The sequence below is a fragment of the Mustelus asterias genome, chromosome 24, assembly GCF_964213995.1.
Source record: "Mustelus asterias chromosome 24, sMusAst1.hap1.1, whole genome shotgun sequence".
NCBI lineage: Eukaryota > Metazoa > Chordata > Chondrichthyes > Carcharhiniformes > Triakidae > Mustelus > Mustelus asterias.
In genome coordinates, this window is record NC_135824.1 from 12,099,554 (window position 1) to 12,387,911 (window position 288,358).

The following is a 288,358-nucleotide window of genomic DNA, read 5'->3' on the forward strand; positions in this document are numbered from 1 at the left end:
GGAAGACCACACCTGAAAGACAAGGCATGAGCAACTGTTAAGTCTCCTCAAAAAGTAGGCGCTCAGAAAGCAATGATTGGGTTTAGAACCATAGAATCTCTACAGTGCAGAAGGAAGCCAATCAACCCATGGAGCCAGCACCAACAACAATCCCACCCAGGCCCCCTCTCCGTAACCCCAAGTATTTACCCTGCTCATCCCCTTGACACTAAGGGGCAATTTAGCATGGCCAATTAACCAATTAACCTAGCTCAGGTGGCAACTGCACCATTCAGGATTCAATCTGGACCATGTGGTCAGGGTGGTGAAGAAGGCATTTGGCAAAGTTGCCTTCTATCAGTCAGGATGTGGAGTTGCCGGCGTTGGACTGGGGTGGGCACAGTAAGTAGTCTCACAACACCAGGTTAAAGTCCAACAGGTTTATTTGGTGGCACGAGCTTTCGAAGCACTGCCCCTGAAGGGGCAACGCTCCGAAAGCTCGTGCCACCAAATAAACCTGTTGGACTTTAACCTGGTGTTGTGGGACTACTTACTGTGTTCTATCAGTCAGAGCATTGAATACAGGAGTTGGACAGTTATGTTACAACTGTACAAGACATTGGCAAGGCCACATTTGGAGTACTGCGTACAATTCTGATCGCCCTGCTATAGGATGTTCTTAAACTGGAAAGGGTGCAAAAAAGATTTAAAAGAATGTTACCAGGACAGGAAGGTTTGAATTATAAGGAGAGGCTGGATAGGCTGGGACTCTTTTCCCTGAGTGTAGGAGGATGAGGGGGTGACCTTATAGAGGTTTATAAAACCATGAGGGGCATCGATAAGGTGAATAACCAAGGTCTTTTCCCCAGGGTGGAGGAGTCCAAAACTAGAGGGTGTAGGTTTAAGGTGAGAGGGGAAAGATTTAAAAGGGACCTGAGGGGCAACTTTTTCACACAGAGGGTGATGCGTATATGGAATAAGCTGCCAGGGGAGGTGGTAGAGGCGGCTATAATTCCAACATTTAAAAGACTTTTGGACAGGTACATGGATGGGAAAGGTTAGAGGGATATGGGCCAAATGCAGGAAAATGGGACTATTCCAGTTTAGGAAATCTGGTCGGCCTGGATGGGTTGGGCCAAATGGCCTCTTTCCATGCTATACCTATGACTCTGACTATTGAGACGAGGAAAGCCAATCTTTGGCCTGTACTGGCTTAGCTGAACTTGGCCAGGGCATCAATTGCAGCTGCTACAATTGGTTAAAGCTCCTTCCTGTAATGAAGGACATTAGAAAATCAACCAAAATCATGAGAAAATCCCATTTTTGGCAAAACTCCAGCTCCTGTAAATGCACTTCACTTGTGTTGAGATCTGACCTGATTGTGAAAAGACCCTATGTTCAATTAAATGTTCAGTTTGGGGCACTGCTGTCTCACAGCGCCAGGGACACGGGTTCAATTCTGGCCTTGGGTGTGCGGAGTTTGCACGTTCTCCCCGTGTCTGCATGGGCTTCCTCCGGGTGCTCCAGTTTCCTCCCACAGTCCAAAAGATGTGCAGGTTAGGTGGATTGGCCACGCTAAATTCTCCCTTAGTGCCAGGGGGACTAGCAGGGTAAATACGTGGGGTTATGGGGAGAGGGTCTGGGTGGGATTGTTGTCGGTGCAGACCCGATGGGCCGAATGGACGATAGGGATTCTATGATTCTATAAATGCCAACACTCGAAGTCTAGGGTCATGCTTGGTGCATGGCCATTTGAGCACAGTATCTATAAAACCAATCCCATCTTCTTCCAATTGACCTGGAATACAGATGTCCAGGAACATAGGAATAGAATTAAACCCTGTTAATGTTAAAGTTTTATGTTAAAGTCTTTTAAATGCTGGTTCTGCCATTGAATTAAATCATGATTATTATGTATCTTAACTCCTTTATCAGCTTTGGGATCGTAGCCTTGATACATCCGCCTAACAAAAATCTATCAATTTTCGTTTTGAAATTTTCAATTGACCTGGCCTGAATAGATTTTCAGGGAGGGAGTTCCAGACTTCCACCACCTGCATTGTGGAATCAGCCACCAGAGGGAGCTAAAAGGTCCGCCCTCGGCCATGTTGTTTGTTGAAGTCCACCCGTTGACCCAAGGTGGGATTACCTCGTAACTCCAGTTCAACAATGCTGCTTTCGTCCTCCAGCCCGTCAATCACTTCACACTTGTATTTCCCATAATCCTCCAGCCTGACGTCAGTGATGACCAGCGACGCCTCCCGCTCGTCATTCTGCTGCAGGTAAACGCGCCCCCGGAACTCCCCAAAACTGCGATGGCGCAATCCAATCGCCACAATCACGTCGCTCTCCTTGGAGAAATCCATGTTGAGTTTGGACCATTTAACTCTGACCTTTCGCGTCATGTTGACCGCCGGCTCATAATGGTAGTGGCAGGTCAGGGTCACGTTCTCTCCTCGATACGCAAAGAGTCTGTCCTTTTGGGTCTCAATGTGGAGCTTGACGCTGTTATAATCTGGGGAAAAAAACAACAAGAACACAAACTACTTGTTGCTAACATTTAGCCGATCAGTGGCACAGTTGTTGGCACTGCTGCCTCACAGCGCCGGGGACCTGAGTTCGATTCCCGGCTTGGGTCACTGTCTGTGTGGAGTTTGCACATTCTCCCTGTGTCTGCGTGTGTTTCCTCCGGGTGCTCCGATTTCCTCCCACACTCCAAAGATGTGCGGGTTCGGTAGATTGGCCCTTTGGCTCCCTGTTGGGACTCTGTTGAAATCCCTGCTGATACTCAATTAATTGTCCCTTAGTTCAGGGGGATTAGCAGGGTAAATACCTGGGGATAGGGCCTGTTTGGGATTGTTATTGATGCAGGCTCAATGGGTCAAATGGCCTCTTTCTGCACTGTAGGGCTTCTATGATTCCTTTTACAATATGGAGACTGGCAGGCAGGTCTTGCCTGATGTGTCATTGAGACACAGCGGCCTGGAAGATGCCAATGTTTGTTCCCCGGTCAATGATGAGTTGTTAGTGACACTGGGCAAAGGAGGGGCGGCGGGGGCTGGGGAGGGGAGATCAGCCAGGATTGCTGCACCTGAACAGCACAACCACTGGACGCGACTCAGATGAGCACAGAATCAGAGCTCAGTTCAGTTGCCTTGCACAGGTGAACCCCTTCCTAACTATCAATGTCGAGGCCCACAGCTGGAAAAGCAGCCACTTCAAAGCTGCTCTGGTTAGAGGTCCAGTGCCTTTGGAATGAGACCCCTCAGAATCACGGAATTGTACGACACAGCACGAGGCCATTTGGCCCATCGTGTCTGCATTGGCAATGGGTCAACATCTTCAGGAGAGAAGGGAAGGAAATCCAAGACACTTCCCTGGCTGCTAGCATCATGGGAATACCTGGGAGCCCAATTAGCTGCAGAGGAATAAGGTACAGTTAGTTAGGTAAGTAGAACTGGGATATCACAAGGTGGAATAGTCTCTGATGGAGTGTGGAAATAATGTGTTTAAGGGGCTGAATGGCCTTGCTCAGTCCATGCTTTCTAATGTGCTTTCTGCTGGCTTGCTCAGATATTAAGGTTAGTCTTTGAGTGTAGATAAATGTGAATTACTGCGGATGCTGGAATCTGAAACCAAAAGAGAAAATGCTGGAAAATCTCAGCAGGTCTGGCAGCATCTGTAAGGAGAGAAAAGAGCTGTGATAAAGGATCATCTGGACTCAAAACGTCAGCTCTTTTCTCTCCTTACAGATGCTGCCAGACCTGCTGAGATTTTCCAGCATTTTCTCTTTTGGACTTTGAATGTTATTTATCCCTTAATCCACATCACAAAATTCAGATTATCTGGGTCATGATATTTATTTATTTATTTGTGTCACAAGTAAGGCTCATATTAACACTGCAATGAAGTTACTGTGAAAATCCCCTAGTCGCCACACTCCGGCACCTGTTCGGGTACATTGAGGGAGAATTTAGCATGGCCAGTGCACCTAACCAGCACGTCTTTCAGACTGTGGGAGGAAACCGGAGCACGCGGAGGAAACCCACGCAGACACGGGGAGAACGTGCAAACTCCACATAGGCAGTGACCCGAGGCTGGAATTGAACCCGGGTCCCTGGCACTGTGAGGCAACAGTGCTAACTACTGTGGCACCATAACATTGAAGTTTCTGGGGGCTTTCTGTGCATAAATTGGCTGCCATGGTCCCTACATTGCAACAATGAGTAGGTATTTCATTGGCTATGAACTGCTTTGGGATGTTCAGAGGTCGTGCAAGGCGCTATATAAATGCAAATCTTTCTTTATGGTCGGGGGGGGTGGTTTCAAAGCAATTGTGCACTCAATCTATTTGTATTATTGCTTACAAATAGAAATGGAACCAATCTTGTTTAAGAAAAGCAGAACAAGAAAGCAGGAGAAAGAAATGGGGACAGGAGGTACTTTGCTGGTTTTGGGAGTGAGGAATATCTGGTGAATATCTGGTATGCCTTCAGCAGACCAAGGTCACCGACAGTACACTGCAACACATTCCGGAATGAGATGGGCGATACTTTAAGGATGCGATGGTATTCATGGCAGTACTTACGTTCACCGTTTCCATTGCCGTTACCATTGCCATTGATGTAGAAGGCACCATTCTGTGGCAGACACAGGGACTGGCAAGTCAGCTGCAGGAACATCACAAGCAGAGCAAACTTCATGACTGGAAATCCCTACTGAAAGCCACAAGTCTACAAAAGAAAAAAAAAGGTTCAGTGCTGCTTGAAGCAGGAAATTAGTGTTCAGGCGATGTGAAAATTGGGCTAGAAGCCTGCAGATCATAAGGGGAAGCTAAGACCAAGGAAAAGTATATTAGTGTCACACTGCAATGAAGTTACTGTGAAAATCCCCTAGTCGCCACATTCTGACGCCTGTTCGGGTCAATGCACCCTAACCAGCACGTCTTTTAGCAAACTGGAGCACCCGGAGGAAACCTATGCAGACACAGGGAGAACGTGAAAACTCCACACAGACAGTGACCCAAACCCGGAATTGAACCCGGGTCCCTAGCGCTGTGAGGCAGCAGTGCTAACCACTGTGCCACTCCAGTTTTAATTTTAAGTTTTAACATCCAGGTAAATTATGAATGAGATTGAATCAAAACTGAAGTCCTTATTTTTTGGGCCCAATTCGCAATTTTCAGATCTATTGAAAGAAAAATACAACTTTCCTCCTACTTACAATAAAAATCTGCAAATAGCACCAGCAACAATCTACAGGAAAAACCTGCTCCAAAATTTGACAAGGAAAATATCATTCTATTGCAGTACTGACCAGTACTTGCCGCTTGGTGGCACTCCTGGGTCGCAGCAGTAACCAGTCCCAGCCACCGAGTGGCGCTGGTGTGCAGCAACTGGGAATGGCCTCTTTTGCGCCTTATTCTTTTGCGCCACCCAGTGGGCAAGATCTGGAATGACAGCAGTTTGGATCCAGGCTCCGGAAATAACTACCAGAGGCACTGACAAGGTTTTCTTTTAGTTTATTTATTACACTGCAATGTAGTTAGTGTGAAAATCCCCCAGTCGCCACACTCTGGCGCCTGTTCAGGTACATTGAGGGAGAATTTAGCATGGCCAATGCACCTAACCAGCACGTCTTTCGGACTGTGGGAGGAAACCCACGCAGACATGGGGAGAATGTGCAGACTCTGCACAGACAGCCACCAAACCACATCAGGGACCTGGGTTCAATTCCCAGCTTGGGTCACTGTCTGTGTGGAGTTTGCACGTTCTCCCCGTGTCAGCGTGGGTTTCCTCTGGGTGTTCTGGTTTCCTCCCATAGTCTGAAAGATGTGCCGGTTAGGGTGCACTGACCCTAACAGGTGCTGGAATGTGGCGACTAGGGGAATTTCGCAGTAACTTCATTGCAGTGTTAAATGTAAGCCTTACTTGCGACTAATAAATAAACTTTTAAAACTTTATTCAGCCACTGTGCTGCGATTTTCACAGATTTCTGAATCCAAAACCGTGAGTAAAAATTCTAGAAACTCATACTAAAAATAGAAAACCTATCTAGAGTTGTACAGTATGGAAAGGGCCCTTCAGAGTCTGCACCAACAATATCTACCACTAAAGGCACGCTAATCCCATTTTCCTGCACTTGTCCTATACCCTTGAATGTTATGATATTTCAGGTGATCATCCAAGTATTTTTTAAAGGTTGTAAGGCTTCCGGCCTCCACTACCTTCCCAGGAAACTCATCCCAGATTCCCACCACGCTCTGACTAAAAGGGTTTTTCTCAAATCCCCTCTGAATCTCCTGCCCCTCAGCCCCTCGTGACTGACCCCTCAACCAAGGGGAACAGCTGTTCCCTGCTCACCCTGCCTGTACCTCAATCTAGTCACTGATAAAGGACCCATAGGCAAGCCCAAATATGAACAGGCTATTGAACTGTAGAAGGCATCATGGTTGAGCCTAGCCCAGCACCGGGCGTTGGGTTTTCAGTTCCGTCAGGGTCATTAGTACAAGCAGGGAAGTAGCCACTGAGCTGACACTAGGGGCTGGGCGTCACTGTGGGTTTTGGAACTGACATCAGGCCTAAGTGGGAGTCCAGAACCCATCCTTACCTGCTGGAATGAGGTTGGCACTGCAGAGTTCCCAGCAGCAGAGTCTGAGTTGGCTGCTGCATGCTCACTATCCCAGTTAAGCATGGTGGGCAGGCTCTTGATGGAGTTTGATGCAAGGTGGTCGAGAAAACATATGGAGTGCTTTCCTTTAATGGCTGAGGTGTTGAATACAGAAGCAGGGAGGTAATGATGGAACTCTGCACAATGCTAGTTAGACCACAGCTGGAGTTCCGGTCACCACATTACAGGAAGGACATATTTGCTCTGGACAGAGTGCAGGGGAGATTTACAAGAATGTTGCCCAGGGCTTAAAAATTGCAGCTAGGAGAAGAGATTGGAGAGGCTAAAGCTGTTTTCCTTAGAACAGAGATGGTTGAGTGGTGACTTAATTGAGGTATACAGTGGGGCGGCACTGTAGCACAGTGGTTAGCACTGCTGTCTCACAGCGCCAGGGACCCGGGACCAATTCCCGGCTTGGGTCACTGTCTGTACGGAGTTTGTAAATTCTCCCCTTGTCTGTGTGGGTTTCCTCCGGATGCTCCGGTTTCCTCCCACAGTCTGAAAGACGTGCTGGTTAGGTGCATTGGCCGTGCTAAATTCTCCCTCAGTGTACCCGAACAGGCGCCAGAGCGTGGCAAGTAGGGGATTTTCACAGTAACTTCATTGCAGTGTTAATGTAAGCCTACTTGCAACACTAATAAATAAATAATTAAACAAATTATGAGAGGTACAGACAAAAAAGACTTGTTTCCCCAAGTTGAGGGGTCAACTACTGGAGGGCATAGATTTAAGGTGGTTGGTATAAGGATTAGCCGGGACATGAGGATAAACCTTTTCACCCAGAGAGTTGGCGGGAGTCTGGAATTCACTGTCTAAGTTGGTGTTTGAGGCCGAAATGCTCAACTCATTTCAGAGGTTCCTGGATCGGCATCTGAAGTGCTGGAACCTGCGAGGCTACAAACCCGGTGCTGGAAAGTGTGATTGAAATGAGCGACTAGTTTGTTGTTTCTCCTTTTGGACAGTGCAGACGCGATGGGCTGAATGGCCTCTCTCTGTACTGTAAGGGTTCTATGGCATCTCAGTAAGTCAGTGCCTCTCTGGCCTGCGCAGCCGAAAGCAAATACCAAGGACTCTGACCGGAGTGGGATACATGTGGGTGGAGGGGACACCCTTCTTGTCGGACTGGTCTCGGACTTCAGTTGTGGCCTTTCCAGCTTGCTGCCCACACTTTCCAGTGTGGAGCTTCCGGATCCAATAATCCCTCCGAATTGCAACAGGGAGACCATCTCCATTAAAAGCTGAATAGACGTGAGGTTTTTATTTTTAAAGGTTTGTGCCTCAGTGGCGTTGGTGATGTTAGAGTTGGTGTCAGTGATATAACAACAACAACTTGTATTTATATAGCACCTTGAACATAAAATCATAGATCCCTACAAGTGCTGAAGGAGGCCATTCAGCCCATCGAGCCTGCACTGACTGCCCGACAGAACAACTTACTCAGGTCCCAACCCCGTAATCCCACATATTTACCTCACTAATCTACAGTTCTTGGCATGACATGGTGGCACAGTGGTTAGCACTGCTGTCTCACAGCAGCAGGGACCCGGGTTCGATTCCCGGCTTGGGTCACTGTCTGTGCGGAGTCTGCAAGTTCTCCCCACGTCCTTGTGGGTTTCCCCCAGGTGCTCTGGTTTCCCCTCCCACAGTCCAAAGATGTGGTCAGGACTGCCGCAAGGCTGCAAAATCACTCCCAGTTGGCGTTTCAACAATGCTAATTGGCTGCCCAACTCTGTGTTGGGAATGTGTTCCAATTTTCCTGCCCCTCCCTCCAAGCCCAGCACCACCGGGCCTGGGATATTGAGCCGAAGGAGTCAGACACAGAGATATTCCGCTCCAAAAGAGAAAATGCTGGAAAATCTCAGCAGGTCTGGCAGCATCTGTAAGGAGAGAAAACAGCTAAAACATTTCAAAGCTATATTCCACTCCACCTCCCTGCAAACTTTATCCAAACTCTCAGTTAATCTGCCAAATAGATCTTTCTTCGAGTTTTTTTTGTCTCTTTGGGGTTCGGTGATTGGTTGATACTTGTTTCTTGAAGTTGCTGATCAGCTGCTGAAACCCTCCTCCAGCCCTTTGTTACCCTCGACCCGACCAAGCCAACCCACTCCTGCTCTTCTTCCATATTTGGGTGGCACGGTGGCACAGTGGTTAGCACTGCTGCCTCACAGCGCCAGGGACTCAGGTTCAATTCCGGCCTTGGGTCACTGTCTGTGTGGAGTTTGCATGTTCTCTCCGTGTCTGCATGGGTTTCCTCCAGGTGCTCTGGTTGCCTCCCACAGTCCAAAGATGTACAGGTTAGGTGCATTGGCCTTGTTAAATTGCCCCTTAGTATTTAAAAGCTTAAGTTTATTTCTTAATGTCACAGGTAGGCTTACATTAACACTGCAATTAAGTTACTGTGAAAATCCCCGAGTCCCCACACTCCGGCGCCTGTTTGGGTTACACTGCAGGAGAATTTAGCAGGGCCAATGCACCTAACCAGCACGTCTAGCTCCTTCGGCTCAATATCCCAGGCCCGGTAATGCTGGGCTTGGAGGGAGGGGCAGCAAAATAGGAACACATTCCCAACATAGAACTGGGCAACCAATTAGCATTGTTAAAACACCAGCTGGGAGTGATTTTGCAGCCTTGCGGCAGTCCTGATCACATGGGGGGACTGTGGGGGGAAACTGGAGCACACGGAGGAAGCCCCCACACAGGGAGAATGTGCAGACGCCACACAGACAGTGACCCAAGCCGGGAATCGAACCCGGGACCCTGCCGCTGTGAGACAGCAGTGCTAACCACTGTGCCGCCGTGTCGTCCCAAGAACTGGGATGACGGGGTTAGGACCTGAGTAAGTTGCTCTGTCGGAGAGTCAGTGCAGGCTCGATGGGCTGAATGGCCTCTTCTGCACTGGAGGAATTCTATGAATCTGTGACAATTCAGCAATTGATGCTGTGTCATGTTTACATTCTAACAGCAGGTGGCAGCAGAGACCAACATAGGAAACTCAAATAAAAGCAATATGCTGGAATCCGAAATAAGAACAGAAAATGATGGAAATCGCAAAACGACGGCCAATCTCCTGACAAGAGAGGGACAAGAGGGTCAGTCAATCTCGGTTTAATCTCTCATCCAAAAGACGACAGCTCCACCAGCGCAGAGCTGCCTCAGGACTTCACTGAAGAGTCAGGCTAGAGTTTGGGTTGAGGGACTCGAGAGGGACAGGGTTGCTGCTGCCACTGACACAAAGCTGACACCTTGTGCCTGTTGCACAGCATGAGCTGATGCCCTGTAGACTGAACAATGATGCTTCGTATTAGCCCACTCCTGATTCGCCCATTGGGCGCGGGCACTCACTGGGTCTGGGAACAGACGTGAAACACGTTCCCCGCCATGGACAGCCCCAGAGCGCAGTCCCATGCTGACTGGACAATTAAGGGGGTAGGGCCTGGGTGGGATTGTGGTTGGTTCAGACTCAATGGGCCGAATGGCCTCTTTCTGTACGGGCTCTGTGAAAGGCTGAATGCTGCCAGGGAGGGTGGGAAAAGGGCAAACGCCAAGAACATGGAGGGTGTGGCATTTCTAACGTACTCCCGCAGGGGGAGCAGTCACTGCGGAGCTGTCTCAGGGAGCTGTCGATGTTTCTATTGGGATCAAGGGGATAGGTGGGATCAGGATATTGATTATCAGCCATGATCAGAATGAATGGCGGAGCAGGCTCGAAGGGCCGAATGGCCTCCTTCTGCTCCTATTTTCTATGTTTCTATGACCTGGGAAGAATCGATGTTAAAACTTCAGGGTAAGTGTCCATGCCACACGATCGCGCACGGGCCTCAGTCCCCAGACACATTTGTTAATTTTATTTTAGCCCTTATAATTCATCCCACTCTGGGTCGAGGTTGCAACTTAAACATAAAGGCAGCCTGGTCAGTCAGCCCAAACACCAACGGTAAAGGCGGACAGTCCAGGTTCAAATTGTTTTCCTCTGGCCCCTCAATACGATAAGTTGGCTGCTTGATTGTTGGCACATTTCCAACTCTCACACACGCCCACCCACCAAAATATTGCACCGTGGCGCAGTGACATGGGGGTAGGTGCTGAAAGCTTCTCACAGAATCTCACGCACTTCGAGCAACGTCATATTCTGGCCCCAGAGTGAAATGTTGTTAACCCACTGATGTTCTTGCATCCAGTCAGAATGGCACAGGAGGAGGCCATTCAGCCCATCAAGTGGAACAATCCAGTCAGCCCCATTCCCTATTTTTTTTTATTCATTCGTGGGACATGGGCGTCACTGGTTGGCCAGCATTTATTGCCCATCCCTAGTTGCTCTTGTTCAGAGGGCAGTTGAGAGTCAACCACATTGCTCTGGAGTCACATGTAGGCCAGACCAGGTAAGGACGGCAGATTTCCTTCCCTAAAGGACATTAGTGAACCAGATGAGTTTTTCCAACAATCGACAATGGTTTCATGGTCATCAGTAGGTTCTTAATTCCAGATTTATTTTTATTGAATTCAAATTCCACCATCTGCCGTGGTGGGGTTCGAACTGGGTCCCCAGAACATTAGCTGAGCATCTGGATTAAATGTTTAGCGATAATACCACTAGGCCATCACCTCCCCATCAGCCCAAAATCTCAGTTCTCTCAAACACCCCATCCAATTTCCTTTCAGAATCATTCACCGCCTCTGCTTTCACCCCCAGCCCATCGGCTGTACACCCCGCGACACCTTATCAGCCACATTTGTTGTAAAGCTATGAAAAGAATTTACTCCACGCCCTTAGAGACAAAGGTGTGTTATTCTGAACTCTCACCTGAATGTCTATTGGGTCTTATGACTATCTGCCAATCTATATACATGTCGCCCCGCTGACATCAAGGCCGGAATATTACCGCCCACCCGCCACGGGAATCGGAGCGGGTGAGGGGCGGACCATGGAAATGTCCGTTGACCTCAAGCGGGATTTTACGGATACAGGACGAGCGAGGCAGTATAACCCGCCCTGAATCGTACTCATTCAGACCCTCGTGTTGTGTATGATGGTGGCAGATGTGTTGTTCAGGTTCCTGGCTCGCGGTCACTCAATAAATCAAATTCCATCCTCATTGCATGGGGTGTTCAGATTTTGACTGCTGTTTTGTCGATTATATTATCTGAATCCATCCATTTACCCCGATAACTGCAAGTCAGCAGCCTTGGCTATGGTTACATATTTGAAAGGTTCTCATTTTCAGTGCTGCACCTTGGGTGGGCCCCACATCGCTGGGACATGAGTCGAATCCTCAAAACACGTGAAACATCGCGCAAACCAGCCTCCCATCCATTGACTCTGTCTACACTTCCCGCTGCCTCGGAAAAGCAGCCAACATAATCAAGGACCGCACACACCCCGGACATTCTCTCTTCCACCTTCTTCCATTGGGAAAAAGATACAAAAGCCTGAGGTCACATACCAAGAACAGCTTCTTCCCTGCAGCCATCAGACTGTTGAAAGGACCTTCCTTATATTAGGCTGATCTTTCATCGAATCATAGAATCCCTACAGTGCAGAAGGAGGCCACTTGGCCCATCGAGCCTGCACTGACAACAAACCCCCCCCAGACCCTATCCCCGCAACTCCATGTATTTACCCTGACACTAAGAGCCAATTTAGCATGGCCAATCAACCTAACCTGCACATTTTCCGACTGTGGAAGGAAACCGGAGCACCCGATGGAAACCCACACAGACACGGAGAGAATGTGCAGACTCCACACAGACAGTGACCCAAGCGGGGAATTGAACCCAGGTTCCTGACACTGTGAGACAGCAGTGCTAACCACTGTGCCACCATGCTGCTTTCGCTACACCCTAGTTATGACTGTGACACTACACTCTGCACCCTCTCTTTTCCTTCTCTCCTATGTACTCTATGAATGCTATGTTTTGCCTGCATAGTGCACAAGAAACAATACTTTTCACCGTATCTCAATACATGTGACAATAATAAATCAAATCAAAGTCCTGTGAGTAAGGTGCGGGAGATGGGTGAGGGAGCACAGGCTGATGTATTATCTGTGAGAGTTTGGGTCAGAGATGCTTTGATTTGTTTTCTATGCGATAAAGAAAATTAAGGGGAGATCTGATCGAGGTGTATGAGTTTGTGACAGGTTTGGGTAAAGTTTTAGCTGCAGTAAGTAGGATGTGAAGAAGGAATATTTTGATTTGATTTGATTTATTATTGTCACATATATTAGTATACAGTGAAAAGTATTGTTTCTTGCGCACTATACAAAGCATACCGTTCATAGAGAAGGAAACGAGAGAGTGCAGAATGTAGTGTTACAGTCACAGCTAGGGTGTAAGAAAGATCAACTTAATGCAAGATAAGTCCATTCAAAAGTCTAATGGCAGCAGGGAAGAAACTGTTTTTGAGTCGGTTGGTACGTGACTTTTGTATCTTTTTCCCGACAGAAGAAGGTGGAAGAGAGAATGTCTGGGGTACGTGGGGTCCTTAATTATGCGGGCTGCTTTGCCAAGGCAGCGGGAAGTGTAGACAGAGTCAATGGATGGGAGGCTGGTTTGTGTGATGGATTGGACTGCATTCACGACATTTTGCAGTTTCTTGCGGTCTTGGGCAGAGCAGGAGCCATACCAAGCTGTGATACAACCAGAGATAATGCTTTCTATGGTGCATCTGTAAAAGTTGGTGAGAGTCATAGCTGACATGCCAAATTTCCTAAGTCTTCTGAGAAAGAAGAGGCGTTGGTGGGCTTTCTTAACTATAGTGTCGGCATGGGAGGACCAGGACAGGTTGTTGGTGATCTGGACACCTAAAAACTTGAAGCTCTCGACCGTTTCTACTTGGTCCCTTTTGATGTAGACAGGGGCATGTTCTCCTTTACACTTCCTGAAGTCGATGACAATCTCCTTCATTTTGTTGACATTGAGGGAGAGATTATTGTTGCTGCACCAGTTCACCAGATTCTCTATCTCATTCCTGTACTCTGTCTCATCATTGTTTGAGATCCGACCCACTACGGTGGTGCCGTCAGCAAACTTGAATATTTGGCGCATCGAGTGAAATATTAACAGTGAGGCAGTACAAAAGAGGTTTACTAGGATAATCTCAAGTAGGGAGGGACTGCCATATGCATGGTGGTACAGGGGTTAGCACTGCTGCCTCACAGCACCAGGGACCCGGGTTCAATTCCCAGCTTGGGTCACTGTCTGTGTGGGTTAGGTGGATTGGCCATGCTAAATCGTCCCTTGGTGTCAGGGGGACTAGCTAGGGTAAATGCATGGGCTTATGGGGATAGGGCCTGGGTGGGATTGTGGTTGGTGCAGACTCGATGGGCCAGATGGCCTCCTTCTGCACTGTAGGATTCTATGATTTTATAGTTTGGGTCTATACTCCTTGGAGTTCAGAAGAATGAGAGGTGAGATGATTGGAACATATAAGATTCTCCAGAGGGTTAGACAGGGTAAATGTTGGGAGGGATATTTCCACTCAGGACCAGAGGGCGTGGTCACAGAATAAGGACTTAAGGTGGATTTGAGGAAAAATTCCTTCCCTCAAAGGGTGATGAATCGTTGGAATTCTTTATCCCAGGAAGCTGCGGAGACCGAGTCCTTGGACATTTTCAAGGGTGCGATCGACAGTCAGTTGGGGAATCAAGGATTACAGAGATAAGGCAGGAAAGTGGACTTAGTGAGTGTTCGACCAGCCATGATCTTATTAAATGGGAGAGCAGGCTCGAAGGGCTGAATGGCCTATTCCTGTTGCTATTTCTTATGGCCTTATAGTGACCTGGAGCTCACTGGGAGTGGAAGCAGAGGCAATGAATGATTTCAAAATGAAACGGGATGGGTTCTTGAGGGGAGGAAGCGTGCAGGCGAAGGGCAGAGGGTGAGTGGGTCTGATTGGATTCCTCTATAGAGAGCTAGCATGGATTCAATGGGCTGAAATGATGTCGGAAAGCACTTCACAACTAATGAATCACTTCTCATAGAATCATACGGAGCAGAAGGAGGTCATTTGGCCCATCGAGAGCACAATCCCACCCAGACCCATAACCCCATGTATTTTCCCCATTAGTCCCCCTGACACTAAGGGAGTATTTAGCATGGCCAATCAACTAACTCGCATATCTTTGGAGAGTGGGAGGAAACCGGAGCACCCGGAGGAAACCCACGCAGACACGGAGAATGTGCAGATTCCTCGCAGACAGTGACCCGAGGCTGGAATCGAACCCGGGTCCCTGGCAGCTAAGCACTGTGTCATCGTGCCACCCTATATAAAGAAGCACACCCAGCCAGAGCCAACAGAACAGAGCAAATAAATGAACAGCAAATTAATCTGTTTTTTTTGTAGTATTGGCTGAGGGAGGAATGTTGACGAGGCTGTCGGGAGAACTCACTTCTCCCCTTCACAAAAGCCACCCTCGAGCACAGCTGGTTTAAAGTCACATCACCTCCGGCAGAGCAGCACTCCTTCAGTACTTCACTGGAATCCCAGTCTGGGTTAAGTGCTCGGGGCCCTGAAGCCATCATCTGATTGCAAAACTCTCCAATTTAAATCCCAGAGGGAATCTCAGAGGCAGCAGAAAGCATCACGAGCTCCGACCATAACATTCAGTACCAAAATAGGCCAATCTTACAGCTTTCAGATTAAAGCAATAACCCCCCCCAGCATTAAAACATTTTAAAATTGGTGTTAACTTACACGAGAGACGGAAATGGTTTCATATAATAGTTTATTTATGTGGTAAGTTAGATTATTTTGCAAAACATGGCACTTTTTCTGCACTATTATTGTTTATATTTCTGCACCTTGTTCCAAAGCAGGGGAAAATTACTTTATAGGATCATTATCTAATACTAACTGCTTCAATTTGTATTACAACCAGATGTTGCACTCCAGTGAAAATATTTGCTGCAATTCTAAACTTTCATAGAATCACAGAATACCTTACAGTGCAGAAGGAGGCTGTTTCAGGTTTGCTCCAACTCGTCAACAGAGGATCCCACCCAGTCGGATCACCCGTAATCCCACATATTTACCCCGCTAATGTCCCTAACCTGTACATCTTTGGACACTAAGGGACAATTTAGCATGGCCAATCCCCCTAACCCGCACATCTTTGGAATGTGGGAGGAAACCGGAGCACCCGAAGGAAACCCACGCAGACACGGGGAGAATGTGCAGACTCCGCACAGACAGTCACCCGAGGCTGGATTAGAACCTGAGTCCCTGTGAGGCAGCAGTGCTAACCACTGTGCCACCGTGCTGCCCCACTTTGCCTCAACAATTTCTTAATTGTACATTTTAAAGGAAAGTTCACACTGTGATAACTGATTCTCAATGAGGGCATTAAGATTTCATACATTCGTGCTGGGAAAGGGCTTCAATATCATTGAATCCTACAGCGCAGGAGAAGGCCATTCGGCCCATCGGGTCTGCACCGACCACAGTCCCACCCAAGCCCTATTCCCGTAACCCCACACATTTACCCTAGCCAGTCCTCCTGACACTAAGGGGCAATTTAGCACGTCCAATCCACCTAACCCGCACATCTTTGGACTGTGGAAGGAAACTAGAGCATCTGGAGGAAACCCACGCAGACACGGGGAGAACATGCAAACTCCACACAGATAGTGACCCAAGCCGGGAATCAAACCCAGGTCCCTGGCGCTGTGAGGCAGCAGTGCTAACCACTGTGCCACTGTGCCACTGTGCCGCCCATTGTTATGGAAGCAAGCAAATATATCACAAGGGGGAGAAATAGCCAATATCCACATCACATTCTGGGGCCTATCCTTTCCTTCTCCCCATGTACACTATGAATGGTATGCTTTGTCTGTATGGTGCGCAAGAGACAATACTTTTCACTGTATACTCATACATGTGACAATAATAAATCAAATCAAAACATTTGTCAAATTAAAGCCAGCTAAAAATAAATCTCTTCCCAAAAGTGCATTAAAATTGCATACATTTGAGTGCTTGTGGAATAGTTTTTTTTCATAACAGCATTACCAATTCGATGTGTCTTGTATGGTTGTGTTTCTACTGCCCCATTCATTCAGGTCTGCAGGTCTCTCGCCACCCTCCCAGCCGCAGAATAGCGGCGCTGCCAGCAGAGGGCAGTGCAGACAGCCATTCTCTTCACCCAGAGAAGGTGGGGGGAAAAAAAACTTCAGCCAAAAAAGTTTGGGAATTCTTTCGAAGTTTCAAAAAACTTCAGAACTTTACTTCCGCACAAACCTAAACCGCACCGCAAACTAACCATCAACAAGAGCATTCTTCCTTCATCTGTCATCTTTTGTGTTTGTGTCTAACCTGGCCAACTTTCGAAAGTTCTCCCCATAGCAAGGACTTTTTAAATTTTAAATTTATGCGAGAAATCTGTGCAAACCAAAATTAAACAGACTGAAAAGTTGCAACAAAATATGCTGTTTGCGCATTGTCTTCGTTCGTCGCGGTTGCGAGGTTATTTAAGAATATCATTATTTGCCTAATTAATAAGTAATGTATCAAACAATACAATATTCCACTTTTTCTGGACTTTTAGCTTCTTTAAATCCAGGTAAAAGAACATATTTTAATTCTCCCATTCCTTAACATGTTATAACAATTAGATTACACTTTGTTGCGAAAACAGGTAAATGATTGGTTCCTTGTTTAATATTTCACTTTTCCACACACCCAAACATCTTTCATGCCTTTCCCCCCTTAAAATTTCTCACAACTTCCCAACGAAAGGGTCATTTCACCCTCCCCCAAAAAAATTGTTCGTTTTTTTTTTAAGACTTTGAAATAAAACTGGCAACCTAATTTTTATGCGGAATGGACATTAACGCGAGTTAACTGCAGGGTCTGAAAATAAAACTGCATTGAAATAGCACAAATCTGTCTCTTTAAAATTGAGAAAATATTTGTTACTTACACAGATGAACAAGTTTTGGGGTTTTTTTCCCCCTTTGTGCTTCAAGTTGTCCCCTGCAAAATAAAGTTCACCCTTTTTTTGTTGCCAAACGCTGCAATCCCTTTGTATCTCTGAGCCTGTTGTGAATCTGTGGCACTTAATAACTGTACTTTATAGAGGGGAAAAAAAACTAGGGGGAAGAAAGGTAACGTCAGCAGCCAGTTGAGTGACGCTCTGTCCTTGAAACAGCCCCTGTTCATTCAGCCGGACAGAGACCATCACACCCTTGCCATTACCCAATCTGTTTGTTAAAAGATCTCCTCCTGAATCATGTCTGCCTTGCCCTCTGTAGGGGGCTGGTCTGCACTAACACAGCCTTAGTACTTTGGCATTTACGCCTTTCAGTGTGGAATCCTTCGCACCTTCAATCCATCAAAACACTACCTGCCTTCCCACAGTCTGAATCAAACTAGAAACTAAGGTTTGGTGTACTTTAAGATAAGCCAAGCCACTTTCTATAACAGATCTTTGCCTAGAATACATTTGAAATCAGATCAATAAATACATAGCTGTTAAATTACTTTGTTTTTTTCTATTTATAACCTCTTCATTTATTGTAGTGTCCCCTCTGAACAATCCTGTATCTTTATTGTTTTTGGTCAATTTGTTGTGTTTTCCAATTCCAATTCCCCACTAAGGGTGGCATGGTGGCACAGTGGTTAGCACTGCTGCCTCACAGCACCAGGGACCTGGGTTCGATTACTGGCTTGGGTCACTGTCTGTGAGGAGTTTGCACGTTCTCCTCATGTCTGCGTGGGTTTCCTCCGGGTGTTCTGGTTTCCTCCCACAGTCCGAAAGAAGTGCAGGTGAAGTGCGTTGGCCACGCTAAATTGTCCCTCAGTGTACCCGAACAGGCGCCGGAGTGTGGCGACTCAGGAATTTTCACAGTAACTTCATTGCAGTGTTAATGTAAACCTACTTGTGACTAATAAATAAACTTTACTTTAGATGCTCCCACTTTAACAAAATGCATCCCACGTGTGCCCCACTCCACCAAAGTGCACAGTCCCGTGAAATGCCTCATAGACCCACAAACGCAGTCCCAAAAACAGTGACACCCCCATCTCCACACACACTCCCAATCAGTGACCCCCCATTTCCACACACAGTTCCAGTGATTCCCCCCATTTCCACACACAGTCCCAGTCAGTGACACCCCCATCTCCACAGACAGATTCAGCCAGTGACCCCCCACCCCCATCTCCACACACAGTCCCAAACAGCGACCCCCCCTATCACCACTGCCATCTCCACCTTCAGTTCCATACAGGATCCCCAGACTCCATATCGGACTCAAATGCACAATGAGGCTATTCGGCCTGCTGTGTGCCTGCTGGCTCATATCCTCAAACAGGGAAGACGGGTTACACGAAACAAATAATCCCACCTCTTGCCCACCCTGCAACACTGTTAATCATCCTGGCTCAGTTTTTAATTTCCTAACCAGTGGGGCAGTGGGTATCGTCTCTATTTCTGAGCCAGAAGCACTGTGTTTGAGTCCCATTGATGGCCCAAGGAAGGCACGCTCGTAATGTGGCCAAATGGGTTGAGTAGCAACGTGTAAATCCTTCCAATATTAACCAATGGGCAGGCAGTAAGAGCAGGGGAGACTCCTTATTGCTGGAGCCTCTACCAACAAGGTCCGCAGCTCAAGACTATAACAAGCATATAGCTAACCCGGACTCTCTGACTAGACTGCAACACTCCTGTCCTGTCTCTAACCCTCAGCAATCCACCCAATCGAAAGGCACCTACACCCAGCCAATGGCACTCAAAGTTTGGAAGATCCACAATTCAGTTTATTGGAACCTGCCTTTTCTTTGACTTGAGTCCGATATGGTCCGGAACTCCACAGACCGAGCAAAAACCCTCAGCTTTTGATCCCAAGTCTGTGCCCAGTTAACTGTTCTCAGCTGAGGTGGTGGGGGTGGAGGGGGGGAGGGGGGTTGGGTAGGGTTGCTATAAATGACCTTCATGCCTCAGGCTGGGGTTGGGGAGGGTGGGGGGAAGCAGGTCAGATTTCCGCTCCTGATCAGTATCCAAGATTCAAGGATTCTTTTCTCAAATTGGACCAAATAATCAGAGAAGCCTTTCTTCACTCCAGTGTTTGAACAGGACCAACATCTGGATCCCAAATGTCAGGGACGCTGATTTATATAATTATTTCAGAACAGTTTAGAATTAAACCTACTTTCTGATTCCTTCTTGACCCGAAATCAAAATTGCGTCACAGGTTAATATTTGCTCCTCAGCTGTGTTGTTGTAGGTGATGTGCCATACAGGCAAAAGCTTTACATTACAGTCAGCCTCACACAGATTTTAACAGGCTGTTCTTCACTATTCACAGTAAGAATTCTCACAACACCAGGTTAAAGTCCAACAGGTTTATTTGGTAGCACAAGCCACTAGCTTTCGGGGCGCTGCTCCTTCGTCAGGTGAGCGGGAGTTCTGTTCACAAACAGGGCATATAAAGACACAAACTCAATTTACAAAATAATGGTTGGAATGCGAGTCTTTACAGGTAATCAAGTCTTAAACGTACAGACAATGTGAGTGGAGAGAGGGTTAAGCACATGTTAAAGAGATGTGTATTGTCTCCAGCCGGGACAGTTAGTGAGATTTTGCAAGCCCAGGCAAGTCGTGGGGGTTACAAATAGAGTGACATGAACACAAGATCCCGATTGAGGCCGTCCTCATGTGTGCGGAACTTGGCTATCAGTCTCTGCTCAGCGACTCTGCATTGTCGTGTGTCGTGAAGGCCGCCTTGGAGGATGCTTACCCGAAGATCAGAGGCCGAATGCCTGTGACCGCTGAAGTGTTCCCCAACAGGAAGAGAACACTCTTGCCTGGTGATTGTCGAGTGGTGTTCATTCATCCGTTGTCACAGCATCTGCATAGTCTCCCCAATGTGCCATGCCTCGGGACATCCTTTCCTGCAGCGTATCAGGTAGACAACATTGGCCGAGTTGCAAGCGTATGTACCATGTACCTGGTGGATGGTGTTCTCACATGAGATGATGGCATCTGTGTCGATGATCCGGCACGTATTGCAGAGGTTGCTGTGGCAGGGTTGTGTGGTATTGTGGTCACTGTTCTCCTGAAGGCTGGGTAGTTTGCTGCGGACAATGGTCTGTTTGAGGTTCTGCGGTTGTTTGAAGGCAAGAAGTGGTGGTGCGGGAATGGCCTTGGCGAGATGTTCGTCTTCATCAATGACATGTTGAAGGCTCCGGAGAAGATGTCGTAGCTTCTTCACTCCGGGGAAGTACTGGACGACGAAGGGTACTCTGTCCACCGTGTCCCGTGTTTGTCTTCTGAGGAGGTCGGTGCGGTTTTTCACTTTGGCGCGTCAGAACTGTCGATCGATGAGTCGAGCGCTATATCCTGTTCTTGAGGGCATCTTTCAGTTTCTGGCGGTGTCTGTTGCGATCCTCCTCCTCTGAGCAGATCCTGTGTATACGGAGGGCTTGTCCGTAGGGAATGGCTTCTTTAATGTGTTTAGGGTAGAAGCTGGAGAAGTGGAGCATCGTGAGATTATCTGTAGGCTTGCGGTACAGTGAAGTGCTGAGGTGACCGTCCTTGATGGAGATGCGTGCGTGCAAGAATGCAACCGATTCCGGAGAGTAGTCCATGGTGAGTCTGATGGTGGGATGGAACTTGTTGGTCATCATATAGTTGTTTCAGTGATTGTTCACCATGAGTCCAAAAGGAAGAAAATATCATCGATGTATCTAGTGTATAGCATCGGTTGAAGGTCCTGTGCGGTGAAGAGGTCTTGTTCGAACCTGTGCATGAAGATGTTGGCATATTGAGGTGCAAATCTGGTCCCTGTTGTAGGTCTTCCTGTTGGGGAGCACTTCAGCGATCACAGGCATTCGGCCTCTGATCTTCGGGTAAGCGTTCTCCAAGGCGGCCTTCACGACACTCGACATCGCAGAGTCGCTGAGCAGAGACTGCTAGCCAAGTTCTGCACACATGAGGACGGCCTCAACCGGGGTCTTGGGTTCATGTCACACTCTCTGTAACCCCCACGACTTGCCTGGGCTTGCAAAATCTCACTAACTGTCCTGGCTGGAGACAATACACATCTCTTTAACCTGTGCTTAACCCTCTCTCCACTCACATTGTCTGTACCTTTGAGACTTGATTACCTGTAAAGGCTCGCATTCCAACCATTATTTTGTAAATTGAGTTTGTGTTTTTATATGCCCTGTTTGTGAACTGAAATCCCACTCACCTGATGAAGGGGCAGCGCCCCGAAAGCCAGTGGCTTGTGCTACCAAATAAACCTGTTGGATTTTAACCTGGTGTTGCGAGACTTCTTACTGTCTTCATTATTCACACAGGGAACAGTCTCTTTGAAACATTTTACAACTTGTAATTCACTGACTGAAAGCAGCAAAGTCAGAACAGACTGAGGATCAATCTGGGGACATAAAGAATTGTATGAGTCTTGGTGATGTATGGATGACACTGTGGCATTGTGGTTGACACTACTGCCTCACAGTGCCAGGCTCCTGCGTTCGATTCCTGTCTTGGGGATTTGAATTGATTTATTATTGTCACATGTATAAGTATACAGTGAAAAGTATTGTTTCTTGCACACTACACAGACAAAGCATACCACTCACAGAGAAGGAAATGAGAGAGTGCAGAATGTAGTGTTACAGTCATAGCTAGGATTTAGCGAAAGATCAACTTAATGCAAGGTAGGTCCATCCAAAAGTCTGATGGCAGCAGGGAAGAAGCTGTTCTTGAGTTGGTTGATACGTGACCTCAGTCTTTTGGATATTTTTCCCGACGGAAGAAGGTGGAAGAGAGTATGTCAGGGGTGCATGGGGGCCTTAATTATGCTGGCTGCTTTGCTGAGGCAGCGGGAAGTGTAGACAGAGTCAATGGATGGGAGGCTGGTTTGCGTGATAGATTGGGCTACATTCACGACCTTTTGTAGTTTCTTGTGGTCTCGGGCAGAGCAGAAGCCATACCAAGCTGTGATACAACCAGAAAGAATGTTTTCTGTGGTGCATCTGTAGAAGTTGGAGACAGTCGTAGAGGACATGCCAAATTTCCTTAGTCTTCTGAGAAAGTAGAGGTGTTGCTGGGCTTTCTTAACTATAGTGTCGGCATGGGGGCACCAGGACAGGTTGTTGATGATCTGGACACCTTAAAGTCTGAAGCTTTTGACCATTTGTGCTCCGTCCCTGTTGATGTAGACAGGGGCATGTTCTCCACTGCGCTTCCCAAAGTCGATGACGATCCCCTTCATTTTGTTAACATTGAGGGAGAGATTATTGTCATCACACCAGTTCACCAGATTCTCTGTCTCATTCCTGTACTGTGTCTTGTCATTATTTGAGATCCGTCACTATCTGTGCGGAGCCTGTACGTTCTTCTTTTGTCTGTGTGGGTTCCCTCCTGGATGCTCTGGTTTCTTTTCACAGTCCAAAAGACGTGAAGTTAGGTGCATTGGCCATGCTAATTTCTCCCTCTGTGTACCCAGGTGCCGGAGTGTGGCGACTAGGGGATTTTCACAGTAACTTCATTGGAGAATTAATGTAAGCCTACTTGTGACACTAATAAATAAACTTAAAACGTATATCCTGCTATTTCCTGTCTATTTATTTCAATTATAATCTGGAAGCCATGACATTACCTGTTACTTTAAGTGGTGAATTAGGTACCAGCTACTTTCAGCTTCCCGTCTGACCCACAAAAGGACAAAGTTCTGTTCAGAGCAGCTCAGAGACATTGGACCAGCCAGGTCTCTCAGCCAGGTCTACCCACTTTCTCAACATTTTCCATCTCAGATTTGTAAACTGGAGCTTCTATGGCAACATGTTGGTGAGAGCCATCAAAAATGGGTTGGAGTATATTTATTTGTACATTATCGAGGGAATTGATTAGGGTAATCACTGTCAGTGAAGATACATAGAGAGTAATAGACTGAGTTAGACTAAAGGCTAAGTCAGGCTGCCTGCATTTAATCTATGCTGTACTTGATCTCAAAGTACATGATGGGACAGTGGAAACAGAACTTTACTCTGTGTCTAACTACCTGCACCTGCCCTGGGGAGTGTTTGATGGGACAGTGGAGATGGAACTTGACTTTGTATCTAACTTGTGCTTTATCTGAACTGGGGAGTGTTTGATGGGACAGTATAGGTTGGAATTTTACTTTGTATCTAATTTGTGCTTTATGTGAACTGGGGAGTGTTTGATGCGACAGAGTGGATGGAAATTTACTCTGTATCTAACTACCTGCACCTGCCCTGGGGAGTGTTTGATGGTAAGAAGTCTCACAACACCAGGTTAAAGTCCAACAGGTTTATTTGGTAGCAAAAGCCACTAGCTTTCGGAACAGGCTGTTCCTTCGTCAGGTGGGTGGAAGTTCTGATCACAAACAGGGCACAAAGACACAAACTCAATTTACATGAATAATGATTGAAATGTGAGTCTTTACAGCTAATCAGAGTGTTTGATGGGACAGTGTAGACAATGATTTATTCTACATCTAACCCGTGCTTTATCTGAGCTGGTATTTGATGGGACAGCATAGAGGCTATTTCCTCTGTATCTAACGCATGTTTTTATCTGACCTGCGAAGTGTTTGATGAGATGGTGTAAAGCAGTGGTTCCCAAACTTTTTTCACTGGGCCGCACTTTCGGAATAAAAATTTGCTTGCACCACACCGAATTTTTTATTGATAAAAAAGACATTCAAAAACAAAAAAAAAACAACTTCTAGCAGTGCTTGATTCATAACATAGAACACAACTACTTTATAATATGATCATGGGACATCCAGAAAGTATAAAACAATGCAGCTACATAAAAACATGATTCATTCCCAAAATATTCTTATAGACGAGCCTCTTACATATGTAACCTTAAGTAAGTATACAAACTCAATGAGAGGTGTGAGCTTGTTTTTGTCAGGTAATCTCATTTATATTAGGTCTAATTTGAGACAAACAAACTCTCATCTCCTCATCAACACAAAGAAGCCTTTCTCTTTTCTGGTCTTTGATATTTGTCAGAGCTGAAAATCCCTGTTCACAACAATATGTCGTGGAGAACTGTAGAAGAACAGCTAATGCTCTTGAAGAGATGCGTGGATACTGTTTCTGGTTGTATATCCAAAAAAAGTCCAGTGGCATACTCCCGTGTTTCATTTTCAAGGTGCGATCACTCGAAATGCAGGCCATTTCCTCCTCCTCATCCAATGTCAGACCTGAACAGCTGGAATTTGCAAAGGGGTCTCCAATCCAGTCGAATTTTTCTGTATGCAACGATGGGAAATAATGATCAATCTTTTCTACCAGTGTTGCAAGATGTTCCTGTGTGAGGCCGTACAATTCATTGCTCGTTTTAAAACTTTTTACCAGTGGGAACATTTCGAGGTTATGTTGCATCGCTCTTCTGAGCCAGAGCTGAAGCTTTTTTTTGAATGCAGTTAGTTTGTCTGTAGTTGTGAGGATATTGTCATTGCGGCCTTGCATACTGGCATTGAGCATATTCAACCGGGAAAAGATATCGGCCAAATATGCCAGCTTTGCTCACCAGTCATTGTCATCCAGTTATTGGTACAATGGGTTCCCTTCTTGTTCCAAAAATTCTCTTAATTCGTTCTTGAGTTCCAACACCCAATTTAAAACTTTTCCGCGGGACATCCAGCGAACCTCCGAGTGCAGAATTAGGCATTGATGTTTTTATTCCATGTCTTTGCAGAGTTGAGCAAATAACTGCGCCTTTAGTGGTTTTGCTTTGATGAAGTTCACAATGCGCACAGTCTGATCTAGAACCAACTTCAAATCAGCTACAAGGGTCTTGGTGATTAATGCCTCTCTGTGTAAAAAACAGTGAGTTTATTACATCTGGATTTTTCTGTTTGATGAGTGCCGCCAAGCCTCTCACATTCCCTATCATACATGGCGCTCCATCCGTACAAATTCCAATACAAGAATCCCATGAAATCTCAACTTTTTCCAAATACTCAGACAAGGTTTGGAAAATATCTTGTCCTCTGGTATGTTTTTCAAGTTCCTTGCAAAATAGAAACTGTGTGATTATTTCGTCATTGTGAATGAATCTGATATAGGCAAGCAACTGTGCTTTTCCACTAATGTCGGTCGATTCATCAACTTGAATGGCAAATTTAGAATTCTTCATACTTTCGGAAACGCGCTTCTCAATATTAGCTGACATATCAACTATTCTTCTGCGAATTGTATTATCAGACAAAGGAAGTTCCATAACTTCTCGCTCAGCATCATCACCAAACAAAGTTTTCACAATCAAGCTGCAGGCAGGCTGAATCAATTTTTCAGCTATTGTATGTGGTTTTGTCTGTTGAGCAATCAATTCAGCCACTTGGTAAGATACCATCTGCATCTTATCTGAGACTGTCATTCGTTTTTCGAAATATGTTCATTGGCATTTCTGCTGTTCCAAAAGCCTTTCAAAATATTGAATATCTTTGTTTGCCAGATTTCCATGTTTTGACAACAGATGTATTTTCATCTTGCTTGGGACCATATTGGAATTGGAAAGCTTCTCACCACAGATCAAACACATAGGCCGAGGTACGTTTTCATCTCCAGTCCATGTGAAACCGAGACTCAGATAGCTATCCATATATTGTCGACAAACTTTCTTTTTTTGGAGGTTTGCTTGGGCCTGCTACTGGTGTAGAATTAAACGACTCTTCTTCAGCACTCTGTTCGAACGGCGATTCTGGATCACAACATGGACTCGGATCGTCCTCAGCATCACTTGATGCTCTTGCTCTCACTTTGGAAAAATATCTATCCATGTTTAAATGTTTCTTTGATTGTCCTTGAATCTTCCCGCCACACTTGCCATCCTCTCTCGCCGCACCAGTGTGGCACACCGCACCCTTTGGGAACCACTGGTGTAAAGGAAACTTTACCCTGTATCCCACTCATGTTGTACCTTCCCTGGGAGTGTTTGATGGGGACAGTACAGAGAAAACGTTACTATGTACCTAAACCACTCCGCCTAAAACCAGTGACAGCTCAAAGGGACTGTTATTATTTGATGACTCATTTTACTCTGCTTTATTTAACTTTGATGAGATTCCAGGACAAGTCTTTGTCAATTCCCTCCAATCTATTTCAAGTTGCTCCCTGTTAGGTGCAGCCTCAGTGATGCAGTTGGGACTGATGGTTGCCTCTGGTTGTGAGTATCTGCGAATGTGATCAGAACTTTGGTCAGTGCAGTAGTGGCTCAGTATTCACACTGCTGACATTGAAAACAAACATGTTTCCCTTGAGATATTGGGATAGGCAGCCTGAGCCCCTCGGTAACAGACTGAGAAACAATATCTGTGTTTGTGTCTGTGTTTATATATGCGTCTATCCGTGTATGTAATGCGTGTGTCGGAAAGCAGTTATATGTGCATGTGAGTGTGTGTGAGTGCACGCTACTTTTTCCTTGAGAAACATAGATGAGATCAACTATATGGAAATGTTTTAAAAATTGTTCTGCATTTGTAACATCAAAACTATAGTGGATGGACCCACACAATGAGATATTAACCCACACACGGTGAGAGATTAACCCACACACAGTGAGAGATTAACCCACACACGATGAGAGATTAACCCACACACAGTGAGATATTAACCCACACACAATGAGATATTAACCCACACACGGTGAGAGATTAACCCACACACGGTGAGAGATTAACCCACACACGGTGAGAGATTAACCCACACACAGTGAGATATTAACCCACACACAATGAGATATTAACCCACACACAATGAGATATTAACCCACACACGATGAGAGATTAACCCACACACAGTGAGATATTAACCCACACACAATGAGATATTAACCCACACACGGTGAGAGATTAACCCACACACGGTGAGAGATTAACCCACACGCGGTGAGAGATTAACCCACACACAGTGAGATATTAACCCACACATGGTGAGAGATTAACCCACACAAGGTGAGAGATTAACCCACATACCGTGAGATATTAACCCACACACGGTGAGAGGTTAACCCACACACAGTGAGATATTAACCCACATACAGTGAGATATTAACCCGCGCCCGGTGAGAGATTAACCCACACACGGTGAGAGATTAACCCACACACGATGAGAGATTAACCCACACACAGAGATATTAACCCACACACAATGAGATATTAACCCACACACGGTGAGAGATTAACCCACACAGGTTGTGACATTAACCCACACACAGTGAGAGATTAATCCACACATGAGATTAACCCACACACAGAGAGATATTAACCCACACACAGTGAGAGATTAATCCACACATGAGATTAACCCACACACAGAGAGATATTAACTCACACACGGTGTGAGATTTATCCACACACAGAGAGATATTAACCCACACACGGTGAGATATTAACCCACACACAGTGAGATATTAACCCACACACGGTGAGAGATTAACCCACACACGGTGAGAGATTAACCCACACACAGAGATATTAACCCACACACGGTGTGAGATTAACCCACATACAGAGATATTAACCCACACACAATGAGAGATTAACCCACACACGGTGAGATATTAACCCACACACGGTGAGAGATTAACCCACACACGATGAGAGATTAACCCACACACAGAGATATTAACACACACACAATGAGATATTAACCCACACACGGTGAGAGATTAACCCACACAGGTTGTGACATTAACCCACACACAGTGAGAGATTAATCCACACATGAGATTAACCCACACACAGAGAGATATTAACCCACACACAGTGAGAGATTAATCCACACATGAGATTAACCCACACACAGAGAGATATTAACTCACACACGGTGTGAGATTAACCCACACACAGAGAGATATTAACCCACACACGGTGAGATATTAACCCACACACGGTGAGAGATTAACCCACACACGGTGAGAGATTAACCCACACACGGTGAGAGATTAACCCACACACAGAGATATTAACCCACACACGGTGTGAGATTAACCCACATACAGAGATATTAACCCACACACAATGAGAGATTAACCCACACACGGTGAGATATCAACCCACACACGGTGAGAGATTAACCCACACACGGTGAGAGATTAACCCACACATAGAGATATTAACCCACACACAATGAGATATTAACCCACACACGGTGAGAGATTAACCCACACAGGTTGTGACATTAACCCACACAAGGTGAGAGATTAACCCACACATGAGATTAACCCACACACAAAGATATTAACCCACACACAATGAGAGATTAACCCACACACGGTGAGATATTAACCCACACACGGTGAGATATTAACCCACACACGGTGTGAGATTAACCCACACACAGAGAGATATTAACCCACACACGGTGTGAGATTAACCCACACACGGTGAGAGATTAACCCACACATGGTGAGAGATTAACCCACACAGGTTGTGACATTAACCCACACACGGTGAGAGATTAATCCACACAAGAGATTAATCCACACACGGTGTGAGATTAACCCACACACAGAGAGATATTAACCCACACACGGTGAGAGATTAACCCACACACGGTGAGAGATTAACCCACACACAGTGAGATATTAACCCACACACGGTGAGAGATTAACCCACACACAGTGAGAGATTAACCCACTCACAGAGATATTAACCCACACACAATGAGATATTAACCCACACACGGTGAGAGATTAACCCACACAGGTTGTGACATTAACCCACACACGGTGTGATATTAACCCACACACGTGAGAGATTAACTCACACACAGTGAGAGATTAACCCACGCACGGTGAGAGATTAACCCACACACAGTGAGAGATTAACCCACACACAGTGAGAGATTAACCCACGCACGATGAGAGATTAACCCACACACAGTGAGAGATTAACCCACACACAGTGAGATATTAACCCACACACAGTGAGAGATTAACCCACACACAGTGAGAGATTAACCCACGCACGGTGAGAGATTAACCCACACACAGTGAGAGATTAACCCACACACAGTGAGATATTAACCCACACACAGTGAGAGATTAACCCACGCACGGTGAGAGATTAACCCACACACAGTGAGAGATTAACCCACACACAGTGAGATATTAGCCCACACACAGTGAGAGATTAACCCACACCCGGTGAGAGATTAACCCACACACAGTGAGATATTAACACACACACGGCGTGAGATTATCCCACAAACAGTGAGAGTTTAACCCACACACGGTGAGAGATTAACCCATGCACAGTGAGATATTAACCCACACACAGTGAGATATTAACCCACACACGGTGAGAGTTTAACCTCACAACGTGCAAGATTACCTCTATGATGAGAGATATGCCCACACTCAATGTAAAATGAACCACAGGATGAGATGTTAGCTGAGCGTGGATTAACTTCACACCATGTGAATTCATTTTACGTTGTGTAGGGTAAGCTCTGTTATTCGCCAATGCTATTCGTATAAGTGACTGTTACCTTGCTGTGTCGTCCTCGTTCTCAAGTTATATTCGAAATCCAGCCAAATATAGAAATAATCAGGCTCAGTTTGAAGTTTATTTATTAGTAGACTTACATTAACACTGCGATGAAGTGACTGTGAAAATCCCCCAGTCACCACACTCCAGCGCCTGTTTGGATATACTGAGGGAGAATTTAGCATGGCCAATGCACCTAACCAGCACAATATCTTCACATTGGAACGACCTAGCCTAAACATATCCCACTTTTCAAAATCCTCTTTTGCTATATTTCGTGGAAGTGTCCATTACCTTAATTCCAACCTCACAATACACGACCAGTGTGCCATTTTTCCATATCCCACAGCTGACATCCCAACACCAATAAATAGACTTTAAAACTTTAAGTGAGAAAACTCCTGACATCAATTTGCGTCCATTTGAGGCTGGGTTCTAACTTTGGCTTAGAATAGAATAAAATCCCTACAGTGCATAAAGAGGCCATTCAGCCCATCGTGCCTACACCGACAACAATCCCACCCCGGCCCTATCCCTGTAACCCCATGTATTTACCCTGCTGATCTCCCTAACACTAAGGGGCAATTTAGCACGGCCAATCAACCTAACCCGCACATCTTTGGACTGCGGAAGGAAACTGGAGCACCTGGAGGGAGCCCACGCAGACACGGGAAGAACGCGCAGACTCCTCACGGGTAGTCGCCCAAGGCCGGAATCGAACCCGGGTCCCCGGTGCTGTGTGGCAGCAGTGCTAACCACTGTGCCACCTTGCCGCCCTTGATCTCAGGAGATGGGAGATTTGTAGAGAGGCCATGTTCATTGAGCAAGCGGCAATGAGAAACTTCAGTAGCGACTGTCCAGCAATGGAGTGTTAAGGGGATCAGGGGTTATGGGGAGAAGGCAGGAGAATGGGGATGAGAAAAGTATCAGCCGTGATTGAATGGCGGAGCAGACTGATGGGCCGAGTGGCCTAATTCTGCTCCTATGTCTTATGGTTTCCCTCAGATTCCATCCTTCGTCCTGGGCCTAGACCCAGTGAAGGGACAATGTTCTGACTCACTGGGCAGCCCAATCTCATTTTTATTTACTACGCACTGAATAGTTTTCAATGTCTGATTTTTGCTTTAGGTTTCGTGCTTATCTTCTTAATCCAACTCTTTAATTCTTTTTAATGTTTGTGACTGGCCACAAAATGCTGCTCTGTCGTTTGAAGCCTTCTGCAAGTCCAGTTCTGATCAGAGATTGGAGTGAATCCATCAGACGGGATAATTCAAAACTGAAAGCCGTCTTCATGTGGTGTGGACAGTGGAATGAATCAACCTAATGTTCAAGGACAAGATCAAACACAGTCGCATTTGGCCACTTTTACTTGACAATATATTTTAAAAGGCACTGGTTTGTGTAAGCTTCAGAAACTGTTTTATGTCAATTCCATGTTGAATTAGAGATCTGAAATTAGAGGTGTTTGATGTTTTCCTGGCATGTTTAAACCATCCACTGAACTGTGGGATATTTGACCCATTCTCTCCTAAAACAAACTACATTCCTCCTACAAAAGAGCCTTCATTTTGCTTTGTCAATGAGACAGGTCTCTTTAGGTGCATGCGTTTTCAAGTGTTTCCCACTGCACCACCTCCCCCGCACCCCCCCCCCAACCGCTAATGAGCCTAGATATTGACGGATTTATCTTAGATCCCAGCTGAACAGCTCCTGCTGTTAAAATGAAACTTGCTGTGAACCGTGTGCGTGTGAATGAGTTAGTGTTTAACAACAACTTCAAGCAAGGCCAGACTTCTGATGTTGGGCAAATATAACAGGAATGGAAACATTCCTTGCCCCCGCGGCTCGTTTGTTGGAGGTTGGGAAAGATTGGAGGGGAGGCAGGGAGGAAGGTGTACAAATTATTTGCTCATTTATCTTGAAGAACTTGCATTCTTTCTGACATGCAGTCCCACAAAGTACTTCATTAGTCGTAAAGCACTAGTTGGGACGTCCTGAAGTCAGGCACTATAAAGGCTTTATTGTTTAAACTACCTCTGCTGACAATTGAAGATTGTGTGTGCAATATTTCGGGGCGGCACAATGGTTAGCACTGCTGCCTCACAGCGCCAGGGACCCGGGTTCAATTCTGGCCTCGGTGACTGTGTGAGTTTTCACATTCTCCCCGTGTTTGCATGGGTTTCCTCCGGGTGCTCCGGTTTCCTCCCATAGTCCAAAGGTATGCGGGTTAAGTGGATTGGCCATGCTAAATTGACCCTAGTGTCAGGAGGATTAGCAGGGTAAATATGTGGGGTTGCGGGAATAGGGCGTGGGTCGGTGCAGACTTGATGGGCCAAATGGCCTCCTTCTGCACTGTAGGGATTCTACGATTCTATGAATATGCTTCACAGGATCAACAGCCTTTAAACAGGACACTGAAGTCCATAAGTGAAGGAAAACCTAAAAGTGTGGTTCTATCAGCGGAATCAGCATTACTGGTGCCATGTAGAGTTTCAGAACAAAAACACAGAAAACTAGAAAACATTGTTTTAATCCTTTTAATTGTTTGCATCAATATTTAAAAAAAATCCAGCAGGATTAGTTCTTACCTAAATCGGAGATTGCGGTACATGGAGGAGTGTTTGTCATGTTCTATAAACTACAGTACTTCAGAACATAAGTCATGCAAGTTGTCTGATGTTCAGCAGAAGAAGGGTTAATCCAAAAAAGGATGTCGTCATTTGAAAGGCCTTGAAGCCTTTGTAGGACCCCATTCCGTAGGCACAGGATATAGCAATCAAGCATGCTGCATTTGATTAATAAATTCAGTTTCATCGAGTTTTGTTGGATTATTTTGGTGGTGAAAGGGGTTAGCTGAAACAAAGCCTCATTTTCTGGATGGAGTAGACCTCTACTATTTACAATCAGAAAGGCCAAGGAATGCAGGCATAGAAAGAAACCTTGCCTTACTCCTAAAACCCCATTCAGTAACTTCACCAGAATACACAAACATTGGGATTGGACGTGTAGTTGAAAAGGAAGAGCTTGCAGGGCCACAAGGAAGGACCATGAGCGCAGATCTAATTGGCTAGCTCTTTCAAAATGCCAGCATGGACAAGATGGGCTGAGAGGCTTCCCTCTGTGCTATATCATACAACAGCTTCATTTAAAATCCAACTTCAGTCTTGCAAAAACTTTGACCTGAAGTCACAAGCTGTTGCAAAGTGTCCGCTGTTGCAAATGTCGTCCAAAGCTCTCTTGCTGAAGTATTCGCACACTCAGTTGTTCACGATGCATTTGTTTTGCCAAGCGCCTGATTCCATCTCTGTCACCCACCCTGCACTGTCCCCATCACCCACACATACAAATTTAGAATGCAAGAAAATAAAAGCTTGAAAAAGGCCATTTGGCCCATCAATCCCACTCCTCCCCTTGTATAGGTTACCTTATTGTGGGCTCTACGCCTCCCATTTAATCACCTTCTACAATCCAAGTACTATCTGCCCTAGTGCAGCCTTAACTCAATAATTTGAACTTTCTCACAGACAATGTACAATCAATCCTGTCATTCCATCTATCCATGTATTTTCCTGAGAAACAATCCTGTAATCCTCAAAGATAATCAAGAAAAAAACATCCAGAAGTTAAAGTCTCCTCACACCTTTTGCTATTCTGCCTTGACTTTCTGCACTTTGCAGACAGCACTCCCTCAGTTCCAGCTGAGAAGAGCATCATCCCATGGAGTGTTGGGATAGATACTCACTGTATTCCCAGTGGCCCAATATCTCACTACTCTACAAATTATGTGTTCCTAATGTTTGATATGCACTTGACAATACAGAATAGAGATTATGAAATGGAAAGTTCGGTGGAAAATATTAAACGCCTTGCCAATCAATGAACAAGTTAAAAATTCTCAACTAGCAAACTAACCTACAGCCAACCAACATCAAATTGATATTTAAAAGGTGTAGAAACTAGTGACCCAAGTTAATAAGTAAGTCAATAAATACCTAAAGGTCACCTGTAAGAACTGCACCTTGTTTAACTAGGGTTTGCTCACAGAGACATGTACAAGTCTTTGTATGTTAAAAGTCTGTTGTATCATTTTACATCAATTTCTGAATGGATAGCATTCGCATCATTAATAATGCACAACTCATTCAGAAATTCTCCTGCTGTTGCACACTGGCTGTTTTCAGACACAAGTGTTCTGGCTTCCCCTAAATTCTCCTGTTCCCTGTCAGAGCAGAGTTGAGCAACACACTGGCTATTGAGTAACAAGTGTATGTGCATGACCTGAAGGGAAATCTGCAAACAAGCAGATAGGTTGCAGATACAAGTGAGCAAAAAAATAGTTACCTCCAGGTGTCTTCTGTAAAAGGTGTCTTATTTCTTTGCATTAATTAAAATGGTGTATGATTAGAAAGTGGCCTCTTCATTAATCCTGCTTTTTAATTTAGTTTGAAGGTGATGCCTTTGTAAATTACGACAGCTGCAAACTTGCTTGGCATTTCCTGCTCTTTGTTCTGACTTTATGTGAGAGCCAGAGATGGAAGGTTGTAACTTGCCAACCCCTATCGCTCGCCATTTCAGAACTCAGGAACAGGAGGAGGCCATTCAGTTCCTCGGACCTATTCCGCCATTCCATTAGATCATAGCCGATCTTGACCACACCCAACCGCCTTGGATATGTTGCCCTAATACCCTTGCCTAATAGAAACCTATTAATCTTACAGTCCTGAAACACTGAACTGACACTTGACCTTAACAACATTCCAGATTTCGCTCTGCTTTATGCGAGGCATTTGTTCCTGTTTCGTCTCAGGATGTCACTTAATATCCATTGCAATTAGGTGCCTTTCCCTAAATATTCAGTACGGTCTGATCCGAGGCAGTTTTGATCATTGCTACACTGGAGAGGCAGCTTCCTTTAAGATGCACAGTTTCTTACACAGGCATTGCATTGATCGCAATCATTGAGCCATTCCCTGTACAGTAAAAGGGATCCACTTACTTAGCCCAGTGTCCTACACATAAACTAAATCCCAATGCAACAGGGATTACTAAAACTAAGGGGCCTTCATTGAGGAGTTAATGGGGTTAATTTTGACTTAAAAATAGAAATAGAATCCCTAAAGTGAAGAAAGAGGCCAGTCGGCCCATCAAGCCCACACTGGCCCTATCCCCATAACCCCATGCATTTTCCTTGCTAATCCCCCTGACACTAAGGGGCAATTTAGCATGGCCAATCAACCTAACCTGCACATCTTAAGACTGTGGGAGGAAACCGGAGCACCCGGAGGAAACTCACACGGACACGGGGAGAAAGTGCAAACTCCACACAGACAGTGACCCGAGGCCGGAATTGAACCCGGGTCCCTGGCACTGTGAGGCAGCAGTCCTAACCACTGTGCCACCCATGACTTGGGTCATATCAAATCAGCACCTGTTTCCACATTTCTCCTGATTTCTTTTGAAAATGGAATACAAAATGAAAATGAAAAGCAGGAGAGATGTACAATGGGCGACTGATCCGACATGAACTGTTTTGCATGGTCATTAAAAAAAAGTTACAATTAACCCAAATCAGTCGAAATCTTCATTAGAAATTCCACTCTACAATCAAAATCTAAAAACAAATACAGTTTAATATCCCATGAGTGATGTGGTATAGTGAACTTTCCCTGTCTCATTGGAGAGTCATGATGTGGAGACAGTGCTCAGGTTAAGATGGCAGCAGAGGTTTTTATCTATTAATTCATTGGATAATTAGAGTCACAAACTCATTTTTTGTCACAACCCCAATGGTTTAAAGGATTGTCAGGGACACTGGGCCAAGCAGTGCCTGAGATTTCCCACAGGCTGAACTCTTATCTTCAATCATACTGCTCCTCTCAATTAGTGAATGGAAGTCAGACACTTATCCACAGGAATTGGACCGCCAACGGGGTTTGGTTTTTATTAAGGTTCTTTCGCTTACTGTGTGGAAACTGAGATGACCCTGCTTCCCAATAATGCCCCCTTGCATTCCTCTGCCAGTCAGCAAGAGAAAGGAAAGGAAACAGCAGGAATTTCCATTAATATCACGCAGCCAGCGGAGAGTGGAGGTTCAGACACACATGGGGATTAGCAAAGGGGGAATAGCAAATCGTTCAGGGCCACAGGTCAAGGGAAGACATGCTACAAACATTATGGGTTCTGTTGCTTTAAAACATGGTCAGTTGGTCTCTGTTGATGAGAAGTTATCATAAAGTGAAGCTGGCGGTTCCAGTGTGTATAAACAGGTACAATGCAGTAATGCAGATCAGCGCGCAAGACATATTGAATGTTCCCCTATCGCATGCAAGAAGCAAGTGTCTATTCCTGGCATCCAAGGAGCTCTACGCGGAGTGTGATCCTCTCGTGCCACGTCTGAGGCAAGATCCGGACAAGCTGTGCGTAGAACGGGGCATCAAATACATTTCTCTTGTGGCTGTAGTTGTCATAGTTTCCCTGGAAAACCTGCAATAACGGTTTCAAGAAATAAAGGAAATTTTATTGTACATACTGATTTAAAGTTTATTTATTAGTCACAAGTAAGGCTTACATTAACTCTGCAATGAAGTTACTGTGAAATTCCCCTAGCCGCCACAGTCTGGCGCCTGTTCAGGTCAATGCACCTGACCAGCACGTCTTTCGGACTGTGGGAGGAAACCGGATCACCCGGAGGAAACCCACGCAGGCACGGGGAGAATGTGCAAACTTCACACAGACAGTGACCCAAGCCAGGAATCGAACCCAGGTCCCTGGCGCTGTGAGGCAGCAGCGCTAACCATTGTGCCACCCGTTTGATTCCCAGATATACTCCGCCCCCCGACCCCACCTCCCCTATCTCGCCACCCAACACCTTTCACCTCCAAAGCTGGGGCATCAGTCCATAAAGAGCATCACTTGACTAACCATCCCACAAGTGTGATCTTAGTGTGTTCTGGTAGACTATTAAATTCTGAAGAAGCAAAGCCTATTAAGATTGTTCATACAAACACTTTCCAGCAGGGGTCACTGGTGTGCCAACAGGAGTGGGAAATCTATTATATTCCCTCCTTAGCCCAATTGGTTGAGATCAATTTCAATGGATCCCAGATCATCCTAGCTAACTCAATATAAATTGCAGTGGCAGATTGCGTCGAGGAACTTTCAAGCAGACGCACCTCAGAAGGAAGACTCTTATCGAGGGCTTGGCCGGGTTCAAGGTCGTTGGCGAGTGACGTCCACTACAAGGCTTCTCATTCCACCGTGAGAGCTCAAGGAACTTGCAGCAGCAACTTTCCATCACCACCTTTCATATGGTCCCAGAAAGCAGCAGAAACTGGTGCTGAAGGGAGACAAATCTGATGGCTTCCAACCCCTCTACCCTAACACCGCCACGGTGCCACGGTGGGTGGCACAGCGGGTGGCACAGTGGTTAATGCTGTTGCCTCACAGCTCCAGGGACCTGGGTTCGATTCCTGGCTTGGGTCACTGTCTGTGTGGAGTTTGCACATTCTCCCCGTGTCTGTGTGGGTTTCCTTCAGGTGCTCTGGTTTCCTCCCACACAGTAAGAAGTTTAACAACACCAGGTTAAAGTCCAACAGGTTTATTTGGTAGCAAAAGCCACACAAGCTTTCGGAGCTCTAAGCCCCTTCTTCAGGTAAGTGGGAATTCTGTTCACAAACAGAGCTTATAAAGACACAGACTCAATTTACATGAATAATGGTTGGAATGCGAATACTTACAACTAATCAAGTCTTTAAGAAACGAAACAATGTGATTTCCTCCCACACTCCAAAGATGTGCGGATTAGGTGCATTGGTCATGCTAAGTTCCCCCTTATAGTGTCACGGGATGCGTGGGTTAGAGGGATTAGTGGGTAAATATGTGGGGTTACAGGAATAGGGCCTGGGTGGGATTCTTGTCGGTGCAAACATGATGGGCCGAATGACCTCCTTCTGCACTGCAGGGATCCTATGGGACCTCCCACTCCATGGGTTGGGAAGGAGTGTCTTCTAGAGGTGGGGAGGGGTGGGGTGGGGGGAGCGGGGGAGCGTTGCAGGGGAACTCACTCTCAGGGCAGAGAAGTGGATGTTAGCTACACAGCCTGAAACCTTCTGACATTCACTGGCTCAAGATCAGCTGAAGGACAATTTCCCCCCAGGTCCTCGAAATGGCCAAGTCAAACCTGAACAATTTTCAGTTCAAGAGTTCCTGTACCAAATTCTTAACTAGCACGCTTACATGAACCTTTGCTCAACCACCTCTGAGAAGGCTGATTCAATCTCAGCTGGAAAAAGACTTACGTTTATCTGGGACTTATCCCTCAGAAATGTCCCAAAGGAATTCTGATTGTGCTGAAGTGCAGAAACTGTGACATAGGGGAACACAGTAGCCATTCTGCACACAGCAAGATCCCACCATTTGTTTTGCAAAATGTTCGGCCAAGGACAGAATGTTGGCCAGGACTCCACGGCAGCCTCTGATGGTGACCTCAATTTTCCACTTTATTTTTATTGTAACTTCCACCTGCGCCACTGAAGCAGGCAAATCGAACCTCACCAGGAGAACAGTCCCTCTGCCAATTCTTTGGTACAGTACCAGGCTGGTAATTCAGATAAGCGCCGGACTTTTACCGCACCGCCACGGAAATCAGAGCGGGCGAGGGGCGGACAATGGGAAGATTGGTTGACCTCGGGCGGGATTTTTCAGTCTTGGGTCGAGCGAGGCCATAAAATCCCGTCCACGGTGTTCAAAACCTGGAGTGGGGCTTTAACCCGCAAACTGCTCTCCAAGAGGTGGAATTGCCAATAACTGAACTACCAATACTGAGATCTTCCCCACTAACAGCCTTTGACGTTCTCTTGAATCTTTTGGGCTCCTTAGCACACAACAGCATAAGGGCGTAGCACACACCATGTTGCTTACCTTGTCTGTCTTTGTGATGTCGTCTTGGTAAACAGACCACGACTGTCCATCAATGCTATAAGCAATTTTAAAGGATTCCACATATTGAGCTACGCCAAAATCTTTTGCTCCTTGGGTGATGATGCCAGTGACTTTCTTAGGAATCAAGAGGTCAATCTAGAGACAACAGGAAGACGTCATAAAAGGTGAGTCAAAGTGAGAAAAGCAACAAAAGGATATTAGCCCGGTGGAGTCGAATCCCTCGGACAGACCGTGCGCAACTTGCAAATTTGTGGACTCTAAGAGCACGTTTCGGGTGGAATTTTACCGGCAGGTCCGCCCGAGGCGCGTACGATCCCTCCCAAGGCCAACGGAGAATGCCGTTCTCCGAGCCTCGTCGGTCCGTGGAATCGGGCCGGGCGTGCCAGTAAAATTCCGGCCTTCATCTTTCCCTCCCAGTCTGAATGCCAGTTCTTTGCTGCTTCTGAAGTTGGTAGCTGCTCCTAACTGTAGTGAAAACCCTCTCGTCACTCACCCGAGTTGCTATTCGTCCTGTATGAGTCTAGGCATTGAGTCCTGCTGGCCTCACCTAGTCATGGGCGAGGGAACCTATCAGTCAAAGCTGTCCTTGTCCATCTCAAGGGAAATGAACATTCACAATGTGCCAATTAGATACAGCTTGGGGGAAACATCTCAATGGCACCCCCATTTCCAAGGATTGTTATGGAAAAACTCAATTAAAACAATCCAAAATTATAATCTATATTAATCAACACAAATCCATTCATTCCACAGATTATACTCACATGATCCCAACAGGACCTGGAATTATAACTTTCTACACATATTCAGGCGTCTATGGTTTAGTTATGTTAATAACGTGATAAGCTTTTAAATGTTGGTTACAAATATGGACTAGTGTTTCTGTAACCACGTACATTTGAAGTTCACGCTCACTGAGATTCATTTCCCTTTATTTCCAGTACATCTCGTCCTGGGCAGGAAACCAGATTATAATCGGCACACTGGACAAAGAGGAAGCCTTTCAATTGTTCGAGCATGTCCCATTGCTATGACAACCATGGCAGGCCATCTTTTTCATCCCAATGCTCTACCTTCTCCACTCATGACTTTACTCCCTTAGTTGGCCAGGTAGCATCAATCTCCACCTTTTAAAGACATTGGCCAGAATTTTCCAGAAAATTCCAGCAGGCCTGATGCCATTTCACACTCTTGTGGGCATTGATTGGCAGACCATCACCGGGAGGAAGTCTCGTCTTGGAGATCTACCTCACCCACTTCCTGCCAATATTTAATTTATTATTGACACGTGCATTGGGATACAGTGAAAGGTATTGTTTCTTGCGCGCTATACAGGCAAAACATACCGTTCATTGAGTGTGTGGGGGAAAGGGAAAAAGGGAAAGGATGGGGTGCAAAATATAATGCTGCAGTTACAGGTAGGGTGAAGAGAAAGATCAGTTTATTGTGTGATAGAACCATTCAAAGTCTGATGGCAGCAGGGAAGAAGTTGTTCTTGAGTTTGTTGGTATGTGTTTTCAGACTTCTGTATCTTTTTCCTGACGAAGAAGGTGGAGGAGGGAATGTCCGCGGTGCATGGGGTCCTCGGTTCTGTTGGCTGCTTTCCTGAGCCAGTGGGAAGTGTAGACGGAGTCAATGGATGGGAGGCTGGTTTGCCTGATGGACTATTAAACGTTATTAAATTTTGGGTTTCCCCAGGATCCATCATCGTACAAATTGAAGCCAGGGGAAGAAAAGACCCTTACATGGCCATTAATTAGGCACTTAAGGCCTTAGTTCGGGCAAGGGCAGGCTTCCTATCCAAGGCCGTGCCCACCCCGAAGTAAAATCACCGGGTACGTGAGATAATGGAGGGAATCCTGTCTGTACAGTTTTATATTCCGCCCTCGTCACCTCAGAATCTGCCGGGTGAGGAGCGTAAAATTCTGATCATTAAATGATTTTACATTCACAACCTTCAGAGACAGTGCATTTCATAGCATCCCAAAGTGCAGAAGGAGGCCATTCGGCCCATCAAGTTGGCACCAGGCCCCATCCCCATGCATTTACCCTTGCTAGTCCTCCTGACACTAAGGGACAATTTAGCATGGCCAATCCACCTAAACCCGCACATCGTTGGACTGTGGGAAGAAAGCAGAGCACCCGGAGGAAACCCACACAGACACGGGGAGAACGTGCAAACTCCACACAGACAGTGACCCAAGCCGGGAATCGAACCTGGGTCCCTGGTGCTGTGAGGCAGCAGTGCTAACCACTGCGCCACCGTGCCGCCCACCTCTGGATGAAGACATTTTTTCTGGATCTACATTTAACAAGCTCAACTCAAGATTCTAAACATTAGGTTGCAATAATGCTGGAATGTTCCATCAGAGGGAAACAGACCATCTGCCCAAGCTTTGCACCATCCAGTCCCCAATTTACCAAGCAATGACAAAGTAGAACAATCACATTAATTGAGTTAAGAAGTTTAGGACCGATACCTGAAGCCACTGTGATTTGTTGCTGAGCTCAGCAGTCCAGGCATTAGTTTTTCCTTGTTTGTCCAAACGAGCTAAGCAAGGTGCCCAGGTGAAAGCGTCAATTCCCCACATTTTGTACGTACTCGAGGCAGTAATCTGATTGTTTCTAATAAACCTTGACTTCATCCCGAGTGGCTCCGAGCAACCTGTTGTGTTTAAGTAAACTGTAAACACACAAATTTTTATGACAGAGTGGGTAGTGCCTAGTGCCTCCAAATCCCTAAATATAAACACACCATCCTCTCATGCTCGCTTGAAGCTCTTCGCCCCAATACCTCAGCAAGTGGCCATTCTTCATGCGTATCTTAGAATCCCTACAGTACAGAAGGAGGCCATTTGGCCCATCAAGTCTGTACCAACCACAATCCCACCCAGGGCCTATTTCCCGCAAACCCCACACATTTACCCTGTTAATCCCCTGACACTAGGGTTGATTTAGCATGGCCAATCAGCCTAACCCGCACATCTTTAGTCTGTGGGAGGAAACAGGAGCACCCGCAGGAAACCCACGCAGACACGGGGAGAATGTGCAAATTCCACATAGACAGTGACCCAAGGTGGGAATTGAACCTGGGACCCTGGTGCTGTGAGGCAACAATGCTAACCACTGTGCCATATCTGTTTGTGGTTGGTTCCACTGTCCTACAGTCATTGAACAAGTCAACTTTTTAATCCTGTGAAATTCCGGGACTTTGTCATTTCTGGGATCGCTCTGGGAAATTTCTTTTGGAAGTAGAAGGACCAGGGTACTTGATAACGACCAAATGACCCGCAAAATAGCAGGAGATAAGTTTTGATTTGAAGCGTCCACACGGAATGAGTGCCTGATCTTTGTTTTGACCGTGAGGCACAAGTGATGAGTTCCACTCACGGAGAGCAAAGAAAGCACAAGGTCAAAAGGGCACGTCAAGCCTGGACACGATGGAGTTCCTCCTCTACTGTTTAGTAAACAGTATTTGAATAGGTTTAACAATGGTTTTTTTTTTGTTAGTTGGAGAATGGTGAACGGACACAAAGGACAACCTAGAGAATGGGGAACAAACAAAGTTATAAACTGATAAATTTGGCTCATCTGTGGTGGACCAGCAGTGGACACAAGTGACTCCAAGTTTCTGACTACAATTCATTAATTGCAGACTCTTTAGCAACTGGGGGATAGTGTGCTGATGAGAACCATCGGATGGGCAAAAGACCAGCCTCTACTAACATATTGCCCCCACGTTTGAGAAGCCTCGTTATCTTACTAGTCAGAATTACACTTGAAGAATGGCCTCTTGGCCGCAGTGCCTGAGGATTACACAGATGGTTGAGGAACCCCACAGAAAAAAGGATTAAAATATTGCTATGCGGAAGAGAAGACTAAACAGTACAAGATGTACTGAGGAGGACAAGGCTCACAGTACTAGCTTGCTAAAGCTGATTCTAAAATGCTATTTTTACTTATGTTTGCCTGACAGTTACTCCAAGTACCTCATGTGAAATGAGCTGTTTCCTATTAGTAACCTAACACTCACTGGCAACAGAGAAGTTAGTGATGGTGCATAAACAAATTGGCAGACTTCCTCTGCTCCCCCATGTATGTCACTACCATCAGTAATGGGATATCCCAACCTTACCATCACACAGCAGACTCTTAGCAACTGGAAAGAACAAATGAATAACGTTAATACTTATGATGAGATAACATCTTATTTGACGTCATTACTTTGAAATGTGCAAACTTTTGTTATAGAACATAGAAAAGCTACAGCACAAACAGGCCCTTCGGCCCACAAGTTGTGCCGAACATGTCCCTACCTACTAGGCTTACCTATAACCCTCTATCTTACTAACTTCAATGAACTTATCCAAAAGTCTCTTAAAAGACCCTATCGAATCCGCCTCCATCACCACTACCGGCAGCCGATTCCACGCACCCACCACCCTCTGAGTGAAAAACTTACCCCTAACATCTCCTCTGTACCTACTCCCCAGCACCCTAAACCTGTGACCTCTTGTGGCAACCATTTCAGCCCTGGGTAAAAGCCTCTGAGAATCCACTCTATCAATACCCCTCAACATCTTATACACCTCTATCAGGTCACCTCTCATCCTTCGTCTCTCCAAGGAGAAAAGACCTAGCTCTCTCAACTTATCCTCATAAGGCATGCCATCTAATCCCGGCAACATCCCTGTAAATCTCCTCTGCACCCTTTCTATGGCTTCCACATCCTTTCTGTAATGAGGCGACCAGAACTGGGCACAGTACTCCAGGTGGGGTCTGACCAGGGTCCTATACAGCGGCAGCATTATCTCCCGATTTCGAAACTCAATTCCTCTATTGATGAAGGCCAGTATTCCATACGCCTTCTTAACCACAGCCTCTACCTGCGATGCTGCTTTGAGCGTCCTATGAACCCGGACCCCAAGATCCTTCTGATCTTCCACACTGCCAAGCGTCTTACCCTTAATATTATATTCTTTCATCCTATTCGACCTGCCAAAATGAACCACCACACACTTATCTGGGTTGAAGTCCATCTGCCACTTCTCCGCCCAGTCTTGCATCTTATCTATATCTCGTTGCAACTGCTGACATCCCTCTACATTATCCACAACACCACCAACCTTTGTGCCATCAGCAAACTTGCCAACCCATCCTTCCACTTCCTCATCCAGGTCATTTATAAAAATCACAAAGAGCAAGGGTCCCAGAACAGATCCCTGGGGCACTCCACTGGTGAACGACCTCCATGCTAAAAAAGACCCATCTACAACCACTCTTTACCTTCTGTGGGCCAAGCCAGTTCTGAATCCACAAAGCAATGTCCCCTTGTATCCCATGCCCCTTCACTTTCTCAATGAGCCTTGCATGGGGCACCTTATCAAACGCCTTGCTGAAATCCATATAAACTACATCTACCGCTCTTCCCTCGTCTATGTGTCTAGTTACATCTTCAAAAAATTCAATTAGGCTCGTAAGGCATGATCTGCCTTGGACAAAGCCGTGCTGGCTATTTCTGATCATACTATTCCTCTCCAGATGTTCATAAATCCTGCCTCTCAGGATCTTCTCCATCTACTTACCAACCACTGAGGTTAGACTCACCGGTCTATAATTTCCGGGGCTATCTCTTCTCCCTTTCTTGAATAACGGAACCACATCCGCAATCCTCCAATCCTCCGGAACCTCTCCCATCTCCATTGATGACGCAAAGATCATCGCCAGAGGCTCAGCAATCTCTTCCCTCACCTCCCACAGTAACCTGGGGTACATCCCATCCAGTCCCGGTGATTTATCTAACTTGATGGTTTTCAAAAGTTCATGTTATGTCATGTTATGTCAGAAAACACAGCGCCCTACCTCACCAGTACTGGCCTTCAATTTGCATTTTATTGTACGGCACTGGTTGAGGGAGCAAAGTTGCCCTGGATATTGAGAGAACAGGAACATAGAATCATAGAATCCCTATAGTGCAGATGGAGGCCATTCGGCCCATCGAGTCTGCACTGACAACAATCCCACCCAGGCCCTATCCCCGTAACCCCACGTATTTACCCTGACTAAGGAGCAATTTAGTATGGCCAATCAACCTAACTTGCACATCATTGGACTGATGTTATCTCAAAACCACTGAGAGTACAACATACTCCATATATCATGATGGACAGTTCACCTATCCTATAAGCCCTAATGTAAGGATCGAACCCACAGCACTCTCAACCCTGACGCAAAAGTGCTACCAACTTGTCACACCTTCAGATACCTGAGTCAAACTGACCCATATGGGGGATTCCTTGAAAAAAGAATAGGGTAAATATCTAGTTGGAATGTAATTGGACATCATATAAATAAGGACAGACCCGTGATCAAGTATGTCACTAAGGCCCTTAATTGTATTCCTGGGATCATGGGCAAGCGGGTGTCCTTGGCAAGTAGATACAACACTCAAGAAGCTTGACACCATCCAGGGCAAAGCAGCCCGTTTGATTGGCACCATATCTACAAACATTCAATCCCTCCACCACCGATACTCAGTAGCAGCAGTGTGTACTATCTACAAGATGCACTGCAGCAATTCACCAAAGATCCTCAGCCAGCACCTTCCAAACCCACGACCACTTCCATCTAGAAGGATAAGGGCAGCAGATAAATGGGAACACCACCACCTGCAAGTTCCCCTCCAAGCCACTCACCATCCTGACTTGGAAATATATCGCCGTTCCTTCACAGTTGCTGGGTCAAAATCCTGGAATTCCTTCCCTAACAGCATTGTGGGTCAACCCACAGCACGTGGACTGCAGCGGTTCAAGAAGGCAGCTCACCACCACCTTCTCAAGGGCAACTAGGGATGGGCAATAAATGCTGGCCAGCCAGTGACACCCATGTCCCCGAATGAATATTTTAAAAAATATAAAGAATATTCTCGAATTATGCATGATTAACCTTAGCAAGAAGAGATCCTTTCCTCAGGAGATTAAATGGAGTTCAGGGTTGAGCGGTTTGTGATCTTATTCTTTAAGTTAATAACATCAAGCTAAACAGCAATCTAACTATACCACAATGAGAAACAATGTAATTCTAACCAACAATATTTTGTTAGCCATGTACTTCATTGTCTGAGTACACACCACCTTCTGTACTGACACACAGAATGGGAATACAATAATGTCTATTCCCTTCGTTCTAAACAATTACAACAGCTTGGACTTCTATAGTATCTTCAACATAGTAAAATGCCTTGGGCACTTCCTCATTAAAACTATTTCCTGCACTGATGCACAATATTTGAGCAATAGTGGGATATTTTCCATTACCCAACTTCCACAAAGGATTTTGGCATGAGATAAACCTCCCCTCCCGTTCTTCTCCCAACCCAGGGCCAAGTCCCAGAAGATTTTCATCCCACCCCAACTGTTCTTGATCTAGGATTTACCGTTCAATTCACAGCCAATCAGCTCCATGCGCAGTGTGCAAGCCCGCTGACACACCACAGGAATAAGGCGGATGTACTGAGCAATGATGGGTGGATCAATCAGATTCTTCTTCTGTTCGTTGTTGTTGCGGTTTCCGCTAAATAACTGTGAAAAGAAGAAAAAAATAGGCTTTGAAAATGGCAGTGCTAAATTACAAAATTGTGAAAAATACAAACGTTTGGTAGTCTGGAAAGATGACAAGGTGGCACAGTGGTTAGCACTTCTGCCTCACAGCGCCAGGGACCCGGGTTCGATTCCCAGCTTGGTCACTGTCTGTGTGGAGTCTACACATTCTCCCTGTGTCTGCATGGGTTTCCTCCGGGTGCTCCGGTTTCCTCCCACAGTCTGAAAGACGTGCTGGTTAGGTGCATTGGCCATGCTAAATTCTCCCTCAGTGTACCCGAACAGGTGCCAGAGTGTGGCGACGAGGGCATTTTCACAGTAACTTCATTGCAGTGTTAATGTAAGCCTACTTGTGACACTAATAAATAAACTAAACTAAATATCTGAGTGCCAGGGAGGAGGTTTGTGGTGTTATTTCTCCTCCAAATTTCTTTTCTCCTCTTCCCTTCACTGAGGTAGAGATCCACTTGTGATTGTTGCCTTGTATTACCGCACCGGAGTGGCCATTTCTTTGCTGTTAGTTTGGACAATGAGCGCTGACTGACATTACAACTAGGGACAATATTACAGTTCCGCTTGAGACCCAGTGTCTAAACAGTCACTGAATAGCAACTAGGAGGTTTCACCATTCTATTCCCATGACACTGATGTGAATTATAGACCAACCTTATATATCCTCTTTAACTGTTCAACATACATGGCACAGTGGTTAATATTGTTGTCTCACAGTGCCAGAGACCCAGGTTCAATTCTGGCATTGGGAGATTGTGTAGAGTTTGCATGCTTTCCCCATGTCTGCACGGGTTTCCTCCAGGTGCTCCGCTTTCCTCCCAGTCCAAACATGTGCAGGTTAGATGGATTGGCCATGCTAAATAAATTGCCCCATAGTTTCACAAGATGCATAGGTTAAATGGATTAGACATTGGTAAATGCGTGGTGTCAAGTGAATAGGGCAGTGTGATGGGCCTGAGTAAGATACTCTGTCAGACAGTCAGTGCAGACTCGATGGGCCAAATGGCCTCCTTCTGCACTGTAGGGATTCTATTGTGTGAGAAAGTTTCATCAACAGAGATTTCTATCATTTATACTTTACCTTTTCCTTATCACTCTCGCTGCTTTTGAAGGTTATGTAGTTTACACCATCAAAACTGTAGGCAATTTTAAACAATTTGATATATTCCGGCGCCCCCACTGCCAGTGCACCCTGTGTGATGATCCCAGTAATTCTCATCCTTTTAAGCAAATTCACCTGCAAAACCAAGAATGTAACCTTTACAAGCGAACAAAGAAGCATCTTCCTTCAAAACACGTGATTATATTTCAACTTGACTTTTTTTTAATAATTCGTGGGACATGGGCATCACTGGCTGGCCAGCATTTATTGTCCATCCCTAGTCGCTCAAGGGAAGTTGAGAGTCAAGCACATTGCTGTGGCTCTGGAGTCACATGTAGGCCAGACCAGGTAAGGACGGCAGATTTCCTTCCCTAAAGGACATCAGTGAAGCAAATGGGTTTTTCCAACAATCGACAATGATTCCATGGTCATCTGTAGATTCTTATTTCCAAGTAGATGGCGTAAGGACATTCACCACTGACCTCTTGGATCTAGCAATCCGACATCTGCCAGGCTTCTGACCAGGGAATTCAACTAACCATCGACAAAGCTGTAAAGCTGAATGATCATAGTCTCATTATCATAATTAAACTGCCAACCCATCTCCTTGCAATTCTGAAGAAAAACCATAGGCGTGTGATCTGTTAACATCTTTGGAAAACTTAGATGAGGTTGTTCAATGTCTGCATTTACAGAGATTGCTGGATGCTTCTATTAAGGCCTTTAAGTGGCTACCTAAAAGCACAGCGCTGCAGTGGCCAGATGCAGTACTGCAACACTCTGACTGGGACTAAGTCCCGGGGCTTTTGAGGATGGGAGGGTGGGGGACAACCAGAGAGAAGGGGGCGATTGTAGCATCAGTGGGCAGGGAGCATACAGGAGCTCACACACACAGCTCTGATGTCTTCAAGCTCTCTACATTTGTCTTAATAAATGAACCCACAATGTGTTGACCCAGTCCCTTATGATTTTTGCCTTGCATCTTTTACAACAAATAAGCTCAAGGACTTGTATCATTATAACAACATGACACCATGTAGAGACTCGTGCTAAACCTGTTTTGTACTGTACATAGTTAGGTTTTTGGGGTTGGACAGAGAGAGAGGACTTGTCCCCTTTTCTTCATGCTCTGCCATTTTCTTTTTCGGGCCACGTCCAACCCTTGCTGCCCCCTGTGATGCCTTGCCCTTATCTTGTAGCTTGTTGTCTTAGTTAGTTAGCCTTGAGTAATATTTGTAAATATAGACAATGAACAACCTCATCTAAGTCTCCCAGCGATGATAACAGGAAATCCGACCAAGCATATCTTCCGATACAAGGATCTTCCAGTTGGGGTTGCGTTCCCAATCAGCTTTAGACTCCCTACCTGGAGCTGTTGGAACAGGGGCCCTTCAGCCCATCAAGTCCATAACAACTCTCTATTAGAGCAATCCAGTCATTGTCATGCTCCTGCTCCATCCCCTTAACCTGGAAAGTTTATTTTCCTCAGGTGCCTACCCAATTTCTTTTTTGATCATCTCTGCTTCCACTTTGTGGGCAGCAAGTTTCACGTCATTATTGCATAACAATTGTTTTTCTAAAATGTTAAACCTGTGTCTCCTCGTCCTTGTGTGAGCAGCTATTGGGAACAACTTTCCTTTGCCTATCTTATCCAAACCTGCCATAATCTTGTACACTTCCATTGCTCCCAGAACAATCACAGATTCTCCAACCTAATCTCATAACTAAAATATCTGAAAAACCTCCTCCCAAAGACGTTCACAGTCTCCTTAAAGTCCTTGAAGCATCGGCAAATGGGAACTGCTTTACTTCATCTACCTTACCTGAATTTGTCATAATCTTGTACACTTCAATCAAAGTTGTGGCAAAAACCCATCTGATTCACTAATATCTTTTCGGGAAGGAAATCTGCCACCCTTACTCGGTCTGTCCTACGTGTGATTTCAGACCATGGCAATATGGTTGATTCTTAACTATTGTCTGAAATGGTCCAGCAATCCACAATTCAAGGGCAATTGAGGATGGGCAACAAAGCTGGCCTTGCCAGCGACACCAACTTCCCGTTGAACGAAGAAAGAAAAAAAATTGAAAGATTTTTTTTGACTCAGTACCTGAAACCAGGGATTAAGGTCAAAGGTTGCCATACTCCAAGCATTCACAATTCCCTTGTTGTTGAGTCGTGCCAGCTCTGGGCGCCAGCGTTTCAGGCCCAGAAATCCAATGTGTAATGAGGAGGCGGTGATCTGGTGGTCATCTATTGCTCTTCCCTCCATCCCTAATGGACTTGCACAGGCTGTAACAAGGAGGTTAAAGAGAAACCAGTGAATAAACGGGAGTGAGTCTTTGACTTCAGGAAGCGGAGTGGAGAACATGCCCCTGTCTACATCAATGGGGATGAAGAAGAAATGGTCGAAAGCTTCAACTTTTTAGGTGTCCGGATCACCAACAAACTGTCCTGGTCCCCCCATGCCGACACCATAGTTAAGAAAGCCCACCAACGCCTCTACTTTCTCAGAAGACTAAGGAAATTTTGCATGTCAGCTACGACTCTCACTTTTACAGATGCATCATAGAAAGCATTCTTTCTGGTTATATCACAGCTTGGTATGACTCCTGCTCTGCCCAAGACCGCAAGAATCTCCAACGGTCGTGAATGTAGCCCAATCCACCACGCAAACCAGCCTCCCATCCATTGACTCTGTCTACACTTCCCGCTGCCTCGGCAAAGCAACCAGCATAATTAAGGACCCCAGGACATACTCTCTTCCACCTTCTTCTATTAGGAAAAAGATACAAAAATCTGAGGTCATGTACCAACCGACTCAAGAACAGCTTCTTCCCTGCTGCCATCAGACTTTTGAATGGACCTATTTTGCATTAAGTTGATCTTTCTCTACACCCTAGCTATGACTGGAACACTACATTATGCACTTGTTTCCTTCTCTATGAACGGTATGCTTTATTTGTATAGCATTCGAGAAAAAATACTTTTCACTGTATACATGTGACAATAATAAATCAAATCAAAATCTTAAAATTATTGACAAACCCTAGGCGAGTGGGCCAAAGATCATGATGCGTTATACCAACAAGTTTGAAGAGTTTGGCAGAGGACGCAGGGCTGATCGCATGTCCCCAACCTGGATTTGGAAAGCAAGCAGATAAGAGGTGAAAGGAGAGACTGGGGTAGAGAAGGATGTCCCGAGGCTCTGGAACAAATTAAGATTAAGTGGCATGAATGCTATGAATCTGGATTTCAATGCAACATCCGCCCTGGGATGTTCATGGTCTGTGTGGCTTGCTACCACACTGGAAGAGGTAGGCTCACCTGATGTCAGCCCTTCTCTTGCAAAAAAAGAGCAGACTTGTTACCTGAATTTCCAGACAGAAAGGGATAAACAAAGCCAGTGCTAACACAAGAGTATGTGCTAAAGGGCAAAGCTAACCACACAATGCTTGTGAGTTTATCAGTCTAGCTGCTCTACATTCCAATCGCTCGCAAAGTTAACAACCCATTATCTCAGTAAACCCACCCTCACTGGCAGGACAGATTCCTTTCTGATCAGACTCATTCAGAATGGAAATGTGCAGGTGAGACAGCTGCAGCTATTTACACAAACGTCTGTATGTGTATGCGTGTGTGTGTCTCTGTGTGTGTGTGAGCTAATTCTACAATAAATTAGCAGAAGGTGGCCAATTCATTGAACAACATTCACACTATAGGCTGCACAAAGCAAAGCTCAGTAAAAGGGACTTTGTGTGCTTTTCCAAGCCACTGGCTTTACATTGCTTATCCAAAATGTCTCTCCATCTCTTCTGAAGTTGGGGTACAATTCTACCAGTGCCAACATGTGGAGGACTTGATCCTGTCTACATCAACGGGGAGGAAGTGGAAATGGCCGAGAGCTTCAAATTTCTAGGTGCCCAGATCACCAACCTGTCCCGGTCCCCCCATGCCGACACTATAGTTAAGAAAGCCTCTACCTTCTCAGGAGGCTAAGGAAATTCAGCATGTCCGCCATGGCTCTCACCAACATTTACAGATGTACCATAGAAAGCATTATTTCTGGATGTGTCACAGCTTGGTTTGGCGCCTGCACTGTTCAAGACCGCAAGGAACTACAAAGGGTCATGAACGAAGCCCAGTCTATCACGCAAACCAGCCTCCCACCCATTGACTCTGTCTACACTTCCCGCTGCCTCAGAAAAGCTGTCAGCATAACCAAGGACCCAACGCACCCCAGTCATATTTTTTTCCATCTTCTTCCGTCGGGAAAAAGATACAAAAGTCTGAGGAGACGTACCAACCGACTTAAGAACAGCTTCTTCCTTGCTGCCATCAGACTTTTGAATAGACCTGCCTTATTAAGTTGATCTTTCTCTACACCCTAGCTGACTGCATTCTCTCCTTTCCTTCTCTATGAACGGTATGCTTTGTCCGTATAACACGCAAGAAACAATACTTTTCACTGTATGTTAATACATGTGACAAAAAATAATAAATCAAATCAAAAAACCACCCTCCAGAACCCCAACCAATTTGTCATGTTGAGAGATGAGCTGTTGAGTGGCTGCTGGCTGATTGACAACAGAGGGCCTCATAGCTGGGCTTGCCCCTGCCCTCAGTTGACCTCTGGCCGTAAGATGTTTCAGTCAGAATCACTCGGCAGTAATCAGGAACAGGATCATCTTGGTGCACCAAGTGGGAGGTGTCAGAAGCAATGAATTAAACTTTAGGTACCGTGAATTATATCCAGGTCAAGAACAGTGAAAGTCAGATACAGTGTAAAACTCCCTCTACTCTGTCGCAACAATGACCCCCTAATGGCGGCATGGTGGCACAGTGGTTAGCACTGGTGCCTCACAGTGCCAGGGACCCAGGTTCGATTCCTGGCTTGGGTCACTGTCTGTGCGAATTCTGCACGTTCTCCCCGTGTCTGCGTGGGTTTCCTCTGGGTGCTCTGGTTTCCTCCCACAATCCCAAAGACGTGCTGGTTAGGTGCATTGGCCATGCTAAATTCTTCCTCAGTGTACCCAAACAGGTGGCGGAGTGTGGCGACTAGGGGATTTTCACAGTAACTTCATTGCAGTGTTAATGTAAGCCTACCTGTGACTAATAAATAAACTTTAACTTTAACTAATAAAGAATGGGTGGTGGAGGGAAGGGTGGGGTGGGGGGAGAGAATCATATATTTTGGTGGAAGCATGAGTTTGAGGGCCCGAGTGACTTCCTTCATCCTGTACTTGACTTTGTAATACTTACCTGAATATTAAGTTCACAAACCAGCATTGAAACGGCATGGTGGCACAGTGGTTAGCACTGCTGCCTCAAAGCATTAGTACAGTAAGAAGTCTCACAACAACAGGTTAAAGTCCAACAGGTTTATTTGGTAGCAAATACCAAAGCTTTCGGAGCTTGCTGCTCCTTCGTAAGGAGCAGCAAGCTCCAAATGCTTTGGTATTTGCTACCAAATAAACCTGTTGGACTTTAACCTGGTGTTGTGAGACTTCTTACTGTGCTTACCCCAGTCCAACGCCGGCATCTCCACATCAAAGCATTAGTGCCAGGGACCCTTGGGTGACTGTCTATGTGGAGTTCTCCCCATGTCTGTGCGACTTTCCTCCGGGTGCTCTGATTTCCTCCCAAGGATTTGCAAGTTAGATGAATTGATCAGAATAAAAATTGCCCCTTGGTGTCCCAAGATGTGTTGGTTAGGTGGATTAGCCATGGTAAAATGTATGGAGTTACAGGGTTAGGGCAGAGGGGAGGGCCTGCGAAAGATACTCTGTCAGAGAGTAAGTGCTGACTCAATGGGCTGAACAGCCTCATTTTGCCACTGATTAGTCATCTTAGTACTGTGCCAGAAAAGATCCCTCTGTGTCCTCTTTCTGAGTTGCTTAAGGATTCATACGAAAATACAAAATCAGGAACAAGAGACCACTCAGCCCCTCTAGTCTGCTCTGCTATTCAATAAGATCATGGCTGATCTGATTGTAACCTCAACCCCACATTCCTGCCTAATCCTGATATTCTTTCACCCATTGTTAATCAAGCATTTATCGAGTTCAGCCTTAGAAATATTAAAAGACTCTGCTTCCACTGTCTTTTGAGGAAGAGAGTTCCAGAGGCTCACAACCCTCAGAGAAAAGATTTCTCCTCATCTCTGTCCTAAATGAGCGATCCTTTATGTTTAAAACAGTGATCCCTAGGTTCTAGATTCTCCGAAAAGAGGAATCACCCTCTCCACATCCACCCTGTCAATACTCCTCAAGAGCTTAAAGGTTTCGATCAAGTCACCTCTTACTCTTCCAAGCTCCAGTGGTGATGTGGAGATGCCAACGTTGGACTGGGGTGGCCACAGCAAGAAGTCTCACAACACCACGTTAAAGTCCAACCGGTTTATTTTGGAATCACGAGCTTTCGGAGTGCTGCTCATTCATCAGGTGAGTGGATGAAGGAGCAGAGCTCTGAAAGCTCATGATACCAAACTACAGTGGATACAGGCGTAACCTCTCCAAACAATTCCTCTTATGACAACCCACCCATTCCAGGTATTAGTCTGGTAAATCTTCTCTGAATAGCTTCTAAATGTATTTGCATATTTCCTTAAATAAGGAGACCAATACTGTACATAATAAGCCAGATGTGGTCTCACCAATGCCCCGTACAACTAAAGCATAATAACCTCAGTACATTTGCTATCAATTTCTCTCACAATAAACAATAATATTGTATTAGCTTTCTTTATTACTGCTGTCCCGGTGTTGTGATTTTGTGATCCATGCATCCCCTAGTTCATGATGTGGAGATGCCGGCGTTGGACTGGGGTAAACACAGTAAGAAGTTTAACAACACCAGGTTAAAGTCCAACAGGTTTATTTGGTAGCAAAAGCCACACCTAAAGTGTGGCTTTTGCTACCAAATAAACCTGTTGGACTTTAACCTGGTGTTGTTAAACTTCTTACTGTGTTTCCCCTAATTCACCCAGTCCTATTCGCTATAGTCAGTGGTTAGAGAGACTGTACATCACTCTCGTGAGGATTTGAACCCAGGTCCCAGAGATGAAAAGGCAAGTGCCCAACCCACAAACCTACCCAATGCTCAACTCAACAAGCGGGTGAGGAGCTGGTGAGGAGCACAAATACTCACTGAGTTGGCAGCTTTTCCCCACATACGGAGATGGGCAATCACATGAGAAATCTGCATCCAGATCCACACATTGTCCTCCATTATTACACGGCTGAGAAGAACAGTCATTGATATCTGGAAAAAAAAGATGGGAGTATATGTTAGTATTATTTTCCAGACCAAAATCATTGCAAACTGCGACCTTCCACCAGTTCACTCTCCCCTTGCCACTGCATTGGTGACCGGGCATTTAGAGGCTCTTCCCCACTACCTGGAATGCCCTCCCTAAATCCCTCTCTATTTTTCTCTTGAAATATTTAATGTTTAATGAAAACTTAATGCGTGGTAGGTCCATCCAAAAGTCTGATGGCAGCAGGAAAGCAGCTGTTCTTAAGTCGGTTGGTTCGTGTCCTCAGACTTTTTTATCTTTTTCCCGATGGAAGAAGGTGGAAGAGAGTATGTCCGGGGTGTGTGGAGTCCTTAATTATGCTGGCTGCTTTTCCGAGCCAGTGGGAAGTGTAGACAGTGTCAGTGGATGGGAGGCTGGTTTGGGTGATGGACTGGGTTTCGTTCATGACCCTTTGTAGTTTCTTGCGGTCTTGGACAGAGCAGGAGCCATACCAAGCTGTGATACAACCAGAAAGAATGCTTTCTATGGTGCATCTGTAAAAGCTGGTGAGTGTCGTAGCAGATATACCAAATTTTCTAAGTCTTCGGAGAAAGTAGCGGCGTTGATGGGCTTTCTTAACGATAGGAGTGGTACAGTGGCTAGCACTGCTGCCTCATAGCAGCAGGGACCCGAGTTTGATTTCAGACTTGGTCACTGTGCGGAGTCGGCACGTTCTCCCCGTGTCTGTGTGGGTTTCCTCCTGGCGCTCCAGTCTCTTCCCACAGTCCAAAGACATGCAGGTTAGGTGGATTGGCCATGTAAATTCTCCTCAGTGTACCCGAACAGGTGCCAGTGTGTGGTGGCTAGGGGATTTTCACGGTAACTTGCAGTATGAATGTAAACCTACATGTGACAAATAAATAAACTTAAAACTTAAAAAGTGTCGGCATGGGGGGACCAGGATAGGTTATTGGAAAAGCTTGAAGCTCTTGAAGCTCGGCACAACATCGTGGGCCGAAGGGCCTGTTCTGTGCTGTACTGTTTTATTTCTATCATTCTGGGGAGGTAGCCAGTGCCAAGAGATCAACAAGACACCCAAAGTCCTATCTCAAGGACAATGTCAAAACATGAAAGCCCTTAACATCAATCATGACAAATGGTGACAGAGTGTGGGCAGGAATTTGTCACCACCCAACATGTCATTTCAGAAGTCCCAAAGGCGACGCCAGCATCCCGCACCATCGTTAAGGGACAACTTCATGTGTGACACATGCGACAGGCTTTGCCTCCCCAGAACTGGCTTGTTCAGCCATTAAAAGGAATCCAATTTCACCCAACTTCACCAAAGATCCGCGGCTGCATTGCCATCATCTCTCGCAGATGGAAACAAGGGATAGCATGGTATGGAAAGGTGGGTTTGATGTAGAACTTCAGCCATGATCTTGTTGAATGATGCAGCAAGGATCAAATAGCCTAAACCAGATCCTATTTCTTATAATGATGCTAGGTTATAGTAGGTTGTGTTGTGGATCTATTAATTCAAAAACTATGGGTTCAACCATCGCAATTTGAGGATTTGAATACAGTTTACAGAAATAGAAAGCTGGTACCAGTAATAGTGACCATAAAGTTGTTAGATTGTCATAAAAATGTATCTCATGGAGTCAGAGGATCCCTACAATGCAGAAGGAGGCCATTCGGCCCATCGAGTCTGCACCAACAACAATCCCACTCAGGCCCTATCCCTATCACCCCATGTATTTACCCTGCTGGTCCTCCTGGGCCAATTTATCATAGCCAATCCACATGGCCTGCACATCTTTAGCGTTATGGTTAACTCTGGCTCACAGGTCTTGTAGGGAAAGGAAATTTTGCTGTTCTTCCTCAATCTGGTCTATTTATGATTCCAGGCCCACACAAACATGGCTGACTTAACTGCCCCTTGAAGTGGTCTAGCAAGGCACCAAACACTTGGGCAATTAGGAATGTCCAATAAATACTGGCCTCGCCAGTGCTGCCCACTGCCCAATAATTATTACAAAATCTTCTACAGTTTTATTAATAAGAACAGGTTTGCCTTAATTACCGCCAATCACAACCGCACCTGCAAAGCAGTATTTTGGCATGAATATTTCTACGTACTAACACATGAAGCAATTTAAACCCTGTGCAAATATCACTCAGCATGAATTCACCAAACCCAAGTACTCCCAGACTATCTTCAGAAAGGGACAAGGCAAGAAAACAAAAAGGAAAACTTGAGAAAGGGTAATTTACTTTCCATCCCTGCAATTACCAATGGTTATAATGCAGTCTCACGCCTTAGGCTAATATTATAGATTATCAAGAGCCACAACCACAACTGCTGTCTTGTTCCATGGCCACTCTCAGTGCTGCACCATTGAGCGATGATGGAGCAGTCTTTTCCCTGTGCTCCTGATGCGCTATCAATAAGGCGAAAGACTACCGATATGCCAATATAAGTGTAGGCTTTTATTCACAACAGAATCAGGAGCAGATCCCAACAATTAACCGACCTGGACTGAACAAGGGGGAGGAGACAGCCACCTTTATACTAGGTGCTGAGGGGAGGAACCAAACTGGAAGGGGATGTGTCCAGGTATGACAAACACACACAACGGTGGTCCATATAGGACAAAGGCACAACTGAGGTCCACCACAGCTCCCTTGCACAATAAACTTCAGGTCATGTCTCTGTGACCTGATGCCAAGTGAAACCTCTCCACAGGAAATAAACTACAGACCAATTTAATACAGTCCAATTGGGAATAAAGTTCTTCTATATAGATAAGGGAATTTTTTTTCTCCCATCTAACCCATGCTTATGATACCTCAAAGCAAAATGCAAATGCCCCTTCAATTTTTGTCCCCCCCTATCTTACTCAGAGACCATTTCAGATATTGGTCACTCAGTGTGTGCAGAAGTTTAAAAAGTTTATTTATTAGGGTCACAAGTAGGCTTACATTAACACTGCAATGAAGTTACTGTGAAAGATTTCCTAAAATCAATCCTGATTGTCACTAGTTTGTATGTATGCCCCATTTTTCTATTCCAATTAGTATTTAATTTCCTTTATAAGATCCTATCACAGATGCCTATTTTCAAAGCTGAAGAATCCATAGTTTGTATGTAGGTCCCATTTGTCCTGCACTCATGGTTTACCATGGAATAGTTCTTTGGATTAAGTTTTTTCTACTCCAATTAGTATCTAATATCTTTTATAAGATCCTATCTCAGAGATTGCCTATTTTCGAAGCTGAGGAATCTAAGTTCCTCCTGAGTCTTTCCTCAAAGTCTTCTGACCATCAGGACGAACTTTGTCGCTATTCTCTGCATTGTTTCAACTGTTTTATTGGGGCATTTTTATGGGAAGTGGGATAATCCTGCTTCCTAATTGTGTTTGCTTGATGATTTTATCTTGAGAGTAGCTCAGCAACATCCTACAGCCAGGCGGGGTATGAACAGAAGCCCAGGTATAAATAGAGCCTCGAGTCTGCCTGGGGCCACACGTAGTGGTGGATGCTGCAAATGTCCAGGTTAGTATTCGAGAATACCACTTCAGCAAAAAGCTTAATCTCAGTCTGAGGGATCAGTAGTAGATTACAATACTACTTATTCCTGAATTTCCTAAATTCCCTAAAAAGGTGAATGTATTTTACAATTACTGTAATATCTTCAGAGGCCATTAGACTTACAAAACACTAGGGATCTGCAGGAATCTGCTACATTAATTTTGATCTGATCATTCTCAAATCATTAGCTCCCAATCTCATTAAATTACTTAAAGGTTCAAATGTGTGAGCGATGCATATTTTAATCATCGAGTACAAGGATTAATTTTCTCGTACAGGCCTGTTAAAACAAGACTGCATTGGTATCCATGCCCCAGTTGTACCTTGTAATAAACGGAAATCTCTTTTCTAGTCATCCCCCTCCCTAACGTGCTCCATTGATCTGTAGTAAGTAATATGTAGAATTAAAACATTAGCAGCATCTTTCCTAGACTTAAAAGGCATCTAATGCACAAGAGTCCAATTACAAAGGTCTAGCACATGAGTGAAGACTTTTCTGGAATGTGAGATCACCTGTTGCCAGGTTCCATTGACCTATTCAGCTGCTTTATGGAGGTGAGTGACTGAACCACTTACATGCAGCTGTCTACATTGTGATCTCTGTAGAGGCACAAACATTTCCTGCTTTACAACAGTGACTACACTTCAAAAGTAGTTCATTAGTTGTAAGTCATTTTGAGATGTCCGGTGGTCATGGAAAGTGCTATACAAAGAACAAAGAACAGTACAGCACAGGAAACAGGCCCTTCGGCCCTCCAAGCCTGTGCCGCTCCTTGGTCCAACTAGACCAATCGTATACCAAAGAATTCCTACATCCGGGCCATTGACTCTGCACCAACTCTCGAAAAGAGCATCCCACCCGGGCCCTCCGCTCTGCCCTATCCCGGTAACCCTATGCTTTTACCATGGCTAATCCACCTAACCTACACATCTTTGAACACTAAGAGGGCATTGTACAAATGATGTGGAACTTTCTTTCTTAATCTTTGTAACCAACTCATTTGTGTTAACATGCAGTTGAAAAGTTATTGTACTCCCATTGCCATGGGATACTTACACCCCATTCATAATGTCTCAGCGGTTAAGCTAGACCCAGTTATAAAAAAATGGTGGATTCAGGGACCAAAGACAGCACCCAAAGAACTGGCCTACAAGTTCATATTCAGTTGCCATGCTCCTTTCAAATGGTAATTTTGGAGAAAAAATTGTTCCACTTTATATTATACAAGAAACTACTTACTGCCTGTACCTACTTACTCTCCCTATACCTGACAAGACAACTGGACAAAGAACAAAGCAGTCATACACTTTGGCGCAGTGGTCAGCACTGCTGCCTCATGGCAACAGGGACCCAGGTGCAATTCCAGCATTGGATGACTGCCTGTGTGGAGTTTGCACATTCTCCCCGTGTCTGTGTGGGTTTCCACCAGGTGCTCGGTTTCCTCCCACAGTCCAAAGAAGCGTGAATTAGTGGAGTAAATATGTGGGGTTACAGAGATATGCTGGTAGTGTGGACCTGGGTAAGAATCTCTGTCAGAGAGTCGGTGCAGACTCGATGGGCCAAATGGCCTCCTTCTGTACTGCAGTGATTCTATAAAAAGTACTGAGACACACTTTGGAAACCATCAGAGGCCTCCACTGTAGACAACTGCTCACAGGTCAGCCCTGGAAGATCATAGAATCATCGAATTCCTAGAGTGCAGAAGCAGGCCATTCAGCCCATTGAGTCTGCACTGACTCTCCAACAGAACATCCAACCCAGACCCCTAACTCTGTAACCTTCTGCTTATGAATCTAAAACTGGTGTGGACAAAATCAATGGGAAAATGTTACCAGATTTTGCAGATAGGCCAATAATTCAGACTGCTTGCAGAAAAAACAAGTGACTATTTAGCTCTGCCACCTGATGCAGAGATGGAGGCCATCTCTCACTGAGCACAATGCATCATGTAAATTGGGTATTTCAGGTAAGTTATACTGTAAATACCTCCTTCTTCTGTTATCCACTACTTGAAAGGACGAAATATGTACCCTGGAGACATCAATTGCAGATAATCTGATTGGTTACAGAGATTGTGTTTTTCTCCAGGGCAGGGAGCGAGGAGGATAGTCGGTACTATAACAGATCTGTGGATTCGAAAGCAGAACCAATTCTTCTGCAGTTCCGTTTGAAAAGAACAAAGGCCAACTCATCAAAGAATCTCTCTTGAAAGAAACTATCAGATCTGAGGAGCAACAAAGGGATTCAGCTCACCTCTAAATGAGGGCCATCACATTCATTATTATTTGCTATTTTGTTAACGGTTCCATGTGATGGAAAGAAACTGGAGCATCTGCCATCAATATCCATAGCTTCAGGCTACAATCTGCATGTGTAAGTGTTTGTTGCCACAGCAACTTGGACTCCTTGAGGGAGCCAATTGGCTGGAGGGGCTGGGGCGCCAACAGCACGGGGTTTGATACCCGGTCAATTGGATTGGGTTCGAGACCTGCCTCTTCGTCCTATCCATGATGGAGATCGCGGCGCTTTGAGTCGGACCTGCCTTTGGGCAGAGAATTCAAGAGGAAGAAGTTCGTGTTGCTGTTTGCAAGGCCTTGCTGCGCATAAAACAAACTGCCACAACTCCTACATTTCAACAGTGACTGCACTGCAAAAGTCCTTCAATGACTGTAAAGCATTGTGGATGTCCTAAGGTCATGAAAGGTACATATGAATGCAAATCTTTCATTGTTCTTTTGTGTTGATAGAGAGGAATAAAAATCCCCCAAACATTCACGAATTCCACAAGAATTTCACAAGAAACTACAAAGGAATGTGAATAAAACCCTGTCCATCACTCAAACCAACCAGTCGCCCATTGATTCTGTCCACACTTCCCACTGCCTCGGAAAAGCAGCCTGCATAATTAAGGACCCCACGCAAGTTTTTCCAACAACCTGTGCTGGTCCCCCCATGTCGACACTATAGTTCAGAAAGCCCACCAACACCTCTACTTTCTCAGAAGACTAAGGAAATTTGGCATGTCAGCTACGACTCTCACCAACTTTTACAGATGCATCATAGAAAGCATTCTTTCTGGTTGTATCACAGCTTGGTATGGCTCCTGCTCTGTCCAAGACCGCAAGAAACTACAAAGGGTCGTGAACGAAACTCAGTCCATCACGCAAACCAGCCTCTCATCCATTGACACTGTCTATAATTCTCGCTGCCTCGGAAAAGCAGCCAGCATAATTAAGGACCCCACACACCCCGGATATATTCTCTTCCACCTTCTTCCGTCGGGAAAATGATACAAAAGTCTGAGGTCATGCACCCGCCAACTCAAGAACAGCTTCTTCCCTGCTGCTATCAGATTTTTGAATGGACATACCTCACATTAAGTTGATCTTTCTCTACACCCTAGCTACGACTGTAACACTACATTCTGCACTCTCTCCTTTCCTTCTCTATGAATGGTATGCTTTGTCTGTAGTGCGCAAGAAACAATATTTTTCACTGTATACTAATACATGTGACAATAATAAATCAAATCAAAATTTATTTATTTTAGTTGTTGCTTCCCAGTAATACATAGAATTTATAGCACAAATGAAGACCATTCAGCCCGACTAACCTATGCCAGTCCTATGGAGCTTCCCCCACTCTACTTCATCTTATCCTGTCAGTATAACCGTCCATTCCTTTCTTCCTCAAGCACTAATCTAGCTTCCACTTAAATACATCTATGCTACTTACCTCACTACACTTGTGCTAGCAAGTTTCACCTTCTTCTGGCAGTAAGCTGTGAGATGCAGGTTCTAGTAAGTTAGGTTCTGCTGTTGTTCCAGTTAAAAACACAGGCCAGAATTTTATGTGGAATGAGCAGGCATGTGCCCAACCCAAAATCACGTGTGAAGACACTGGGCATGTGACCCGGTGTCTTCGTGCTCATATGCCCATCGACACGCGTGCATGGAAGTCGGAAAGCTCCCACCGACAATTAAGTCCATTAAGGAGGTAATTATTAAGATTTTTTTGATTTGATTATTGCCACATGTATTGATATACAGTGAAAGGTATTGTTTCTTGTATGCTACACAAGGAAAGCATACTGCTCATAGAGAAGGAAAGGAGAAGGTGCAGGATGTCGTGTTTATATGGCCCATGCACATTTACGGTTGGCAGATGGACCAATCAGCCAGGCAGCCATCACGTTTGCACTTCATACTCGATACAGAGCGGGATAAAATGTCTGGGATGAAATAAAATAAAAGATGTTCGAGGGCTGTGGTGTGATGCATCATGCTGTTTGTAGCTTGAATTTGCATTAGAGAGGGTTTGCGTCATTTTTTTGTGCAAATTTCTTTGAAACAATACTGTATCTCCCTGAGGCAGCTCCACAGTAGCTGCCAGCCTTCAGGAAGCTCGTTGGAAATGCCCACCTGTACCCTCACTAATGTGGCACCTGCCCTCTTTCCGACACCTCCCTCTTTCTCAGTATATAATTCACGCTAGCAACCAATTAATTGACAGCCAGCTGGAACTGTGGGTGGAAGTGCATATCGTATCTGGGTCCAAAGGGCCCATTTCCATGCTGTAAGCCTCTATGAGTCTAAGAAAACCCACCCAGGCTCTCCCCTCTGCCCTATCCCGATAACCCCATGCTTTTACCATGGCTAATCCACCTAACCCACACATCTTTGAACACTAAGTGGACACCGTTCATGCGTGCATGACAAGTGCAAAATTCTGGCCATAAGGACATGAGAAATTGGAGCAGGAGCAGACAACACTGCCCCTCAAGCTTGCTCCGCCATTCAATATAATCATGGCTGATCTTCTCTCACCTCTACTATCTCACTTGTTCCATATAGCCCACAACTTCCTGAGAAACCTTAAAACTGTCTATCTCACCCTTAAAGTGATCCAACAATGAAGCATCCACAGCCCTCAGGGATAAGGAATTCCTAAGATTCACCACCCTTGAATAAAGGAATGTCTCCTCCTCTCAGTTCTTTGCTCAGTGAGAGGGTTTTCCTCAGCACTACACCTGGGGGTCACTGAACTTTGGGAAAAAGTGTAAAACATATCAGACTCCCCTCATGGAATTCGGGCAGTCTCCCACTCCTTGGACTTCTGTGGAACACGGAAAGGAATGACTTGATTATTGCCACATGTATTGATATACAGTGAAAGGTATTGTTTCTTGTATGCTATACAAGGAAAGCATACTTGATTCACATGGGCGGCACGGTGGCACAGTGGTTAGCACTGCTGCCTCACAGCGCCAGGGAATTGTTCAATTCCGGCCTCGGGTCACTGTCTGTGCGGAGTTTGTACATCCTCCCCGTGTCTATTCATTCATTTGTGGAACATGGACGTTGCTGGCTGGCCAGCATTTATTGCCCATCCCTAGTTGGAGGGCAGCTGGGCATCAACCACATTGCTGTGGCTCCTTCCCTAAAGGGCATTAGTGAACCGGATGGGCTTTTCCGACAATCGACAATGGTTTCATGGTCATCAGTAGATTCTTAATTCTAGATATTTGTAATTGAATTCAAATTCCACCATCTGCCGTGGTGGGATTTGAACCCGGGTCCCCAGAACATTAGCTGAGTTTCTGGATTAATAGTCCAGCAATAATACCACTCGGCCATCACCTCCCCTGCCTGGGTTTCCTCCAGATTTCCTCTCACAGTCCAAAGATGTGCGGGTTAGGTTGATTGGCCATGCTAAATTGACCCTAGTGTCAGGGGGATGAGCAGGGTAAATATGTGAGAATGGGGCCTGGGTGGGATTGTGGTCAGGGCAGACTCGATGGGCCGAATGGCCTCCTTCTGCACTGTAGGGATTCAATGAAACTTGATAATTTTGCAGAAACAACTGCTTATCCACAAATTAAGTGAAGTGATATTGGATTTAAAATGAATGGGGTGTGTGCGTGTTGAGTAGAGATCTCAGAAAAATGTCTGAGTGGGAGTAACAATGGGATGGGAGGAAGCAGAGTGCAAATGCTGAATCTTCACAGACAGAACCTTGCTAAGATTTTAATCTCCTCTCCACTGACCAGGTGTTCTAATGTCTTGCCAAGTTGTTGGGAAATCCTTTTCAAAGCCTCTGTATATTGAGAACATGTTAATCTTCTTAAATCCAGAATCCTGTGTTTAGTAAACAACTCTCCACTCTTCAGCTGAAACAAGCCTCTGGGCAGTTCACAGAAAGGCACGGAGGGGAAAAAGGGAACAGAATTCATAGCCCAAAGACAACAAACAGACCTGAAAAAGGAACAATCAAAATAACAGAGAATGGCGGAGGTCAATCAGCACCTGAAACAACCAAAGGTGGCTTTAGGCCTTGGGCCTTTACGCCTTTCATCTGAAATAATTCCAGTTCCAATCCCCACCCCAGATGGTAAACTGCCTTTATTCAGATGTTGATGTGTAAGTCCAACATCATGGCTGGAATTCTCCCATCGTGCCCGCCGCTGGAATTCTGGCAGGCAGGTTGCAGAGAACGTGAAACGCCACTGACGGTCGGGCAGGAGTTTCCGGCTTTAAGACCAGAGCGGCCGGAGAATTCCGCCCTTTGTGTTTTCCTTTCAGAGTTCTATTATTTACAATTTTACTATATTTTTATGAAATACTTGAAACATTTCTCCTGGTCATCTACCATGAAAGGGCGCGTTTACACATCCATAGAATCCCTACAGTGCAGAAGGAGGCCATTTGGCCCATCGAGTCTGCACCGACTCTCCGAAAGAGCAGCTTACCCAGGCCCTCGCCTCCACCCTTATCCCTGTAATCCTGCTCATTTACCACGGCTAATCCATCTAACCTACACATCTTTGGACACTTAAAGGGCAATTTACCATGGCCAATCCGCTTCACCTGCACACCTTTGGACTGTGGGAGGAAACTGGATCACCCGGAGGAAACCCACGCCGACACGGGGAGAATGTACAAACGTCACACAAAACACCCAAGGTCGGAATCGAACCCGGGTCCCCGGCACTGTGAGGCAGCAGTGCTAATCACTGTGCCACCCCCAAATCCATTTCAAACAACCTCTCATCTTTCACCAGCTGGGACCTGTCCAACTATTAAATGATAGAGGTATAAAATGTAAGTCTATTTTTGACTGGACACCAGTCATATCAGGGATCTTGGGATTGGTTACACTTTGACCAATATACCACGTCTAATATTACCAAACTGACTATACCAGGAATGGCTGTGTCAGGACTAATTGTACTGGGTCTAAGCACACAGGGCTTAAGTGTATTTAACCTGCTGGATCTGACTCTGCTGGGTCAGAGCAAGCTGAGTCAGTATACATTGGTAATAGAACATATCAGGACTGACTTTCACTTCATGTAAAACTATTGGGTTCTTAATTCCCAAATAACTGAAATAAAATGTATTTTTTATTAAAATTGCCTCACACCATTCATCACGAATGCACTGTTCCCTCCACCCATTCACACCCTCAATTACCTTTCAGCAGGTTTCTTTGGAATCATAAACTTTCGGAGCACTGCTCTTTCAGCAGGTGAGTGATGAAGAGCTAGTGCTTTTTCCCAATTAAGCCTTAGTGACAACTGCCCAAAGGTTTAGTGCTTCCCTCAGCACATAATCCTGGAACTTAGAATGTGCCAGTCTTCAACACTCGACAGTGGTCAACTCTTGCCCTCCAAGCCAGAAAGCAAAGAGTGGGGGTAAATGGGTGTTTTTCTGCTTGGCGATCAGTGACTAGTGGTGTGCCTCAGGGATCAGTGTTGGGACCGCAATTGTTTACGATTTACATAGATGATTTGGAGTTGGGGACCAAGTGTAGTGTGTCAAAATTCGCAGATGACACTAAGATGGGTGGCAGTGCGAAGTGTGCAGAGGACACTGAAAGTCTGCAAAGGGATATAGATAGTCTAAGTGAGTGGGCGAGGGTCTGGCAGATGGGGTGCAATGTTGGTAAATGTGAGGTCATCCATTTTGGTAGGAATAACAGCAAAATGGCCTATTATTTAAATGGTAAAAAATTGCAGCATGCTGCTGTGCAGAGGGACCTGGGTGTCCTTGTGCAGGAATCTCAAGGAGTTGGTTTGCAGGTGCAGCAGGTAATTAAGAAGGCAAATGGAATTTTGTCCTTTATTGCAGAGGGATGGAGTTTAAAAGGAGGTCATGTTGCAGCTGTATAAGGTGCTGCTGACGCCACACCTGGAGTACTGTGTACAGTTTGGGTCCCCTTACTTGAGAAAGGATATACTGGCACTGGAGGGGGTGCAGAGGAGATTCACTAGGTTGATTCTGGAGTTGAGAGAGTTGGCTTATGAGGAGAGACTGAGTAGACTGGGGCTATACTCATTGGAATTCAGAAGAATGAGGGGCAATCGTATAGAAACATATAAGATTATGAAGGGAATAGATAAGATAGAAGCAGGGAAGTTGTTTCCACTGGCGGATGAAACTAGAATTAGGGGGCATAGCCTCAAAATAAGGGGAACCAGATTTAGGACTGAGTTGAGGAGGAACTTCTTCACACAAAGGATTGTGAATCTGTGGAATTCCCTGCCCAGTGAAGCAGTTGAGGCTACCTCATTGAATGTTTTTAAGGCAAGGATAGATAAATTTTTGAACAGTAAAGGAATTAAGGGTTATGGTGAGCGGGCGGGTAAGTGGACCTGAGTCCACAAAAAGATCAGCCATGATCTTATTGAATGGTGGAGCATCTCGAGAGGCCAGATGGCCTACTCCTGCTCCTAGCTCTTATGTTCTTATTTCCTGACTTCTGCAAGAGTAGCAGAAACATCGCTGAGAGGACTGGATTTGCATTTATATTGGTGTACGTATAAGCATTACAACCCTTAGCAGAACTCATAGTGGTTGCACACCATTGGAGTGTTCCAAGCAGAGGCCCCCAGGGTCTCCAGCTGATGTTCATCCTCCCAGGACCCGGCCTGACTCATGACAAAGATCTGGCACCTGGAGGGAGATCAAGATGCCTCGTCCCCATGTGGCCTACATCCTGATGGTGCCCACCAGAGTGTATATGGCCAAGCGCAAATCTGGCAGCGCCTGCTGGACCAGGGTCTTCATGGTGGTTCCCATGGTGGCCTCGAGGCATGCGCATGTTGGAACCAGGACATTAGTCAGGACGCGGACAGGTTCTTCCATCATGTGTTCTAGTTTGCTCAGAGACTCCGGAAGCTCTGCCTGATGTTCTGCTGCCTCTCTTTGTATCTCCACCAGTGAGCTGGCAGCCGCTTCCAGAGGCTCATCATCCAGCTGGGACTGAGTGGGTGGCTGTCTCTGGATGCCTGAGACCTGGGCTGTCCCTGCCTCCGACTGCTGTGAAGATGTGTCAGTGAGGTGTTCCTCGGAAAGCGACCCCAAATCTAACCCTGAACTACGTCCCACCGGCGTGTAAGTCTCTGCGCTGGTGGAGGATGTGGGTGAGCGCTGTGACGGTTGTTTCTGAGTCCCCTCACTCTCCCTGTGTGAATAATGAAGACAGTAAGAAGTCTCACAACACCAGGTTAAAATCCAACAGGTTTATTTGGTAGCACAAGCCACTAGCTTTCGGAGCGCTGCTCCTGCATCAGGTGAGTGGGATTTCAGTTCACAAACAGGGCATATAAAAACACAAACTCAATTTACAAAATAATGGTTGGAATGCGAGTCTTTACAGGTAATCAAGTCTTAAAGGTACAGACAACGTGAGTGGAGAGAGGTTAAGCACAGATTAAAGAGATGTGTATTGTCTCCAGCCGGGACAGGTAGACCATCTCACGTGAGAACACCATCCACCAGGTACACGGTACATACTCTTGCAACTCAGCCAACATTGTCTACATGATACGCTGCAGGAAAGGATGTCCCGAGGCATGGTACATTGGGAAGACCATGCAGACGCTACAACAACAGATGAATGAACATCGCTCGACAATCACCAGGCAAGAGTGTTCTCTTCCTGTTGAGGAACGCTTCAGCGGTCACGGGCATTCGGCCTCTGATCTTCGGGTAAGCGTTCTCCAAGGCGGCCTTCACGACACATGACAACGCAGAGTCGCTGAGCAGAGACTGATAGCCAAGTTCCGCACACATGAGGACGGCCTCAACCGGGATCTTGGGTTCATGTCACACCATCTGTACCCCCCTATGACTTGCCTGGGCTTGCAAAATCCCACTAACTGTCCTGTCTGGAGACAATACACATCTCTTTAACCTGTGCTTGACCCTCTCTCCACTTACATTGTCTGTACCTTTAAGACTTGATTACCTGTAAAGACTCGCATTCCAACCATTATTTTGTAAATTGAATTTGTGTCTTTATATGCCCTGTTTGTGAACAGAACTCCCACTTACCTGACAAAGGAGCAGCGCTCCGAAAGCTAGTGGTTTTTGCTACCAAATAAACCTGTTGGATTTTAACCTGGTGTTGTGAGACTTCTTACTAGCTTGTTCCAGACACTCACCACCGTCTGTGTGAAAAAAGTGCTGCTCTGGACACTTTTGTATCTCTCCCCTTAACTTAGTTTCATCAATGGAGAATTCCACGCATGGTCTTCCCTGAGGCGACATTACTCACCTGCCTAGTTTACACTATTCCTGTTGGCATGAAACAGCTTGCCAATTTGTTATCAGCCCATTTTGCGCTAATTCTGTTGACCAATTCCACCTTTCAGTTGTCTGCATCCTGAGCATGCCTTTTTGATTAACATGGGGACAGGCAGGAGAGTGGAGTTAAGGCCATATTCAGAGCAGCCATGAACTCATCACCTTGCCAAGGCAGGTTTGATAGGCCAAATGGTCTACTCCTGCTCCTATCACCTTCAGCACAGTTTTGACATAAAGTAACTCTCCTGCAAAACTGTGTCCATCAAGCACCCTTAGGCCTGGGACAGTGCAGGTCTGACACAGCGCTCTTAGGTCTGTTATGGCAGGAGGGAAGACACATTTTGAAACTCTCTCTACATTTCCATGACAATTCACCCCAACCCTAAATTCCAGAGTGTCCCCTGCTGTGTAAGGGCAACATTTTCTCATTTCTTACACATTGACAATCTCGCTGAGGCTACAGAATTGTCAATTTGGCAACAATTGAAAAGGGGTTTTGTGTTATGGTCCGACACCCATTAGCACCTGGATTGAAAGGGTCCCAAACCCTTTCATCTCAAAAATCAGGCTGGATTTCAAGCTAGACCCCTGAGGTTAAACAAGTTATTTTTCCTGAGTTCACCCTGTGACCCAGTTCCCTGTGTACACTACAATGCTGCAAGGGGTATGAAAGTGTAAAAACACGTACCAACAGACACAAGAACAGCTTCTTCCCTGCTGTCATCAGACTTTTGAATGGACCTATCATCTATGAAGCTGATCTTTCCCTACACCCTACCTGTGGCTGCAACACCATATTCTGCATCCTATCCTTTCCTTCTCCCCTATGTACTCTATGAGCGATATGTTTGGTCTGTATAAAGTGCAAGAAACGATACTTTTCACTGTATTCCAACACATGACCATAATAAATCAAATCAAATCACTTCCTGATGTGAAGAGGTCAAAGGGCAGCTTTTTTCCCCCTCAGGATGACTCACGTGTTTTCAACTGTCCATCAACTAGAGCGGATTGACTCAATTAATCCAAATTCTTCCAGTTGAGTTGGCAAAGAGCCTTTGCTGCAGTGGCCAAATCAAAGTGCCCTCTGCCTGTTCCTTAGTGGGGGGAAATGTGCATCAAGTATGAATTTGATTTCACCGGCAGCAAGATTTATGTAGTGAAGCGGAAATTCTGGAGGCTACAGAGCAACTCTCACACAAAACCCAACTGGACAATGTCTGTGGTGCGGTTCAGTTGGACGCACTCTCCTCTCTGAATCAAGAAGGCTGGATATTCAAGTCGCACTTCAGAGACTTGGATGAATTTTACTGGGGGCTTTGGAACACCAATGGCAGGCTGGAGAGGGGAATCCAAAACTCGCACTTGCCGGCAGTAGGGCTGATAATTGGACAACTTCTCTAGCGACAGGACAGTGAAAGGGAGCTATCCTAATGCAGGTCCCCGCTACTTTGACCCTCCCCCTACCACCCTGTAACACCACCCCAACCCCCACGCACCGGTCCTGTCACCTTGGGCCAGTAAAAATTCAACCCTTGAGCACAAATCTCGACCAACTCTCCAATTCAGTACTCAGGGAGTGCTGCAATTCAATACTGTCCGAATGACTGAGCCAGACGATACAAGTTTCTATACGCTTTACGACTATACATAAATTAAAACAACTTGCAATTATATAGCACTTCTGACTGCCATAAACATTAATTCCTTTCACCACCCACATGCCACTGCCACTGGGTATACTGTCTACAGGATTTAAGGCAGCAATTCGCCAAGACTTCTTTAACGGCACCTCCTAAATCCTGGACAAATAGGATGGGCCTTCTGTGGGGGAGGCAATGGCCTACTGGTATTGTCGCTGGACTAGTAATTCAGAGACTCAGGATAATGCTCTGGGGACCCGGGTTCAAATCCCACTACGGCAGATGGTGAAATTCGAATTCAATAAAAATCTGGAACTAAAAGTCTAACGATGACCACAAAACCATTGTCGACTGTTATAAAAACCTATCTGGTTCCTTTGGGGAAGGAAAGTTGCTGTCCTTACCTGCGTCTGACTCCAGATCCACAGCAATGTGGTTGACTCTTAAAGGCCCTCAGGGAAGGGCAATAAACACTGGCCCAGCCAGCAACACCTACATCCCATGAACAAATAGTTAAATTATGGGTGTGATTTTCTGATCCCCCGGCGTGTTTTATGTTTTCCGGCAGGTGATACAGCCTCCAGTCCCGCCAACGTTTTTGCGTGGTTCCCGCATCCTGCCTTGGTGAACCCGCCACGCAGGGTCGCCGTGGGTTGAACCAGAAGATTTCACCAGCAAGGAGGGCTGGAAAATCCCACCCTATAATTTTAATGGCGATAGTGGAGTGATAAAGACCAGGTACTGCCAGCATGCACGTGGAAGTTGTCATGCTACCAGCACTGGTCTGACCATGAGAAATCTGTAACATGACTGGAAATTTCAGAAATAGCAGCTTGAGAACAATCTCCCCTTTAAGTCCTTTTGAAATGAGTCAGCTGTCTGGTTCTTCTGAAACTATTCTGGGATGAGATCCAACCACCGATAGATAGCGGCTTCTCACTGGTGGATTTCTTGCAGGCTATCATGGGGGCTGTCAGGAGACACATTAATTACTCTAACTTAGTCTCGGGGTCGAGTCTAACAGGCTTTAATATCAAGAACAGATTTTTAGATTTGCAGAGATAATGCATGGTTCTCAAAATCAAAATTTAAAGTGTTGGATGCACAATTTCTTTCCCTTAAAACCAAATAAGTGGCCTGTGATTCTCTCTGAACCCAAATTATAGAAAGATTATTAAGAATAACGGCACAGTGGCATAGTGATTAGCACTGCTACCTCACAGCGCTAGGGACCCGGGTTCGATTCTGGCCTCGGGTCACTGTCTATGTGGAGTTTGTATGTTCTCCCCATGTCTGCGTGGGTTTCCTCCAGGTGCACTGGTTTCCTCCCACAGTCCAAAGATGTGCAGGTTAGGTAGATTGGCCGTGCTAAATTGCCCCTTAGGTGTCAGGGGATTAGCAGGGTTAATATGTGGACTACAGGCATAGAGCCTGGGTGAGATTGTTGTCGGTGCAGGCTCGATGGCCGAATAGCCTCCTTCTGCACTGTAAGGATTCTATGATTCAATAATAATAGGGATTATAAGGAAAACTTTCAAGGATCATGAACAATCACTCGACATGAACATGAGTCAGAGGTATACCTTCAGTCCTATTCAACCAATTCAGCACCTCAATCTCACACATAGCAAAGCCCTAAATTCACAGGATCACAGAATTGCTACAGCGCAGAAAAATGCCATTCAGCCCATCATATCTCCAAATGAGCATAATACCTTAGTGCCTTTTCCCCGTACTCCTGTACTGTAGGGGTTTCTATTCAAATAATCATCAAATGCTCTCTCGGACGCCTCGATTAAACTTGACTCCACCACACTCCCAATCAGTGCATTCCAACCCCCAACCACTCATTATGCAACACATTTGCTTCTTTTACAAATCACTTTAAATTTGTGCCCATTCGTTCCCAATCCTTTTACACGTGGGAGCTGTCCTTGCTATAGAGGGAGTACAGCGAAGGTTTACCAGGCTGATTCCTGGGATGGCAGCCTGTCATATGAGGAGAGACTAAGTCGGTTAGGATTATATTCATTGGAGTTTAGAAGGGTGAAAGGGGATCTCATTAGAAACTTATAAAATTCTAACAGGGTTAGACAGGGTAGATTCAGAAAGAATGTTCCCAATGGTGGCGGAGTCCAGATCCAGGGGTCACAGTTTGAGGATAAGGGGTAAACGTTTTAGAACTGAGGTGAGGAGAAATTTCTTCACCCAGAGGGTGGTGAATTCACTACCACAAGAATGTAGTTGGCGCCGAAACGTTGTCTGATTTCAAGAAGAAATTAGATATAGCTCTTGGGGCAAAAGCAATCAAGGGATATGGGAGGAAGAGGTGATCAGAATATTGAATTCGATGATCAGCCATGATCAGGATAAATGGCGGAGATGGGTTGAAGGGCCGAATGGCCTACTCCTGCTTTTCGTTTCTATGTTTCTCACTATCTACTCTCTCCAGCCCCCTCATGATTTTGAGCATATCTATAAAATCTCCTCTTCGTCTTATTCTCTCCAAGGGACTGTCTGCATGGAGTTTGCACGTTCTCCCTGTGTCTGTGTGGGTTTCCTCCGGGTGGTCCGGTTTCCATGCAAGGTCCAACGGGGTGCAGGTTAGTTGGACTGGCCATGCTAAATTGCCCCTTAGTGTCCCAAGATGCGTAGGTTAAAGGATTAACAGGGTAAATATGTGGGGATTCCAGGATAGGGCAAGAATGAGATGCTGTGTTAGAGAGTCAATGCAGACTTGGTGGGTCGAATGGCCTCCTTCTGCACTGTAGTAATTCTATGATGATTCTGTGAGAACAGTCCCAACCTCTCCAATCTATCCTCACAACTGAAGTTAAGAGTAGACGTTTTCAAAGGTAAAATTTTGTAGAATACTAATTTAACAGATGGGTTCAAAGAGAATCAAGACCAACAGAGCTCAGTATTTTACAACCAACATCTGATCACTTGGTTGAATTTCAATTAATATATTTGCCAATTTAATGAGGAATTGAAGGAGGTACTATTCAATTCAGGGTCTGTTTTTCTGCCACAATGTGGACCCCAGGTGCCAGCACACTCGATTTATAGAATCATATAATCCTACAGTACAGAACGAGGCTATTCGGCCCATCGAGTCTGTACTGATCACAATCCCACCCAGGCCCTATTTCCGCAACCCACGCATTTACCCTGCTAATCCCCCAAACATCGGGTCAATTTAGCATGGCCAATCAACCTAACCTGCACATCTTTGGACTGTGGGAGGAAACCAGAGCACGCAGATATGGGGAGAATGTGTGAACTCCACACAGATAGTGACCCGAGGTCAGAATTGAAACTGGGACCTTGGTGCTGTGAGGCAGCAGTGCTAACCACTGTGCCACCATGCCACCCAGTCACCAACACCCATGGTTTAACAGCGGTGATATCCACAGATTCTTCACAATCACTTCCAAATAAAATCATTTTCACTTACTTGTTTGACAATGTATGCCCTGGAATCCAGTTGGGCATTTGCAGGTATATTCACTGAAGACATCTCCTCGACGTGATACCAATTCGCACAGGCCGCCATTTTGACAGGGGTTGGGGTGACAAGGCCCTGCAACGGGACAAAGAAATAATCGTGTGAAGGAAGGTTCACGTAAATTGGCAGCCTAGAGTTAATCACCCAGTCAGTCTGGCTGCTAGGTGAAGTACAACATTCAAGGGCCTAGAATCTAGGCCACAAGCATTTTGTTGTAGGACTCAAGCTATTAACTAGTTGACATCCTTATCAGTGGAGCAGTTGTCAGCTGCCTTCCACACTATGAAAGCTATCCAGCCTGAACCTTAACGCTCGATAATTTGGACAACAAACTTAGGAAAAGGCTGGGATCAAAATCTCCAATCCTGCCTCTGCAACAGTTACAAATAATCATCGTCCCACTCTCCTGTCCCTTTCCCCGTTCCCTTGTAAATTTTGCATCTTAAAATATTGATCCTCTTCCCTTTTCGAAGCTATTATAGATTCCATTTCCATTGCCAAGTTTAGTCAGACACGTCCCAACGACCCTATTTGAAATCCTCTCCCCTTGTTCCTCCTCCGCTCATGATCCTAAATTTATGCCTTCTAGTTACCGATTCACCAAAACAGCAGAAAGAGTTTTCCCGATTTGCCTCGTCAAAGCCCCTCAATTCAACCACATCGATCAGATCTCATCTTTAGATTATAACATCAGCTCTGGAAATTTCTCCTCAAACCTCTCCACTTCTCTTTTCTTCCCCTATGAGATGCTTTTTAAAACCTACTCTTTGACCATCACACGTTCCAACATCTGAAAATTTGCTTGCTAATGCTGTGAAGCACGATGGGGGTGGGGATGGGGGAGGATTTTTAACTCTGCGAAAGGCACTATATAAATGCATGTTGTTGTTGTCCTTATTGTTTGTTCTGTTGAGGTGGCAAGAAGGGGAGTTTAGGGGGAAATATATATAATACAAAGGCTGATGTTTCTGCAAAATTTCTAAATAACAGCTGGTATATTTTTCAGAGCTGCTGCAATTTCTTTAGAACTGCGACATAGTTGTATAAATATGAAAAAGAAAACCCATTTTTAACAATTAATAACTGTGCAAGTTCCGAAAGATTTTTGTTACTCAGAAGGTTTAATCTGCTCTGTGTTGTTTCAGTGATGTTTATTTATTAGTGTCACAAGTAGGCTTACATTAACACTGCAATGAAGTTACTGTGAACAGCTCCTAGTCGCCACACCCCAGTACCTGTTCGGGCAAAATGAGGGAGAATTTAACATGGCCAATGCACCTAACCAACACATCTTTCGGACTGTGGAAGGAAACCGGAGCACCCGGAGGAAACCCATGCAGACACGGGGAGAATGTGCAGACTCCACACAGACAGTCACCCAAGCCAGGAATCAAACCCGGGTCCCTGGAGCTGTGAGGCAGCAATGCTAACCACTGTGCTACCATGCCGCAACACAGTGGTTTTATTATTGCAGTTAAGTTTATTTATTAGCCACAAGCAAGCTTACATTAACACTGTGCAAATCCTCTAGTCGCCACACTCCAGCGCCTGTTCGGGTACACCGAGGGAGAATTTAGCATGGCCAATGCATCTAACCAGCACATCTTTTGGACTGTGCGAGGAAACTGGAGCACCCGGAGGAAACCTACAGACACGGGGAGAATGTGCAGACTCCGCACAGACGGTGACCCAAGCCGGGAATTGAACCCGGGTCCCTGACGCCGTGAGGCGACAGTGCTAACCACTGTGCCACCATGCTACCGCCTCGTTAACTTCATTTGCGATTAGTTTACTTTGAATATTTGCAATTTTTCTCAATCTGATTGCTTGTTAGTAAAGCATCAAGTTGGCGTTGTACAGTAACACTGTCAGAGAAAGAGCACCTCTGAGAAATTTCCCAGCCAACATACTTACTCCTTCAGTACTTTAACTCAACACAGCATCCAGTGAGATCTCGACCTTTACAAACTGGGGAAGGTTGCTAGATCCACCTGAGGTAAGGCAACAAACTGGAGCTGGCTTGGTGATGGGAAATGGCGACGGTGATGGTTTTAATACTGCCTGCCTGGCAGGAATAGTGCAGACAAGGGGTTAAGAGGGCAGCCAATCGGTTCCCACAGTGTTACCGCATCCCCGGCAATTTTAACATCCAGACACAGTGATCTCCCAATGAAAGCAAATCGGGGCTCGATAAATATTGAAATGTCGTATCTGTTTCCTTACTTTTAAGCCAAAAATGCATGATTTGCACGGCGTCTTGAGGTAAGAAATCTAATTTTTTTTGGTCCGGAGGATGAGTTGTGGGCAGAGGAGGCCCAGGCCTTACCACTCATGGGAGTAGAGGGAGACAGACACCAGAGGCAGGATGTGGCCGTCATTCGCCCCAAGGCCAGGTTCCTTGTGGCCTGATTTTTCCAGGTCGAACAAAGAAATCTTGTGCTTGTGTTGTCTAGGGCCAGCCAGCCCCACCACTCCCACTGGCTCAACCACGACCGCACCCCCCCCCCCCTCCCTCCCCACCCCCCACAGTCCTGTATTCCTTACCTCACTGGGGAGCATTTGCCTCAGCGCTCATTGGGGTCCAACTCTTGCCCCAATTCCCGTTGCCATCTGCCTGCCAGTTTTAGGCAGGGGACGCATGAGTTAAAATGGTCTGAGGCCTCACAGTGAGGAGCCCATGGGAATTTCACTCATTGACCCGCCCCGATACTAAGGTGGAGGAAGAGAAGTTCTTACAGTCCATCTCCCATTCTGTGATTCCAACTGAGAAATGTGTAGGGACAATAAATAGAAACACAAGTCGCTTTGACCCATGCGGTCAGGTGGCCAATTGATAGGCTCACACCTGAGGAATGCTCACTTAGATTAGATTCAGTGGGGTTTTTTTTAACAGAATCCCGACAGTGCAGAAGGAGATCATTCAGCCCCATCAAGTCTTCATGGACTCTCTAGCAGAGCACCTGACCCAGGCCCACCCCCCTACCCCGCCCTATGCTCGTAACCCCACATACTTATTCTGTTAATTCCCCTAACCTACACATCTTAGGACAATTTAGCATGGCCAATCCACCTAACCCGCATATCTTTGTTCTGTGGGAGGAAACCAGAGCACCCGGAGGAAGCCCACATAGACACGGGGAGGACTCCGCACAGACAGTGACCCAAACCGGGAATCGAACCCAGGTCCCTGGCACTGTGAGGGAGCAGTGCTAACCACTGTGCCGCCCTTCAGGAGGGGAGGGACAGAAGAGTCAGAATTTGGGGGGAATTGCAGGGCAAGGACATTCCCTTTTGGGCTAATTACCAAACAATCGTGACATATTTCAAGGGCAGGTCTGATCTATTGAGAAAAGCAGCAACTTAAAGACAGCAGCAATGGGGTACAAGGATCTGCCAGTGCCGGCAGATGATTGTCAAGTGGAATGATGCAGGTTCTAAGCTAGAGGAAGGGCCCTCGGGTTTCATAGGCAGCTATTGTTGTACGCTCAGCTTTCTGCTTCACCCCAGAGGCTCCGCACTCACACACCGCAGGCACACGAAGCACAAAGCTCACTTTCAACTAGTCAGCTCCAGAGTTGAAAGGTCTCACTGGGATGCATATTTAAGAGTGTCGGAGAGCGAGGAAGCAGGTATCAGAGTCAGCCTGCCAGTTTGAGGAATGTGCCTAGCAATTCCCATAATCGCCACACTGGCAGCTAGCGTTCAAACAGGCCGAAGAATGGAAAGTTGAGTGCAGCAGCCCAAGCAGTCAGTGCGCACGCACGCACGAAGCAGCGACTACAATTGCCAAACACTTAATTTAGAGAGACTAAAGAAAAGAGAAAGGGGTTTGGCACCTTCTGCGAGAGTTTGAGAATGGCTTTGAACCCCGCACAAGACTCGTGAAGATCTGTGACCTGAAGCATGGTCAAGCTTTGCATTTCTGTCCAACAGCATTGTTTCTGTTGTCAGAAATCACAGGCAGCTTACCTGAGGGACTGCTGTATCTAGTGACATCGTTATACCTTATGTCTTCCAGCGTGTACCCGGTATGTTTCTCTGCACCACTTCCTGTTTTGATTGCATCAATAAATTTTATTAAAATAAAATGATATGCTGAGAGGGAGGGAGAAGAAACATGGTTGCACAATTTGTGTACCACAGGAAGTGATGTCAAGGAACTTCCTGGGTACAGCTAACTTGAAGATAAATAACAAAATGGCAGTGCCCAAAGGAACTCCCACGAGATAAGAGTCCCCACTGCAGTACTTCAGACTCCTTAAGGTTTGCTCACAGATAGAAATGGAGGCTCAAAATGTGGGAACTGCTTAACTTAAAAGAAAAGTGCTAACTCAATAAAAGGTAGATCCAAAAATGTGGAGGTTAGATGGATTGGTCATGATCAATGCACAAGGGTTACGTGCATAGGGCGAGGGATTGGGCCTAGGTAGGGTGCTATTTCAGAGGATGGGTGCAGATTCGATGGGCCAAAAGGCCTCTTCTGCACTGTAGGGATTATATGATTCATCTTGGTTAATGCTCCAATACTTTCTAGAAAGCTAGAATAGAAGAGCAGGGATGTACAGCTGAGGCTGTATAAGGCTCTGGTAAGAGCCCATTTGGAATATTGTGAGCAGTTTTGGGCCCCATACCCAAGGAAGGATGTGCTGGCCTTGGAGGGGTCCAGAGGAGGTTCACAAGAATGATACCAGGAATGAAGGGTTTGTCATATGAGGAGCGGTTGAGGAGTGTGGGTCTATACTCGATGGAGTTTAGAAGGATGAGGGGGGATCTAAATGAAACTTACAGAATACTGAGAGGCCTAGATAGAGTGGACGTGAAGAGGATGTTTCCACTGGCGGGAGAGACTAGAACTCGAGGGCACAACGTCAGAGTGAAGGGATGTTGCTTTAAAACTGAGATGAGGAGGAATTACTTCAGCCAGAGGATGGTGAATCTGTGGAACTCATTGCCACAGAGGGCTGTGGAGGCCAGGTCATTGAGTGTCTTTAAGACACAGAGATAGATAGGATTTTGATCAATCAGGGGATCAAGGATTATGGGAAGAAGGCAGGAGAAAGGGGATGAGAATCATATCAGCCGTGATTGAATGGTGGAGCAGACAGGATGGGCCGAATGGCCTAATTCTGCTCCTATATCTTATGTAGTCCTGTCCCCCTGTGCAGATGTCCACAGAGCTTCAATATTTCCAGAGCACTATGGAAGAGCGAAGTGTTCTCCTGGTGTCCTGGCCAACATTCCTCCCTCACCTCATATCACAACACAGATTAACTGGCCATTCACTACTTGCGACATTTGCTGAGTGACAATACACCCAAGTAACATTTTAAATGTCTTCAATTTTTCCGTTGCAGAGCAATTTGGAATATCCCAGGCACAGTCCAAACAGTATAGAAGTGTTAAATCTTTCTTGCACAGATCATCGTATTTTACAGCACAGCAGGAGGTCACTTAGCCACATTGTTTAGTTCCAGATTGTTTGAATTAATTATAGCCTCGAGTTCTGTTAGTCCAGGCACTGAATTAACAACTTCATGAATAGAACTGTGAAGTGAGGGGAGGACTTAGTTACATAAGCAAAATAGATCCTTTTGATGTAAAGCTAATCCATCAGAGTTGAATTATTTATATACTTGTGACTGAACACTGCAAAGTTCTTACCTCAGGCCATAAGAAAGATATAAATAAGAGGTTTCTTGGGCCGATTTTAACTCACCCCCCCAGAATAAGTTTATTTATTAACCACAAGTAGGCTTACATTAACACTGCAATGAAGTTACTGTGACAATCCCTTAGTCGCCACACCTGTTCGCCACACCAGGTACACTGAGGGAGAATTTAGCACAGCCAATGCACCTAACCAGCAGGTCGTTTTTTTCAGACTGTGGGAGGAAACTGGAGCACCCGGAGGAAACTCACGCAGGCACGGGGAGAATGTGCAGACTCTACAGTGACCCAAGCCGGGAATCGAACCCAATCCCTAGTGCTGTGAGGCAGCAGTGCTAACCACTGTGTCACTGTGCCAAAGTACCTAACCAAAAAGATCAAGCTAATTCTCGCATGAGTCTAACGTTTTTACGACTTCTGCCACACTGTAGGTGAAGAAGTTCCTCCTAAACTTTCTTTTCTGCGGTTATACAGGCCACCCTTATTTCAGCACACCTTAGGATCGTCAATCTAGAGTGAAGGTAGACTTGCAAAGAAGACAAAAGAGTGAATTGCTGCAAGTTGAGAAGTTGGGCTCACTGTGGCCCTGACTCAAAAGCGAGACAGTAAAATTATTCAGTTTTTTAAAAACTCCTCTCACGAGAGCTGGTTCCCAATCCTCTCTGGGCAGCACAGTGATTAGCACTGCTGCCCCACAGCCCCAGGGACCTGGGTTCGATACCCGGCTTGGGTCACTGTCTGTGTGGGGTTTGCACGTTCTCCCTGTGTCTGTGTGGGTTTCCTTCGGGTGCTCTGGTTTCCTCCCACAGTCCAAAGATGTACGGGTTAGGTGCATTGGCCATGCTGAATTGCACCTTAGTATCTCAGGATATGTAGGTTAGAGGGATTAGTGGGGCAAAAACGTGGGGTTACGGGGATAGGGCCTAGGTGGGATTATTGTCAGTGCAGACTCGATGGACCGAATGGCCTCCTTCTGCACTGTAGAGATTCTATGATTCTCTCTTTTTCTTATTCATTTATGGGATGTGAGCGTCATTGGCTGGGCCAGCATTTACTGCTTGTCCCTGACAGAAGGCATGTGAGAGTCAACCACATTACTGTGGGTATGAAGTCACACGTAGACCAGACAAGTTAAGGCCAGCCTAAAGGGCATTAGTAAACATAATGGGTTTTTATGACAATCAACAATGATTTTCTGGTTATCATCAGACCTCTAATTCCAGATTTTTTATCAAATTCAAATTTAATAGAATCCCGACAGTGCAGAAGGAGTCTGTGCCGACTCTCTGACAGAGTATCTAACTCAGGCCCACCACTCCGCTCTATCCCCATAACCCCACATTTAACATTTACCATGGCTAATCAATCTAACCTTCACATCTTGGGAAACTAAAGGACAGTTTACCATGGCCAATCCACCCTAACCTGCACATTGTTGGACTGTGGGAGGAAACTGGAGCACCTGGAGGAAACCCACGCAGACACTGGGAAAATGTGCAAATTCCACAGACACCCATTGGTCGGAAATGAATCCGGGATTACTAGTTGAGTGACAATAGCATTACACCACTGCCTCCTCAGATGTTTTAATATGTAACTTTTTTAAAATCAGGTGAATATAAAAGATTTGGGCAGCACGGTGGCACAGTGGTTAGCACTGCTGCCTCACAGCACCAGGGATCCGGGTTCAATTCCGGCCTCGGGTCACTGTCTGTGTGGAGTTTGCACATTCTCCCCGTGTCTGTGTGGGTTTCCTCCGGGTGCTCCGGTTTCCTCCCACAGTCCCATGATGTGCGGGTTAGGTTGATTGGCCACATTAAATTGACCCGAGTGTCAGGGGATTAGCAGGGTAAATATGTGGGGTTACAGGAATAAGGCCTGGGTGGGATTGGGGTCGGTTCAGACTCGATGGGCCGATTGGCTTCCTTCTGCACTGTCGGGATTCTATGGGATCTCGTGGCACTATTTCGAAGGGTGAGCCAGGAAGTTCTCCCCAGGTTCTGACTAATGTTTATCTCACAGCCAAAATCTAATCAACAGATGATCTGGTCATTATCATGTGAGATCTTGCTGTGTGCAAATGCGGTGTGACAATTTTAACAGTGACTACACTTTTAAAGTGTTTCATTAACTGTAAAGCACTTTGGTACCTCCTGAAGTTGTAAAAAGGTGCTAGAGAGATGCAAGTATTTTGTTTTAACCAGCTTTTTCGTTCATTCACACCACAGCTAAAAAGACATTGCTATCAGGCTTAGATATAACTTAACATTGTGTACAATTGTGACAGGGACGGCCATCGCCTTGGAATCATATTCTCATTAATCTGCGACCATCCGACAGCATTGCAAGTTCCTCTATGGTGCTGACACTTCACGAAGCATTTCATTAACTGTAAAGTGCTTAGGGACACCGAGTGGTTGTGAAAGACACTATGAGATGAAAGTCTCTCTTGCTCTCCTGTCTCAATTGCAGCACATCAGCAGTTTATAGGACCCAAATTTGAAAGGATCAACAGATGGTTTTACTGTCAGAGATCCCCAATAAACAGCTGCATAGCCTCACTAATCAATGACCTACTGATAGCAGTTGAATTCTTCTGCAATAAATTCCACTCGAGCAGAAGCTATTAGGCATGGAGCCAGGTTGTGGTGAGCAGTGATCTTAGGTTACTGCATCTGACATTTTATTTGCCTTCAATTATTTCTTTAATATCAATCCAATTTTACTTGCTTTACTTCTGTGTAAAGTCACAGAAGTGTGAAATTCTTGAGCGAATAAATCAAAAAAGACTAGGTGGCAGCCATGAGACAGATATACAAGGCGGGAGAACAACCAGCTCAAACCCCAGCATCAGTCATGCCAGTCAAGGTCTTCCCCCGGGTTCTTACCTTGCTCTACCTCTGTGCAGTCTTTTCCGGTGAATCCGTCCACGCAGATGCAGTAATAGGGATCCGAAGAGACTCCAGCCAGACAGGTTCCTCCATTCTGGCAAGGATCAGGCAGGCAAGGATGACCTGTGGAGCAGCAAGAAGCATTAATGGCTCCGAAATGCGTGGGCAGTTACACCAGGATTGTGAACACTGAGGATCTGAGCCATTCAGCCTGCTCAAGATTTTGGGTGGGGTGGTCCTTTTATTTGCCCGCCATCGCTGGGTAGCATTGATGCCCACTACAGTGAAGATGCCAGCGGCCCGAGGGGAGAGATGTCAGCTGAAAAATAAATATTACCCCTTGCAGTGTCCTCTGTCATAACTGAACAAATTTGCTGTCTTTCTCTTAAAGTGTTTAGGCCTCAATTCTGGCTTGCTCAAGGTGGGTCACACAACTGGCTTTTCATATGGGCCACATATGCCTCCTTCCACTGAACTTACTGGTCACCACGGATGTGGGAACACCCAGGTCTTCAAGTCCCTGTCCCAGCCCTAACCCTCCTTTGGGGTGAGTGGAGGCTTCAGCTACCGGAAATTGGATCACCGGCCATGATCAACACTGAGGACACTAGGGTCACGATCTAGTTTGCTGCCCTTCCACTGCATTCCCACCAGAGTTATGGTGGGAGACTGTCAGAAAGGCAAAAGATATTTGGTTCAATAACCTTCTTTCAATGACAGAAAGATAGGAAATAAAGGAATCTTTAAGACTATAATTATTTTTATTCATTGGATGCCAGAGTTGCTGGCTGTACTGGGCCAGCATTTGTTGCCCATCCCTAACTGTCTGTGTGGAGTTTGCACGTTCTCCCTGTGTCTGTGTGGGTTTCTCCCGGGGTGCTCCGGTTTCCTCCCACAGTCCAAAGATGTGCGGGATAGGTGGATTGGCCATGCTAAATTGCCCCTAGAGTCAGGGGGATTAGCGGGGTAGGTACGTGGGGTGACGGGGATAGACCTGGGTGGGATTGTGGTTCGTGCAGACTCGATGGGCCGAATGACCTCCATCTGCACTGTAGGGATTCGATGATTCTAACTGTCCTTGAACTGAGCGGCTGCGAGGCTATTTAAGAGTCAACCACATTGCTGTGGGTCTGGAATCACCAGCCTGGGTAAGGACAGCAGATTTGATTTGATTTGATTTGATTTATTATTGTCACATGTATTAACATACAGTGAAAAGTATTGTTTCTTGCACGCTATACAGACAAAGCATACCGTTCATAGAGAAGGAAACGAGACAGTGCAGAATGAATTGTTACAGTCATAGCTAGGATGTAGAGAAAGATCAACTTAATGCAAGGTAGGTCTATTCAAAAGTCTGATGGCAGCAGCGAAGAAGCTGTTCTTGAGTCAGTTGGTACATGACCTCAAACTTTTGAATCTTGTACCCCTAAAGACTAATGTCTTTTAGGGATTTCCTTCCCTCGAGGACATTAGTGAACCAGATGGGTTTTAACAACAATCGATTGATGATAATCAATATGTCCAAAGATGTGCAGGTAAGGTGGATTGGCTATATTAAATTACCCCTTAGGTTAGATAAGTTAGCCATTGGAAAGGTGTGGCATTACAGAGATAGGACGAGGATAGGCCTGGAAAAGATACTCTGTCAGAGAGTCAGTGCAGACTCAATGGGCTGAATGGCCTCTTCTGCACTGCAGGGATTCAATGGTTCTATGATTTGAATTTCAGATTTTACTGGGTTCAAATGTCACCATCTGCCATGGTGGGATTCAGACCCTTGCCCCCAGGTCTCTGGATTACTAGTGCAATGACAATACCTTTACGCCTCCCCTAAGGCTGAGTGAAAAGCTGATGTAGATGGCATATTACTTATACTCATAGGAATGTTATACTATGCAGTACACAAATGCATTATTTTTATGGCTTTGTCCTTTTAAAGCCACAAGGACAATTGTTGTTAAGACGCTCGGGTCACTCAGGTTTAATGGTTAATTGGTTAGGCAGCTTTTCAGATGGAAAATATCAGCAAGTATCACTGAGGCATTAAGGGACTGAGTTTTTTTTTCTCTTTAAGATTGTTTTACCCTATAACCAGCTGGAATTTGCTATCTGGAAGATGGCATGTGGAGTGTGCCATCTGACTGATGAAAAATGGTGGCATGGTAGCACAGTGGTTAGCACTGCTGCTTCACAACTCCAGGGACCTGGGTTCGATTCCCGGCTTGGGTCACTGTCTGTGTGGAGTTTGCACATTCTCCTCGTGTCTGCGTGGGTTTCCTCCGGGTGCTCCGGTTTCCTCCCACAGTCCAAAGATGTGCGAGTTAGGTTGATTGGCCATGCTAAAATTGCCGCTTAAGTGTCCTGGGATGCGTAGATTAGAGGGATTAGCGGGTAAAAAAATATGTAGGGATATGGGGGTAGGGCCTGGGTGGGATTGTGGTCGGTGCAGACTCGATGGGCCGAATGGCCTCTTTCTGTACTGTAGGGTTTCTATGATTTCTTTCTATGATATGTACCAGGAGAGCTTTTCTTCTGGAGATACACCAATGTGTAACTCCAGCAGACAGAGGAAGAAGAATGAAAGGGAAGACATTCTATTAATTCCCCACTGCCCACCACTATTTTTGGGATTTCCCACTAGAAATAATGGCAGAAGACCTCCACATGACTGCCCAAGTACGATGAGCGCACTAGAAGGAGAGCACAAGGACTAATTGTCTAGCTCTTTCAAAAGGCACAATGGGCTAAATGTGCTGTAGTGGTCTGTGATTGTATAATGATAATGGGATCTAAGTCATGGCAATAGCTCATACAACTGGATTTCTGATCATTGCTGGACACCAAGAACACCATTCTTTTCTGATGTATACAATTGTTGAAGGGAGGAGGGATTTAAAATGTCATGATTTGAAGGGAATTAGCTAACCTCCAAATAAAAGGTTAAACGTATGCTTGAATTCATCCAGCATTTTCTGTTTTTATTAAAAATAAGCCCGCCCGCTGGCAACACTGATTTCCTCTCTCTCTCTGAGATCTGATCCCCGATGACGGAAACCTACTAATAATGTCCCTAAACCTAAGGAAATCAGCCTGGGATAGGGGAATATCTCATCCCATTAAAGCAGTTTTGCTGTCAGGACCTGGAGGAAAAGGAACCCCACTGTTTTTAGACAACATCCAAACAGATGTTAAAGGGAAATGTGCACGAGACTCAGTAAAGATAAATTCAGTTTAAAGTTTAGTTATTAGTGTCACAAGTAGGCTTACATTAACACTGCAATGAAGTTACTGTGAAAATCCCCCAGTTGCCACACTCCTGTTGCCACTGTTCGGATACATTGAGGGAAAATTTAGCACTGCCAATACACCTAACCAACATGTCTTTTGGACTGCGGGAGGAAACCCACACAGACACGGGGAGAATGTGCAGACTCCACACAGACAGTGGCCCAGCCAGGAATCGAACCCGGCTCCCTGGCACTGCGAGGCAGCAGTGCTAACCACTGTGCCACCATGCCACCCTAAGTAGGCTTACATTAACACTGCAGTGAAGTTACTGTGAAAATCCCCCAGTTGCAAGTGTGGTGTTTTTCCGATACCGGATTTCCCAATGACTTCTACTTGGTTTGAATAAACATTAAACTGAAACACCAATAATACAAGCATTTATATGGCACCTTTGAAGTAATAAAATGTTATAAGCCACTTTACAGGAACATTATGAAACAAACCAAACCACTTAAAGAGAGCCAATTATGAGTACATTTATTCCTGGAGGTTTCATCTCATGACTTAGTCATTCATCTACAAACATATCCATTCTTGTGACAATACTGCCTTCCTTCATCAACTGGAAAGCAAAAAGACTCAGTCTCCAATTCACTGCCAGCCAACCCCCACCTCCAATTTTCAGTATTGTTTATGCTCGGTAAAGAGAAATGTTCAAAGAAAAGGTTTTTAAACCTTTTTTTAAAATCTCCCTATGCTTTTCCGCCAGGATTGCACACAGCACAATCCTGGAAGGTTGGCAACCCTAGGAAATAGAGGTGGAGGGTTTTAGGGAAGAAATTACAAATCTTATGGCATCAGAAACTGAAGGCATGGCCACCAGTGATGGAGCAACTAAAATTGGTGAAACTCAAAAGACCAGAATTGGAGGAGTGTAACCTTCCGGTCGTTCACCATTTCAACTCAGTATCCTCGTTGCTCATCTGTCTATCCTCTCCCTGTTGCAATGCTCCAGTGAAGCCCAATGCAAACTGGAAGGACAACACCTCCTCTTCCGATTAGGAACATTGCAACCTTCTGGACTGAACACTGAGTCTAACAACTTTAGTAAGAAGTTTAACAACACCAGGTTAAAGTCCAACAGGTTTATTTGGTAGTAAAAGCCACACAAGCTTTCGGAGCCTTAAGCTCCTTCTTCAGGTGAGTGGGAATTCTGTTCACAAACAGGGCATATAAAGACACAAACTCAATTTACAGAATAATGGTTGGAATGCGAATACTTACAGCTAATCAAGTCTTAAAGATACAAACAATGTGAGTGGAGAGAGCATTAAGACAGGTTAAAGGCAGGACAGCCAGTGAAATTCTGCAAGTCCAGGCAAGCTGTGGGGATTACAGATAGTGTGACATGAACCCAATATCCCGGTTGAGGCCGTCCTCATGTGTACGGAACTTGGCTATCAGTTTCTGCTCAGCGACTCTGCGCCATCGTGTGTCATGAAGGCCACCTTGGAGAACGCTTACCCGAATATCAGAGGCCGAATGCCCGTGACCGCTGAAGTGCTCCCCAACAGGAAGAGAACAGTCTTGCCTCAGTCTTTAACCTGTCTTAATGCTCTCTCCACTCACATTGTTTGTACCTTTAAGACTTGATTATCTGTAAGTATTCGCATTCCAACCATTATTCTGTAAATTGAGTTTGTGTCTTTATATGCCCTGTTTGTGAACAGAATTCCCACTCACCTGAAGAAGGAGCTTAAGGCTCCGAAAGCTTGTGGCTTTTGCTACCAAATAAACCTGTTGGACTTTAACCTGGTGTTGTTAAACTTCTTACTGTGTTTACCCCAGTCCAACGCCGGCATCTCCACATCATGTCTAACAACTTTAGATAGTGAACTACCTCTTCCATCTTAACCACTGTGCCAACCTGGCCCTGTCAACCTATGTTCAGGGGCAGTGGCCAGGGGGCAGGGCACAGGCATGTCCCTCTCTCCTGGGGGGCCATACCCACCCTGGCAGCCCAGGAGGTACCCCCATGACAGGTTCATGTCTGAGTGAACACGTTGCAAACCTTGCCGACGTGATGGTTTGAAAATACGGTGATGGGGGAAAATATGGTGAGGGCAGGGGCTGATAATTATATTAAAATCTATGCAAAAACATTCAAATGATATTCTCGCCTTTTGTAGGCTTGAATCTTGTGACGTTAGCGGCAAGCGGTGGGGAAAATTCACGGAACGAAAGCTCTCAGAGATGTGTTTTCCAATTCTCTCTGGATTTACAACCTGCATCACCTTTTTCTCTGACACGGGCTGAAAAAAAATCACCCCCGATTAACTTTGTTTCTCTCCACAGATGCTGCCAGACCAGCTGAGTTCATCCAAAATTATGTGTTTTTATTTCAGGTTTCCAGCATCCGCACTATTTTGCTTTTATTTTAGCGCAGCTATCCTGTGGGGTGGGAGGAGGTTACAGAAGGAAGAGGATGCTAGTGGAAGCAAATGAAGGCATGGCTGAAGAGGTAAGTTGGGGACAAATGTGGGGAGATTTCTTTTTGAGGTGGCTGGGTTCAAAGCAAGAATTCCAGAGTGTAGGTGCATAGTGATTGACGGTGGTGCAGTGAGAGAGGAGCGGGGCTGGGAAACACTAAAAACCAAAGTCACAGAAGTCGAGGTTGGGGAAATTTGCAGCAGCAAATCTATCCAAACGCTTTTGCTTCAGTTTAATTGCGATACAGATTTCTGGTCATGCCAATCAGGGATGGAAGAAGGAGATTCCTAACCAGTTAATAAGATTGATAGGCAGAATGCAGGCTTTCAGGAGGACAGGAGATCAGTCATGAGTTAAATGATTCTTAAGGCAAGCTAACACGAACATATGTTAATGCAGTAAGAGAATCAAAACAAGTAGTTATGATTTCAAAACATATATGCTGATATTTAAATGTATTGTTCACTTTAGCCAAGCAATGTTACCGAAAGGCATGGTGGTAAATGTCAACAGTTTAAAATCCAGAGGTGTGGGAACTGGCTAGTCAGCTGTAGTCATATCAGGAAGATTCTTATAAAGGAATGTATGTTGCAATATTAATTAATAGGTGCATTCACTGCCCAGACACAAGGATAGATATGCCCTTGGATGCAGGAACACATAGAGGTTTACAGCATGGAAACAGGCCCTTCGGTCCAACTTGTCCATGTCTCCTTTTTTTTTTAAAACCCTTAAGCTAATCCCAATTGCCCGCATTTGGCCCATATCCCTCTATTCCCATCTTATCCATGTAACTATCTAAATGCTTTTTAAAAGACAAAATTTGTACCTGCCTCTACTACTACCTCTGGCAGCTTGTTCCAGACACTCACCACCCTCTGTGTGAAAAAATTGTCCCTCTGGACACTTTTGTATCTCTCCCCTCTCACCTTAAACCTATGCCCTCTAGTTTTAGACTCCCCTACCTTTGGGAAAAGATATTGACTACCTAGCTGATCTGCGCCCCTCATTATTTTATAGACCTCTATAGGATTACCCCTCAGCCTCCTACGCTCCAGAGAAAAAAGTCCCAGTCTATCCAGCTCCTCCTTATAACTCAAACCATCAAGTCCTGGTAGCATCCTAGTAAATCTTTTCTGCACTCTTTCTAGTTTAATAATTTCCTTTCTATAATAGGGTGACCAGAACTGCACACAATATTCCAAGTGTGGCCTTACCAATGTCTTGTACAACTTCAACAAGATGCCCCAACTCCTGTATTCAATGTTCTGACCGATGAATCCAAGCATGCCGAATGCCTTCTTTATGATTCTGTCCACCCACGACTCCACTTTCACGGAGCTATGAGCATGTACCCCTAGATCTCTTTGTTCTGTAACTCTCTCCAACGCGAAGCTATGCAGAGATGACACACCAGTTTCTACATATGTAGAAACTTTTACAGTGCTTTAAAATATCTGCTCTCTCATGTTGAGCAGCTACATATCTATTCAACTTGGCAGTGAGCCGGTAGGAACATCCACTTTGACCTTACAGTAGCGCCTGCCGTTACCAGGGAACAGGGAAATAGTTAGAGCCAAGAAGGGAGGTGACGTCTGGACTAGTTGGACAAATAAGATATCACCATGCTATCAAGTATCATACGGTTGGTTGAGGTACTTGACAGAGATTTGTATTGATGTATGACTGGTAAATGAAATTGATTTTAAGCCAATGAAAGGCGGAATTATTGATTAGAAAAAACTATAATTGATCTGTATTTGACTATGTCCGTCAGATCTTTCGGAGAGGTTTTGTTGCTCTATTCCCAGAGTTATCTAATCCTTTGGAAGTCTCCAGTTGGCTGTACGTTTGTTTATTCTATGTTTTATTTGTAAAATAAATGTTGTTATGTCTTTGCACAGAGATATGTGCCTTGCGAGTTTTGAATTGTATAAATTAAGACACAATTGGCCATCTTCAAATTTCCCACAACAGGGATATATTTCACAGCAGTGAATGATTTTTAGTTAACACTTCGCAACAATGCCTGCATTAACCTACAGGAACATTCTTTTGCTTTCAGTTTGATGTTTATGCAAACCTTTTCTAACCATCTGTAATATGAACGGCACTATACACACAAATATTTTGTTTTATTCATTCATGGGACATGGGCGTCGCTGGCTGGCCAGCATTTATTGCCCATCCAGAGTTGCCTGAGTGCAGTTGAGAGTCAACCACATTGCTGTGACTCTGGAGTCACATGTAGGCCAGACCAAGTAAGGACAGCAGATTTCCTACCCTAAAGGACATTAGTGAACCAGATAGGTTTTTCCGACAATTGGCAACGGTTTCATGGTCATCAGTAGATTCTTAATTCCAGAAATTGAATTCAAATTTCACACTCTGCCCTGGCGGGATTCAAATCTGGGTTCCCAGAACATTAGCTGAGTTTCTGGATGAATAGTCTAGAGATAATACCACTAGGCCATCTCCTCCCCATAACAATAATTGCATATATAATATATACACTTACATATATGTTGCTATACATTTTATGCAATATATTTCTATTGATTTTTAATGATGTGTCCCACTTTTCACCTTTAACATGTGTACAGCTTGTGTCAGCTAATGCGGTCAGCAGTGACAATGGACACAATCTGAACATTCTGGTTGATGGAGATTAAGTGGCACAAAGGGCTCGAAGTGGGAAATTTGTATATGCATTTTTGATTTCTTTTTTCGTTTATTGAACAAATTGGCCCCTAATTTCTGTGGATTCTTGCAATATTTTTAACCATACACTGACAAAACCGACTGGAAAACGGCACGAGCCCCATTGCACTGGAACTTTGTAGTTGCTGGGATATTAATTCAGGCTTAGTTGGCTTTGGAGGCAAATTCCATCAGAGAGTTGGGAATGTGACTCTTTTATTGCCGAAACTGCCTAAAACGTTCCTTCTTCTTTGACTCACACAGGACCTGGGTCAGTATTGGAAGTCAGCATGCCCAGTGAGGGAGGCAATGGTTTTCCTCAGTAGCAATAGGTGCCAGTGAAGTGCCCACAGTGACACAGGTACCCATGCTTTTTTAAAAAAATTGTTCACGGGATGTAAGTAACCTTGGAGTGTCTAGCCTTTATAACCTTTAATTGCCCTTGAGAAGGTAGTGGTGAGCCACTTTCTCAAACCATTGCAGCCCTTGTGGTGTAGATAAACCCACTGGGCCGTTAGGGAGGGAGATGTAGGATTTTTTTGCCAGCACCAAACAGCAGTGCATTTACAATTAGGTGGTAGGCCACTTTTGGAAGAGGGATTGGAGGTGGTGATGTTCTCATACTCTGCTGCCCTTGTCCTTACAGGTGGTAGAGGTTGAGAGTTTGAGAGGTACTGCTGAAGGAGCCTTGGCAAGTTATTGCAGTGCAACACAAACTGCAGCCAAGATGAGCCAGACATGTTAAATGCTTTGCAATAGCCCCAGTAATTCCACTGGTGATCCACACTGAAAAGTGGCTGATCATCAGGGTTACGGCCTGCTGATTTTCAGGGCCAATGTTTCTAATGGAGTAAATCCCCTGAAGAAAGCACAAGAGGAGCACTAAGTACACATCTTATGTTTAAATTATTCATTTTAGCATTCACTCAAGCATTTCCATTACTTCGAGGTCACACAGTGTAAATAAAGCCCACTTGTGATTCTACGCGTAGATTTGGACTCCCTACAACAGAATGATGTGAACTCTTATCTAAACATGTCACAGAGCTGCTTCGACTCTGAAACTCAGTCTACTTATTTGTAGTTTGGGCTTTTGGAAGTGTATGTCTTCATAGCCTCCTCCGCTTTCCTGTTTGGCTCGTCAATTAAGAAACATTTAAACTGCTGAACAAAACATTGGGGCTTGTGGATTGACAAACGTGCTAAACACTGGTATAGGCTGGGAGTGTCACTGGCAAGGCCAGCACTTATTCCCATACCTAATTGCCTTGAGTGCCTTGCGAGGCCGTTTTGGAGCGTAATTAAGTGACAACCATATTGCTGTTGACAGGCCAGTAAGAAGTCTCACAACACCAGGTTAAAGTCCAACAGGTTTATTTGGTAGCAAAAGCCACTAGCTTTCGGAGCGCTGCTCCTCAATCAGATAAGTGAGAGTTCTGTTCACAAACCAGGAAGGGAACCAGTTTCCCTCAGGCCAGACCAGGTAAGGATGGCAGATTTCCTTCCCCAAAGGACATTATGAACCAGATAGGTTTTTATGACAATCCCAAGACCAGCTTTCAATTCCAGATTTTCATAGAATCCTACAGTGCAGAAGGAGGCCACCCCATCAAGTCTGCACCAACCACAATCCCACCCAGGCCCTATCCCCATAACCGCATGCATTTACCCTAGCTAGTTCCCCTGACACTAAGGGGCAATTTAGCATGGCCAATCCACCTAACCTGCACATCTTTGGACTGTGGGAAGAAACCAGAGCACCCGAAGGAAACCCACGCAGACACGGAATGTGCAGACTCCACACAGTCACCCAAGCCGGGAATCGAACCTGGGTCCCTGGCACTGTGAGGAAGCAGTGCTAACCACCATGCCACCCCTTTTTTCATTAGCTGAATTTAAATTCCACCAGCTGCCATACGTGATTTAAATCCTGTCCTCAGAACATTAATCTGGATTACTAGTTTGGTGACTATTATCTCCCCCTATTTCCACATAGCAGGTGCTCCTGAGCACATTCTCCATTGGTCCAAGGTACGGACACTCTGTAGTTATTGGGTTGGACAGAACAGGAGGGAAACTGGCTCCCTCCCTGGTCTTTTCTTGACAAATACATGAATAGGATGGGAATAGAGGGATATGGTCCCCGGAAGGGTAGGGGGTTTTAGTTCAGTTGGGAAGCATGGTCGGTGCAGGCTTGGAGGGCCGAAGGGCCTGTTCCTGACTGTCACCCAGTGACTCCCTACTGGAAGGTGCAATTTTTGATTGAGGACAGGATAGAGATCAGTCCTGAGCCTGGGCATGGTTGTAAAGGTTGTGGACAATAATGAAGAAATGTTAAACTTTAACACACGCGATGCAATGTTTTACATGATGATCGTGCAGTGCAGGAGTCTGAGCATGAACATCAATGTGGCTAGTTCACGTTCCAAATGATTTTTTTTTGTCCCTTCAAATGGATATAACAATAAGTCTCAAACCAGACAGCCAGACTTCCTCACTCAAGTTCTTTGTGAAATTCTCCAGCAGCACCGATAAATAATCAGGTTTATTCCCAAACGGCTCAACTTTGGGTCGTGGTCTAAAGTTTTGGTGTCCATGGAGTTGGGAAGGTGGAGGGCTGGGAATTCTCCTCATCAGAGATGAGTTCCAGCAGTGCAGGATCTCCTCCCCTTGTCCCACTCCATCCCCTCCCTATCTTTCTTTATCCATCCAAGGTCAAGGCTCACTCACAGCCGTCTTCTTCTCACCAAAGGGAATTCAACTGAGGAAGTCAGCTGTGCTTCAACAGAGAACCTCAGTACAGCACCTGAAGGGGCATCAAGCTTAAAAGGGGCGATTGTGGTTGGATTTGAGACTCCCATTGAAGGCCCCTTCAATAGTTAAGTATATGGAGCTCACTGGAGAGAAAGCAGACAACTCCAAAGATGTGCTGGTTAGGTTGATTGGCCATGCTAAAATTGCCCCTTAGTGTCCTGAGATGCGTAGATTAGAGGGATTAGCGGGTAAATATTAGGGATATGGGGATAGGGCCTGGGTGGGATTGTGGTTGGTGCAGACTCGATGGGCCAAATGGCCTCTTTCTGCACTGTAGGGTTTCTATGATTCTATGAACTCCAAGCCCCCTGCATCCATTGAAGGATCTCCAGGCCTTTACCACCTTCCACATGCAGCCTTAGCGAGTGGTGGTAAGTGGTGGGGAGGGGGGTCAACTGGAGGGTAATCCACTTGTGACTGGGGCTTTTGTCTTCCCACTGCCATTTGTGCATATCATTTGCCGCTTGGAAAGGGAGAGTGAAGTCCCAGTTCAGAAAGTTGAGACAGCTTGAATTTTCCGTCATTCTCCTTCGCAAACCTTTCTAATTATGGGAAGAAGGAACCACCCCCACCCCGCCATTACCCTCACCAGTGCCTTCACGGTATGAAGCTGAAAAAAAAAGTAAAGAAAGGAGTCTCATTAACCGGCAACATACTGCACTTGAACAGATTATTCCAGCACGTCATACACATTATCTCGCCTGCAATCAGTCTCAAGCTATCAAAACATACCGTAATGTCTCTCATTCACTGAACCACAAAATGGGCACAGATCACTTACTGTTTTTACTCTGATGCTGAGAAGCATTGTGGAGCTTTGCCCTAATGTAGAACAAGAAGCGACAAAAGCCGCAGACTACACCATCCGAGCCACAATTAGCATCTTCTGCTGTATCTTACAAGATCCTGTGGTTCCTATGAGGTTAGTCCACACCACCATGTTCCTAAACAGTATTCAAGACTCCCCCCCCGCCCCACCCTCTCCCCCCAACACAGCCAACCACAATTTATCACCATCGCATGAACAAGTTTAGAAGAAATTCAATTGTCTAATTCATTTGGCAACACTTCAGCTTTGTCCAATTGAATTAGTTCGAGTTCAGCTTGGCCAATGCCTTTAAGAAGAAAATCAATCATAACACATAAACCTAACTGACTGTTACAGCTATGTTAATAAGGGAGGAATAAGACAGTAATGATAAAAAGTACAAACCATTTATCATTACTGTCTTAATCCTTCCTTACTAACATCCAGCTGATTTGCAAGTCTGTCAGTAAGGCTAAAGCAAAGTAACCTAAGCAATGCCACAGGAGATATGGGGGTGGCACGATGGTTAGCACATGCCACAGGAGATATGGGGGTGGCACAGTGGTTAGCACTGTTGCCTCACAACGCTGGAACCCGGGTTCAATTCCGGCCTTGGGTGACTGTCTTATGGAGTTTGTACGTTCTCCCCGTCTTCACGTGGGTTTCATCTGGGCGCTCCTGTTTCTTCCCACAGTCTAAAGATGCTCAGGTTAGGGGGATGGGCCATGCTAAATTCCCGCTTGGTGTTCAAAAAGGTGTAGGTTAGGTGGATTAGCCATGCTAAATGTGTAGGGTTACAGAGATAGGGCAAGGCGGTGGTGAGCCTGGGCAAAATGATCTTTCAGAGAGTCGGTGCAACTGTGATGGGTCGAATGGCCTCCTTCTGTAGGGATTAGAATCATAGAATCCTTACAGCGCAGAAGGAGGTCATTCAGCCCATCGAGTCTGCATCAACAACAATCTCACCCCAGGCCCTATCCCCATAACCCCGACACACATTTACCCTACTAATCCCTCTAACCTACACATCCCAGGACTCCAAGGGGCAATTTAGCATGGCCAATGCACCTAACCCGCACATCTTTGGACTGTGAGAGGAAACCAGAGCACCCGGAGGAAACCCACGCAGACACGGGGAGAATGTGCAAACTCCACACAAACAGTGACCCAAGCCGGGAATCGAACCCCGGGTCCCTGGAGCTGTGAGGCAGCAGTGCCGCATAATGCTGGGACCCGATTCTATGATATGCATTTACTTAAATTGTTGAATTTCCTCCTCAATATTAACATATTAACAAGCCTGGAAAAAGAAATGATCATTCAGCCTATCAAATGCACTTCATGAATTGAGTCCGACCTCCACCTCTTAATTCCCAAATGCTGATGAGGAGATTTGTTACCTTGATCAGAAGCTCTGCAACCTCAATGACGATTTCCCATCCCATTCGTTTGCTGGGCAGAAAAGTACCAGCTGGGGCTTTGAAATTTCCCAATACGTGCCAAAATGGAAAATGCCCTAAATTCTTTTCACAAGTTCCCCTGAAACATCTCTGTGCCATTATTAATCCTCAATGCATGACATGCTTGCCTTCATCGGCCGGGGCATCAAGTATAAAAGTTGACAAATTACGTTAACGATTATATAAAATGTTGGTTTGGCCACATTTGGAATACTGTGTCCAATTCTGGTCACCACACTACCAGAAGCATGTGGCGGCTTTGGAGAGAGTACAGAAAAGATTTACCGGGATATTGCCTGGTATGGAGGATATTAGCTATGAGGAGAGATTGAATAAACTGGGATTGTTCTCCTTGGAACGACGGAGGCTGAGGGGCGACCTGATAGGAGTTTATAAAAGTATGACGGGTATAGATAGGGTGAACAGTTGGAAGCTTTTCCCAGGACAGAAATGACAAGCACAAGGGGGCACGAGTTCAAGGTAAGGGAGGGGAAAGGTTCAGTAGAGATGTGTGGGGGAAGTTTTTTTTTTACACAGAGAGTGGTGGGGGCCTGGAATGCACTGCCAAGTGGGGTGGTTGAGACAGACATGTTAGCGACAGTTAAGACTTATCTGGATAGACATACGAACAGACGGGGAATAGAGGGATACAGGCGGTTGGTCTAGATAGGACAACGTGATCGGCGCAGGCTTGGAGGGCCGTAGGGTCTGTTCCTGTGCTGTACTCTTCTTTGTTCATTGTTGTTCAACCCCCTTTTGCCATCGAATATCAATCCCCTTTTAAAGTTACTTCTTTCTTCAGAATGCTGTGCATTCACTTTTCCTGGGGAAAAGAACTTTTTCTGATCACCAAATTGTGAATCTCTACTTGTGATCTTTAGTTCTGTACTTCAATTCTCCCTTTAACAAGCACTGTTTTATGGACTGCTCTTCGGGGATAAAACATTTGGTCTGAGCCTTTCATTATTTAATCCCCTTCACAGCAGAAAGGCAAATTCCTGCCCGAGCAGGAATTTGCAAAGAATATATGATTTTAATTATCCAATTATAATTGCGTGTTCACTTCAAGTTAGGCTCCTAAATAAACCCAGCCAGAACATGTATTTAATCCCAATTTATCCTGGATCCCACAGAGTCAATAAACCACATGCCTGCAATTTCTTTTCTTATCTCCAATAGATCAAAGGCTGAAACCGAACATTTATTCCATGAACTACCTTCTGAAAGAATGTATGAATTCACCTCTGCGGTGAATTGATGAGAGATGGCACTATGGAGGAAAGATCAGCTCCCATTAATTGGGCTCATGTTAAAACAGTTCAGCCCATAAATCTGACACAAATTGGGAATATTACTTTTCTCTTGTTTTTGCAGAAGCAAAGGACTCTGTCAGTTTAGAAGCTTAGAATCTGAATTTAAAAAAAGGAGCCTATGCCATGTTGGTCAGAACTCATCACTCACCGTTCTGGTATCTAACCACGGTGAATATTAAATGTCATTCAGGCAATACAAAAGAGATAATCTGGTGAACTGATGCGGCAACAATATTCTCTCCCTCAATGTGAACAAAACGAAGGAGATTGTCATCGACTTCTGGAAGCATAGTGGAGAACAGACCCCATCTACATCAATGGGGATGAAGTAGAAATGGTCAAAAGCTTCAGGTTTTTAGGTGTCCAGATCATCAACAGCCTGTCCTGGGTCCCCCCATGCCGACACTATAGTTAAGAAAGTCCACCAACGCTTTCTACTTTCACAGAAAACAAAGGAAATTTGGCATGTCAGCTACGACTCTCACCAACCTTTACAGATGCACCATAGAAAGCAATCTTTCTTCTAGTTGTATCACAGCTTGGTGTGGCTCCTGCTCTGCCCAAGACCGCATTGAAAATACAAAGCTTCGTGAATGTAGCCCAATCCATCACACAAACCAGCCTCCCATCCATTGACTCTGTCTACACTTCTCGCTGCCTCGGCAAAGCAGCCGGCATAATTAAGGACGCCACGCACCCCAGACATTCTCTCTTCCACTTCCTTCCGTCGGGAGAAAGGTACAAAAGTCTGAGGTCACATACCAACTAACTCAAGAACAGTTTCTTCCCTGCTGCCATCAGACTTTTGAATGGACCTACTTTGCATTAAGTTGATCTTTCTCTACACCCTAGCTATGATTGTAACACTACATTCTGCACTCTCTCCTTTCCTTCTTTATGAACGGTATGCTTTGGCTGTATAGTGTGCAAGAAACAATACTTTTCACTGTATACTAATACATGTGACAAAAATAAATCAAATCAAAAAGATTAACTAAAAAGGTATCATAAGAACATAAGAAATAGGAGCAGGAGTAGGCCATCTAGCCCCTCGAGCCTGCCCCGCCATTCAATAAGATCATGGCTGATCTGATAGTGGTTTAGTTCCACTTACCCGCCCGCTCCCCATAACCCTTAATTCCCTAAATGTTCAGAAATCTATCTACCTCTGACTTAAACACATTTAACGAAGTAGCCTCCACTGCTTCAATGGGCAGAGAATTCCAGAGATTCACTACCCTCTGAGAGAAGAAGTTCCTCCTCAACTCTGTTCTAAACTGACTCCCCCTTATTTTGAGGCTGTGTCCTCTAGTTCTTGTTTCCTTTCTAAGTGGAAAGAATCTCTTTGCCTCTACCCTGTCTCGCCCCTTCATTATCTTATATGTCTCTATAAGATCTCCCCTCAGCCTTCTAAACTCCAACGAGTACAGGCCCAATCTACTCAATCTCTCCTCATAAGCTAACCCCCTCATCTCCGGTACCAACCTGGTGAACCTTCTCTGTACTCCCTCCGAGGCCAATATATCCTTCTGCAAATAAGAGGACCAAATTGCACACAGTACTCTAGTTGCAGCTTCACCAGTACCTTGTACAATTGCAGCAAGACCTCCCTGCTTTTATACTCCATCCCCTTCGCGATAAAGGCCAAGATTTTCCTTCTTGATCACCTGCTGCACCTGCAAACTGAGTTTTTGCGATTCATGCACAAGGACCCCCAGGTCCCTCTGCACAGTAGCATGTTGTAATTTTTCACCATTTAAATAATAGTCCATTTTACTATTATTCCTTCCAAAGTGGATAACCTCACACTTGTCAACATTATACTCCATCTGCCAGATCCTCGCCCACTCACTTAGCCTATCCAAATCTCTCTGCAGACTTTCCGCATCCTCCACGCAATTTGTTTTCCCACTCATCTTTGTGTCATCCGCAAACTTTGTTACCCTACACTCGGTTCACTCCTCCAGATCGTCTATGTATATGGTAAACAGTTGAGGCCCCAGCACCGATCCCTGTGGCACGCCACTAGTCACCAACTGCCAACCAGAAAAGCACCCATTTATTCCAACTCTCTGCTTCCTGTTAGATAGCCAATCCTCAATCCACGCTAACACTTTACCCCCAACTCCGTGTACCCTAATCTTCTGCAGCAACCTTTTGTGAGGCACCTTATCGAACGCCTTCTGGAAATCTAAAAACACCACATCCACCAGTTCCCCTCTGTCAACTGCACATGCTACATCTTCATAAAAATCCAGTAAATTCGTCAAACACGACTTTCCCTTCATGAATCCATGCTGCGTCTGCTTGATCAAACCATTTTTTTCCAGGTGTCCTGCTATTTCTTCTTTAATGATGGATTCCAGCAATTTCCCAACTACGGACGTTAAGCTAACCGGCCTGTAGTTACGTGCCTTTTGTCTACCTCCTTTTTTAAACAGTGGCGTCACATTAGCTGTTTTCCAATCAGCCAGCACTTCCCCAGAGTCCAGCGAATTTTGATAAATTACAACCAACGCATCTGCTATTACTTATGCCATTTCTTTCAGTACCCTGGGGTGCATTCCATCCGGGCCCGGGGACTTGTCCCATTAGCCTACCAAGCACTACCTCTTTAGTAATAGTAATCGTTTTAAGGACCTCACCCACTACAGTCCCACGACCGTCAATTTTCGGTAAGCTATTTGTGTCCTCTACCGTGAAGACCGACACAAAAAACTTGTTTAAGGCCTCGGCTATTTCTTTGTTTCCCATTATTAAATTCCCCTTCTCGTCTTCTAAGGTCCAACATTTACTTGAGCTACTCTTTTCCTTTTTATATATTTGTAAAAACTTTTACTATCAGTTTTTATATTTTGTGCGAGTTTAGTTTCATAATCTATCTTTCCTTTCTTTATCAGAAGTATCAGCCCTGATGATAGATTAATAAAAGCTGGGTTTATTTCTTGTGGAAAGGAGCATGCTTCAAATTGCTGTAATTGAGGTTTTCCAAGATTCTAAAAGGAATTGTTGAAATTATCCTTGATGGTCAAGTATTCAAATACCAGGGGACACAACGTTTTAAAAAATATTAGGAAGTTAGGAGTAAGAAATTTAGGTGGGACTCTACCAAAAGAGATATTAATAAAGGCCATTGACACAGGATGCAACCAGATGTCTGTATGTATCTGAAGGGAAACTAAATTGATTTGATTTATTGTCACATGTACTGAGATGCAGTGAAAGGTATTGTTTCTTGTGTGCTATACAGGCAAAACGTACCCCTCATGAAGTACATAGGGGAAAAAGGTAAAGGATAGGGTCATCGCCTCCCCATGTTGGGACACTGTGTGCTCTGGGTAGGGTATTCAAGGAGAAAAATGTGAAATAAAGGCTGGTTGTGCATGGTGAAGGGGTTACTGTAAATGTTCTGAACAGATGAGGTAAGGTGAGTTGAATAAACTTCATGATCTATATCAATCTATCTAAAGTTTTAAAGTTTATTTATTAGTCACAAGTCTAAAGTTACTGTGAAAATCCCCTAGTCACCACACTCCGGCGCCTGTTCGGGTACACTGAGGGAGAATTTAGCATGGCCAATCCACCTAACCGGCACATCTTTGGACTGTGGGAGGAAATCGGAGCACCCGGAGGAAACACACGCAGACACGGGGAGAAAGTGCAAACACCACACAGACAGTAACCCAAGCCAGGAATTGAACCCGGGTTCCTGGCACTGTGAGGCAGCAGTGCTAACCACTGTGCCACCGTGCCAGCCTTTCTTTTTGTTAAATTTTGAAACAATTACTGAAAATGGATGCAACAGATTCTCCCAGTTCACTAATGGTTGAAAGTAGGAGCCAAATTTAATGGCAAAGCTATTAACTGATTCTCCTCTAAATTAACATCAGAAGCATTTTGAATGAATCATATTTGATTGATCTGAAGTCAAATTTTTGACTTCGTATAGGATGATGCTGGTGGGCTTTTATTAAAGTAAATAGCAACAGCATAAAAGCAAAGCTGCCATTTATTGTTAAGTTAATGATTTCAAAACATCAGTATTTAGAATTGGCCACATTTTCTATTAGCTTAATACCAGCCAGCAAACATATTGCTTTTAAGTATCCGCACAAGCCTCAGGTCTCACTCAAAATCAGATGGTTCACCTCAGCGCAGTCGAGGTGTCGAGCTCAGCTTTATTTTCACTGGGTACAGCTTCTTGCTCCTGGCAATTGCTGCAAGTTTCCAAAGCAACAACAGCCAAAAGTAGGACAGAGAAGCCTTTGGGCAGGAATGAACCATTACACCCCCACTTGGGGCATCTTTGACCTTCTAGTTTAAAACCCTATACAAGTGAATGAACGCAGTGCATGTTGCGAGAGATTCATGCGCTTCTAGAAACAGTCCTTTTTGGGTCATTTCCTCGTGGTTCATGCTTCATTGGTGGGTACTGTGCAGAGCTGGATATCTTTGGACATGTCAACAATGGCATTTCTGAACTTTGCCTGGCCACTATCCCAGTTTTACAACCTCATTCTGTCCACTGCACTGGGAAAGCTTCCAGTGATCTATTGTAAACCAACCACAGAACTTTCCAGGGACGTGGAGGAACCCGAGGACAGATCACACAATCTGATTCAGCTAGAAGGCAAGACCTGAAAGTTCACAAATTCAATTAATTCTGGAAAAGAAAACATGGATTGTAAATGTCGCTTCCCCAAATTAATCCACCCAAGTGGACAGTAAGCATGTTTCCTCTTAAAAGGAACTTTTAAGCTTCTCAGATAACCCTGACCATCATGGTCCACACCACAGTATTAGGAAGCCCTTCACTTTCTAACATGTTTTCCCCAGCATTCAAGTCACAATTTGAATGAGATTCTTCACAATCTGAGAGAGTAAAGAACCAAAAATAGTCTTTTGGATTATTGAAGCTTATTGAAGTAATTGAAGAATCTGTTCTATTGTTGCTAACTGTGACACTACTCTGCCTTTAAGAAATGTATTTGTGACATGTTTCTTGTGCAGGATTTATTTTAGCAGTTAGTTCTATTAACTGGTGCCACTTTGTCTATAACTGGCAACCCTGTTCTTACTGTAGCAGCGTAATTGATCTTAATTGCTAAATTGTTTGTTTTAATTTGGGCTAATGCTGATCTGCTAATTAAGTATTTTCCCCTGGGGTTTTTCAGAGTAGGGCTTGTTTTGGTTGATTGGCAGGAAAGATCATGTGGCTGGGCAGGACTAGGCTCACACAGAGAAATCAAGTCAGTTACTTCTTGGGATCTCTAGCTTTCTCTGTGTCTCTTTCTCTCTCTGCATTTAGAGACTGGGATCTGCTAAGAAATAAGTCCCTTTCTCTGGATGGCGCTGTATGGGAGTCAGAAGACAGGTGACTTTCTATATCTCCACAGATGGGTCAAAAGGTTGGAAATCTAATATCCACGTGAGGTTTTTTTTGTGCTAACTGATTCTGAAGAGGAATATATGTCTGTGGGGATATTGCTGACATTGGAACTATAGAGATAGTTAGCTGTTAAGAATTATACCTTGTCATGTTTAAGTAGTCCAATTTGTAAAAGTTATGCAAATTCTGTTCTTAAATAAAGTTTGTTTTAATAAAAGCTTCCCAGTGGGTCAATCGAATCACACTTGGAGCGAAACATCTTATGCTTGCCCTAATGCCAAAATCAAAAAAAGTTGGGGCCTCGGCTAACTTCATCATATACCTTGGAGTTTCTGATCTGGTCCTTAACATAATTGAACTAATAAACCAAATTAATAACAATTCAGAATATCTATCTTTCACACTACTTTACACATGCAATATCAATTGCCATGGAATAACCTGAGATCAGTACAAGGAGGGGGCGGTGAGGGAAAGGGCAGAAGAATTATTTTAAGCAAAGGATTAAGAGAACAATTTCAAATGGCCTTTGAAACCACGTCAATTATAATACTTAAAAGAAAGTTACACAAATATAAGAAGAGGGAGAACATAGGAAAAAATCATTGAAATTGGTATTGGATAGCTCCAAAGTCAAGCTAAGATAAATACAATGGCTGTGATTTTACCAGCTCGCCCTGCCCATCGATGGGCAGAGTGAGCCGGTAAAATTGGGCGTGATCCTGATTTCTCCGCTCTCGCGATCTTACCAACACTGGATTTCCGGCGCGGTCAGCCTCTCTCCAATTTCTGGCAAGAGGCTGAATAATTGATTTAAAATGTATTCAAATCATGATTTACATGTGTTTAGTGAGCTTGGGACTCAACCTCACTTGCCTTAGTGGCCTTGCCAGGAGAGGTTCTCTCCAACAAGGAAAACACCTGCTCACCATGAATGGGGAACAGTCGCGTTGCCCTCGTTGGTAGAACCGGAGCCATTGAGGCCCCCCTGGGGAGATCGAGGGCAATGGGGGGGTGCCCCTTGGGCAGTGCCAGCCAGGCACATTGACACTGCAAGCCTGGCAGCTTGGGCACTGCCAGGGGTGGGGCCATTGCCGCTCTGCAGGTGATCAGCGGGGCAACAGGAGGGAGACCCTTCTGCTCTACAAGCGATTGTGGAGGGGGGGGGGGGGTGCGTGGACAATATTTCCAGCCGATGTAGGGCTTGCAATCGGCAGCAGGCCCCTGTGATGGCGGGGGGCAGGGTGTTGCTGGATTGAGGCTGGCTGCAATAGCAGAAGGCTGACAGATCTCTCTCTCTCTCTCTGTCAGGCCTCTGCTGTTGCAATTGTGCATGTGCAGCACAGAGGTCTGCACATGCGCAATAGCTCCCTCTGCTAGTTGATCAAGCTGGCTGGTGAGTTAGCCCCGCCCACTGCCTCCAGTGACTAGAAACATCTCGCCCATTTTTTCATGCACTAAATGCATAGCACTCGGAGTAAAGACTGACCCAAAAAATGGATCTGCAACTCTCCCATTTTCATGCTAGTTGGACACTTAAAATTTTCATCATAAAGTTCCGCCCAATGGACCAAATGGCCTCCACCATACTGCAACTTGCATGTTCCAGAAGCTCGGCAGTGCCACAGAGCCATACTTCGAAGAGGAGCTAACATTAAGCCTCTCACTCCATACCTTGGTTCTGAGCAAGATGAGGATTTGCAGGAATGACAAATTCTTAACTATCCTTTGTAAATACGGCATTATCCATGTTTTTTAAATTGCTTTGAAAGTATAAAGAATTATTTATAAGTTGTTCAAACTCACCAATAACTCTTACAATACACTTTGATCATATCGTTTTACTGTCAAATTTGATTAACTCCAAATCTTTCTCCTTTAACAATAACAAGATCGCAGAGGGTTTTACTGCTGTTTATTCTCCTGATGAATAAGTCAAGGATAGTCTCACAAACAGCTTTACCTAATTGATGGAATAAAAGTGGATTTTAACATGTGAACTATGGTAAGTATTTGAGTTGTTCATACTTTAACAAGTAACACCTCTGATGTGCTAAGCTTGTAATAAATGGTATAAATTCACACATGAGAAATCTCAGCCCTGCTACTGCCTTCACAATGAAGCCTCAGAGCAACCACCAATGCCCTCCATTGTCGCGGTTAGCTTATTTCAGCTACAGATCAATCAGGAGCATTCCCACCTCTGAGTCACAAGATTCTGCATTCTAAGGTCCAACAGTATGACTTGATTATAAAATGATGTGGAGATGCCGGCGTTGGACTGGGGTAAACACAATGCCTGATCGGAGCTCTGAACTGCGCATGCGCAGTTTGAAAAAAATCTGACAGAGCGCGCCCAGGCGCGAAAGCAAAAAAAAGCAGAAAGCGGAGAGAGCGGCTCTCTGACGATCATCCTCTGGTCGGGGGGGGGGGGGGGGGGGGGGGGGGGGGGGGCAGGGGTCCACTGCCAGTCTGCCGCCGATCCCTCCTCCCAGAGTGGACGTGCGGCCATGCCATTCCACAAAACCTTCAGGATGAAGCAATTCCTCGCTAAGAAGATGAAGCAGAACCGGCCGATTCCACAGTGGATCCGCATGAAAACCGGCTACAAGATCAGTACAAGTCCAAGGAGAGACACTGGAGAAGGACCAAGCTGGGCATGTAAAGGGATACACCATCACTGGTACACTACCAGCCACAGATTACTCTTCCTTGCAGGGGCAAGAGAGCGGGAGAGATGGCTGTGGCTGGTAGTGAACCAGTGATGGTGTATCCCTTTACAGGCCCTGCTTGGTCCTTCTCCAGTGTCTCCTCTTGGACTTGTACTGATCTTGTTGCCGGTTTTCATGCAGATCCACTGTGGAATCGGCCGGTTCTGCTTCATCTTCTTAGCGAGGAATCGCTTCATCCTGAAGGTTTTGTGGGATGGCATGGCCGCACGTCCACTCCGGGAGGAGGGATCGGCTGCAGACTGGCAGCGGACACCCCCCCACCCCGAGGATGATCTGGGTCCTGCCCCCTCCTCCTCCTACCCCCTCCCCTCCTCCCACCCCCAGCCCCTGACCAGAGGATGATCTGGGTCCCGCCTCCCTTCCTCCCCCCGCGGAACGGATCAGAAGATGGTAAAGTGGGATTTGGCGGTAGAGTTGGGTGCGTGGTTCATTAAGTCGATTTAAATGCATGCAAATGCATTTAAATTGTCGGGCCGCCCGATTCGGGTGCGGGCCGGACCCGAGCCCGAATTGGGTGTCGGTAAAGCCGCGATCTGATCGGAATCGGGTGCCCAACTTTACCGCGATTAATCGGGCCCATTGTGTGCCAAATATGCTGGTTAAGTATCTTTGGAGTGCCAACATAAATCATAAGTGCCACTCCTAGATCTACTACCCCAAACCAGAGAACACACCCTATGCAAATATAACCTCCAGTTCTTGCATGGATACATTTCAAATTACAAACATCTCAATAGATACCACTAAAACTTCAGATCTAACTCATCATACACCACTTCTATGGTAAATCATATAACTCTCATTGATGGAATAAAAGTAGATTTTAATGTGTGTCTGCATTGGCTTCCTCTGATTGCCTCCCAAATCCAAAGATGTGCAGGTAGGTGGATTGGCCATACTAAATTGCCCCTTAGTGTCAGGGGGATTAGTGAGCTAAATACATGGGGTTACGAAGATAGGGTCTAAGTGGGATTGATGTCAGACAGGCTCGATGGGCCGAATGGCCTCCTTCTGCACTGTAGCAATTCTATGATTCTATGAGTTATCCATGGTGTCCCGGCCAATAGTTATCCCTCAATCAAATTCATTAAAACACATTAGCTGGTCATTATCACATTGATGTATGTGAGAGCTTGCTGTGCACAAACTGCCGGCCATGTTTCTTACATTATAAAGGTGACTGATCTTCAAAAGTTACATCATTAGCCAAAAAGTGCTTCGAGGCATCTGGTAGTGGTGAAAAGTGCTGTACAACAACCTTTTTTTAAATCATTTATGCCAGCAACTCGTTGCACAACACACAATGCTCTCTCTCGACACAAGTGTGGAAAAGCAGAATCTACAACTGCACCGCTGGATCGGTTTTACACTTCGAGTAAATATCATTCATGACAAAATCCTTGATGACCAAATATCACATATGACAAAATCCTTCAGATAGTAACATTATCATTTATCACAATATGCTTTGAGAAGTGATTATATTGGGAAATGAAGATGATCTGACAGGAAAGACCGTGATACAAAAGTCCTTGATGGAGAGAACACAACCAATTTCAATATCTCCCTCCTCAACTTCAAATTATCTAAAACAATATAAAACAGTCTAAAGATGTGCGGGTTAAGTTGATTGGCCATGCTAAAATTGCCCCTTAGTGTCCTGAGATGCGTAGGTCAGAGGTATTGGCGGGTAAGTGTGTAGGGATAAGGGTGTAGGGCCTGGGTGGGATTGTGGTCGGTGCAGACTCGATGGGCCAGATGGCCTCTTTCTGCACTGTAGGGTTTCTATGATTTCTACGGAATATGTTAGTCACAGTCTAGCAAAAAACACAAATGTATTTCTCTCTCACAAGAAGTTGTTTTGATATAATTTACATAATATATGATAGGATTGGCTGTTTCTTTTATTATTTATAAAGACAACTTCAAATATAGGATAGAAGTAAAATCTTAATAGTGCAACAGATCAAGAAATTATAATATTATTTATCCTGCAAAATCAAATGAATATGACACGGGGAGCTATGGTGACTTGGGAGCCTCATTTTGACCTAATCCACTCAACAGTAATTCAAGGGGACCCAGTTGGTCACTCATTTTCCACCTCGCCCTCCTGATCTCGGCAACCTTTTTTAGTCCTCCAAAAACTCTGCACTTCTCCAATTCTGGCCTCTCGACTAACCCCTGATTTTCATTATCCCAACATTGACCCTTCTGTTATCTAGCCCTGTCACAAGGTCTGAAATTCTCTCCCTGCACCTCACCACCTCTCTCTTTTTCTCACCCCTTGCCTTCTTTGGAAGGCACCTTAAAAACTTATCTCTTTGGTCAAGCTCTTAGTTATCTGTCCTAGAATCTCCTTATGCGGTTTTGTGTCAAATTTCAACTGACGATGCTCCTGTGAAATGCCGAGGAACGTTTTATTGCATTAAAGGTGCTTTGTAAAATACAAGCTACAATATTCAGTTACATCAAAATTAATTTATTGATTTTAATGGAGAGCAAAATTCATCAGCACCAGACTTTTGTTGGTTGTGTTATCCACAATATCAATTTTAATTTTATTTAAATTTCATTAATTAAGTCTGGAATTGAAAGGTAGTTTCAGTAAAGGTGACCATGAAACAATCATCAGCTGTTGTAAAAACCCATCTGGTTCACCAATGTCCTTTAGGAAAGGAAATCTGCCGTCCTTACTTGGTCTGGCCTACATGTGACTCCACACACAGAAACACGGTTGTCTCTGAAATGGCCCAGCAATGCACTCAGTTCAAGGGCAATTAGGGATGGGCAACAAAAGCTGGCATTACCAGCGATGCTCACATCCCATGAAAGAATAAAAAAGTCACATCACTAAATCATAGAATTCTACAGTGCAGAAAGAGGCCATTCAGCCATCGTGTCTGCACCGACCACAATCCCGCCTAGGTCCTATTCCCATAACCCCAAGCATTTACCCTAACTAATCCCCTGACACTAAGGGACAATTTAGCATGGCCAATCCACCTAACCCACACATCTTTGGACTGTGGGAGGAAACCGGAGCACCCAGAGGAAACCCACGCAGACGTGGGGAGATCGTGCAAACTCCACATAGACATTGACCCAAGCCAGGAATCGAACCCGGGTCCCTGGCGCTGTGAGGCAGCAGTGTTAACCACTGTGCCACCATGCCATCCTGTCAACAATGAATTTACTAGGGTAAAGGTCATCTGTCAATCAAGTATGGTGATAACCCCGCAGTCACCGACAAATACCGATGCCTAAGCTACAATGCTAATCAGCCCTGGGTAACCAAATAGATATACTGAGATAAGTGGTGTACTGTATTGTCACTGGGCTAATAATGCAGAAACCCAGGGCAAGATCCAGGGGCCTGGTTCAAATCCCACCACTACAGATGGTGAAATTTGAATTCAATAAAAAAAGTCTAATGATGACCATGAAGCTTTGTCAATTGTCATTAAAAAAACATTTGGTTCATTAATGTGCTTTAGGGAAGGGAATCTGCCATCATTACCTGGTCTGGCCTACATATGACTCCAGATTCACAGCAATGTGGTTGACTCTCAAATGGAGGGCAATTAGGGATGTGTAATAAATGCTGGCCAGCCAACGATGCCCACATCCCCTAAGTGAATAACAAAAGAAAGACTGAAGAGATTGGCTAACCATGCAAGGTCGGCAGAGTCTGGGATGAGAACCTGTGTCTGCAAACTGATGTCCAAATTATACTCAAAACAAGAGAGAAAATAAAAAGATACAGAGACTGAAAAGTGGTCAGTCACATAAGACAAAATAAAGCACCCTAACCAGCCAGACCCCAGAAAGCCCCAACGCACAATAAAGGGACTGTTGCAATGGGGTTTTCCTCTTTGATGAGGTTTCTAGCGTTGTTATGGAGCCTGCAGATGTCCAAAGTACAAGTGCAAACAGGTGGCTTCGGCTGCCTATAACCAAGATGGAACATCTTTCACCACCTGGGGTCGAGGGCAGGCTCTGTGGTGATGGAAAATGTTACTTCAAAGGCATTCACAGCCAAATTCAATCTGGGAACTGTCTGTTTAGTCTCAGGTTATAGAATGAATTTTAAAGGTGCAAGAGTTAAGAGTGACTTGTTTTATCCCTCAGGGAACTGCTGTCATAATAATTTTTAAAAATCCCTCTCAAGCCTATTAAATTGCTTAAACGTGGTAGAATTCTGTGACCTGAACATCAGGATTGACAAGCTGAATCATTTACTTCCTGCCTTGAATGAGGCAGCTCATCAATAAATAACAGATTAACTTGCAGATATATCCTCATTGCCCTGATTGTATTTGTGCCTCAATAGAGTAAGGTGTTGGTGGCTACAGGAACAGGTCTTGACCGTGATATCCAACCAATGTAGGAGAGTCCACTCAAAGCCATGGGGCTCAACGATTGCAATTTGTCAACCAACAATGCAAATTTGTTAATCATTCCCTGGGGCCGGGTGAGTTTCCAGGTGTTCATTCCACCACCTACTCATTCACGGAGATTGGGAATGTTTTAATGTTTATGGCTGGAAGACGTGCAATTTATGTTCCGGTGCAATTTCATTTATATGCAACATATTTCCACGGCAAGTAATTGCACAAAGGGGGCAAGGTTAGATCATTTATTTGAAGACCCATTGCTATTCAAAGTCGGGAAGCATTCTTACGATCTTGTAAAGTTTGCAATTATAGTTAATTCTATTCAAACACATTCCTTGCTGGGGTCTCAAAAATGATGGGATTCTCCCTCCCACAGTCCTTTCTTCCTGTTAGCTTTTGGCTATCAAAACCTCAGTTCAAAGAATCATAATGTCATTCCACCACTGGAGGAGGGAGGAGTCCATTCAGCCTGTTGAGCCCAGGCAGGCTCTCGGCAAGTGCAATTTAGCTACTCCCATTCCTTGTAGCCCTGCAATTGTATTTTCCTCTTCATGTGCTTATCCAATCCCATTTTAAAATCTACCGTGATTGAATCTGTCTCCACCAGCGAGTGCATTCCAGATCGTAACCATTTTCCCTCATGTCACCTATGATTCTTTTGCCAATCGCTTGAAGTCTGTCTTCGGGTTCTTGAATTTTAAAGTTTATTTACTAGTGTCACAAGCGGGCTTACATTAACACTGCAATGAAGTTACTGTGAAAATCCCCTAGTCGCCACACTCCGGCGCCTGTTCGGTTACACTGAGGGAGAATTTAGCATGGCCAATGCACCTCACCAACACATCTAACGGACTGTGGGAGGAAACCGGAGCACCCAGAGGAAACCCACATAGACACGGGGAGAACATGCAGACTCCGCACAGATAATGGCCCAAGCCTGGAATCGAATCCGGCCCCTGGTGCTGTGAGGCAGCAGTGCTAACCACTGTGCCATCAATGGGGACATTTTCTCTCTATTCTGTTCAGACTACAATATCCTTGTATATTGTTAAACTAATTCAAAAGACTGAGTGTCTCTAGAGGTGTATGAAACAGGTGCTTTATTGGAACACACCTTAATACTTTTACTCACACCTCCCATGAGGCTATGTGAGAGACAAAATCATGTGATGTTGCATCACTTCCTGTCATAATGCACACAATGCATGATTAACATATTAAACAATTAGAATTAACCTATTAACCACTCAATATAACATTACACTACATCTCCCCACCCCCCCGCCCCCCAAGTCTTTGATTCACATTTCTATATTGTGAAGATCAAACCATGACTTTACACTGTGCTGTGTTGCAGTCCTAAATCTTGTTTTCTTCTCTTCTTTCTTCGATTCTTCTTACGTTGACAACTATTGTGGCAGTTTCATGGGTCTATGACAATGGATCCTCTTCTATCTTGGAGGCGATCGGGTGTTTGAGGCAAGCGGGTGGTCCTTCAGGCAGCAGGGGGAAATCAGAGTTACCAGTAAAGTTATCATCTGGATTGATGGGTGAATACAGAATCTGGCCAGTTAGATAACTGTTTCCACGGGGTAGGAGGTTGCTTCTATATGGCAACGAGCGCACATCTGTTCCGTCTCACGTTGACGTGCTCCATTTGGATGAGGTAGGACTGTGGCTGTGGTGCCTGTTCAACCACATGTCCATAGCAAGCCTGGTCGCGGAGGCAAACTGGCTCTCCTGTTTGGAGGTGTGGCAACTTGCGTACCTTGTGACGTTTCTCATAGTTCCACATCTGGCTGGAACGAAACCTGTCCTCTTTCTCTCTCACATTGTCAAAGTCATCACCTTGCAACACAATTGTCTGTCTGAGAATAGGGAGTTGAGTTCTCAGTCTTGTTCCCATGAAGAGTTCACATGGTGCGAGACCGTTTGAGTGGAGTTGAACGAAAGCTCAGTAGTGCAAATTGGACATCATTGTTCAACGACAGCAATGCTTTCACTGTGCACATTCCTCTCTCAGCTGCATCATTTGCTGGAAGGTACCCTGGTGAACCAGTAGTATTGACAAAGCCACATGATGCTGTGAACTGGCAAATTTTTAAAAAAGTTTTTTTAAGTTTATAAGTCACAGGTAGGCTTACATTAACACTGCAAAGAAGTTACTGTGAAAATTCCCTAGTTGCCACACTCCAGCACCTGTTCAGGTACACTGAGGGACTTAGCATGGCCAATATGGCCAATATACGTAACCAGCATGTCTTTCGGACTGTGGGAGGAAACTGGAGCGCGCAGACATAGGGAGAACGTGCAGACTCCACACAGTGACCCAAGCCGGGAATCGAACCCAGGTCCCTGGTGCTGTGAGGCAGCAGTGCTAACCACTGTGCCACCCCATTATGGCCCATTATCTGGGATTACCAGCTCTGGAATTCTGTGTGTTGCAACTATCTCCTTCAGCGATGCAATCACTGTTTCAGAAATGTGCTCCTCCAGTTGCTGACTTCTACCTATCTGGAGTAGTAATCTACTACGATCAAGAACATTTTGTCACTGTATTCGAAGGAGTTAACCCAAAGACGTTACCATGGTTGCAATGGAAAAGATGATGACATCAATGTTCTCTTGTCTCCTGATGATGAAGAGCATTAGTAATGCAGTTTGTTACCATCTCTTTTCAATTACTTTGAGAGGCCTGGCCATCAAACAGAATATCTTGCTCTAGCTCGACATTCTGATTCCCAAATGTACTCAGTGCAATCGCTAGAGTATATCAAGTCTCAGAATGACCACTCTCTTGTCATAGGTGAGTAAATCATCAACTACATTGAGGTATCCTCTCAGTTGATAGTTCTGTCTGAGAATGGGATTGTGAGGCATGTCAGGTGGCCATTCTTTGATGCAGTACTCTCTCACCTGAGCACATTCTTCATCAGATTTCTGTCCCTCTCTGATTTCATTTAGCTGCTGAGTTGCTGCTGGAAGAGTGGTAGTTGTTGTCATAGAATCATAGAAACCCTACAGTGCAGAAGGAGGCCATTCGGCCCATCGAGTTTGCACCGACAACAATCTCACCCCAGGCCCTATCCCACAACCCCACACATTTACCCCGCTAATCCTCTGACCTACACATCCTGGGACATTATGGGCAATTTAGCATTGCCAATCAACCTAACCCGGACATCTTTGGACTGCCAATGCAAAGATTTCTACCTCTTCGACAAGGGCTATGTCACCTTGTTCAGTACTGGTTACTGGGCTGCAGGACTAAATATCCACAGTTTTCTGCTGCTTTCCCAGAACATATCCTGCCTTTGCATCAAGTCTCTTCATCCTCAGTCTGAATTGTTGTATTCATGGAGGCATGTTTGCTAACTCTTTACAGTTTCACTCATGGTTATGGTCTATATCTTGAAGTGGAGGCCAAGAATAAAGGGTGGGATTCCCCCTCCCCTCTGTGTTTTTGTGATGGTGGAGGCAGCCCGCCATTGGCGGAATCTTCCAGTTCTGCCGCTGTCAATGGAGTTTCCTGATGTTCGCAGCCTCTGCCACTGGGGAACCCGTAGCGAAGAGCTGTCAAGAGCGGGAGTGAAAGATCCCACTGACAGGAACGGCCAGAAAATTCCGCCCATAATCTGTGAACTTCTCAAAAGCCCATGTAGCAGCTAATGCTTCTTTCTCTATCACTACCTATGTCTGCTCAGTGAATGGGATGCATAGTAAACTGGTCTAGGCTTTCCATCCATCGGTCTCTGAAAAACTACAGCTCCAAATCCTGTAGAGGATGCATCTGCAGCAATGTCAGTGGGTAGCTCTGGGTCTGGGTCATACTGAACCAAAGTATCAGCGATGTTAGCATCTCTTTGATTTCCTCAAAAGACCTGTGTTGTACTTCCTCACAGTGCCATGCACTAACAGCTAACAGAAGCTCATTGACAACAGCTAGGTTGGGCAGGAATTTTCCAACTTGGTTCACCTTATCCATGAATCTCAGAAGCACAGGTAAGGTTCCAGGGAACTAGAAACTTCTTCATTGCTCTTGTCTTCTGTTGCTTAGCTCTGACACCAGATAACTCTGATGTGGAGATGCCGTTTGTGAACAGAATTCCCACTCACCTGAAGAAGGGGCTCAGAGCCTCGAAAGCTTGTGTGGCTTTTGCTACCAAATAAACCTGTTGGACTTTAACCTGGTGTTGTTAAACTTCTTACCAGATAACTCCACAATATGCCCAAGGAACTTGACAATCGGCTGCGAGAATTTGCATTTGTTGGTGAATGCAAGTCCTGCGTCCTGTTGGCAACGGAGCACAGCTCGCACTGTGTCATGTTCTATGTGAGTGGATTCATAGATCAGGACATCATCCATGTGACGTACAACTCCATCCAGTCTTTCGAGGATACTAGGGGCGGCACAGTGGCACAGTGATGAGCACTGCTGCCTCACAGTGTCAGGGACCCGTGTTCGATTCCTGGCCTTGGGTCTTTGGGGAATTTGCACATTCTCCCCGTGTCTGCATGGGTTTCCTCTGGTGCTCCGGTTTCCTCCCACAGTCCAAAGATGTGTGAGTTACGTGGATTGGCTATGCTAAATTGCCCCTTAGTGTCAGGGAGACCAGCTAGGGTAACTGCCTGGGGTTATGGGGATAGGGCCTGGGTGGGATTGTGGTCAGTGCAGACTCGATGGGCCGAATGGCCTCCTTCTGCACTGTGGAATTCTATTCTATGATTAACATGAACCCTCAGTCTCTGGACATCAGACATTCAGAGGCTTAATTTTTTGGATCCAAAAATTAAAAAGTCAGTCAGCATGCCGGATTCCTGACTCTGTTTCTGCCTCGGCCGATGCAGGTTCAGGGCACGAGAAGGCCATCCATCTGAACAAGGTGGGGACACAATTTGGTTCATTAGGAGCCACAAGCATTTTCCAGTTGGTCTCAAGATTCTCAAAGTGACAGAGGAGAACAGATCAATGCCTGAAGACGGGGAGGGGGAAGGCTGTAAAATCCTGGCCCATTTCTTGGTGACCTGCATCTCATACTAATTAACTGTACATGGGGCGTTTAGGAGAAGTGATTAGGTGGTATATAAACTCGAGCTTTGTTCTCACACTTTGCTGGTTTCAGTGTTTGACTGGAGGGCTCTTCCAGAATAAGTTGCTGCTCTATCTCAGTGGGCCCAGCTCAAAGGCCGCACAGGTCTAAAAATCATTTCACCAACAGCTTAACGAATGTAGTAATGATGGAAATGTCAGCATTTTCATGACCACATTAATTGTAGGGAACGTGCACCCGTCCCAACTTTCTCGAAGGTAAATCAAGCTGACTCACTCACTTTGTTGATTACAGCAATTAAGTAATTATAATTGGCTCATTGGCGTAACTTTCCTTTGAAAACAAATTCCAGTCTTACACAGTTCCTTTTTATACAATGTTTTGGCCGCTCTCTCAACACACAGTAATAGCTTTGAACTTGAATGAGTTGCTGCCCACTGAATCTCATAGGATTATTTTCAGTCAGTACTCAAAACCTTTTATATTAGACCAAACTTGACAGGACAGGAACTACCGGGTAATACAAATCCAAATTGCTGACTTACATTTCCAGTGTCTTGGTGGAGCTGCAAATGCAAACTATTTCCCTTTATCTGTGCACCGGCATACAAAATCAAGGGAGAAATTGGTGCTGGACAGCAGGGCAAAATGGGCGATGGCGCATCATAGCCATTTTAAAAATGGCCACCAATTCACCATCACCCACTTTACATTGGCCTTAAGTGGCAATGTGCTTCCCAAAACCCAACACCCACCACCACCGCCACCGCCACCCCCCCCCTCACTTCTTTAACACCAATATGTCAAACACTCATCTGTCACACTCCACACCTCAGTTTCTAGACATCAGACTTTCAGAGGCTTAATTTTTGGGTCCAAAAATTAAAAAGTCAGTCAGCATGCCGGATTCCTGACTCTGTTTCTGTCTTGGCCGATGCAGGTTCAGGGCACGAGAAGGCCATCCATCTGAACAAGGCAGGGACACATTTAGGTTCATTAGGAGCATTGTGAAGGTAAGTAACGGAGGCCACAAGCATTTTCCAGTTGGTCTCAAGATTCTCAGATTCTCAAAGTGACAGAGGAGAACAGGTCAATGCTTGAAGACGGGGAGGGGGAAGGCTGTAAAATCCTGACCCATTTCATGGTGACCTGCACCTCATACTAATTAACTGTACATGGGGCATTTAAGAGAAGTGATCAGGCAATTATATAAACTCGAGTTTTGTTCTCACACTTTGCTGGTTTCAGTGTCTGACTGGAGAGCTCCTCCAGAATAAGTTGCTGCTCTATCTCAATGGGCCCAGCTCAAAGACCGCACAGGTCTAAAAATCATTTCACCAACAGTTTAACGAATGTAGTAATGACAGAAGTGTCAGCATTTTCATGACCACATTAATTGTAGGGAACGTGCACCCGTCCCAGCTTTCTCGAAGGTAAATCAAGCTGACTCACTCACTTTGTCGATTATAGCAATTGAGTAATTATAACTGGCTCATTGGCATAACTTTCCTTTGAAAACAAATTCCAGTCTTACACAGTTCCTTTTTATACAATGTTTTGGCTGCTCTCTCAACACACAGTAATAGCTTTGAACTTGAATGAGTTGCTGCTCACTGAATCTCATAGGATTATTTTCAGTCAGCACTCAAAACCCTTTATAATTGAACCTATTTGGGTAACTTAACAGGACAGGAACTACCGGGTAATACAAATCCAAATTGCTGACTTACATTTCCAGTGTCTAGTGGTGGAGATGCAAATGCCAGTCCTGGGCCTGCCTTATAAAAGTCTCAAGTAATGAGTCCAGCTGGCTAGGCCACTGCCTGTTACCAGGGGGACTTGTACTCCCACAGGGAGATCAATCAATGGTTCTCCATGGACCTTGTGGGGGTTATAACAGAGCGGCTCGTCCTCTGTTCCCCCCCTCCCCCCTTACTATCATGATGTTTGCCTGGCTTTTTTTTTGTATTTTGTCATTAAAGACCAGCTGAGAAGGCACCTTCTCACTGACGCGCACTCTCAGCTACTTTGTGACTGCAGCCGGGTACTTCTCTGAAGCTGAAAGGCCTCTGATTTACTCTTCAGCTTTGAGTGTTCACCTGCCACGCTGAATCGAACGGGGAGCCTGTCTCCATGTCAATTAAGAGCTCACCCATGTGAAAATATTGTCTTTAATCAGTTTCCCACTCGGGAGTGATCTGGGTCCTGTCCTGTTTCTCACCTCTATGGAGAAGCTCCACCCTAGCTGTCTAATATCAGGTGTCACATCTAGTCACAGACGCAAAACAATCTTAAAAAGAGAAGTGTCACAACAGTGTTTTTAATTTTGAAAGATGCATTTACAAACCTTGAACTGATTTTTAAAAGTCTGAATATCAAAACAGCTCCAAGCCACCAGACAGGTTGTGGATCCAGCTGTTGAGGATAAAGATTATTAGTTTGATATTTACTCAATGGGCGGAATTTTCCACGACCCCGCCATCTGTATCGCAGCAGTGGGGGCAGCGTGCCATTGGCCAGCAGCAGGATCTTCTGGTCCCGCCATTGACAATGGGGTTTCCCATTGAGTGCACTCCTCGCCACTGGGAAACCCACAGCATGGATGCGCCGTCGATGGGACCGGAAGATCCTGCTAGTGTGAACGGCCAGAAAGTTCCAGACAATATTTGTCACACCGGAGCTGAACAAAACTCCATCACCACTCATTGTAAGAATTCAAATTCAACTTGGCAAGAACAAAGCACTCAAAGAAACTGCTGATTGGAGCAAGCATCCAAACTGTGAATTAAAATCAAGGAAGGAGTCTAACAACACCAGGTTAAAGTCCAACAGGTTTATTTGGTAGCAAACGCCACTAGCTTTCAAAGCGCTGCTACTTCATCAGGTGAGTGGGAGATCTGCTCATAAACAGCAAACAGGGCATATAAAGACACAAACTCAATTAAAATCAACACAGCGCCTTTTTTGGTACATGACTTAGCCTTTGCGCATGTCACATGATACAGTGGTCATCTTGGCTCCTTGCTAAAGATGTAACTCAAGTTCAAACCTACTTTTCAGAGACAGGACTTCAACACAGGCTTCATCACATAAAGAGAGGGACTAACAAGCACAGCCATCGAACATTGCTGTAATGAACCAGGCTAAGAAAGCGTCACACCACAGTTCCTCAAAAGAGAAATAAAGAACCTTGGGTGGGACTTTCTGGTACCCATGAGGTATGTTTTCCAGCAGCAGGGACGGTTCACCACTGGGCAGCGCTAGGATCTTCCAGTCCTGCCGATGTCTATAGTGTTTTGTGTGACTCACCCATCCTGCCGTCAGGGCACTGGCCACTAGAGGTTGCCTTTGGCAGGACTGGAAAATACCGCCGGTAGGAAGAGCTGGAAAATCCCACCCCTTGACTCCCATGGTTCCCTCTTCAAGCTTACCTGAGAAAACCAACACGTTAGTGACATTTAAGACTTATCTGGATAAGCTCATGAACAGGCGGGGAATAGAGGGCTACAGGCGGTTGGTCTAGATAGGTCAACGTGATTGGTGCAGACTTGGTGGGCCAAAGGGACTGTTCCTGTGCTGTACTGTTCTTTGCTTTTGTACTTCTGCAATTTCAAAGCCAAAAACGCATCGATTAAATAACAGGCCTGCATGGAAACAGAGACTGAGATCCATTACATTTTTGTAAGTACTTCATCTGAACCTAGTTCTGGTGTGTGTGAGTGAGTGAGTGAGAGATTGACTGAGATATTGTTCATTTAGTAACCTCCAAGGCAACGGTGTGAAAAACCAACATGTTTTTCAAAAGGCTCATTGCTGGATAATTTAAAATTGATTTACTAACTCAAAAAGCAAGATAACACACACACACAAATATATATAAATGATCATGGGAGATGAAAGGAAACACCTTAGAATTGTCCATGACAGGAGAAAGGTCGGTCATTGCGTCCGGAATGTACTAATTGATCTCAGTGCGAGTAGCTCTTCTCCATGTGTAAGCCGAAATAATGAGCAGCGGCAAGTTCTTAACCCACACAAAACATGAGAGTTGGGCTCCATATTTCCCTTCACCCAACATCTACACATGAGTGATCTCCAGCAGGGGTCACTGGACAGTGAAGAGCAGTGTGGTACCTCATTGACCATTGCTCAGTCCAGAGAAGTGACCCCACTGCTCAGATCAGTTGCTCAGTAACGCAGTGGGCAGTTTTGCTATATGGACCAGATTTTCATGGAGTCAGGGAGTCTCCACGAACATTTAAGAACCGGTTGTGGAAGTCTTACCACCACACCAAATCCAACAGATCCCATTCTGCAAGCGGAGGAGGAGGATGGGCATGATTCCCACACGAGGAAGCCATGAACTCAGCAGAGTTATTTAAACTTAGTGCAAAGTGCAAACAAACCTAATTTCAGGTTGCAGCAAGGGCGTTAACCTCAAGTGTCATGAATTTACGCAGTTGACTCGTGAAGGCTGGATGAGGTCTTTTGAAGTACCAACATGTCTTTTAAATCCCAGCTTTTTAAACATAAAAAAATAATCGAAGCTGTCAGTGAGAATCTCTCTGCAGGAATCTTTTTTAATTAACAGGTCATCTGGGGTTGGTTAGAAAAAATTACTATTTGTTCATGCAGTTTCAATAGAATTCCTTGTGATATTTCCCCAGGAGCTATTATTAGGTCATTATGATTGCTTGGCTGAGTTTCAAAAACTATAATCAGCTCAGAAGGGGTCCGGAGTACGCAGTTTAAGAGGCTATTAAAGTATTAGTTATCATTATGGGTCTGAGTAGAAGTTTGTTTTTATAAGAGATTAACTACTTGAGGATATTTAAAAGCTTTGAATGGGATTTAAGTGTGTCTGATGAGAGCTATATTAAATTGTTAGAAGTTTTTTTTTTTCTCACCTCCAAATTGCTCCTGAGGTCTGTCCATGGTAGATACTGGGTGAGTGACAATGTAAATGGCATGGGGGTATGAGTGGGCATGGGGAGTGGGTGACGGAGCTTGAGTTGACATGCAGCGGCCATGGGGATAGGCAGTGACTGTGAGGGAGAATGAGGGGTAAAGGCTAGATGCCGTAACAGCTCCGAAAACAACTGTGACAACGTTCCAGAGAACTGAGATGGGCCTTCTAACCAGGCCACCTTGGTGGCCACCCGCCCCTGTGGCCACCCAGGATCTACTTCCAGGGTCAGCAGACCCGACTCCATTATGTCCCCAGAGTGAGAACAGGATCCAACCAATTCTCCTTTGAAACAAGGTGGGTCTGCCATTCGGAAAATTTACCAACTGGAGATGGTGAAAATCTGACCCCATGGGCAAGATTTTCCTGCCACGCTCAACCCAAAACCGGAAAATCCCATCCGAAGACAACGGACCTTTCTATGGTCCGCCCCCTCGCCCACTCCAATTCCCATGGTGGATGGAATGGTAAAATTCACCCCCATGTCTCATATTCGTGCAGTGAGATGCTCATTGAGCCATTGGAGATTATGAAAATTTAAGCTATATAAAAAAGAATCCACCACAGCACCAAAGCAGTAATTAATGCATCTCCAGTTTGTTTTCAAATGCATATAATATCAAAATGCAAAAATCAGATAAACAACTGTCACCTTGGAACACTTTGTAAGAAGTGGATCTCATTGCAATTGCAAGTTGCATGGCTGGAGTAGGTCTGTGAAATGGTTTATAAATTTGTTGGCAAAGACAAATCAAAAAGCAGAAATGCCGTTAACATTTTTCTCTTCAGGACTGTAAAATTGCAACACCGCTGAAGCCAATTTTCATGCAGCATGAGGTTCTGGTCATGCCCCAGGGCATTCCACTGGACATGTGTAAGTAGGATTTGAAGCAAGCTTACTGAGCAGAAAGCGATGATTCACATCTGTGGTTCCATCAAGGGAGAATTAAACTAAGTACTTCTGCAGCAAGCCAATGTGCTGCAATTATTTTTCTACATAAAAATACAGTAGCTGTTCAAAAGACTCTATTGTTACAGATGGGGAGAGATGACATGGGATAACCTGACCTTTTTCCCGTCTCTCAGCTGACCGCAACAAGATGTATTTAAAGGAATATTTTAATAGGTGACACAGTGGCAAAGTGGTTGGCACTGCTGCCTCATAGCGCCAGGGACCCGAGTTCAATTCCAGCCTTAGGTGACTGTCTGTGTGGAGTCTGCACATTCTCCCAGTGTCTGCATGGGTTCCTTCCAGGTACTCTGGTTTCCCCCCACCTTCCAAAAAGGTGGATTGTCCATGCTACATTGCCCCTTAGTGTCAGGAGGACTAGCTAGGGTAAGTGCATGGGGTTATGGGGATAGAGCCTGGGTGGGATTGTGGTCGGTGCAGACTTGATAGGTCGAATGGCCTCCTTCTGCACTGTAGGATTCTATGAACGCCTTGAGTGCTTTGACTTCAAGTCAAAAGTCAACTTAAATCGAAAGAAAGCATAAGCCTTTATTTCTCACAACACCTAAAACTTAATCACAACACTCACTCCTCACATATACTAGATAAACAAGAAACGATGATTTCTAAAGCAGCAGCATGCACTTAAATTAGTCAATGGGTAAAAAAAAGGTCACTTCTAATCACCCTCGAGATAGTAGTTGAAGTGTTTCAGACCTGAAAGATCCCCTCTTGATGCTCTGAAGAAAAACAAGGATTGGTGGTTTCTGGCAATGAATTTACATTAGTTTGCCCCAAACAAAAGCACGCCTCTTGAGTTTTCAGTCAAAGTTGGTTCAGCCTCTGTAGTGAAGAACTAAACTCTGGCAGGTAAAACAAACAGCCCCAAATTCTCTGCCTATCATGACTTTAGGAACAGGGCCCTCCCTTGTGCTCGGTAAAAGTTGGCTTCTCTCTAGTTTTGCATCCCAGGCGGGGTCTCCTGGCCTGTCCTCATGGATTAATTAGGTATTTATCACAAGCCAGTTTCTGACATATGATACTATTATCTGTGGTTTCCATTGTCCATGCAGCTATGTAACTCGCCATATAACGGAGGTCGTTTGCTATCTCTTCAACATTCCAGTTATGACTAGCCTCCAAAATGTTGCCCCTTCATGGGCCAGCAAATCTAGCAACCATTATCATTTAAAATCTTTTCCACTGAAATGGTAAGGGGTAGTCAATCGGCTCCTGGGAAGGCCATGTGTACTTTAAGTAACTTCCCAGAGATATATTCAGACATGTCCGTCTTGGTCTGTCCAATAACCCCAAAAGAAGTCATGTGACTCCCAGCAGTGTATTTTATGGAGTTATTCCACGTTGCTATTTGAAAGTAAATTGTCCATCTCCCGATAAGCTTCACAGACATATGATGTGACTGTGACATTATAAGTACATAATGTGGAGACAAGGTTCAGATCGAGGGAGGGAGGGATAGTGTGCTATTATAATCCTGTTATGGTTTCAAAGATCAAGATAAGGTGTTGAATATTGTGGAACCTGACCATCTACAGTAACTTGATCTTACAATGGAGTAGCTGGAAATGAGGGCCCAGCCCAAAAATTGACAGAGGACATTGAAATTTAGCCCAAAGAAACTGCCTGACGAACCCCAGGAAAGTGTCTGATGGTCGTTCCAATAGGCAAATCTTTGGAGCAAGTTGTCATTCTTCCGTGCAATGACAGAATAGATCATACCTATACTGTTATTTATTTAGCAATGTTCTTTGAAAAAGTAACGTGCAATGGATTAAAGGGAAACAGTGGATGTACTGTACTTAGATTTCCAGAAGACATTTGATAAGATGCCACATCAAATGTTATTATGGAAAATAAAAAAGCTCATGATGTAGGAGGTAATATAATGGCATGGCTGGAAAATTGGCTGGCAAAGAGAAAACAAAGAGTAGGCATAAATGGGTCATTTTCTGGTTGGCAAGATGTAACGGGGGGGGGGGCTCAACTTTTTACAATTTATATAAATGATTTGGATGAAGGGACCCAAAGTATAGTTGCTAAATTGGCCCATGATGTCAAAGATAGGTAAGAAAGTAAGTTGTGAAGCGGACATGAGGAGGCTACAAAAGGATAGGTTAAATGTGTGGGCAATGATCTGACAAATGGAGTATAATGTGGGAAAATGTGAAATTGTCTATTTTGGCAGGAAGAATAAGAAAATCATATTATCCAGATTATTAAAGATTGTAGAGCTCTGAGATGCAGAAGAATCTGGGAGTTATAGTGTGTGAATTTCAAAAGATTAGTATACAGGTAAAACAAGTTAAGAAAGCTAATAGAACGTTATTGATAAAAGTAGGGAGATTATGCTTCATGTATACAGAGCAATGGTGAATCCACACTTGGTGTACTATGTAGAGTACTGGTCTTTTTTTAAATGAGGAATGTAAATGCATTGGAAGCAGTTCGGATAAGGTTTACAAGACACGAAAGGGCAGGCTGTCCTCGGAGAAAATGTTTGGCAGGCTTGGTTGGAATCTGGTGGAGTTTAGAAGAGTAAGAGGTGACTTGATTGAAACATACAAGATCCTGAGGGGTCCTGACAGAGTAGATGCAGAAAGGATGATTCTTCTTGTGGGCATGATGTGGAGATGCCGGTGTTGGACTGGGGTGGGCACAGCAAGAAGTCTCACAACACCAGGTTAAAGTCTAACTGGTTTATTTGGAATCATGAGCTTTTGGAGTGCTGCTCCTTCATCAGCGCTCTGAAAACTCGTGATTCCAAATAAACCAGTTGGACTTTAACCTGGTGTTGTGAGACTTCTTACTCTTGTTGTGAGAGAAGTGGTTGCCCGTTAAAGACAGAGATTAGGCGAAATCTTTCTCTCGGAGGGTTGTGATTCTTTGGAGCGCTCTTCCTCTAAAAGGTGGTGAAAGCAGAGTTTTTGAATATTTTTAAGGCAGAGGTAGATAGATTCTTGACAAGCAAGGGGAGTGGGGTGGAGTGAAAGATTATCGGGGGTAGGCGGGAATGTGGAGTTGAGGTCACAATCAGATCAGCCATGATCTTATTGAATGTGCTGCAGGTTCAAGAGGGCAAGTGGCCAAATCCTGCTCCCAACTGTTATGTTTGTGGGTTATCTGGATTCCAGTCCATTCATTTGTTGCTTATTCTGCCCCAACATAAGTGAACTCTCTGGATAAAGTTCAAATTAAATCCTGTGACATATGGAACAAAAACTTTGGTTTAACTTTTTTTTCAGTAACAGTGCATCCTTTTATTCCAGTTTTTAAAACACAAAAATACAGTGAATTCTTTCAGTCCCGGGCTCCAAAACAATTCTCCAAAGTCCTTGAAATTGAGAGTTATTATGGTATCTGGCGCTGAAAGAATTCACTGTATTTGATGCACTTTATTATGTTAGCATAACAGGGCAGCGTCTTTGGAAAGTCTCGATGACCTGTGACTAGTTTCTCCCCTTTGCACATTTATCTTTATTTCTCAGGTGAGGCAGACCACATCAGCACACTCCCTGGAAACATCGCTAAGAAGAGTGGCTTGGATCTGATACAACATGTTTGCAAAAATACTAAGGCACTGACTCAGTCTTTTGTTAAATTCATTCCAAGCATGTGGGCTTCGCTGGCCATGCCAGCAACAATTGCCCATCCCTTAAGAAGGTGGTGGTGAGCTGCCGCTTGAACTGCTGCAGTCAATGTGGTGTAGATTACCCACATGCTTGCTGAGTTCCTCCAAAGCAGTATGATGTCGGTCTGCAAAGAATCAGGGAGCCCTGGAGATTAAATCCAAGATAATCAGAGATTTTTTATTTTGATATTCATTCGTGATGATGTGGGCATCACTGGCATGGCCAACATTTATTGTCCACCCCTTGAGAAGGTGGCGAGCTGTCTTAATTCTCGAGTCATTTCATTCTGTTTAGTGAAGGTACACCGGGGGTGTTGTTCAGTAGAAAGTTCCAGAATTTTGATCCAGCAATTTTTTTTCTTCTGTAAATTGCACGAATTGTCATATTTTGGTCAAACCAACATCAACTTCTACCTTTAAGAAATTGAAGTCTCTGCAGTAACATAGAAGTGGCTATCATTTTTTCGAAAGCTATCCATACCTCTTTTTTTTATTTCATTCAAAGGATATGGTGCCAGCAGGGGCAGCGGGGTGGCACAGTGGTTAGCACTGCTGCCTCACAGCGCCAGGGACCTGGGTTCGATTCCTGGCTTGGGTCACTGTCTGTGCAGAGTCTGCACATTCTCCCTGTGTCTGCGTGGGTTTCCTCCGGGTGTTCCGGTTTCCTCCCACAGTCCAAAGGACGTGCTGGTTAGGTGCATTGACCATGCTAAATTCTCCCTCAATGTACCCAAACAGGCGCCGGAGTGTGGCGACTAGGGGATTTTCACTGTAACTTCATTGTGGCATTAATGTAAGCCTACTTGTGACACTAATAAATAAACTAAACTTTATTGCCCATCCCTAATTGCCCTCGAGAAGGTGATGGTGGGCTGCATCCTTGAACCGTTACAGTCTATGTGGTGTAGGTACACCCACAGTGCTATTAGGAAGGGAATTCCAAGATTTCGATCCAAAGACAGTGAAGGAACAGCGATATATTTCCAAGTCAGGGCAGTGAGTGTCTTGGAGGAGAACTTTCAGGTGATGGTATTTCCACCTCTCCCCACAATATCTGGGATGAAATAAATTCAAGACTCACAACAACCCTCCCTCAAGATTTCCTCTTTTGGATTGATCCAAGATGCACTGAAATCCTCAGTAGTTGAGGAAGGCAGGTAACAATGTAGGTACCATGCATTCTGTAAATGCGAATGGGTTGTGTGTGTGTGGTCAGAAGATTCGTCTACTGGAGTTACCATCAGATTTCTTCCGAAGCGGCGTTGCCAGCTTACCGTCCTTGAGTTGTTGTATGGTCTGGAACTGTTTGTTGGGCAGTCCCAAAATAACTTTTGCTGGTTCAGTGAAGATCAAATCACTGAAAACAGAGAGGTTGAAGAAAAACATTGACACAGAATGTGCTGTTCGATGGACTTGTTCCAAACACCAACACATTCAGTGTCAAGCGACAGCCAGATGGGAAAACAGCAACTGTGTGCCATGGTGGCAACTCCTGACTTTGTACAAAGATTAACCCAATGTCGGAGGAGGACAAAATGGTTCGTTGGCAGTGCCTGACCTGCTGTCTTAAAGATTGTTCCCAACACTTACACGCCACACATGGCACTGGACGCAGATACATATATTTTTCCCTCGGCATTAGTTTTAACTTCATAGATTTCATAGAATCCTACAGTGCAGAGGGAGGCCATTCGGCCCTTCGAGTCTGCACCGATCACAATCTCGCCCAGGCCCTATCCCTATTACATGATACATTTACCTGAGCTAGTTCCCCCGACACTAAGCAGCAATTTAGCATGGCCAATCCACCTAACCCACACACCTTTGGACTGTGGGAGGAAACCGGAGCACCCAGAGGAAACCCACGCAGACACAGGGAGAACGTGCAAACTCCACACAGACAGTGATCCAAGGCCAGAATTGAACCCGGGTCCCTGGCGCTGTGAGGCAGCAGTGCTAACCACTGTTCCACTGTGCTTCCACTTATTTGGAAGCATACTGCTTGTAATGAACACAGAAGAAAATGAGGAGAAACAGGAGGAAGTGGAGTACACGGGATTTCCAACTATTCATGGAAGAGTCACAAGCAAAGTTAACACCTTCACACCTCATTCAAGAACAGAACGGGGACAATCAGTACAATTCCAATGTTTTTGACACTTATAGTAGAACGGCAACACAGAAAGATGTTTGCATAAAATTTGCATAGGTGTACAAAAATAAACTGAGCACCAAAAAAAGACTAGACTTTGATTGATGTAGTTCAGCAGAGTCCCAGTTCTAAGGACATAAACATAAAAAATAGGAGCAGGAGAATACTATACAGTCCGCCAAGCCTGTTCTGCCACTCAATATAATCAAGGCAAGAAAACCCAAATGTGTTTTACCAATATATTAATGATAAAATGTTAGTTAAGGAAAAAAATGGGACCTATCAGAGGTGAAGGGGGGGACTTGTGTGTAGATGCAGAAGATGTGGGATGGGTTTTAAATGAATGTCTTGTATCCCTGTTTACAAAGGAAAAAGGATGATGTAGATATGGAACACTGAGATATTGGACGGTATAGTCATAAAGAGACAGGAAGTACTCGAAGAGTTGGAACCCTTGAAAATTGATAAGTTGCCAAGGCCAGATGGATTGTTTCTGAGGCTGTTAAAGGAGGTCAGGGAGGACATAGCTCATGCTCCGAGGATTATTTTCCGATCCTAACCCGATACAGGGGAGGTACTAGGAGACTGGAGAAATGCAAATATAGTTGCAATGTTTACAAATGGATGAAAGGAAATGCCATACAATTGTAGGCCAGTTAGTCTTACATCAGTGGTGAGCAAATCAGTAAAATCAATCCTGAGAGGTAGGATTAACTGTTATATAGAAAGTCAGGAATGCTCAGCATGGACTTGTTAAAGGAAGGTCTTGCCGTACAGATTTGATTGAATTCTTTGTGGAAATGTCAAGCAGAGTTGATGAAGGTATTGCAGTGAATGTTGTGTATATGGATTTTAGCAAGGTGTTTGACAAGATCCTACGATGAGGTGATAGACAGGATTCCCCAGATCGATATCAACAGCACCATGGATGGCCCACCAGTAGTAGCCGAAGTCACGAAAGCTGTTAGGCAGCTATCTAGTGGCAAAGTTCCAGGGGCAGATGCCATACCCGCAGAGATCTACAAAGCTGCTGGTCCTGTACTTATCGAGAAGCTCACCGAGTTGTTCCAGTCCTTTTGGAAGCAAGGATCCATTCCTCAGGAACTTAAAGATGCTTCCATCGTACATCTCTACAAGAGGAAGGGCAATGGGCAAGTATGCGACAACCATCAGGGAATCTCGCTGCTCTCCATCGCAGGAAAAACCCTCGCAAGAGTCCTGCTAAATCGTCTGGTCACTCATCTGGAGCTGGGCCTGCTTCCAGAGTCACAGTGTGGCTTCCACAAAGGTCGCGAGACTATTGACATGATTTTTGCCGCGCGCCAACTTCAGGAGAAGTGTCAGGAGCAGAATCGCGAGCTCTACACAATCTTTGTTGACCTCGCGAAAGCCTTCGACACTGTCAGCGGACAAGGCCTGTGGAAGATCATGTCAAAGTTCGGCTGCCCCCCAAATTCATTCAGATGGTACGCCAGTTCCATGATGGCCAGAGTACTGGTCGGCGGAGAATCCTCTGAGGCATTCCCAGTCACCAATGGTGTCAAACAGGGCTGTGTGCTCGCACCCACACTGTTCAGCATGATGTTTACTGCCATGCTGAATGATGCCTTCCAGGACAGTGTTGCTGGAATCAGCCTTAAGTACAGAGTGGATGGGAAGCTCTTCAACCTGAGGAGACTTCAAGCTATTACCAAAGTGAAGGAGACTGTTCTGAGAGACTTCCTCTTTGCCGATGACTGCGCCCTGTATACTGGCTCAGAGCCAGAGATGCAAGTCGGTATGGACAAATTTTCCACGGCTTGTGACAACTTTGGACTCACCATCAACATTAAAAAGACCAAAGTCATGCACCAGCCTGCTCCTCATGCACCGTACACAGAACCCATAATCACAATCAAAGGGCAGAAACTACAGGCAGTGGACCAGTTCACTTATCTTGGCAGCACCCTCTCCCGAGCAGTGACTATTGATACAGAAGTTAACTGCAGAATAGCAAAGGCAAGCTCTGCTTTCGGTAGACTGCGTTCCACTGTATGGGAACGTCGAGGAATCAGCCCAGCAACAAAACTGAAGATCTCCAGCACCGTGGTACTCACTACCCGCCTGTATGCCTGTGAAACGTGGACTGTGTATCGAAGGCATGCAAGACAGCTCAATCATTTCCACATGACTTGTCTTCGCAGAATATTACGCATCAGATGGCAAGACAAAATACCAGACACTGAAGTTCTCTCTAGAGCAAGTCTACCATCAGTCCACACACTGCTGATGAGAGCACAGACCCGGTGGGCAGGTCATGTCATCCGTATGCCGGACAAGCGCATACCCAAGCAGCTCCTTTTTGGGGAACTCTCTGCTGGAAGACACTCGCATGGAGGGCAGAAGAAACGTTACAAAGACACACTCAAGGCCTCCCTGAAGTCGCTTAACATAGACACAATCACCTGGGAAACACTGGCACAAAACCGCCCTACCTAGCGCTGCCTCATCCACAAGGGCTGTCAAGCTTATGAAGCAAGGTGCAATGCTGAAGCACAACTTTAGCGCGAACTGCACAAGTCCAGAGCCACCAGCGCAACAACTACAGCGCCTACACAAGTTTGCCCAATATGTGCCAGGACATTCCGTGCCCGAATTGGCCTGATCAGTCATCTTCAGACACACCGCATCCGGCCTCATAATGACTAACGGTGTCGAGGTCCTCATCGACGACGATGGACGAACAACAACATGGCAGATTGGTCAAAAAAGTAAAAGCCCATGGGGTACAGGCTAATGTGGCAAATTGGATAGAATGTTGGCTGAGTAACAGGAAGCAAAGCGTAATGGTCGATGGACGTCCTTGCAAATGGAAAGTTGTTTCAAGTGGTGTTCCACAGGGCTCGGTGGTGGGAGCATGCTGTTTGTGTTACATATAAACAGTTTGGATATGAACGTGGTGGGTACAGCGATCGGGAAATTTGCAGACGACACAAAGATTGGCCAAGCAGTGGATAGTGCAAATAGCTATAACCTCCAAAATAATATAGATAGGTTGGTGGAGTGGACGGTAAAGTGGCAGGTGGATTTTAACATAGAGACGTGTAAGGCAATGCATTTAGGGAGGTCAAACGGTTATAGGGAATACACATGGTGTGGAGGTGCCAGCGTTGGACTGAGGTGGACACAGTAAGAAGTCTCACAACACCAGATTAAAGTCCAACAGGTTTATTTGATATCATAAGTTTTCCGAGCGCTGCACCTTCATCAGGTGAGTGGCCATTCGCCTGATGAAGGAGCAGCGCTCCGAAAGCTTGTGATACCAAATAAACATGTTGGACTTTAACCTGGCGTTGTGAGACTTCTCACAGGGAATCACAGTACTGCAACTGGTCTCACTAACCCCGGAAAGAGAAAAAAATCAGTCAGCATTTGTAGGATCACATGATTAGAGTGAAGGAAGACCATTCAGTTACCTTCATGCATTCATCCAGGATAATCCTAAAATCCCCCACTTACAACATCCTCAGTGATTCCAATGGTTTTGCATCCACAAGCATTTCCTTGCATTAATTGCTCCCACTGGGAAGAAAAGCTTCCTGATATTAGTCCTAACTTTGCACTTCACTAATCATTTGAATCTGTGGCCCCCTTGTCTTAATTTTGGAATTTAAAGTATTTTTCCAGAGACCTTTCCATAACATTTATAATTTTACATAACCTTGAAGATCAATTCTTTAAATGCCCTCTTTCGACTATGAAAAACCTGATTTTTTTCTAGTCTTTTCTCATATAATTGAAACCTTTAGGCCGGAATTTTCCAAATGTTCATGCCAGCGGGATTTTCCCATCCGCTGTAGTGAACGGGGATTTGGCTTGTCGCCAAATTCTCCATGCTTGCTGCAGTGGGAGCGTGGCGTGAACGGGCGGTAAAATCGCACACCCAGTTATCAGAAGTGGTTCTTCTTTGTCTTGACAGCAATGTTTGAATTTCTCTCTTGTGTTGCATTCATCAGAGCGAGACAGGTCACTCAAGGTGTTGTCTGACTGGAGCACTATACAATTTGTTGACAGCTTCTTTTGATACATCTATGTGGTTCAATATTCCATTACCTTCGTTGGTGACTCTTCTATATTGGTTGGTTGGGCACACTGATTGTAAAGTCCGTGTAGGCTCTGTACAACTTTATACCGAACTGTTGCGACATCATTCAGGAAACATGTTCTCCTGTTTGATGATTACTGACCCCAGATGCAAAGAGCACACCTGAATACTGGCTGAAGGCAAAACTAGACTCAGGCATGAAGAATTGGCTTGTGGCAGAGCTATCACAGGCCAGCTGGAACCAGACCCTATGAACACCATCAGGAAGGGGAAAAGGGTTAGGAAGAGGAAAATTAGAGAGAAGGATTAGCCAAGTCTCCTTTTTGTAGATTTTGCTGGAAAAGTGGATTGCAGAGCAATTAAGCCAAAAATACAGCTAGGAACACACTGCATCAATTTACTCACCACCATATATTTTTATCCATGCAATTTTCTAAAGTTTAATTCATTTTTAGCAAGCTGTTCATGTAATTATGGTGCAGATTGGACTCCAGATAATATTTTGGAGACACCATCCTTGTAATTTGTTGCTTTTCCTTTAAGTACATAATGTGATTATTATACATTCCTGAACATCAGCAAAAGGATGTTGTTCAAAAATGTTATCTTCACGTTGGCCAAAACCATCTTTAGCTACAGAATGAATGTGTTTAAATATGGCCATGTTATTGATTATGTTTTTCTTTCTTTTTTGCAGTTGAGCACATCTACAGAAATGCCATCTGCATCATATCACTTGGGGGTCAGAGTTTCTGCCTAGAAGTGTTTGGTAAGGACATGGCGAGCTTTGGCTGAAATGCCTACTGTAGTTGAATAGTCTACTGACCATCATTGTCTTGGCTCACACAAACAGCCATAATAACAAAAGAATCATAGAATCCCTACAGTGCAGAAGAAGGCCATTCAGCCCAACGGGCATACAATAACAACAATCCCACCAGGCCCTATCCCCGTAACCCCACGCATTTACCTTGCGAATGCCCCTGATACTAAGGGGAAATTTAGCATGGCCAACGCACCTAACCTGGAGTGTGGGAGGAAACTGGAGTACCCGGAGGAAACACACGCAGACATGGGGAGAACGTGCAGACTCCACACAGTCACCCAAGGCTGGAATTGAATCGGGGTCCCTGGCGCTGTGAGGCAGCAGTGCTAACCACTGCATCCCCGTGTCGCCCTTTAAGAAGGCTGATGCTCCATTTTTGATAAAGCATGTCACCCAGAACACTAACCTCCTTCTTCTCATTCAGATTGTGGCAGAACAGTTGGGCGTTTCCAGCATTTTATTTTAGATTTCCAGCAGTTTGACTCACGAATGATCCCTCAATTGCCAATTATTATTAATAGACTTTCTAAGAGGAGTACCACAGACTGACAGCCAACCAACAATGATTTCACTTTCTGAAAACTGCAAATCAGTGTGAGACAGAATATTATTTTCCGTGAAATGATAGATGCCATCTAGCCACTAAAAACACATTCTCCTGTACAGAGAAGGAAGCATGAAAAATAGCTCCAATCAAAATGCTAATCTGTTTTGCTTCTTGCAATAACACTGAGTTGGGAGTTGAGCCAAGTGATAAACTGGTTAGAATGTCAGTTCTGTTGTCGTCCAGAGCTGATAATGCGACATTATAACTAGCTGGTGACCAAATAAATTCTTAGCATCTGAGGCTGCATCTGTCTTTGACAGTCTTCTGCCATGATTCTATAAGGAGAATGCCTCTAAGGTTCAGCAAGTCTATACGACCCATAATACGAGCTCATCTTTCATATCCAGCCCTTCACCAGCATGAAGCGTTCCATGTGAACTTTATAAATTGGAAGTGACAAAAGGTTTGACTCACGAAATGTTTATCTCTGGGTTTTTAACTACATTCCAAAAATTCCATTAACTACAGTCCAAAGATGTGCGGGTTAGGTTGATTGACCATGCTAAATTAACCCTAGTGTCAGGGGGATTAGCAGGGTAAATATGAAGGGTTATGGGAATAGGGCTTGAGTGGGATTGTGGTTGGTGCAGACCCGATGGGCCAAATGGCCTCCTTCTGCACTGTAGGGATTGTATAATTTGTCCAGCACCACTCCAGGACATGAATTCATGACCTAGCCTAAACACTCATTGCACATTACTATCATTGAGGAACTACTAGAACTGCCATCCCTCGGCTGAGAGGTTAAACTGTGGCTCCGTTCATTCTGGTGGACGTCCAAGATCCCAGGCATGTGAAGAAAAGGGGATGGCACGGTACAGTGATTAGCACTGCTGCCTCACAGCACCAGGGACCCAGGTTCAATTCCGGTCTCAGGTCACTATCTGTCTGGAGTTTGCACTTTCTCCCCGTGTCTGCATGGGTTTCCTCCGGGCGCTCCGGTTTTCTCCCACAGTCCAAAAGATGTGCTGGTTAGGTGTATTGGCCATGCTAATTTCTCCCTCAGTGTACCCAAACAGGCATCAGAGTGTGGCGACTCGGGGACTTTTACAGTAACTTCATTGCAGTGTGAATGTAAGCCTACTTGTGACACTAATAAATAAACTAAACTTTAAAACTTGTCAATGCTAAACTGCCCCTTAATCTCCAAAGATGCTGAGGTTAGGAGGATTAGTGGGGTGAATGCGCGGGGTTACAGGGCTAAGAGTGGGTCTGGTAAGACTGGAGAGTCAGTGCAGACTCAATGGGCCAAATGGCACCGTAGGGATTTTCTGAAGAGGATGTTCTCTAGTGTCTTAGCCAACATTCCTCCCCTTGACTATGCAAAATGGACAAACAAACTGACCATTCATTCATTGTTGCTGTTAGTTGCAGTGTGCAAAATGACCTTTGCATCTGCCAACCTATTTCACGTTGACTGCATTTCAAAATAATTCACTGTAAGCACATTTACACAGTTCTGTGAGACCTGATAATTTGTGACACAAATGCAAGTTTTTGGTTTTGTCCTCAGCTAATAGTTTTACCAATTTCTCCTTTAAGAGAGAACACAAATCTCAAGTCACATTAATCATAGAATCCCTGCAGCGCAGAAGGAGGCTATTCAGTCCATCAAGCCTGCACCAACAGCAATCCCACCCAGGCCCTATCCTCATAACCCCATGTATTTATCCTGCTAATCCCCCTGACATTTGGGGCAATTTAGAAAGCCAAACAACCTAACTCGCACATCTTTGTAGGGCAGAATCCTCAAGAGGCCCGGTTTTTAACGCTATGTAAGTAAATGTGTTTTGAGCAAGTTGAATTTGAGCCCCTTGTTTATATTTTTATGTAGCTTGGTAGCTGTGGGAGGAAACTGGAGCACTCGGAGGAAACCCACGCAGACACGGGGAGAATGTGAAAACTCCACACAGTCACCCAAGGCTGAAATTGAACCCAGATCCCTGGCGCTGTGAGGCAACAGTGCTAGCCACTGTGTCACCCAATGTCTACTGCACTTTTGGTGCTGAAGCAGCTAAGAGTAAAATCCATTTTGTCAGGAAATGCAGTACGTTACCATGGTGTATTCTGAAGCAAACAGATCATCACCCACTATCCTATTAGTACAGCATAACTGAAAGGCAGTCTGAATTTCTGGATTGCATGCTACACCATACATCATGGAATGGCACAAACCCATCATCAGGTTGTTGTGCAATGCATTATGAAGTGACCCATAAACGCACCATATAATTGTTTTCTTAACTAGCACAGTGGAGGGGGGGGGGGGGGGGGGGGGGTGGTTGCCAGAGCAACTGGGCTGGTTTTCCCAATTCCAGACATCAAGAGAGTAGGAACCAGCATCCGTCATGGGACCTGGAGCGTCACTGAGGCGGTAGATTCTGTTCTCTTTGTTTTTGTTCCAATGATATTATAGCTTGGGGTGGGGAGGGTGATAGTTCTGAGAGAGGCAACAAACACACACCCAGGCAACAGCATTGTAGCCAGACAGCTTCTCTCATCAAATTGTTTATGAAGATCTTTGTGTTATTATACTTACTGTTCACACTTACACACAGCTGTATTAAATTAATATCTCAAAGATGACAATCAAAAGGAGAGATTTTGTGATAATGAAGAATTTTGAATTCTGACTGTGGGTCCTACAGATCAGAAGAAACTCCCAAAACAAAAGTTTCGGAAGGGAATAACTACCAAGTTACATATAAATATAAATATGGGGCTTAGATTCAACTTGTTCAAAATCATTTACTTATATATGGCGCCATCTTACGACCTTGTCCCATCCGTTTGGTGAATCAAGATGATAAGATCAGATTCGCGGCCAGTTTCTCACCTCCCCCGATCTTACCAGCCACGCTTTGCTGGTGAAATCAATATTAATGACATATACATGTCATTAGTAAGTCCCAGACGCTATCGTCGGGTCACTTGTACTTACCCCCTCGCTGGTCAAGCTTCACACCTGACGTGATGGCCTCACCTGGTGGATCGGGAGCCATTGAAGCCCTAGGATGGTTGGGGTAGGGCCAGGCAATCGACGGGGGCCCAGGGGGTGGAGACCGCCACACGTTTCTCAAATTTATGTGTGTTAATGGGTAGGTAGGTGAGGTAAGTTGACAAATGGGTAGGGTGCTAGGTGGCTAGGGTGGCAAGTGGGTAAGTAGGTGAAGGGTTAGTCAGGTCAGGAGGGATTGTCAGGTGGGACCTAGTCAGGTGAGGTTGGGAGGGGGGAAATTAGGGATAGGTCAGTTGTCTTGTTACCATGGCGTCAGTGTGTTGGGACTTCCGAGGGGTCTCAAGGTGTAACTTGGGGGTCAGGGCATCCTGTGTCTGGTGGTCTGGAGACATAAAAAATCTGGGCCATGATGCCATTTGTTCACTATAAGGAACTGTTTAACCAACTCCTGTCTGACAACCAGCTCTGCGGCGCATCCCCATCCCTTTTCCCTTGTGAAACACTTGGGATGTTTTGCTTCAATAAAGATACTATATGGGAACACGTTGTCCTAGTTGACATTCACATGCAGCCACTTTCCAAATGTTGTTACTTTAGAATAGACAGAATAAACCTTTGTTGATTTCATTACCGTAGAACCGTGTCAGCAATAACTCAGTAACATTCTTACCTTTGAAATAGAAGTTCCAAGACTCACGGAACACAACTAAGGCTAACACTCAAATGCAGGACTGAGGGTGTGCTCCACAAGAGGAATCTTCTTTCAGATGAGACATTAAACCGAGACCCTGTCTGCCCTCTCAGATGAACCTAAAAGATACCAAGGCACTATGTCGAAAACCTAGGGAGTTCTGCCCAGTGTCCTGGCCAATACTTGTCCCTCAATCAACATCACTAACACAGAATATCCAACCATTATCACATAGCTGTTTGTGGGAGCTTGCTGTGAGCATATTGGCTGCTGAGATTCCTACATTGCAACAGTCATTTCACTTCCAAACCATTTCATTGTACTTCAGGACAGCCAGAGGTTGTGAAAGATGCTATAAAAATGTCCAACATTATTTCTTTTGGGTTGAATGTTAATTGTGAAAATATTTACACCCTTTCTTCACTTTTAGTGAACAATTGGGCGGCACAGTGGCACAGTGGTTAGCACCGCCGCCTCACAGAGCCAGGGACCCGAGTTTAATTTCCAGCTTGGATCTATGTGGAGTTTGCACATTCTCCCCGTGTCTGCATGGGTTTCCTCCAGGTGCTCCGGTTTCCTTCCACAGTCCAAAGATGTGCAGGTCGGGTGGATTGGCAATGCTAAATTGCCCCTCAGTGTCAGGGGGACCAGCTAGGGTAAATACATGGGGTTATGGGAATAGGGTCTGGGTGGGATTGTGGTTGGTGCAAACCTGATGGGCCAAATGGCCTCCTTTTGCACTGTAGGGATTCTATGTGGACTAATGACACCTAATTAAGAAACACTTTAGCAGCCACTGTACAAATTCTATCCGTCGGTCATCCTGCATCCTATATATAGCACAGGCACATCTTTAAGTTTATTTATTAGTGTCACAAGTAGGCTTACATTAACACCGCAATGAAGTTACTGCGAAAATCCCCTAGTCGCCACACTCCAGCGCCTGTTCGGGTACTCTGAGGGAGAATTTTAGTGTGGCCAATGCACCTAACCAGCACATCTTTCGGACTGTGGAAGGAAACCCACACAGACACAGGGAGAAAGTGCAGACTCCGCACAGACAGTGACCCAAGCCAGGAATTGAATCCAGGTCCCTGGCACCATGAGGCAGCAGTGCTAACCACTGTGCTGCCCTCACACTTTCCATTCAAATACTTAATACAGTTAAACCCAAGAAGCTCAGTTTAGCTACAGAGTCAAGACCACCAGTTTATAGTTCGCAGAATGCAATCCCTACAACACCAAGTGAAGGTTCCACATTCACATACACACACACAAACGTGAAACAGAATGTGATTTATACTCAGTCACTGTAAACCAAGAGTCCTCACTTTCGGAAATAGCAATTCCCTTTGCGTATTGTGGGCAAGGCTACTTGCTTTCTCAATTTGAAAAAAAAAATTGCAATGTGGCTCTCAAAGCATCGGAAAAATCTCCCAAATCCCTCCAAGCAAAAACAAGACTTGCTCTCTTTCAGTCACATAAAAATCAGTGGACCTGGCAATAATTTCCCAGGAAGTGAATCATTCCATATGTTCTTGTTAGTCAGAAATCCCTGATTCATCCCTAAGCTCTCCCAAAGCAAACGGCAGAAAGAAAACACTTTCGCTGAGCTGGAATGGAATCGTCTTTCCCAGTTGACATGTGGCTTACCCTAACTTTTTATAGCCTGTAAATCCGAATCAGCAACGGGGGGGAGGGATCAGATCAATTCACTGCAGCGAGCCACTTGTTTATTTACATCTCCCTCGAACTGAACACAACTCCTTGTGAAATAACTGTAAAGCAAAATATTTTTTTTAAAAGACAGAACTGGCAGAGGTGCTGAGTTTTTCCAAGCAGCTTCTTAGTTATTCTACCAGTTTAAAGAAATGATCTCATCTCAATGGGGTGAATAAATAATACGTGGAATTATAAAGGGTAGGAGGGAGAAGAAAATACTGGTAAAATATTTTCGACGACAAAGAACATTCCGGGGAGTTAATTCTAGGAAAGAACCGAACAGAAATCTGAAGTTATCGAAAGCAGGAAGCAGAAAACAACAATAATTTTTTTTAAAGGAATTCTCCGTTGAAGTTTGCAAAGTCTGGCTGCTCCTTACCACTTGATCCCAAGGCGAAAGAATAAGTGATGAGGAGGGTAACGTAAAACTTCGGGCTGTAGGGTCGCATCCTCTTGTCTGTCTGTTCTGTCTCCCTTCTTGCTCGGTGGTTCTTCTTCAAGAGTTGGGAAAGGTGGGAAGAGCCGGAGCTGTCAAGAGCCTAATATCACAGATTAGAGGACACGTGCCTCTCTGTGTATCCAATTATCTCGCTGACTTGGATACACTGCCTCAGGCAGCAGCCCTATGCGTCAAAGTGGGAGCTGCTCTCACTCGGAGTGGAGCTAGGGGGAAGGTTTCCACTGCTTGCAACTTTGTTCACTTTCTGTGTTACTCACTCCTTCTCACTTTAGTGAGTTTTTTGTTCTACCTTTTGTTTTGGGGGGGGGGGGGTGAATCTCCATGAATCAACCCCCCCCCCCCCCTCAGTGTTGTTTCTGTCTGCTCTGTTATTGAGATAATATATACTTTACGTGAGGGCTGATTTAATTAAAAATAATTAGGGCTCCTGCATCATGAATCAAATTCTGTTTTCATTACATGCAATCCCAGGATCTTTTAATCCAATGTTTTCTTTTGAGGGAGATCGCATCCCATATAATTATTTTAAACTCTCAGGCAAGTGATTTTTAAAGTAATAATTCCGATTTCTTTTTAAGGTTCTTTCATGGGATGTGGGCATCGCTGGCATAGCCAGCATTTGTTGCCCACTCCCAAGTGCCCTCGAACTGAGTGGCTTGCTAGTTCATTTCAGAGTCAACCACATTGCTGTTGGTCTGGAGTCACATGTAGACCAGACCAGGTGCGAATGGCAGATTTCCCTCCCTAAAGGATATTAGGTGACTTTCTGTGTGGAGTTAGCATGTTCTCCCCCGTGTTTGCGTGGGTTTCCTCCGGGTGCTCCAGTTTCCTCCTACAGTCCAAAGATGTGCGGGTTCAGTGCAAGAGTCATGCTAAATTGCCCCTTAGTGTCCCGGGATGTGTAGGTTAGAGGGATTAGCGTGGTAAATATGCGGAGTTCCAGGGAAAGGGCCTAGGTGGGATTGTTGTCAGTGCAGACCCGATGGGCTGAATGGCCTCCTTCTGCACTGTAGGGTTTCTATGATTTCTATGATGGTGAATCAGTTGGGCTTTTACAACAATTGATGGTGTTAAAGCTTAAAGTTTATTTATTAGTGTCACAAGTAGGCTTACATTAACACTACAATGAAGTTACTGTGAAAATCCCTAGTCGCCACACTCTGGGTACACTGAAGGAGAATTTAGCATGGCCAATGCACCGAACCAGCACGTCTTTCAGGCTATGGGAGGAAACACATTTATACAATGAAATCTATCACAGCTTGGGTTTCTGTGACCATTTCTTTATTTCTTTCATGATTAACACTGACCTATACTGTCTGGAAAGGGGCAGGGAGGTTTTGGGAGAGAATTCCAGAGTCTCAGTATGTGCGTTGGTGGGGGGGGGGGGGGTTGCGGGGGAGGAGGAGGCGAGGGGGATGTTCTGATTTAGCCCAGAAAGCCACCATGCTGGGTTGTGCACGCATCGTGTCAAGGCCTGGCATACTCTGAACCTCCAATTAATTTTTGTATTTTAAAACTGAACCCAAAAAGCTGCAAAATGTGACCGCCTGAGTGTCACCTGACTACTCGTGGATTGAAACCACTCCCCTATCTCTAGTGGGAAGAAAAAGAACATTACAAATGAATCTTGAATCAATGTCCTTTACTGAAACTAATCCAAAAGGGTATTATCAAATTGAATGAGTTATTCAAACACAAGACACTGGTTACCTCAAACTGTCAAGGTGTTAACCCCACAATAACAGCTGTATATTGGGGAGTTGATGGCCTAGTGGTATTATCACTGGACTATTAATGCAGAAACTCAGCTCATGTTCCTGGGATCTGGTTTCGAATCCTGCCACGGCAGATGGTGGAATTTGAATTCAATAAAAAAAGCTTGACATAAAGAATGACCATGAAACCATTGTCGATTGTTGTAAAAACCTATCTGGTTCACTAATGCCCTTTAGGGAAGGAAATCTGTTATCCTTACCTGGTCTGGCCTACATGTGACTCCAGAGCCACAGCAATGTGGTTGACTCTCAACAAGGGCAATGAGGGATGGGCAATAAATGCCGGCCAGCCAGCAATGCTCATCTCCCACAAATTAATTTTAAAAATCAATGTAACCATCCACCTTATTTGGAAAAGAGCTTTGAACTTGTAAAAGATCACATGATATGATCACATGTTTTAGTCTGTTTTTATATCAGCAAGAAGATGCTTCCAGACAGTTCCACTGAAAACCATCAAATTAGCTACAAGGCATCCAAGCAATCAAGTTAATAAATAGCAATACCTTGAAAGTAGGGTACTCTCATAGAGAGAAGGATTGCTCAACCTCTTCCAGTTAAAGTTCACCTCAGAACCAAGCTCCAAGAATTTGACTACATGAAACCTCAAGGCATGAAAAAAGAAACAAAATTCTAAGGTCATGTACCAACTGGCTCAAGAACAGCTTCTTCCCTGCTGCCACCAGACTTTTGAATGGACCTACCTTATATTAAGTTGATCTTTCTCTACACCCTAGCTATGACTGTAACACTACATTCTGCACCCTCTCCTTTCCTTCTCCACTATGGACTCTATGAATGGTATGCTTTATCTGTAAAGAAAAAATACTTTTCACTGTATCCCAATACATGTGACAATAATAAATCAAATCAAGAATCCTTCGCTTTATCAGAGCTTCACTTCAAATTTAAAGTATCAACTTCACCCAAGATATCGGTCTGTCAGCTGGTGCGGTAGTAAAGATGGCAGGACCGCTGGCTGTAGCCGGCAAGGTGTTGGTTGATGCGCTGCCCTATTTCGACCAGGGCTACAATGCTCCGAGAGACGGCAGCTGCTCTGGTGGAGGAAGAGACCAGATATTATAGACCCACAAAAAATTACCTGAGCTATTTGCCTACACCTGATAATTCAGCCTTTGAAACAGATCGTGAGGAATGAGTTTGAGTGACTAGCAGCTCACATCCAATGGAACATGGGCAGCACGGTGGCACAGTGGTTAGCACTGCTGCCTCACAGTGCCAGGGACCTGCGTTCAATTCCAGCCTCGGGTCACTGTCTATGTGGAGTTTGCACATTCTCCCCATGTCTGCGTGGGTTTCCTCCGGGTGCTCCAGTTTCCTCCCGCAGTCCAAAGATGTGCGGGTTAGGTTGATTGGCTATGCTAAATTGACCCTAGTGTCGGGATTAGCAGGGTAAATATGTGGGGTTACGGGAATAGGGCCTGGGTGGGATTGTGTTCGGTGCAGATTCGATGGGCCAAATGGCCTCCTTCTGCACTGTAGGAATTCTATGGATTCTATGAACTGCTCAGTATGAAAAGCTATGAACTGCCTGTCCCATCCTCAGGACAGAAGAATGGTATCACAGCAAGGATCGGTGAACAGCTCCATGGCGCAACTAGAACATCAGGCAGTGAGAATTGAAAATCTGAAGCTCATGTCACAGAATGGTTCAAATACATGGAAAGTCTATAATGACTGGGTCGCATTGGTTAGCAAGAACTACAAGATTGACAGAGCAATTGTCCAGCTCGAGAGTGAAATAAACAAGACAAAACAAGCACAAGGGGATGAGAACAAAGAAAACATTTGGCAGAACGTCTGAGGGTGCAAAAGAAACTACTTACCCCATCCTTTGATTTTTGTTCAGAGCATGCTGTCTTCACAAGTGGATTTGCACTCCTGCTTGTATACTGGTTGCAATAACAATGCAGGCAGGCTTTTCTGTTTAAGAAAATGGCGATATTGTATTTGATCTATTCTATTGAGTAGAACAGTATTCTATGATTCGAAGTGGCTCAGACCCATTTTCTTTGGACTACCGCCCTTCCCTCACACATTTGTTAACTTGTCAAATATTGTGAACATTTGGCAACAAAGAGATCTTCCTTTTAGCTAAGATATCAATTGAGATTTTGTACCAATCTCGTCCTCAGGACTAGCTGATTCTGTGGCAAAGTCTTAATAGGGTTTATATTACATTTTTATAGTTGCATATTTACAAATAAAATGGTTAGAGTTAAAAAAAACTGAGGTAATTATAAGCTGTAACAGTATATTAGCTTCTCCTGTATCTAATCATTGTGTGCGTGAGAGGGTGTGTGAGGCAGGTGACTCAATGGTTGTGTATTTTCAAGATAAGTAAGTAAGAATAAATAACTTTTGTTTTAAACTCACAAAAGCTTGCTGGAATGATCTTTTGTACCAGGCTTTATGTCAGTGGACCTGTCAGGAAAATTCCTAGGCCTTCCTTGAGAATTACACATTTGATGCCCTATGAGAGACCTCAGTGGAGTTCACATCAGTATTTCCATGACTTTCTGAAGTTCCAAAACATTACCAGATAAGATCATTGACTTCGTTACTTTCTCTAATTGAAGCAACTAATGGAAGCTGAAGACTGCTGGGGGAAAAAATCTTCAGTCCATTTGAGCCACAGAAGCACTCAGTCATCTGTAGAGGGTTGAACTTGATTGGCTGAGAGTGACTGACAATAGTACATTTTGGCTGTGCAGATGATCCCGGGTAGATGGAGTTTGATTTGATTTGACTTGATTTGATTTATTGTTGTCACATATATTAGTATACAGTGAAAAGTATTATTTCTAGTGCTATTCAGACAAAGCATACCGTTCATAGAGAAGGAAACGAGAGAGTGCAGAATGTAGTGTTACAGTTATAGCTAGGGTGTAGAGAAAGATCAACTTAATGCAAGGGAGGTCCATTCAAAAGCTTGATGGCAGCAGGGAAGAAGCTGTTCTTGAGTCGGTTGGTGCGTGACCTCAGACTTTTGTATCTTTTTCTCGACGGAAGAAGGTGGAAGAAAGAATGTCCAGGGTGCGTGGGGTCCTTAATTATGCCGGCTGCTTTGCCAAGGCAGCGGGAAGTGTAGACAGAGTCAATGGATGGGAGGCTGGTTTGCATGATGGATTGGGCTACATTCACGACGTTTTGTAGTTTCTTGCGGTCTTGGGCATCTGGAGTTCCATCTGGAGGGGGACCCTGGGAATTTCCCAATGAGATCAAAGCTTACCCTACACTGCCTCTTTAAGCATTAAGGCCGATTATAAAAAGGGCATCGGAGCTTTTTTTGTTTTTTGCGGACTGCAAAGGTGCAAACTAAGGAGCAGCAGCAACTGAACAACAAATGTAAATCCATGTTCCATGATTTGTATATACTTTCAGCTGCTGACAGTAAATTATTTTGGTTTTATGATTTAGGATTTATTCCCCAATGAGGCAACAACAGTCTCCGAATTTCCAGGTTTATGAAATTTAACCAAAGAAACAAGAAAATAAAACAGCCAAGAGAAGTGAGTTGCATCAGCCTCACGGGATTGCCAAGGACTTGTAAGCCACAGATTGGATACTTGTGAGAAGCAGCACAGGTTGGAAGCATAAATGTGATCCCTTTACACTTATCGGTAAAATGATTCCCACCATCATGTTATAAAAAGAGTAATGTTCCCACAGCACCGCCTCATCAAACACTCCCAAGTCGGCTATAATACAGCTTAGGTGTAGAATAAAGCTCCTTTCTGCTAAATTGGATTCAACCCCAGCTTCATAAGTGTTTCCTGTTACCGTAGCAATGTAACATTTCTATTTCCCAAACCACCCATTATTACGGCTTTTCTGAGTGAGTTTGCTAGTAATTATGCTAAATTGTAGTAAACGTGGGGCCTTAAAGTTATTGCAGTAAGAACGGAACTGGGATTCAACAATCTAAATCTCGTAATGCCCAACTAGGTGTGGTACAGAGCCATATGGATCAGGAATGTCCATGGTTAGATATCCAATCTGAGTTGGTTGATACCGATTGGGTAGATGCTATCATTTCTATCAGTCTGGGGGGAGGGGGAGGCAGGGAATAAGAATTTTCATATGAGGGTAGCCTCCTGTGCTTTTAAATCAACATCTTCAGGCAAGGAGGAAACAAATCTGAGGGGAAAAAAAAATATTTCCAGGGTTTTCATTTGCCCAGCCTTCATGTTTGAAAAATGAACACGCATATACGAATATACAAATTAGGAGCAGAAGTAGGCCATTTGGCCCCTCGAGCCTGCTCTACCATTCAAAAAGATCATGGCTGACCTAACTGTGGCCTCAACTCCACTTTTCTTCCTATTCCCTATATTCTTTGCCTCCCTTATCAATCGAACATCTATCTAACTCAACCTTAAATATATTCAATGAACCTGCCTCCACCACGCTCGGGAAAAGAGTTCAGACGCACAACCCTCTGACGGAAAGAAATTCTCCTTATTGCCACCTTTGTTGGGAAACCCGTTATTTGTGTGCCCCGGTTCTCGTCTCTCCCCCAAGGGGAAACATCCTTTCAGCATTCACTCTGTCAAGCCCCTCATCACCAATCGGGCTCAAATTACCTTTACTTGAACTGATTGATTGTCAAGTGTTTTGGGATACAGTGAAAAGTGTTGTTTCTTGCGATCTATACAGACAAAACACACCGTTCATAGAGTACATAGGGGAGAAGGAAAGAGTAGGCTGCAGAATGGAGTGTTGCAATTACCGATAGGTAAGGAGCAAAATCAGCTTAATATGTGATAGGTCCATTCAAAAGTTTGATGGCAGCAGGGAAGAAGCTGTTTTTGAGTCGGTTGGCGCGTGACCTCAGACTTTTGTATGATTTTCCCGACGGAAGAAGGTGGAAGACAATATGTCCGGGGTGCATGGAGTCCTTGATTATGCTGGCTGCTTTTCTGAGACAGCGGGAAGTGTAGATGGAGTCAATGGATGGGAGGCTAGTTTGCATGATTAACTGGGCTACATTCACAACTCTTTGTGGTTTCTTGTGGTCTTGGTCAGAGAAAGAGCCATACCTACCTGTGATGCATCTGGAAAGAATGCTTTCTATGGTGCAACTGTAAAAATTGGTGAGAGTCGTTGTGGACATGCCAAATTTCCTTAATGTTTCCTGAGAAAGTAGAGGCACTGGTGGACTTTCTTAAATATAGCATCAGTGTGTGGAGGGACCAGAATGGATTGTTGGTGATCTGAACACTTAGAAACTTTGATGAAGACAGGGGTATGTCCTCCACTACGTTTCCTGAAGTCGATGACTCTCCCCTTCGTTTTACTGACATTAAGGGAGATTATTGTCATCGCACCATTTCACCAGATTCTCTGTCTCCTGACTGTACTCTGTCTCACAATGATCATGGAGGAGGTGGCCCACTCAGCAATGTTTCCTCACCTACGCTAATTTTGAGTGCATTTCATAGTAAATCATAATCAACTGACAGACACAAAACACCAACTAGTGAAAACTTATTGACCCAAGTCAACAGATCAATGGATAGAAAACCTACCCCATATTCTGAAATCTCTGCAGTGTGAAGAAATGAGCCTCGGTCACTTCCTGCAACAACCCTTTACATTTACATAACGTTGGAAAACATCCAAAGGTGCTCCACAGTAGTGTAATCAGACAAAAGATTAACATCAGTCTAAAGAGGAGAGGCTGGGACAGACGATTAAAAGCTAAGGCAAAGTTTTAAATCAGTTCTCAAAGGAGAGAAAGACAGAGAGAGACTGGGGTTCAGGAAAGGAATCTCAGAGTTTAGGGCCTAGATAGCCGAAGCCACAATCACCAATGGTCAGGTGGAGGGATATGAATCCAGATTGCAGGATTTAGCACTTCTGGGGAATTGTCAGGCTGGAGGAGATTACAGAGACAAGGAAGAGGATCGTGTGGTCAACCATATCAAAGTTTACAAAATTTGGAGGATGAATAGACCATAGACCTAGTCACATGGTGGCACAGTGGTTAGCACTGCTGTCTCACAGCGCCAGGGACCCAGGTTCAATCCCCGGCTTGGGTGACTGTCCGTGCAGAATCTGCACGTTCTCCCCATGTCTGCGTGGGTTTCCTCCAGGTGCTCTGGTTTCCTCCCACACTCCAAAAGATATGCTGGTTAGGTGCATTGGCCATGCTAAATTCACCCTCAGTGTATCTGAACAGGTGTTGGAGTGTGGCGACTAGGGAATTTTCACAGTAACTTCATTGCTGTGTTAATGTAAGCCTACTTGTGATACTAATAAATAAACTTTTTAAAAAATGATTTGATTTATTATTGTCACATGTATTGGTATACAGTGAAAAGTATTGTTTCTTGCATGCTATATAAAGCATACCATTCATAGAGAAGGAAAGGAGAGGGTGCAGAATATAGTGTTACAGTCATAGCTAGGATGTAGAGAAAGATCAACTTAGCGCTAGGTAGGTCCATTCAAAAGTCTGATGGCAGCAGGGAAGAAACTCTTCTTCAGTCAGTTGGTACGTGACATCAGACTTCTGCATCTTTTTCCCGTTGGAAGAAGCTGGAAGAGAGTATGTCCGGGGTGCGTGGGATCCTTGATCATGCTGGCTGCTTTTCTGATGCGGCGGGAAGTATAGACAGAGTCAATGGGTGGGAGGCTGCTGCTATTTGTCACTTTTGTAAGAGCTGTTTCAGTGTGTGGTAGCTGCAGTGTAATGGCTTCTGTCAGTTCCTGCGCTGACTTCCAGTAACCCCACAGCCAGTGTTTAAACCTTCACTTGCCAGAAAATTATTAGGACCCAAATACTAAAGCTCACATTATTTCCCTCTATCAAAAATATCTGGGAATTTGAGAACAGAGCAAGGCTCTGAATAACATTCATGATAATGCGTGACTTTATTTTTTGATTTTTTTTTTGCACAGCTTTTGTTTACCAGTTAAAAAGCTGTCATTTGAAACACTCAGTTGTGTTAAAAATAGCAGTACCAATGGCTGGAAGGGAGCTATTACAGTGTAATTTCAGCAAGGACAAAGCTTAGATTGTACCATAACCTGTGAGAGTGAAGCTGGAGTGTTTTGCAATGTGACCTGAACCCCGAGATTAAACTGCTGACTCAATAGGTCATACACGCTACATGTTTCTGACCATTTAATCTCAGCCAGGGCACTCGTGAGGGTGGTACAATTAACAATGCACTGGTGAGGGTGCGACAATTAATTTTTGTGCCCTTGGGCTAGAAAACTGCCAATGAGTCCCCAATGCAAATGCCGTTATGTGTGAGCTGTTTCCAGTTGGAAGATGGAGACCAGCGAAAGAATGCCAGGCAGACCTGCCTGCATGAAGGATGTGTCCTGTCGGCTCAGTCTACCCTCACACCCACTCTGATACTTAAAGAGAATCTGATAATTACAGAGAAGTGGCAGAAAAGGGAGACAGAATGTCTTAAAGCCTTTGAAAGACTGAAAAGGCATTGCAACCCATTGGCAGTCTTTGTTGAAGGCAATAAGAGGGGAGAGCTAAGGACCAACAGTCAAATCTGAAGGAAAGGAAACCCAACACACAGTTCGGAGTCTACTAATTATTAGTGAATCCCAGTGCTCCCACCACCATTTGATGGTTGCTGAGTTGGAGGTGATGCTGTGTGAGATGGTCATGTGGAGGTGTCCAGCTGCAGGAGTTGTTGTCTCACTGTTCTGAAACTTCCCTGTAATTATCCGATTCCCTTCAAGTTTCACCAATATGAAATGTTCACACTTCCTTCATTCATACACTCCCTACACCTGTCCAAATCTGTGCCTGCATTATATGACTTATCAGGCTAGCGAAGTGACCCAAAACATTTGAGTGCTCTTGCACCTCAGCAAACACTTTCCTCTGCCTCGATAAAGCTTCCTGCATAACCAAGGACCCCATGAACCCCAGACATACTCTCTTCCACTTTTGTCCGTCAAGAAAAAGATACCGTGGGGGTAGCACAGTGGCACAGTGGGTAGCCCTGCTGCCTCACAGCGCCAGGGCCCCAGGTTCGATTCCCGGCTTGGGTCACTGTCTGTGTGGAGTTTGCACGTTCTCCCTGTGTCTGCATAGGTTTCCTCCGGGTGCTCTGGTTTCCTCCCACAGAAAGAGTTTTAACAACACCAGGTTAAAGTCCAACAGGTTTATTTGGTAGCAAATACCATTAGCTTTCGGAGCGCTGCTCCTTCGTCAGATGGAGTGGAAATGTGCTCTCCACACAGGCCGCAGAGCCTGTTCTGTGCTGTACTGTTCTATGTTTCTATGTGACAATAATAAATCAAATCAAATCAAAACCCCTGGGGTTAACACCAGTTCTTAACTATTTAAAGCTGATTTACAATATTACATTAATTAATGATGGCATAGTGGTTAGCACTGCTGTCTCACAACACCAGGGTCCCAGGTTCAATTCTGGCCTCAGGTCACTGTCTGTGTGGAGTTTGCACTTTGTCCCGATGTCTGCGTGGGTTTCCTCCGGGTGCTCTGGTTTCCTCTCAAAGATGTGCGTGGTAGGTTGATTGACCATGCTAAATTAACCCTGGTGTCAGGGGGATTAGCAGGGTAAATGCATGGAATAGGGCCTGGGTGGGATTGTGGTCGGTGGATTGGCCACACTAAATTGCCCCTTGTGTCAGGGGAACTAGCAGGGTAAATATGTGGGGTCAAAAGAGAAAACACTGGAAAATCTCAGCAGGTCTGGCAGCACCTGTAAGGAGAGAAAAGAGCTGACGTTTCGAGTCCAGATGACCCTTTGTCAAAGCTAAGAGGCGTAGAAAGTGAGAGATATTTATACTGCAGGAGGAGGGAATGAAAGATGAGTCATAGCCACAGAAACAAGGGAAAAGACTGCTAATAGCTGTCCACAGAGAGAATAAAGGGTGTGAATGTCCAAACGGCAGAGAAACTGTAAGCTGTGTTAGATGGAGATGTTGTGGGGGTGCGGGGGAGGGGGGGGGGCGGAATGGGACAGAGATAGAATGTAGAAAAGGGGAAGCAGGGGGAGAAAAGGGAAGGGAAGGGGGATGAAGTAGGGGGAAGGAAAGAGGGAGAGGGGAAAAATGAAGAAAGACCATAAATAAAAGGTAGAGAACAGTAAAAAATTAAATAAAATAGAATGAAAACAAAGGGGGCTGAGGTGGGGTAGAGCAAACCATCTGAAGTTGTTGAATTCGATGGTGAGACTGGAAGGCTGTAAAGTGCCTAGCTGGAAGATGAGATGCTGTTCCTCCAGTTTGCGTTGAGCTTCACTGGAACATTGCAGCAAGCCAAGGACAGACATGTAGGCATGGGAGCAGGATCGTGTGTTAAAATAGCAAGCAACCGAAAGGTCAGGGTCCTGATTGCGCACAGGCCGAAGGTACTCAGCAAAGTGATCACCCAGTCTACGCTTGGCCTCTCTGATATAGAGGAGACCACATTGGGAGCAGCGAATGCAATGCACGAAATTGAAAGAGGTGCAAGTGAAACACTGCTTAACCTGGAATGAATGTTTTAGACCTTGGATGGTGAGCATAGAAGCAGTAAAGGGACAGGTGTTGCACCTTCTGCAATTTCATGGGAAGGTGCCATGGGTGACGGGAGAGGTGTTGGGTATAGTGGAGGAGTGGACTAGGTTTTCCCGGAGGGAACCGTCTCTGTGGAATGCTGACAGAGGGAGTGAAGGGAAGATGTGTTTGGTGGTGGCATCACGTTGGAGTTGGCGAAAATGGCGGAAGATTATGCTTTGCATGCAGAGGCTGGCGGGGTGAAATGTATGAACAAGGGGGACTCTTTCCTTGTTCTGGGAGCGACGGGTGGGGGTGAGGGCCATGACATGGGAGATGGCATGCTGTTGAGGGCCCCGTCGACAGGGAATCCATAGTTGAGGAAAAGGAGTACATATTAGAAGCACCGCTTTGGAAAGTGACATCACCAGAACAAATGAGACGGAGCCGAACGAGCTGAAAGAAAGGGATGGAGTCCTTACAGGATGTGGGGTGTGAAGAGCTGTAGTCCAGATAGCTGTGGGAGTCAGTGGGCTTGTAATGGACATTGGTAGATAGTCTATTGCCAGAATTGGAGACAGAAAGGTCAGGGAAGGGAAGGGAAGTGTCTGAGATGGACCAGGTGAAGGCGATGGAGGGGTGGAAACTGGAAGCAAAATTGATTAATTTTTCGAGGTCTGGACGAGAGTATGAAGCGGCACCAAAATAGTCATCGATGTGCCGGTAAGGGAGTTGTGGGAGGGGACCTGGGTGAGCCTGGAACAAGGAATGTTCCACATACCCCATTAAAAGACAAGTGTATCTAGGACCCATGCGGGTACACATTGCTACTCCTTTTATTTGGAGAAACTGGGATGAGTTAAAGGAGAAGTTGTTGAGAGATAGAACGAGTTCACCAGGCGGAGGAGAGTGGTGGTGGATGGGAATTGTTCAGGCTTCTTTTAAAGAAAGAAGCGAAGAGCTCTCAGGCCGTCCTGGTGTGGGATGGAGGTGTAGAGAGATTGCACATCCATGGTGAATAGGAGGCGGTTAGGGCCTGCAAACTCGAAGCTGTCAATATGACCCAGGGCATCAGAGGAATCCCGGATGTAGGTGGGCAGGGAATGGACCAGTGGGGTGAGGATGGAGTCAAGGTAAGAGGAAATAGTTCAGTGGGGCAGGAGCATGCTGACACAATGGGCTTACCAGGATAGTCCTTTTTGTGGATTTTGGGAAGTAGGTAGAAGTGGGCTGTCACACCCTTTATTCTCTCTGTGGACAGCTATTAGCAGTCTTCTCCCCTGGTTTCTATGGCTATGACTCATCTTTCATTCCCTCCTCCCCCTGCAGTATAAATATCTCCCACTTTCTGTGCCTTTTAGCTTTGACAAAGGGTCATCTGGACTCGAAACGTCAGCTCTTTTCTCTCCTTACAGATGCTGCTAGGCCTGCTGAGATTTTCCAGCGTTTTCTCTTTTGGTTTCAGATTCCAGCATCCGCAGTAATTTGCTTTCATAAACATGTGGGGTTACGGGGATAGGGCCTCGATGGAATTGTGGTCAGTGCAGACTCGATGGGCCGAATGGTCTCCTTCTGTACTGTAGGGATTCTATGATTCTATGCATGAAATTTGCATGAAAGAGAGGTTGAGGTTACAGAAGTGAGCTGAAATGTTGATCAGCTTTCAGCAGCTTAGCATGTTCTGGGCCAGTATAGCATAAATCAATCCTTAAAGTTGTTGGTTTTAATATTTGCACAATTCTAGTCATAACAACAATGAATGTATTTTTTGAGCAACTTTTTCATAACAAAACGCCTCAAGGTGCTTCAGAGGCGTGTTACAAAGCAAAATTTAAGACCAAGCCACTGAATGATATATCATGTAAAGATTTCAATTTGTTCTGGAGATTTTCATGAAAATATCTGCCCTCAGCATAATTGACAATTTCTGTGTTTGCAGCAAAAGTTGAACGCCAGCCACAGAACCAAGCAGCTGACAGCAAAACACACAATACTCTCCTGTCAGCAATGCCACAAAGCCAGCTCAACAGAAACAACTGGAGACTTAGCATTAACCCTGTCAGCAGCAGCATGTGTCTGTTTCCTTTTCCTTCTGTTACTTTTCCTCTTTTACTCTTTCTCATTCTTTTATATTTTCAGTTAATCCGCAGATGCGGAAAATACTGGCAAGCCTGTACGCATTGCTCATTTATCATTGTCCCTGAGGTGATGATCCTTCTCATCGAACCAATGCTACTCCCACAAGAGTGTAAAGGAGGGAGTTCCAGAATTCTGACCAAGTGACAATGAATGAATGATTCCCTGTGTCCTGGCCAATATTTACTCTCCATCAACACAACTAAAGCATATTATCTGGTCATTATCTTATTACTGCTTGCGGAACCTTGCTGTGCACAAACTGGCTGCCAGGTTTCCTGCATTACAATAGTGACTACACGTCAGTAAGACTGCATTGGTTGTAAAGTGCTTTGGGATATTCTGAGCTTTTGATGTGGAGTTGCCGGCATTGGACTGGGGTAGGCACAGTAAGTAGTCTCACAACACCAGGTTAAAGTCCAACAGGTTTATTTGGTAGCACGAGCTTTCGGAGCCGCTGCTCCTTCATCAGGTGAGTGCAGGATTTGTTTCACAAACAGGGCATATATAGACACAAACTCAATTACAAGATCTGCTTTCTTGCAACTTTGTAGAAACTTGATGTCTGTGTCAATATGCGCCTGATGAAGGAGCAGTGGCTCCGAAAACTCGTGCTACCAAATAAACCTGTTGGACTTTAACCTGGTGTTGTGAGACTACTTACTGAGCTTTTGAAAGGTGCGATATAACTGTCTCTATTTCTATTTTTGATGTTACATATCCTTGTTGGGGCACAGTGGTTAGCACTGCTGCCTCACAGCGCCAGGGACCCGAGTTCACTTCCAGCCTCAGGTGACTGTCTGTGTGGAGTTTACATGTTCTCCTCGTGTCTGCGTGGGTTTCCTCCGGGTGCTCCAGTTTCCTCCGGCAGTCCATAGGTGTGCAGGTTAGGCTGATTGGCCATGCTAAATTACCCATTAGTGTCAGAGGGATTAGCAAGGTAAATACATGGGATTAAGGGGATAAGGCCTGGGTGGGATTGTTGTCAGAGCAGGTTCAATGGGCCGAATGCCCTCTTTCTCCACTATAGGGATTCTATTATTCTAATCAGGACAATTTGTGTCTCGCAGGAAAACTTGGAAGTGACACTTTTCCCCTGATTCTGCTGCTCTTGCCTTTCTTGATGGTAGAAGTTGTGTCGAAGCAAGCTCAGTGACTTACTACAGTGCACCCAGTAGGCACTGCTGCCATAGCACACCAGTCCAGCGGCAAGGGCGGCAATAAAGTGAAATATTTGCAACACATTCTCCTGAGAACACCATGTTCCTAAAGGTGGTCCTTGTAAATGCACATGCTCTGTAACAGGGGTGGGGAACCCTCAGCCTGGGGGCCAGATCCAACCCCTTTCATTTTTCACCCCGCCAATGGGGAGATTTCAAAATCCGACCCCCCCTCCCACCATGTGCTGCACTCTGGGCCAGCTGCCTGTGATAACTCCCATGACTTGCATGGGGAATCACTGATTGACCTCCCTGCAGGAATCATTGAATACGAGCTTTTTTTGATTTGATTTATTATTGTCACATGTATTAACATACAGTGAAAAGTATTGTTTCTTGCGCATTCATACCGTTCATAGAGAAGGAAAGGAGAGGGTGCAGAATGTAGTGTTACAGTCATAGTTAGGGTGTAGAGAACGATCAACTTAATGCAAGATAAGTCCATTCAAAAGTCTGATGGCAGCAGGGAAGAAGCTGTTCTTGAGTCGGTTGGTACGTGACCTCAGACTTTTGTATCTTTTTCCCGAAGAGAGAAGTGGAAGAGAGAATGTCCCAGGGTGCGTGGGGTCCTTAATTATGCTGGCTGCTTTGCTGAGGCAGCGGGAAGTGTAGACAGAGTCAATGGATGGGAGGCTGATTTGCGTGATGGATTGGGGATCCCCAGCTTCCTGGGGATTGGTAATTAACCAACCTGATGGAGCTTGTATACCGAGCCCTGTATAAAGCAGGCCCCTGAGTGGGTCCATTATTTCATTTGTCCCAGTTGGGACCTGTTGTGTTCACCACAGGCTTGTGGCTTTTTTTTTGATTATTTTATTTTGTGCAATAAAGCACTGTTCCTTCACAGCCGACTCCTGGAGCTTTTATACTGCCATCGTGTTCTGATGCCTGAGCCTTGGCTGCAGTCACCAGAGGCCCAGGTTGTGGGGAGAGATCCAGGAGCGGGCGCGCACGTCATATTTTGGAAGTTGCTGGGCAGTGGAGAAAAGGAGCAGGACACATGGCTCCATCGGCAGTGGCTTACTCCCCTCACCCCCTCCCAGCTCCAGTGGTGTCCCAGGTTAGGGCCTCAGCCCCTGAAAACTGAGAAAGAGGTCCAGGCTCCAGGCCCAGATGCAGCCTCAGACTGGGAGTAGGCCAGAGCCTTGGGTTGTTGAGTCACTGCTCTGGGCTGGTGAGGCAGATTGGGAAAGGAGAGGTAGGGAAAATGACAGAGAAAGAGAGGCAGGGTGGGAAAGGAGAGAGAGACTGACAGGGCAAGAAAGAAGAGACAGGATGGAAAAGGAAAGCAAGCAAACATTGAGCTGAATTTCAGGAATATTGTGAATGAGAGCTGTGTCACTCATTAAGGAATAGTAAACTCAGCCATTGCGTTACAGCTGTGGGTGAATTGTATACTCTCTGTAAAAAATAATTAAATAGGTTTTCTTATGTGTGAGACCCACAGCTGATTTTTGTGGTTGCTCTTGATAAGTTAAAGATCCCGCATCCTTGAGCCAGAGCATGTTTTCTATAACACATTGGGGTAGATTCTTATGCTGTGTGAAAGTATAAGACAAGCAAATTAGCAGCCCACTCGCACAATGTCAACATTTACCGGGTTTGTAATGTAATACATCGTCACGGCAATGCTACTTCACACTATCCCTTTTCCATCGTGCTTCAGATCCAAGTTCACTTCCTAAACATGAGTGGCTCTCCCCCTCAATGTTGCTTTTCTTATTGAGAAATCTAGGTGATGGTTCAAGGCTCTGATCACAGGATAACACCAAGGCGGAAGCGATTAGGAGGGAAGATGTGATAAATCAAGTGGTTTGGTGACCTATTACTACTTTCTAGGTCACAAACTCTTTATGGTTCACAAATACAAATAAGCGGAAGGAGAGCATGGCACATGGAAAGTGCAATACAGAAACAGGCTTTAATAAAAACTGAAAATGCTGGAACTGCTCAACCAGAAACCGGCCACAAATCCCTTCCTCACTCGTTTAATGAATCAAGACCCTCGCTGCTCCCCATCGACCTCTCTATTTATACCACATATCTCCTTTTAATGAACACTACTCCACGGTGAATGGAAACTGATCCCACCCATCGTGTACTTTCACAGTAACTTCATTGCAGTGTTAATGTAAGCCTACTCGATCATCCTCAACACTGGTGGCCCAAGTGTCCTCAGCCCCCTACTATACTCCTTATACACCCATGACTGTGTGGCCAAATTCCCCTCCAACTCGATTTTCAAGTTTGCTGATGACACCACCGTAGTGGGTCGGATCTCAGACAATGACGAGACAGAGTACAGGAATGAGATAGAGAATCTGGTGAACTGGTGCAATAATCTCTCCCTCAATGTCAACAAAATGAAGGAGTTTGTCATCAACTTCAGGAAGCGTAGTGGAGAACATGCCCCTGTCTACATCAATGGGGACAAAGTAGAAATGGTCGAGAGCTTCAAGTTTTTGGGTGACTAGATCACCAATAACCTATCCTGGTCCCCCCATGCCGACACTATAGTTAAGAAAGCCCACCAACACCTCTACTTTCTCAGAAGACTAAGGAAATTTGGCATGTCAGCTACGACTCTCACCAACTTTACAGATGCACCATAGAAAGCATTCTTTCTGGTTGTATCACAGCTTGGTATGGCTCTTGCTCCGCCCAAGACCACAAGAAACTATAAAAGATCGTGAGTGTAGCCCAATCCATCACGCAAACCAGCCTCCCATCCATTGACTCTGTTTACACTTACTGCTGCCTGCCTTGGAAAAGCAGCCCGCATAGTTAAGGGGCCCACGCACCCCAGACATTCTCTCTTTCATCTTCTTCCATCGGGAGAAAGATACAAAAGTCTGAGCTCGTATACCAACTGACTCAAGAATAGTTTCTTTCCTTCTGCCATCAGACTTTTGAATGGACCTACCTCGCACTAAGTTGATCTTGCTCTACACCCTAGCTATGACTGTAACAGTTCTGCATTATCTCCTTTCCTTCTCTATTGAGTGGTATCCTTTGTCTGTACAGCGTGCAAGAAACAATACTTTTCACTGTATGTTAATACACACGACAATAATAAATCAAATCAAAGTTCTTATCTTGGAGTTAATCCGATATCGCTTCACTCTCTCCTTAATCAGGAATCTGTATTTTATTTGAGTGCTTCAGTGGGGTCAACCTTCACTGTAACATTTCCCATAAGGAGATAAATATACATACAAGGCAGTGACTGCTTCAGTTACTTTTATCCCGAGCTATTCTCAGTTTATAATCAAGTCCTTACTGATATAATGTCTCAACAGGGCTTGAGCTTCCTGTGAGAATCGAGATGCTCAATTTTCTCAACTTGAGAGGAAGGCAAGTGAAGGATGACCTCATATGTGGTTAACAAATCCCTTCCTCATTCCTTTAATGAACCAAGAGTCTCACTGCTCCCCATCGACCTCTCTATTTATACCACATGTCTCTCTTTGATGAACACTATTCCACGGTGAATGGAAACTGATCCCACCCATCATGTGGTTCCGTCAAAGCGGACACGCAAGATGTTGTTGGTTAGAAATCTAAATAAAACTAAACTAACATCATTTTTATATAAAAGAAATAGAAGAGTGTAACTATGAAAAAAACACTCACTGACATTATTATCCGACATGCTTAAAAAACCTTGCAGGCACTGCTGATGTATGAAGACTCTGTTTATTCCTTCCCTGGGGCAGAATCTCAGATGTGACCAGCTAGAAGTAGTCAGATGCTTTGAGGTTGTCCTGGAACACTCACAAGGAGCAACTTTGCAAAAGGAACAATGGGCGGAATTTTACGAGATTTTGTTTCTAAGTGTCCGGCAAGTGTGAAAACGGGACAGTTTTTGGTCCGTTTTTTGGGCAAGTTTTCAGACCCAATCATATGCACTCAGTCTTTGAAAATATGAGCGACACCGTTTTTAGCCGCTCGAGGCAGTGGGCAGGGCCTAATTCGCCAGACAGCCAGCAGCTCAGATTGGAGCCACAAACTGTGCATGCGCAGGAAAAGCAGGAAAAATACAGCTCTGCTGACAGAATACCCCCGGGCCAGATACAGCACCCCCCTCCCCCCCCCACTTCCCAGCCACGGACATTAGAGACTGCCCCCAACATTACTGACCCCCTTTCGCCCCTCTCCCCGGACCCCCTTGCACATGACCCCCTCATCACCCCTCCTGGCCCCGAAGGCTGACTGACATGACCCTCTCTCTCCCCGCCTCAGATCATCACAGAGGCACAAATTCCCCCCCAGCCCCATCAGCACACCTACAAGCGCTGACTTGGCTTCCCCTCCATGGTAACAGGGCAAACTGCTTTAAACTCGCTGGAATGCTCTAACGGGCGTGTGACTCACCCAAACTGCCTGCGGCTGATCTGCCCTAACAAGGGACAGCTCCATTAAAAACCCCAAGGATGGACAGACAGGCTGGCAATGCAGGAAGGAATGGCCTCCAGGAAGACAGCTCCCCTTTTTTCAGATGCAGATCTGGCCAGGCTGCTGGAGGCAGTGGAGGCAAGGTGGGACATCCTCTTCCCCCCAGCAGGATGCACCATCCCAGAGGAAGGGATGGAAATGCAGCCTGGGAGCGGGTGGCAGTATGCATTAGTAAGAAGTTTAACAACACCAGGTTAAAGTCCAACAGGTTTATTTGGTAGCAAAAGCCACACAAGCTTTCGAAGCTCTAAGTCCCTTCTTCAGGTGAGTGGGAATTCTGTTCACAAACAGAACTTATAAAGACACAGACTCAATTTACATGAATAATGGTTGGAATGCGAATACTTACAACTAATCCAGTCTTTAAGAAACAAAACAATGGGAGTGGAGAGAGCATCAAGACAGGCTAAAAAGATGTGTATTGTCTCCAGACAAGACAGCCAGTGAAACTCTGCAGGTCCACGCAACTGTGGGAGTTACAAATAGTGTGACATGAACCCAATATCCCGGTTGAGGCCGTCCTTGTGTGTGCGGAACTTGGCTATCAGTTTCTGCTCAGCGACTCTGCGCTGTCGTGTGTCGCGAAGGCCGCCTTGGAGAACGCTTACCCGAATATCAGAGGCCGAATGCCCGTGACCGCTGAAGTGCTCCCCAACAGGAAGAGAACAGTCTTGCCTGGTGATTGTCGAGCGGTGTTCATTCATCCGTTGTCGCAGCGTCTGCATAGTTTCCCCAATGTACCATGCCTCGGGACATCCTTTCTTGCAGCGTATCAGGTAGACAACGTTGGCCGAGTTGCAAGAGTATGTACCGTGTACCTGGTGGATGGTGTTCTCACGTGAGATGATGGCATCCGTGTCGATGATCCGGCACGTCTTGCAGAGGTTGCTGTGGCAGGGTTGTGTGGTGTCTTGGTCACTGTTCTCCTGAAGGCTGGGTAGTTTGCTGCGGACAATGGTCTGTTTGAGGTTGTGCGGTTGTTTGAAGGCAAGAAGTGGGGGTGTGGGGATGGCCTTGGCGAGATGTTCGTCTTCATCAATGACATGTTGAAGGCTCCGGAGAAGATGCCGTAGCTTCTCCGCTCCGGGGAAGTACTGGACAACGAAGGGTACTCTGTCCACTGTGTCCCGTGTTTGTCTTCTGAGGAGGTCGGTGCGGTTTTTCGCTGTGGCGCGTTGGAACTGTTGATCAATGAGTCTAGCGCCATATCCTGTTCTTATGAGGGCATCTTTCAGCGTCTGGAGGTGTCTGTTGCGATCCTCCTCATCCGAGCAGATCCTGTGTATACGGAGGGCTTGTCCGTAGGGGATGGCTTCTTTAACGTGTTTAGGGTGGAAGCTGGAGAAGTGGAGCATCGTGAGGTTATCCGTGGGCGTGCGGTACAGTGAGGTGCTGAGGTGACCGTCCTTAATGGAGATGCGCGTGTCCAAGAATGCAACCGATTCCGGAGAGTAGTCTATGGTGAGCCTGATGGTGGGATGGAACTTGTTGATGTCATCATAGAGTTGTTTCAGTGATTGTTCACCATGAGTCCAAAGGAAGAAAATGTCATCGATGTATCTAGTGTATAGTATCGGTGGAAGGTCCCGTGCGGTGAAGAAGTCTTGTTCGAACCTGTGCATGAAGATGTTGGCATATTGAGGTGCAAATTTGGTCCCCATGGCTGTTCCGTGTGTCTGGATGAAGAACTGGTTGTTGAAGGTGAAGATATTGTGGTCCAGGATGAAGCGGATGAGATGTAAAATTGCATCTGGAAACTGGCAGTTGTTGGCGCTGAGCACTGAGGCCGTTGCAGCAATGCCATCGTCATGGGGGATGCTGGTGTAGAGTGCCGAGACATCCATTGTGACGAGGAGCGCTCCTCGTTCAACTGCTCCATGTGTGCCGAGTTTCTGTAGGAAGTCCGTCGTGTCGCGACAAAAGCTGGGGGTTCTTTGTACAATGGGTTTCAGGATGCCCTCGACATAGCCGGAGAGGTTCTCGCACAGGGTCCCATTGCCCGATACGATGGGACGGCCGGGTGTGTTTGCCTTATGTATCTTCGGGAGGCAGTAGAGATCTCCAACGCGGGGGTGTGGGATGAGAGCACGGAGGGTGTTCTGAAGGTCCGGATCAAAGGTCTTGATCAGAGTGTTGAGTTGACGGGTGTGTTCTTTGGTCGGATCTGCAGGTAACTGTCTGTAGTGTTCCTCGTTGTTGAGTTGTCGGTACACTTCTTTGCAGTAATCCGTTCTGTTCAGTATGACGATGGCCCCTCCTTTGTCTGCTGGTTTGATGACAATGTTGCGGTTGGTCTTGAGAGCGTGGATGGCGTTACGTTGTGCTTGGGTGATGTTCGGGGCTGTCTTGTGAGTGCGGCTGATGAATTTGGTGTTGACGCACCTCCTGACGGCTTGGGCATACATGTCAAGTCGAGGGCAGCGGCCTTCCGGAGGAGTCCAATTCGACTCTTTCCTCTTCGGATGCACTGCGGATCTCTCTGTCGGCTGTTCCGGTTCATTGGCTGTCTCATTGTGTTCGTTGTTGGCCTCTTGGGGTTTGTGGAAGAACTCCCTCAGCCTCCACATCAGTATGCATTAGTGCCAGGGCACTAGCAAGGAGAACCAGGAAGAAGTGCCGCAAGAAACAGAATGACCTCATCCGAGCAGCAAGGGCGAGTGTTTTACCTGATTTAGCATCTTCCCCCTAAATGACCCCCAGATTCCCCCACCCCCTGTACCCTGCATGCTTTCAGCTCCTGACCCCCAAGGACCTCCCTTCTCCCACCCAAGCGTATCACAACCCTTCCCCACTGAGGGCCACACCCTGAAACACTGCAGGACTCGTGCCATCAGATGTTACATGGCTCCTTCTGTCCCCACAGGAGAAGAATACCCATATTCGCCAGGAGAGGGTGAAGACAGGGGGTGGTGTGCCTGAGACCCGGGTCCTTGCCACTTTTGAGGAGTGGGCACTGGAGCTTGTGGGAGACCATTAGTGGCAGCATGGTTGGGCTGGAGCACAGAAGCGAGCACCTGCCAATCCTCCACTTGTTAGAGAAATCTCGTATGTTGCATGCAGCCCAGATTCCTCTCCCTCCCTTGCTCTTAAATTGCAGGAAGGGGCCCCGATGCGCTTGGACCATCTGGCATCGGGCCCCCATTGCTGCTCTCACCCATCCTGCCCCTGACAGCTCGGAAGACTCCTCAGAGGAAGCGGATGAAGGGACCTCTGAGGCCAGCCCCAGTTTTGTGTTAGTTTCCACCTCGCAACTCACTATCCCAGAGATTCTCACATCGGTGGGTTAAGTTAATGGCGAGGCATCTGGGTCACTCTCTGGTATGCATGACACATCAGCTGTACATTGGGTGGAGAAGGGGACATCCAACGCCTCTGGCACGCGGGGGCCTGCTGCAGGTGAGGACTTTGTCCCAGGCAGTTTGTCCCAGGCTACATGCTGGGCCTCTGCGATCACTTCTCCCTCAGCTGCTGGAGATGCAGCAACAGAGCCAGGGAATGCAGAAGGAGCTGACAGCAACACTGGACCAACTGTGAGGCTTTCAGACAGACCAGCCTGTCTTGCACGGTCCCCAGGCCACACAAGGGTGGCGTCCGCAGTAGAAAGCTTGGAAATCCTCACTTTGAGTGCCAGGTTCCAAGCATGGCCAAGTCAGAGCAGGCCATGGCGGAGTTCCAGAGGGCCATGGCCGAGTCACAGCAGGGCACAGCCAGGGCACATCTGAGAGCCTCAACAATCTTCTCGAGATTCTGCGGCCCATAGCTGAGAGGCTCGAGAGCTTGCAGGAGACAAGGTTGGACCCCGTGAGCAACAAGAATCCCCAACCCCCCCATACTTACTTGCAGGTCCCCCCGACCCGAAACGCAACATGGCCACCACGAAACAACCTCCTCTGACTAGCAGGAAGCAATTTGAAATCAGAGACTTACCTCCTCACTCACCCTCACTGATCAAGAGCCTAAATGCGATTTTTATACATGAGGCATTTTCCTAACCAATCCAGTTGCAGCGAATGAGGTCATTAAGGTAGGTGAGCTGAGACGATTGGGAGTGAAGTTTGCTGATTACATTGTGATGAATGCAAAAAAATACAAATTGACCTTTCACCTGTTTTGGGCAGGTTCCCGATTGTGCCGATATTTTTTTCTCAATAAAATGGGAATGGGCGTGAAAATAGACGCAATTGCTGCTAGTCGCATTTTACGACATTTTTCCGCCGCAAAACGGGCACAATAAGGTCGTAAAATTCCGCCCAATATCTCTTTCTCTGACTTGTAACTTCTGATTCATCATAGAATCATAGAATAGAATCATAGAATCCCTACAGTGCAGAAGGAGGCCATTTGGCCCATCGAGTTTGCACTGACCACAATCCTACCCTAGTCCTCTTCCCATAACCCCACATATTTACCCTGCTAATCCCCTGACACTAGGGTCAATTTAGCATGGCCAATCAACCTAACCTGCACATCTTTGGACTGTGGGAGGAAACCGGAGCACCCAGAGGAAACCCACGTAGAATGTGGGAAGAATGTACAAACTCCACACAGATAGTGACCCAAGGCAGGAATCGAACACGGATCCCTGGCGCTGTGAGGCAGCAGTGCTAACCATTGTGCCACCGTGCCGTCCAAAACCCTCAAAAAATTATAAGAGCTTTGAAAGTCATTATTTTTATGTAACTTCTTAAAATAAATCTCCTCTCCCATTTCCTGCTGCTGTATAGTTCCAACAATGTGACCACTTCTCGTAAAGCAGCCTTGTCAGTTAGTGGGGACAAGTTCATTTAGCATGGGAGGTAACACTACTGAATCTGATGACCCAGTCCTTACTCAATGTTTAACATACGTTTCCAACACATTTCACAGCCTCAGAGTATCCCTAGGTGCTTTTCAGACAAAAAGGGACTTTTGAAGTGTAATTACTGTTGTGATATAGAAAGCGAGGCTTCCAATTTGCACACAAGATCTTCAAACAATGGTGTGATCATGATCATGTAATCTGATTCTCGTGATATTGATGATAAATGTTGATCTGAACATGAGGGCTCTTCTTTGAATATTGGCTCTTCACAACCACCTGAGAAGGCAGACAGGGGCTCGGTTTAACATCATGTTGGAAACGTGGCATCCTCAATAGTGCATCACTCCCTTCATAACACTGAAGTGTCAGCCTGAATTATCTGCTCAAGCCTTTGGACTGTGACTTCAACCCATGACCTGCTACTGCTGAGCCACAACTGAGGTACTTCAATTGAGCTCAAATTTAGCACTCCTCCTGGTTTCCCTGCAGTGGCACACTGGTTAGCATCGCTTCCTCACAGTGCCAGGGCTTGGGTGACAGTGCGGAGTCTGCACGTTCTCCCCGTGTCTGTGCGGGTTTCCTCCGGGTGCTCCGGTTTCCTCCCACAGTCCAAAAGACGTGCCGGTTAGGTGCATTGGCCATGCTAAATTCTTCCCCTTTGTACCCGAACAGGCGCCGGTGTGTGGCGACTTGGGGATTTTCACAGTGGCTTCATTGTAGTGTTAACATAAGTCTACTGGTGACGCTAATAAATAAACTGAGATCAGCTAACTCAAGGCAAACCTGGAACGTTTAGGTTGGTGAAAATCAATTCTTTACTGGGACACCAAGAGTGTCAGCTGCCACGTTTAGTGCGAGCACACTAATGATGTTTTTCTTTATAACAAGGTTCTCCTCTGCCCTGGTCATTTTTTTTCTTATCTAATGATACATCTTTACTGAAAGCTGATGTATAATCACAGGCTGCAAATAACCATCATTTATGCTTTGAGAAAGGTATTTTCTCTCCGTGTATGCCCTGACACAAATCACTTGTGAGTGGAAGGTGGACAAGTGCTGGCCTGTGATTTATTTGCGCTTCTGAAAGTGCTTTGTAGGTAAAGCCACAAATGTCTTTTCTGCGACACAGACACCAGGGAACAGCTCTGGCCTAAGGCCTGAAGGTCCATTACATCAACTTCACTTGAATGAGCCATCTAACCCAGCTTGGAGCACAGGGTTTTACTGTAATGGAAAGAACTAAAATTCACGGTCACAAGGTACAGTAATGAGTCAGACTGGTTTCTATGTGATTAGCTTGCAAACATAAAAGATGTTCCCCCTATGCAATTGCTTAAGCAGAGGTTTTAATCACTGTAACAGACAGACAGCAGGCAATCTGTGGTACAAAGCTAAGATTGTAACAGGAGCTCTCTGTTGCAAAAGCCAATCCATAAATTGGAAAATGCATATTAATATATAATCCCTAACTTCTTCAAAGTGAAATGATCATCCCATGATAAATGTGCAAGCTCCCTGATGGCTCAGTTGGTAAATAATTGGTTGAGTGAGTCATACACAATGGCAACTAACATTTATGTAGTGCTTTAAAGTAAAAAATTAATATTTGTGGTGCCATGAGTTCTGTCTCTTTCCACCCTGATCATTGTCCCAGTTCAGACAAAATGATTATTCATACACCCTCACACCCTACAGGGAACACTTCAGAAGTCGGCTGAGATGTGCCCGTACGATTCCTGTCTCCTGACCGCTTAACCCCAGCATTAGAGCAAATCATTTCAGAAACAGGTTGCTGGGGGGCATGCATTACATGAGTTATTTTGATAATTATATGTACACTGGAATGATCTGTTATTGAGAGGGAGTAACAATGCCAAAGGCAATATTCCCACCTCTCGATTGGTCTTTTATCAACATCTTCTTTTCGAGCTAGAAACATGGGGCTGTTAAAATGGAATTGCAGAAGGTGGCCAATGGCCCATGGAATTGTAAACTGGTAAAGGGGTCAATGCATCCTCAGGAGACGGTGAGAAAATTGATAGGACAAAAATAAAGGAACAAAGTGAAAGAAGTGTAGAAATACTGGAATTGTGATGCTGTTAGACTTTTGAATGGACATACCTTGCATTAAGTTGAGCTTTCTCTACACCCTAGCTATGACTATAACACTACATTCTGCACCCTCTCGTTTCCTTCTCTATGAACGGTATGCTTTGTCTGCATAGCACGCAAGAAACAATACTTTTCACTCTATGTTAATACAAGTGACAATAATAAATCAAATCAAATCAAATCAAATCAAATCTGTTTGTTTGTACAATAAACACTCTGAGGTAATTTAATCCAAGCCAATTTTTGGGTCATGATCCTCCAACCCCCCCTTCCCCAGCTTCCAGCACCATGGAACTGCCCTTGTTTGATCCCATTCATACCTGTCAGAATGGAGTGCACCAATTGCAGAGATTTCTCTCTCCCTTCCCCAACACTGTCACCTTTAATGTCATGATGTGGAGATGCCGGCGTTGGACTGGGGTGAACACAGTAAGAGTTTTAACCACACCAGGTTAAAGTCCAACAGGTTTATTTGGTAGCAAATACCATTAGCTTTCGGAGCGCTGCTCCTTCGTCAGATGGAGTGGAAATCTGCAGATTAGCTTAACGTCTGTAGTTGGGAAAATGCTGGAATCCATCATTAAAGAAGAAATAACAGGCCATCTGGATAAGAATGGTTCGATTAAGCAGACGCAGCATGGATTCATGAGGGGAAAGTCGTGCTTGACGAACTTGTTGGATTTTTATGAAGATGTGACTAGTGCGGTTGACGGAGGGAAACCGGTGGATGCGGTGTTTTTGGATTTCCAAAAGGCGTTTGATAAGGTGCCTCACAAAAGGTTGCTGAAGACGATTGGGTTACACGGAGTTGGGGGTAGGGTGTTAGCGTGGATTGGGGATTGGCTATCTGACAGGAAGCAGAGAGTCGGAATAAATGGGTGCTTTTCTGGTTGGCGGATGGTAAATAGTGGCGTGCCGCAGGGATCGGTACTGGGGCCTCAACTATTTACCATTTATATAGACGATCTGGAGGAGGGGACTGAGTGTAGGGTAACAAAGTTTGCAGACGACACAAAGATAAGTGGAAAAGTGAATCGTGTGGAGGGCGTAGAAGGTCTGCAGAGAGATTTGGACAGGCTGAGTGAGTGGGCGAGGATCTGGCAGATGGAGTATAACGTTGACAAATGCGAGGTTATTCACTTTGGAGGAAATAATAGCACATTGGATTATTATCTAAATGGAAAAAATTTACAACATGCTTCTGTGCAAAGGGACCTGGGGGTCCTTGTGCATGAGACGCAAAAACCCAGTCTGCAGGTGCAACAGGTGATCAAGAAGGCAAATGGGATGTTGGCCTATATCGCAAGGGGGATAGAATATAAAAGCAGAGATGTCTTGCTGCATCTGTACAGGGCATTGGTGAGGCCGACTTGGAATACTGTGTGCAGTATTGGTCCCCTTATTTGCGGAAGGATATATTGGCCTTGGAGGGAGTGCAGAGAAGGTTCACCAGGCTGATACCAGAGATGAGGGGTGTTGATTATGAGGAGAGACTGAGCAGATTGGGTTTGTACTCGTTGGAATTTAGAAGGCTGAGGAGGGATCTTATAGAGACCTATAAGATAATGAAGGGGCTGGATAGGGTAGAGGTGGAGAGATTCTTTCCAATTAGAAAGGAAACTAGAACTAGAGGGCACAGCCTCAAAATAAAGGGGGGTCAGTTTAGGACAGAGTTGAGGAGGAACTTCTTCTCTCAGAGGGTGGTGAATCTCTGGAATTCTCTGCCCACTGAAGTGGTGGAGGCTATCTCGTTGAATAAGTTTAAATCACGGATAGATGGATTCCTGATCGGTAAGGGAATTAGGGGTTATAGGGATCAGGCGGGTAAGTGGAACTGATCCACTTCAGATCAGCCATGATCTTATTGAATGGCGGGGCAGGCTCGAGGGGCTAGGTGGCCTACTCCTGCTCCTATTTCTTATGTTCTTATGTTCTTATGTTAAAACTCTTACTACCTTTAACGTCCCCAAAGGATTTGTACTCAAGTCCCTTTGCATCAAATCTATGCCCCAACCTCCACAATACCACTGCCAAGATGGCACATTAAACTCCAAATTGAAATTGAATTTGTATTTGAAACTGCAATTGAAGTTGAAATAGAAATAAACCTAAATTTGGATTTGAAATTGAGGGCATAATTTCAAGACGCATGAGGCTTGATTCCAGAAATAGTAAATGAATCTTTTCAGTCTGACCCATACTGTAACTCAGGTAGAACAGTTTGACGCCTGGGCTGGGATGAAAGGAGTTCAGTTCTGAGTAGCTGACATTCTTGACCTTCCTTAATATCAGATGAAAAATGTGTGTGTATGGGGGGAAGGGTGATGCCGGGTGAGGTATGATAGCAGGAGTGTTGGAGAAAGATCAGGTGCAGAGATTGTGAGGAATCCCTCCCTGCCAACTCTGAAAGGCCCACTGTTATTTTAGGCTTTTATGAGCATTAATTGGCCGCTGGTGGGACTTCCATTCTCACTTGGATGAAAGTCCCAACTTGTAGAGCTGCCAGCCAACCTGATTGGCTGACAGCTCTCCAGCCCATCCAAGTACAGCGCTGCAGTAGCCAGATGGTGCACTGCAGTACCGTTCCTGGGACAAAGTGTCAGGACATTTAGGCCAGTATGGGGTAGGGTACTGGAAAAGGGATGGGTAGCGGACTACTGGCAGTGTTGTGGGAGGGGCAATTGGGTGATCAGGGAATAGACCAGGTTGAGGAGGGAGCTCCAGAGGTGTCTGGTCCTTGAGGGGAGGGAGCCTTCAGTCAGAAGGGAGCTTCCAATGGCACCCCACCCCACTTCCCACCCAAGATCGAGAGTGGTAATTTTTTCTGTTTCGCACCCTGAGCTATCTGGTGCCCGCCAGCCTAAAAATTGAGGCATGGCTGGAAAAGGCCCTTAAGTGGCCACTAAATGGCCTTAAATATGGCAAAGGCAGACTTTCTGTCTGAGGCCTCGCCTTCCCCCACCATAACATTTCTTCCAGTTAGGATGAGTTGCAACCCGGAGGGACTTCCATCCATGCAATTTCATGCTTCTTCTTTATTCCTCCTGCCAAAATAGACAATTTCATATTTTCCCACATTATACACCATTTGCAGATCTTTGTCCACTTACTTAATCTATCTATCTCCTTTTGTAGCCTCTTCATGTCCACTTCACAACTTACTTTTCTATCTATCTTTATGTTGTCAGCAAATTTAGCAACCATGACTTTGATTGCTTTATCCAAATTATTTATATAAATTGTAAAGAGTTGAGGTCCCAGTACTGAAACCTACGGCACATCACTCATTGCATCTTGCCTCCTCCTTGTTTTCTGTTAGCTAGCCAATATTCTATCCATGCCAATATGTTACTTCCCCATCATGAGCTTTAATTTTTCACAATAACATTTGATGTGGCTCCTTATCAAATGCCTTCTGGAAATCTAAGTACATTACATCCATCAGTTCCTGTCTATCCTGGAGCATTTGATTCTTCAACAAACTCCAATAAATTGGTTAAACATGATTTCCGTTTCACTAAACCATTTGATTACTTGATTGCCTTGAATTTATCTAAGTGTCTTGCTATAATGTATTTTATAATAGCTTCCAACATTTTCCCTTTGACAGCTTGTAGTTTCCTGCTTTCTGTCTACCTCTCTTTTGAATAAAGGGGTTACATATGCTATTTTCCAATCTAATGGAACCTTCCCCAAATCTAGGAAATTTTGGAAAATTAAAATCAACGAATCAATTATCTCACTGGCCACTTTCCTGGAACAAAATCCATCAGGAATTGAGAACTTTTAACCCACTGTTCCAACAATTTGCTAAGTGCTATTGCCCTGGTGATTGTTATTTTCTTGAGTTCCTCCCTCCCTACCAGTTCCTAATTTACCATTATTTCTGGGATGTTACTTGTATCTTGTAGAGTGAAGACCAATGCAAAATACCTGATCAATTCATCTGTAATCTCCTTATTTTCCATTATTCATTCCCCAGACTCACTTTCAATAGGACCAACACTCATGTTGTTAACTTTTCTTTGCATAGCTATAGAAAGTCTTACTGTCTGTCTTTATATTTCTAACCAACTTTCTCTCATGCTCTAATTTTCCCTCCTTATTAATTTTTTAGTCATTCTTTGCTGTACTTTACATTGTGTCCAGAAGACCTGATCTTCTGATCTTAGCACAATTATATGCCTTTTCTTTAAGTTTGATACCATCTTTAACTTCTTAGTTAACTACAGATGGTGCATCTTCCTCTTGGAAATGTTCTTTCTTATTGGAACATATCTATTCTGTGCATTCTGAAATGTCCCCTTAAATGTCCTCCACTGCATCTCTAGTGACCTATCCTTTAACTTAAGTTGCCAATTCACTTTTGTTACCTCTGCTGTCATGCCCTCATAATTGCCCTTATTTAAGTTTAAAGTATTAGTCTTAGGCCCACTCTTCTCTCTCTCAAACTGAATACAAAATTCAATCATATTATGATGGCAGCTATCCAGAGGCATTTTCACCGTGAGGTCAATAATTAATCCTATCTCATTGCAATACCAGGTCGAATACAATGGACTCTGGTTGGTTCCAGAACATTCTGTTCTAAGGAACAATCTTGAAAACATTCTATGAATTCCTCATCTGGAATACCTTTTCCCATCTGAATTTTTGAGTCTATATGCAGATTAAAATCCCTCATGTTGATCGCCATTCCTTTCTGTCAAGCTCCCATTATTATTTCTACCCCATCCTGCCATGTGGTTAATGTCAGGGGGAACTATACTCCATTCGCACAAGTGACTTTTTTTCTTCCCTCTTGGATCACAAACAGTACTGAAAAACTATTTACCACTTCCATGCAGCAGTTCATGCCTCGCTGGCTGGCCAGGGTTAAACCTGGGGGATCACATGTGAGGCACACAGCCATATTAAAATATTTAAATTAGCAACCCATCTTTGGGGAGTAGATTGGTTTACTGCCCCTCCCACGTCAAACCTCTGTTAAAGCCAAAGTGGGCAGGTTCAAGATAGTTTGCATTCAGATTTTAAGTTTTTTTAAAAACGTTTTTGCATCCCAGCTGATCCAAACACACCCATTTTTGAAATTATTAAAATTATGGTTAGAATTGTATTTATGTTATGTAAGTATTTAGTGTTCAAATAAAAGCACAGAAACTAATGGTTGAATTGATTAGCTGAGGTGATTATAAGAATAAATTGAAAAGTTTGAATGGCCAAGTTGTTGAATGATAGGCTGATTGATTGGCCGTGTGATTGAATGGTTAGTGTCAACGCAGAGAAGCTGCAGCATCCTCTCCAAAGTCGGGTAGAACAATGATCAGGCAGGGACGCGACTAGCCCATTGCATTGTGGGTGGGCTGGCGCCTGCGATTTTGGTCTGCCCAGGCTAGGGTAGAGTATAGGATCAGGGTAGCCAATGAAGTTAAACCGAGGCTTTACCTGATGCAATTTTTCATAGCCATCTCGGCCTTTTGGCTAAGGTGAAGCATCAGATCAAACCTAGGACGGAGTGCAATGCCTCAGTTTGGATCTTGTTTGATCAAGCCCAAGATGGGATGCAACATTTCATCTCATCAGTTTGGATCTTATTTGTTCCTCACGTAGGGACCATCAACTGGATTCAATTTGAATTGGGTTTATTGGTTGGAATAAAAGTACTGAAAGGTACCCAAAAAAAGTCAAGTTTTCAAGCATTGAGGGACTCAGTAACTCAAAACCAGTTCCTCTGGCTGGGACATGTCATTTGTATCCTAATACACAGACTCCTGAAGCAACTGCTCAACTCAGAACCTGGTCACAGCAGAAGACTCCCAGGAGGAAAGTGGCTCCTTGAGCCTGCTCCACCACAGTGAGAACACTGCCCCACTTCTTCCCCACCCCCTTGCACCTCCCTCAAGAATTCTCTTTTCCCCCACTGGCCTCTTCATCAACATCTTGCCCAGGCCTCACCTCCCTCCTCCATTGTGAGACTCCCCCACTTGCCCCTCACACTTGGCTGGGTCTGGATTCTGCTACTCATAATATGAAGATTGCTTGTAACCACAGTCCTGATCACTGCTGTTGCTGGCACTGTTGGGATTACAAAGGGCCAGCAGCTCTCTGAGGCAGCACCTCTACCCTTTTTTAGGGTTGAAAAGGTCGCCTCCAGCCAATGAACGCTTCTCAGACAGTTATAAATAGCTGCAAGACTGCTGTGATTATTGGGGGTGCATTCCACACCAACTCTTCAGGTGTGAGGTGGGAATCCTCATCATCTAAAAACAGTTGCCCTCTGTCTTGGCCAGATACATTCATGCCAGTAGATTATATTGTGAGGCTAATTGCAAGATCTTTCTTCCTCCAAGCTATATAGACGAACTGGACAATGACCCTAAACATTGGTTTTATTATAACAGCATTTCTTTAAATAAAATACCTGAGCAATGCTAGCAGGGGGAGAAAGAAAGGAAATCACAGAATTGTTACGTCGCAAATGGAGACCATTTAGCCCATCGTGTTTGCACCAGCTCTCCAAATAAGCATCATGACTTGGTGCCATTCTCCTGCCTTTTGCCCACACCCCTGCATACTGTTTCTATTTAAATAATCATCTAATCATTAAATAATCATGGGCTGCAAGATAGCACAATGGTTAGCACTGCTGCTTCATGGCGCCAAGGACCCAGGATCGATTCCCGGCTTCGGTCACTGTCTGTGTGGAGTTTGCACATTCTCCCCGTGTCTGCGTGGATTTCCTCTGGGTGCTCCGGTTTCCTCCTACAGTCTGAAAGACATGCTAGTTAGGTGCATTGACCCAAACAGGCGCCAGATTGTGGTGACTAGGGGAATTCCATAGTAACTTCATTGCAATGTTAATGTAAGCCTTATTTGTGATTAATAAATAAAAAAACTTTACTAAAAATCTTAGTGCCCTCTGGATGCCTCAATTGTACCTGCCTCCACCACACTTCCAGGCAGAATGTGGAGTTGCCGCCTTTGGACTGGGGTAGGCACAGTAGGAAGTCTCACAACACCAGGTTAAAGTCCAGCAGGTTTATTTGGTAGCACGAGCTTTCGGAGCGTTGCCCCTTCATCAGATGAGTAAAGAGTTTCGTTCACAAACAGGGCATATATAGACACAACTCAATTACAAGGTAATGGTTGGAATGCGAGTCTGAACAGGTAATCAAGTCTTTACAGGTTCAGACAATGTGAGTGGAGAGAGGGTTAAGCACAAATTAAACAGGTTTGAATTGTCTCCAGCCAGGACAGTTAGTGAGATTTTGCAAACCCAGGCAAGTTGTGGGGGTTACAGATAGTGTGACATGAATCCAAGATCCCGGTTGAGGCCGTCCTCATGTGTGCGGAATTTGGCTATCAGTTTCTGATCAGCGACTCTGCGTTGTCGTGTGTCGTGAAGGCTGCCTTGGAGAACGCTTACCCGAAGATCAGAGGCCGAATGCCCATGACTGCTGAAGTGTTCCCCCCCGACGGGAAGGGAACACTCCTGCCTGGTGATTGTCGAGCAGTGTTCATTCATCCGTTGTCATAGCGTTTGCGTGGTCTCGTCAATGTACCATGCCTCGGGACATCCTTTCCTGCAGTGTATCAGGTAGACAATGTTGGCCGAGTCACAAGAATATGTACCGTGCACCTAGTGGATGGTGTTCTCACATGAGATGATGGCATCCGTGTCGATGATCCGGCACATCTTGCAGAGGTTGCTGTGGCAGGGTTGTGTGGTGTCGTGGTCACTGTACTCCTGAAGGCTGGGTAGTTTGCTGCGTACAATGGTCTGTTTGAGGTTGTGCGGTTGTTTGAAGGAGGTGTGAGGATGGCCTCGGCAAGATGTTCGTTTTCATCGATGACATGTTAAAGGCTCCGGAGAAGATGTCATAGCTTTTCCGCTCTGGGGAAGTACTGGACGACGAAGGGTACTCTGTCCGCTGTGTCCCATGTTTGTCTTCTGAGGAGGTATGTGTGGTTTTTCACTGTGGCACGTCGGAACTGTTGATCGATGAGTTGAGCGCCATATCCTGTTCTTACGAGGGCATCTTTCAACGTCTGTAGGTGCCTGTTATGATCCTCCTCATCCGAGCAGATCCTGTGTATACGGAGGGCTTGTCCATAGGGGATGGCTTCTTTAACGTGTTTAGGGTGGAAGCTGGAGAAGTGGAGCATCGTGAGGTTATCCGTGGGCTTGCGGTACAACAAAGTGCTGATGTGACCGTCTTTGATGGAGATGCATGTGTCCAAGAATGCAACCGATTCTGGAGAGTAGTCCAAAGTGAATCTGATACTGGGGTGGAACTTGTTGATGTCATCATATAGTTGTTTCAGTGAGTGTTCGCCACGAGTCCAAAGGAAGAAAATGTCATTAATGTACCTAGTGTATAACAGAGCTCCAGGCAGAGTATTCCAGGCCTGGTCCGCTCACTCTGTAAAAAGGTTTTTTCTCACATATCATTTGCTTCTTTCACCAATCACTTCAAATCTCGACATTGATCCTTTTACGAGCAGGAACAGTTTCTCCCTATCTATTCTGTACAGCCCCCTCATGATTTTGAACATCTCTATCAAATCTCATCCCTGGAACCATTCTTGTAAACCTTTTCTGCACTCTCTGTCTAATGTGTTCACATCCTTCATATACTGTGCCCAGAACTATACACAATATTCCAGCTGAGGTCTAACTATTGTCTTGTATACGTTCATCATAATCTCTCTGCTCTTGTACTCTATGCCCCTATTAATAAAGCCCAAATTACTATAACCTTTATTAACTGTTCTCTCCACCTGTCCTGTCACCTTTAGTGCATAAATACATCCAGGTGCCTCTGCTCCTACACACCCTTAAGAATTTTACACCTCAGGTTATACTGCATCTCCATGTTCTTCCTCCCAAAATGCATCACTTCTCCACATTGAACTTCACCTGCCACCTATCTGCCCACTCCACCAACTTGACTGTGTCCTGTTGAAGTTCTACACTGTCCTCTTCGTAGTTTACAATATTTCCAAGTTTTGTCTCATCCACAAATGTTGAAATAGTCCCCTGCACACCAGGTTCTAGATTATTAATATATTTCAGGAAAAGCAAGGTCCCAAGACCAACCCCTCGGGAACACCACTACAAACCTTCCTCCAGCCCGAAAAATATCCATTGCCCATTACTCCCTGCTTCCTATTGTGCAGCCAACTTTGTATCCACATTGCAACTATGGATTTTATTTTATTCCTTGAACTATAACATTTCTCACTAGTCTGTTGTGTGGCACTGTATTGAATGCCTTCTGAAAGTCCAAGTACACCATCACATCAACAGCATTACCCTCATTGACCCTTTCAGCAAGTTAAATGATTTTCCCTTTAGAAATCCATGATAGATTTTCCTAATCAACCCACATTTTCCATATGACTAATAATCCTGTCCCGAATAATTGTTTCTGGAAGTTTGCCCATCACTGATGTGAAACTGACTGGTCTGTAATCGCTGAGGGTATCCTTACAACTTTTTTTAACAAGGACATAATATATACAATTCTCAGGCATCTCCCCTGAGTGTAGAGAAGACTGGAAGATTATGGCCAGTGCCACTGCAATTTCCGTTCTCGCTTCCTCCAATATCCTTGGATGCATCTCATCTGGTCCCAATGCCTTGTCAACTGTAAGTACCAACACTTATCAATTTTGAACCGACTGTTGAAGCTCCGTGAAGATGTGTTATTTTCATGATAACCCTTGGATAAGTGGCAGGTCTGATAATTGGTCAGAATATGAAGAACATCAGAGAGTGACTAATAAGTTAATTAGGCCTGGCACAGAAATTAGCACTGCTGCCTCACAGCACCAGGGACCCGGATACAATTCTGGCCTCGGGTGGCTGTCTGTGTGGAGTTTGCACATTCTCCCCATGTCTGCGTGGGTTTCTTCCAGGTGCTCCGGTTTCCTCCCATTGTCCAAAGATGTGCATGTTGGGTGAATTGGCCATGCTATATTGTCTCTTAATGTCATGGGAATTAGCAGGGTAAATATGTGGGGTTACGGGGATAGGGTCTGGGTGGGGCTGTTGTTGGTGCAGACTCGATGGGCTCACTGGCCTCTTCCTGCACTGTAGTGATTCTATAATGACAAAGAAAAGAAATTAGAGTGTGCGAGGAAGATGGTTAGAAATGTAAAAACAGATATCAAAAGTTTCTACAGGTATTTAAACAGGAAACAGGAAAGTAAGTAAAGTAAATATTGGTCCTTTAAAGATTGGCAATGGGGATTTAATGGTAGATAATAAGGAAATGGTGAACGAAATGAAGAAATATTTTGCTTTTGTATAGAGGATACAAAGACATTCCAGTAATAGGTGTAAATCAGGAGGTGGAGGAGAAAGAGGAACTTAGTGAAATTATAATCACTAGGGAGGCACTACTGATGGAGCCGTGCGGTCTGTCCAGTCTCCAGGTCCAGATGGATTTCATGCTAGGGTCTTAACAGAGATGGCTAATGAAGTACCAGATGCATTGGAATTGAATTTCCAAAATTCCCTTGGTTCAGGAAAGGTTCCATCAGAGTAGAAAGTAGCAAATATAACCCCTCTATTCAAGAAGGGAGGAGGCAAACTATACGTCTGTTTGCTTGATGTCTGTTGTGGGGAAGGTGTTGGAAGAGATCATTAAGGAGGTTAGAGCTGGGCACTTGGGAAAACTCAAGGTAATTGGGAAATGTGGCATATCTTTGAGAAAGGGAAAGGATCCTTTGAAGGAGTAACATGTTCTGTGAATAGAGGGGAGCCTGTCAACATACTGAACTTGGATTTCCAGAACACATTTGATAAGGTGCCACATCAAGGGTTATTGGAAAACATAAAAGCTCATGGTGTAGGGGTAACATATTAGCCTAGGTAGAAGATTGGTAGAAAACAGAGAGTGTGCACAAGTGGGTCTTTGTCTGATTGACAAGACGTGTCTAGCAGAGGTCTGCGCTGGAACATCATCTTTTTACAATTTACATCAATAATTTAGATGAGGGGAACGAAAGCATGGTAACTAAATTTATAGATGATGCAAAGATTGGGAGGAAAGTATGTTGTGAAGACATAAGGGGAGGGGGCAATCTTGCCATCGTACCCCGCCAGCCGATGGGCAGGGTGAGCCAGTATGATTGTGCAAGAGCTGAGAAATCAGGTCCATGCCTAATTTCTCACCTCGCATGATCTTACCGGCACCAGATACCCGACAAGATCAGCCACACACTGGAAATTATTTAAATTACATTTACATCTAATTTTAATGTGATTAGTGAACCCAGAATGTTATCGTCCGGCTTCACTTGTCTCTATGGCCTCTCCAAGAGAGGTTCTCTCCAGCGAGAATCACAACTGGTCCCCACCTCTGGTAGATCTGGAGACCATTGAGGCCCCCTCAGGAAGTCGGGGGCAAGGGGAGTGATGCCTCTTGGGCAGTGCCTGCCTGGGACTGTTAGCCTGGCACCCTGGCAGTGCCTGCCTGTTACCCTCGCACTGCCTGCCTGTCACCCTGGCACTGCCCACTAGGCACCGGGCAGTGCCAAGGAGGCAGGGTCTGAGGGGGCAGGAACAACTGGGGGGCCAGACTTGTGCAGGCCTCTCAATGGTGGTGGGGGGACCACTTCGCACTCTGTTGTTGCAATTTGTGGCGGGAGGGATGGGGGCCTGCTGCCACTCTACAATACAATTGGTGGGGGGAGGGAAGGGGAAATCTGTCCGGGTGGAGTGGGGGGGGGGGTGGTTTTGCAGGCGTAGATCAATCCAGGGGGTTTGTGATAGGCCGTGGGCCCCGCCATAGTTGGGGGGGGGTGCCTGCTTTAGGCCATGGAGGCTGGCTGAGAGAGGCAGAGGTTGAGTGACAGGCCTCTCTGCTCTCAGAGCAGAGGGACCTGCGCATGCGCAATGGGGCCCTCTGCTGCGCTCAGCCAGCATTTGGGCAATTTAAGCCCCGCCCTGTCCCTCCACAGGTGAGAAATGGTTATCGATGTTTTTTTCATGCACTGAGTGCATAAGATTGCAGATTTGGACTCACCCAAAAAACAGATCAGAAACTCTCCTGTTTTTACGCTCATTCTAGACTTAGAACTTTTTTTCATAAGATTGCCCCCGAGGAGTTTGAAGACAGATATAGGTAGTCTGACTGAGTGGGCAAAAATCTGGTAGATGGAATATAATGTGGTAAAATGGGAAGTTGTTCACTTTGACAAGAAGAATATCAAGCTGAGAATTTCTTAAACACAGAATGATTGCAGAATTCCAAGATGCAGAAGGATCTGGGTGTTCTCAGGCATGAGGCACAAAAGGTTAGTTTGCAGATATAGCAAGTAATTAATAAGGCTAAAGGAATGCTATCCTTTATTACAACAGGAATTGAACATAAAAGTAAAGATGTTATGCTTCAGTGTCCAGGGCATTGGTGAGATTATATCTTGAATACTACGTGCTGTTTTGGTCTCTTTATTTAAGAAAGGAAGTTAATAAATTGGAAGCAGTTCAGAGGAGATTCACTGGATTGATACCCCGGGATGAGTGGGTTGTCTTATTAGGATAGTTTGGACAGGATGGGCTTTTGTCCAGTGGAGTTTAGAAGAGTGAGGGGTGACTTTATTGAATTATAGAAGATCCTGAATGGTCTTGACTAGTGGATGTGGAAAAGTTGTTTCCTCTTGTGGGTGAGTCCAGAACTAGAGGGCACTGTTTTAAAATTAGGGGTCGCCCCAATAAGCAGTGATTGGAACTGCTGCCTCACAGCGCCAGGGACCCAGGTTCGATTCCCGGCTTGGGTCACTGTCTATGCGGAGTCTGCACGTTCTCCCCGTGTCTGCGTGAGTTTCCACCGGGTGCTCCGGTTTCCTCCCACACTCTAAAGAGGTTAGGTGGATCGGCCATGCTAAATTGCCCCTTGGTGTCAGGGGAACTAGCTAGGGTAAATGCATGCGGTTATGGGGGTAGGGCCTGGAAGGAATTGTGGTCGGTGCAGACCTGATGGGCTGAATGGCCTCCTTCTGCACTGTAGGATTCTATGACAGAGATGAGGAGAAATCTTTACTCTCGGAGGGTTGTGCAACTTTGGAACTCTCTGCCTCTCCTGAGTTGAAGTAGGGTCACTGAACATTTTGAAGGCAGGGGTAGATAGGCAAGGGGATCAAAGGTCATCGGGGATAGATCGAAATTTAGAAATCGAAATACAAATAGATGGGTTGAATGGTGGAGCAGGCTCAAGGGGCCAAATGGCTTACTTCTGCTCCTATTTTATATCCTTCTATGTTCGTAAGTTCATGGCTGATCTTCACCACAACCAGACTTTCTCACCCTATCCCTGATTCCCTTAATGTCCAAAAAGAGACCAGTGCCACTGCAACTCCCCACCACTGTGATGCAACTCCAGGATGCTGCATGAGTTACTGTCTTAAGGATTTTGTGAAAAAAAATTAAGCCATCTTTTTACAGAAATGGGAACATGAGTATTATAGTGGTTTATTTAAAATTAACATTTTTTAACATTTTCTCTGCAAGGGGGAGTTGCAAATGGAAGCATTAGGACATTCCAGACCTAAACCAGAATGATATTTTAAAAAATTTTCTCCATTTGTAAAGTTACAAAGTCAATGTTCAGAATGGACCGGGTAAACCCAAACCCATTCCTTACTTGTTCCAAAAACCAAATTCAAAATCCAATTGAATCCAATTCATGGTCCCCATAAGAGAGAGACAAACAAGATCCAAGCTGACAATGAAGTTCAGTCCATCACGCATCCATTGACCCCATCTACACTTCCCGCTGCCTCGGAAAAGCAGCTAGCACAATCAAGGACCCCACGCACCCCGGGCATATTCTTTTCCACCTTCTTTCATCAGGAGAAAGATACAAAAGTCTGAGGTCACGTACCAACTGACTCAAGAACAGCTTCTTCCTTGCTGTCATCAGACTTTTGAATGGACCTACCTTATATTAGGTTGATCTTTCTCTACACTCTAGTTATAACTGTAACACTATATTCTGCACTCTCTCCTTTGCTTCTCCCCTATGTACTATAAGAATTGTGTGCTTTGTCTGTATAGCGCACAAGAAACAATTCTTTTCACTGTATACTAATGCATGAGACAATAATAAATCAAATCAAACCAAAAAAATCAAAAGATAAGGTATTGGACTCCATCTTGGGCTTGATCCAATGCTTGGTCTTAGCCAAAAGGCCGAGAAGCGAAGAATCTCTATCTCAAGTTATGTCCAGTCTACATAGAAACTTAAAAACTGCAAAAACCATAAAATAACAGATGGATTTTTGGAAACATACCATTTATAAAGGGTGACTGCAGAACCATTTTAATCTGCGGTCATTTTGGCAGAAAACACTAATCACAGGATTGCATGAAAGTGCTTCAAAAATATTTTAAAACTATCAATTGCTGCAATTTTTAAAAATAGGGCCCTTATTGTCCTTAATTTGTATCTTCGAGGCCTGAAGCTTCTCACCCAATTATTGTGGATTAGTTTATCTTTTGCTGTCTGTCGTTACCTCCCTCTGCTGGATAGAATCAGCTAACTCAATACACATCAGGGATTGAATTTTGGCACCTTTGCTCTGTGTGACTCAGTATCACAACACCTTTACCTTTCAGTCCTGGCTCAGTCTAAACATGTCCTATGTTTGATCTAAGGGATTAATCAGTGCTTTACTGACCCCTTGTGTAGATAGAAGACCTCATTATTTTCTTGCTGCAATTTCTCTTTGTCTGATCCATTTCTTTCCATCTTGCTTCTTGTTACATTCATTATGTTTTATGATAGTGCTTTCTCGTTTCAAATTCATACGTTGGTTCTATTTGTTGTGCTTCCCCTTCTATAGTGTTACAGAACTGTGATTATAATTCAGTCGCTCCCACTTCCTGCCCTCTCAATGGGTTTGAATTACAGAGTAACATTGGTGACTTCAAAGCACTTATCCACATTTAGCAATCAGTAAAGAAGACCTAAAAAAAGTGATTGGCCAAAGAAATTGCCTTCTGTTGGCTCTAGGAGGCTTAGGTGAACTGAGTTTGTGTCATTCCACCTCACACCATAGCAAGAATGGACTACACAACACAAATTGCCACTAATTTGACACAAAATTGATCTTATTTTATTCAGAAAGGCTACCCGATGATTGATGTGGGGAGTAGCAAAGTAAGTAACATGATGTTGAATGCTCTTCTTAGGTTGGGGATAGGGTGATTAAGTGTATTCCTGGAGGTTTCATTACACCATCTGCCCCCACCCTCCAGCCATTAGTCAGCCAACACGTCAATTCTTGTGATGCACTGCTTTCCTACATCAATTGGAAAGTAAAAAGACTCATTGCTCAATTAGAATATGCTTGATTGTCAGCCAAACCATTCCCTCACACCCCCGCCCCCAACCACCAATTTTCAAGGGAATCAACGGTTATTGGGGGTAGATGGGAATGTGGATTTCGGAACACAAACAGATCAGCCATAATCCTATTGAATATTGGAGCAGGCTTGAGGGGTCAAATGGGCTACTTCTGCTCCTATTTCGTATGTTCGTATAGCAGTGACCTGGAGATTCTTCTTTAATTCCTGGAGACTCCCAGGCCAATCCTGGAGGGTTGGCAACATGAGCTAGGGATAAGCTGCAGCATCATTATAGAGTTTTAAAGTTTGAAACAAAAACAGAAAATGCAAGAAAATCTCAACAGGTCTGGCAGCATCTGTGGGGAGAGAATAGAGCCATCGTTTCGCGTCTAGATGACCCTTCATCAGAGCTGTGACGAAGGGTCATCTAGACTCGAAACGTTGGCTCAATTCTCTCCCCACAGACGCTATCAGACCTCATGAGATTTTCCAGCATTTTCTGTTTTTGTTTCAGATTCCAGCATCTGCAATATTTTGCTTTTACTTTAAAGTTTTAAAGTTTATTCGTTAGTGTCACAGTAGACTTTCATTAACACTGTAATGAAGTTACCGTGAAAATCCCCTAGTCACCACACTCTGGCGCCTGTTCGGGTACACTGAGGGAGAATTTAGCATGGCCAATGCACCTAACAAGCATGTCTTTTGGACTGTGGGAGGAAACCGGAGCACCCGGAGGAAACCCATGCAGACACGCGGAGAATGTGCAGACTCCGCAGAGTGACCCAACCCGGGAATCGAACCTGGATCCTTGGCGCTGTGAGGCAGCAGCGCTAACCATTGTGGCACCTGCCAAACATCTAACAATGCTGACTTGTTCAGAGTGACACCTGTATCCAAAGTGGTGCTGCATCCCATGGTATGTTTCCACCTTGAAGTTATTTCCAGAGAAAATTCCACATTTCTGCATTTCCTGCCACATTCAAAGGGAGTGTTATGGGGCAGCACGGTGGCACACTGGTTAGCACTGCTGCTTCACAACGCCAGGGACCTGGATTCAATTCTCGGCTTGGGTCACTGTCTGTGTGGAGTCTGCACGTTCTCCCCATGCCTGCATGGGTTTCCTCCGGGTGCTCCGGTTTGCTCCCACAGTCCAAAAGACATGCTTGTTAGGTGCATTGGCCATGCTAAATTCTCCCTCAGTGTACCTGAACAGGTGCTGGAGTGTGGCGACTAGGGGATTTTCACAGTGACTTCATTGCAGTGTTAATGTAAGCCTACTTGTGACAAATAAATATATTTTGGTTGAATATGAGACTATAGCATTACAGCCCTGATTTTCTAACCCACACTTCCTGTGAAAATGAAATCCCACGGGTAGCACAAATCATGGAATTCACCTTCTGCCCATTCATAAACAAAATACACAAATTTTACTCCTTGGTAATGTGATAGGACATCAGCATATTGTCATGCAAGGTAAGCTGCTGTTAAAATGAATGTTTTTTGCACAAATAAAATCAAACTGCCATGTGTTTTGCAAACCATGTCTGGGCAGCAACTAATAGGAAGGAAAAAGAAAGAATAGGGAATAGGGTGTTCTTCGCAATTGACACAATTAGTAGAGTTCTGTCAGCCAGGGAGCAGCTTAGACACAGATGAGGTGTTGAAGAAGCAACAGCAAGGGACAGCGAGAGAGACAGCCATCACCAGGTCAGGCAGAAATTAGGGGCTGAAGGCAGTAGGAGAGCAGGGGAGATGAAGCACAAAGGGACTTGGCAGTCCTAGTTCATCCTTTCTTAGATACGGGGCCCAAAATTGCTCACAGTATTCCAAATGTTATCTGACCAGAGCCTTATAAAGCCTTAGCAGTACATCCCTGCTTTTGTATTCTAGACCTCTCAAAATGAATGCTAACATTGCATTTGCCTTCCTAATTACCAACTCAACTTGCCTTGGAGAAGGTCCAGAGGAGGTTCACGAGAATAATCCCAGGAATGAAAAGCTTGACGTATGAGGACTCTGGGTCTGTAATTGATGGAGTTCAGAAGGATGAGGGGGAATCTCATTGAAACTTACAGAATACTGAAAGGCCTGGATAGAGTGGACATGGGGAAGATGTTTCCATTAGTAGGAGAGGCCAGGATCCGTGGGCAAAGCCTTAGAGTAAAGGGACAACCCTTTGGAACCGAGATGAAGAAGAAGTTTTTCAGCCAGAAGGTGGTGAATCTATGAATTTCATTACCACACAAGGTGGTGGAGATCAGGTCACTGAGTGTATTTAAGACAGAGATAGATAAGTTCTTGATTGGTGAGGGGATCAAAGGTTATGGGGAAAAGGTGGGAGAATGGGATTCAGAAACTTATCAGCCATGATTGAATGGCGGAACAGACTTGATGGGCCGAATGGCCTAATTCTGCTCCCACATCTTATTATAGTCTCATAGAGAGGGGCAACCTCCTCAGGAAACAGCTAGCGATGAAGTGAAGGCGAAACATCATTTTCTCCACTGAACCAAAGACCATTTCCAAGTCCTGGTCACTTAAGTTGTATGGTGTGGTAATCATTGGCTAGATTTGACCAATAGGTTTATGGTTTTTGTTTGGGTCTCAGCCGAGTTTAAGATTACGGGGAAAACAGATACTTTTGAGTTTCTGGTCTTTGGGGGACAAACACTTATTGTGAATTTGCCAAAGTATAAGATTGTTCTTTATAGTGTTTTATTGTCTTTATTCTATTTTATTAAATACTTTTATTTTGTTGTTTATTGAAAAAGAGTTCTATGTTTCCGCAAACTTTTCTCTTTAATGCCCAAAAACCCTAAATACACCACAGAAAACCAGTGTTTTAGGTTGGAACGCTCTTGTACATAACTTCAGCGGGGTTTCGTAACAATATTTTCCTATTTTTTCTATTGAAAAGGTAAGAATTAAAGTGCCTTACAAAGGAATGATGCTTCAGTGAATAATGGCCCAAATCTTCTGGTACAGGATCATTGGAGTTTGGACGTCAATTGGGAGATGCGTATCAGGACTCCACAGAAATCCTGACTTCTGGACACACGTGCTTAAATTGCCCAAGAAGTTTAAACTTGCAATCGGCTAATTTAAGCTTCCCAGGACTCTCCATGAAAGTCTCTGATACTGAACTCAGTATCAGGGAAAAGGGCCAGATGTGTGGGAATTAGCTGCTTACTTATCCTGGAAATGTTACTTTGGTTAATTCTTGGTCTAACTCGGGGAGTAGCCAGTGTAACTGAACTGAGTACCACACCACCCCTCGCTAAATCACACCCCCGCCACACAACCCAACTAACCGACTATGCATCCCTCCAATTCCAACTACCTACCCACCAACTATTCCCTCAATGTCTCCATTCCCCCACCCCATCCCCGACCACCCAAGTATCTCCACGACCTGATGATCCCTCAACCTGATCCGACCATTTCCCTGACTACCCAACTACCACCCCTGACCACCCTACACCCCTTCAACCTTACCAGACTATTCCCCTACCCGATTACCCCCTGACTTTACCACACTATACACTCACCCATTCAATCACCTACCCATTCATCTACTCACACACTCATTCATTCACCCACTCACTCACCTATTCATCCATTCACCCATTCACTCACTCATCTATCCACCCACTCACCTATTCACCCACTGACCCATTTACCCACTGACCCACTCACCCAATGACCCAAGCACCTACTCATCCATTCATCCACTAAGCCATTTATCTACTTCCTCATTCACCCACTCCCTCATTCACACACTCCCTCTTTCACCCTCTGACCCATTCACTCACTGATCCATTCACCCACTGACCCATTTACCCACTCACCCACTCACCCATTCACCCACACCACTATTCATCCACTCCCTCATTCATCCACTCCCCCATTCACCCACTCCCCCATTCACCCATTTATCTATTCACCCATCCACCCACTCACCCATTCACCCACTCACCCATTCACCCATCTATCTATCCACCCGTTCACCCACTGACCCATTCACCCACTGAACCATTCACTAACCCACTCACTTACTGAAAGACATGAAATCTTTAAAAGCTTTCCTAAATACGCAACTACTTGTCCTAGGATCGTAAGTCTTGGTTGAAAAATCAAACAGGGTCAAATCACAGAAATCTTTGCCACCAGCATTAGTGCACTGGAAGATCCAGGCCAATATATTTGATTTTGCGTTTCACAATGTCACTATCAAAATATCTGAAAAAGGCTTCTCAGGCATTGAATTACTTTTTCAGGAAAGTTGTGTAAGCAAACATAGCAGCTATTTTACACACAAGATTCCATACACAGATTGAGATGAATGATCAGTTAATCTGTTTTTCTGGTGGTTACTGAGCGAAAGATATAGAACTGTGTTTATTTTTAAAAGGTTCATGCATCAAAATATATCACACTTTCAAAGCAGTTCTACTTCACCACTACCTGTCTCAACGCCTCCACTGCCTTTGTTTGATCAGAGTGCTTGTCCAACATCCAGTCTTGGATGAGCTGCAATTTTCTCCAGCTAAACACTGGGAAGATGAAAGCCATTGCTTTTGGCTCACACTGCGACTCTGTCTCCTTGTTAATGTATGACGCTATCCCTCTCCCAAGGCTACTCAGTTAAATCAGATTATTTTCAACTTCAGAGACCTAGTCAATCTGAACTGAGCTTCATATCCTATCTCCTCTCCATCACAAAGCCCATCTACTTCCTATTTCTGTAATAACTCTCATCTCTGCCTGCATCTGCTATTGAAACCCTCAGTCTTGCCTGTGTCACTTTCAGACTATACCAATATGCTCCTAGCCAACCTCCCATCCTCCTCCCTCCCTAAAGTTCAACTGATCCAAATCTTTGCTATCTTTAAAGTTGAAGTTTATTTATTAGTCACAAGTAGGCTTACATTCACACTGAAATTAAGTTACTGTGAAAATCCCCGAGTCGCTACACTGCGGTGCCTGTTTGGGTACATTGAGGGAGAGTTTAGCACGGCCAATTCACCTTATGTTGTCCTGCACCAAGTTCCTCTGGTCTCTTATATATTCTTCCTCCCTTTGCCCCGCTACTGACCACCCATCCTTGAGCTGCACAAGACTCACTGCTCTTCACTCTCCTTAAACCCATCCACCTCTGTCTCAAAGACAACAACTTGCATTTAGGAAGTGTCTTTAACATAGAATCCCTACAATGCACAAGGAGGCCATTTTGCCCATAGAGTTTGCCCCGACTCCCCAAAAGAGCATCTTACCCAGTCCCACCCCCCTTGCCCTATCCCCATTAGCCCACACATTTACCATGGCTAATCCTCCTGACCTACACACCTTTGGACACTAAGGGACAATTTAACGTGGTCAATCCACTTTTTAAAATAAAGTTCCTGTTTAATCTCAGTAGCAAGCTGAAATTTCTCCTATCAAATAAGCTGTCTAATTCAATGTTTTCCAATTAATGCAATACAAATGCTTGATCCATTTGTATTGCAATCGTTTAAATGTTTTCTAATGCATTATTAACTCACTTTGAGTTAATGCCCAAGTTAAAAATACACACAGAGAGATTTAGTATGAATAGATTAAATGATTGCATGATAACAGCATCAGTCAGAAAACAAATAGCAAAATCTCAAAAAGGTAATACGAAACCAAATATATTTTAGCCAGGCTCATCTAAAGTTGCCTGTGATCATGAGCTAAACTGTAAGCTATGGTTATTGGGAGGGTGGGGGAGGGGGGTGGGTTAGTGTCTCAGATCAGCTCTATTATACAAATTACCCAAAAATTGTACATATACATTTTGTATCATGAATGAACAGATTGTAGAGACAAGTTACTCAGTGGTAAGATCTGACTCAATAGTCTGACAATGGGAGTCACCAGAATCCAATTTTTTAACAGGCCAAATTCTACAAATACTCTCCATATGCCTGGAGGAGTGCAGCTCCAATAACACTCAAGAAGCTTGACATTATCTAGAACAAAGCAGCCAGCTTTGATTTCACAAACATTCACTCCCTCTACCACCAATGAACAGTGGCAATGGTGTGTACCATCTACAAGATACACTTCAGAAATCACCATGGCTCCTTCAGCAATACCTTCCAAATCTATCACTACTACCATCTAGAAGAACAATGGGAACACAACCACCTGGGAGTTACCCTCTAAGCCACTCACCATCCTGAGTTGGAACAACTTCGCTATTCCTTTACTGTTGTTGAGTCAAAATCCTGGAACCCCCACCCGAGCAGCACTGTGGGTGTACCCACACCACATGGACTGCAGTTGTTCAAGAAAGCGGCTCGTCATCACCTTCTCAAAGGCAATAAGTGCTGGCCTAACCAGTGATGCCCTCATCCTGTAAACGAATAACAAAAAAAATACATAATTTTTAACTAATTACAAACTACTGGATTATAAAATGTAATTTTTCTGCCACAACATTAAGAAATAAACTGTGAGGCACTACATTTAGAAAAAAATATTTTAATGTCTTATCAGGAGAAGGAATTGGGGAAAGTGGAGAATGTGCATTTTTCCAGGTTGATTTTTTTAAAAATACACTCACTAAGATAGAGAGATCACTTTTCATAGGCTTTCTCATAATACAAAGTGTCGCTGGGTAAGAGAGGACATTGGCTACATGATTGCAGCATTTTACAGTAAATAAATGTTGGGTATTTGGAGACGCGCTGCCCTCTTTCTTCCCTAAAGATCACTTTCCATATAAACTCGTCTATCTATATTCACAAAAACTCCTTTGGGTTTGCCCTCTCCAATGGCATCTCTATTTCAATTGCACTTTGAAACTCCCAATTGCCTAATCTTTGGTTCCTGCAATGCCGATATTACAAATGGTTCACTCTCTTCAGGTACACTGCCCCTCCATTTCAGAAGCGATGTTATCATTGTCTTCCTCAAAAACCTACCATGACTCCTCTCCAAAGCTTGATTGTGCTGTTACCTCACAAATCTAAACCTACTTTTCCCACATCTTGATTCACGTTTGAATCACTTCAATCAAATTTTCATCCCTACAGCTACAGACATTTTTGCAGTTATTATTATTGGTACTAACCAAAGACACAAGTTATATTTTCGATGATGCCTATAATCAAGGCGCATTATTTTTTTCTTATCCTCCTTGATTGCCCTGCAGCCTTTGACAGACTAATCACTCAAAACTATTGCTAGTAGTTGCCAACTTCCTTGAAGTTCTCCTTGCGATTGTCCCGTTTGGTTTTACTTACCATACTTGGTTCCACTCTAATCTTCTGATCATAGCTGGAGAATCTCCAGAGATTGCTTCTGTTCCTGCACATGTTGTCCTTGACATGTGGTCCTCTCCTCTTCCTCATTTACATGCTATTACATGGTGACATAGAAACACGGGCTGGTTCTTTGCCAGAGAATGTAATCCCAATGGAGAAATCTGACATTCAACAAATATAAAATGACTTTTTCAGGGCCAGTAAGGCTATTTCATTGTAAAAATGAATGGAGTACACCATTAAAAACTCAAATGCACCGCATTCAACAAAGTGTAATTTTTCAAGGTTTCTTAGGATCATAAGAGTCAAAGTTCTCTTCAGTTCAATGATTTTCATTGACTGCAGTCTTGGGGACCTGAGCAGGACCACCTTTGGAAAAATGTAAATCACTAACGACAGTTTCTGAGTTTTTGAGTTTAACTCTGCATCTGTGGACTTCAGGAGTTACTGTCAGCTTCAGAGGAGTTATGATGGCGAAGACTCTCATTTTTGCAATCATTATTATTGCAACATCTGGGCCAGTAAATAAATATTTTTCACTGTAGAGTTATGTAATGTAGTAGTACATGATTGAACAGCAGTTACTATTCAAAGAAGCTACCCAAATTTCCACTTGTTAAATAACTAGAAGATGATGGTTTACATCCAAGGATCCTAAGGGAAGCAGGAGGAAAATAATAGTCGGGTTGGACTATAATTTTCCAAAGCTCTGTGGAAATGAAAATTATGCCAAAGGATTAGAAAGTGACGAACGTAACAACCTTCCACAAAAAAAAACACGAAAATAGACCAGGAAATTATATGTCATTTCGTCTCACTTCAATGGCTGATAAACTACTGGGGCTTATAAATGGACATGAAATTACGAAGTATTTTGTGAATCAAGTTAATTAGTGGTAGTCAGGATGAATTTCCATAAGGTTGGTCATGCTTGACCGAACAAAAATCTTTGAAGAAATAATAGGAAAGATAGATAAAAGAAATGCAATGAATGTGGCTTATATTGATCTTCAAACAGCACTTCATAAGTTACCAATTAAAAGAGTTATATCAAAAATAATGAAGCATGAATCTGAGAGAAATTAAGTCATATGGATACAATGATATTGAAGGGCATAATAGGCACTTTAGTAAGTTTCTGGGACTGAGAAGACCATATTCACATGGGATCAATCCTGGGCCCACTTTTACTTACTGCAAAAATACATGATCAGTACAAGCAAACTGAGGCAATAATATTTAAATTTGCCAATGACATCCAGATAGGTATTTGACAAGCTTTGGCAAGGATTACACAAGCTGGACAGACATGTGACAGATACAGTTCAGTGTAGGACAATGTGAAGGAGTACATTTAAAAACAAGGCCAGGAGAAGGACTTACAAAGTGAACTGAAAGATTTTAAATGGAGCAGAGAAGAGAGACTTTGGTGGATCGATATTCAGGTCAATAAAAAGTGCAATAAAAAGTGCATGAAAATTGGAAATCATTGGTTTTGTACCTAGAAACATGGAATATAGACTCAACAATATAATGTAGACTCTGTGTAAAACCTTATTTAGGCTCTAATTGAAGTACTATGTACAGTTTTAGATATCCTATGTGGGAAAAGAAAAAGTAAATGGGAAAATGCAGCATAGATTGATGAGGGTTGAGAGGATTACAAAGATTTAATAAGGAAGGGTTTTTTCACTAAATCTAAGAAGGATATAGGATAACTTGATCAGAGATTTTCAAGACCACAAATGGTCATGTTAAGTTAGGTAAGAAGTCTCACAACACCAGGTTAAAGTCCAACAAGTTTATTTGGTAGCAAATACCATAAGCTTTCGGAGCACTGCTCCTTCGTCAGATGGAGTGGAAATGTGCTCTCAAACAGTGCAAACAGACAAAATCAAGTTGCAGAATACTGATCAGAATGCGAATCCTACAACCAGCCAGGTCTTAAAGGTACAGACAATGTGGGTGGAGGGAACATTAAACACAGGTTAAAGAAATGTGTATTGTCTCCAGACAGAACAGCTAGTGAGAATCTCACTAGCTGTTCTGTCTGGAGACAATATACATTTCTTTAACCTGTGTTTAATGTTCCCTCCACCCACATTGTCTGTACCTTTAAGACCTGGCTGGTTGTAGGATTCGCATTCTGATCAGTATTCTGCAACTTGATTTTGTCTGTTTGCACTGTTTGAGAGCACATTTCCACTCCAGCTGACGAAGGAGCAGTGCTCCGAAAGCTTATGGTATTTGCTACCAAATAAACCTGTTGGACTTTAACCTGGTGTTGTGAGACTTCTTACCGTGTTCACCCCAGTCCAACGCCGGCATCTCCACATCATGTTAAGTTAAACATGGGACAAATTAAACATGGGACAATACACTTTGGAAAAAAGAATAGAGGCATGGATTATTTTCTAAACGGTGACAAAATTCATAATGCTAAAGTGCAAAGGGACTTGGGAGTCCTAGTCCAGGATTCTCTAAAGGTAAACTTGCAGGTTGAGTCCGTAATTAGGAAAGCAAATGTAATGTTGTCATTTATCTCAAGAGGCTTGGAATACAAAAGCAGGGATGTACTTCTGAGGCTTTATAAAGCACTGGTTAGGCCCCATTTGGAGTACTGTGAGCAATTTTGGGCCCCACACCTCAGGAAGGACATACTGGCACTGGAGCGGGTCCAGCGGAGATTCACACGGATGATCCCAGGAATGGTAGGCCTGACATACGATGAACGTCTGAGGATCGTGGGATTATATTCATTGGAGTTTAGGAGGTTGAGGGGAGATCTGATAGAAACTTACAAGATAATGAACGGCTTAGATAGGATGGACGTAGGGAAGTTGTTTCCATTAACAGGGGAGACTAGGACGCGGGGGCACAGCCTTAGAATAAAAGGGAGTCACTTTAGAACAGAGATGAGGAGAAATTTCTTCAGCCAGAGAGTGGTGGGTCTGTGGAATTCATTGCCACAGAGGGCTGTGGAGGCCGAGACGTTGAGCGTCTTCAAGACAGAAATTGATAAATTCTTGATTTCTCGAGGAATTAAGGGCTATGGGGAGAGAGCGGGTAAATGGAGTTGAAATCAACCATGATTGAATGGTGGAGTGGACTCGATGGGCCGAATGGCCTTACTTCCGCTCCTATGTCTTATGGTCTTATGGTCTTAAATGTGTTTTCAATGTTAGCGTGACAATAACAAAAGGGAATAAATTAAGGTAATCAAATTTTTTAAAATTAAAGCGGAATGTTGAGAATTTAGGTTCATAATAAGGCACCTTTAAAGGTTAAATGGAGTCAGTCTCTTATGAGATCACAAAGTTTTATGTTTAGGAGAGTTTTTTAAATTCAATGCTGGCTGGCCAGCATTTATTGCCCATCCCTCGTTGCCCTTGAGAAGGTGGTGGTGAGCTGCCTTCTTGAAACGCTGCAGTCCAGGTGCTGTGGGTTGACCCACAATGCCGTCTGGGAAGGAATTCCAGGATTTTGACCCAGCAACTGCGAAGGAACGGCTGATATATTTTCCAAGTCAGGATGGTGAATGGCTTGGAGGGGAACTTGCAGATGGTGGTGCTCCCATGTATCTGCTGCCCTTGTCCTTCTAGATGGAAGCAGTCGTGGGATTGGAAGGCGCTGGCTAAGGATCTTTGGTGAATTTCTGCTGTTGATTCACAGTTTCAGATATTTGTTTGTATGTCGGAATAATCTGGTAACGTAACAAAAGCATCCTCTTGTGATGTGGTTTAGTCACAATTATCTTTTGCACATTTGTACATTCAATCTCTGAAGGAAGAATGAGCAAGCTTGGTTCAAATTGTTAACTGCACTATTCCACACAAAGTGCAATCAGTATGATCAGAGTTGAGATGATAGAATTTATATTCATGTAATGTTACCAAATGAAGAACCTTACCTTGGTAGACTCCTGACACAGTGAAAGGTTTTTCCTTATTTTCTTATTCAAAACTTTTCATGACTTTGAACACTTTTTAAAATGTCCCCTAAACATCCTCTGCTCTAGGGAGAACAACCCTAGCTTCTCCTAATCTTTGCATATCATTGAAGACACTCATACCTGGTACCATTTATATAAATCTTCTTTACATCCTTCCTACAGCATGATGCTCAGATCTGGACAAAATACTGGCCTAACTAGTAACCTGTATAAGTTTTCTGCGATTGGTAGGCACCAGATAGACTTGAGTGGAATGTCGATAGGCCGCGGGCCCCCACAGTATCTGGGGGGTTGCCTGCTTTAGGTCATGGAGGCTGGCTGAGAAAGGCAGAGGCTGACTCACAGTTCTCTGAGAGAGAGCAGAGAGACCTGTGCATGCACAATGGTGCCCTCTGCTGCGCTCAGCCAGCGTTCGGGCCATTTAAGCCCCACCCCCTTCCCTACAGGGGAGAAATAGACTTTGAGGGGTTTTTTTTGCTCTAGGTGCATAAGATAGTAGATTTGGACTCACCCAAAAAATGGATCAGAAGCTCTCCCTTTTTCAGACTCGTCCTGGACTTAGAATTTCTTTCATTAGATCACCTTCTAAATGTCTCTGCTTAAGGAAGTATTCAGCAAATGCCAGAACCCTTAGAAGCATTAAGATACAGAGGGATCTAGATGTACAGGTTACAGTTCCCTGAAAATAGCAACACAAGAGGATAAGTGGAAAGGTGGTCAAGAAGGCATATGACATGCTTCCTTTCCTTCATCAGTTGGGACATAGAGCATAAAAATTGGCAAGCCATGTTGTAGTTATATAGAACTTTAGTTCGGCCACATTTGGAATATTGCATACAGTTCCGGTCACCACACTACCAGAAGGATGTGGAGACTTTGGAGAGGGTACAGAAAAGGTTTACCAGGATGTTGCCTGGTTTGGAGGGTATTAGCTATGAGGAGAGATTGAACAAATTTGGTTTGTTTTCACTAGAACGTCGGAGGCTGAGGGGCGACCTGGTAGAAGTTTGCAAAATTATGAGAGGCATGGGTAGAATGGATAGTCTGAGTCTTTTTCCCACGGCAGGAATGTCAATTACTAGGGGACATAGGTTTAAGGTAAAAGGGGGAGAGTTTAAAGATGCAAGAAGCAAGTTTTTTACACAGAGGGTAGTAAGTGCCTGTTTTTTAAAAAGTTTATTTATTAGCGTCACAAGTAGGCTTACATTAACATTACAATGAAGTTACTGTGAAAATTCCCTAGTCGCCACACTCTGGCGCCTATTCGGACACACTGAAGGAGAATCTAAGACAAAAGAACAAAGAACAATGCAGCACAGGAACAGGCCCTTTGGCCCACGAAGCCTGTGCTGACAAAAATGCCTCTAATCTAATATTTTCTTGCCTCTATGTGGTCCATATCCCTCTATTCCCTGCCTATTCATGTATCTATCCAGATGCCTTTTGAATGTTCTTATACAATATGTTTCCACCACCTCCTCCGGCGGCGCATTCACCACCCTCTGTGTGAAAAATGTGCCCCTTACATCTCTTTTAAACTTTCCCCATCTCACTTTCAACCTATATCCCAGCGTAATTGACCCTTCGACCCTGGGAAAAAGACTCTGACTATCCGCTCTATCCAAGCCTGTCATAATCTTGTAAACCTCTATCAGGTCCCCCCTCACCCTCCGACACTCCAATGAAAACAATCCAAGTTTGTTCACCCTTTCTTCATAATCCATATCCTCCAAACCAGGCAACATCCTGGTAAATTTCTTCTGTACCCTTTCCAAAGCATCAACATCCTTCTGGTAGTGTGGCGACCAGAATTGTACACAATACTCCAAATGCGGCCTAACTAAAGTCTTATACAGCTGCAACATAATTTTCCAATTCCTATACTCAAAGCCCCAACCGATGCCTTCTTGACCACTTTGTACAGCTGAGTTGCCATCTTCAGAGAACTGTGGATCTGCACACCCAGATCCCTCTGTATGCTAATATTTCTAAGGGCTCTACCATTTACTGTATACTTTCCTTCTGCAGTAGATCTTCCAAATGCATCACCTCACCGGGTTAAATTCCATCTGCCGTCTTTCGGCCCAGGTCTCCAGCTGATTTATATCCTGCTGTATCGTCTGACAATCCTCCTCACTATCTGCTACTCCCTCAATTTTTGTATTATCTGCAAATTTACTAATCAGACCACCCACATTTTCCTCCAAATTACTTATATATATTACAAACAACAGAGGCCCCAGCATTGATTATTGAGGAACACCACTTGTCACAGACCTCGAACTGTCACAGACCAGTTAGAAAAGTATCTTTCCACTGCTACTCTCTGCTTTCTATGCCCAAGTTAAAGTCCAACAGGTTTATTTGGTAGCAAATACCATTAGCTTTCGGAGCGCTGCTCCTTCCTCCTTTGACGAAGGAGCAGCGCTCCGAAAGCTAATGGTATTTGCTACCAAATAAACCTGTTGGACTTTAACCTGGTGTTGTTAAAACTCTTACTGTGTTTACCCCAGTCCAACGCCGGCATTTCCACATCACTTCTATGCCCAAGCCAGTTTTGTATCCATTTTACCAGCTCACCTCGGACCCCATATGACTTCACCTTCTATATCAGCCTGCCATGAGGAACCTTATCGAAGGCTTTATTAAAGTCCATGTATACAACATCCACTGCCCTGCCCTGGTCAATTTTTCTTGTCACTTCCTCAAAGAACTCAATCAAGTTTCTGAGACATGACCTCCCCTTCACAAAACCATGCTGCTTATCGCTAATAAGCCTATTCTCTTCCAGATGCGAGTCCTGTCCTTAAGAATCTTCTCCAATAATTTCCCCAACATTGATGTAAGGCTCACAGGCCTGTAATTTCCCGGATTGTCTCTTCTGCCCTTCTTAAACAGAGGAACAATGTTAGCTACTCCCCAATCCTCTGGTACCTCGCCCGTGGTTAAAGAGGATACAAAGATTTTGACCTCAGCAATTTCTTCCCTCACCTCTCTCAGTATTCTGGGGTAGACCCTATCTGGCCTTGGGGACTTGTCCACTTTAAAGTTTTTCAAATCCTCCAATAACCTGTCCCTTTTTATTTCAACATGTCCTAGAATGTCAACATCCTCCTTTCTAAACTCACCATCCACCACATCCTTCTCCTTTGTGAATACTGATGCAAAGTACTCTTTAAGAATCTCACCCATCTCATCTGGCTTCACACACAAATTCCCTCCACTGTCCTTGAGTGGACTTACCCATTCCTTAGCTACCCACTTCTTCCTTATATATGCATAAAAAGCTTGGAATTCTCCTTAATCCTGCTGCCAAGGACATTTCTGCCCTAACTCCCTATTTAAGCTCTTCCTTGCCATCTTTGTATTCTTCAAGAGCCTTATCCGTTTTCAATTTCCTGAAATTTATGTACTTATGACTTTTAAAAGACTCCCATATATCAGATGTGGATTTACCCTCAAACAGCCTACATTCCCTGGCTCCTTCCTAATATTGTCGTAGTTAGCCTTCCCCAGTTTAGTACTTTCACTCTGGGACTACTTCTATCCTTTTCTACAAGTATAGCATGGCCAATGCACCTAACGTGCACATCCATGGACAGTGGGAGGAAACCGGAGCACTCGGAGGAAACTTACGCAGACACGGGGAGAATGTGCAGACTCCGCACAAACAGTGACCCAAGCCGGGAATCAAACCCGGGTCCCTGGCGTTATGAGGCAGCAGTGCTAACCACTGTGCCACGGTGCCACCTGGAATGCACTGGCAGAGGAGGTTGTAGAAGCAGATACATTGGGCGGGATTTTACGGCCTCGTTCGTCCCGAAACCGTACAATCCCACCCAAGGTCAATGGACCTTTCCATGGTCCGTCCCTCACCTGCTCCAATTCGCGTGGCAGGCAGGGCGGCAGAATTCTGGTCAATAGCAACATTTTAGAGTCATCTTGACAGACACATGCATAGGCAGGGAATAGAGGGATACCAACTGCGTAGAGACAAAAGGTCTTTAGTTTAGAAAGGCATCATGTGTCATAGAGTCATAGAGATTTACAGCATGGAAACAGGCCCTTCAGCCCAACTTGTCCATGCTGCCTTTTCTTTTTTTTAAACCCCTAAGCTAATCCCAATTGCCCGCATTTGGCCTATATCCCTCTATACCCATGTAACTATCTAAATGCTTTTTAAAAGACAAAATTGTACCCGTCTCTACTACCACCTCTGGCAGCTTGTTCCAGACACTCACCACCCTCTGTGTTAAAAAATTGCCCCTCTGGACACTTTTGTATCTCTCCCCTCTCATCTTAAACCTATGCCCTCTAGTTTTAGACTCCCCTACCTTTGGGAAAAGATATTGACTATCTAGCTGATCTGTGCCCCTCATTATTTTATAGACCTCCATAAGATCACCCCTCAGCCTCCTACGCTCTAGAAAAAAAAGTCTCAGTCTATCCAGCCTCTCCGTATAACTCAATCCATCAAGTCCCGGTAGCATCCTAGTAAATCTTTTCTGCACTCTTTCTAGTTTAATAATATCCTTTCTATAATAGGGTGACCAGAATTGCACACAATATTCCAAGTGTGGCCTTACCAATGTCTTGTACAACTTCAACAAGACATTCCAACTCCTGTATTCAATGTTCTGACCGATGAAACCAAGCATGCCGAATGCCTTCTTCGCCACTCTGTCCACCTGTGACTCCGCTTTCAAGGAGCTGTGAACATGTACCCCTAGATCTCTTTGTTCTGTAACTCTCCCCAACGCCCTACCATTAACTGAGTAAGTCTTGCCCTGGTTCAATCTACCAAAATGCATCACCTTGCATTTGTCTACCGACAAAATGCATCACCTCGCACGTGTGGGCCAAAGGATCTGTTCCTGTTCCATACTGTTCTTTTGATCTTTGATTAATCATCCTAATGGTAAACTAATAGTAGAATGGTGAGGAAGGAAAAAAAAGACCACCTGAACATTCAGGAGGACAGCCTGGGCATTGCAGGAGTCTGGCATCTGATTGGCTGACGCCTTGTCAATCAGCCATGATGCTGGCGGCGTCGGTCAGACCAATGGGGAGAGGCGGTGGGCGGGGACCTGGGCGTGTGTGACGCATCACGCACAGGGGCCGCGCGCGCAAAAGGGTTGACAGGCGTCCGGACCGTCCAATGGGAAGCGGCGGACTGAGCGTCGGGTGGGCGGGACACCCGCCGGCTGGCCAATGAGAACGGGCGATGGGCGGGTCTTGCCGGTTGGCGGGGCGGGGTTGGGGAAGGTGTTGTCGCTGCTGTTGTCGCTGCTGCTGCTGCTGCTCGATGCCGGTCGGAGGTGAGGAAAGTGCTCGAACGTCTGAGGGAATGGAAAGGTGTGGGGCGGGGAATCACCTCTCGTCTGAGGTGGGGTAGCCGGGCGGGCGGGGAGGGAGGGAGGGAGCGAGCGGGCGGCGCCGGCCTGCCTGCCTGCGGTTGACAAGAGGAGGGAGCGCCGCTTCTCCCCCGTTGGCCTCGGCTTCCCTCACTACAACTTTACAATAAAATAGGGAACAAAAATAAAATAAACCTTAGGCCCAGTGTGATCACCATTTCAGATCCATTTATTTCTAATGATATGACATTTCTGTAAGTTTTGAACTATTTATATTAATGTAAACTTATTACATTTTAATTATTTTAATTGGTTAAAATTCCTTTTTTCCCCCTCCTTGGGTGTTATATAAGATATAACCAGCTATTTTCCAAGTGCCCTGGGTTTTGATCATGTGTGTATTGTCTGGGGTTGCAAACCTGCCCACTTCCCATTTCTCCTTTCTTTTTTCTCTCTGCCTGTCAAAGTCAGCAGGCCACCTGTCAAAGTGTTTGAAATACAAAATCCTCCCCCCCCCCCCCCCCCCCAACTCTTGAATGTGGCCTGACCACGTACAGTCACTGGCACAGGTACACGCTTGTGGGGGAAAGTTGTCTCTCGACTGGGGAAATGGCCTTTGTAAACAGTCTGCAATTAATCGGAGATCATTTGTAATTACTTGTAAATTTCTGGCTCCAGGGCTCGAAAGCCCATCGTGAAACCGGTTGGTTTATCTTTCTAAAAGTTTGTTTTCAATCTGGAGCTGTGTGACACCTGGGATGTAATGACAGATCACTCTAATACAAACGTATGTTGTTTCAAACGCTAAAGTAATTGAAATTGCAGTGAAGGCAATGCTCCTAACTCCAGAATGTTATTAGTAAAGTGAGAATTTTGCAAACAAAAATTGTGAAACCAAGCGTGATACACTTTGCTGCAGTGGAATTATATGTCAGCAGCTCAAGTAATCTTTGCATTAATAATTTTGCCTATGGAGTTAAAGATGCTATAGTAGATTGTCCATGTAAATGGATGCCGGTTTCCAGAACTGGGGATTCCCTTTGGCTTGATGGTTATTTTGCTGTTAAAGTGGACATTTGGGCATTCTGAATCTAGAGTTGTTGTGTACCTGAATAGGTGCTGGAGTGTGGCAACTAGGGGATTTTCATGGTAATGGAAGCCTACTTGTGACACTAATAAATACATTTTAAAAAGTAAAGGAATTAGTTAAAAAAGGGATGAGAATTTAAACACGTTTATAGAAGCAACAGACATGATGTTTATCCCATTTGCTTAACAAAGTCTGTGATTTGATTGTGGTTTCTAGGAAATGTAAACCAGGTTTGTAATCTCTGTAACAATGGTGCTAAATATGTGCCAAAAAACATGTTAGCAAGGTCAATATTGATTGCCCAGTCCTAGATGCCCTTGAGAAGGTTGTGATGAGGCCCTGCCTTGAATTAATACAGCACAAATTTTTTTTTTATTCCATATGCAACTTATCTTAACTCTTGTGTGCAATACAGTACATGTCAAGCTCGTTATTGCAAAGTGCAGGTGATGTTTAAACTCCAAGTGAAGCTCAAATGGTTTCATCCATCTAAACTCTTATGTATCCTGTCTTGAAACTTCCTTCACTGCATGTATTTCATTATTGCATGCAAAAATTAAAATGCTAATTACAGGGAGATACATTAATTTGAGATAAATATTAAGGAAATACAATACTCAATAAAACTTTTTAACCATTTACTGACAGTTAATTTTGTTGAAGTGCTGAAGTGAAGCTTTCACCTCAGTGTGATAAATAGTTAAAATCATACAGTAGAATTTCTTCCCTTTCCCTTCCCCATTAATTTGAACTGAAGTGGTTTTTGTCTTATTTTTAATTTTGCTACTTGGAATTTTCTAGCTGTTGTTCCTGGAACAATGTGATTCCTCTCCGATTAGCCTTTTTTCGACCATTGAGATGTGTACTGCAAGCAGATATTCTGCTGCTGCTTTGCAGTTCGTCTCTTGCATGTTATGTAACGCTATCCGAAAATGCTATATTGTACTTGTGTATTTAAACCGGCAGGTATCCGTAGGAAATGGGGAAATTAAAAAGTTGAGCAGAAAAATCATGCTTGTTTCAAAAATAGTTTAGTTCACATTTCCCACTCAAAAAAAATCAAAGAAAAAACACTGCCGCCATCCATTTTCCTGACTTGCATTGCATCCCTGAAACTTCTATCGTATCTTCTGTTTTGTTGAGTGATGCTGCATAAAATGCACTGGTTTTATCTATTTTTACATGATGAGTAACTGTATGTACAACACATTTGGAATTTGGATTTATGCATAGGTTTGAAATAAGAAATTCAATTAGCATGTTCAAATGGATTGTTTTTTCAATAGACCCCAATACTGTCTAACCTATCATGTACTCAGAACAGAAGTTCTGCATAAATAAACCCTGATCCCCAAAGAAAAATTCTGAAGTATGTATCATTCTTTTGCCTATATTTACTCTTAGCCTGCAACCCTTTTCAAGCAATTCTACTGGGCCCATATTGTCTTTGTGAAGCATTTAATCATAAGTCTGTATCTTTCTTTTAATTTCAGTTCATAACCAGAGCTTTTTAACATAATTAACACTACATCAGTTGATTTTGCTGATGCCAGTTCCACATTCCCATTATTTGTGGGGTGACGGAGGTTGATTTAAAAAAAAATAGATAATCTCTGATCTTTTCTGAGGCTTAATTTGAAAGTTGTTTGCATACAGCCACACTTTAAAGGTTGGTTCTGCAAGTGTCAGATTGCAGTGGTGAAATCATCAGTTGGTATTGTCAGATGAAACTGGTGATTAGATGTCAACTTTGAAATTACTCAAAGATATCGTTGTTAATCGTATATAATGTTTGTTTTATGTTTCAATGCAGAACTCTGTCATCATCATTAAAACATACAAGCAGAGCATGTTGGTAATTGGTAACCTTGTGTGCCACATTACAGTGAATTTACAGCATTGAAATAGTCCAACTGGTCTGTGCCAGTATTTATGCTCCACACAAGCCCCCTCTTATCTTAACTTAATTAGCTCCTTCTGTTTTTATCCCTTTGCCTCTCATGGGTTTACCTGGTTTCTCCTTAGATCTATTTGTTTCATTTGCCAGAATTACTGAATGTTTCACATTCTCACAAACCTTTTGAGTAAAGAAAGGCTCTCCAGAAAGCCTTATTGCATTTATTGGTGGCTGTCTGTCTTAGGTTTTGTCCAAAGTGGAAACATCTTCTTCATGTCTACCTTATTGAACCCCTTCATAATTTTAAAGACCTTGGTTGGGTACCTGCTTGACAAAAATTGACAATATACAGTTACTGTATATTGTTTGCAATTTTATGTTGTAATTGATATTGAAGAACACATACAAAGGTGAAATAATGGACAAGTGCAGGTTGAGGTTATATGTGAAAGCAGTATATTGATTTCACTATTTGGAAGTGTTCTCTGTTCATATGAGCTGAATCAACCTGTTGTTTCAATTGCTTGCGCATTGCTTACAATTGGGTCAAAGCGTAGGTGCCAAAATAGACTTGGGTAAAAGTAAATTTCAATATGAAAATAGAACTTTTGATAATCCAAGGCTTAGAATTGATTGTTAAGAACACGGTATGAGAAGTGTATAAATTGAATCTATAAGCATGAAAAATGAGTTAATCTAAGTCTTTTGTTTTTGTTAAGGTCGCATATTAAATCAATATTACAGTGCATTTACCTATATTCTAAATTGCTCATACCAACAGATTGCCAGGACCTAATTAGTTCAAATCCACCACAGCTCTTTGTAAACCTGCAGGTCTGAGAAATTCAAATGGAACAAAATAAGTGAAGAAGAAATGTGAACACAAGTAGGGTTCAGCTATCTGATGGGTTTTACAGGTGATGTGGCCCACAGGAAATTTGGGCTAACACGGCTATAAAGGGTTTACCATTCGTACAGACTTCTGAAAGATTTTTAAATTGTCAGATTTGTGGTAGATTTTTAAAAAAAACTTTGTCCATTGTTTTAAAATTTAGGCTGAGAATTCCTCTTCCTAAGGAACTTTTAACCTTTTCCACATTTGATTCCTCTTGTTATGCATTATTTGCTTTTATGGGTGGAGAGGAAGAAACTAGAGGGAGTAGGCAAATTCCTACTTGAAAGAATTTGTGGTGATTACATTTTATAAATTAGTATGGGTAAAGATAACTCAGGAATGATGGAAGATTATAAATGGATGGAGAGGCAAGATGGCCGATGCTATTTAATGTTGCTATGCTACAATCTATGTGGGAGGGCAGATGTGACCTGCATTAACGCTCTGCCAGTTACTTCCTGAAGCTGGTTGTGAAAGGCAAGAAACGCTTCTTGGGATAGTTTTCCCTATTGGAAGGTACCTGGTTTCTGCTTGGCACTTCCTCATAACTGAAGAGCAATTTTCAGATATTTTGTATGTCGAGAATCTAGAGCTTCTGTCTCTCAATGTACTGTACAGTTAAGTTTTAAACACCAATTTTAGATTACAGTGAATTGTGTATAAATGTGGTATAATTCAGCATTTTCTCTATTTAATTTTATTTTTGGAAAGGGGTATTTTGCATATTTGCGACTCATAAATGGTTAATGTTATTTTTCAGAGGGGTTTGCCTAAACTTGACCTTACTCAAGCTTTTTTCACTCTGTGACAACCTAATATTTAATAATACGTTAAAATTGTAGGTAAAACAACAACACATTGTGGTATCAAATGTGTTCAGATAGTTATCAAAAATTATACAGTGGTTCTATAGGTATCAACTTTAAAAAAAACAGTTGTTCAGTAACTGGTTTCAGTGTGGGTCTGTCTGAGAAATCTAGGCTAGGATTCTCCCAAAAAAATTCGATGCGCCAAATTTGTGTAAAAACTGGAGTAAATCTATAAAATCCAGTAAAAACTGGAGTTTTACTTCAAAATGAATCTCCCACATTCTGTGCATGAATCATGATAAAAATGTGAGTGCCTGGCCTTTTCCCGCTGGAGAGGCCAAAAGCATAGAGCTGAGCAGGCCACTGCGCATGTGCCTTGAGTGGAGATCGGCATGCGCAGTAGCCTTGCACTGTTGGCCTCCCGATCGCTGGCTAGCTTGATTGCTGGCCAGCCCCTTGACCCAACAACATCACTGCCCCTCCAATCCACCACCCCCCCCCCAAAACGGGCCAATGGCCTGCCCTGATCGCTGTCCACCCTTACTCTGTCACCGATCCCAACTGCAGAATGGCAGCAGGATGCCCCACCCCCTCTGGCCCTGCCCTCTTGGTACTGCCTGATGCATGGTGGGCAGTGCCAAGGTGTCATAGCGCATTGCCACTTTGTCCCTTGGGCACTGCCAGGGAACCAGGCTGGTATGGCTACGCTGGCAATGCCCAGGGAGCACACCCACCCTTACCACACTTCCTGGTGGCCTCCATGGCCTCCCGCCACTCCAGTGGGGTTGGGCCGCCAGCTCAGGGGACATCACAGTAACAATGTAGAATTAGAAGGGAACAAGTAATAAATTCTCCACAGCCATCATTTGTGCATTGAGATGAAGGATTAGGCAGGGCAAAATAAACTAAAATAGTGCAATTTTGAATGACTGCAAGAACTGGTACTAGAAAAATGGTAGTTTGTACAGAAATCTTTGCAGGTGGCAGGATAGGTTGGTAAGGCTGCTTTTGTTTATTTAAATAAAAGGTATGCAGGAACCTTGGACTTGTAAATAGAGACATAGTGTACAAAAGGAAGGCGGTTAAACTTTGGTAAGTCACTGTGTAGGCCTTTGCTGGACTATTTTGTCTAATTCTGGGCAGCATGCTTGGGGATGTCAAGGCCTTGTGAAGGGGGCATAGGAGATTTATTAGAATGGTCCAAGGTGAGGAATTTCAGTTATAGGTATGTGGGGAAATTAGAGAAGCTTAAATTGTTTTCCTTGCAGCAACGAAGGTTAAGGGGAAATTTTAAAAATGTGTTCAAAATTGTTGTAAGTTCTTGATGAGAGTAAACATGGGCAGAAGTCATTTACCAGAGAACCTTTTGTTTGCCAATTGTCTTGTATCTGAGGGAGATGCAAACATTTGTTTTTTGCAGTGACTTGTTATATTAAATGCACTGCTGGAAAGGGTGGTGGATGCAGATTCAATAGTATATACTCAATTTCCTTTCAAAAAAAAATGCAGCATTGTGGGATCGAGCAGAGCAGTGGGACTATATGGATAGCTTTTTCAAAAAGCCAACACAGACATGATGGGCCAGTTGATCACTTCCTGTGCTGTATGATTCTGTGATGAGTAAAAATGATGAAAGCAAGGTAACATGAGACTGGAAGCAGATATTACTCAAATCTTACTGACCAGTACCTGTTTGTTCAGTTTGCTTCTAAAGCAGCTGGGAGTTTACAGATCAATTGGAAGGGGAAATTGTTGGCATGATAGCCATCTTAGTTGCTTTGTTTTTGCTAAAGATACAGCTGCTGGAACCGAGTTGTCTCTTGGGTAACTTCTGTTCTCTCTTGTACCATATGTATAGTTTGGAGCTCTATGGCATTTGGGTCCTGACTCAACAGAAATATCTCAGCTTGAGATTCCCACAAGTACAGTGCGAGAAGTGAATAACACTTCTGCAAAGCTCCCCAGAGCGCACAGTCTCAATGTTATTGTTTCCCTTCAGCTGTTCTGACTTCTATTCTTGTTGCCGATTTTAACCCATTTTTTTTCTTCTGACTCTCAATCGTTGGACTCTTGAACAGTGTTCTGATTTAACAGGAAGAAAAATTCCAAAGGCCATGTCCCACGAGAAATTTCAAACCACAATAATGGCACATGGGGATAGAAAGGTGTTTGAAGGACAAGAAGTAAGAAGGAGTAAAGGTCATTGGATTGGAAAGATGTATAAAGTGATATTTGGACCTATTTATCATATGGAGAAATGATCCGTCCCAAAGAATTGAGTAAAGATTATTCAAGCGTACGCTAAACAAGACCTCAAGATTTGATTTGATTACATATTGTGGGGATAAGATCTGGGTCTGCACAGGGAGAAGGAAGATTGTGATGAGTACTGTGAAAGACTGCAGAGCAATACAGATGAGCTGAGAGTTGGTAGATATTCAGTTTAGTGAAATGCAGTAATACGTTTTGGAAGTAAGAGTGGAGAAATGGAATACATCTTAGATGGTCTATCTCCACTGCTTTTTCTTCCCCAAAGACTATGTATTAGTTAGGTTGCCAGATGTGAGAATTATCTTTTGATGTCTATCGCTGTACCATCTATTAGCTGGTAAACGTGGTTATGATGCTGAGACACAGGAATGTACCAGGCGGAGGAGACCTTGCAATGTTAACAAAGTGTTGCTGTGCTGGTGGCAGAAAGAGCATTTGTGGGAAAATTGGTAGAATTGGAGCAATAGAGGAGAGGACTTTTGGGTTTCGCTGGGTATGTAAACTGAGGGGGGTGGGATCTAAAAATACTGGTGGCAGTCAGTGTGCCTGTTTCCCAGTTTAGGGGAGGACTTGGAGCAGGTTGAGCGAGTCGCCTTCATGAAGAGGATAATCAATTGGGTTCATAATACGAAAGGAGGCTGATTTGAAATTTTCCAGTCAGCCTCCAGTTTGGAAAGTATTTAGGCACCTGGAGCAGATGGGGAGCTCTTTCTGCCTGAGTGCAACGCCTGTCACTGTAGAGTGGCTCCCTCTCTCCAATACCCCCACCCGCATCCATTACTGCAGTGGTGCCCTAGCTAAAACAACCATTTTTTAAAATTCAAATTTGAAAATAAGATGGTGAGAGGATGCCTCCATGTTGAAGCACCCTCTCTCTCTCTCTCTCTCTCATTGATCTGTCATCACAGTCTGCTGTTCCTCTCCAGCTGGAACCCCTCTGTGATTGGTTGTCTGTCTGTGAGAACCTGTTCCATGCCAATTAAGGGGGTCACCTCCATAGACTCATTTCCCATCCCCCCACCCCAGACTCTGTTACGACCAGATAAGCTGCATTCATGGAGTTCCCCCTTTATTTCCCGCTCCTTGGTTGACCATAATGGGGCTTTCTTGAAATTCAAACAGATGAATGTGCCAATTCAATGGCACATTCTTAGTTAAATACTCTGTGGCAAGAGCAGCAGATGTTGGTGGAAGCTGTTTGTTTTGGGGGGAAAAAATACGTTCTGTGCAATCACCAAATTGATTAATCTATCTCCCAGTGTTTGAAAAACAAGAGTATCTATCAAAAAACTGCTTATAGAAACTTTGGTATGAAATTATATTTTGCTTCCTTCTCTCCTGTACACCATATTGACATATTTACTTAGCAAAATGGACAGCTTTAGGAGGAAACTGATGTTTGTGTACTACAGACTTTACATTCCATGTTGTAACTCCATCCTGGATGACAGTTGAGAGCAGCAGGTTACTATTGATTTCCTCTTTTTAAATATTTAACTTAATTTCCATTTGTTACTTTTAATAGCTTGACTGCAAAGCTGATTGAATAACATGGGTTTGTTCTCAATATGGCTCACCACAGTGTAATGTGTAAATTGTCTCCATCAATACAACCAAGTTGTCATGGCTGAGGCAGGTTGCTGTAAATGATGACTGCGCCAATGGAAAAAGGGGCGCGTAGAAGCCACATTCATCATTTAAAACTTAAAGGGCATTAGTTCTTTTCTAGACGCAGTTGAAATTTTGTTGGTTTTATGCGGTGTGTTTGTTAACCCAGCTTGGTTGATGACATTGGATCCTTGTGCAAAAGATTATGCATTCAAGCTGCACCCCAGGATGGGCACATAAGAGATGCTTTGAGGCACATGATTGATGCAGTTATTTTTTCTTATTTCATCAGCGAACTGTGCAAAGAGCAGTTCTTCTGTGAACAATATTCTTATTTGAAAGCTCTAAAGAGATTTTTCGATGTGTAGATTGAGAGCATTGAGGTGTTGCTTATTTGCAAAAGAAGTTGAGAAATGTTGAGACATCAAAATAAATTGTGAAGTTGAGTAACAAACGGAGGATGTAATTGTTGTGGGGTGGAAGAAAATGACAAAGCACTTGCAGACCTGTGCTAATGGAGAGTCAAAGGATTAGGCGTTACCAATAGAACCGTGTGACAGATGATGCAACTATGGCTATAATCCCTGCAGTTCTTCACTGGTTCCTTGTCCCCCAATCATTGACTTCAAAATTACATCGTGTAGAATTTACAGCATAGAAACCAGCAATTCGGCACCACAATTCTATACCAGTGCTTATACTCCACATGAACTCCTTCCTTTATCTAGCCTTATCAAGCTATACTTCTATTGCTTTCTCCCTCATGTACTTTTCCAGCTTTCCCTTGAATGCATTTGCTATTTTTTCAGCTACTGTAAACAGTAGAAATTTCTCCTGAATTTCTTATTGGATTTATTAATGGCTATTTATCTTGATGGCCTTGTTCCAATTTGTTCACAACACCATCACTCCCTAATGTTGCATCTGCTTCCAGTCCTTTGTGCTCTCCATTCCAAGAGGTCCTTTCATCCTTTTTGTACAATCAATGGCAATGTTTTCAGGTGTCTTATCTCAACACTATGGAAGATTTTGAACACACACTTTAAGTCTGTGGGACTGACGGCGTGGGCTCAAAATCCTGAGGGCATGAGTTTCCAAGTTTCAAACTTCGTGGCACCTTACTGGTGAAATGGCCTGAAACATGCAAAAATTTAATTTTAATACATTAGCATCTCATAAGCTCTCTCTAGATATTGAACCTGCATAGAATTTTCAGCGGGACTAATGTGGCATCATGTTGGTGCCATTTACAAGTCTACACAAGTGTGAACCTGGCATCTTCACCTCCGAGGGGGATATCGGAGGTGAGCGCTGAGGCAACCAGCACCCTCTGTGGGGGGCGGGGGGGTGTTCCAGAATAGCTATATCAGGGAGAGGGGTCACTTTGCAAGCCGCCTTTACCATTCATATCAGGGTGTCCCCTTGCCCCAAAGGCGTTGTGAAGGCTGCACTTTGTGTCCTCCTTCCTAGGTTCCTGTCCATATTGCAGCTGAGGGAGTGCCTTTCCTTAGTGGGGGCTGACAAGAGGGTCGGAGGAACATAGCATTACAATTCTCGCACTCCAGAGGGATGAGGCGCCGGGTGAGCGCAATGGTTTTCCCAACTTGGTGGTACAAACAGACAGGGTGGAGGGTCTGTGGGTAAACAAAGTGAAATTTAATGACAGCCATTCAGAACAAAATGGTGATCTTACTGTAATCGTGCCTATATTCACCTGTGCTCACTAAGTGCCTACGGTTTTTCTCATCTTCCTCACCCTCCCACTAAGTCTAGTGCCTGTCCAGGATCCACAACTGAGGTTGAGGCAGTCTGCTCATTTCCACACTCTTTTGGATGAGATGACTTTGGTTGCGATCTTCTGTAGTCATTGTGAAACAAGTGCTGGGACTGCTGGGGAGCCATTTATATGGAACTCCCCTGTGTCTGCAGCAGTTAAGTAATTACATGGCGGGTGAATCAGAGAGAATGCACCGTTGGAGCAGTGTGAAACTCCTGGGAATAGAAATTGATGCTAATGAGTTGTAAGATTTGGCCCAAAAACATGCCATTGGTGCAAAATACTCAGGACCGAAAACTCTGCCATGTTTTGGTAAGACTTCGCCCTATTCTTTCGATTCCTTTGCCCCACTGCATTTCTCCACACTTTGAAAATCTTCCTTTTAAAACCTGCCTTTTCAGTTGTGCTTTCTGCCAGTTTTCATAATACTCCTTCCACTTTAGTGGGACATCTAACTTTAAAGCACTTTGGGGGTGTGGTTGGGGGGGGTGTGGGGGGGGGATTTCTCTGCAATTCAATTAGGAATGCCAGTAGAACATTCATGACGAGCAGTATATAGCTAATTCTAGAATAGGCCAGAACTTTTAAGCCAATGGATAATTTGAGGGTTAACAACTTTGGCAGCTTTGGAAAGTAACTGTAAAGTCAATAAGGAAGTAGTTACAAAGGCAAAGTACATTATTTTGTTTTGCAGCTTATTTAAACCTAAAACTCTTAAGATACAAGATATACAAGGATGTCTTGTAATGACTAAATAATTTACAGGATCTTTTTAATCCCAAGTTACAGATGCCTTCATAAGTTAGCATACATTTACAATTTTTGACATATAATATCGTTTTTGTTTGTTTTTAGGTCGGGAATCAGGGAATTGAAACTTGTCACTGGAATTAGTCTGAAGTTATTTTTTTTACCAGAGTGAATAACTAAATTGGTAAGTCTTGCCCCAATCATTTATTTTCTCTTTCTTTTGCATTGTATTGTTGAAGAAGATTTTTTTAAAAGTTAGACGAATTGGTTTTGAGACTTCTTCGCCACCTGCCACCTCCCTGCACTACCCAATCAATTCTTGAAATTTTCTGACCAGTCGACAGGGGTCTTGTTAGAACTACACTTTTTTTTAAAATGTGAGAAATCCACATGAAGAGGCAAAGCCCATCATGCATGCCACCACCAAAACTGAAAAGGGCAGAACAGAAGGGGGATAAATTGAGAAATGCAATTTGATAATGCCGTATTGGATTTTTAAAATCCCTACATACTGGAAGGATGAAAGAACAAAGGCTGGAATGTTATGACTGTTCACGCTGGTGGGATTTTCCCATCCCATTGCAATGAATGTAGATTTGGCTGGACACCAAATTCACCTATCTTGCTGCAGTGGGAGCGTGACGTGAACGGCCAGTACGATCGCACCCAATATGTTTCATGTCAGTCAACCCCATAAAGATATGTAAATGAAAAATGGGTTACATTATCTCATCAGCCTGTATGGTTTGCTTTGGATCAGGAATTTGCTGTGGGGTTGAGAACCCTTGTGACTTGATACAAGTGCAGCTTGTGTATAGCCAGCTTTGCAAATTGTGTTCCACTTTTTTTCCAAATGTTGTAGCTCACTTTGCAATCTTGCACATCAGATGTGTTGGTTGCATAATTTTTATATTCGTTGATGGGGTGTGGGCATTGCTGGTGTGGCCGGCATTTATTGCCTATCTCTTATTGCTCTTGGGCAATAAGAGCCACTGCAGTCTATGTGGTGGAGGTACACCCACCATCCTGTTAGAAATAATGGAACAATTGAACATGTTGAGTCAAAATGCCTTGTATTTGGGTGTTTCTGCCAGGATGAAAATATTCAGCTTTTTCTTAGTTTCCCTTTCTCTTAACCACACCAGCCTCCACCCCGATTGTTCTTAATGACCACTGATGGCCAAAAACCTAGTTCTATCACCCCACCCCATGGAGACTGTTTTGGAATCCAGTAAATCTGATTTGAGTTGGCAAATCTTGATTCTTGCACCTGCTTGATGATCTATTTGTAAGCTTTGGACGGATCCTTGTTTTAATGATTTTACTAACTTTTTAAATAAAATATCTGCAGGTAACGATGGCTGACTCTGAGAGTGTAAGAATTGCTCCTGAAATGCCCGCCATGTTTGATGGGATGAAGCTGGCTGCAGTTGCCACGGTGCTATATATCATTGTAAGATGTCTGAATCTTAAGAGTCCAACTGCATCTCCAGAGCTGACTTTCCAGGATACCCCACTCACACGATTCTTGCTGAAATCATGCCCACTGTTGACCAAAGAGTAAGTAAATGAGTTGCTTTCCAGCTATTATTGGTACAAAGAATTAAGTATATGGTTGGTGGTCGAAATCCAACACTGATTTCTTACTTGAAAGACTCAATAATGCATTTTGTAGAATTGCTGTTGTAAATAGATTACTTAATTTTAAGCGGTGATTGGCTAACAAAAGCATGAAATGCTGTGATGAATCTATTTAGTAGCTTTTGGTACCAAATAAACCTGTTGGACTTTAACCTGGTGTTGTTAAACTTCTTAATGAATCAGCTTGCCAGCCAACACCTATAAGGAAGCGAACAATGTTAATGTTTCAGGTACAACTCTGTCAGAACTGTTCTTGTGGCTCCCTGAACCTTCCCAGTATTTTTCATAGAATCATAGAAACTCTACAGTGCAGAAGGAGGCCATTCGGCCCATCGAGTCTGCACTGACAACAATTCCACGCCAGGCCCTATCCCCCCAACCCCACATATTTACCCCACTAATCCCTCTAACCTACACATCCTGGGACACCTAAGGGGCAATTTAGCATGGCCAATCAACCTAACCCACACATCTTTGAACTGTGGGAGGAAACCAGAGCACTTGGAGGAAACTCGCACAGATATGAGGAGAATGTGCAGACTCCGTACAGACAGTGACCCAAGCTGGGAATTGAATCCAGGCCCCTAGAGCTGCGAGGCCACTGTGCCGACCATTAATTATTGTGACTTACTTTCCATTGAATCCATAGAATCCCTGATAATCCCCCTGACACTAGGGTTAATTTAGCATGGCCAATCAACCTAACCTGCACATCTTTGGACTGGGGGAGGAAACCGGAGGAAACCTATGCAGACACGGGGAGAATGTGCAAACTCCGCAAAATTGAACCTGGATTCCTGGCGCTGTGAGGCAGCACTGTGCCACTGTGCTGCCCCATGGTGCCCAAGTATGCCAAACCCATTTAACATATTTTGTGAAATTTGTTTACACATTTGTTACTTAAACCATACTTTTGCTCAAACAAATTACATTTATTGCTAAGGTGTTGTGAAAATGATGATAAATGAGTCATCCAGCTTCTGGATTTAGTTGACCATTAAGTCACTTTCATATTAGACTCTTTCTTCAGATTTTAGGACTCCTATATCTGTCTTGTTCTTGACATTTGCAACATGCTACTAAATCAGTTCTCTCTAGATGGGTAGCTGACTTGTAGCCTAGTTTTATCTGCATTTTGAATTGGAATACCAGTGTAAAACACCATTTAAATTGCTTTGGGTTGTGCTCTTGCACATTCTTTGATGTACATCATCAAGGGTTCAATTATTTCCATATTCTCAATTTTTTTGAACACATCAGGTGCTTAAAAAAAAAGTTTATTTATTAGTCACAAGTAAGGCTTGCATTAACACTGCAAGGAAGTTACTGTGAAATTCCCCTGGTCACCACACTCCAGCTCTTGTTCGGGTCAATGCACCTAACCAGCACGTCTTTCAGACTGTGGGGGGAAACCGGAGCACCTGGAGGAAACCCACGCAGACACGGGGAGAACATGCAGCCCTCACACAGACAGTGCTAAGAGGGTTTTCCAAGAAGTTTGTTCAAATTGCACTCCGTATGTTTTTCTAAGTATTTCAAATGTAGTTTTTCAACCATTATTATTTTTAGAAACCCTTGTATAAAAAGTCAGAGGGACCCAAGTCATGCATCAGCTAGTCTAATTTTGGTGGCTCCTGTCAAATGCTTCAGTGCTTTCCTAGTAGTGTGTGTACAAATAAGTTAATATAGTCTTAGAAGAAACATTTCACAGTTCCCTAATCTATTGGAATTCTTTTGATTTGGTAATGCAATCGATGAACAAGATCAGTTTCTGAGGATATAACTTGAATTTCCGGAAGACATTTAACTAAAAGCTACTTTAGCATTGGTTTTGCTTTAATTTTGATTCCAAGAGGCCAATTTCTGAGCCATGTCTTCTCCTTGATTTAAAATCTGTTATTCTGATGAGCGTCTTGTGGTCCCAATTTTGTGTGGATGAATGCTTCTCAGGTAAGTGAGGCAGATTGAGCAGTTTAAATAGGATTCTGCTGAATCAGAAGTACTGTGGTTTGAAGATAAAAACAGCTGAGGAGGTACATCTGGCTCTTCAAAAAGAAACGCGGCACGGTAGCACAGTGGTTAGCACTGCTGCTTCACAGCTCCAGGGTCCCGGGTTCGATTCCCAGCTCGGGTCACTGTCTGTGTGGAGTTTGCACATTCTCCTCGTGTCTGCGTGGGTTTCCTCCGGGTGCTCCGGTTTCCTCCCACAGTCCAAAGATGTGTGGGTTAGGTTGATTGGCCAGGTTAAAAATTGCCCCTTAAAGTCCTGAGATGCGTAGGTTAGAGGGATTAGCGGGTAAAATATGTGGGGGTAGGGCCTGGGTGGGATTGTGGTTGGTGCAGACTCGATGGGCCGAATGGCCTCCTTCTGCACTGTAGGGTTTCTATGATTTCTAAACCACACCGATTAATGCAATATTAGCCAGTTGATTTGAAAGTGGGGTTAGCAATGCAAGCGGATGGGAGAAGGATGGAAGGACCATGGTTAGTTGTGGTCTGGAGGAGTTTTCTGATATTGTTATTACTCATTATTAAAGGAGATTGCTTCTACTAATATAAAAAAAAAGTGCTGTTGACGTTGGTCAGAACCTCTTTCATTTATCACCACCTTTTAATGGCTATTTTTCTTGCCTTCCTTCTTTCTCAGCTAATTTTGAACCTGACTTAATCCATTTTGGATTTAACGCCATGTGCTTTCTCTTTAACTGCTTGAGAAACACAACATTTATATAAGGGAAATCCAAGTGAATTAAATCTATACTCCTCCATTTCAAAGAATTCCAGTAGACTAGTGAAAATTATTTCAGGCTTTTGAAATCATCACATATTCTTTTGGTCTTTTTGTTTTATATAACTGTTATTAAAATGAACTAAATGTTTCTAAGTCCTTATAGCTGATCTATAAAAATGGAAGTTGTAATTTGACCGTAGTAATGTTGCTGTAAGAAGATTATTTATTTTAAAAGATAAAACATATAGTTGTAGTACATTCAACATTCACTCCAAAGGTACATGTCCAAACACTTCTCTTTGGATTGGACAGCTATACTATGGATTGAATTAATCTCAATTATCATTGTGCGACTGGTTCAAAATGTAACTAATGGATGGAGGGGAGCCTTTTTTGATTTTCTTTTTTATAAAGCTTTTCGTTAAAATAATTAAAGAAAAATACTTGGATTAAAATAGAACATTTGAAAAATGTAAACCATCTGGTTTAGATATGGAGACGGAAATGAAACTCCTTCCATATTAAAATCTTCCAACATTGTGCTTTCTGGCTAAGTATAAATGGTCATTTCTATAGTGAGCACCAGTATGTTGATACATAGATGCTTGGGGAGGCCAACAAGTTTATTATTACAGTGCTGCCTTTTGGTTACATATTATATTACTTCTGGTATAAAATGTTTTTCAGATGATGAACCATTCTATCGAACAGTGATTCTTTTTTTTTGTTTTAATATTCCTCCCATCTTTTCTTGCCAACTTTCTCTGGTCTGTGGCTCAGCTACTCAATGTCGTAAGGGCTGAGCCATCGAATAGCACCTTGTGCATAAACTGCTAGAGTTAGCGTGAGTGACTGTGTCTGCATTTGTAAAGGCTTTCTTGTGTTCAGCTAGCATCACCACTGTTTATCATGGATAAATTAAAAGCATCTTTCAATTAACACAAACCTATCACATCCGTAACCTATAAATATATCAAATTTTATCTGAAATTATGTGACTCTATATTAAACGTAATTTTTAAAAAAAAGAAATAGACATAGTCAAAACAAGCCACATCTGTTCGTTTGTAAGAAGCGGTTTATTGCCTCAATAATGTAAGGTCCGGAATTTTACCAGACTCAACAAGTGATTTCCTTTCTATATCCTTCAGTTCCATTTATATCTAGGCTTAATTTAAACTATATGCTCTGTGCTTTCATACTATAAGTACATTTTTTGCCACAATTGATCTAGCAAATCCTTGATCAGATTCCAGATTCCTTTTTGCATTAAGCAAATTGGAAATCTTAGCCCTCTGTCAATGCTACTGTAATTAATTCAAATGTATAAGTTTCTTGCATTTCTCCCTTAACAAGGAAATTAAAAAAATTGCTTTCCACCTCTCCACCCAATAACAATGATTCATCTTTACTTGTAACTAGTGTAAATCCATGCGCTACTACTTCAAAGATGCACCAGAAACTTAGCAATGTTCACTATGACAGCATGTCAAAAGTCTACATTATTCATAATTCAGTGAACAGTGCACCTAAAAATGTGTAAAGAAATGGCTCGTTAGGAGAGCGAAAATGAAGAATACAGTTATTTTATTGCAATATTATCACTCACTAGTAGTGAGGCAGTGAGTGAGCTTTTGACTTGCACATACTTAAAATCTGGTCCAGTATTGTTTTTATCATTTTTTTTAAACATTCGTGGGAAGGCAATGGCAAAGTGGTATTGTCACTGGGCTGGTAATCCAGAGACCTAAGGTGGGGACTTGGATTCAAATCCCACCACAGCAGATGTTGAAATTTGCATGTAAAGAAAAATCTGGAATTCAAAATCTAATGATGACCATTAAACCATTGCCAATTGTTGTTAAAACCCACCTGGTTCACTAATATCCTTTAGGGAAGGAAATTTACAATCCTTACCTGGTCTGGCCTACATGTGACTCCAGATCCACAGCAATGTGGTTGACTCTTAATTCTCCTCTGAAATGGCCTAGCAAGCCACTAAGTTCAATTAGGGATTGCCAATAAATGCTGGCCCAGCCAGCGATGCCTACATCCCATGAACAAATTTAAAAAGAGTGTCACTGGTGAGGGCAGCATTTATTTCCTGTCTCTAGTTGCTCTTGAGGAGGTAGGGGTGAGCTGCCGCCTTAACTGCTGTAGTCTGTGATGTTGGTGCACCCACAGTGCTGAACACAAAAGGACCGCTCTTCCATCACAACAATAAGTGTTTAAAAAATAGGCAATTTCTAAAAGGAAACAAGTTTATGATCCAGAAAAGACAATTTCACCGAAGTCAATCCCTTTTTCAATCATGAAATGTAGGTTTGAATTATAGTCCAGACTTTTCTGCAAGCACATACGTTACTTTTTCATGCTGTTATTATTGTAAATGTCCATCACTGATGTAAGTATTACAGTATCAGTGCCATGATGCTGTTTCCAGAATTCCCTCCAAGCCAGCCCCACCTTTATGCCCTGTTCTTTCCACCTTGCCCTCCATTTTACTGTAAACTGCCTGTTGCCATACCAAGAGAAATGGGCCGATGCAATCTATTTCCAGAGTTGTATGGTGAACAGTTTTTTTTCTTTTCAGAGTATTGATGCAATCCGATGGCTTGCACCTTTATTTCTCTTCTGTTTATTTCTCTTCCTCCTTTATTTTCATTGTTTTCCTTTGTCTCAAAATTAGAGAAAGACCTACTGTTTTGCTCCCATTTCAAGTACCTGTGCTCACCAACTGAGCTACCTGATGCTTTTGTTTTGTCTTTTAAACTATGAGACCAGATTTAAGAACATTAATGGGATAATCACTTTGTTTATTGCTGAAACAATTACTCTGTTAAATATAGAGGTAAGTAAGTAGAAAATAAGCAAATTCCTGTCTGGAGATGAGACAAATAAGATCACAAAATGCTATATATTTTGGAAGCTCAAAATCAGCGATTAATTTTTTTCAAGCTAATTGGTTGTGAGCAATCATACTGCTCACTGTTTAACGTTAAGACATTATAAAACCCCAGGCCTAAACTTCCTTTTGATTGAGTTCACTGTTATCATGGTGGTTACTCAGCATATCAGCTGTTTTAATCTCAACTCTGCTCTAGTGCAGAGATCAGTATTGTAAATGTTTCCCTTTCATGCAGGATTATTTAGTTATTGCAGAGAAGATGCAGGTCTCCTGTTTTAGGGTCGTTATCAGTATATCCAAATGTATAATTTGGAATTTTTCAGCACTGAATGTGTGCTGTATCTGCAGCCCAGTAACAAAAACAGCAATGTTGGATTTACACTTGCTTTTCTCTGACCCGCATTGCCTATTTTTAATTTAGATTTGTACCATTGGCTGCTTCATGTTTTGAACTCTATCTATAATTTGTGTTTTCCATTATTCTGTTATAATTTTAAACTGCAGTTATAAATTGCAATTCTAAATATGTTTTACTCTGTTTTATGTCTGAAATTTTGATGCAGACGTGATCCATTTGGCTGTTTTGTTACAAGGAGGATGGGTATCCTAGGCTCACTTGAGCCCCTTCCTTGGCTAGAGCACCTAGCCTTGCCATGGCATATTCTTTTCACAGTGAACTAACAACAGGAACTTGATGTGGAAAATTGTGGATGCAAATTCACGTTCTATCTCTGAAAATGGTTCCGCGCGTTTTTGAGATTCATCGGTTCACTAACTTGCAACCCAAGACACTTTATAGAAATAACTCTAAGACAAAGTGAAATTAAGTGCATAGCTAAGAGCTAGGGCAAAAAAATGGATTTTAAGTAAGTTCCTAAAGGTGGCGAGGTTTAGGGAGGGAATTCCAGAGTGTAGAGTTGAGGTAGTTGAAGTCTTAGCTGCTGATGTTGAGGCAAAGGGAGTGGAGAATGCACTAGAGACGAGAGGGTTCTTGAAGGGTTATAGTGCTGAAAAAGGTCAGAGATAGAGGGGCAAGGCCATGAATGGATTTAACCGTGAGAATTAAAATTGGCTGTTTTAATAATGAAGGCGATTTTCTGCTGGAATTGAAAGCTGAATTGTAAACTTCACCTTTTTCAAAATATACTGTGGTTAGCGTTGATATGTATTTAGCCTTTACTCTATTAAATAAATATAAACCATGAAGAACTGGCACTCGACGCTTGGGTGGACAGGAATATGTTGGATTGGATTCCACCTGTCTGAGTTCGGGAATTTAAATCCTACACTCATGCTCTGAGGTATTTGTTGAACTATATTTCATTAACAATTGTGACAAGTGTTTTGCATTGCCTACTTTGCATGAGATTTATGAAGGAAATTTGAATTGACTTTCTCTTCCTGAGACACTTTTATGAGAGCCTTGATTTTTTTTTCTGTAAACATGAGATGCAGAAGAATGAAAAGCTTCCTGTAGTAGTGGGCTTTGATGTATCCAGCTATCCAGTTAATCCACTTGAGGGTGGTGTAAAATCATCTCTGCATGTGATTCACTTGGTTTGAATTTTTCCCAAAAATAATTGGCAAATGACTTTTGCGCTTATCCGTCACTAATGGAAGAACAGTAATATCCTCTGTTATCTTGGATCCTGGGTGAGTAAATGACATAGCACACCATCCTATGGACTCTCAGACTGGACCCCTTTGAGTCAGAACATTTGGGGTTCAAGCTAAATTACAAATTTGAGCACATAATCTAGTTGAATACTTCAGTAAAATAGCAAAGAGGTACTGCATTGCCAGAGGTGTCAACTCTGATATATTAAAGCCAAGCCCCATTTCTGTATTAGTGTGCACAAGAGCCTATGGCACTATTGAAAAGAGCTACAGCCGACAGTTTAACTGGTCATTTATCTAATTTGCTGTTGGTGAAACTTTGGTCGTCATTTGTCTTTGCTTCAGAAATGTGCATGGGCTTTGAAGCAGTTTTGATGTCCTGAGCACATGAAAGGCATTGTCAAAATGCAAGTCTGCCTTTGAGAGGCCAGCCCTCTTTGATTTCTTTCTTGCAGTCAATTATTTACATTGATGGTGTCTGTGGTTCAGTGAACATTATGTACACAGTTACTATGTTTGTATTGCATTTGGAGTTTATATAAATATTTGCTTTTAAAATCGTCGCTCAACAGAGCCTTCTTGAAATGTTTATATCGTCAATACAACAATACAATCGACACAAAGATACCATATGAAATGACGTGCAAGATTGTAACTTATTGCATCTTCATTTAGTGTCATCAACTGCTTCATGTTTAAACATGGAAACAATTCTATTTTTCTTTTCCTTTTTCCTTCTGTCAGTCCCCCTCACACAGGGTCACTGAGGCCAACAAATATGCCACATCTGCTGGGGTCAGTTTAGCTCAGTTGTCTGGACAGCTGGTTAGTGATGCAGTGACGCCAACAGCATGGGTTCAATTCCCAAACAGGCTTAGTTACTCATGAAGTTCCACTTGATGAATCTCAGGTTAAATCACTACCAGTCAGCCTATGGTCATCTGGGACTATGGCGACTTTACTTACTTGCTTAACTGGCTGAGATCAGCTAATTCAGCACAGGCAAGAAATTAAGTCTTGCCCCCTTGAATCACTAGTTTAAGTGGGTGTGTTACATTGTCTTTTTGTGCATTGAGCCAACATCAAAGCAATAATCTGAATATTTCATAAATGGCCTTTACTTTTGCAGTAGAATTTTAAGTTCAAAGTGAAAACTGGAAGTGGGCTGCTAAGGAGTCTGGGAAGGGTTTTTATTTTAACTTTAAAAGTCAGTTACCTGGGAGGTTCCCCCTCATTGTTCCACTGGAGCAAGCTGAGAGGGAGTGATTAGAGGCAGCAGTGCTGGTGAGAGATTAATTGAATTGTTTATTTATTTAATTAGTCAGCTAAGTGTGTGTTTTTTTTTTGGCCTTTACTTTTGCAGTAGAATTTTAAGTTCAAAGTGAAAACTGGAAGTGGGCTGCTAAGGAGTCTGGGAAGGGTTTTTTAAGCGCGTGAAGTATAAAAGGTAGGCTGCAGTATACAGCGGGCAGCGTCGGAAGCGGGCAGTGGAGTGTGTGGGAAGCAGAGTGTGAGCTATAAGGGCTTTGGCTCACAGGGCTTCGGCGAAGGCGAGGAAGGGTTGTTTGTTTTTCTTCTGTTACACCCCCTTTTTTGTTTTATCTCCCAAAAACTAAAAAGGACATGGCTAGTATGAGTGGGAGGCCAGTGTACTGCATTCGGTGTGGGATGTGGGAGTTCCTGGAGACGACTTGCCTCCCGGAAGTCCATATCTGTGCCAGATGTGTGGAACTGCAACTCCTGAAGAATCGTGTAAGGGAGCTGGAGCTGAGGCTCGATGAACTCAGTTTAGTTAGGGAAAATGAGAGATTAATAGATAGAAGTTATAGTCAGGTAGTGACACCAGGGTCTCGGAAGGAAGACACGTGGGTCACAGTTAGGAGGGGTAATAGTCAGAAGGGTGATGTGGTAGTCTCCCATAAAAGAAAGGGATGGGCAACAGATGGGAGAAGGGAAGGGAGTGAGCAGTCTGTGGAGGGATCCCCTGTGGTTGTCCCCCTCCAAAATAGGTATATTGTTTTGGATTCTGTGGAGAGGGATGACCCTCCAGGGGTAAGCCACGAGGACCAGATCGCCTCCACGGAGACAGGCTCAGGGGTCCGGAAGGGAAAGAAGGGGTTTAGGAGAGCGATAGTTGTGGGGGACGCAATGGTTAGAGGCACGGACAGGCGGTTCTGTGGGAGTGAACGAGAATCCAGGATGGTAGTCTGCCTCCCTGGTGCCGGGGTACTGGATGTCTCCGAGAGGGTAGGAAGCATATTTAAAAAGGAAGGTAGTCAAACGGATGTGATTGTACACATTGGTGAAAATGATGTAGGTAGGAAGAGCAGGGGGGTCATACGAGAGAAATTCAGGGAGTTGGGTGCTAGGCTAAAAAGTAAGGCCTCCAGGGTAGCAATCTCTGGACTGCTCCCGGTGTCTAGTGCAAGTGAGGCTCGGAACAGGGAGATTCTACAGTTGAACGCGTGGCTAAAGGACTGGTGCAAGAGGGAGGGTTTTAAATTCATAGATAACTGGGAAATCTTCAAGTCAGGATGGCAACTGTACAGAAAGGATGGATTACACCTTAACTGGAAGGGAGCAAATATCCTGGCTGGGAGTTTTGCTAGAGTGTTTCGGCAGGATTTAAACTAGTGTGGCAGGGGGGTGGGAAACAAAACAGTAGGTCAGTAAATACTGAGGCTGGGGTTGAGCTGGGGGCCAGGGCAAGGCTAGCTAAGAAGAGGAGCACTCTGGAGGAGGATGACCTGAGTGGGCCTGGAGGTCTGGAGTGCATCTGCTTCAATGCGAGGAGCGTAACGGGTAAAACAGACGAACTTAGGGCCTTAATGCTTATGCGGAATTTGGATGTGGTTGCGGTGACGGAAACTTGGTTAAAAGAAGGACCGGACTGGCAGCTGAATATTCCGGGGTATAAGTGTTTTAGGCGAGACAGAGGAGGGGCTAAAAAAGGTGGGGGAGTAGCGATATTAGTTAAGGAGCATATTACCGCGGTGCAGAGGGTAGACAACTTAGAGGGGTCATGTACTGAGTCGCTGTGGGTGGAACTCAGAAACAGGAAGGGTGCAGTCACTATGCTGGGGGTGTACTACAGACCACCCAACAGCCCACGGGAAGTGGAGGAAAGGATATGTCAGGAGATTCTGGATAGGTGCAGAAAAAATAGGGTTGTTGTAGTGGGGGACTTTAATTTCCCTGGCACAGACTGGAAAGTGCTTAGAGCTGGGGGTCCGGACGGGGAGGAATTTGTAAAATGCGTACTGGAAGGTTCTTTGGAACAGTATGTAGATAGCCCAACTAGAGAGGGGGCTATACTGGACCTAGTTCTGGGAAATGAGCCCGGTCAGGTCGTCAAAGTTTCGGTAGGGGAACATGTGGCAAATAGTGACCACAACTCTGTTAACTTTAGGATAGTAATGGACAAGGATGAGTGCTGTCCTACGGGCAGGGTGCTAAATTGGGGGAAGGCTAACTATAGCCGGATTAGGCAGGAATTGGTGGATGTTGATTGGGAGAGGATGTTCGAGGATAAGTCCGCGTCTGGCATGTGGGAGTCTTTTAAGGAACTATTGATAAGGCTGCAGGATAGGCATGTGCCTGTAAAAAGGAAAGGTAGGATTCGAGAGCCGTGGATAACCAGGGAAATTGAGGATCTGATTAAAATGAAAAGGGAGGCGTACATTAAGTCCAGGCAACTGAAAACAGATGGAGCTCTGGAGGAATACAGAGAGAGTAGGAAAGAACTCAAACGGGGAGTTAGAAGGGCAAAAAGAGGTCACGAGATGTTCTTGGCAGGCAGGATTAAGGAGAATCCTAAGGCATTCTATTCATACGTTAGGAACAAAAGAGTTGTCAGGGAGAAAATCGGACCTCTCGGGGACAAAGGAGGGGAATTATGCTTAGAACCCAAGGGAATAGGGGAGATCCTAAATGAATACTTTGCATCGGTATTCACGAAGGAGAGGGGCGTGTTAACCGGGAGTGTCTCGGAGGGAGGTGTTGACCCGTTAGAGAAAATCTCCATTACAAGAGAGAAAGTGTTAGGTTTTTTAGGGAACATTAAAACTGACAAAGCCCCAGGGCCTGATGGCATCTATCCTCGACTGCTCAGGGAGACGAGAGATGAAATTGCTGGGCCTCTGATGGAAATCTTTGTCGCTTCTTTGGACACGGGTGAGGTCCCTGAGGATTGGAGGATAGCGAATGTGGTCCCGTTGTTTAAGAAGGGTAGCAGGGATAACCCAGGAAATTATAGGCCGGTGAGCTTGACGTCCGTGGTAGGGAAGTTGTTGGAGAGGATTCTTAGAGACAGGATGTATGTGCATTTAGAACGGAACAATCTCATTAGTGACAGACAGCATGGTTTTGTAAGAGGGAGGTCGTGCCTTACAAATTTGGTGGAGTTTTTTGAGGAAGTGACAAAAACGGTTGATGAAGGAAGGGCCGTGGATGTCGTCTATATGGATTTCAGTAAGGCATTTGACAAAGTCCCACATGGCAGGTTGGTTAAGAAGGTTAAGGCTCATGGGATACAAGGAGAAGTGGCTAGATGGGTGGAGAACTGGCTTGGCCATAGGAGACAGAGGGTAGTGGTCGAAGGGTCTTTTTCCGGCTGGAGGTCTGTGACCAGTGGTGTTCCGCAGGGCTCTGTACTGGGACCTCTGCTATTTGTGTGATATATATAAATGATTTGGAAGAAGGTGTAACTGGTGTAATCAGCAAGTTTGCGGATGACACGAAGATGGCTGGACTTGCAGATAGCGAAGAGCATTGTCGGGCAATACAGCAGGATATAGATAGGCTGGAAAATTGGGCGGAGAGGTGGCAGATGGAGTTTAATCCGGATAAATGCGAAGTGATGCATTTTGGAAGAAATAATGTAGGGAGGAGTTATACAATAAATGGCAGAGTCATCAGGAGTATAGAAACACAGGGACCTAGGTGTGCAAGTCCACAAATCCTTGAAGGTGGCAACACAGGTGGAGAAGGTGGTAAAGAAGGCATATGGTATGCTTGCCTTTATAGGACGGGGTATGGAGTATAAAAGCTGGAGTCTGATGATGCAGCTGTATAGAACGCTGGTTAGGCCACATTTGGAGTACTGCGTCCAGTTCTGGTCGCCGCACTACCAGAAGGACGTGGAGGCGTTGGAGAGAGTGCAGAGAAGGTTTACCAGGATGTTGCCTGGTATGGAGGGTCTTAGCTATGAGGAGAGATTGGGTAGACTGGGGTTGTTCTCCTTGGAAAGACGGAGAATGAGGGGAGATCTAATAGAGTTGTACAAGATTATGAAGGGGATAGATAGGGTGAACAGTGGGAAGCTTTTTCCCAGGTCGGAGGTGACGATCACGAGAGGTCACGGGCTCAAGGTGAGAGGGGCGAAGTATAACTCAGATATCAGAGGGACGTTTTTTACACAGAGGGTGGTGGGGGCCTGGAATGCGCTGCCAAGTAGGGTGGTGGAGGCAGGCACGCTGACATCGTTTAAGACTTACCTGGATAGTCACATGAGCAGCCTGGGAATGGAGGGATACAAACGATTGGTCTAGTTGGACCAAGGAGCGGCACAGGCTTGGAGGGCCGAAGGGCCTGTTTCCTGTGCTGTACTGTTCTTTGTTCTTTGTGTTTACTTGCATAGCTGGTTAATTGATCATTTGGCATCCAGGAATTATCCATTGTGATGCTTCTCTTTACTTTCTATGCTAAATTTTTCAGAAGTCACTAACAGAATATCCTGTGGAATCATTGTTTTATGTGAATGATGTAATGGTTTCACCTGGGCAGTGTTGTAAGCAATGTTTATTTGTACAGAGAATAGCTGAAGCTTGTGTAAGGTGTATGTGATCTTTGGACTCGAGTGCAACTTGAATTAATGCAGCAGTATAGAGTTTTTGTACAAAATACTTGGGTTTTATCTATATGTTCATAAGAAAAAGAAGTTGGAGTAGGCCATTTGGCCCTTGAGCCTGCTCCACCATTCAATACGATTGTCCATGTTCTTGCTCCCCCCCCCCCCCCCCCCAAAAAAAATCCTTGACACTCTTGTGATAATAATCTGCCCAACATATTGATACATGGCAAAAAGAATTTTTTAAATCCTTTTTTAGAAAGCCAAACTATTTGTGCACTACATTTGCATCTCTTGTAGACACTCATTTGTCATCAGAAATTGTCTGTTCAAACACACAATCTAGGCAAACATTCTTGTACATCACTGAAATAGTGGACTGTCTGAGGGAGGGGCTATTTTTTAAGTAAGGTGTTGAAAGGAGGACCTACCAGCCTGCTAGTCTACTCTACATGAACACGGTGGCACAGTGGTTAGCACTGTTGCTTCAAGGCATCGGAACTCGGGTTCGATTCCTGGCTTGGGTCACTGTCTATGCAGAGTCTGCACGTTCTCCTCGTGTCTGCATGGGTTTCATCCGGGTGCTCTGGTTTCCTCCCACAGTCTGAAAGACGTGCTGGTTAGGTGCATTGGCCATGCTAAATTCTCCCTTGGTGTAACCAAACAGGTGTCGGAGTGTGGCGCCGAGGGGATTTTCACATTAACTTCATCGCAGTGTTAACGTAAGCCTACCTGTGACACTAAATAAACTTTAACCTGTTTCTTTTTGGTCAGATTTATTTTCGAAGACGAGGGAGCTTTCAGTACCCTGAGCAACATTCTTTCTTTGACCAATATCTTCAAAAACCGACAAATCAATCATTCATCTAATTCTTTTTTTTTGACCTTTTGTGTAAAATGGCTGTCATGTTTCTAAACGTCTGGAATGGTACTTCAGAGTGACTTGGTGTACATGAAATATTTTATTTTTCCTGAGACAATTGTTTCTTTTGTAAATATCAATCTCCGAACAGCTGAATTGATGTAATCCATTTGAGCCAAATCGTCTCCTTTTGCGATGTGAAAGACTTTAAATTTTGGACCATGTGAAAAGTAAAAAAGAAGGGGCAACTTAATCTGTCCAAGAGAGGGGCATTTTCTTTTGCATTTGCATTGCTAACTACACTGGATTTTGTTGAGCGATTTGCAAGAAAGCAGAGATAATTGAGAGTTTTGGACTGCTTTTCCAGGTTGATTTTTGGCTGCAAAAAAAGGAAAACATTTTGTCAGTGGTAGTTCAATGTTAGATATGTAGAGAATCGTTTACAAATGAAAACCAATCCTAGACCAGACTCTGGGTTGAATGGACTTGGGTGAATAATGTATGAACTGTCTTGAAATATACGTGTTGTTGCTAAGCTTTTATGTTTCAGACCAATAGACTGTTTGTAAAATTGCATTTAAGTCAACACATTTTCTGTGAAATGGAGTTCATTCACTCCCTCAAAATACTACCAATTAGCAATGACTGACCTGTAAATCTGCTGTTGCACAGAGTGAAATGACCCATGATTACATGGACCAAGTTCGTTATTGTACTATTAGGTACAGTTTCACAGATTAAGTGGACATAGTATGAAAATTTGAATCGCTGCCATTTGACTTTACTAAAACCCAAGAGTAGATTTGTTCATCTATAATTTTAACACCAGTTCCCCCTCAAATATGAGCTTGATCATAGTACTTGCTCATTTTACAGTAGTGTCCTTTAATTTTAAAAAATTAATGCCTGCATTTTCCACAATTTGAGTAGTGTAGGAGCTAGTTTTCAATCTTGCATTCCAGAGAAACATGATCTCTTAAAGGTGTCTGTTCTTTCTATTCTAAGACCATACAATATTTACAGGTTCCGGATTTTCTTTTGTGCTACCTTGTAAAAGTTTACTTTTTAAGTTTCAGAATGTAAAGGTTTCATAACATTACAAATGAACCTTGTAAAATCTGAAACTTTGATTTCTTGTTCACCTTCTGCCCCATTTATGTTCAGGTTTTATGGTGGAGGGAGTTCACTGAGCTTTGTGATCTTTGAGTACTGTTCAACACAGTCTCACATGGCTGACTGAATTTTTAATATCCTTTTCCATTAATTTTATCTGCTGATAATTGTGCATTTTGCAGTGTACCAGATTATTTCCTGTTTAACCTTAAAATTACGTAATGAAGACCTTTTCCTGAATTTTTTAAAACCCTGTATATTAAAAAATTTTTTTTAGGTGCAATGATATTTTAATACTGCTCTTAGTGACTTAACCCTTGATAGCTCAGGCTGTGTAATTACTGTGGTGGTTTACCAGCCCACTTCTAATGTGTGCAGTATTGTTTCTGTTGTGATCAGCCATAGTTTTAGTGGTCAGATGTACAGCTTTTCTATCAGTGGAAAGGATTTTTAATGCATCTTCAGATTAATCATTTAATATAACTGGAAAGATAAATGGGGAATGACCAAAATTTGAAATAGAAAATGCTGTGAATATGCAGCAGGTTTCAAAACTCAGTCTCCACCTGAAAATCACCATCTTATTAGGTGCTGATTCCACATTTCTAGCATTTTCCGTTTTTGTTTAATTTGGGGTAGCATGGTGGCACAGTGGTTAGCACTGCTGCCTCACTGCACCTGGGACCCGGGTTCAATTCCGGCCATGGGTGACTGTCCATGTGGAATTTGCACGTTCTCCCCATGTCTACATTGGTTTCCTCTGGGTGCTCTGGTTTTGTCCCACCATCCAAAGATGTGCAGGTTGGGTGAACTGGCCATGTTAAATTGCCCCTGGTGTCCAAAGATGTGTAGGTTAGGGGATTAGCAGGGCAAGTACATGGGGTTGCTGGGATAGGGCAGGGATAGGCCTGGGTAACATGCTCTCTTAGAGAGTTGGTGCAGATTCGATGGGCTAAATGACCTCCTTCTGCACTGTAGGGATTCTATGATACATCTCTCAATCGGGGTCATCAATCATAACCATAGATTGCACTGTGATGACAAGGAATGCAAAATGACTCCCAGAAGCTGGTCTTAGGTTATACATTGATCCAAAGTAATTATAGTTCAAACTTTTTATTTAGATTTTTAAAAAACATTCGGCAGCCATCAAATAAGAACCCTCTCCTAACATTGCAATAGAATCTACTTTCACAATAGTTGAGTGTAACTGTGCTGTCCATGAGTAAGGCATTATAAGATGTAACTGCAATGTGCCAACCCTACTTAATTTTACACTGAATAGAAATAAAATTAGAAGAAATACCTAACTGTTGACAGCGCTGCATTGGTGTATTAAATTAACTTTAATTGCATTGCTTCTGTCAACAGTTTGTAATACAGCATTTATTATTTAGCGAGGTAGAGGATAATATCCTTGAAGTGGAGCACAAATTAAAAACTCCAGAAGACCAATGCAATTATGTGTAAAATAGTCTGACATAGTGTTCATGCGATCTAATTCTAGATGACTCAACAATGACGCTTGATACCAAAACTTGATTCTAATGTTTCATGTAAAAACTAAATGTGTCACGGTTTCTAGATATTGTACCGGAGGTGTGATTGAAATGTCAAGTAACCGGATGGGTAGAGTGTAGAAAATGATGTAAAAACTGACACATAAGGAATGCTGTCAGTCACTTCACTTGAAGGTTAAAAAAGCTTTCATTTGTCAGTCATTAGTTGGAAAAGCACGTCCCATCCTGAGTGATATGTGACTTCATTGTTGTCTGGTCACAGGGGAAGTATCTATAATATAGTACATATAAAAGGCAACCATCATACAAAACAACCTCTCCACTTCTTAAAAAAAAGGGCTCCTTGACATAAAACACCTTAAGTCACTGATTTTTTTCCAAAGAAAACTGATATTAATTTTGCATACATTGCATACAAAAAAGTTCCTAAGTCTTGACCACAAAAAAAACATTTATCAGCTTAATTGTCACTGATTACCTTTTATAATTTGGCTCAAAGTCCATTCTCTGACAAAACAAGTATTTTTTCCCTTTTGTTTGGTGGATTTGTACTGTTTTGCAGTCTTGCTTTTAATTTAGAGTCTTGCAGCCTAAGTGGTAAATCAAGTTAACAGGAAAAGATTTTTTTGTGGACCAACAGTAGTGTTGTACGGCATTTAAATGAATGTAAAATTTTCCCAGTGAAATGAGCAATCAGTTTAAGAATATAAGAAATAAGAACATGGTGACCTGATCTTGGTCTCAACTCCATTTTCTTGCTTGTTCCCCATAACGCTTTGACTTCCCTATATTTCAAGAATCTATCTAGCTCAACCTTGAATATATTCAGAGAGTTATGGTAGTGAAATCCAAAGATTCACACTATTTGTGAATAAATTCCCCCTCATCTCAGTCTTGAATTGTCAGTCATTTGCTCTGTTAACGACGTTTCCTAGTTCTAGATTTCCCATGAGGGGAAGCAACATCTCAGCATCTACCCTGTCAAGCCTGTCATAATCATATATATTTCAAAAGATTACCACTTGTTCTCCAATGAGTATAGGCCCAACCTTCTCGCTTCTCAACCCCTTCACCTGAAGAATCCACCTCATGAACCGTCTCTGAATAGTCTATGCAGCAGGTATATCCCACTTTAAATAAGGATACCAAAACTCTATGCAAAATTCTAGTTGTGGTCTCTCCGACATCTAGTGTAAAAGGAGGGAGAACCAGGGTAAAAGATTAATTGTAAATTTAGTGTGTGGCAACTGGAGAAAAACAAATATTAAAAAATAAGAACATGTGTAATGTTTTAGTTTTACTGCTGTAGGGTCTTTGTTGAGTTTCCTCTCGCAGCTGCTTTGATTGGAGAGATAGAGAAGGTAGAGATCTGATTAGACATCAGTGGTTAAGTGTGTCATTAGCTACAGAAGCCTGTGGCTTTGGTTTGAATGCCAAAAGTCACCATAGTCCCAGATGAGCATAGCCCCTCAAAGTGGAGAGCTGACCTGTAGTGATTTAACCTGAGGGTCACCGTACCTCAGGTGAGGGGCAAGGTTGAGAAGGCAAGCCTTCATGAATAGCTTCGGTATGAGAACTGAACCCGCTCTGTTGATGTCGCTCTGCATCACTAACAAGCTAACTGACCATTTGGAGGGTAGGCAGGATGGAAATGGAAGAAAGAAGAGTGATGAATAAATGATATGTACTAGCAAGTCAATTTATGTAACCAGTACTTTTGAAATCTGATTTAATAAATAGATACATCCCACCCCTGATCTGGGGAAAGAGTGGACATGTACAGACTGCATTATATGGTAAAATGGGACGTGTAAGCTCGCCTCATCCCTATGGTCTCCGCAAATATATCTCTATGCCTGATGGAGCGACTGCTACGTGGGATCTTTTTGAGCCTTTGGCAGAGCATAACACTGGAGGTAAGTGAAACGACATTGTGGTGAATATAAATTGATTAAGGTTTATTGTAATAAAACTTTCTTGGTGTTGCCTTTGTTAAGGACCAGACCTAGAAACTCCAAGATATATTATGAAGTTAGCCGAGACCTTAACTTGTTATGATTTTGATATAAGGCGTTTCGCTCCAGGTATGATTCAATTGACCCACTAGGAAGTTTTTATCAAAACAACTTTTACTTTTAACAACACAAATAAAATATTACAAAAATAATTAGCACAAATGTTAACAATTGGAAATACTTTAACATGAGAAGGTAAAATTCTTAACTATCTCTATTGCTATCTGTATAATTCCAGTGTCAACAGTACCTCTTGGACATAAATCCTTTTTTAAAAAATCCGCACAGAAACAGATGCCCACATGGATGCTAGATTTCTAGCCTTTTAACACCCCTGGACACAGATCCAGACAGGCACTTGCCTTCTGACTCCTATACAAAAGTTTCCAGAGAAGGATCCACCCCCAAACAGCAGAATCGCAGATAAAGAGACATATTTCCTGACAGATTCCAGTCTCCAACTCCAGAGAGCGAGATAAAGAGGCATAGAGAAAGTGACCCCTCTCCAAACACCCCAAGCAGCAGACTGAGCTTGATTTCTCTGTGTAGGCCCAGCTCCACCCAGTCATCAGATTTTTCTGTCAACCTAATCAAGTCCTGCTCTGCAAACCCAAGGGAAAATGCTAAAAACAACAGAATAACATTAGTCCAGATTTAAAAAACATTCTAGCATTTAGGAGCAATTATGCTGGTGCAGTGACCCAGTGGCACCGATGTTAGAACAAACTGTTTTTAAAAAATCCTGCATGGAAACATGACTCAAATACATTTCATAAAGGCACAGTATCATCGCACCTTTTCTTTTGTACATGGTTGTGAAAGCAGGAAGGTGGCAGGTTCAATTTCTAGTTTGTTTATTTAGCTGACCCCTGCAGCAAAGGCGTTATACAGCTCTCTGCACTGCTGGGTTTGGGGAAAGTATGGGGAAATTGGCATTGGTTTCTGGTCTTGTTTGCTGCTCACCAACTCTTTTCAAAGGCTCACATTAGGTAAGGACAGTATTCAGCTCATTCTGCATTCTACATGAAAATAGAATATTTCTGCTAGACTGATGTACAATGCTGTACAAGGCATTAGACCCATCTTGAGGACGATCTAATTCTGGTCGCCAAATCAAGATCTGTCTCCAGAATACAGAAGTTTCAAAAGAAAAACAAAATTAAATTTTATAAGGAAAGTTTAATGAAGTTAGGCTTGTATGCTTTAGAAAAGTGGAGGTTGACATTAGGTTTACAAGGTTGCAGAGGGATTGATAAAGTTGAAGGAGACCAATTGTTCATTGATGCAGAGTCAAATACCAAGAACACATTAAAAGCTAAGAAAGTTTTCTTTATTAATTCAGAGAATGTGGGTGCTGCTGACAAGGCCAGCATTTATTACTCACCTCAAATTGCCATTGGGAGGAAATTAGAATATGAAAGGAGATTGGGCAAAATATTTTCATTCAAAGGGAACTAGAATTGTGGAATTATTAACCAGTAACGGGCATCAAAGTCCAAATGAGTTCTGCAGAAATGACTTTGGAATTAAGGTGGTGTAATTGAAAGAGGTTGATTATAACAAATGGCTTTCCTGATTTCAAACAAGAATCTTGTGTTAAGAATTGAGACATTGAATAAAATGATTGTGAATTGATGTTTGAAATGAAATTCACTATTTGTGTTAATGCTGCTATATCCTATATTTGCTAGAGGATATTACTATGGTGATTTGCCCTGGGATAGCCAATCACAGTGAAAAGCAGTATATACGAACATTTGTTGACTACGCCCAGAAGCATGGTTACCGATGTGCTGTTCTCAACCACCTTGGTGCATTGCCAAATATTGAGCTCACTTCTCCTCGTATGTTTACGTACGGTAAGGAAGTTTACATTCTGAATTTTTGAGTGGGAGAAAAATTTATCATACGGTGGTCATGGGTATACTATATAGCAATGGACATAGCTACAGGAGAATTAAACAGTTTTTTGTAAAACAAACTTGTCCTAATGTTCCATAATAAAGTAATTTTTCCATTGCAGCAGAAACTGGTTATTTCAGTCCTGTTTCACTTCAACAATAACAACTACTGTACTTGCATTTCCATAACAAGAACAGAGGAAGCTGGAAAAACTCAGCCAGTCTGCCAGCTTCTATTAGGAGAGAAACACAGTCAACGTTTTGAGTCGTGGACCCTTTGTCAGAACTGATACAGCGGCACGGTAGCACAGTGGTTAGCACTGCTGCTTCACAGCTCCAGGGTCCCGGGTTCGATTCCCGGCTCGGGTCACTGTCTGTGTGGAGTTTGCACATTCTCCTCGTGTTTGCATGGGTTTCCTCCGGGTGCTCCGGTTTCCTCCCACAGTCCAAAGATGTGCGGGTTAGGTTGATTGGCCAGGTTAAAATTGCCCCTGAGATGCGTAGGTTAGAGGGATTAGTGGGTAAATATGTGGGGGGTAGGGCCTGGGTGGGATTGTGGTCGGTGCAGACTCGATGGGCCGAATGGCCTCCTTCTGCACTGTAGGGTTTCTATGATTTCTATGAAAGGAGGGAAAATGTTAGAGGAAAAGAAACTGCAACAAAAAGTAGCAACTTTAAGAACAAATGAGAGATGGCCAGGTGTGAGAGGGAGAGGGGGTATTTAACATGGGGGAGAAAGGTCAAAATCTAAAGTTGCCGCATGTGCCCAACCGTGTCCTTGGTCTGCTGCAATGCTGTGGTGAAGCCCAGCACAAGTTGGAGGAACAACATCTCATCTTCTGGTCGGGCACATTGCAGCCCTCGCGACTCCACGTTGAGTTTGGCAACTTTATATTTTGACCTTCCTCCTCCATCTTAAACACCCCCTCACCCCCGTTCTCTTTTCCTTTTTTAAAATAATATTCCATACATGTATAGCCTCAATGCACAACATCTCCTCCTCCTCACACCTGGCCATTTGCCATTTGTTCTTACAGTTGCTACTTTTTGTTGCAGTTTCTTTTACTCTAACATTTTCCTTCCTTTCAGTTCCGACAAAGGGTCCATGACTCGAAACGTTAACTGTGTTTCTCTCTCACGATAGGTGCTGTCAGACCTGCTGAGTTTTTCCAGATTCCTCTGTTTTTGTTTCGGATTTCAGCATCTGCAGTATTTTGCTTATTTTACTTGCATTTATATAGCGGCCGTGACATATTAAAGCTGCCCCTCAGGAGTGTAATTAGCCATGAGGCCATTCTGATGTTGTCACAGCCTGAGTCATGGAAGAAAGCCAGATGCCAGCAACTTCAAATTGAGAGCTTTTCCAGTCATCTGGTTGGTGAAATGTAACTAGCTAGTATGATGTCCGCTTTGCCAGTAGCACATTTTTGAGGTTTTGGTGCCTGAACCAATTCTGAGGATATTTCGGTGTGCCCCTTTTAAAGTTTTGGGAGACTCTGATGGCTGCTTTCCTTCAGTGATGACATTGGAGCGACCTCAAAGAAAGAAGGTTTAAAATAGCTGCATCATTGTGTCTTACTGATAGGTTTGTAGCTGAGAGGCAGAGGCAGATTTTCATGTGGAGAGAACTGTGTGTACTGGACAGAAGGTGCTATTGTCATGGTGCTATTTTTCCCACAGATTTAATGTTAATTCCTATTTGTCTTTCAAGCTAGATTTTAATGGTACAGTTAACATTCTGTTACTGTGCACAAGATTATTTGTGCAATAATAAAATAAGTAGTTTAACCTTTTCAGTGGCTCATTGCATTTGCCAGAAAGCCCCACATTTATTACAGTGCTAACACCATGTTTACTTAACTCCAACAGTGCAGGGTACTGCAAAAATGAGATTTGTATTTCACAATGAAAGCACAGATAAGACTTAACGATTTGTATGCCATTGTGCTGTTTAATTTCTAGTCATGTTCCTCCAGTGCCAGGTCTAACATGATTAACATTTGCAGGTATTTTCCATTTCTTGTGGAAAAGTTAGTGTTTTGTGAATATTTGCTATTAATTCTGGTTTGGTTAAATTCTTAAGTTGATTTTTTAAAATCAAATTTTCCCTTTACTTCCCAGTTGATGGAGTGACTCATTTGTGTTCTCCTTCTTGCTTCCCTCACCCCACCCCACTGCCCTCTGCTGTAGTTCACGTTGGTACTGTTCTTCCTTTCTTTCCAAACACTTCCCCCTCAGTCCCCTGCTCTCCCCCTCCTCCCCCACCGCCTCCCCTCCCCATTCCCAGCTCCTACCTGCTACTCGGGCAAATCAAGCACATCTGCACATTGGACAGAGGTCCTGAGTTTGCTGTTTTGCGCTGCACAGCAGGCTATACAGCTCAGTGCCTTGGAACAACTGCATTATTGGGTAGAGGCTTTGAGGAAAGGATTGTGCAGTGAAGCTAAGATCATTTTTGGATGAGGGACGATTTGCTCAGAATCAGTGATTTTAAAAACTGTGACCGGGATCTTCCCATGGCTTTGCCAGTAGTTCAACTGGTAATTTCCAGTGTAGAGCCAAGATATCCAGATCAGAAGTTTCAAGGTTCCATCCCTAATCTGTTCTGGGTGAGATGATCTCAGCTGGCAAAATGGCCGCTATCATTGTAGCATGAAGGGGGAGAAAAACCAGATTCTTGTCCTGGTGCGAAGTGCATGACCACAAGTTTGGCAATGAATTACAATTGTCCTAACATTGTCGAGGAGAAATGCTCTCCCATGGTGGATGTTGTCACTGGCCTCTTTAAGGGGCGTACATTGGGAGGGTCATGTGATCGGATCACATATGGGGTATGAGCGTGGGGATTGGTGTAGAGTGTGGGCTTTTGCAGCCAGATTCAATCCTGCGGCTGGAAGTTTTAACATCGTGAAAGTGCTCTGTATATTTATGTGCTTGTGAATAAACTATTATACTAACTAGTGGTCCCCAATCCTTGCAACTACTACAGTGGAATAATCTGCCTGTACTCATTTGTATAAACTCATACTGTACATGGAGTGGTGCTCAAAGGAGGTGCCAGAAGGTATCTTGACGAGCACAATCAGGACAAAAGTGCAGGAAAAGAAAGTGTGTACCATTGATATGAATTTGATAGTGTTCAGAGATCACCTTTGAATATCTAAAGTAAGCGCCATCTTCAGTGTTGGTTGTTGAGCTTTCTGATAGAAGGAGCTAACAGTGTGTATCAGCCATGGTCTATGTTCACTTCCTTTCTTGTCATTTTTTTGCTATCTAGCCTCTTGGGAAGAGTTCAACTGGCTTTGTTTAATGTGCAGGCAGCACTTCTAACAGCTGATGTGGAAACAGCAACAGTTGAATGTGTTAGCAATTAAAAATAGTGTAATGGAATAGAAGCAAACTAATATCTTCATGTTAGATATGGAGTCTTGATGCTCAACAAGGAACCAATAATGCTTTGCAGTAGAGCAAAGTTGACAAAAGCTCTGTCTATATTTCATGTTCCTAAAGATTCTATTCATCTTTTCAAAATTGCCAAGTTGGAGACCACTCCGAATATTTATACCCAGTGCTGCTCCCAACTGTGGTGCATGTGTTCTGGTCGTTGAAACGTTCTCATTTAAATCAGTATGGGTTTTGTCAAAAATTGTGTTTTTTTTCCCTGCTGTAAGTTTGTTTCCACGCTCCATGTAAACTGAAAAAAATATTATTTGATAAGTTTTATATTTAATCATGTGGTCCCAGGCGAGTGATTGAGGAGGTAGAAAGAGGAAGGAGGTAAGCAGTTGGTATCATGAAAGCTCTCTCAGCACAGTAAGTTATTTGGTTTACCTTGCCCATGCCAACTCTCTGCTCGACAAACCTAAAGTGATGCATCCTTCACTTTCCCCCATTTGCTCTTTAATTCCCAATGCTGCAAATATTTATTAATACTTGAAAAGTTGCAATGATCTCAGCCTATTTAACCTATAAAATCCTTAACCGTTTACATAACCTCTTAATGTTTATTGCAGTGGAATTTGTCCCAGTATCTCAAGTCTCTTCTCAACCCAGATATCAACCTGATAAATCTGTGTTGAACAGTCACTATAATTTTAGTGTACTTTCTATAATTTCCTCAACTGTACAACATTATCTGGCCTGATGACTGTCGTGCAGATTTAACATTACTTTGAACTGCATATCTGATTTATAAAACCTAAATGTTACTTACGGTTTTATCGACCTCCATTGGCACTCGAAGAATTTTCTCTTTCAACCATTAGATTTACACCCTTTCACTTCCACTCCTCATTTTCCTCCTAAAATGTGTAATCTTATTCTCTTTCCAAACTGTACTATAATTATATCCTCCTAAAGTCCAGTCCTTGTCCTCATTTTCAAAGCTCCCTACTTTTGTGCTGGAAACCAATTGTTGGGCTTCAAAAGACTGGAGATTATAGGATAATCCGATATGCGACTCCAGAGCCACGACAATGACTCTCAACTGCCCTCTGAAATTGCCTAGCAAGTCACACAGTTCAAGGGTGACTAGGGATGGGTAACAAATGCTGGCCAACCAGCGATGCCCATGTCCCACAAATGTTTAAAAAAAAATCAATCTTGTGTCCTGTATTCTGATCCTTGGTTCTTTATTGAGCTTTCACTTTTTTTAAACTTAGTTCTCCTGGAACATAACAATTTTACTTCAAACAGGGAACTGTAATAATTTGAAATTTTGCATTTGTGATAAATATCTAATGTGATTGCAAGTAATTTCAATTGTAAAAAGGCCATGATATTATGAATGTAAGTGCTTTGTGTTTTTTGGAAGGAATTGGGGATGTGGTTACTGCCAAATTTGATCTCATCTGAGCCTGGTGGCTACATAGATACTGGTGCAAATGGAAATATGAATTGCCTTCATAAGGTGTATGGACACCAAGAGAACACTGAGAACCCTTTTTAAAACTTCAACCCATGCATCACCGATGCATGAAAGACTAATCTACAACAGCACCTTCCATACTTGTGATCTCCAGTGCCGAACAAAAAAAAAGCAGCAGGTGAAAGGGAACACCATCGCTTGCAAGTTCCCCTCCTGACTTGGAAATATCACCATCCGTTCATCATTGCTGGGTAAAAATCCAGACACTTCTTAACTATCTGTTGGATGTGCTCTACACTGTTGTTGTCAGCTGTCCATTGATTCGAGGATGACGTCCATAGGGTCATGAGCTTCTGCAGTGGTCTTCATGTGACTGAACAGACCAATTCTCAACCCGTAGGGCAGGATGTCCCTCAAGGTAGTGGAATCCAATATGCATGATTTGCTTCCTTTTCTTTCCTTCTCTGCTGCTGCCCTGCATCATCATTAGGGCATTGAGACTCAAAGGCATGATATGCAGCTTGATGTAGTTGTCACCATCCTGAACAAATGGTAGTAAACTCGTCCCAATTGTTTAAGTTCAATGTTGCCACACGTTAAGGAGAGCTTCATGGTGACTTTTGAAGTATTTTCTTTGTCTTCCTCTGGAACACTTGCCATTTGAAAGTTAAGGAAAAAAAGAACTGGCGGAAGAGACAGTTTGCAGCCATCCAGACAGGTGTCCAGTCTATTGAAATTAGTTTCTCAGGAGTTTGTGGGCTGGGTTGCAAGAAGGTTGCTAGTGTTTGTGCGACAGTCCTCCCTTTGGATGTGGAGGATATGGCAGAGGCATTGCCAATGGAATTTCCGTACCCTACACCACAGTTAAGAAGGTGGCTCACCACTGCCTTCTCCAGAACAATTAAGGATGGACAATAGATGCTGGCCTTACCAGTGAAAAGGAAAAACCCTGTGTTTTATAAGCCTTTAACAGCTGTGGGAATGCAAAATCAGTTGAATCCTCAGTGCCACTGGAGGTGTATTTTGTTGTCTGCTGTTATCTGATTACAGTGCCTGCACTGTTGGCAACACTTCTTCAGTTGAAAAGCCCCTTTGGTTTCGCATCTGTTTGAACTTTGTTTGATGCTGAGCTTAATTATATAAAGGTTTAACATTCATCAATTGTTCAAGTTTCAGCTGATTCATTGGTCTTCCTGTACATTTTTAATACTACTGCCAGGGCCAACTTAATGTCTGAATTATATTACTAAGATCAATGTTGAGCTCTACTATTCTTTAATCAAATGGATAACAACTGTTTACAATGAACTGGCTTAAAAATTAACATGGATGTAGAGCATATGGTTGAATGGAAGAGGAATGCTCTATCTCTTATGTCTGAAGCATATTTAATTTCTAATTTTGTTCGCTGCAGATATTTCTGCATTTCAAAGTCCTGTCAGCTTCTTTTGTTTCTTGGAAGTGATTTATACCTTTTCCTGCTTTTTAAAAATTAAAATTAACATTTCAATAGCCTGCTCGTGCATTGTCTAGATTCATTTAGCCAAATGCTTATCAAATATCTCTTAACAGGTGAATAATTAAATTGACGTAGTTCTATTGTGGTCAGTGGACCTTCTGATTAGAGTTGGGCGAGAAAACTCCTGTTTTTGAAGTTGCAGTGCAATTCCAATTTGGGTCTTCTGCCCGCTCCCCCAGAAAAATTGATAATTTTCAGAAATTTTAGCTCTCATCTATGCGCACCCCACCCCCCCCGCCTTCACTCCCATTCTGCAAAAATACACTGATTTCTATTACAGATGCCAACAGAACAATTACATGTAAACATACAGCAGTCTAACACAATGCTGATGGATGGGCATGAGATCAAATAAAATTATCATACTTAAATCAAAGTTATCAGCTATGAACACATTGCACTTTAATTCGGTTACAAAGCTTCTAGATGATTTTAAGACTCTGATATAAACTACAAAGCCTTGAATAGTTTGCCATCAGAACCCTTTGATTTTGTTACAAATTTAGAACACATGCGCGTCTTATGCAGTAAATTATATTTTGTATAGCTCTTTGGTCACAGTGACGGTCAACTACACTCCTTTCAAAAATAGATACGTCGGCAAGAACTGGCCATTTCTGAAATTGTGCTACATCATAGGTAGACTTGGAAGAGATGGAAAGAAATTGGCCACAAAAGTACATGAATCTGTTCTGAATCCACCAGTGTTTGGTGAATCCCATCCCTACAGGCCTGGTGCACCCAAATATTTCTATTTCCAATATGTAGGTAAGGGCAGAACACCCTTGATTCTCCTGCCATAGTTCAGAATTGCCTCTTATTGCTGTGGGGGGGTGGGAGTAAAACTGTAAGCATATAAGTTCTTAGTAATTCCTTTAATTCCTTCTCGCAATGACAGCTGAATGCTTTGGTAATAGATCATTTGCTAAAGAAATGGCACTGAATGTGTTATGTACTTCTCCCTGCACCCCTCTGACCTAAAAAAAACCTAAATCTCATGTTGCACCATATGGCTTCTGCTCTTTACTAGAACTCAAAAATTTGGAACTCTACTTTATTCATTCTTCCCTTCCTCTAATTATCTGGTTTTCAAATCTCAGCAACTGATATTGGCATTTGATTTCCCCCGTTATCTGAAGGTGTCCTGATCCAAGTGCCTTGGCTGGGTTCTAAGTCCTTTTTTAAAAAATGATCAGATTAACTAGATGAGAAGAGTTCACGACTTGAGGAAAATGTTTTTGAATCTCAGCAATACAAGTTGTCCTTAATCAAATTATTCCTTTCATATATGCAATAATTGGCTGTACTGTCACCTCTGGATCATGGTTGTAATCCTATTCTTTAAATACGATACTTTGATGATCCATCTTCCTGTTCGAATGGAGGATAAAGATGTACATGGAGAAAAGATCACTGAGTCCTTCTGTATGGATGAACCAAAACAAACCAAATAGTCTTCTCCATCTAAAATCATTTTGAGTTCCCTTAAGAGTATTTGAGCGAGAACAGAGATTTTCCAGTACCCCTCTGAAGAAAAGAGATAGGAGCAGAAATTTGCCATTTGGCCTTTTAAGTCTACTCCGCCATTCAATGAGATCATGACTGATATAAAATGATAATCCTCAACTCCACTTTCCTGCCTTATTCCCATAACTCTTGATTCCCTTACTGATTAAAAATATGTCTCTCTCAGCCTTGAATGTACCTAAAGACCCAACCCCCACAGCCCTCTGTGGTTTAAAAAATTCCAGATTCGCTACCCTCAGAAGAAATTCTTCCTCATCTCTGTTGTTAAGGTGCCAGATCAGAAACCCCAAGGTATATTTTGAAGCCAGACTAGATCCCAACAATTTTTCTATTTTGGCATAAATGTGAAGAAAGGGTGCTTTACTCCAGGAGTAATTCCACTGACAAATTAGAGATCTTTTGTAACAAAACAAACTTTATTCATAACACACTTTAAGGGCGGCACGGGAGCACAGTGGTTAGCACTGCTGCTTCACAGCTCCAAGGACCTGGATTCGATTCCCGGCTTGGGTCACTGTCTGTGTGGAGTTTGCACATTCTCCTCGTGTCTGCGTGGGTTTCCTCCGGGTACTCCGGTTTCCTCCCACAGTCCAAAGATGTGCGGGTTAGGTTGATTGGCCATGCTAAAAATTGCCCCTTAATGCCCTGAGATGCGTAGGTTAGAGGGATTAGTGGGTAAATATGTAGGGATATGGGGGTAGGGCCTGGGTGGGATTGTGGTCGGTGCAGACTTGATGGGCCAAATGGCCTCTTTCTGCACTGTAGGGTTTCTATGATTTTACATAGAACATAGAAACCCTACAGTGCAGAAGGAGGCCATTCGGCCCATCGAGTCTGCACCGACCACAATCCCACCCAGGCCCTCCCCCCACATATTTTACCCACTAATCCCTCTAACCTACGCATCCCAGGACTCTAAGGGACAATTTTTAACCTGGCCAATCAACCTAACCCGCACATCTTTGGACTGTGGGAGGAAACCGGAGCACCCGGAGGAAACCCACGCAGACACGAGGAGAATGTGCAAACTCCACACAGACAGTGACCCGAGCCGGGAATCGAACCCGGGATCCTGGAGCTGTGAAGCAGCAGTGCTAACCACTGTGCTACCGTGCCGATTTTATGAAGTATAACTCTCTCAAAATGAAACAGTTTAACTCTTGAACAATCTTTAAACGTGAAAAGAAACAACTCTTAACTTCTAATTTATTATTATTCAGTTCCAATTAAACAATACTTCTCTTCTAGACTTAAACCCTACTTTAGAAATAGTTAGCAAATCCAGGCACACTTGCTTTAACCTTTAACAGCTTTGGAGCTTCCAGGGAAAGTTAGTAGTAGAGAGAGCTGCTTAAAGGCTGCTATCTTTAAGCAGCCCCCTCAGCTGTTTTTCTTCGTGACAAACCTAGCTCCTCCCATTTCTAATATCACAGGACAATATGATCCTGTATACCTAACTCATCTTTCCATTAGTTTAATCAAGGAAACACCCCAAGGGTTCTCCTCTTTGGTAAGCCAAAGCTCATTAAGCCTTCTGCTAAATAAATACGTACATGACTGAAATGAGTAGTTATCTATCAGTTGCTAGTGCACTCGCAAAAGCCTGACAGTATTGTGATGTAGGCATGTTGCTCATGACTGGAAGAAAGTATATGAACAATTTTGCCTGCAGTAGGTTATGAGTTCTTTGTTTGTTTTACATTCACATTTTAACAACTGCATGTGTGTCGGTATCAGTTGACCAGATGGCAGAGTGGTGCAGAATTGTGCCACTGGTGTTGCTGTTGGTTCAAACCTTGTACTCATGGTATTTCAATGAGGCATGCCTCCCATGCTTGATATGGAGTGGTGTCTCTCAGCTTAATAACCATTTATCATTCTAACAGAGAGAGGAGTGCCTATGGGTGGACTATGGCTGATTATCATGTGTTACCAGTTAATATCTGTAGAATCTGCCCTTGTCTAAACTGCCCCTTCTTGACAGCACAGCCTTCAATCTGGAATTGGAAATCTTTGACCTATTACTGACGGGAAAAGTATTTGCTGAATATTAATGTGGGTATGATCTGGTCTGCAAAACTAGGGCATGCTGTGTGCAGCTTCCAATTTTAGTACAACACTGGAAGATTGGACATAAGCTGTTGCTGGTGTGTTTTTGTAAGGTCACCTAAAGTAAGTAGAATCAAAAGCCCCTTAAGTGATTCCCAACTCGAGCAATGTTATATTTCTGACAATTAATTTGTTTCCTTCAATGGATACGTTTCTAACCTGTTTCAGAATATTACTTGCGCCTCTCAAGATTGCCAGGGTGCAGGTGGTAGAATCTGTAGAAGAACTCGGGTGGAATGGAATTAATGTGGATTTAAGTGTTAGAATAAATTGTTGCAAAATCTGTTTTCTCTTCAGTTATTTTGGCACTTCATTTTTGTACTTTGAAAGTTAACTGGTATTTTCTTTATAGGTTGTACATGGGAGTTTGGTGCCATGGTAAATTACATAAAGAAAACCTTCCCTCAGACCCAGCTGGTCGTTGTGGGTTTCAGTCTGGGTGGAAACATTGTTTGCAAATACCTTGGAGAGAATCGAACAAATCAGGAGAAGGTGCTTTGTTGCATCAGTGTTTGTCAAGGCTACAGTGCATTGCGGTGAGTTGTTTCAACGTGCAATATGTACATATATTCATTCCAGTGTGCAATAAAATAAGCTTGAAATGCTAAATTGATTCTGCAAGGCTAAATGAAGCATGCAGTGTGATACTGAGCCAAGCAGACCAGATACAATGCCCAATTGTTCAGCAAAGATAATTGACTTCAGTAGTCTATAACTAGAGAACAGCAATAACATGTATATAACGCCTTTAACATAATAAAACATGGGCTGTAATTTCCGAGCTCCCCAGCATTGGATTTTGGGGAGTACCTCAAGGATGTGCTGAGGAATCCATCTGGAACTTTACAGCTAAGGGTTTGCACAGCATTTGCCCACAAGTGCTAACTTCTTCTGGAAACCATCAGAAAATGCAATTTAATTTGCTAACTTTGGATAGTTCTGCCAGGATTACACCAATAGTTATCCCAAAAAAGTTAGAAAACTTTAAACATCTTCTAATTTCTGGGTACATGCTGTAAACACCGAGGCCAATTTCTCTTCCCCCACCCCCTAACCCATCCACTTACCTTAGGAACTTAGCTTCTCATCTTTCAATGCAAGACTCGAGCAGCTCCGGCGATCAGACGTTTCAGTGCAGTTTTCAAGAGCACATAGCTATGCATTAAATTTTTCTAATTCCTATGGGCCATCTCTTTTCGATGCTAATCGGAAATTATTATACAAAACAGGAGAGTTATCCATCAAAATTTAGCACCAAGTCACATGGCACATTGAGGCAAATGACCAAAAGCTTGTCAAAGAGGTACGTTAAAAAGAGTGTTGTAAAGGAGGCTAGAGAGGTAGAGAGGGAACTCCAGAGTTCAGGAGCTTGGCAGCTGAAGACACGGCCATCAGTGTTGGAGTGATTTAAAATCGGGGGTGTGCACGAAGCTGAAACTGGAGGTGGGCAGGTATCTTGAAGGGTTGTAAAGCTGGAGGAAATTTTGTATGACCTCAAGTTTATAGAGCGTAAAATGCAAAAGAATGGTCAGGAGTGCATTAGAAAAGTTGAGACTAGAGGACTAATAAAGATATAATTTAGGGTCTCAGCAGCAGATGAGTTGAGGTGGATGGTGGGTGTTAGTTGGCAATGTTACAGAGGTAGAAATAGATGATCTTAGTGTGTAGCCAGAAGCTGTTTTGGGGGTCAAATATAAGAACAAGATTGTAAACAGTGGTTCAGCCACACACAGTTGCCATGGAGAGGGATGGAATCAGTAGCCAAGCAACAGAGATGATGCTAAGGAACAGAAATTGTAGCAGGTACTGAAGACCAAATCCAGAATTCTCCGGCCATGCACGCCCTGCTGCCACTGCCAGCGAGGATGGAGATTTTGGTGCTCAGCCAAATCTCTGTTCACTGCAGCAGGATGGGAGAATCCTGGCTGCGAGCGAGGTCAGAGAATCCAACCCAATGGCTTTGATCATAATAGTTTAAGGAAATGTCTACTTGTCTTATAGTGGATGTCGGACAAGTGGTTTTGGCAATTACAGTGGAGGGTTGAGGTAAGGTAGAAATGGGTGTCATCAGCGTGTATATGCAAATTAACATTTTGGACGATGTTGCTGGCTGATGGCATGTATTTGCGAAACAGGAGGGGGCCACAGATCCTTGGGGACACCAGAGCAAACATCTAGTGAGAAAATAGTTTTTGAAGGTGACTCTCCGGCTATGACTGAAAGATAGGAATGAAAGAAAACAAAGCATCCTCCTTTTCTGTGACATAACTCAACAAACACTGGCCAAGTGTATCAGGTAAGGAAAAGGTCAGGGCTTCAATAGCAAACTTGACATTTGTGTTTAAGGCCAGGCATAATGAATAGTGCTTTGTAGAAGGAACCATACGGCTTCCAGAAGCCTGAAACTACACCCTTGTTTCTTCAGGAGAAGAGGGAAAAAAACTGAAATTGTTTTATGATGCATGTGTTTCTCATAGGAATCTGAATTTTATAGTGAATAATTGCTGGCTTAAAGTTGTGATTTTTATTCTTTCAAGGGATGTGGGTCTTGCTGGCTGGGCCAACATTTGTTGTCGATCCCTAATTGCCCTTGAGAAGGTGATGTTGAGCCACCTTCTTGAACTGCTGCAGTCCATGTGGCGTCAGTGCACTCAGTGGTGTTAGGGAGTAAGTTCCAGCATTTTCACTGAGCGACAGTGAAAGAATGGTGATATTGTTCCAAGTCGGGGTGGTGTGTAACTTGGTGGGGAACTTGCAACTGATGGTGTTCCCTTGGTGCTACCGTTGTCCTGCTAAGTATTAGAGGTCACATCTTTGGAAGGTGCTGCTGAAGGAGCCTTGGTGAGTTGCTGCAGTGTACCTTTTGATGGTACACACTGCTGCCATCATCTGTTGGTGGTAAATAGAGTGAATGTTGGAGGTGGTAAGTGGCGTGCCAGTCAAGCAGGCTTCTTTGTCCTGGATGGTGTCAAGCTTCTTGAGTGTTGGAGCTTCACTCACCAAGGCAAGTGGAGAGTTAATCATCACGCTTTATACATCGATTTGTTGATTCGTTATTGAGAGCAAGTTCTAAAATAAATTGCAGACACAGATTTTAAAATTCTGCTAGTTAATTGTCCTTCTGTACCTCTTATGCTGTGTTGGATCTATTTTTTACATAACATTTTGGCCTCTAAATAAAATCACAGCCTGTAATTGTGAGTAAGCAATGCATGCTGTATCAAAGGTTCGGGTAAATCAAAGAACTATAGTCAAAGACAGTATATTTAGTGGGTCTTATGCATTTAAGGACTAAATTACAGACTTTATAGTACAGATTAGTTAATGTAGTAGAACCTCAGATAAGAATATAGAAGTTATGAATCAACTCATCAATCCAGGACAGAAATGGAACATATGTATGATTTCTAATTTGGCTTTATATTTCAATACAAATACACTGCACTACACTTTTTAAAGACTTTTTTTTATAGAATACACTCAAGACTGAAGAGATTAGAGAAGATTGGGTGAGTCAGAAAGTGACCATGTGTTGGCAAGCTTGGGCTTTAAGCAAGTTGATAGAGGGAGCCTTGGGCAGCAAGGAGTTTTCCAGTTCAAAATTCCAGTGCATAATATGTTGTGTAGGCAATGCTGCAATAAATTTTAATACAGCATTTTTCTCCGCAGTGATGGGTAACTTTTAAGAAAATATACAAACTTCCAGTTATTAGCTAAAGGAATGACCCAACAAGCTTTCACATTTTAAAACTTCTACTGTAGAAAATCACTTTTAAAAAGCATGAACAATATTTTGTAGGCAACTCTAACTATGAAAAGTAACATTCCCCTTGTATATTTACCATCCATTGCACTCTCCATGGAATTAGTATTTTTGGCAAACAGTTATTCCCGCTTTTAATGGGTTTCTATATCCCCAATTTGCCCAGTAGTAACTTAAGATAACCATCGGCACTTCCCTCAGCTTTTTCCTTAAATCTGCTACTGACAGCAAAGCCCATTCCAATAATTCTTCTTCCCTCTGGCCAGAACAAATTACGAGAAACCATAAAAGGCTGCGTAATGTATCTCTTCGACCAAAGACGGTCTCCCTTCTGCCTCAATGTATGTTGGCTTAAAAAGTCAAGTAGCCTTTTCTCCCTGCTGGCCACACAACCTTTGCTGTCTGTGATATTCAGTGATTTACAGGGAAGTCTGTAATCTGATCTCAAAATGGCTTCCTCTGCCCTCTTTTCCCATTGCTACGTGGAACATGTTAACCTTGCATTCAGATAGAACTGACCCCCAACTTATTTTCTTGGAAGTAAATGGATAATTTTCAGCACGACTGTTTATAACCTGATGCCTATTGCACCTTTGAGATTTTGAGAGACTCGGGTGTACTCATGGTAAACTCAGACTGCTGCATTGTCTCCAAACATAAATACCTTGGCCGCCTTGTCAGCAATACAAACTGAATGTTCTTTTGATCTGTAACAATCAAAACCCTCAGGCTTACTGCCAGACAGACTTCAGGACAGATCACGTGACCCCTCCATTTACTCTAAATTTGAAGTTACGTTCCAAAATCTAATAATCTTAAACCTCATTGTAATAATCTGGGAATGACAGTCCATTGGGATGTTGGGGTAAGGGTGTGTGGCAGTGTTCTCAGTTAACCTTTTCTAGTCATTTGGAAATTGCAGCTTTAGAATCTGCTTAGTTCAGAATAATGTTCTGCAGACTAGAGGGTATTTGTATTTTTAAGGTTTGCTGTGTATTTCTGAAATTTGCAATTATTTTAAGCTGCAGTTGAAGTTGAGCCTCTCCCTTTTTTATGCATTTATGCTTTGTTTTCTTTTTCAGTTAGATATCAAGTCTTTGCTTTGTAATCCTTTCCAGAATATTATTCGGCTGGAATAAGCCAAAGATTAAAGGACACATAACTCTGTACCTGCATTGGCATTGGAGGTCAATTCCCATTATTTATTCAACACTGATGTTGCAAAATAGCAGTATTAATGCAGCTTTGTTACCCCAGATACTAGATCTAAATCAATAGAGGGCCTGTTGTTTGTTGAACAGATATCCCTGCCACAGCAGTGGACAATATATATGGGATATTTTGAAACAATAGAACGTAAAGTTATCATTTGGCCCCCTCCAACTATCTTGCAGCTAGTCACCAAGGCTCCTTTGATGTATTCCAAACCCATGACTTCTACTACCTAGAAGGAGCAGATGGATGGGAATATTACCCCCTTCAAGCCACACACCATCATCCTGACTTGGAACTATTAATGCCATTTTTTCACTGCCAAAATTCTAGAACTCCCTTCCTAACAGCACAGTGGATTTACCTATACAATAGGGACTGCAGCATTTCAAGAAGGCAACTCACCACCACCTTTTAAAAAGTTTATTTTAAAAAAGTTTAAAAGTTTATTTATTAGTGTCACAAGTAAGGCTTACTCTGGCACTTGTTCGGGTCAATACACCTAACCAGCACATCTTTTAGAATGTGGGAGGAAACCAGAGCACCCGGAGGAAACCCACGCAGACACGGAGAAAGTGTAAACTCCACACAGTGACCCAAGCCGGGAATCGAACCTGGTGCTGTGAGGCAGCAGTGCTAACCACTGTGCTACTTAAGGATGGGTGATAAATGCTGTCGTAGTCAACAATGCCCACATCCCATGAAGGAATTTATAAAAATTGGGGTTATGATCCACCACTTTTTTGACTGAGGCAAGTGCCACTGAGCTGACACTACTTCAGTGTTTAGCTAGTGCCAGACTGCAAAACTGAAACAAGTCATGTCTTAAACAGTTACAGTGCAAAAGGGGATGGGGAATACAAATTAATTAAACTGAGTTTATTTCACTCAAAGTAGGGCACTAAATGAAAGCATGTTAATTTTAATACAAGTACAATTATGTTTCAGTGCTAACCTTTAGTCCCTGCTGAGGTGGCATTTAATTTAAGTTACATCCCAACTATTCCTTGGAGTGTTGTAGATTGTTATATTTAAGATTATTTGACTCATCAGAAGCTTAATTGAATTTGGTTGAGATAATGTTTTACGCAGCAGCTCTTAGCTATTTATCCTAAAACAAAGTGTGACAAAGATATTGACTTCATGATCACATCCAAATTAAAACAGTAAATTAGGTGACTTAAAATGTCACCCTTTTCGAAAGCTAGGTGCAGCAAGGAATCATGACGGTGCTCTAATTCATTGTGCCACAAAATAATAGACTATGATTTAACGCCTGTGATTTCCCACAAGGATTCTGATCTTTGAGGGAAACTGTTTCCCTTGTGCTTAGCAGTTTCCCACAAGATGGGAAGAGAAAGTTTGTAAAGTCTTCAACACATTAATTAAGAACCTTGTTACAGAGCGGCCATTAGCAGCGAATGTACATGATCCTGAAGAAACAACAAATTGTAAAATAAGAGGTTACAACTTTAGCAAATACTCCCTGTTAACCTGTTGCTTCACCTAACTCTTCAGTTCACAAAATTCTTCACTTGGGATTTCCTCTCTTAACCCTCAGCTCCTTAAAGTGCTCACTCTTATTTCTGAGTTTATCAGTCTGATAACTTTGTGTCAACTGTTAGAAAACCGGAGGTAGCTTTATTAATGCATTTTTATTGAGGTTTATGCTGAGGATTTTCAGGTTGTGCCACTTTCCAATTTTTACCTCTATTGCACATTTTCCCTATGAGATTTTTGCTTAACAATCCCAAAAGGATTTTTTTTTTCGCAGTTCATATGTCATCGTACGCTGTTGGTACAAGCATGATGAGACCTCTAGTGATTCAATGAGTGTACTACATCCTTTTTGTACCAATTACACCTACAATTTGATTACTAACGTCAGTTTTTTTTTCCCTTTCATTATACAAGCTAAATGGATTTCCGTTTTGCTGAGAGTCTACCCTTGTTTCATATGAGCAAAGCTTAGGGATTACAAAGGAACTGTTTGTCCCTCTAATTTGTAACAATTGACCTTAAACTTTATGAACTCCCAGGGAAAAGTTCCTGCTAACAGCTCTTGCGTAATTAAATATGAAAGCCATGCATTGGAATGTAGGCTTACTGGCTAGTACTTTTAATGAACAGTTGATCTATAGCACTTGGCCTTAACTGCATTTCAGCTTAATTCATTGCACTGGATAAACAGGTAATAAAACCCACCCCCTGGGTGTTTGTTTGGCCTTTAACAGCTGAAATGTTTGTACTAAGTGAGCTTTTTTCGGAATTGACACTTGAGGCATTAGTTTCTATTTTGCTATCTATATTAATTGGCAAATGGCACATTTCATTCTTTACATCCAGTATTCTCATAAAGTGTAATTAGATGTATATTCAAGGTAAAGCTCTGCGATATGAGAAAACCTATCATGTTAAATCCTCGTGTGATCTCCATTTTTTTTATGTTGGTCATCTCCAATTACTGCTAATGTCTGTGCCAAATTATAGGTAGTTACTCTATACATATTACCGTGGCTCAGGTGGTGGTATCCTCACCTCAATCTTTGGGTTCCAGTCTTATTCGAGAGTCCTGAGCACAACATCTGTCTGAAGCTCCAGCATTGCTGAAGCCCCAATCTGCTCTGTTAGCTGAATGCAAGAGTCCCATAGCACTATTATGAAAATGAACAGGGGTGTTCCTCTCTTCCCTTCCTTCTCCTTCCCCCCCCCCCCCCCCCCATCCCACCAGCCCACCAGCCCACCTCTCCTGATCATTTGTCGAAATAACTTTGTTGAATGTAATAAAATAAGACCTTTAGAATTACAACCATTGATGATAGACTTGAGGCGCAACTTGACAACAAGTCTGTTGCATCATGTTGGATGACTTCACTTGCGACAGATTGCAGTTCTCTTGTGTTTACACAATTATTATGTCAAAATGTTATCCTGAAAGCAGCGTTTACTCCCCTTTGACTCAACAAAACTGGGAGATTAAAGTAGCTGCCATGCTTGATGTACCTCCAAACTATCCAGAATTGTATAAATCTCTGGCTTGACTCCTATAATTAACATCTAGAAATAATTATTTACAAGATTAAGACATCTGGTAACTGTCTAATTTTCTTTATTGCAACAAGGTGGATCATATACTGTGAGAATTGATTTTTTGGAAATTGCAGTAAAAGCTGACAAAATGCAGACACGAACGTTAACCCCTTTTTGGAACTCACTGATCACAAAAAATGACTGCAAATGTACAAAAATATAGATATTTTCCCCCTTTTAGTATAAACTGAGCAAGTCTCTAGGATGTTTGAGTGAATGAGGAAGTGCTTGGATAAATTTGAGGTCGCTGAAAATAAATGGATTTCAAACCTTTGTGGAAGTAATTTCTCCCAAGGTACTTCATGCATCACATCTGAACCTCATGTTGTCTGGCTTTTGATACTGCCACACTTATATTCTTAGCAGGTTTAAACTGCCTTGTGTTGATTTCATTAGAGAGTTGTATCAACTAAAATTTTTTGATTAATCCTGAAAATTACTGCTGCGTCATTAATCCAATTAATAGGACATTTTAGTAGATGTATTTTTTTAACATTGCTATTTTCCAGGACTGTCAGTAATCTGCTATTTATAGTGCAGATGCTGTTGCAAGGCATTTATTAAGGGTATCTACTGAACTTAATTGAGTGAGTTTTATTAAGCCCATTGTGTGGACTCAGTGCGGTGTTACTTGAATTGAGGGCCAATCACCACTTGCGCAAAACGCCATCAGACGTGGAAAGGGATGAAGCGAATGACAATTTGGCGACTAAATGAGGCTAGATCTTGACGCCTGTATACTGTATGGGACGTGACGTGGGATGGATGGGAAGAGTTCCGTGGCTTTTAGCTTCCAGAAGGAATGAGTTTAAACAAGATTCTGCAATGACTTAATTTTACTATAATCAAGTTGAAAAAAGTAGCACTGTTCAACATATTTGGACCAGTAATGATTATAGTAGGAGTAGTAGATTAGATACACCATAGAGGACCTAGAGGGAGAGATAAGTTGAAGGATTGCCTACTGGACAGGAAGCTTACATCTTGCCTCTTGGCTAAGAATATCAAAATGGTATTGCAAGAGCTTCCTAAGAGGTAAGATCTTTAGCAAACTCTTTCAATGGAGGTGAAATATCACTGTTTTGTTTTATTTTACATTTGTGACATTGACTTACTCCCTGAAGAAATCGGTTTGCACAGTTCTCTACAAATTGTGTTTTATGTTTTGATATCTAAAGTATTTTCTTTTGTTTTCGCTTAGGGCACAAGAAACATTCCTCCGTTGGGACCAATGTCGGAGGTTTTATAACTTTCTAATGGCAGACAACATGAAAAAGATTATTTTATTTCACAGGTAACTTTACTTCTGTTGGCTGTCCATATGCTTACTGTGATTGTAGAATATATTCCGTAAAATAAGCTGCAGTGGATTCAAGCTTCTTTTCAAGAGCAAGATTAGCCAAATAAGCCACTACATTATAATAGTGACCAATGTTTAACCTTTCATTTGGTATAATTGTGTGCTGGATGAAGCAGTTTACTTGAATTCTTTTCATCCTTGCCCTCTATTGTGCACCAATTTATGCTGTCTTAAGCAAAGTTCATGTGCACACAAAAATATAAGCTGGCTAATATCATGCTTGCTACTATTGTGGTGCCCCTAGGCCTTGATGTATGGATCTCGCACAACAAATGACAATGCCAAAATAAACTTGTTGGCTTTGTTAATACCAATGTTTTTGTATTCTTAAGTCACTGGCCCAGGAAAGTTTACTTTGGTGCTGCCATGCTAATTGTGTTTGAGTTTCTAGCACTCATTGCCACATCAAAGCTCTTGACGGTTGGTCAGTGCAAGATTTTGCTATTACTTGAAGACAGATTGTTTCTCCAGTTTATTGTTAGCTGCAGGTAGAAAATAATCTTGCTGCCAGAATCCAGTACTATAAATAAAAATAAATCGCTTCCAGAACCAATTTTCCATGGCTTCGGAGAGTTTGAAAATACGGGCCTCCTTCCTGTTAACTCTCCAATAGGCCCAATAGAACTGAGGCTGTGAAATCTCTGCACTCTTCCTCAGTATCCTAGCTGCCATACAAATAGTCCATGTGGCGATTACTTGCTTGGAATTTTGTTCTGCTAAATTCAGCAGAGTGAAGACTGGGGTGACCAATATTTTGTTTCATAGAATCATAGAATCCTACAGTGTGGAAGGAGGCCATTCAGTCCATAAGAGTCTGCACTGACCACAATCCCACCCGGCCCTATCCCCATAACCCCGTGCATTTACCCTAGCTAGTCCCTCTGAACTAAGGGGCAATTTAACACAACCAATCCACCTAACCCGCACATCTTTGGACTGTGGGAGGAACCCGGAGGAAACCCACGCAGACACGTGGAGAATGTGCAAACTCCACACAGACAGTGACCCAAGCTGGGAATCGAACCCAAGTCCCTGGTGCTGTGAGGCAGCAGTGCTAACCACCGTGTCGCCCCAGATAACTGCAGGTAGAAAATAATGTTGCTGCCAGAATCCAGTACTATAGGTAAAAATTTATTGTCACATTTTTAATCTGCGATGTATTTTTGACTTATTACCACTTAACTATTGGGACTAATGTTTACAGGATAAGGTGTTCTATAATTTTAGTACAGATTGGTGCTTAACGCTCATTTATGCTCATGGGGGCAGCATGGTGGCACAGTGGTTAACACTGCTGCTTCACAGTGCCAGGAACCCGGATTCGATTCCTGACTTGGGTCACTGTCTGTGTGGAGTTTGCACATTCTCCCCGTGTCTGTGTGGGTTTCCTCTGGGTGCTCCGGTTTCCCCTCTTTTTGGACTAAAAGACATGCTGGTTAGGTGCATTGGTCATGCTAAATTTTCTCTGTTTCCCTGAGCAGGCATCGGAGTGTGGCTTCTAGGGGATTTTCACAGTAACTTCATTGCAGTATTAATGTAAGCCTACTTGTGACACTAATAAATAAACTTATAACTTTATATGAGCTGACGATTACAGAGAATGTTAATTCAATTTTAATACTTTTTAAAAACGACGTTGTTTAGTTACTATTCATTCTATCTTTTATTGCCTTCTTTGCAGGAAAATTCTAATATAGTGTACACACAGTAAAGAAAATAACTAATAGACTGAGTTCCGAACAAAAGGGTGGGAAATGGTCTTCTCATGGTCCATGTTGAAGTCTTGCTTTTCCAGGACAGAAGAGACAGTCAAGCTTGATGTAGTTGATATCAGTCAACATTATATGTGTTTGCCTGTGGTTACTTTTCATAATGGTAGATTCTCTGCTAATTGACATGAGTTAATGTTAGAAATAGGTAACATTTTGTTAGTGTTGATAACATTTTATGTATTACAGAAAAATGCTATTTGGAGAAAATGAGTGCAAAACACCAAATCCTCTGGCAGACGTAGACCTTAGCAAACTTTATACAGCGACATCCCTGATGCACATTGATGATAATATCATGAGGCAAGTGGCAGTATGCCATCTTAGTTTCTGCTCTAATATCGCTTCTTAGAAGTTGTGGCTTCCAGCTCCTTGCTAGGAGTTTAATCTCAACCTGAGTTTACACTCCAGCAAAGAACCGAGGGAGTGCTGCATTGTCGGAGTTACTGTTCTTTGAATGGTACCATTCCATATACTTAATGAATAAATGTGGGCTTTCCCAGCATCTCAGCAATATTACTTTTTTAACTTTGACATATGGCACTTAAACAGCCATGAGAAGCCAAATGGCCTTCTCTTCGTATTCCTTATGCTCTTGTTAAAACATAGATTGACTTGTCAAATATTTCATCATGTGGATGTGCCGGCATTGGACTGGGGTGGGCACAGTAAGAAGTCTCACAGCACCGGGTTAAAGTCCAACAGGTTTATTTGGAATCACGAGCTTTCGGAGTACTGCTCCTTCATCAGGTGAATGGGCCACTCAGCCACTCACCTGATGGAGTGGTACTCCGAAAGCTTGTGATTCCAAATAAACCTGTTGGACATTAACCTGGCGTTGTGAAATATTTCATAGAAATCACATTTCATCTATCTTTCAGCGCATAGATGTTCGGGAAGATGCATCTCTCAGACTTGCTTATTTGGCCGTTTTCATGATAAATCCTGTTTTCCGTTAATTCAAAATACTTCATGATGTGTTCATTTGAAAGAAAGTATATAATTTTTGCTATGAGTGCTTCAGTTCATGAGAATCCAGCACATAGATGCTTTAACAGTGCTATTTTTGCAAGTTTTCTTCTAAGATTAGAAATTAGAAATGTACAGGACCAGAAGAGACCAGACTGACTGGTGCCAGATTTAAAACAAAAGATGCCATTTGTCTTTGTGTCTCATATTCTTGATTACTGCTTCTGTCAAACATCTATTCAGCTCTTGAACTTGCCACGGTTGTCTGCCTTGCTGGGAAGTCTGGCATGTATTTGCCCTCTGTGTTAAATGGATCAATTCTGAATTGTCTGCTCACCTTCCTTTTTCTGTGTTTGTTGATGCAGTTGGTTTACAGACTTGATTTTGTCAAATATGTTAGGAATTGAAGTTGCTTTGTATTTTCCTTGCATCTCGGTAACTGTGCATTATGTTAGATCTCAAATCTGTTATTTTTCAATTAATCTTCAATACTTCTGCTACATTTGCTCATTTATCTGCTTGCCAAGATCTCTTTATTTGTCTTCATGGTCTCCGCCCAGAAGAATACAATGAAGAAATATGCAGCAACAACTTGCATCTAGAAATACGTTTAATGTAGAAAAATGCTCCGAAGCATACCAGAGGCATAATGAAAATAAATGAGCATGCGGGCAAAGAGTTTTTTACAGGGGTAACCAAAAACTTACCAGATAATTGAGTTTTAAAGAAGGTCTTGAGGGAGAGAGGAAAATACATTTTGGGAAATAATTCATGGGCTTAAGGCCTTGGGTTGCTGAAGGCATTGCTACAAATTGTTGGGTAAAGTGGCATAAACACAGGTGCAGGGAGAGATGGTTTCTGCTCCTGTTTCCAGGGGTCAGGTTTGGCGACAGAGGTGGACAGTCCTTTGGGAGTCCCAAAACATCCCGGCAGGATTTCCTGTCGCGATTGCCCCGCCACCACCAATGATATAACGGGTATCCTGACATTGAATTTCAGGATCCCCATTTGAATATATTTAAATATCATTATCAGGCCTCGTCCCCCAAGTTAAATTGTCCATTCATGTCGGTGTGAATTCACATCGGTGGGGTGATGCAAAGTTGGATGTTCACTCTCCAAAGGGGAGGGATGACCTGTTTTTATTCTTTTGTAATCGGGGTGCCCTTTAAAAAAGGAGTCATGATCTTTCAAAAGCCTAAATAGCTGGTGGGGTGGGCTCAATCAGAGCCTGGCCCGCCAGTGTGATGTCATGGGAGCTGCCCCATGCCTTTTATTTTACTATCAGGTTAAAAATGCAGCGGAGAAAGCCTCCTTGGGGCTTGTACCCTGTTTCTCACACTCGCTACAATACTGCAGAAAAATCAGAAAATTACGTCCCAAGATGTCAGAATGGAAGGACTGGAGGATTAAGGGAGGGAGCTTGTAAATTTGGACGTTAGAAATTAGGAGGGGCACAAACATGGAAGGACTTAACACGAGTATGAGCATTCTAAATGTCGGTGACCAGGAAACCTATGTACCTGTACTCTTGTGGCAAGGAATAGATTTTACAAAATGGTGCACAACTTGTGGGGCAGAAATTTGCATTCCCCCATTGGCAGGTTTGCAGGCACTGAGGTGGGGAGAGGAGGGAGGCCGTAAACTTGCTCAAATGGCTTTCCCACGAGGCTTTTGCTCGGCCACAATTTTGTGGTGGGATTGGTGAGGGCAATACACCCTGTCCCATTTGAGACCCTGAAGTGGCCAATTAATGACCACATAGGAGCTGTATCCCACCCACCTCCATTTTCAGGCTGTTGGGAAACAGCCCAAAAATTGATCCTTTCCATTTTCAGGGCTCCAGCAGTCATGTGCACCGCAGCCTCTGGCACTGCTGGAACTAGAGAGCTGCTGACCAATCAGATTAGCCAGCAAAGCTCTCTGAGACGGGACTTCTTAAATGAGGAGCAGAAGTCCCATTTGCAGTCAATTGACACTTGCTGCTGAGCAGCTAGTATCAGTGGGTGACTCAGATGGCAAGAAGAGAAACCTGCCATCCTAAATATCCTGACCAAGGTGATATTTTCAATTATAATGACAGAAAACTATTTAAAATGAGTGTACTACTGACGGTGTACAAAGTGTAATGAATATAGAAATATGTACAATCAAACTTCAACATTTCCCCCTCATTTAGGTGCTATCTCTCAACAACAATTAACAAAGCACATTTTGTTCCACATCAACCACTTCTCTCAGCCGTGCAAATGTCTCTAATTTGCCACATTGCTTGTTCAAAGGTATTATAGCATTTTCCCAAATACTGGGAAGACTGAAGCCATTGTTTATTCTCCCTGCCACATGCTTCGTTCTTTAGCCACTGACTCCATCCCTCCCATGGCATTTTGTAATATTGCCTCACTCTGCCTTTGCCTCACTTATTTGCTGAAACCTTCATCTGTATCTTTTGTTACCTTGAGACTTGACTATTCCAAGGTTCTTGTACCAGCACCCTATGTTCTACCTCTAAACTTGAGGACAGCTAAATCTCTGCTACCCATGTCCTGACTTGTGCCATGTCTTGTTCACTTATCATGCCTTTGCTCACTGACTTATATTTGCTCCCATTCCAATAGCACCTTGATTTTTAAAATCCTCTTCCTTGTTTTCAAATCCTGCCATGGTCCCCCAGCCCTGCAATCCTGTGAGATCTCTGCACTCCTAATTGTGGTCTCTTGAACATTCCTGTTTTTAATCCCATCACCATTGGCAAATGTGCCTTTGTTTACTTAGTCCTGAACTCTAAAATTCCACCACCACACCCCCACTAAACCTCTCAATCTTTTCTCCTTTCAAACATTCATTAAAATCTACCTCGTTGACCAAACTTTTGGTTTTCTGTCCAAATATCTCCTTGCGTGGCCATGTCAAATTTAATAAATACACTCCTATGAAGCACCTCCTTACTATATTAAAGGTGCTATATAAATGCAAGTTGTTGAATAAATAAACCTTTCTAACCTCCCCGTTGTACTAATCCTGAATGCATATCCCTGAATAGTATGTTCAATAGTTACTGGAAATAATCTTACATAATCAAATCTGACCCCCTCAGAATTTTAACTCTTCTATTAGATCACCCCTTAACCTTTGTTTTAGCAAATATATGGATTGGGGTCCATAAGACCATAAGACATAGGAGCGGAAGTAAGGCCATTCGGCCCATCGAGTCCACTCCACCATTCAATCATGGTTGATTTCAACTCCATTTACCCGCTCTCTCCCCATAGCCCTTAATTCCTCGAGAAATCAAGAATTTATCAATTTCTGTCTTGAAGACGCTCAACGTCTCGACCTCCACAGCCCTCTGTGGCAATGAATTCCACAGACCCACCACTCTCTGGCTGAAGAAATTTCTCCTCATCTCTGTTCTAAAGTGACTCCCTTTTATTCTAAGGCTGTGCCCCCGCGTCCTAGTCTCCCCTGTTAATGGAAACAACTTCCCTACGTCCATCCTATCTAAGCCGTTCATTATCTTGTAAGTTTCTATCAGATCTCCCCTCAACCTCCTAAACTGTGAAGAATGCTGATTTCAGATGTTCTGGCCATTGCATTTTTCCAATGCAAAAATATAATGTAGCTATTGTACTTGACTGTGAAGTCAGTGTGTAACTTATTTATTCAAAATCATATTACTTTCATCCCTTTGAGCCTATCTTTAACATATCACAGATCTACAGTTATTTCTCTCTATTTCAGAAAATTCCATGGGTATGACACATTGAAAGAATATTATGAGCAAGAAAGTTGTATGCATTATCTTCACAATGTAAGTAACCTCGATTCTGGTTTAAATTGTACTACATTTATTTGCATCTCGCTGCGGTGTGATTTATATTAACTTTTTCTAGCTTCCAAAAAAAACATTGACAACCAAAAAGAGCAGGTATCACTATAAAAGATGAAACATTGCACATGGGTCAAGTTGACCTTCCTGGAATGCCAGCATAGTAGCTTCCATATCCCTTCCCATTAATTCTCAAGTGATGGAAGTGGCCTTGTATGGCTTCAAAGACGAGGCAAACAGAATGCAGTGCTTATGTAGTGAGCTATATCACTCAGCTTGGAATGAGTTACAGGAGGACTTAGATAAGGAGCAGTTTGTCCTCGAGTGCTTAAAGGCAGCACTTTCATAGGACAAACAATCTTGCACAATGGAGACAGAAGAATTAACCATTTGTTTTGTAAGTAAATATAAAATTGATCTTGAGCTGTATTGTTTTACAGTGTAAATTATTGCAATCAAAAGTGTTTTGATATTGCCCCAAGCAACAAAACTTAATTAGAACCCAGAGTTTGAGTTGCATTGTACATGTATAGATGCTTTTAGTTTACTAGCCTGTCTTCTTGTTTCTCCCTCTTCTCCCTTGTCCAATTGCATGTTGTTTTGGACTCTATTGAAAATCCATTCTATTGGGGGTCATGTGGCAAGAAAGATAACTAAATTCCACAGTGTCAAAAGACCTTCTTTGCTTGTTATTTTTGATGCAAGCAGATCTGTCTGTCTGCGGCATATTTTTTGCACTTGAGATTTATATCCTGCAGGAGGAGGCTGTGGAGTGTCCAATGAGTGTTTTTCTTCCCCACTTCCCAATTTTTTTTGTCTTTTTATAAAATACTTACAAGTTGATCGACAAAGGTGTATTGCGTGTCTTAAAATATTGATGCTTGGTGGTAACAAAATAAGCTTCAGTATCTTTGAGGAATATACATAGTTATTTGTAAATGCATTTTAAACATCCGCATTTCGTAGTGAATGTGAGAACGCTTAACTGACCTATCAGAGTAATTGGTTACAATACTTCAGCATCTACTTAGGACCATACTGGACAGAAAGTGACCATTTGGCCCACTGAGTCTGCACTAACTCTCTGAAAGAGCATCTTACTGAGGCCTGATCTCCATAGTCCTATGTATTTACCATGGCTAATCCACCTAACCTACACACCTTTGGACATCAAGGGGCAATTTAGCATGACCAATCCACCTAACCTGCACATTTTTGGACTGTGGGTGAAAACCAGAGCACCTGGAGGAAATGCAGACGGGGCGGGGGGGCGGCGGCGGGGAAAATGTGTAAATTCCACACAGACAGTCATCCAAGGCCGGAATTGAACCAGAGTCCCTGGCACTGTGAGGCACCAGTGCTGATCACTGTGCCACCGTATAGTTACAGCATGTTTTTGTGCTGGTCTTACATTGTTGCTGGAGTTACTTAACATGTTAACACCTATAAACATTAGGAAAAGTTGCACAAGCCAGTTCATTTTCAAGTTCAGTGTTCTGTTCTCTCTCAAACCATTCCCGTACCTCATTGACCTGTAACCCCCTGATACTGAGAGCAAAATGTTCTCTCAGGGTAATCCCAATTTATATCAAAAAAACTAATACTGGGCATTCTTCATAGTTAAGGGCGACAAATACAAAGACTTTTCATACATGTACCATTCTACTTTACTGAAATTTCATTTTTGGTGGGGGTGGAGGAACGACTATGGAAAAGAAGAGATAAATTTTTAACATTTTCCCAACGACATTAACTTCCGTTAAGCTTTTCTGAAACCGCAGTACTAACATTTTCTGCATTAAAAATACTTTGGGATAGGGGAAAGCCAGCCAAACTTTGGAATGCAAACTTCATGTAAGTAAGCAGTTGAAATTATTTGAAAGGCTTGCCTTTGCTATCCCTGTCAGTAGATGGCATCTGTTTGTAATATAATTACTTTACCTGCTGACAGATCCAGATTCCTCTTCTACTAGTGAATGCTTCTGATGACCCCCTAGTGCATGAAAGTTTGCTGACCATCCCTCGTTCACTTGCAGGTGAGTTTAATAATACCTTTTGATGTTAGAAATAATCTTTAATACTTATAAACAATTATTTTTGTGTTTTCTCCTTAACCAGCTGGAAGTGATTGATAGTTGATCTTAACTCTAAAATTCACTCCGGGTTCAATCAAGTTTGTTTCATTGATTTAAATGTTTCTTCTTTCCTTCAATAAATATCTTCGAAGTGGAATGCTGCCCTCTGATTAAATCATAGAATCCCTACAGTGCAGAAAGTGGGCATTCTGACCATCGAGGCTGCACTGACAACAATCTAATCAGACCCTATCCCCATAACCCCCCGTATTTACCCTGCTAATCCCCCGACACTAATTAGCAATCGAGCACGGCCAATCAACCTAACCTACACATTTTTGGGCTGTGGAAGGAAATCGGAGCACCCGGAGGAAACCCATGCAGACATGGGGAGGACATGGAAACTCCATATGGACAGTGATCCAAGCCAGGAATCGAACCGATGTCCCTGGCACTGTGAGGCAGCAGTGCTAACCACTGTGCTACCATGCCGCTCATGCACTACCAATTGTTGCACTGGGTTGTACTGACCAGAAAATTTCAGGTTCATTCTTCAGTTTTAAGTCTCTGCCTTCACTGAGTAACTAATTCAGCAAATGCAGAACTGGTCTCAATTTTCCTCTGCTAAGACAGGAAAAATTCAGCTTAGTTTCCTGTTCTCGATTGCTCTCCAGTGATAATGGCTAGAAAATATGAATTTATAGACGTCTTCTGAGGACAGGGTTCAAGTTTTGGTACATGGAGCTCCTTAATCATTGTCTAATTGCGTGAATTAATGAAGAGTTGTCACTGGAGTGAAGTTCTGGAGAGCCCTTGTTGCCAATGGTACCATATCCCTGTAGGAGAGGATGAAGAATATTAGACATACAAAATTGATAACTTAATATGAATTAATTTTCAAATCAATTGAAATGAAGTGATTACAATATTGTAACTATGTTCTGGATCCAGTTCATCTCAGGATTCAAGCAATTTACATCTCTGTTTAAACATTAATGCCAAAATGTTTTAGTGCTGCCTAGCTCAGATTCTGCTTGTGATAATTTTAAAATCCAGCCATGTTTTGGGGATTAATGAAAAATCAGTAATGATGGTAAGTATGTGAGGTCTGTTATGGAACAAAGGCTGTGAGCTCCAGCTCCCACTCCACTGGATTGCATGATATCAAATTCCCTGGCCATGGATGAGGCCAGATATCTTTCTCCTCCACAGCCCCCCACTCTCCCAGTCCCTTTCAAGAAAATCAAGTGAGGATTCCATAAGGCCTTGCTTGTTAAATGACTCCTAATTGCCTTTGATTAATCTGTGGACTTGGGTTAAAGCTACTAAGATAACCTAAAGCACCACATAAGAGGAGAATGGGGGATAAGGAGCTCACACAATTCATTGCATTTTTGGGGCTGGAGGGAAACACAAAAAAGTCCTGATTGTTTTCAAGTTCTATATATATATATATGTTGGAAATTTCCTGTCCCATCCACCATGGGAATCATAGCGGGCGAGAGAAAATTCAGCAGACCATTTAAAGGTCTGTCGTGCTTGGAGTGGGAATTTCTGGTCCTGGGTCACGCGCAACTGGAAAATCCCACCTATAATGTGCAAAATAATTTGAGGCTGTACACAAAAATGGCACAATGCTTGAAAAGTTAACTTTTTCCTGCAGCAGTGGCCTGTGAGCATCTACTGTTGATTGCATGATGCAAATGCTTGCAGTTCAGAAGTAGTGCTAATTATCCATATCTAATGCATAACCTAACTCTTAATATTTTAGCATAGTATGAAAATAAATCGTGGCAGATTTTTGAGAAACTTAGAAGAGAAATGCTTAGATTGAGAAATTTGATTTTGTCGATGCTATTTCAGGGACTTAAAAACTGATGGATTGAATATTTTTCTAATGTTGAGAAAATTACTTTTCAAAAACCAGCATTGTTTGCAATTTTAAAATGAAATTAGACTTTTTTTATTGTTCAAAAAGTTGCTTTTCATTATTCAAATACAGCTGACGCCAAGTGCACAAACCCAGCATCTAGAATCCGGCAAGTTTGTATTCCATATTGCTACCAACTGTGCAAGACCTCTGCATTGGGAGCATGTTGTACCGGTGCAATGAATCAGCACTTGCAATATTAACATTTGCTGTACTCCACAATGACGTAGTCTTGAAACTAGCTGCCCCCGTAACTTTTTCATCGCACATCTTTTACTTGATAAGAATGAAGGTGGTTCCAGGATGGCATGACCTGTGTTCGAGTTAACTTGTTCCACTTTTTAACCCCCAGCAGTCAATTATGTTTTTCATCTGTGTTGAATTCCGCCATATGAAATATGCCTGAAATGAATGCAACAGAGCAAAACAAACTGAATAGATTGGCTGATGTTCCCTAAATCAGACATCAAGCATAACTTTACGCAACCGTATCTTTGTCAGCGGCCATCACTCAACCATTTTATGATCAGGGTTAACTGGGAGAGGCCATATCAGGATAATGAATAAATTCACCTGGAGCACGATTTGAAGTACAAAACACCAGCAAGAGGGATGTAAGCAATAAAATGCATGTGTTTTTAGATTTTAAGACCTTATTTGATACAAAAGTAGTTATAGGAAAGCCTCCAGCACAACTGTCACAGATGGAAGCATACAATCAGCATGGTGTGTATCTCTTGAACTATAAGAGTTCTGGGGACTGTGGCAAAATTGATTAGTGCGTACACTTGAATACCAGGGAAGCTTGACAGCCATGAAGTTCTCTACTTTTCACAGATGGAATGAATTTGTTCAATTCTTAGTCATTGATTGAGTGTCTCTTTTACTATGGTTATGGTGTACTACCAGTCTGAGACTGATGGAGCTGGCAGAACTTGAATTACACAGTGTACTGTAAATTACACTTTTAAAAAAAGCAACAGAGTTCTGCTTGTGTCCAATCAATTTTAAGTGTTTTGAAAGCGCAGATGGGAGCATCTGTTTTCGTATAGTACTAAAATGGAAAACGCATTTTAAGATTATGAAGTAGAAATGTACTTCTTTGAACCTGAGTGAACTGCAGATCCTTTCAGGAGTGAGATTGGCACTGGATTCTACTGTTGATTTTGTATGGACGTGGAACAGTTATACCTGTGCTGTTGAAGTTTTGTACTCCAGATTGTTCCAGCTGAGGGTTGGGAGATGGAAGGAAAGTGTATACAGAGGAGTATTAAAAGAATTGGATGAGTAAATTGCAGATGCGTTAATCACAATTTTTCAAATCTCTGGATTTGGAAATTGTCCCTTGTGGGTTTGGAAAATTGCAAGTGTCACTCCAGTATTTAAGGAAGGAAGAAACTAACTGGTGAACAACAAACCTATATGTTGAAGTGACTCAAACGCATCATCAGAGACAATATGACCATTTGGCCAAGTTTCAATTTACCAAAAAAGGGACAGTCATGTCTTCAATTTTGGGCACCAAACCCCAAGAAAGATACATTGATTGGCCTTGGAACAAATCTACCAGAATGATATGGGGTTTAAAGGATTAAATTGAAAACATTTTATATAAACTTGTATTTATTTAAATTTACAAAATTGAGAGGTCATTTAATTGCGGTGTTTAAAATTATTTGAGATTTGGTATGTACATTAGTGAATCTATTTTGTTTGGTTGAGGCATACAAAACTGGGGGGTATAATCTTAAAATTGGTGCTCAGTCATTCAGGAGAAGAATTGGGAAACGCGTGATCAAATGTAGTAGAAAATTAGAACGTTGTCTTCCAAAGTCCTATAAAATTGAAATTTTCAAGATTGAAACATTTTTGGTAGGATAAGAGTAAAGATAAATATTGAGTAAAGGTGTATAAATGGAGTTGAAGTACAGATCAGCCATGTTCTAACTGAAGGGGTTGCATGTCCTACTTGTGTTCCTCAGCTTCACATATAAAAAAGCTATATTTTTGTGCAGCTTGAGGACACTAGCCCTAAACCTGGACTCGTGTCTGAGGACGATGTTAAACTTTGAGCTTGTTTCTAATACCAATGCTGACGAGCTGCAGGCTTATCCATCAATGACATGGACTTGAGTCAGTGAGCACAAATAATCAATCTTGCTGTAAGCTTTATCTGCAGGTGGTCCCTATCAGCACATTTTATTGGACGATGATGCTGCCTTTTGAGTTTAAAATATTCTAAACGAGAGGTTAAACCCATGTTTAAAATGTGTTCTAGGATGAGGCGTGTTGAAGTTTCTATTTCACAGCAGTGAAGAGTTACAAAATAACTCCAGAAACTGGTCATGGGAGAAGTGTCAATATCCCTGGGGGAGAGTCATGCTATGTCACGTCTATTTCATGCAGCGTAAAAGTATACTTCCACTGGGGTGTGCAAGCTAGTTTTTAAAAAGTGCTCAAGATCCACTCCAACCTGTCAGAACTGAAACAGTTTTAGAAATCTGAAAAGCTGCTAGTATATTTGTGAAATAAATAGCAACCTTAACAATTAAAATCTGTCTCCATTGCAGCACTGCCTGAGTCTGATTCGCAGTTAAGTAATATGAAACGGTGTTGCTAGCTATGGATTTGATCTGAGATTATTGACTACAGTACAATCACAGCCGGTTTTAGTTTGCTTTTAACACCAAAATAACACTGGGGCAATCTCTGGGATTCTAATGTCATTGTAAAATATAAAAATATTTATCCTAATCATAGTGTTTTTTTTTCATATGAATGATTGCTACAGACTAGTAAAATAAAACTGCTCAAAAACTGTGGAAATCAGAAATAGATTTGGCCCCTGAATTGAGCTTGCTATGTCTGCAGTATGCTGATGGATAAAAACACTCGCATGTGTAGCACAGACATTTATTTGCATCTTTGTTGAAAGTTGGTGGGGGAAAAAAATTATCTTTTGGTTGGGTCTTTCTACGAATTTAATTTTGCCTGATGTAAATATAAACCTCCCTTTGGAGCAGAAGACTGTAAAAAGACATTGAAGCTTTTTTGCTCCATCAGTCAAGCTGTTGATTTCCTGTTATGTACACGAAAACATGGCCTGCTTAGTGAAAAAGCCATTCAGCAATGGAGAGTTCTGAAGCCCTCTGATGTTTGTTTGGTTACCTTGCACTCACAGTATGCCGATTGACTATGAAGCGATGCTGCAGTTTAATGAGCTGGACAGCAGGTGCTGCTGGGTAAATATTTGACTGCGGCGCCATCTCCTGAACAAATACTTTGCACTTGCTGACACTGATGTCCTTTATCCTTATCTTTTAAAGTGGACGCATTTATGTGCTTGGGCAAGTTTTATAATTAAATAGAAATGTCTTAAATTGTAGCGGATCACAGAGATTCAGATGAATCAGGTACATTATTTATATAGTGGTCACTTGCTGAACTGTGCAGAGCGTAAGTGGAGATTTGAATAGAATCACAACTTCTGACTGTTGTAGATATCAAATCTGGAATAGTCTTGTCTTCACATGAGCATTCCAGGAGAGGCCACTGGATAGTGATCAAGAACTCCTGCTGATTTCCTGCTTCCTGCTCTCTCTCTCTGGCTGAAATCTGTTGTCCTTGTTCACGGCTGGGATTCTCCGGTGCTGCTGAAAATGAATGGAGTTTTGTCTGGAAAGCCAAATTTTCCATTCTCGCTCACAACAGATCCCGCCACGGACAAGACCAGAGAATCCCACTCGCATCTTTCGAGCAAATCCCGCTCCCGCCCGCAAACTGCCTGCCACTCGCATGCTGTCGCCCCCGCCAGCAAATGGACACTGAGGCCCATTTGTAACAACAATACCATTCCTTAGGCTCAAACCAACTAATTGAAATTGGAATGGAGTTGAAACCTAGAAACCTTATGATCAATATGGCTCCATACTTCACGAATCAATGCACTTGTCAACCAAACCATCAAGGAAGCTATAAAGTCAATATGAAACCAAGCTCATTTTTTACCTACAATCGTACAAAGGGTCAAGGTTGTATATATTTTGAACTAGCTGATGTTTGTGTTTACGTTTGCTTAGCAAGTTCTCAGTAACTGACAATTTCTAATATAATTCTTTCTCTCACTTTCCTTTCAGAGAAAAAAGAAAATGTCATGTTTGTGTTAACTCTGCATGGTGGTCACCTTGGATTCTTTGAAGGAGCAGTGCTCTTCCCAAAACCTTTAACTTGGATGGATAAACTTATTGTAGAATACACAAATGCCATCTGTTACTGGGAGAAAAACAAGCCCCAGTGTACAGGAGCTGGAGACCAGAGCTGCTCGGATCACAGTGATTGACCTTTGCACAGACTTGATTTGCCAAACTCTCTCTCCAATCATTTATCCCTTTTTCATCGTTACATTCCTGACCTGGGTTTGACTACCTTAAAACTAATCCCTGCTATTAACGTAGTTCAACCAGAAGAATTATACTATTTTATCACAATTGTTTAAATATGATTGCAAAATCCTTTTCTATGCCTTTCTCCACTAAAAGCAACTTGGAGCACACACAAAATGATGACTCACTGCGTTTGCACAACAACACAGTCTTGTAGCGAATAGAACATGGGACAAGAGTTACTGTTACCACAGGAATATCTGGTACCAGTAGGATTAGAGCAAATGAGCCACATTTAGGTTTCCCAGAAGTTAAACGTGTGTTTTGCAGGAGCTCATTTGTTTAAAAATTGTGCCTTATATATTTTTTAATTTATGAAAAAAGGCATTTATTTTTCTGCCCTACCAAGAAACCCAGTTTTGGTCATTTGATCAGATTAAGTGCAGCAAAGTGTTTTTAAAAAGATAATAAATTTGCGAAGTGAAGACCTCCAATGATTTTTTGTCTTTTTAAGAGAATCAAAATGTAGAATTCTCACTCGGGGAAACTCTTGCAAAACTATTTTATTACTTCTGTTTGCCCCTCCATGGCAGGTAGCCCAGATTCACAGGTGAGCTGTATGACCTGCAGCTGTGGGTGCAATTTGCCTCTGGAATGAGTCTGTCTCAAACTCAAGTGTTTGCATTGCCGTGGCACTTATTACTACAGTGTTTGATCACTATTTTAGCCTTTTGAAAGAGAAAAACGAAGTCCAATCAACGTTGTTTTAAAAATAATTATCACAAGCATTTTCCATTTGATCCCATATATTTCTACCTTTTTGTAAAATTTTCAAATGAGGTGGTATGGAAGCTGCTGTAACTGACTGACTCATGGGCACCAATGTGAAACAGATCTACATTTATTGAAAAATCACTTTAAAATGTTATGTATTTTTTGTTTAGAAATGTTGTCCTCTATAGAGATCATTCCATGGGAGAACTTAGTATAAGCTCAATCTCACTCCAGCAAGTATGAAGTTAGTCCTAAGTTCCAAATCCTCCTCTTCTGATTGATGGCCTTTTCTGTTGCCTGGTTGATACTTTGTGTATTCATTGCCCTTAATATGTAAATCAAAGAAATGTGAAATGGTGCAAGTTGCCAAGCGGTTTGTTACTTTGCTCACTCATGATCAATCCTTAAAGCTTATTTGTAGTCGGTACTGTGAAATATTTCCTAAGTTTATTCCTGATTGGTGCTGAGTTAGCTAATTTCAGTCGGAGAGGCAGGAGGAAGTGCTTCAGTTGGGCACTGCACTCCTCTGACTAAAGTGGAAAAATCATCGCCTTCATCCCTCTGATTGTTTTTCAATGCAGCCTACCATAACCCATTATCTAGGAATGGACATGGGTGAGATACAAGAATGGAATTGAGGTAGCACCATCGGGGGAGGAGAAAATGTTATCCTCGGTTGATCAACTGATGAATGATTCCTCTCCAATATCTGTGTTACCAACAATAGATGAGTATGAAATGTAATTGAACATCCACTTACGATTTGGGGGTTTTAATGCCTCCTAGATGATTGGCATTGGTCAGAGAGTCAACTTGGCTGTTATCAGAGGTTTCTGAGTTAAAAGAATTAGTTGCTCTCTAATACTGTACAGAAAATATATTTATTGAATTATTAAACCAGTATATTTAAACAAAACTACCCAGCTAGTTCCACCGGAAAGCATTCCGCTTTGAATGATGTACATAAACACTAAAAAGTTTGTTTATTAGTCACAAGTAAGGCTTACATTAACACTGCAATGAAGTTACTGTGAAATTCCCCTAGTCGCCACAGTCCGGCGCCTGTTCGGGTCAATGCACCTAACCAGCCTTTCAGAATATGGGAGGAAACCAGAGCACCTGGAGGAAACCCATGCAGACGCTGGGAGAATGTGCAAACTCCACAGAGACAGTGACCCAAACCGGGAATCGAACCCAGGTCCCTGGTGCTGTGAAGCAGCAGTGCTTGCTACTGTGCCTCACTAGATAAATCACATTCCATTTTTGTTTTAAGCAAACTAATATTTTATACTCTCAACATTCCTCTTGACTGGTTGAACCAAACATTGTCACCTCTGGATTCAATAGTAAGCTGTACGTGTTTCTCAAAAGTGTTTGTTTCTTCCCCTTCAATCAGTACCAGTTGACTTTGCAGTGGGGGAAACCAAAGTCCTACAGTTCATTTTTGCTTCTTAAAATGATATGCAGTGAAAGGCAGAAATCAAGATTTTTGAGTCATTGTGACTTTCAAAGCAGTTTTAGAAATTCTGTCAATCATTGTAATGATCACAATTCAGATACATTTAACCTTTATGAAAGCAAAAATATCCAACTTGTATTTCTGCTGCATCCAGTCATGTTTATCTGTCATGTGGAATAACCTCAGTAGGTTAGTCAACTGAAGATTGTTTGAATACATTTGTATTTAGTCTCCATCATGATGCCAGCAGCAGTCTTTGTGGCACAGGGTCTCATTTACTAAGTTCAAAGTTTGTACAATTCTACACTTGATGACTGCCTCCAACTTAAGAAGGAAACTTGTTCAGTTGAACTCGGTATTATAAGATTTGAGAGCAGATTATGATTCACAGCCCCTCGTGTTAAAGGTTGTCAAGTTCGCCTTATAAAATTTATGGGACAGTAAAAACATTGTTTCAGATTAACATTAATGTGATATCTTTCCCTTCTCTAAATTCTCCAAGTATGGTAAAGTGTTGGTAATAATTTAGTCAACTGAAGTATTTTTAGCATTATGTTTAGAACTGCAAATGCCATAAGAAACGTCTGATCAGGTAATTAGTGCCTCAAATACTGTTATGTATAGGTAGTGTACAAAGTGGCACCCAGACAGCCAGTTACTGACAGAGCTCTGTTCCATCATGTCGAACTGTATCTGGGTGATGTTTGAATAATGTTTACCTGAACTTATCTGCTTAAAAATATAACTGTGCGAATAATGATAGCCCTTCAACTGTTACGAAATCATTATGATTCTCAACATTTTTAAGCTGTTTACCAATTTGCTTGATACCATTTTAATGGTGGGAAATGGTAGCTTTAAGCTACTGTAGTCAAACTCCTCATTCCCCGGATTATCTATGATGTCCTTGGTTCCTGATGCTTTTTATTTTCATACTATCTTGCCACCTTTTTTGTGATTGCCCCTTCTCATTTGAACTTATTACGTCGACCTCACCATCTACATTAAGTGAAGACCAAAGAAAACATACCTCCTTTATCTTATGATTAGCCATTCCATCGTTCAATTGAACCTGTATCTGAATGAGAGTTATATGATTTACCATAGAAGTGGTGTATGATGAGTTAGATCTGAAATTTTAGTGGTATCTATCGGGATGTTTGCAATTTGAAATGTATCCATGCAAGAGCTGGAGGTTATAGTTGCATAGGGTGTGTTCTCCAGTTTGGGGTAGTACATCTAGGAGTGGCACTTATGGTTTATGTTGGCACTCCAAAGATACTTAACCAGCAGTACACAATGTTTTAGGTGAGGTAAAATTGCATGCAGAATTTTGATTGCTTTTGTGTAGCCTATCTATGCAAGATCTTTTTGATAAAAGATTAGGGCAATAAGAGGGCTTCATTTACTACTAATTAAGTGCTGAAAGAGGTATTTCAGCTGCATTTTCCCGTGCTCAGTTTGACCACAGATCAATTCAGTACTTCAGTGGCATTAAGGAATTGAGCGTTGAGGCTGTGTTGGTGAATATAATGTACTTCAGGATTAGTAGTTAGCGACTTAGTAAATGTAATGACAGCACAAGTCGGCAGTAACTTGACCATTTGAGAGTAAAGTCAACTATGTTGGAAGGGTATCTTCTCGAGGCCTGTTGGTTGAGATTTTTTCCATGATATTTAGGCAATTAGGTGTGATTTTTGTTTCTCGGTAAGAAGCACTGATAACTTTCTTGTGAAGCAAATGCGGTATTTCCCTCATTATGTTGTAAGTTTTTTTTGTTTTTGAATAATTCGCTGTGAGACTTTAGCCTCTGTTACTAAGGCTAACAGTTGGATGTTGGATTTCTTGTAATGGAATCTTTCTCATTTTCAATACATGTTGGAGGATGAGTTGAAATAGTTCCATTGCAAGATGTTTGTTAATTTTGTTTTTAGTAAAATTGTTTTTGGTTTAGTGAGGATTTTGAGTGTAGAATTGCTACTTGCATGTTTGAACAAACAGTTTATAATTTTCAATGATTATGCCAGAGCTAATTATTTAAAACAAATACCTTTATTAAAAACTTTCTTTAGAATTACAGTATCCCCATTGACTTTGCAATTTCAGCGTTGTGTTGTATTTGGAATTGCTCCTATAAGGTAAGGATATTCTAGTAATGGGGTGCAGTACATGACAGGAATGCACTTTACTGTCTTTTTAATGAGTTAGGCATAGTAAAAGAAAACTAAGAAAACCAGTGAGCTTGTGTGGTTTTTATCTTGCGTTCAACTACTGAAGTTTTATGCTAGGTAAAAAAGCAGAGTTTTGTCTGTCTTTTGACCAGCCTACCAATGCAAGATCTTTCTTCCAGCGCTCATTGCTAAAGATTAGGGCATGTGAAAGGTCTATACTTGCTTCAGGAGAGTAGAACTGATGTATAGTAGTCCAGGATCTGTATTTGTGTAACATAGATCATAAATTACAGTTTTCACTTGTGGCTTTAAAGGCAAGACATAGCTGTTCCTAAGATTTCTGTCAAGTATAATGGACGTGTGAAATTTTCTTGGGAGCAATTTGAAGAATTAGGACACAATCTGGTTGTGCTTGTACCAAATAAATCCCAGTTTAAGCACAGCAGTACATCTTGAATCATTTTCCTATGTACGTACAATTCCTGTGATGCATTAACTATAAGTATATGTGCTCTCTCTAGTCAAAGTTTTGCAGCAATGACTGGTGTTTTGCTTTGAGCTATCAGTTATTGAATAAGTTATCAGTGACTTTGGCCATTCTTCTCAGTATTTAAACTTCAGTTTTTCTCTGCATTAACTTTGGTAGAAAACTTGGTTTACGAGTGAGGCTAGGGTAAAACTAAAGACGTTATTCACAAAGTGCTTAAAACCACTTTTATAGTCTGTTAATACCTCAGGCATTGAGGAACTGCATAGTGGGAGTTGGCAGCACCAGCATAATATAAAAGTGGTTTCAAAACCTGAATAAACCTACTCCACCTCATTTCAAGTGATATTTAACAATACAAAGCACCTTTTGTTAACTTGTCCTGGCCAGAGGATCTTCTCTCCAAAAAAAATGTTAAATTTGAATGTTCTGCTCCCCAACTGGTGAGAGCTGAAGCTTTTTTCCTCAGCAGAGGAAATCCGTATCCTCAGACATAACAATTGGCACAATTGCAAGTATCTTTAGTGTTTGTTTGCAGTGGTGTTTGGCTTTCAAGCCTCCATTGTTGTGGTATTGGTTGAAATTTGCAAACCAACCAAAACTCGCAACCAACACTGCTATCAGAATATTGTGTGAATCCAAATGAAGACAATGTCTAGTGAATTCTCTATTTTTAATCTTCCATTTTTCCTTTGGACTTTTACCCATATTACCAGAATAAAAAGGGGCAAATATTTTTAGCTGTCCATCAGACTTAATTGTAACTAAATGTCAGAAACCCAAAATATATTCAAAATCCTGTAATGACCTTTAAATTTTGTCATTCATATCCTCGTGCCTCAGGGATTTCCCTTTTAGATACGCGTATGGCGACAAAATTCATTCCACATTTTGATTAAAAACAGTTTATTGATTATACACAGTAGTATTTGGTTGTGTTGTGTGTGTTCTAATTTCTATTTAAGTAGTTGCAATTTCTATTAAGATCATATCAGAAAATATAATGTTAATTATTCACTGACTGTTTAAACAGTGTGAAGGTTCTAGAGTAATACAGATTAACTTGTAGGCGGGCTAATATCTGCAATGCCTGTCACTAGCACAGCTTTGTGGAAAGGCATGTAGCAAGGTCTGCATCTTAAATGGTATTGTATTTTATTTTGAGTTCAGTGCATCAACAATCTGACTTTTTATCTGCTTAGTAGAACACACAGCCCTTGTTCATTTATTGCCTACCTCTTCGGTATAGGGTCAGGATACAACATTTTCTCCACAACTGTCAGTGCACTTCAAAAATAATTATAGGTGAAGCACTTTGAGGTACTTTTAGGATATGGTGACAAATCATGGTGTTTCTTTCTTCACAAAGAAAATTTATAGTAGTTTATTGTCGAATGGAGTAAATTTATACAGTAACAGATTTCTTAACTCTTTTACCCTTTTTCTCGCTCCCCTTCCCTTCCCTTTAAAAATATTATAGCCGTTTAATTATGCATAAATTGCACAAATATGATTTTTCACACACTTGCACAATTTTTATGTTGTGTTTTTTGGGATTATTGTTGAGCAATATTTTATTTCCTTCAGTTCTTATTGTTTTAATGTAATGAAAGAAGTCTTGAAGATGCAGCAAGAGTTGCATTGTACTTGAGCTGTTCTATTCAGGGAGTGTGTATATGTTCAATAACTTTACCTATTCCAGTTTGCCTTTTTCTCATTTGTGAAAAATTTCTTTGAGTCACATTGCAGAAAATAGCTTGCATTGAAAATATAGAATTCCAGAGACACACATCTCCACTATCAGCTGATAAAAAGAAAGAACTTGCATTTGTATAGTGCCTTTGATACTCTCAGGATGTCACAGAATATTTCACAGCAAATGAAATACTTTTGAAGTGTAGTTAACTGGTTGCGCATTTCTCTACATCACAGCAGATTACACACACCAATGTCCCACATTCAGCATTGATCTATTTTTAGTAATGTTGGTTAAGAAATGAAGAAGCCTCCCCACCACCCACTTCAAGTAATGCCATGGGATCTTTAACACCCACTTGAGAGTAAATTCTACCCACGGCATTGATCTCTTTGTACTTTCCTAATTTTGGCAATTTTTGACTGCAAATTGATGTGCATCCTTGTAGTTTAGGAAATCACCATAGAGGGAGAAGAATTTCACACAACATTGAATAAGAGTGCAGTGTCATCCATGTGACACCTCTTTCTTCACTTAAACTTGGTAAGTTACAAGTACAATCCACACACAACTTCAAGATTTGCATTAAGTATACATTAATGAAAAGCCTGTCCTATTCATCTCTGGGTATACATGAGATATATGTGTTGTAGATTGGCAAATTGCATTTTAAGTTACACGTTGCAGATTTGAAATAAACTACTTTTGATGTGAACCTGTTATTGTGAGAATACAAAGATTTTATTAGATGTGTATGACTGGTGCTTCATTTAAAAAAAAAATAATCCCTCAGCCCTTCTGTAAAGTGGGTGTATAGCTTTAGTTCTTTATGGATGTTGAATTTTCCCTTTATGTTGTGTTACATAATCAGCTCTGACCTACAGTTTTATCCAATGCAATATGGAACATTGGTGAGAACCCAAGGCGTCATTAACCATAATACTTAGAAAAAAAACTACAGCTTAAAGTCTATTGAAATCGGAACATTTTTGGCAATACCCCATAGTAAGCAAACTTTTACCAGCTCCCACTTGGTTTCTGATGTACTGATATTGCTATCTTTCTACGAGTATGATGAGAAACACTGTTTTGTCTGGCTTGTCTTGCCCTGTGCCATATAAGGTTCCACTATAAAGCTTTCTGAAAAATGCAGCAACGTTCACTTCTGAAATTTGGGGACCTTTTATATACTTAACTCGACCACAACAAACTGAAGCTAAGCTCCAAAGCATCGAACTGAAAAATCTTCTGCCTGCTTTAAGTTTTTTGTAAGGGTTGAAACTAAAATCTGCGAACTGCAGAAAATATTAAATAAAAGTCAGGAAATACATACCAACTATTATCAGCAACTGAACAGGGAGAAGACAGGAAGGAACATTTGGGTGAATACTGAAATATTTAACATGTCTCCCTCAGATGCTGAGTAGCATTTCCAATATTTTCTGTTATTTAAAGTTGGGAACGAGAACCTTCGCTGTATTGTAAATTGTAAGACCTGTAGGTCCGTCAAAATCCCCTTCATGCATAACAACTTTTCAATTAAAGGAATTTCCCCCCTTTGGGCTGGATTTGAAACCAGGTGTAAGCATGGGTTACTAGCTTTGTTCCTTGCTCCTTTTTATTCTTTGGTACTCGCGGTCCGCCAGGGTTCTAACAAAGATACAATTGGCCTAATTTTTAATTGTATTCTGGATTGTAATGCATTTTGATTTAACATTGGACATCCCGACCATTTAACTTTTAAGGTATGTTTTGTCACTCCATTGGAATTCCGATACAGGAATATTCAATACTGTAGAACAGAATTAGGAGATAATTTTCTTGATTCCTCTGCTGTTCCTCCTTCCACAGACTGTTCACTGCCAAATGCATTTCTCCAGTCAGGAGAAAGTCTGAGGCACAATCATCCTCTGGCAGATTCTGGCACACACTGCCAGGAAGCGAGGCTGGGGCAGAATTGGCAATCTGGCACATGTGCGCAGATATGGAATCAGGTTTGAGTGTATTTTGTAGCCAGTAGATTCACAAATTGCTGCAGAGAAGCATTGAACAGAGGCCAGATGCTGTTCCTCAGAGGGCTCATCAGAAAACCATCACCGTTATTAACAACTAATTCAGAGCAGCACAGAGACTAGAGAGGGTGGAGCTTGCTTGTTCTTCATTGTTACGTTTGCTGCATTGCCTGAGGACTCCAGAAACGGGCAAAATATGAAAAATAAATACACAAAGAAAGCTGTGCCCTCTGGCCTTCCCTGTGTTTCTAGGTAATGCACCTTGTATTTGACTCTATAGATGAAATTCACCCAACTGAGATGAGCAATTCAAGTGATTGAGTTGCCCTGGGGCTTGAACTTGTGCCTTTGTAGTTGGAAGATAGTATATTCATGCTGAAAGGTATTCATTTGAGAATGAAGTTGAGAAATGTTAATGAAAATATTACAGCCTTTTGAAAACTAGCAGCATAGATTTGTTTCTTTGTCGTCCTTAATGTTTCCATGTGTAATTTAATGAGGAACCTAGCTTCATTTTGTCCAGTTTTCCTCATGGCTGATTATGTATTTTTAGCCCTGTTTATAGAAGGAGCAGAGGTCGTGTTTGCTGGATTCACACAATTTGAATGCATTGCTCCATTTCATTTGTCTCGCACTTTGAGACTTGCACAACGTCAGTGAAGTATGTAAATTGATAGACTTGTAATAGCGCTAAAGCTGACTAATACCAGAGTGCCAATTATCAGATCCTGAACAAGCAACATGCATGTTAAAAGGACCTTGGACGAGGGAACAGCAGTTAATGATACTTGGAGATCATAATCTTAGAGGCCTGAGTGTCCAAAGTACCAGTACAAAGTATGATACAAATAAAATGCAAAGTACGGGACAGAGGAAAGAGGGTCGGTGGGGAGGGGGGCAGAGTGCACAAAAGATGGCATTTGAATATACAGATAAGTCCAATTCAAAGTTTGTATACGCATGAGGAGGTGAACATTCTTAGTACATTAAGATATGTTTCCAAATCACCCAGCTGCGTCCACCAGATGGGTACCTCTCATGCTGAAGAGTATGTATTCATCTTGGAGAATTGTATTGGAGATCCTTAGAAAACCCACTGGCGCAATGGCCTGTTTGATCTGTCATCCCAGGAGAGTCAAGCTATCAAATGAGATTCTGAGTTTTATTCAGTACCACAAAATCGATAGGGAATTACAGCAAGAAGCAACTAGCAATGCAATGTTCTGAACATCACAATGTTTACCTACATGTGTGAGATGGAATTTTGTTCTGTGTTGATTTTTTTAACAATTTGCTTATCGACTTGTATGGAATTGTGCAATGTATTTAAATAGTTATACTTTAACTATTTTCCTTATTGCGTTAAAACTGTTGCAGAATTTTATAGAATTTTTTTTCTGAATTTGTTGGTTTGAATTCTCAATTGTTGAAATAAAAGTTGTAAATCTGATCATTGGTACACATGTCTCAACTTTCCTCCTTGTTCTGTAAATTTACCCCATGCTGTGTATTTGATTTTGATTCTAATGAGCTGTTAATGAGAAACGCCCCTCTCATACCAAGCTGTTTTGTTTTGGTTCTACTACCAACTGTCTTGTGGCCTGAGTGAGGTTAGTTTAAAAAAAAGACTTGCAATTATATAGCATCTTTTGCAACCTCAGGATGGTTCAAAACACACCTAGAAGTAGGTTTTCTTTCTTTAAAAAAATCACTGTTGCAATGTAGGGAAGGGAGCAGATGACTTGCACGCAGCAAAATTGGACAAACCAGAAGTAATAATGGCCAGATGTATTGCAGAATGTTGACTGACAGATAAATATTGACAAGGACGTTTGGAAGCATTCTATATCCACATAAAAGGATAGGCAGAAACTTGGTTTATTTACCATCTTGTCTGAAATATGACACTTCTGACAATGCAGCACTCCCTGAACACTGGACTGTTGGCCGAGATTTGATTCCATAATCTTTGACTGAGACAGGTGTGCAGCCATCAATGCCCAAAGCCTACAGCGCAGAACAATATCAACTTCCCTCCGGGTGCACTGCTGCCTGACAGCACCAGGAACCCAGGTTCAATTCCAGGCTTGGGTAACTGTGCGGAGTCTGCATGTTCTCCTGTGTGGGTTTCCCCGGGTGTTCCGGTTTCCTCCCACAGTCCGAAAGACATGTTGGTTAGGTGCATTAGCCATGCTAAATTCTCCCTTAGTGTACCCGAACAGGTGCCGGAGTGTGACAACTAGGGGATTTTCACAGAAACTTCATTGCAGTGTTAATGTAAGCCTATTTGTGACAAAAATAAACTACTTAAGAAACTCTTTTTTTTCAATGTTGAGTTAGATCAAGAGGTAGTGATTAGGTGACAACAAGTGGAGAGAAAAGTCTTGTCAAAGGATGGGGTAAAAACTGAAAAAGGTCAACAGTTCCACAGTTTTAAGATTCTGGAACGTACAGATTTGGAGACAGTGCCCCACTGACTCAATTTCGATATGGAGAATGTTACGAGACAGCCATCAAGAATGGTCTAGGGGAGCAGACTAAATGAAGCATTTTTTTTTAAAGTTTCAACATCTTGCATAAAACCATCACTTCCCAACCTGGAAGATTTGGACTTGATACTGACTCCAGTTGCAGATTGCATGAGTGCTATTTTTGAACAAGACGGCATCAGTCATGCTTGAGGAACTGGGTCTCAAAACAAGGCGTATTTGGTGAATAAATATCTGCAATAAGGTGGATCACTGAAATTCTTCAAACCCGTTGTTATTTATGATTGCGGTAGCTATAACACCAACTTCACTGGACTGGCAAATACCTTCCATGATGGAAGGGACCCAAGAAAGTGAATAAGCCCACCTGTGTTGACATTGGCTTCTCCGAATTCCAGCTGCAGCCAACTAACCTTCAATTATCAAGTTACAGGTTGTATGACTTCTAATATGAGAGAGCAATGGAATTAAAAACATAATAGATTTGTGAAAAGTGCTTTCATTTTGACCAATTTTCTTGTCCTAGATTCCAGAGGAAGTAAATGTGATGCATTTTGCTTTGCCATGGCAAGAGGCTAACCCTGCTTCCTTTTTCTGTAATTTAATGTTCCCTTGGTGATTGCCTCCTCCTCCCAAAGAAAATTGAATCAATGGCACCTTCTCATGGAGTATTGAAACTGAAGCCTTGTCAGTGCATGGCAATGTTTCACAAGGAGCAGGCCTTGACTTTGTATTTATGGGAATGGAATTTTTTTCCTTCAGATTTATTTATAAAACAATCCATTGTACCCGCTGCACCAGGATTTGGGCACCATCACTTTGCACCAGTGTGGAAGGAAATTATGATCTGTCAGTTGCTAAGTTCCAAATTGAAAGCATGTCACAGTGGAGAAGTGCATAGCTGTCTGACAGTAAATCAAAACTATAATGGCGCTCCTCCTCTGGCCTGGTTTTGAAATGGTTTACTTTCCCCTTTTTACCTCAGGTGTCCCTGCACTACCCTGCTGAGAATTGTTGGTCTGGGAGGGAAAATACTACTGGGAGGGCGGCACGGTAGCACAGTGGTTAGCACTGCTGCTTCACAGCTCCAGGGACCTGGGTTCGATTCCCGGCTTGGGTCACTGTCTGTGTGGAGTTTGCACATTCTCCTTGTGTCTGAGTGGGTTTCCTCCGGGTGCTCCGGTTTCTTCCCACAGTCCAAAGATGTGCGGGTTAGGTTGATTGGCCATGCTAAAATTGCCCCTTAGTGTCCTGGGATGCGTAGATTAGAGGGATTAGTGGGTAAAATACGTAGGGATATGGGGGTAGGGCCTGGGTGGGATTGTGGTTGGTGCAGACTCGATGGGCCGAATGGCCTCTTTCTGTACTGCAGGGTTTCTATGATTTCTATGATTACTAAATGTGATTTATGCTCAGAAAGTGAGATTATTTGCAAACCCACAAACTCAGATTGTTTCATGTTGAAGAATGATATTTCTAAACCTGAGTGAACAAGGACAGCCAAATTCCAATCAGTACAATGTGAAGACCTGCTCCTTCCCTCCTCCATGTAGGAAAACCCTGGCAGAGTTGACTTTAGAGAGAGTTATTAATCAAACTGGGTAGAGACTGCAAGTTACACAGGTTGGATCTTTTATTTGGCTTTTTTTTCGCTCCATAACTGGTACCAACTTATTTTTTCTCTTGTTTATACAGAACCTTTGAGAAGCGCATATTGCACTTAGAAGGAATGCAAAAATCTCAACCGTATCAATAATAATTTGCTCATCAAAGTTAAAATTTATTTATTAATCACAAGTAGGCCTTACATTAACACGGCAATGAAGTCCGGCGCCTGTTCAGGTCAATGCACCTAACCAGCATGTCTTTCAGAACGTGGGAGGAAACCAGAGCACCCGGAGGAAACCTATGCAGACACAGGGAGGACGTGCAAACTCCACACAGACAGTGACCCACGCCGGGAATCAAACCCGGGTCCCTGGTGCTGTGAAACTGCAGTGCTAGCTACTGTGCTGCCTCATGATTCTAACGTTTTATATCTTATAAAGAAGTTCTACTTCTGAATAGTTTTTAAGCAGTAAAATAAATCCAGTGGCCGTTAAGAGAACTCAAAATCTGTTCAAAGTGAGTGATCAGACCACATTTGCTTGGAACTTGCATTCTGTCCCCACTTACCTTGGTTCTGAAGTTTGAACAACCACTTGGTTTCACAAAGTTCACATATATATCATGGTGTGCAAAGGAAAAACAGAACCAAGAAACACCTTATTGCAGAAGGGATGCCTTATGATCCAAGTGGAAATTTGGTGACAATTCACCAAAGATGAATTGACAGCACCTTCAAACGCGCGACCACTTCCATCTGGAAGGACAGGGGCCGCAGATACAAGGGAACACCACCCCCTGCAAGTCACCCTCCAAGTCGCCTACCATCCTGACTTGGAAATATATTGCCGTTCCTTCACAGTCGCTGGGTCAAAATCCTGGAATTCCACCCCCCCCCCCTCCCCCCCACACAATGGCATTGTGGGTCAACCCACAGCAGATGGATTGCAGCAATTCAAGAAGGCAGCTCACCACTACCTTCTCAAGGGCAACTAGGGATAGGCAATAAATGTTGGCCAGCCAGCAACGCCCATGTCCCACTAATGAATTTTTAAAAAGATGGACCACACCTGACCTAGGCACCGTTTATGACTGAAGCAGAGGAAAATACAGTGAAAAAGTATTGTCTTACCCTGGCTAGTATTATCTCACTGCACCTTGACTTATGTTCCCTAAGATTTTTTTAAAAACTACTTGAGAAAAGGCTGGTCAAATCATCTAAATCTCTCTCTTCTATAATCTTACATGATGTACACCAATGATGGTTCTATTCCAGTTATTTAAGGGAAAGTTATGTTTGACTAGTTCCTGAACCCCTAAAATAAACTAAATTCCAAAATACCTATCCCTCCTACAACCTAAGCTACTTATTTATTGAAAGACTTGAATGGTGAGAATTCCTGGACTGCACTTACGATGTTTCTCTGCCAGATTTTATCAATAACTCCCCTATTACAAAACGCTATCCTTCAATTTATCATCAGCAACATTATGAGCGACCAGTTGGTATATTTATAAAAATGTGCGTATAAAGGTAAGCTATGTTTATGAGACGGATTTGAAACTTTTTCCACTCCTGCTATGTGGTCCCAGGCCAGACCACACTATCATTGCGGTTTCTGTGATGGGGCTTGCCAGTTTAGTGTTAGCATGGGACTAGTTTTGTGCTATGAGTTCAGTTCAAATTTATTTTGTGTAGGAACCTAAGAGAGTCTGTTATAGATTCAAAGGCAGTGTGGAGTTTAATCACCGTGTCACCAAGCCCTGTATATTTATTTCTTTAATTTTCATACATTATAGTTTTTCCTTGGAATGATAGTAACCCTACAGTTCAGAACAAGGCTAGTCAGCCCATCGAGCCTGCACTGACAAAAGCCCCACCCAGGCCCTAACCCTGTAACCCCACATATTTATCCTGCTAACCCCATGACACTAATTGGCAATTTAGCATGGCCAATCAACCTAACCAGCATGTCTTTCGGATTGTGGGGGGAATCCAGAGCACCCAGAGGAAATTCATGCAGATGGGGGGGGGGGGGGGGAGAGCGTGCAAACTCCAAACACACATTCACTAGAGGCTGGAATTGAACCCGGGTCCCTGTCGCTGTGAGGCAGCAGTGCTAATCACTGTGCCACCCTTCGCAAAATCAAATCAGTTAGTTCCTGAGTTAGTGTTCTCTTGCAGAGATGTATTCAGCATCCTGGGGCTTCTACCCATCTCAGAGGTATGCCTCACCCTGGCCAAATTTTCTATCATGAAGTCAGTTATGTAGTCATGGTGGGCTTCTCGGCCTATGCCAGTCAGTCCAGCTGGATGTTTGGGTGGAGGAGAGTTGTTGATGTAAAAGGAACCTGAGGGGCAACTTTTTCACAGAGGCTGGTACGTATATGGAATGAGCTGCCGGAGGGATATTGGACAGGTACAAGGATAGGAAAGGTTTAGAGGGATATGGGCCAAATGCAGGTAAATGGGACTACTTCAGTTTAGGAAACCTGGTCGGCATGGACAAGTTGGGCCGAAGGGCCTGTTTCCATGCTGTATATCTTTATGACTATAAGTTACTGGTAGCCACAAGGCTGCTAATAAAAGTTCTGAGCTAAAATTATTTCCAAATTGGAGGCTGTTGAGGTTAATGTGACATCCAATGTCCTAATAAGAGTTTAAACTTTAGCCTATTTTCATCACCACAGGAATGTTAGATACCAGGTTCCAACATGGGTTTACCAAAGTGGCAATGAATATATAAATTGACACTTTTTTTTTTGAATGTCAGAAGTATTCTTGCCCTAAATAGATTTAATTTGTTACTTCAGAAAATCCAGGCTACCTTAAACTATGCCCAACCTATCATCCGCCTTGCCCACTCTACCTCTGAAAAATCAGCACCGCCCTTTATAACATTTCTTTTTAACATTTTTTAAAAAACATATGTTTAGAAAATAGGAACAACATGTGAGGAAAGTTCAGAGAAGCAATGAGTGTATTTGTAAAAGAGTCACACCAATAGTTCCAATAAAGAATAGGGAGTGAGAGTTTTTGCCCAATAAAATATCAGATGAAGGGATAAGCAGGGCTGTCAGAGGCTCCTGTGGGCATATACAAAATTGATCTTTCCAGTGTCTGAACTTTTTTTAATGCAGCAATCAAAACCAGACTTTTACGGTTTGGGACATTTATATCAATGAGTTGTGTGGGTTGATTTGATGTCTAGCGCACAATCAGGAATGAATATTTGGATCTGGTTTTAGAAATATCCAGACGTTTTTGGTCTTCCAAAAATAAATGGGAATGTATATTTATCCCTAAAGCTATTTTCTTTATAGATCCAAATCTCAATTACACAGCTTTCACCATATTCCCCATTCCCTCCTGTCTCACATACACATCCGTTGTTTTCTGCCCTTCATCTATAGTGTGTGTTTCAAGATCCTGCGATGGTAGTTCTGTCGCAAGTACAACATTTATAAGATGGTTATGTTTTGGGAGTTTGGACGCTATCTCCTGGTCATGCTGGCGGGATCTTCTGGTCCTGCTGACAGCGCACTCCCGCTGCAGGGAGACACCATTAACCTGACTGTTCTGTCTCTGATGTCATTGAATTGATGTCAATGAGACTTGTTTGGATCAGCAGTGATGGGAAAACTGTTGCGGAAATCCCATTGACAGCGGTGGGACTGGAAGATCCCGGATAATGGCTGCCACCTCTCGCTGCTGAGAAAAATGCTGCGAGGAGGGCAGAGAACCCTAGCGTTTTTCTGTAACTTAGCGTAAGATGAAGGGTTTGTGTGACCTGTTCTGAATGCTGGTGATGACAAACCTGGGGTAGTTCCATTTGTTAAAGGTTAAAAGGGGCCTAGGTTGTTTTACTGAGAAGAAGAGGAAAGATGTTCATACCTGTAAACAATGACCTGAGCGGCTGTGCTGATGGTGGATAGATTCTTGGTTTCCAAGTCTCATCAAGATGTTGGGGATGTCAGAGTTTAGAAATGGTTATACTTTAAATTGTCTATTTAATTCCACGATAGAATGGAGTTAGGGGTCTGGAGGATAGCTAATTAGCATTTCTACCAGGACGTTGGGCCTTTGTGATTCATGTTGTTGTTGGCTTTTGAAAGGGGAACTAATCCATAGGAAGTCATTGTAGAATTGGTTACAGGTTTTCCTTAAAGGTCTGAACCTCAGGCGTGGACAGTGTGCAAGCAGGGTAGAGGCTGCAAGCCTCAATTGTTGCCCACACAATGTAGATGGGAACTCATGCTTGGAGTGAAGAGACCAGATTTGTGAGGGTTTAAATGAGGCTGAAAGGTTTGCCCAGTTTTGGCTAGAGAGAAAAATCTCCAATTCATCCCTCACTGTGAGCCTCAGTTCTGGGATTAGGACTTACCTGGCTAGGAAAGGAAAAGAAAGGAACAATGAATAAAGAACAAAAATGAATAAGGAAAGCCCTTAGGAGTTGAGAATCACTTTGGACTAGTTCCTAAAGAATAAAGGACAGAGTAAAGTATAACTGTGGTGGGGGAGTTTGGTCATTTTAAAAGGTAACGTTAAACTTTTATGTGATTTAGTGTAAAAGTTGTTTTCTTAAAATAGTGTTTAGTGCATGTTGGTTCAATTCATTTGTTACAGTTGAAGTCTTAAAACTTGAAATTTTGTTGTATGATCTTTTCAGTCAGTCACTGGAAGTTCAATTTAAAAACAAACAATAGTTTCTACAGGAGCCGTAACTGCTTCTTTAAAAACTCTGGGTAGAGAATAATTTCCCCCAGCTTTCATACCTCATCATAATTTTTACTGTGTCCCTGGGATTTGAGGTTTTCACCACAGGTGAACTATTTGCTATATTAATTTAATTGGTTTTCTTCAAATCCTTGCATTTTCCAAATCGAAAACATCTTTAACCTTTCTTCATAACTTAAATTTATGATACTGGAATTTTTGCCACTATTCCATTTGCACCCTCCAAGGGTAATAATGGCCTGGATTTTGTGGTCAGTGGGCATTCAGCACTGTCCTCGGTGAAAACAGCCCACAAAGATTCAGCCTTGTCTGTGGTGTGGATTGCACATTTCCGAAAGTCAGTTTGAATCTGGTGCCCAAGTCAAAGGATGCCCAGTCATCCAAAACAGTGACTCCATCAAACGTTGTAAGCAGTCAATCATTGTGAAGAATTCGCACAGACAGCAAGCCAGGAATCACAATGCCCTGATTAACTTTCCCTTTTCATATATATTACAGAGAACAAAATGAAGATTGGGACATTTACATCAGGAAATATAAACTTTAAAAAACCCCCAACAATGCTGCATTAACAGATCTATGGATGCTTCTGGAATTCCAGGTTTAACTGCGCAGATTTCAAAGTTTACGGACAGCAAATGCTGATAGTTTCTCTATCATTGATAATGGCAAAATCCAGACCTTTATCCCTCCTGGGATTCTGTGACCAGGACTTAATCTCATTGTTATCTGCCCATGCACTGCACTTGTTAATTCAGGAATCTCCCAGCCCAGCTGCCTGCCAGATGTTAGGTGTTATTTGTTCAGACTATTCCACAAACATCTGCTCCATACTTAAGCAAACATTTAAATGGCAGGAATGAGCCGTGTAATAATTGTCAGCTTGTAAATTTTACCAGACCCCCTTGCACACACTGTTTCTGTTTTGTATTAGATCCAACCCAAGATTTTCAGCCGAGGACCCTTCCTCTGTTGTTTATCCTTAAATCGAAAGCCTGACTTCCTATCTCTTTGTGCGGCTTCCTGCAACAGCTGGTTCCTGTTAAGTCAGGAGGGTCTGACACAAAAGGAATTTGCACGTTCGGCTCTCCCAGTCGTACCTCACGGCTGGCTGGGTGTCGTTCTCAGGTTCTGGGGAAATGATAAATTGTAATAGGAGAAGGTGTGGTGAATCTTGATGTGCAGGAGGAGTGTGGAGGATAAGGGAGTTAGTCTTCTTGGCAGGACAAGAAAGGACATTTCAAAGATACATGAATACCACCAATAAAATGAGAACCAGAAAGATTTTAACAAGAGGGAGGTTGAAGTGAGGTTATCTTCCAGGAGAACATGTGTTTCTTATTCAGAAGCGTTCTTCGCTGAGACGCCTCAGTGTTGCATTTTCCTCATTGTCTCATATACTGTTCATAAGGGCTATTCATCTTGTGGATATTACTGTTACCTGCTGTGTTGTGACAGTAAGCTGCATATTCCCAGACAACTGCAGCATTTTGGAGGCTGTAGGGCTCCAGGATGTGAAGTGATTTAGTGACTAAAAGATGTAAATTCTTTGCATGCCAAGGGCTGATTTTACATCCGACAGTCCTTTTTACAAGCCTATTGTACTCTAACACAGGTCAACCCTGATTGACACTGCTGTACGTGCCATGTAATTTTTAAAAATAGCCTCTACCTGGCCTCCAGTGACCAAGCCTACATGCAATGTAAAACTGGCACCCTATTCTACATATCTGTCAACATTCTCCCTACCATCTATTGCCTCCTCAGTGCTAGTGAATTGACTTGAAATACATTGTTATTCTTTCAAACCCATTGGCAGCCTTACCTGATCATCAGCAGCCTTCCCTACTCATTGGCAGCCTTACCTACCCATCAGCAACCTTACCTACCCATCAGTAGCCTTACCTGCCCCTCGCTGTGGCCTTTCTAGATCTGTATCCCAACATGCACTTTATTCACTCCTCACTCCAGCAGTGGAAGTGAAGTTAGTACCTTTAGAGAATCCCCTTCCTAAACGCGTGTCTTCAAAACCATCTTGTAACCTTTCTCTTTAACTGCTGCCCCCTGTAACTTCTACATACTCCTCGGTATCTTCTACCCTCGTGTAAAGTGTCCTGAGCTGCTTGTTATCTGAAAGGTGTTACCTAAATGCTAGTCGCTGTTGTCATTGTTGTAAAACATGATCTGTAAAGTCTATCTGATAGCCTGCGACCCATGGTAGAAATGGCAGGTGTGCACCTGTTGGTGGATCGCAAGATTGGTTCAGCAGTGACCCTCCTTCGAGCATCCTCTCCATGCTGCTTAGCTTCTTCAGCCATGAACAATGCATGAGGTTAGTGGAGGCTGTTAGCCCCTACGCAGCAATCCCCCAGAAGTCAATAACGTCTGGAGAAGCAGGTGCAAGAAATTGAGCTTGCGTTCATCAACTTTCTGTAAATGAGTTCCAGCTTTGTTGGCTGAATAGAAATATAATCTCTAGGGAATGGGGGGGGGGGGGGGGCGCCTAGGGAATGGGGGGGGGGAGCGCCTAGGGAATGGGGGGGGGGGGTGCCTAGTGACTGGTGCTGTTGTATACATATGGCAGCCAACTACATCTCTGATCCTTAAATTGTCTCTAGAGAAACGCCCTGAAGACGCAGGACATGAAGGATGAAGGGCATCAGGGAAATGCTGAATCCCCTCAGAGGCAGCCCAGGACACAAACTGTGCTGGAGGCTAAAACAATACCAAGATATCACACACCTCACTGAGCTAGGCTTCTACCCCAAGTAGGCCACAGATCCAATGACACCATGTAGCACCTGTGCCTTGCTTTCTGCCCAACATTTCGCCCTATCCCCCAAATTAGAAATTGTCATGTCCAAAGACAACTTTGTACATATTTAAACACAGATAAAGGACACGTTGCGGCTGTACCGTGAAGCTAAATATGCAAGTGTGAGGCAAATTAGAAAAAGTAACGCAAAAACGTTGCTCAGAAATTGTGAATTTTTTAACATCTTGATCTTGTTAAATACTTCCCAATGATCAACGGCGATTTGTTTCTTGGTCAAACCTTGAGGAGTTGACACGAGTTCGACTGTGGGAAAGAGTTGACGTAATGCATTCCAGGCTTTCCAACACTTACAATTTAATTCAGATTAAAGTACATTCTCATCCCGCTGCCCCTCGCATTCCGCCTCCCCCACAAGCTCCCAGACCCTCAACTGAGATTCCCTCTGGCTTTGAGAATGAGCATCAACTGTCCAAATATATAGATCTGTGTAACTGTGCGTGCCTGTAGTTATTGCAAACCAGTGCATTTTCTGAATCACACCATGATCTGAAAAGTGATGTAAACTCCTTCCACAACATATATTTAAAAACTAATTCACTTTTGTTGCACCCATTATTATATTAACTGCTCCAGTGAACTCCCCAATCAAATCAACAGATGTGAGTTTTTTATGTAACAAATAAAAACTTTGGTTCAGAGGATGGCATGATGGCACAGTGGTTAGCGCTGCTGCTTCACAGCGCCAGGGACCCAGGTTCGATTCCTGGCTTGGGTCACTGTCTGTGTAGAGTTTGCATGTTCACCCCGTGTCTGCATGGGTTTCCTCCGGGTGCTCCAGTTTCCTCCCACAGTCCGAAAGACACACTGGTTAGGTGCATTGGCCGTGCTAAATTCTCCTTCAGTGTACCCGAACAGGAGCCAAAGTGTGGTGACTAGGGATTTTCACAGTAACTTCATTGCAGTGTTAATGTAAGCCTACTTGTGACACAAATAGATAAACTTAAACAGATTTAATAATGCATTGGCTCAATTTTTAAAAATCTCCATGCATCTTCCCCTAGCTGTGTCTTCATTGCAGCACTCCAATCTGTCATTCTCGTTAATACTATTATTGAAAATGTGAAAACTATCGTTGTTCTTTTAACTATTGGCTGGATAGACTGGAACTTTTTTCTCTGGAGCATAGAAGACTGAGGGGTGATCTTATAGAGGTCCATAAAATACTGAGGGGCATAGATCAGCTAGATAGTCAATATCTTTTCCCAAAGGTAGGGGAGTCTAAAACTAGAAGGCAAAGGTTTAAGGTGAGAGGGGACAGAATCAAAAAAGGTCCAGAGGGATAATTTTTTCTCACACAAGGTGGTGAGTGTCTGGAACAAACTGCCAGAGGTAGTAGTAGAGGCGGGTACAATTTTGTCTTTTAAAAAGCATTTTGACAGTTACATGGTAAGATGGATATAGAGGGATATGGGCCAAATGCGGGCAATTGGGACTAGCTTAGGGGTTTAAAAAAAAGGACGGCATGGACGATTTGGGCCAAAGGGCCTGTTTCCATGTTGTAAACCTCTACAACTATATTTTTTTGTGTTCATCAAAGTGAGAGATATGAGTGCCGGCAAATGAAATACTTTCTACATCAAGCTTCTCCTAGGGTTCCCTTCCTATTCTAAGCGCCATTAGCTTTTTTAGTTATTGCCTTTACTTGTGCTCCCGAGCAGCCTCTGGATGAGGTGAAGAAAGAAAAAAATATTTATTTATCACATCTCTCAGGGGGTCCCAAGCACCGCACAGAACAAACTGCACAAGAAATTGTGTCATAGAAGGAAGGAGGCCATTCGGCCCATCGAGCCTGCACCAACCACAATCCCACTCAGGCCCTATTCCTATAACCTAACATATTTACCCTTGCTAATTCCCTGACACTAGGGACAATTTAGCATAGCCAATCAACCGAACCTGCACATCTTTGTACTGTGGAAGGAAACCGGACCACCCAGAGGGAAACCCACGCAGACAACGAGCAAACGCCACACAGTGATCTAAGACAGGAATTGAACTCGGGTCCCTGGCACTGTGAGGCAGCAGTGCTAACCACTGTGCCACCGTGCCACCCTTGTCGACCAGGATATCTTGCTCTTCGACGTGTCCTCTGGCAACTCTGAGCATTCGCCTGCACCAACAGAATGGTTAAAGTTTATTTATTAGTCACAATTAGGCTTACATTAACACTGCAATGAAGTTACTGTGAAAATCCCCTAGTTGCCACACTCCAGCACCTGTTTGGGTTCATTGAGGGAGAATTTAGCATGGCCAATGCACCTAACCAGCACGTCTTTCTGACTGTGGGAGGAAACCGGAGCACCCGGAGGAAACACATGCAGACACGGGGAAAACATGCAAACTCCACTCAGACAGTGACCCAAGCCGGGAATTGAACCTGGGTCCCTGGTGCTAACCACTGTGCCACCGTGCCGCCCAATGGGTAGCTGAGACTTCAATTTACAGCTTACCCAAAGGATGCCACTCAGTTATGCATCATAAATCGTGTTCAATTTCCACAAAGAGTTCACACCCAAAGTATTAACCAGCCCTTTCTGTTCTGAGATACTGAGACCTCCTGTCCTTATTTTCTGAGTTTACATGAGAGAGTGGGCAGGAGTACATCTCCCCAGCTTGCATCCCAAACACGCTACAAATGTGTTTATAAACTTTGCTTCAAAGTTGGTTGGTTGCAAACAGAGGAAAAAGGCAGATTTATGACCAGTTTACGAACACTTTAAAACCTTTGTAAATATCAGCCACTTTCTCGCATAACTGATGGGGTTGTAGCTCCCCCTGGTGTTTCCTCAGGCTGGTGCTTTACAGTGAGCCTGTGCCATGATGTTCTGCCTGAATGTCCAACGTGATTTTGGGATGTGGCAAACAGCAAACATTTCGACTGTTGGCTTTTGGTTTCAGATGAAACCAGTAAAAATATGTTTTCCTAATGTGGTCATTTATGATGTTGATATGAGGGTGTTTTGGACACAGTGATTTGAGGATAGACATGAACACGGATACATCACTTGTGATAAAGAATTGTTTACTATTTACCTAATTGATTCCCTTCTCTCCCGACTGTTGCTGGAAGACAACAACCCTCTGTGAACTCATTCAAGTGACCATTCTCCAAGTGTGAACTCAGGCAGTGACTGCATGCCATGAGGATATTCAGTCACGGGTGATGAATTTTGCAAGAAGGGTCACGAGATGCCACCTTGTCCAAACAACATGGCCTCCTCCACCCCCCCCCCCCCCCATGCATGCCACCCCACCAATGCCATCCCCTACATCCCCCAGCCCTACACTCCCACCCATGCCTCTTGTTCTTTGTTCTTTCAGAGGGACGTTTTTTACACAGAGGGTGGTGGGGACCTGGAATGCGCTGCCAAGTAGGGTGGTGGAGGCAGGCATGCTGACATCGTTTAAAACTTACCTGGATAGTCACATGAGCAGCCTCGGAATGGAGGGATACAAACGATTGGTCTAGTTGGACCAAGGAGCGGCACAGGCTTGGAGGGCCGAAGGGCCTGTTTCCTGTGCTGTACTGTTCTTTGTTCTTGTTCTTTATGCCACCCTCACTCATGCCAACCCCCATGCCACCCCTACAATCTCCACCCATGTTACCCCTACCCATGTCTTCCTTACACCCCCCAACCATGCCACCACTAAACCCCCACCCATATACCATCTGTGCCATTCCCCACACACCTCTGTCATGCCACACCCCTATGCCCACCCACCCATGTCACCCCCTACAACCTGCACCCATGCTACTCCACTCATGCCACCCCATCCATGCCACCTCCACCCACGCCGTCCCCTCCCCTGCCACTGACTGCGGTCAAGTAACAGAACAGGGCGAATGCTACATGTTACAGGAACAGGGCTGTGGAGGGTTGAGGATGCTGTCAGCACAGAAATGTATTTGAACAGATTTTTGAAATTGAAGTTCTGGCCTTGACGAGTGAGCAATTATGATGTTATTGAACACCTCAATGCTCTGCTGTCTGGGGCAAATTTCTGAACCGCTGGCCAGTGTCCCACTGCATCACTGCTCATTTCCTGACAGGAACCTTACCCCCACTCCCTTGGCCCATCAGCAGGAGCTTTCATCCACACAGCACAAGCTGCAAT

The 288,358-nt window shown here is 43.6% G+C and overlaps 3 protein-coding genes and 1 pseudogene across 7 annotated transcripts in view; 2 read left to right on the forward strand and 2 right to left on the reverse strand.

The window, feature by feature from the left end:
* LOC144511042 (hyaluronan and proteoglycan link protein 3-like) overlaps positions 1–17,659 on the reverse strand; it is a 20,691-nt gene extending 3,032 nt beyond the window's left edge. The window contains exons 1-4 of the mRNA XM_078241011.1: positions 17,565–17,659; positions 4,568–4,712; positions 2,129–2,494; positions 1–12 (exon numbers count right to left, since the gene is read on the reverse strand). The exon at positions 1–12 is cut by the window's left edge and continues 291 nt beyond it. Of these exons, the coding sequence (XP_078097137.1) occupies positions 1–12; positions 2,129–2,494; positions 4,568–4,682 (493 nt within the window). The 5' untranslated portion in view covers positions 4,683–4,712; positions 17,565–17,659. The remainder of the gene's footprint in view (positions 13–2,128; positions 2,495–4,567; positions 4,713–17,564) is intronic.
* Positions 17,660–32,644: 14,985 nt separating this feature from the next.
* On the reverse strand, positions 32,645–138,473 carry LOC144511208 (EGF-like repeat and discoidin I-like domain-containing protein 3). Of its 4 annotated transcripts, none has more exons than XM_078241298.1 (11): positions 138,276–138,407; positions 82,904–83,029; positions 78,318–78,398; positions 74,298–74,423; positions 54,926–55,039; positions 49,887–50,068; positions 47,755–47,910; positions 46,499–46,643; positions 41,544–41,728; positions 39,043–39,198; positions 32,645–36,606 (listed from the first exon to the last, which is right to left on the reverse strand). In XM_078241298.1, exons 1-11 carry the CDS (start codon positions 138,343–138,345, stop codon positions 36,463–36,465), a joined length of 1,485 nt encoding a protein of 494 aa, XP_078097424.1. In that variant the 5' UTR covers positions 138,346–138,407; the 3' UTR covers positions 32,645–36,462. The 4 variants fall into 4 exon arrangements, with proteins under 4 accessions (XP_078097424.1, XP_078097423.1, XP_078097426.1 ...); XM_078241297.1 differs by having other exon boundaries at positions 41,544–41,746; XM_078241300.1 differs by lacking the exon at positions 78,318–78,398 and having other exon boundaries at positions 138,276–138,473.
* A 2,624-nt stretch (positions 138,474–141,097) lies between these two features.
* Positions 141,098–147,679, forward strand: LOC144511516 (pre-mRNA-splicing factor SPF27 pseudogene; annotated as a pseudogene).
* Positions 147,680–196,186: 48,507 nt separating this feature from the next.
* On the forward strand, positions 196,187–274,027 carry LOC144511209 (monoacylglycerol lipase ABHD2-like). 2 transcript variants are annotated; one of them, XM_078241301.1, is made up of 11 exons: positions 196,187–196,285; positions 207,524–207,602; positions 208,770–208,978; positions 227,399–227,574; positions 229,365–229,532; positions 239,949–240,132; positions 248,863–248,955; positions 250,980–251,093; positions 255,501–255,570; positions 257,540–257,624; positions 263,730–274,027. In XM_078241301.1, exons 3-11 carry the CDS (start codon positions 208,776–208,778, stop codon positions 263,930–263,932), a joined length of 1,296 nt encoding a protein of 431 aa, XP_078097427.1. In that variant the 5' UTR covers positions 196,187–196,285; positions 207,524–207,602; positions 208,770–208,775; the 3' UTR covers positions 263,933–274,027. The 2 variants fall into 2 exon arrangements, with proteins under 2 accessions (XP_078097427.1, XP_078097428.1); XM_078241302.1 differs by having other exon boundaries at positions 196,256–196,322.
* Positions 274,028–288,358: the final 14,331 nt, after the last annotated feature.

Excerpts from the sequence above, each read along its gene's own strand:
- LOC144511209 (XM_078241301.1), top strand. The coding sequence starts at position 208,776 with ATGGCTGACTCTGAGAGTGTAAGAATTGCTCCTGAAATGCCCGCCATG. Across the intron at positions 248,956-250,979 it reads AAGATTATTTTATTTCACAG|AAAAATGCTATTTGGAGAAA; the intron begins GTAACTTTACTT and ends TATGTATTACAG. Across the intron at positions 251,094-255,500 it reads ATTGATGATAATATCATGAG|AAAATTCCATGGGTATGACA; the intron begins GCAAGTGGCAGT and ends TCTCTATTTCAG.
- LOC144511208 (XM_078241297.1), bottom strand. The coding sequence starts at position 138,345 with ATGCGACCCTACAGCCCGAAGTTTTACGTTACCCTCCTCATCACTTAT. Across the intron at positions 74,424-78,317 it reads TAGATACAGCAGTCCCTCAG|GGCCTTGTCACCCCAACCCC; the intron begins GTAAGCTGCCTG and ends GTCCCGTTGCAG. Across the intron at positions 50,069-54,925 it reads GGGGAAAAGCTGCCAACTCA|CCTGTGCAAGTCCATTAGGG; the intron begins GTGAGTATTTGT and ends TCCTTGTTACAG.